General features: G+C 44.7%; 1 long non-coding RNA gene across 1 annotated transcript; it reads right to left on the reverse strand.

Annotated features, from left to right (window-relative positions):
• Positions 43,967-217,952, reverse strand: LOC102164739. The gene is made up of 3 exons (XR_002338583.1): positions 217,532-217,952; positions 175,821-175,875; positions 43,967-44,189 (listed from the first exon to the last, which is right to left on the reverse strand). It is a non-coding gene; the product is annotated as an uncharacterized LOC102164739 (long non-coding RNA).

Below are 247,498 nucleotides of genomic sequence, written 5' to 3' on the forward strand. Positions count from 1 at the left end.
CGTTTTTCCCAAGATGGCCCACTGAGGAAGGGGAGCGCATCTGTCCTGCACAACTAGGACACCCTCCATGGGACTCCCTGGGCTTTGATCCCACAGTTTTAAATTAGAATCTGGAGACTGAGAAGCAGGTTCTTATGCCTCCACGGAGAAGGAATTCATCGAGAGACAAAGTGATAGGCAAGGAATAGATTTATTAAGCTAGGATGCTTGTGAGAGATGCAGGCGAGCAGACAAGGAGGCTCTGCCCCCAGAGCCGGTGGGCTACAGTTTTATCCTCCAAGGGGAGTGGGGGTCGGAAAAGCCCGCCTCTTCCTCTTTCTTGGAGTAGTAGCTCCTCGAGATGCAGCAGGCACAGGGGCCTGTAAAGGAATAAAGGGGCGGGGGAGGCGAACGGGACAGGGGACGAATCATTTTCAAGGTCCAGTAAGAAAGTATTTGACCCTATAAGGTCAAACTAGGACTGTCACAATGCTTATTGACATCAGCAGAAGGGCGGTCCTTAAACTCCTGCCCTCGGTCTGAACCTGATGCAGGCCTCACCCCACCCACCACCCAATGACCTGAGGTGTATCTCTCACCTCACTAGTCAAGCAAGCCTTCCTTGTTCTGCTGGCTTTCTTGAGCACTTTTTAACTTACAGCGATCTCCCAAAGTCCCCTGGGTTTCCTTCTCTATCTATGGTCCCTTATTGGCACTTCTGCAACTACCGATTCTATCCCTCTCACTTGTAAGGTCCATGAGGTGGCTGAAGAGGGGGCATACTTACAGCACAAACTGAGGCTGCAGTAGTCAATGCTGACTGCATGGACACAGCCCCGGCCCCTGTGCCTCTCCAGGTGTCTAGAGGAAGGAGGGACCCAACAGCTGTTTGGCCAACATAGGCTTCCTAGAGGTTGTGGGGCTGGAGCAGAAACTACCAGACAGGGAGTAATCAGAGAAGTGGAGAGTCGAGCAGAGTTCCCCGGTGGCTCAGCGGCTTAAGGATCTAGCATTGTCCCCACTGTGGTGAGAGTTTGATCCCTGGCTCCGGAACTTCCACAAGAAGGAAAATCGAGCAGAAAAGTAATGGCAGGAAGGGATGATGTGTAGGACAGAATGTGGGGCTAAGACGGAGTTCAAGTACCGGAAATGCAGCAGGCAGGCACAGGGGCCTGTAAAGGAATAAAGGGGCGGGGGAGGGGAACAGGACAGGGGATGAATCATTTTCAAGGTCCATTCAGAGATGCATGGGGACAAAGGAACCTGAAGGCAGGACAGCTGTGACCCGGATAAGTGACCAAGGCCGGGTTGCACTGTTCCCAAATTCTTCACCAGCGTCAGCCTGGGGTGAAGAGAAGAGAAGGGAATCAGGGAGAAACCGAAGGAGCGGGTCAGGACCAGAGCGGGCATGGCAGCAGAAGGCATCCGAGTCTGGTCTATGGTTTCCTTCCTCCAGCCCTGCCCAGTAAACACAGCCTGAGGTCTGAGGTCGGATCGGGAGGCGGATCAGGGACTCAGGGACTCAGGGACTCGGAGGAGGAGGAGGAGGGGCCCCACAGAGGCGGAGTTTGCTGAGTGGGGAGCCCCGCCCCTGCCATGTGCGCTCCGTAGTGGTGGCCTTGCCAGTGGGGTACATTCGTGAGGGAAAGCACTCCAGTCAAATCTTCAGTAAACTTCCTCTGCTCCCTCTGGGAGGATCATTATCGGGAAATCGGAGATACTGAGACACGGGGTCCCCGGAAGGAGCACCAGGAGTAGAGCCACAAAGGCGGCGCCACGGCCCTGCCCACACAACCTGCCCAGACTGGAGCTTTCAGGCCCACAGACCTCTCAGTTCCACCTGCTCACCCCCACCTCTGCCGCCTGATCAGACAAGCACTAAAGCTGGGGCAAAATGTGAGAGGACCCCCACCGCCCGGCCCCAGGCCTCACAGGCTTAGCGAGCCCCCTCTGATCCTGGGCAGGATATCCCAGGAGGCCACCCACGGGACGTGATGAGGGCAGGATTGCCAGTTAAACACAGGGGGACAACCAGTTAAATTCAAATTTCAGATAGGCAGCAAGTCAATTTTTAGTATAAGGAGGCCCTAAATAGTACGCGGGGTATACTTATACTAAAAATCAAAGTAAAAAGGATTCATTGCTTATCTGGAATTCCAAGTTAAGGGGGAATCCTACATTTGTATTTGCTGAACCTGGTAACCTGAGGAGGATGATAGGTGCAGGGGTGGGGGACAGGCTGGGCTGAGGGGTGGAGGGAGGGGAGAGCTGGGAGAAACAGGCCTTCCATAGCTCCATTTGTGAAAAAGAATAAAGAGTAACTTAGACAAACGCTTCGGGGTTTTGCTAAAATGTAAAGATGGACAAGCCAGGTAGGATTTGGGAAGGTGGTTTCCATGGCTCCCGTGATGATTCAGTGGGACACCCTCTTGGGGCGGGCACTGCTAAAAAGCACCCCCATCAACCTCTCCTTTATATATTTGTTTTATTTATTTTTTTATTTTGTGTGTGTGTGTGTGTGTTTAGGGCCGAACCCGTGGCATATGGAGGTTCCCAGGCTGGGGCTTGGCTCGAATCAGAGCCGTAGCTGCCGGCCTAACTACAGCAACAGCAACGGCCAGATCTGAGCCACGTCTACAACCTATACCACAGCTCACGGCAACATCGGATCCTTAACCCAACAAGTGAAGCCAGGGATTGAACCTGCGTCCTCATGGATACTAGTCAGATTTGTTTCCACTGAGCCACAACAGGAACTCCTATTTGCTTTATTTTAATATTCAACATATTGACATTCAAGTCATTTCATACTCAAAATACTCCTCAAAATGATATTCTGATTTCCATTTTACAGAGGTTCAGAAAAGTTAAGTGGTTTGCCCAAAGTCACATTAACTTTCTTTTTCTTTTTAGGGCCCCACCTGCAGCATATGGAAATTCCTGGACTGGGGGTTGATTTTGAGCTGCAGCTGAGGCCTATTCTACAGCCACAGCAATGCCAGATCTGAGCTGCATCTGCAACCTATGTTGCAGCCTTCAACAATGCCAGATCCTTAACCCGTTGATCAAGGCCAGGATAGAACCCACATCTTCACTGACGCTACATCAGGTCCTTAACCTATTGAGCCCCAATGGGAACTCCCCTTGGTATTGTTAGGGACAGAGCCAATCCTGGGCAGAAGGGCCAAGGCCAGAGAAGGCAAAGCTTCCTGGTCCCCAGCACATTCTGGGCAGCTCTAGATGTCCCCCTGGGCCCCAAGCCCCAGCTCCGAATACCCACTGCTGCAGAGGGATGTGGAAGAAGCTGCATCCTTGAAGTCGGCAAGGATGAGCCTACTGATTAATGCAGGGAATTTGAGAGACAAAGGAAAAACCAGCAACATTAGCACAAAACCTTGCTGAGTGCGCTCCCCCCATTACCTTGGAATTACAATTACATCAGCCCTTAATATCTACATACGCAAGTAATTATAGCTGGCTTAAGGCTTCCCACAGCAATTGGATATTAACTTTTTATTGCACCCTCTGAGAGCAGCGTGGAGAGACAACCATAGTCTCAGGGAAACCCAAGGTTGTCCCAAGAAGGTCAGCGACCCCAGTGACCAGCCTCAGGGACAACCCAGCCGGGTCAACCCCCACCCACCCAGGACCACTATACACTTGTTTCTGTTGCGTTCTGCACAAGAGTAGCCCACTAAGAACTGAGGATGCTGAAATGCAGCCCAGGCTCCCTGACCGAGCTCTGCCTCCCAAACAGGTCCATCTGATTCATTCACAGGCACGGGGCTCCCAGTGCACACAGCCCCCAAAGTCTGGGTGTGGCCAGACCCTCGGGCTCTCAGCTTGATGGGAAACAGACTGTTGCCTTGAACGTGACTGTGATGTCAAGGGAAGACCTGCAGCTAGTCCTGGTTTCAGCAGTTGTGCATAGAGTCAGCTTAGACCAGTCATTTTCTGTCTCTGGAGTTCAGTTTCTTTAGCCATAAAATGAAGCAGAATATCTGCTCTGCCATCCTCATTGGGACGCGGTACAAGTCAAATGAGGTCAAATCTTTGCAAGTGCTTTCTAGTCTCTCCATCCCGTCCGGCTTTGTTAATTATTTGCCTGGCTCTGACCCTCATGGGATGTGGGGAGGCTGAGCTGCCCATTCCCACGGCCCACCCACCTCACCGGGACACTCACAGGCTATCACACGCTGATCCTCAGCACCCTGGCCCTTTGCAAATCTGCCAGGTCCGGGGGAATTCACAGGAGCCACTGCTACTGGGCAAAAGAGATACTTACATGATAATTCTTTCCACATTGTCTCATTTGAGGTTCACAACCGGTCATTGATTTGTAGGGAAGGCATTACCCTCACTTTGCGAAAAGGAAACAAACCCGGAGGAGCTCAATGACTGCTTGAATCTCATAAATGCAAACAAGAGGAGTTCCCATCATGGCTCAGTGGTTAATGAGCCCGACTGGTAACCATGAGGTTTCGGGTTCGATCCCTGGCCTTGCTCATTGGGTTAAGGATCCAGTGTTGCCGTGAGCTGTGGTGTAAGTTGCAGATGCAGCTTCGATCCCACATTGCTGTGGCTGTGGTGTAGGCCAGCGGCTACAGCTTCAGTTTGACCCCTAGCCTGGGAACCTCCATGTGCTGCGGGTGTGCCCCCCCCCAAAAAAGTAAGCTGAGCTTGTATATCCATGAGAGACACAGCTGGGGGTGACACTTGGTCTCCCCCATGGTATCCACGAGACATCAGATCCTGTTGACACATTAAATACTTGTTGAATAATGAAAAAACAAAAAGTGGGTAAATACATAAACACCTCAAAGCTGTGTCTAAACAGCACCAAAATTGGGGTTCTCACAGCAGGAGGACTGGCATGTGTTGAGACTCATTTAATAAGCCAAGGTTAGCTGGCGCTTCAGAATCCCGCCTGGTCTCTTTTCTGACCTTTCACCAAAGATGCAAGAGGTTACCTTGGTCTCAGGGACTGGAAAAACTCTAGTTCTAAGAGGTAAAGTGCCAAGCTCAGTTTGAGCAGCGAATCCCTGGGCAAACTCAGAGGTAAACCCCACTTCCATAGGCTTTGGGGCACCAACCATGCAGCCTCAGCTTGGGGGTCTCTCTGAAGATTTCTCAACTCTGGATAAATAAGAGGAGTTTCCTTATCCCTGAGCAGGCTGAAAATTGCCCAGCAAAAATATCTACCAGACCTCCAAAGAGATCATATTAAAATCTACCAATAGGGGCTCGGTTAGGAAGTGAAGGTGAAAAAAAATCCCCAAGCCAGAATGTTTGTAGCATATTTTCCCTAGAGGACTTGGTCCTGAGATAGTTGTAATTAACTGTGCGTTTCATTTAAGCTTAGCAGGCAAGTTATTGTACGTTCAATAAATACCAGTGCGTTATTAAGAACATATTTACTTGTGATTTAACAAATACAGCATGTTATAGCTACAGATTCCCGTGGAACCGCAGGCTCATGCATTTGTTTGGAATAATCAATTATTCTTTACTCAAGATATAATAATTGCCTGATTGAATCTGGAGAAGCTCTTCTCTTGTAAATTTCTCCATTTAGTTACTCTGTCCTTTTCGCCCAAAGAAGAAAGAACATGGAGCAGGGAAGATAGAGGTTCTAGAACTCATCAGATCTTTGACTTAAGGGAACAACTTGGCCTCACGCAGATTCACCGCAGCTTTCCCATCTGGGAGATCTGGGCAATGGACTAGGCAGGGAAGACCAGAGAACTAAGTTCTAGTAACAAATAATTGTTTCGTGTAAGAGTGTCCCATGCAATGTTTGGGATATACTTACGTTAAACAAGCATTCATGGTTTATCTAACATCCAGATTTTATTAGGTTTTCTTGTTTTTGTTGTTTTGTTTTGTTGTCTCAATGCGCAATCTGTTGACAGTAGCCCTGATGGTCCAGGATTTCATTGAATGACCTGAAAAGTCGCCATGGACACGGCCCTCACCCTTCCTCAGGTTCTGCATCTGTGAAACGCTTGAGGTGAGTGACATGAGCCCAGGTGTGGGAGTCCCCCAGCTCCCCTAAACAGAGGTCCTGCTCAGCAGTGGTCTCTACCGTGTTCTCTCGAGCTCTCTCCTGTTCAGTCTCTACTGCGGGTCACAGATAAAAGGGTCATGGATCCATGAGGCTGTTTCCTAAGGACAAATGAGAAAACAGAAGCCCAAGGCAGCAAAGTGACTTAAGCAAGGTCGCAGAGCCAGCTGATGGCAGAAGGTGGTTTTTTATGGTTCTCATTCTTTCTCATCACCACCACCACCACCATCATCCTCATCACTATTTTTTTTTTTTTTTTTTTGTCTTTTTGCTATTTCTTGGGCCGCTCCCACGGCATGTGGAGGTTCCCAGGCTAGGGGTCCAATCAGAGCTGTAGCCACCGGCCTACGCCAGAGCCGCAGCAACACGGGATCCGAGCCGCGTCTGCAACCTATACCACAGCTCACGGCAACGCCGGATCCTTAACCCACTGAGCAAGCGCAGGGATCGAACCCTCAACCTCTTGGTTCCTAGTCGGATTCGTTAACCACTGCGCCACGACCGGAACTCCCTCATCACTATTTTTTATGATTAATGAGTATCCATTGAGTGTTGGTTATATATCGACCCTTTGCTTAGAAAATCCTCACAATGGCTCCATGAAAAAAGGTATTTTGTTACGTCTAGTCTTATAACCCAGCAGGACCTTAGGAAGCCTTCCCAGAATAGACTCCCACCCGTGTCCTTCATCTGCCTTTCCTCTGTAGAAAAACTTTCATCAAAGGATAAATCTCATCAAAGCAGAAAGAAAGGAAAACCATCAAGCAAGACAAAATAATCATAATTTAGCCATTAAACAAAGTCAGGGACCTTTAGTCCTTCCTCAAGGTCTATAGATAATATTTTGAGCCATATCCCTTGAGCAGTTTTACATACATGAAACCCCCCCACCAGATGGAAGAAGTCAAGTGTATGCTGCCCATGAGCACATAGACCCCAGACTGGTTGGAAACAGAAGGTTGATGACGCTGACTCCCAGTTACCTCACCACCCACCAATCAGAAGAAAGTCCGCGAGTTGACCTCATCCTGCTCCTCAAACACTATGAGACTCCTCGCTGCCCCCTCCAGGGTGGGACACAGTTTTGAGGGCACTGGCCTGCTGTGACCCCCTTTGCCTGGCAAAGCAATAGAGCTAGCTATTCTTTTCTACTTCACCCAAAGCTCTGTCTCCATGATTCAGTTCAGTGCAGGTGTACATACAGAGTTTCAGCAACAGTCTTTAGAGATGGAATCACAGTCTCAACTCAGGGTCCGTGAATTCTCTCCCTGACACCCTTTTACTCTTTCCCCTTTGACCAACTTTTTTTTCTCTCTTTGCTTCTTCTAGCCTCATCTGGAAAGAAATCTTTAGGGTTAAACATTTACTAAAGCCCAAGATAGCCAAGCACTCTGGTGGACAGGTGGAGAATAAGTTGAAATGAGAAAGAATAAGGGGGATGCTGCATAGGGGTTGACAGAACAGACCAGGGACATCCACTGCCTGGATGTGAATCTTAACATGAGCCCTTGTCCGCCAGAAAGCATGGGCAAATTTGTAACATTTCTGTGGCTTCCTTTCCTCATCAGTAAAATGCGGATGGTAAGTGCTTCTCAGTAGTGCCTGCTCCCAAGTGAGCCCAGTGTATACATATTTATTCTTACTGCTAGTAAAACAATGTGTCCGAAACCTGAGAATTGAGCAAGCCGCAGAGATAACCCAGCCCACAGAGCCAGAACTTAGTGTTAAGTCATGCTCTGGGGGCATTAAGTGCCTACCCCCTACCCCTCCTCTGCTTCTCTTGAGGCCATTGAAGAAATGAGCCAAGTCAGCAAGAAATATTTTCACATGCTGTCTATTAAACCTTAAATTTCATGCATAAATTAGGCCAATGAGTATGACAATTAAGTTCTAGAATTTTCAGAAGTTCCTTCGTGGCACACCAGTTAACGAACCTGACTAGGATCTATGAGGATGCGGGTTCGATCCCTAGCCTCGCTCAGGGGTTAAGGATCCCACATTGCCGTGAGCTGTGGTGTAGGTTGCAGACGCGCTTGGATCCTGCGTTGCTGTGGTTGTGCCAGAGGCTGGCAGCTACAGCTTCAATTCAGCCCCCAGCCTGAGAACCTCCATATGCTGTGGGTGTGGCCCTAAAATAGAAAAAAAAAAAAAAAAAAAAAAAAGTTCTAGAATTTTTAAAGTAGTTCTATTTTTAAGTATTTTCTTACATTATGAACATAAATCATGTAAAAGGACTCAAAATGCCAACATGTGTATATCTAGATTACATCTTCCAGCCTTTCATCCCCAACCAGAAAAAGTACATCAAACTGTTGTCAGACAGTTCTCCCCATGAGCTGACGACCAAAAACATTGGAAGATATAGTGGCCACACTTGTATGTAATCACATCATTAAATTTAGAAATAAAAAGATATAAACTCATGTGGAGTTCCCATTCTGGCACAGTGGGTTAAGGATCCAACTACAGCGACTTGGATCGCTGTGGAGGTGCAGGTTCCATCCCTGGCACAGTGGGTTAAAGATCTGGTGTTTGCCATAGCTATAGCATAGGTCTCAGCTGTGGCTCAGATTTAGTCCCTGGACCAGGAACTTCTGCGTGCTGCAAGTAAAGCCATAAAAATTAAAAAAAAAGGGGGGGTGGTGGTGAGGAGAGAAACAATATGAACTCATGTTAGGTCTGACATTAAATTGTAGCTACTGAAATAAATGGTCTGACCTGCATCTGTTCAGTTAGTTAATTTTGTTCCAAAATGACTGAAAGGCAGCTTCCAAAAATATACCCAGTACAGGATGTATATTATTGGTCATTATAAAAGTAATTTGGATTTCATAAAATGTAACTAAAAATAAGTAGGGAATCTTATGACCAATAATCAGAAGGAAAAAATAAAAATTAAAAAAAAAAAAAAAACTATCACGAAGTAACAACCTATCAAACAGGTTCAATGACCAGATAATTTTAGTGGTAAATTCAATTAGCCTTTTAAAAACTAAATAACATCCATGTTATCCAGAAATTGATCCAGAGCATAGGCAAAGACTAAAAGCCAGCTGAGTCATTTTAGAAAGTTGGTTTACGCCTTATACCAAAAATGAAAAGGATGGACCAAAATAGGAAACTCCAAACTAATTTTATTTATGAATACAGATGCTAAATCCTCAAGGAGAATATTAGTAAATGGAATTCAATAGTACATTAAAAGAATGATTACCTGTTACCAAGAATGACTCATCCTAGGAAGGCCAGGACAGGTTATTAATAGGAAGCATATTAATGAGAAATATCACATCAGTAGATTCAATTGGAAAATCTTAAAATAATCTTAGTGGCTGCCCAAAAGTTATTTGATAACATTTTTGATTATAAATAATTAGAAAAACAGAAATGAAAAGGAATTTCCTTAACATAATAAAGACTATCAAGCTTAAACTAACTGCTTTAAGATGGGTGTATCAGTTATCTATTGCCATAATAATGCTATGGAACAAGCCATCCCAAATCTCAGTGGTTTAAAACAACCAGAATGTACTTAACTCATAAGTCTGAAGTCCAGCTGAGTGGTTCTTCTAGTCTTTAACGGGCTCACTTCCCTAAGTGAGAGTTGGCTGGTTTTTGAGTGATCTACTGTGGTCTCAACTCTGATAACCGGTGTAACTCAGATGTGCTACAGGTGTCTCATCTTCCATCTGGGTACGCCTAGCATATCTTTTTCAAGGATATGGAATATGCAACAGGGACCACCTCTAAAGCTTCTGTGGGCTCTATGTTTGCTCACATCCCATTGGCCAAACCACACTGCCAAGTTCAGGGTCAGGATAGAAGTGCATTCCAGAGTTCCATGGCAAAAGGCATGGTTACAAGGAGAAATGAAGAACTGGGGCCACTTGTCATTCTACCATAACAGGCTTCTCAGATCAGCTCTACTGAGTGATAATAGAGTTTATACTTAAAATTTTATTTTTACATTAAAAAATATTCCATGATCACACAAGTTTGAGATGTGCTGGGTATAACAATAAATAATGTTAAACAGGTTTTTTTGTTTTTTTTTTTTTTCCCCCATGGCATATGGAAGTTTCCGGGCCAGGGATCAAATCTGTGCCACAGCTGCATAAACACTGAATCCTTAACATGCTGCACCAGAGCAGCAACTCCTAAACAGGTTTCTTTACAACAGGACTTTTCAAGTTTCATCAACGTGTCATGAGAATTTCCAAGTGAAGGTCTTACCCTTTTCCAAACCAACTTGAGCATAGAACCCCCTTTCTTTCTTTTTCTTTCTTCTTCTTCTTTTTTTTTTTTTCCCACAGAGCAGCTGGTAGATCAAGTGCTTATAGGGTACACTTTGGGAAAAGAAAAAGATATAAATTTTTAAAGTGGCATTCACTTAGCAAAACAAAAACAAAAAATAAACTAAAAAACCACCATACCACAGAAATAATTTCAATAACAAATGTGCAGGATTTATATTAAGAAAGCAACAAAACTTTACTGAGAGATATAGAATAAAGATTTAATTAAATGGAGACACACCATCTTCCTGAAAGAAAAAAAAAATCAATATTGTAAAGAAGGGAATTCATTCTAAGTTGATTTATAGATTTAACACAACCCCAATGAAAATCTTAATGAAATAATAATACCTAAGTATTGGCCAAAATACAGTGGAAACAGACATTTCATATGCTGGGAGGAATTTAAATTGGTACAATCTTTTAAAGAAGCAATTTAGAGCCTTAAAACTGCTCATAACTATTGACCCAGATCTGGAAAGATACCCTAAGGAAATGATCAAATGTGAACAAAAATGTATTTGCACAATTGTTCATTGCAATACTTTTGAAAGAAAACAAAAAAATTGGCAATAACCTAGATATCCAACAGCAGGGGAATCACTAAACAGATTTTCAGGCTTTTACATTAGTGAAGATTATGTAGGATTAAAACCCATGATTTCAAAGTCTAATCAGATATGAAAATGCATACAAAGTAAACTGTTCAGGGAGGAAACAGGATACTAAGATGTATTGCAATATGATTCCACCTGGATTATCCACGTCCACATAAAATGAAAACCATGAAGAAATGAAACAAAATGTTAGTATTTCAGGATTTAATTTTTCACTTTCTCTATTTCCTAATTTTAATGTAATAAACATGTAGTATATTTATATTTTTTTAAAAATATTCCAGTAAATGTTTAAATGATGAAGAAAAGTTTAAAGATCTTTAAAAACAATAGATGAGATCAGCCAAGGTAATGTTGCAAAAAAAAAAAAATATATATATATATATATATTGGGGTGGGGAGGTGGGTGTTCACAACAGGGAGAACTTATCCTACTAAATACAAAACAAATTATAAAATACTGCGGTAACATACCACAGGTCAAGGGTTGACATCCAATGAGCAAAAGTGCCCCAAACAGGCTATAAATATATAAGGATTTGACAAATGACAATAGTATCATAATTTAATAGGATGCACTATTCAATAAATGGATTTAGGAAATTTTACCATTTGAAGGAGGAAACACATTACACTGATAAAATAAATTTTTAAAGGCTTAAAGTGTTAAATTGAAAACAATGAGACTATTAAAATATAGAATAGCAATTTAGGTGGTAAACTGAACTTAGAAAAGATAAAGCTTTTAAAGCACAATCCATGGCATAAATCATCAAATAAAAAAGTGACTGATTTTACTCTTAAAAATTCAAAGATTCTAAATTTCAAGATGATCAAATAGAAAATTAGAAAGCATCAAAACCTGAGGGAAATATTTGTAATAAATAGAACCCATAAAGGTTTCATGCTCTTTACATATGAAGGACACCTGCAGATGCCTCTGATAAGGGAAACAGTATCTGCACGGTGGACTCTTAGAGGCAGCAGATGTGAGTGAGTTCACCACGTCCCTCCTGGGTAATCTCTCCAGCCCTCGGTTTCCTCACTTGTCAGACTGAGCATAACCATCCAAGAGAGCTGTTTTGAGGATTAAGTGAGATAAAAGATAGAAACTGCTTTCAGCTTACAAAAAATGTCAACAGGAAGGACTTCTATTCATTCAACAAACACTATCTGGTATCTACTACGAGTGGCACTAGGGATAAAAAGATGCATAAGACAAAGGAATTAACACACAAACCAGAGAGGATCACAGAATGTTACATTTTACAACGGGGTAGGGGCGGGATGACATGGAACAAGGAATTTTGTTGATCCTAGTCTCCAAAGGGCAGAGGGGGCTCCAAGAGGTGGTGGTTTCAAGCAGAATTCTAAAGAATCAAATGTGTGGCAGGCAAAGGGAGTGGAAGAGCCATCGAAGGAGAGGGAACAACATGCGGGAATGCTGGGAGATGACACGGTGCAGAAGTGATTCTTGGACCACAGAAATGGTCCCCCCTGCAGAAGGGCAAAACTTAAGGTGGAGCTGGAGAAAGAGGAAGCCTGAAGAGTGAGCGGGGCTTGGGGGCTGGGTTAGGGAGTTTGGACTCTCACACTGAGGGTGACAAGAAGCCCTGAAAGGGTTTTAAGTAGGGGTGGAGCACACACAGATTTATATTCTGAAATGATCCCTCTAGTTGCAGCGTGGAGAGTGCGTAGGAAAGAGGTCAGAGGTGGAGGGTCCCATTAGGGGCACAAATTGCCGGGGAGAGACCGCGAGGCTGACCCAGGACAGAGGCCGTGAGGATGACACAGGGATGTAGACAGATTGGAGGGATGTTTAGGAAGGAGGATAAACACATGTGATGGATTGAACATTGAAAATGAGTGGCAGCAGTTTGTCAAAGATGACACTCAGAAATCTGAAAGCTCTCAGAACACGAGTAGGACAATAATCAAAAATGGCAAAGGTCAGAAAGAGACAGTTTGGGAAAAAAATAGAGATGGGAGCATGAAAACAGACATAAGAGAAATATTCAGTATTAACTATAATTAGAGAAATGCAAAATAAAAGAAATTTAATTTATCACCTATCAAATTGTATGTGTTAAGTTTACATTTGGGGGGAAAAAAAGGTTATTTATAAGTTTCATGTTTAGTGTGTGTGTTGTCTGGACATACTGTAAAGAAGTGGTCATTTTTTGTTCTAGGTATCTTTTACTTGATGGGTTCACCTACAAGTCTTGACTGACTGCCCCTTATGGACAGGTATTGTCCATAAGTACCCAGGATGCAAAGTCAAATAAGACGCTCTCCTTCCCCTCAGTACAGTGCAGAATGGATGCTGTAAGTCACAGGTTACAGGGTGGTATCATTAAGCAGTAGTTAGCACAGCGAGGACAAGCACAATGATGGAAGGGAAGAAATAGAAGATGCTGGAACCAAGGTTCTTTGGATTGTAAAGTAAACATGAAGAAGGATGTTTGCCATCCTACTACAGAAACTCATGGAGATATTTAAAAAACAAAACAAAAAACAAGTGGTTCTGCTAAAATCTCTCGTCCAGGGGCTTGTTCAATGGGGCAAATCAAGATTCTGCAGTGATAGAGAGGCAGCTTTGTTCAGGGAAGGCAAACAGGGGTGTACTGCCCTCCAGTGGCAAGATGGGAAGTGCAGCTCTGCTGTTTTTCATTTCCTCCTTCTAAAGCCATGGCTGAGAAGATTTGAGGGCCTTGCATAGGAAGATAAAATAAGTCAATGTAAATGAAAGATGGTGGCCAGGAGAGATGGGCTGACTTTTTTTTAATCTCCTAGGAAAACTACCACCTTTATTACTTATGTGTTTTACTAAGAAGTGTTAATGTGTGTAACTAACCACTCTTTTCTCCTCTCCCCTCCTCATGACGAATGAACACAAAGTCTAATTTACATACCAGGAAAGCTAAGGGGACTGGATCGGCCTGCAGCACATTCGCTCAACAAAGTGATAGAGTCCAAAATGTATTTCTTTGTATTTTAAACAATTTCATTTTTAATATATTGTTATATTGTATTCCATCATTGTAAATTTCCAACTCCAGCTGTTGGTCATGACTTATACCAAATCTTGGAATAAGATTACTGAATCAGAGAGATTCGGAACATATTTATTCAACAAATATTTTTTCATGGCAAGTGTTATTTGAAGTCCTAGAGATATGAGCATAATAAGACCTCTTCTCCTCCTACAACTCAAGAACAACAGTACCAACTACCAACCAACAAACAATTGGATTTTAAAATAGGCAAAGCACTCAAATAGACATTTCTCCAAAGAAGAAATACCAGTGCATGAAAGAGCATGGCCAACAAGCACACGATGGTCAGGATCACTCATCCACAGAGAAATGCGAAGGAAAATCACAGTGAGATACCACCTCACACCCATTAGAATGACAACTATCAAAAAAAGAAAAAAGAAAGAAAGAAAATAACAAATGTCAGCAAGGAGGTGGAGAAAAGGGAACCCTTGTGCACTATTGGTGAGAATGTAAAATGATGCAGCCACTATGGAAAACAATATGATGGTTCCTTAAAAAACTAAAAATATACTTACCAGCAATTACACTGCTGGATATATTCTCAAAATAATCGAAAGCAGGGGCTTGAAGAGATACTGTACACATATGTTTCACAGGAGCATTACTCACAATAGCCAAAAGATGGAAGCAACCCAAGGATCAATCAGCAAACGAGTGCATAAACAATACATAATTGTTTATATATGTAATATATCTGCAAAATAAAGTATTATTCAGCCTTAAAAAATGAAGGAAATTGTGACACACGCTACAATCTTTGAATGACACATGGGTGAACTAAGTGAAATAAGCAAATCACAAAAAGACAAATACTATGATTCCATTTATATGAGGTTTCTAGAGGAGTCAAAATCACAGAGACAGAATACAGAGGGTAGTTGCCAGGGGCTGGAGAAGGAGCGATGGGAAGCTCTGGTTTAATGGGTACAGAGTTTCAGTTTTGAAGCATGCAAAGAGTCCTAGAGATTGGCTTCACAGACATGTGAATTTACTTAACATTACTGAACTGTAGACTTAAGAATGGTTAAGTTGGAGTTCCCGTTGTGGTGCAGCGGAAAGGAATCTAATAACCATGAGGCTGTGGGTTCAATCCCTGGCCTCGCTCGGTGGGTTGGGGATCCAGCATTGCTGTGGCTGTGGTGTAGGCTGACAGCTATAGCTCCGATTCAGCTCTTAGCCTGGGAACCTCCATATGCCTTGGGTGCGGCCCGAAAAAGCAAAAAAAAAAAAAAAAAAAAGTTCAGTTGATAAAGTTTATATTACATAGATTTTACTGTAATATTTTTAAAAAATCTATTCTCTATCTTCAGGCTGCTGCTATTTTTGCACAAGTAAGGTGATTTAACACTGCTCAGTCTAAAGCCTATCTTGGCTCTTCAGTTTAGATAGCTCATCCCCATATAGATGGATGTCCCCTGGTGGATGCAGCTTTCTTGCTTTTTCTATCAACGTGCTGGTTTGAAGCTTCTTCAATGCACAAGTCAGAAACTAGAAGCTAAATGAAGAGGACCTCTCCAGTGTCAATACATTACTGCAGAGCCCAGAAGGCCGGATGCGTCCCTCTGGTTTACCTGAAGGCCTTGTTCCTTTTGTCTGTAAGGGACCTTTGATTACGAGGTCCCCCAGAACTCCCATGAGGTCATCAGTTCAGACAAACTCCCTGGAAGTTAGTGCCCCACAAAATGGCACAGTCTTACTCCAGAGTCAAGCTCATCAGCTTCCTCCTCCTGGTGGTTCAGTTCAGCCCAAGGCAGGGGGTCTCTAGAGAGAATTTCTCGTTCACCAGTTGCTTTTAACCTTCCCTTTCAAATGGAATTGAAGAGTCCTCCAAACTGTGAGCCACTGCCACAGCCTTAATGGTGGGCAGAGAGGCAGGGACAATATTCCTTTCATTAACCTCCATATCTACCTAAGCAGAAAGACTTGGAGCTGCTCAATCTTGGCATTCCAGACTGAAGAGTTTTCCTTGTGCTTTGCATAGTGACATCCAGAAGTGGTCCAACCTTAGAGTGCTTGAGTACGGGGTGATACAGGCAGAAAGAGTGGCCATGGGGGAGATAGGGAGAAAAGGAAAGAAGGAGAGAGGAGGAAGGAGAGAGAGAGGTGGCTGGCTATCAGCTTTGGAAATGACCTGGTAATTTCAAAGTCTCCATGTCCCCTCCATCAGCCTCTCTCTGGGAGTTTCCTAAACAGCTGTAACAATGAGAGACTGAAAAGCATTTGAGCTCTTCAGTCTGCAGCCTCTCTGGCTAGGCTCACTCCAGAAGTTTCAGACAGATGTGCACCAGGGCTGCCCTGACAGCAGGAGCCCTCGCTGCCTGGTGTCACTTCCTCCCTGTTCTGTGCCCTGACATTTGGAACTTGGCCAGAGGCGGGCTTCTTGGTGTTTTTTGTAGGTCGCTTGGATTCTGGTATTTTTAGATTCAGTAGCAAAAATAGCTCATCCTTTGCTCAGAAAAACTTCTCACCTTTTTCTCCCTGCACTCACTGTGGATGCCGCCATGATGTGGTGTGGAAGAGAGAATAGAATCGGGGTCAGGGCCAAGGCCTGGGTTCATTAAAGGATACATTGGCTCTAAGACCTTATGCAAGTCACTCGATGTCTTGAAGACAGAGCGAGTGTACTGTAAGATGGGCACACTGGTAATACCTACCTCCAAATGCTGTGGTCAGAGTCAAATGAAGCAATCTGTAAATACACTGTACATTGCCGCACAGTTGCTCTACAGGTCAGAGGTCAACGTGTGTGGTGTTCCTCCAAATCCAGTCTGCTCCATCTCTTGCTTTTAAGCCATTTGGACATCTTTAACAGGTGCCCACAGACCCCACTATCTATAGTGTTAGCTCATGCCCAGCCTACTTCACACACTTTTGCTCCCAGCTTTGTCTGGAAAGTTTGAATTTGAGAACCCTGATGTGGAACTTTAAAAGTAAGCCTCAGAGGTGGTACAGTGGGTTGCGGATCCTGCATTGTCACTGCAGCAGCTTGGGTCACTACTGTAGCATGTGTTCGATCCCTGGCCCGGGAACTTCCACATGTCGCAGGTGTGGCCAAAAATTAAAAAATAAAAGCAAACCTCATGGAGGAAGACAGAACTGGCATCCATGCTGATTGGTGGCCTGCTAGATCCAGAAATATGGCTTGGTAAACATATCGAGAAAGAGTCTTTTAATCAGGGCAACTTCAGATACACTAGGCTGCTAACAGTGGTGTAAAAAGTCACAGTGGCCACTTATGAATCTGCAATGACAAAGAAAATGGTCCAGAAGAGTGAAACACTCTTGTCCCGATCTCAGCAATGACAACATGCTACATGCAAAGCACCACTACAGTTAGAAGTTCATTGGTCTATATGGTAGTGGCACTAAATAGACATATAAATGGTACATGCTAGAAAGCCCAAACATAGAACTTAGCACACATTGGGATTTAGTATCCAATAAAGTTGGCATCTCCAACCAGTAGGCAGATGATGGATTTATTTCATAAATGAAGTTAAGGTAATGTGTTAACTTTGTGAAAAATGAGTGGTCTATATTATACACTATAAACCAATATAAACTCCAAACAAAAAAAACTAAAATTGTTTTATGAAAAAACATAAAAGAATTAGAAGAAAATATAAGTGAATGTTTATCTGCTCTCATGCAGGAAAAGCACTTCCAAGTATAAAAATAACAGAAGAAAGTTTAAGAGGACAAAATCATAAGCCTGATGATATAAACACTTAAATATTTCTAAAGATGTAAAGATCCCACAAAAATTAAGAGGAAACAACAAACCGGGGGAAAAAAAACCCAGGAAAGCAGCTGGGGCTAGGGACACAGTCATGAACAGAACATATGGGATTTGCTATCTTCACAGAGCTTTCAACCCAGTGGGCAATATAGATATTAAAGTCAGGACTACCCACTAATGAATATTATAAATAATGACAAGTCCCTCTGAAGCCAAAGAATGGGAAATCATCCTGGAGAGACCCAAGACAGATGGGACAGCCAAGGAAGGTCTCTTTGATAGCATTATTTCTCAGGGTTCCTTCCCATTGTGGCTCAGTGGTAATGAACCCAACTAGTTTCCATGGGGATGAAGCTTCCATCCCTCTCCCCATTGAGTGAGTTAAGGATCTGGCATTGCCACGAGCTTTGGTGTAGGTCACAGATGTGGCTTAGAGCTTAGATCCCAAGTGGCTGTGGCTGTGGCACAGGCCAGCAGCTGCAGCTCCAATTGGACCCCTATTCTGGGTACTTCCATATGCCCCCCCCCAAAAAAAAGATGTTATTTATACGAAGAGCTTGAGTGAGTGAGATGGAAAGTAGAGAGGCTAAGGATTCGGGCAAAGGGAAGAGACAGGTGTCAGAAGCAGCAAGAAGGACAAAGTGTCTGGAGCACACAGTTGAGGAAAGAAATTGCAAGAGGAATAATTGAACAGGTAAGATATGTAGGCTGACTTAAGAAATTTGTATCTTTAATGCAATCACAGAGTTAGTCTTTGGATGGTTCTTGTCAATCAGTAAGACAAGCACCGCAACTCCAATAGATGAAGGGGCAAAGAAGGCAGGTCACCAAAGAGGAAATAGAAAGGAATATATAGAGACAGAAGGTAGGGAAGTGGTTGACTAGGGCTGAGGGAACTGAAATTGACTGCAAAGGGCACAAGGGATGTTGGGGGTGGGTGTGATAGAAATGTTCTAAAATTGGATTGTTGGGATGGTTGAACAACTCTATAAATTTTGTGAGAAATCATTGAATTTAAAAATGTGTACATTTTATGGAATGTAAAGGATATTTCAATAAAGCTATTTTTAAATTATTCACTCTCTCTAGCAATGAAACAAATGTAAGTTAATTTGTCATTAATGTCATTTCTTTACATTTCAAATTTGCAAACAATTTAAGGAATAACAACACTTAGTCCTGGTAAAATGTTGGGAAATGGGCATTTGTGTAAAATTCTGATCAATTTGGCAATAAGTGTCAAGCCATGTTACTTTGTCACATACCCTGGAATTTAATATAGGAAAATAATAGCGTGTAAAAAGACTTATGAATGAGAATTTTATCACAGAACTACTTATAAAGGTGAAAAGCATGGGAAAAGGTCAAAGTTGAGTGGTAGACAATTGTTTAAATATGCATACCATCGTGTCTAAGATGATGCTGTGGGAGAATACATGGAGTAGTGATAAATTTAAGTTAAAAATTTATAAAACTGTATAGTATGATCCAACTTTGGGGAAATAATATATGTTTATATTGAAAATGGCTTGAAGGATGAGCATCTGTATCAGTCATCTATTATCATGAAATGCTGTGTAACAAATTACCCCAAATCATAAAATAGCAAACCCTCATTTTTTGGTGCATTGCTGGGGTGTTTTCAGGATGCAAGGCCATGGGACTGCTAAGGAGTGTCTGATTCACATTTCTCTCAAGCTCTTGTGCTATCCAGGGCATTTCTTCTCATGGCTGAAACACAAAAAGGCAGCCCAACTGCACAAGCTGGTGTCACTTCAGCTCACATTCCACTGGCCAAAAAGCAAGTCACAGAACAAGACAGTCAAAGGACAGAGAGGCCCCCTTTGCCTGTACGGGGAGACACTGCAAATCATGGGGAGAGGGGAAGAAGTGGGAATATTCACAAAATATCAGAAATGTAAACATGATTATATTTCAGAGTGGTAGGACTGTAGGTTTTGTCTATTTACTTCCACCGATTGTATTATTCAGATTTTCTAGATTTAGTTCCTCCTCGTGTTACATGTATCTGTGGATCAGCAGCAGTTCTGCTTCACGTGTCTTTTATGCTCAATAAAGAAACCTCTCCTATCTGAGATAAGCAGTGGAAAAAGAACAACAGCAGATAGATTTCCAGTTGTGGCTCCATGGTTATGAACCTGACTAGTATCCATGAAGATGCGGGTTTGATCCCTGGCCTCTCTCAGTAGATTAAGGATCCAGTGTTGCGGTGGCTGTGGTGTAGGCAGCAGCTGCACCTCCAATTTAACTCCTAGCCTGGGAACTTTCATATGCCAAGGGTGCAGCCCTAAAAAAAAATTTTTTTAAGTGGCAGAGATCAGAATGTTTCTAAAAGCTTTTACTGGAAGTTGCATGTCACTTCCTATCACATTTTATTTGTAAAAAAAACAAAAAAACTCACACAGCCAAGCCTGTGTCCTCAGCTGGGGAAAGGATCCTTTGCCTCCTGCAGAAAAGGGACTGCAATTCACATGGCGATGGACACGAAGGAAAGGGCAATGGATAGTGAAAACAGCGTGCCGACTACCATATTTATGAGCATTTCCAGCTTTTCTAGAATGGCCATGCAATGCCTTTATTTTTATTTATTTGACCACGTAGGCATATTTATCTTTGCTGAAAGCCAGATATGAACCGAAAATTTACTTTCGTTCCTTTTTATTTTTTTATCTTTTTTAAAAAAGTTTTTATTATTATCAGACATGCATTTGCCCATCGTTTCACATATGCCTGAAAAGGACATGCAGGCACTCTTCCCTTCCCTCCGTTTCCTCTATGGCTCCATCCTAGATCCAAACCTTTTTCATATGTGTAGTTGACTTAGGCAATATTTAATCTTCATTTCTCTAAGTTGCCTGCGTGTGTAGCTACTTCTTAAATTTTATCAACTTTAGGCCTGTCGTCTGACTTCTTTATTTTTATTTATTTATTTATTTATTTATTTATTTATTTATTTATTTATTTATTTTTAGGGCTGCACCCATGGCATATGGAAGTTCCCAGGCTAGGGGTCCAATTGGAGCCGCAGCCACCCTCCTGCACCACAGCCATGGCAATGCCAGATCTGAGCTGTGTCTGTGATCTACACCACAGCTCATGGCAACGCTGGATCCTCAACCCACTGAGCAGGGCCAAGGATCAAACCTGCATCCTCACGGAGGCTAGGTGGGGTCTTAAACCTGCTGAGCCACAGTGGGAACTCCAACCTGTCTCCTGACTTGTGCTGTGCAAGACCTGACGAGGCACGGGCTTGCTTTCATCCCCTTACTCATCACACACACGTTTCTGTCCAATCCCCACTTCCTCCCAATGGGAACACACTGTGCCTGGGGTTGTCAGATTCACCGAGTATCTATAATTATCACCACTATGTCGACTCTCCGCATTGATGAGCCTCAGGGCACATTGTGTTTACTTATCCTTCTCAGCACAGTGCCTGTTTTGTCTTGACTCTGGTTTGGTTTTATGTTTTCATTTGTTATTTCTGTGTATCTGTCATGTCTCAAACACAGACTCTCTGCCCGTGGTCTAAATTTCCTCTCCAGTTCCCAGGCTAAGGGTCTAACTGGAGCTGCGGCTGCCGGCCTACACCATGGCCACAGCAACTTGGGATCTGAGCTGTGTCTGCGACCTACACCACAGCTCACGGCAATGTCGGATCCTTAACCCACTGAGCGTGGCCAGGGATCGAACCTATAGCCTCATGGTTCCTAGTCAGATTCATTTCTGCTGCACCACAATGGGAACTCCCTAACTGAATTTTTAAGGAAACTTTCCTTTTTATCTCTTTCAGTAGCAAATCAGCCCTCTTTATTATGTTAGATATTGCTGTACAGATTTAGTAGACACATGTAACTTAGTCTCCTTTTGAACGGCCGACGTAATCTATATTATGAGTATCTTAAAATAGTACTTTTTTTCTCCCACCCAGATTTCTGTGCTATTACTGTCTTTTAAAAAATGTTATATGTTGTACACTCCATGGTTATTATATTTAAACAAAGAATCAATTTAAATGAAAATAAATAAATAAATAAATAAATGTCCTCTCCATACTGTTGGACCCACGAAGTCCTGTATCCTTTGCTTAATGTCTCTCAGAGCCTTGTGAGTTACTTCAATCTGGATTATTTGCCCCCAGAGCAGGTCTTACTTCACCATCGCCCTAGGACTCCCTTTGCCTGCCTCCTGTGTACAAACTCGTGTTTCCTGTAACTCACCTCTTTCCTCCCTTGGTTTGTAGCCTCATTTTGGTAGAGAGTAGCTTCCAAAAGCATCCCAAGAAAGGGTCCCTTGGAGGTAAACATCTTGAGATATTTTCATATCTGCAAATGTCTTTATTCAACTCAATATGCGTAATTGTGCTTTTGAATAGACAGAGCCTTTCAGGTGGTGAATCATTTTGCATCAAGTTCGATTGATCTGCCGTCTGAGGTTGCTCTCGGGAAGTCAGTCATTCTGATTGTGTGTCCCTTTTTGTGTGATCTACCTCTCTTTCCTCTCTGGAAGTGGGTGGGATCTTCCTTCAGTCGACAGTGTTCTAAAATTTCTCAGAGGTGAGCCATGGGGTGATCCGCTACTCATTGTTCCAGCATGCACTGGCTCTTTGCACCTAGAAACTCTTTCAACCATGGAACATTTCCTTAAATTAGTTCTTGGATGATTTTATCCCTTCTCACTCCTCTACTTGCTCTTTCTGGAACTATTATTCAAATATTATTCTTCCAGCACATGTTCTCTAACTTTCTAATCTCTTCACTCCCATTTCCCATCTTTTTTTACTTTTAGCTCTCCATTCTCTGAGAAGTTCTTAACTTTATCTCCCAACCCTTCTGTTAGATTTCTATTTTCTGCCATCATAGCTTTAATTTCTGAATGGTCTTGTTCTCTGAATGTTTCCTTATAAAATATCTTGTTCTTGGGAGTTCCCATTGTGGCACAGTGGACATGAACCCGATTAAGAACCATGAGGTTTCGGGTTCGATCCCTGGCCTCGCTCAAGTGGGTTAAGGATCCGGCATTGCTGTGGCTGTGGTTTAGGCTGGCAGATGTAGCTCTGATTGGACCCCTAGCCTGGGAACCTCCATATGCCACAGGTGCGGCCTCAAAAAGCAAAAATAAAATAAAATAAAATATCTTGTTCTTATTTCAGGGTTGCAATGTATTCTATTTGTCTAAAGGTATTACTGATAGGTGGTTTGGTGGTTTTGTTGTTGTTTTTTTTTTGTTGTTGTTGTCTTTTTTGTCTGTTCTAGGGCCACACCTGCAACATATGGAGGTTCCAAGGCTAGGGGTCCAATCGGAACTGTAGCTGCCGGCCTACACCACAGCCACAGCCACAGCAACTCGGGATCCAAGCAAAGTCTGCAGCCTACACCAGAACTCACAGCAATGCTGGATCCTTAACCCACTGAGCGAGGCCAGGGATCAAAACCGCAACCTCATGGTTCCTAGTTGGATTCGTTAACCACTGAGTCATGACAGGAACTCCACCGATGGTTTTAATTTCATTTTTGTGCTCCCTGTGTGGTCTCTGTTCCATCAAGTTGCCTTTTTCTCTTTCTTTATCCTGGTGTCTATTTTTTTTGGGGGGGGATTTTCCTCAGATCTCTAATTCTCTTTATTTTGTTTTTATTTTTTGGCAAGAAATAGATTTATTAAGATAGGATGCTTGTGAAAGATGCAAACAGGCAGGCACGGAAGCTCTGCCTCCGATTCTCTTTATATATCTCATTCCTCTCTCTTTTTTTTGCTTTTTAGGGCCGCACCTGTGGCATATGGAGGTTCCAAGGTGAGGGGTCACATTGGAGGTTCAGCTGTGGTCTACACCACAGCCACAGCAACACAGGATTCAAGTCATGTCTGTGACCTACACCACAGCTCACGGCTAGATCCGTAACCCATTCAGCAAGGCCAGAGATCAAACCCACATCCTCATGGATCCTAGTCAGGTTCATTACAATGGGAACCCCCATGTCTGATCATCTTTAATACCAGGAGTCTAAGAACACTGAGTGTATGGATGGGACTTGTTGACGAGCCCTGCCACACTGGGATAACGCAGCTGGCCTGATTCATTGGGAAACTTCCAATTCAGTAACTTTATATCACTCCTGGGCTGATTGGATCCCTGGAGAAGGCTCTGCCAGTGTCTGGCTTGAAACATAGTTACAGCTCCCAGTGTACAGGGAGCCAAGGGGCCAAGCAGGCTGGGGGTAGGACTCCCACTTGATCCTTCTGTTTTCAGAGAGGTTCACATCATCAGTTAGGCCTGGGATCACCAAATCCAAAGAACTTCTGTGTTATCCTTCTAGAAATAAACCTCTGGTCTTATAGAGGGTGGAGGAGTCATTTAGCTGGACAGAGTAGGAAAGAGGCATTGGAACCTATTATTACAAAGGGACTTGAAACCAATCCTCCTAATATTAGGCCCTCTCTGCATCCCTTGTTCTAGGCATGTCTACTGCAGCCAATCAGAAATGCAAATCTGGGAGTTCCCGTCGTGGCACAGTGGTTAACAAATCCGACTAGGAACCATGAGGTTGCGGGTTCGGTCCCTGCCCTTGCTCAGTGGGTTAACGATCCAGCGTTGCCGTGAGCTGTGGTGTAGGTTGCAGACGCGGCTCGGATCCCGCGTTGCTGTGGCTCTGGCGTAGGCCGGTGGCTACAGCTCCAATTAGACCCCTAACCTGGGAACCTCCATATGCCGCGGGAGCGGCCCAAGAAATAGCAAAAAGACAAAAAAAAAAAAAAAAAAAAAAAAGAAATGCAAATCTGTTTCCTTCTCTATTTTTCTCACAGCTCCATAGGGTTCTGTTTTCTGGGACCTGCTAACTTACTGCTCAGCCAAACACTTTCCATCTTTAAAGCTTTGTTGCTATTATCTCCTTACCCTATCTCACTTTTCTTTATGAAAAATTCTTTTTACTATGAATTCAATGGAGCTTCAGAAAGAGGTGAAAGTAGATGCATCCCACACATTTGGATAAACCATTTCATTGTGGTTAGAGAACTAACTTTATGTGATTTCAATTATTTTATGTTATTAAGATTTGTTTTATGATCCAGGATAGAGTCTATCTTGATGAATTTTTCATGTGTATTAAAAAGAATGTATATTCTGGGAGTTCCTGCTGTGGCTCAGTGGAAGCAAATCTAACTAGTATCCATGAGGCCGTGGGTTTGATCCCTGGCCCCACTCAGTAGGCTAAAGGTGAGCTGTAGTGTAGGTCTCAGATGCAGCTTAGATCTGGTTGTTGCTGTGGCTGTGGTGTAGGTCAGAAGCTGAAGCTCCGATTCAACCCCAGCCTGGGAACTTCCATTGCCACAGGTGTGGCCCCCCCAAAAAAGGAAAAAAAATGAATGTATGTTCTGATATTGCTGGATTGAATGCTCTACAAATGTCATGATTCAGTTGGTTGGTGGTCTGTTTAGTTCTTCTGATCTTTGCTGATACTCTGTTTACTGATTCTATTTATTAATGAGAATGGAGTATTGAGGTCTCCTACAAAAATTGTGAGTTTGTTTATTTTTCCTTTTAGTTCTGCCAGTTTTTGAAGTATTTTGAAGCTCTCTTGGTGGGTGTAGGCACATTTAGGATTGTTTTGGGTAACCAAAAGAAATTTGAAGATGATTTTCACTTTCAAAGAGACAGGCAAAAAGCGAAAATAATGTTACAGTGTTTGTTTTGCCGTGCGCCTTTGTAAAGACAGCATGCACTCTGAGCAGCAAGAGTGGCACTGCCAAGCTCCTTCCCCAGCAACAACATGCAGCATCTTTTCTAGCCACCATAGCTTTGAACTGTGTCTGTGAGCATGTATACTTTATCTCTATTTATTTTGTTCATCTGTTAGTATGACATGTCCTAAGGTAATTGCTTCTTCACTGCATGCCATTTCAGCTTATGAAAGAGTTCATAGGAAAGCTATACTTTCAGAGAGTGGGGGAAACCTGTAGTTGAAAATCAATCTAATCCACCATATGAACCATCTGAAGAAAAACTATGTGATCATATCCATTGATGCAATAAAAGAATTTGAAATTTTTAACATGCATTCATGATAAGTCTCAACCAATGAATAAGAGAAGAAAATTTCATCAACCCGATAAAACATCGAAATTGTACAAATGATGCAATGTGTACTGATGAAAGATTAAACCCTGTACCTAAGATCAGGAACAAGGCAACGATGCACACTGAAACCAATCCCATTCAATATTGTAGTAGAAGTCCTAGCAAGTGTAATAAGGGAAGAAAAGTAAATGTTAAGCATAAAGATCAGAAATGAAGAAATAAAAGTGTCTCTATTTGCAGAAAATGACTGTTTATGTGGAAAAATCCAAAGACTCTAGTAATAATAATTCTAGAACTAAAATTAGAATTTAGCAAGATTACAGACTACAAAGTCACCACAGAAAAATTTATTTTTTAATCTATTAACAATAAACAATTTGAAACCAAAATGATGCCAGATAGAGTAGTTCCGAAAGAATGAAACTCTTTGGTATAAATGTAATATAACATATAGAGAACTTATAGGTTGGAAATTATAAAATGCTGATGAATAAAATCAGAGATGATCTAAATAAATGGTAAGACATATTCTATTCATGGATTGAAAGACTCAATATTGTAAAGATGCTGGTTCTGTCCAAATTGATCTAGAATTTTAATGATATTCTATTAAAATCTTCATAAGGATTTTTTGAAGATTTTTGTAGAATGAACTAGCTTATTTTAAAGTTAAAAGGAACTAGAGTAGCTAAAATTATATTGAAAGAGAAAAATAAAATTAGAAGAATCAACCCACCCAATTTTATGACTTACCATACAGCCACAGTTATCAATCAACCTAGTATTGATAAAGGCATACAGAGATCAATGAAGCAGAATAGAGAGCCCAGAAACAGACTACACAAATACAACAATTGATTTTTTTATAAGGGTGCAAAAGATATCCAATGGAGACGCTATAGTCTTTTCAACAAATGCGGTTGGAACAATTAGATACCCTTCTATAAATAATAATAAACCTCAACCTAACATCACACCACAGCATATGCAAGTTCCCAGGCTAGGGGTCCGATCAGCCACAGCCACAGCAATGCAGGACGCGAGCCATATCTAAGACCTACACCACAGCTCACGGCAACGCCGCATCCTTAACCCACTGAGCGAGGTCAGGGATCAAACCTGAGTCCTCATGGATGTCAGTCAGATTCATTTCCACTGAGCCATGACAGGAACTCCAACATCACACCATTCTGTATATAAGATTACCTCAAATACATCATAAATCAAAATGTAAAAAATGAAATTACAAAGATTTTTAAATTTTTTTATTTTTCAAAATTTATTATTATACTTGATTTACAATGTTCTGTCGATTTCTGCTGTACAGTAAAGTGACCCAGTATATATATATACACACACATTTTTTTTTTGCACATTATCCTCCATCATGTTCCGTCATAAGTGATTGGATATAGTTCCCTGGACTATAGAGCAGAATCTCATTGTTTATCCATTCCAAATGCAATAGTTTGCATCTATTAACCCCAAACTCCCAGTCCCTCCCACTCCCTCCCCTAAATTATAAAGACTTTAGAAAAAAAATAAGAGAAAATTGTTGTGACCTGGGAGTTTCCAAAGAGTTCCTAGACATGACACCAGAAGCATGATCCCTAAAAGAAAAATTGTAAGTTTTAGTGCATCAAAAATGAAAGCCCTTAAAAGACACTGTTAATGCAGCAACATGGATGGAACTAGAGACTCTCATCCTGAGTGAAGTAAATCAGAAAGAGAAAGCCAAATACCATATGATATCACTTATATCTGGAATCTAATATTTGGCACAAAGGAAACTTTCCACAGGAAAAAAAAATCATGGACTTGGAGAATAGACTTGTGGTTGCCAAGGGGAAGGGGAAGGAGTGGGAGGGACTGGGAGCTTAGGGGAAACAGAGGCAGAATGTTGCCTTTGAGATGGATTAGCAATGGGATCCTGCTGTGTAGCACTGGGAACTCTATCTAGCCTCTACCATAACTCTACTTATGATGGAACACGTAATGTGAGAAAAAGGAATATATACATGTATGTGTAACTGGGTCACCATGCTATACAGTAGAAAAAATATATATATATATAAAATTTTTTTAAAAAGACAATGTTAAAAGGATGAAAAGACAAGCTACAGATTGGGAGAAAATATTTGCACATCACATATCCAGCAAAGTACTTCTCCCAAAATATAGAAAGAACTCTCAAAACACAAGAGTAAGAAAGCAAAAATCCCAATTAAAAAATGGGCAAAAAACAACAGATTCTTAACAAAACAGATGGCAAATAAGCACATAAAAAATTGTTCAACATCATTAGCCATTTGAGAAATGCAAATTAAAGACACGATGAGATACCACTACATACTTACTAGAATCTCTAAAATTAAAAATACTGACAATACCAAGTGCTAGTGAGAATCCAGACTAACTAGACCTCTCATACCTTGCTAATGGGAACGCAAAATGACAGGATCTCTCTAGAAAGTGATTTGGCAGTTTCTTATAAAGTTATACATATATCTCCATATGAGCCAAGATCCCACTCCTGGGCATTCACCCTAGGGAAATACAAATTTAGGTTCACACAAAGTCTAAACGTGAATTTTATAGAAGCTCTCTTCAGAATCATCTAAAAGCAGAACTAACCCCATGCCTTTCCATGGATGGATGGATAAATGAACTATGGTGCCTCTGCACAATGGAGTAGTCCTCAGCAATAAGAACGAGCAAACACTCAATACAAGGGACAGCTTGGATGAATCTCAAGGACATGCTGGGTGAAAGAAACTAGTCTCAAAAGGCTATATACTGTATATTCCATTTGCATGACTTGATGGAAAAGAAAAAAAACTACCGTGATGGAGAACCAGCTGGGGATGTGGGAAAGCCTGAGGGAGTGGGAGTGGGGGTGGAGCTGTTCTGTGTCCTGTGGTAATGGCTACATGAACATATACATGTGTTCAAATTCACAGACCCCCGAACACCCCTAAAACGCTCAAGGTTACTGTATGATAATTAAAAAAAAAATCAAATCAAAACTAAAGCCAAACAATGACAAGCACATGGTAACTAGGAAGGGAGGCGTCAAACCCTCTGGGCCAGACAGGGATGCAGCTAAGACAGCTCCTGCTATTCTGGATCCAAGTTCAAGGCCGAATCATGTGGTCAGAGCGGTCCCCAGACTCGACGTCTGCCGTGGCCACAGATCTGGGTTATAGGCACCCAGCAAACAAGTCTGGGCTCCTCTGCAATACTTCATTCATAAACAGTCCTCTTCCTGACCCCGGTCCTCTGAGCCCTGAAGTGTCCAGAGGGCAAGCACGAAAATACCGCAGGGAGAGAGGGCGAGCAGGACCCCATTCTGTCTTCCCTCCACCCCCACACAGCCTCTCAGCTGGACCATCTGAGGGCACGTAGAGAGGACGGGTGGCTTCTAGGGCTGTCATCAGAGGAGGAGAGCAACGAGCAGTCCAACCAGCCTCCTCCGTGAGCGTGTCTGTGGTTATTTTTGCCTTGTGAATAGACGGCAGGGAGCCGGCCAAGCTGGGCCTGCAGCCATGTGTATTTGTGTGTACGTGTGAATATGTGTGTCTGAGAGAGAGAGCGTGAGAGGCTTTCTGAGAGAAACCGAGTGGGTGGCTGCCACTGACAGAGGATATGTAGACAAATACAAAACATCAAGCAATTATTGCAATCAGGCACCCGGGGTGTCCGCCTGCGTCAGCCGAGCTCCTTCTGCTTCCCCAGACATGCTGCCCAGGCGCTCTGGATCTGGCAGTGAGGGTCTCAGGCTTGGGGCTGGGCCAGGAGGGGACTGAAGGTGCCTTGGGGGAGTGGGGGTGACAGCCCTCCTGACACAGTAGGAACGTAACACCCGGAAACTCGATCGACTGATTTGTCCAATAAGCAAATTGAGCCAACTAGTGACGCTCGATTCAAGCTCCAGTTTTCCGACACGGGCTCTGTCCTTCTGCCAGTTGACTGTCCTCTTCACTCCCTTCCATGGTCCCTCACTTTCCCAAAATGTCTGGCCAGTGGAAGGGCTCCTAGTTTCCCCGTTTCCCCTGCTCCTGTGTTAGAAGCAAGCTCTGGAGAAAGGGGTTCATTCAGCACAGTCTGGGGAGTCAGGAGGTCACAGTGGAACAGGACCAGCCACAGAACCACTGTCTTCCTGGGTCCCAGATCAGCAAGGGATGCCAGGGAAAGACATGGCCATCCAGCTTCCACCAAAAGGCCTTTTGTCCAATTTCAGGAGTTCTGGATCTGGGTACATCATGACCACTTGAGTCACATTAAAAAGAAAAATGCAGACGCAGAGTCTACGCCTCTGGGTTTGGAACTCTGTAATCTGCATTTCAAGCAACGCCAGTGATTTCTGACCTGCATCTAAGCTTGGAAGCCAACAATCTATTAGGAAGGGATGTGGGCCAAGGAGCCAGGACACAGGTGGTCCCACTAGGTCCGCTTGTCATTGGCTGTGAGGGCAGCTCGAACCTGCTGGGCTCAGTTTTCTCATCTGGTCAATGGGAACAATAATAGTCACCAGAACCTTAGGAGCCTGGGGCCGGTTTTGAGGGTATCCTCTGGCTATACGTGAAGGTTTATACTTGACCAGTGTAGAGCACTGCTGGAATATCCCCTTGGCTCTGCAGATGGGCACTTTCAGGCATTTAAGCAGAGGAAATACCCCTAACACCTAAGATAAGCTTAGGAGATACAGTCCCGTCTAAAAAGGGTCATGGGGCTGTGAGGGGAGGAACAGGGTCTGGCGGTGTAAATTCCCACATGAGGATTTGACAGTGGAAGTTGTCCTGGCTCAGATCCGGACTCAGACATGTCTATGGCCCCTAGTCCAGAGCATGGGGTCTTAGAAAGTATCAATTAACTTGTGACACGTTCCCTCTTCCCCAGCCCACAGACAGAGTCTTAATCCTGCTGCTAGAAAGCCAAACCCTTCACAGTGGGGGTCACACAGAGCCCTTGGTGGGAGGGACCCCAGAGAAGACAAAAGCAAGGTATTATTAGCTTTCTTCCCCAAAACCACCTGTCTTCCAGGATGCTGGGCCCTTCCCACACTCAGAGCTAAGAGGATCGGGAGAAGTTAAAACCTGGGCACAGCATAGTAATATAATGGTGCAAATTACATCATCCGTAACCTTTTTGCACAACGGGCTGGTTTCAAACAACTGTAATTTATGGATGTTCTTCCGAGAGGAATTAGTCAATATATTTGTTTTCCCTTTGATATATAGCCACAGGAGCACGTCAGGCATGAGGTTTATTAAGCCTTGCCAATTTTCTGCCTCTTCTCGGAGCTATAGATTTTGCTCATGGAGTGGGCTGGTTCCACCCCAACACAGGAAAAACCATTTAGAATACTGAAAAGCCTCCCAGCTCTCAGAAGGCAGAGCGCCCCAGGAGGGCAGCTGCAGCCTTGGGCACGAAGCTCCTGGCTCCCGCTGTCCCAGTTGCGGGGGAGAGAAGAGCATTGTAGGACCAGGGAGAGGGAGGCTGCAGGTCACATCATGCTCACCTGCTGGGTCTGTGGGCTGCAGACAACCAAGGGGCCTGAGGGCAACAATGACGTTCCTTCTGTGGTTAAGGCGAGTTCCCCATCCTAAGCAGTTTGGAGAGAGGTGGTGATCCAACCGCTCCAGATAGTCTCAGGTCAGGAAATGAGGCTGTCAACGCTGTCCCCTCTTGCCCTGCTGCCCTGAAATAGGGCACGGCTTCCAGAATTAGCCAGGGTACCTGCAGGTCCACTGAGACCCCCTGAGGGGAAAGGCGGTCGTGGTCCTCAAACCTCAGTAGACATGATAGCTCCTGGGTGTCACTGTCAAATGCATATTCTCAGGCACCACCCCCACCACACCGTGTGATTCAGTAGGTCTGTGTCGGGCCTAGGACTCTGCGTTTTTTCTTTTTACAGTCATACCCACGGCATCCGGAAATTCCCGAGTTAGGGGTCGAATCAGAGGTGCAGCTGCCAGCCTATGCCATAGCCATGGCAACCCTGGCTGGATCCAAGCCTCGTCTGCAACCTACACCTTGGCTTAACCCACTGAGCAAGCCCAGGGATTGAACCCACATCCTCACAGACGCTAGGTCGGTTCTTGACCCACTGAACCACAACAGGAACTCCCCTCATTTATTTATTTTTCTTTAATGGCCACACCCACAGCATATGGAAATTCCCAGGGCAGGGACTGAATGAATCTGAGCTGCAGCTACAACTTACACCACAGCTATGGCAATGCTGGATCCTTTAATCCACTGCAGTGAGCTGGCGATTGAATCCACACCTCCCCGGCGACCCAAGCTGCTGCAATCAGTCAGATTCTTAACCTACTGCAACACAGCAGGAACTTCTATACTTTATACAAGAGCCCACCCCAAATGCATCCAAACCCACAGATCACCCACCTCTCTGGCCCCTGTCACGGCTCAGGTGAATCGGGTTTTCCTGTATCTGAATACAGTGGTATCTCTTTAGTTAAAGCTCAATGAATGACATGAAAGCCAGAAAAAAAAATAAAATCAAAAACTGTGCAATTTAAATGTTACCAGTATGGGACCTGTGCCACCTGACCTGACCACACTGGATATATCTTCCCAGATCCATAAATAGAATCAGAGCTCTCACTTCTCAAGTGCCCAGGAGGTACCAGATGCTTGGCAGCTGTTGTCTCGGTTACCTGAGCTGATGGTCCTGTAGGCAGGCCCCATTCTGGAGAGGGTGAGCTTGTGCGGCAGATCAGTCCAGCTGTACTCTTTCTAGAATCTCAGGCTCCTTCCTTGCCATGCACCTTGCACCAGGCCCAAACCACCGAATTCCCCCTAAAGAGTACTTTCACAAGCACTGCTTTCCTTTTCCTTTGATCTCCCTTACCAGGAGCTGATGATTTTCTTTTCAAGAAGCCACTTTTTCCTTTGACCAACAAAGCACATGGCTGTTTTGGTCTCAGGAGCCAGATTACTGAGGTTCAAGGTTCAGCTCTGCCTTTTTGTCGCTGTGTGACGTTAAGCAAGTTACTGACCCTCTCTTAGCTTTCGTCTTTATCTGCAAATCCTTAGCCCACAGAACGTCTGATTTATACCAGTTAATGTGTGCAAAGCTCATACTTAGCACATTCAAAAGTGTCCCTCGGAGCTCCCATCGTGGCTCAGTGGAAGGGAATCTGACTAGCATCCATGAGGACACAGGTTCAATTCCTGGCCTCACTCAGTGAATTAAGGATCCGGCGTTGCCGTGAGCTGTGGTGTGGGTCGCAGATGCGGCTCGGATCCCTCATTGCTGTGGCTACGGTGTAGGCCAGCAGCTGTAGCTCCAATTTGACCCCTAGCCTGGGAACCTCCATGTGTCATGAGTGCAGCCCTAAAAAGATAAATAAATAAATAAACAAACAAAATAAAATAAAATAAAATTTAAAAAGTCCCTATTCTCTCTGTCCTCCTGGGCATCATCAGCCGTCACAGGCTGGCTGACTGTGTGCAGAGTGGTCATGTACCAGAGGCGTCTAAGTCGTCTAATTTGGAAGATAAACTAGGACTGGGCACTAGCGTCGTTCCCCTCTTAGGTTTCCAGTCCCAAGAGAGTTAAGACACTACACACTCCCATCATACGTGTGGACACACATCCCTCTGGGTCAGCAAATTTGGACTGCTGAGGTCAGAGGGTGTGGGTGTGGCCGGAGAAGGGCTGGTCTGCAGAAGAAGTGGGCAGGGCCTGCATTCCACTAAGAAGGAGAAAGAGGAAGGTCACAGAGTCAGTGGGTCAGCAAGGGAATGAGGACATGGAGCAAGACGGAGCTGACCCGGGAAAGACAGGTGGCTGGGAGCAGGCATCAGAAGGGGGTGGCACACCATGGGGGACATTGGGGACATACATTATCAGGGATGGTGAGGATCAGAGATCAACAAGGAGTGAAAATAAGATCCCTAACCACATCCAAACAACTGCATCCAAATGGCCCCAGCTGGAGCGTTCTACATACACGCATGCACACACACACACACACACACACAAACATATACACAGAGACACAGACATGCACACACAGGTACAGGCATGCACGCACACACAGGCACACAAGCACACTCACCCAGGAACACACAGACAGATACACACACAGACATACATACACCCATGTTTTAGCGCAGCATCCCACCCCCATTTGGCCTGTGTGCTTTCCATGGCATGGCTGTCTGCACATAAGGAAGAGGGATAAGAAATCTCACTGTTCCATTGATAAAATCAGGGATCAGGAAAAATCAACCACTTTAAAGTCACACAGAAAGCCAGGGGACTCTGAGACTCCCAAAAAGGCATAAAACAAAAATCCATGTGTGCTTTAATCCTATGCATATTGACTCTGTCATGAAGAACTGACTCTGCAGAGTAGCTGGATCCACCTTGGCAGCACCTGGGCACACGAACCGAGTCTGGGACGGTATTGACTTACGTTAATGCCTTGATGTAAAAGCCGCCCCCAGAAAGGCCCAGGCCACTGGAGGGAAGGGAGGAGGTATGGGTGACTGCCAGAAGGCAACAAGACACTCACCTCTTCCTCCTTTCCTTGGGTCCCTTTGATGGACACTTGCCTGGCACCAGGGCCTCTCCCTGGCAATGTATCAAGATTGCTTTACTACTCCTCTCTTCTGCTAGGATGTAGACTCCAGGGGCACATGGAATGTGCATGTATTGCTCACTGCTGTGCTCCAACTGCCTGGCAGATTAGTAGATGCTCAGGAAAGATGAAAAATTAGAATGGATAAATAGGCATTCCTGCTGTGGCACAGTGGGTTAAGAATCTGACTGTAGGGACTTGGGTTGCTTCAGAGACAGGGGTTCAATCCTGGCCCAGAATAGTGGGTTAAAGGAACCAGCATGGAAGCCCGGCAACTTCCATATGCCATGGGTGCTCCCATATAAAAGAAAGAAGAGAGAAAGAGAGAACGAGAGAACAAACGAAAGAACGAATGAAAGAAAGAACGAAAGAAAGAAAGGATTTCCCATTGTGGCACAGCAGAAACGAATCCGACTAGGAGCCATGAGGTTGCAGGTTTGATCCCTGGCCTCACTCAGTGGTTTAAGGATCCGGCATTGCCGTGAGCTGTGGTATAGGTTGCAGATGTGGCTCGGATTCTGCGTTGCTGTTGCTGTGGCATAGGCCGGCAGCTGTAGCTCTGATTGGACCCCTAGCTGGGGAATCTCCATATGCTGTGGGTACGGCCCCAAAAAGCAAAACAAAAAAAAAAAAAAAAAAAAGAAGGAAGGAAGAGAGGGAAAGAAAGAAATAAATGGATGAATAAATTAACAGTGTTGGAGTCAGTGAAGACAGCTAGATGCTGGAGACAGTGATCAGCATTCTCCTTAGTGGGCAGGTCTGTGCCATCATCCACAAACAGCTCCTGGCCCTGTTCTCTCTTCCCGATGCCCCAGCACCCCTTCCAGGGCAGGGCTTCCTGAGTCTTCTGTCTCACTCAGGGTCTTGTATTATCTTGATCCGAAGCAAGAAATCCACAAGGGGACAAATCTGGGACAAAGCTCTCTCAAAGGGACACCGTGGGGAAAGGAATAATGCCAAAAGGGGTGGAGATGGAAATCATCGAGACGGGCCCTTGATAAAACAAGGTCAATTTCCATCCCATTTGCCATTTGTGTCAATGTGCTCCTCAGCCTGCCTTCCACTCCCATGTGCTCAAGAAACCACAGCTTCACCACAACTTTCCAGGCCCCCCCAGACTACCCACCCATTCCATCTCTCTCTCTCAGAAAACATCTGTTCTCAGATTTAAAGCTTAGCCAATGACTGGAATGTCTATAAAAATTGAGACTTTCACTTCCAGCCAAGATGGAATAAAAGGCACCAGATTTACCACCCCTCCTGAAATAAATAAGAAACAGATGACATATATAAAACAATGGTTCTCAGACTATTTGAGATCTAGTAGCACAGGACAATGATGCATGAAAGAGAAAAGACAAAAAAGAGGAGCCCTATGACTGTCCACCTTCCTGCCCGGGGAAAGTTTCCAGGCAGCAGAGCAGGGAGGGGAAACACAGGAGAAGACCAGCATCTGAGCTGAAGAAACAAAGCTGGGAGTCCAGCAAGACCAAGGTGTGGCAGTCAGCCTTTCAGGATGATTCCCAGTCATTCTCACCTCCGGGTGTTCACACCCTTGTGCTGTCCCTTAGACAAGGCCAGGTCTGTATAACCAATATCATGAGACACAAGGGATGGTGTATGAGGATGGCAGGTGATAAAAAAAGACCAGCTTTCATCTTGGAAGCTGGTGCTATCTACCTGTCTGTCTCTCTATCTCTCTAGCTCTCTCCTCTATCTCTTTATTTCTCTATCTCTTTATTTCTCTATCTATCTATCTATCTATCTATCTATCTATCTATCTATCTATCTATCTATTTATCTATCTATTTATCTATCTATCTATCATTGCTTGTTCAGGGGAGGTTAGATGCCATGACATTTGAGCAGCCCTGAGGAAAGCCCCACAAGGTAAGGAATGGAGGCTTCTTGGGATCAGATTTTCCAGCACCTTCAGATAACTGTAGCCAGTCACAGCGTGACTGCAACCTCATGATAGACCCTGAGTCAGAACCACCCAGCTAAGCGTCTCCCAATTACTAACCCACGGAAACCACATTTCTTGTTTTAATGATGTCATCCAAAATCTACACAGATGAAGGAGGGACATCAGAAATATGTAGCAGTAAATATGAGCTGTTTTCATCTTTTATCTTAAAAATCTCTTTTAAAGATAACGGACTTTATTGAGGGTTTGGGATTGCCATATGCACACTACTGTGTATGGAGTAGATGGTCAATGGGGACCTGCTGTATAGCACAGGGAACTCTACTCAATATTCTGTGATAACCCGGATGGGAAAAGAATCTGAAAAAGAACAGATGTGTATATGTATAACTGAATCACTCTGTCATACAGCAGAAATTATCACAACATTGTAAATCAACTATATTTCAATACAACTCAAAAAAACATAACTGACTGTAAATCAAGCATAATAACATGATATAAGTTTTATGATATATGTAAAAGTAAATATAGAATGATTGTAGAAAGTTCAGGAGGAGAAAAATTGGAGCTTATTGTCATAAAATTCATGCACTACATGTGAAGTGGTATAATATGGCTTGAAATTTAACTATGAAATATTAAAACTGTACACTATAATACTAACATAATCACTTAAAAAGGGAGAATATAGCTAACAAACCAACAAAGGAGGTAAGGTAAAATATTAAAAATCCCTCAATCCAAAAGAAGGCAGAAAAAGAAAGTGGGGAAAAGGAAGGGATGGGACAAATTGAAAAAAAAATTAGGAGATATTTAAACCTAACCATATCAATAATCATACATTAAATGTAAATGAAACAAATATCTCAGTTAAAAGGCAGGTTACCAGATTTCATTAACAAGCAAGACAAGTATACACCACTGCCTGAGAGAGATTCATTTTAAATATAAAGATTCAAATAGTTTAAAAGTAAAAGATGGGTGGAAAAGAAACACCATGCTACTACATATCAAAAGAAAGCTGGAGTGGAGTGGCTACATTAATATCTGACACAGCTGATTTCAGAGTAAATAATATCACCAGGCATACAGACTGTTAGTTCATATTGATGGAACAGTCAATTCATAAGTAAGACATGCTTTTACACCTAAAACAGAGCTTCAAATGTATGAAGCAAAACCTGATGAAACTGCAAGAAGAAATAGATAAATTCATGGTTGTAGTTGGAGACTTCAACTCAATCAGCTGGGCAGAGGTGGAAGCACAGGTAAAGCCTATCATATCCCAGCTATGAGATCAGAGGCTCTGGGGACAATAAAGAAAGGGGCTGAAAATCAAGAAAACTCTAATCCAAGTCAACGAGAAGCCCAGGTGAGGGCTATGGAAGGAGAAGCCAACAGGCAGTGGAGAAACCATTTTTATCCTTCTCTGGTGGCCATGATGGTTTTGACTGCTTCGAAGTGGTACTTCCTTAACAACGAATGATGCTGAGCATCTTTTCATGGGCTTATTTGCCATCTATCTGTCTACTTTTGTGAAGTGCTTTTTGATGCTTTTGCCATTAGATTCTTTGTGATATATGGAGTTGTAAAGCAGAAGAGAGAAAAAAATAATAGAGAAGTCTACTGGATGGTGGGATGACTAGAGAAGGTCTCTCTAGGTAAATGATATTGAAGCAGAAGACTGAAGGAAGTGGAGAAGTAAGTCGTTAAGTATATCTGGGAGAAGAGACTTCCCAGCAAGGATGCAGGAAGCACACATAGTTGGTGTGCTGTTGGCTTGGTGTTCCAAGGAGCCCAGTGAAGCCAAAACAGAGAAAAGAGGAACAGGAGGAGGAGGAGGAGATGAAGAACATTCATATAAAACAATCTCCTTCATAGCATTACGATGAGACATCAAATCTTCAAGGACCTCTGACATAGTAGATATTCAATTTGAAAAATCAGTTTAATCTATTTACATATGAGACAACACCCATACTATATTCTTGGTAAGCTTAGCTCCTGGATTCTGGCCTGAAGCAACCCTTTACCATTTTAAAGACTTTATTCCCTTATGCTTAGTCTCCAAGGGGGCCTGGAAATGCCTCCTCCCACAGGCCTGGCCCAAGTGGAGGGGAAGAGGCTTGGAACGAGCAGCTGGGGAGGATCATGTAATCAAGAATTATTTAAACTGTTTGCTGGACTTCATTTACCATTATGATGGGACATAAAAGTTTAAGGGCTTTTGCCAAAAAAATCTATGATCCAGCTCTATACCAGTTCTAATAAATCTGCAAAGAGGGAATTTATCATCTCTCAATAAATGTGTCTCTTCAGCACTATCTTCTGAAAACTTGAAAATCCCAGATATAAATCTCAGTGTTAGGCTTCATGTTTCTCTACTCAGGAGGATGTGTACCAGACTTGGGCACGATGCCTCCTGGGGTCCCTCTCTGTTCCCAGGGTCTCATCCTTCCTCCCTGACTCTGTCCTCCCCATTCCCACAGCCTCTGCTTCTCTCCACCCTGGGAGCCCTGGAGTGTCCTGGAGATCAGGTGCAGGAAAGCCTCCCTGGGTTCCAGTTTCCTCGTCAGGGAAATGAGAAAGTTGGACCACATGACCCAGAAGCAATCTTCTTGTTCCAATGACCTCTGGTGGTAACCAGCCTGAAGCCAGGGCTACGGTCTTTGGAGGCTTGTTGGGAGGCAGCTAAGGGGCGAGGAAATAAAGGCCATAGAAAGACATGTCAGCTCTTCTAAGGACAACTCAAGGCCAAGTATGCCCTCAGGCAGTAGACAGGGAACCCAGAAATGCAGACCGGCTACACGTGACAACATGGATGAACTCTGAAACCTTATGCTGAGCAAAAGAAGGCAGAGCTAAAAGATCACACACTGTAAGATGCCATTGATATGAAATGCCCAGAAGAGGCAAATCCATAGAGACAGAAAGTAGATGGATGGGTGCCAGGGCAGGGGAGGAGGGGAAAAGGGGACTAACGGCTAATGCGCACAGGGTTTCTTTGGGGAGTGATGGAAATGTTTTGCAATGAGATAGTGGTAATAGTTGCCAAGCAGAGTGAATGTCCTGAAAAATCACTGAACTGTATACTTTGCAATGATGAATTTTATGTTATGCACAATATACCTCAATTAAAAAAATAGTGAGCTCTTAAAAAAAAAAAAAACAGATCTTGGCAAGGTAAAGGAGTTGGCCGAGCACTGTGGGCAGAGGCCCTGTCTCAGAGGGGCCCAAGGAGCTCAGCCAGTGAAGGCAAGGACAAGGGCTCCAACCTTCCAACCCAGGAGGTCTCTCCTCTCCAAGCAAGGCCCCTCCGGGATGGAGAGCCTGGTCAGGGTTACCAGGCCCACACTCTAGATGCTGCACATCCCCAGGTGTGATCCCAGGACCCTCTGCGGCTGAACTAACTGGGGGTCTTGTTAAAAAAGCAGACCCCCAGCCCCACCCCAGACTGACTGAACTGGATTTTTATTTTTAACAAGCTCTCTGGGTAATTCTTTCGCACACTCAAGTTTGAAAAACATTTTGAGCTGGAGTACTTTTCCAACTCTAAAGGGCCTACAAATTGCCTGGAGAGCTTATTAAAATGTAGACGAATCTGATGCCGTCTGTCTAGGGTGGGGCCTGAGAGTCTGCATTTCTAATAAGCTCTCAGGCCATGTTCATGGTGTGGTTGATGGATTCCACTTCGAGGAGCAAAGACTGGAACCATTTCTTCCAGTCCCTGCATATTGCAATCCCTGGAGAAGCTTTATAAACTCCTGGGGCCTGGGTCTCACTCTCTGAGATGCTGAATGGGTCTGGGGTTGGGGGGTGGCCGAGGCATGGAGCTTTTTACAACCTTTCTCCCCTCTGCAACCTGACAGGCAGCTGTGGTTGCACATCACTGATGCAGAGGGAGACTGAGGTTCTAAGCAGGTGTCCAGGGAGATTAGGGAGTGGACATTCAGGGGGTTTCTATGGATAGGAACAAGGCAGGGGGAGTAGGAACTGCTTCAGTTTCTGGGTTATACACATAGGAGGTCCTTTGTCTCAGCCCTGGAGCAAAGGAGAGTGACCTCGAGATGGGAATGACTCGCTCCAAGTCCAGCAGAGGGGGGAAGCAGAGTGCTCCTGCCAGTTTCCCTCCTCGGTCCTGCATGCTCCGGGGCTGGGCCTGAAAGTGGGATCCATCCATAGAGCCAGTTCAAAGAAGCTGTGTGGGTGGTGGCAGGGACTCAGCGCCTCCTACCTGGCTCAGAATGTCCCAATTGCTGGAATCACCTCAAACCTGATGAAACTATTCCCCGGGAGGTCTCTGGATAGATAGGGAGGGGACATCCTCAGGGCATCATCTGACCGACCCCCTCACCCCTGCTGTCCCGCACTGTCCCCAGCAGCAATGACAACCAGTTTCAACGAGTAAAAAAGGGTGACTTCCCATCCTTCCAGGCTGGCACAGGGGGCACTTGGGAAAGCCATGCATAGCAGGAGGAAGAAAGATGTGGAGAGCAGGGAACTGCAAGGGTTGTTTGCTGGGACAGTCAGAGACAGATGTCAAAAGCAACACACGGGCTCATTGGCAAGATCGCGCCTGAGCTGCATGGAGCAGAAACACAGGCCATATTTCAGTGGGAAATAAAAATGTGTCTGTAATTAATGATCCTCTAGGAACACACGGCCCTTATTAATGTAGCAATTTGGAGAAACATAATTCACTAGAGTCAGGCTTGATTTGCCAGAATGGTTTTTCCTCTGGAGGAGGGTTCAGGGAGAGCAGGAAGTAGAGGAGGAGGACGCGGTGACGATGGGTTCCCAGGGGACAGGGCACTGGCAGCGGGCAGGGGCAGAGCTGAGGAAGCCACATGGGCCCCGGGGACACTGAGGAGAAGGTAACCTCCTTCTTGCCAGGCCTGAGCCCTCTACCTCCGCACTGTCGTCTCAGAGATGCGTGTGTAGTCTGTCAGCCAGACGGCCTTGGCCTTGTTCATATCCAGGCCCCTCCCCTTTGTTAGGTGACCTTGGTCAAGGTGTGTGAGGTCTGTCTCTGTACCTCAGTCCACTCATTCCTACTCACGGAATTAAGTAAAGCGCTTTATAGCTCAGTGCCTGGCACCTGGTAAGGGCTAAAGAAATCATTTTTATATTTTGTTTTTGTTTTTATTTTTATTTTTTGGCCATCCCACGGCATATGGAGTTCCGTGGCTAGGGATCGGATAGATCCGAGCCATAGTTGTGACCTTAGCTGCAGCTGCAGCACAGCCAGCTTCCTTTAACCCACTCTGCCCTGGGCCAGGGCTCCAGAGACTCTGCTGGTCCTGTTGCACCACAGCAGGAGCTCAAAAAATTGTTTTTATTATCACTGGCAGATTTCACCTCTATGTGTACAGGAATGATGGTGGCAGCACGGAAACAAAGAGAAATTCTGTGGAAACTCCTTGCTAAGCTCTTTGCCCAACCAGCTGCCTGAGACCAAGTGTCTTGTGACAAAAGAGGGAAGGGCAGAGCAGAAATAGCTTATGTCCGCCTTAGCACACGAATGACATTCAATGACAAAAAGAATAATAATAATCAGGGAAACAGTTATCGCATATCCTAGGCCAGTGACCAGCAAGCAGTGTAAGGCCAAACTGTAAAACTGGAGGAACAGAGGACAGGGAGCTGGAAGCCTGGCTTCAATCCCAACCCTCCTCTTCTGGCTGCACGGCTTTGAGCTAAGTGCTGCTTAGATCAGAACTTCCTCATCTGAAAACGAACGTATCAGATCGTTTCTAAGGGCCCCAATTGTCTAACTTAAGAAAAAAAAAAATCTACGGTTAAAAAGGAGAAGAGTACACAAGTTAGGTACATTCAGGGGACTAAGCCAGGGCAGGCAGAGATTGTACATCAATAATTTGTATGTCGGGGAGTTCCCGTCGTGGCGCAGTGGTTAACGAATCCCACAAGGAGCCTTGAGGTTGCGGGTTCGGTCCCTGGCCTTGCTCAGTGGGTTAAGGATCCGGCGTTGCCATGAGCTGTGGTGTAGGTCGCAGACACGGCTCGGATCCTGCACTGCTGTGGCTGTGGTGTAGGCCGGTGGCTACAGCTGCGATTCTATCCCTAACCGGGGAAGCTCCATGTGCTGTGGGAGCGTCCCTAGAAAAGGCATAAAGACAAAATAATAATAATAATAATAATTTGTATGTCCTCCCAGGAGAACCCCTGGATCCGGGACACAGACATCCCCTTGGCAGTCCACGCACTGCCACGTTACCCAGACATGGACTCAACCTCCACCCTGCTCCTGACCTGCCCTCCCAAAAAGTCCTAGAAAAGAAGCCACATTCCCAAACTCTGCCTCTCCTGAGCTCCACCCAGGGGCCCATATGGTCCCAAACCAATTTGGACCTTTTCGCTATTCATTTCATTTTCTCACTTCTATAGTACCAGACGCTCTCGCTGGCTCCTTCCCTTCAGCTTTTCGGCATGTTCAAGTCTGTGTTATCCAGAAACAGATAAAGAGAGAAACATGAGAAACATTCCTTGGTTTTGCCTCTCAACCCCTGGCTTCTGCCGGATCTCTCTCCTCCCCCTGGCAGGCGAGCATCTTGAAAAATAATTGGCACTGGCTGTCTCCATTTCTCACTTCCCCATCACTAACAGAACCATCGCTCAGGCTTCAGTCACCTGCCTTCCATGGAAACCACTCTAACCACATCCATCCCCAACATTCCTACGGCCCACCCCAAGGAGCCTTCTCCATTGCCTATCTTGACACTCAGCTGGAGTTCATATGTCGGCCACTCCCACCATTTTTACAACTTACCTTTTTGGCTTTGTGTGGTGCAAGTCCTTCCTGGCTCTTCCACTTCTCTGCTCCTTTGTTTTGTTTTATTTTTTCCTTTTAGGGCCACACCTGCGGCATATGGAGGTTCCCAGGCTAGGGGTCCAATCAGAGCTGTAGCAGCTGGCCTACACCACAGCCACAGCATCTCGGGATCTGAACCACATCTGCGACCTACACCACAGCTCATGGCAATGCCGGATCCTTGAGCCACTGAGCGAGGCCAGGGATCGAACCTGCATCCTCATGGATACTAGTTGGGTTCTTAGCCTGCTGAGCTGTAGCAGGAACTCTTTCTCTGCTCCTCTGTGATTGCAGGACCCTCCCCTGCACCCGCATCTCAGTGTCTCTTACTGTCCATCATCCACCTTCTTTTGTTCTACAGTCTTCATTTGTTCTTTTCTAACAATATAATATCCACTCCCATGGTTTTAATTAACACCCAGCTATGTATGGTTTCCAAATCTTTAGTGCCGTCCAAGACTTTTCTCATAGATATAAAACTGCAAAGGATAAAAATAAGTTATAAACCTCATGCTCCATGTCTTTCTATGAATTTCCTATAGATTTCTCTCAAATTCAATCGATTCCAGGAAACCATCTCATATTATCTTCCCCAGCTTTACCCTCAGCTTCCTCTTCCCCCTTCGTTCCCGGAATTTGATGGATTGTCTCCAGCATCTACATCATCCCCAAGCCTGAGAATCGTGCATCACTCACGACCCCTCCAGCCACCTTATCCCCCACCATCTCCAAGCCCTGCCGGTTTTGCTTTCAAAATATTTCATTCATCAATACTCTCCCCAATCCATACCCACTGTCACCACCTTAGTTCAAGCAAATCTCTCACCTGGATGTGTCAATAGTCTCCTAACTGGCCTTTCTGTCTCTCGACACCTCCAATCCATCTGCCTCGCCAGCGCCAAAGCGTTGATCTGTATATTCCATCATATCTTTTTCCGTGCCGAAAGTCCTTCATTGACTTTGCTTCCTGTAAGATAAACGCAAGTGCCCTGCCCTGGCATATCACACTTTTTCCTAATCTGGATGAACTCCCCCTCCCTTCCCACCCCTCGCCCTGTCCTTTGCTCTGGCCCCATAATTTGCTGAATGACTCTAAATTCCCCAAACATACTAGGGAATCTTTCATGTCTCAAAACCTCTTTCTAGGATACTTAGCCCTCATTTGCTGGGAGGCTGGTGGGGGCCAGTTACTTCCCTCCTTTTCTTACACTCTTTTCTGGATTTCTGGATTTGGCTACTACCCCCCTCCCCTGTCTTTTTTTCTTTTTTTTCTAGGGGTCTAATCAGAGCTATAGCTGCCAGCCTATGCCATAGCCACAGCAACTAGGGATCGGAGCCGGTCTATGACCTACAACACAGCTCACAGCAACACCAGATCCCCAACTCACTGAGTGAGGCCAGGGACCGAACCTGCGTCCTCATGGATACTAGTAGGATTCATCTCCACTGCGCCACAATGGAACTCCCTACTGGCCTTTCTGATTTATGCAACCATCAGCCACTCTCTCATCCAGCCAGATGGCCAAACCTGACCCTCCGCTCCTGCCATGGCTTGTTCCTCATAACATCCTAGTGAAACATTAGTTCTCAGAAAACTTCAGAGATTCATTTAGGGGAAACGATCAACAAGCAGTAGTACATGGAGATATTTTTTTTTTAAGTATTTCTTGTATTTCAAAATTATACTCATCATGACTCACTTGTATTTATTTCTTATACAGATGAAACCTAGCAATCCATCATAAATCCATATGTAAAAATATAACATTTTATAGGTTAAAAACAAATAAACAAGGTTGTAGTATCATTTTTAAAAAAATTTTTAATTTGTTTTTATTGAAGTGTAGTTGATTGACAATTGTTGTGTTAGTTTCAGCTGTACAACTGCTTTTTTTTTTTTTTTTCCTTTGGTTTTCAGGGCTGCACCTGAGGCATATGGAAGTTCCCAGGCTAGGGGCTGAATTGGACCTGCAGCTGCCAGCCTACAAGTGTGGTATTGAAATCTTCAATTATAATTTTTTTAACTATAATTTTTAAATTGTCTACTTCTATCAATTTTTTCAGTTACATATTAATATATTTCAAGCATTTACGTTAGAGATATATACATTTTAACTATTACAGCTTCCTGATACTTACGCCCTTTTATTATTGTGAAATGTCTATTTTGTTCTCTAATAATATTTAAAATACATTTTGTCCAATAATAATACAGCAACTCTAGCTCTCATGTGGTTATTATTTGCATGCTCTATCTTGTGACAGTGCCAAATCCTTAACCCACTGAGCCATCAGGGAACTCCACTAATTGTATTTGTTTATCTATAGTGTATCCCTTATGAATAGCATATAGTTGAATCTTGTTTTTTTAAGTCCAATCTCACAATTTTTGCCTTTTCAGCAGCCTGTACACTCCATTGAAATCTAATATAATTATTACATTTAGATTTACATTTATCATCTTCCTTTTTGTTTTCTATATATCTCATATTTTTCTTCTATTTCCCCTTTATATCCTTCTTTTGTTGTAAGCCATTGTTTCTGCCTAATTATGCTTTTGCTTTTAATGCATTTGCTTTAATTCCTATGTTGAGCTTTTTAGTGATGTATTTTTCAGTTATTTTCTCAGTGGTTGTTCTATGAATTATAACATGCATCTTTTCACAACATACCTCAGGTTACTGTTGACTTAATTCTCATGAAATATAATACCCTTGCTCTAGTATAGTGCCATTTCCTCCTCCCCTTCTGTGTTATTATTTTCATGTACATTATATCTACATATTATAAAACCCAAAATATAGTTATAAGTATTGCTTTATAGGAGTTGTCTTGTGGTGCAGCAGGTTAAGGATCCGGCTTTGTCCCTGCAGCGGCCTTTGGGTCACTGCTATGGCATAGGTTCCATCCCTGGCCTGGAATTTCCACATGCTGCGGGCACAGCCAAAACAAAATAAAACAAAGTATTGCTTTAGAAAACCCCCTGTCTTTTAAGGAAATTGACAGAAGAAAAGTAAAGGAAATATATTTGTATTTTCTTTTATATTTATCCACATATTTGTCATTTCTGATGCTCTTCATTTCTTCCTGGGGATTTTAGTTACCATCAGTATCATTTTCTTACTGACTGAAGGACTTTTAAAAATATTTCTTATGAAGTAGCTCTTCTACTCAGTCTTTGCTTTCTGGCAATGTTTTTAGTTTACATTCACTTGTAAAGTATACTTTTGCTGGGCATAGAACTCTTGATCTAAAATAGGTTTCCCGGAGTTCCCTTCATGGCTTGGTGGTTACTGAACCCTACTAGGAACCATGAGGTTGCTGGTTCGATCCCTGGCCTTGCTCAGTGAGTTAAGGATCCGGCATTGCCGTGATCTGTGGTGTAGGTTGCAGAAGCGGATTGGATCCAGTGTTGCTGTGGTTGTGGTGTAGGCCGGCAGCTTTAGCTCCAGTTTGACCCCTGGCCTGGGAACTTGCATATGCCATGGGTACGGCACCCCAAAAAGCAAAAAAAAAAAAAAAAAAAAAGAAGAAGAAGAAGAAGAATATTAATAGGTTTTCTCCAACACTTAGAAAATTCCGTTCCACTGCTTTCTTGTTTCTATTGAGAAGTTAGAAGCTAGTTATTTTTCTGTACTCTGCATGTGACGACATTTTTCCCCTGTCGCTTTCAAGATTTTTCTTTTTGGCTTTGGCTTTCAACAGTTTGACTGTATGTTTAAATGTTTATCCCTTAGGGCTTACCCTACATGGAGTTCATTGACTTTCCTTGATCATTATGTTAAATGCCTTTCCCCAAATTTGGGGAGTTTTTTTCCATTATTTCTTCAAATATTTTTCTGTCCTTTTATCTCCCTCTTCTCTCCTTCTGGGACTCCATTACATATATCTTGCTATGTTTGATGCTATCTCACAGGTGTCTAAGGCTGTGCTCATTTTTTTCTCTTTTTTTATCTTTAATCTTTAGATTGGGTAAAGATTATGCCCACTGATTCCTTCTTCTGATCTTTCAAATCTACTGTGGAGTCCATGGAGCACATTTTTCATATCAGTTATTATGCTCATCAACACCAGAACTTCCATTAGTTCTTTTAAAATTTTTTTCTTTTCTGAGATCCTTTGTTGAGTCGTTATTTTTTTCTTGAATTTTTAAAACATTTATAAAAGGTGCTTTGAAATCTCTGTTAAATGTCTTATCTACTTAGAGTTCGTTTCTCCTGTGTTTTGTTTTGTTCTGTTTTCCTTAGTGTGGGTAGCACTGTCTGTCAAATACTGATTCTATTTAGTGAATATATTGTAGCAACTCTGGTCAGGTTTTGAGACACAAACACCCCCTCCCACTGGGGTACTGTAGCTCCCCCACAAGCCCGGCCCAGACCCTTATCTGACTCAGCTCTGCCTATAGATTTAAGACTGAGTTTTTCAAGAAGGGATGAAGTGAGAAGAAACAGGAAAGGAGAAGAGGAAGGAGAAAAAACCTTTTATTTCTTTGAGCTTCAGTGTCCTATTTGTAAAAAAGAAAAATAATAACTCTGTTAGGTTGTTTTGTGGATTGAACGAGATACTATAAATGATGATATTTAATGAATTTTTTAAAAATGAGGAGTTCCCATTGTGGCATAGTAGGTTAAGGACCCAATGTTGTCCCTGTGAGGGTGCTGGTTTGATCCCTAGCCTTGCTCAGTGGGTTAAGGATCTGGTGTTACCACAAGCTGTGGTACAGTTTGCAGATACAGCTTAGATCCAGTGTTACCACGGCCGTGGTGTAGGCCTGCAGCTCTGATTCGACCCCTGGCTGGGAAACTTCCATATGCCACAGGTGCAGCTGTAAAAAGAAAACATAATAATAAAAACATAAAAACATTATACCAACATGAGAGAATAATATTGGTGTTACTATTGTCTTATCATTATTTTCTTTCTTCTGTAGTCGGATAATTAACCTCCAGTGTGACGTATGGAAAAAAAATGAGGGATGAGAAAAATAATCAGGAGCAAACACCTACAAGGACCAGGTATTTGACAAAGAGAAAAATCACAGGAAGAGATAAAAAGAAAATTTGAAAAACAGAGGGACCAGGAGTTCCCATTGTGGCTCAGTGGTTAGCAAATCCGACTAGGAACCATGAGGTTGTGGGTTTGATCCCTGGCCTTGATCAGTGGATTGGGGATCCGGCATTGCCATGAGCTGTGGCACGGGTCAAGGACAAGGCTCGGATCCCGCGTTGCTGTGGCTGTGGCGTAGGCCAGCGGCTACAGCTCTGATTAGACCCCTAGCCTGGGAACCTCCATATGCCGTGGGAGCGGCTCAAGAAATGGCAAAAAGACAAAAACAAAAAACAAACAAACAAACCCCCAAAAAACCAAGGGACCAAAGGAAACTAAAAGGAAAGAGAGAAAAAAGAAAAAAAAAACACCCTTCATGCTTCTTCTCTTCATCTCTCCAGAAACATAGCCCCAAAGTAATTATTAATGTTGTTAATCTTGTAGTAAAAGTTTTAAAGATCCTGCAGAGCCCTGTAATTTATTTATTCTAGCTCTATAAATTAGACATCCCCAAGAGGCCTGTTGTCCTCCCTACTGAGTAACAGGAAAGGTGGAGTCATGTCCAGAAAATTGGTTTATTTGGTACATGTCATTCCTTTTCCCACTCTGCTCTTCCTCCCTTACAGAGATGCTACCTCACTGCTTTGCTTTGCCTCATCCTTGCCAGGCGCTGGCATCCTTGTAGGGGGCTACGGGTAGCAGTAGTCTGACCAGGGATCAAAGGAGATCCAAGATGAAAGAGAAGTAGCAGCCTCCCAACCAATTAAGATGCTGCACGATGGGGTCACTGTCAGGAGATGGAGGCAGGACAAGAAATGGGTACTCTACCTGATTTGGGATTTTACTTGCAATCTTTTTTTTTTTAACTGCCAAACCTGAGACACATAGAAGTTCCCATGCCAGGGGTCAAATTGGAGCTGCAGCCGCCAGCCTACACCACACCACAGCCACAGCAACACCAGATCCTAGCTGCACCCTTGACCTACTGAATCGAACCCTCATCCTCATGGATACTAGTCAGGTTCTTAAACCACTGAGCCACAAGGGAAACTCCTTACTTGCAATCTTATCTCAGTAATGGCTTCTTGCAATTATTAGCTCTTTTTCAATTTTGGAGAGCACACTGACATCTGTTATCTCAGCGTCTGACCATGGAGAGCATTCCCAAAGATCCCCAGGTTTTCTCCAATAATTTCATTTTGAATATTTGTGTTTGTCTTTATACACTAAAATAAATTATATGAAAAAATATAATTCATATAGCTGGATAACCACTTATAAACAAGCCTGGCACGCTGTTGTGATGCCCAAGCCAAAATTTGTGTCAATAATCACAAATAAGAAATAATGTGCAGAGTTCTCGTCATGGCGCAGTGTTTAACGAATCCAACTAGGAACCATGAGGTTGCAGAAAAGAATGCTTAATTGCCAAATAGAGGCCAAACCCTGCCACTCAAAAGAACTAACATTAAGGCAGCCAGTTCCATGGTAAGCAATGATTAATTTTCATCAAAAAAAAAAAATGTTCCCGTCGTGGCTCAGTGGTTAACAAATCCGACTAGGAACCATGAGGTTGCAGGTTCGATCCCTGGCCTCGCTCAGTGGGTTAAGGATCCAGCACTGCCATGAGCTGTGGTGTAGGTTGCAGACGAGGCTCGGATCCCATGTTGCTGTGGCCCTGGCGTAGGCTGGTGGCTATGGATCTGATTCGACCCCTAGCCTGGGAACCTCCATATGCCGAGGGAGCGGTCCCAGAAATGGCAAACACACACACACAACCTCTTCTATTTAGTTGATTTTGTTTATTTGGGCTTTATTAGTTTTATGGGTTTGTTTGTATTTAATTCATTTCTTTTGCCATTATAGTGATGTGAAAAGTATAAGCCTAAGGAGTTTATGTCTAACTTCATGTTTGTAAATATTTAAGTATTAATACACTATAATTTAAAAAACCAAGGGGGAAGGGGAGGGAGTGGGGGAACTGGGAGCTTGGGGTAAATAGATATAGAATGTTGCATTCGGGATGGATTAGTAATGGGATCCTGCTGTGTAGCACTGGGAACTCTGTCTAGTCACTTACGATGGAACACGTAATGTGAGGAAAAAAGAATTTATACATGTATATGTAACTGGGTCACCATGCTGTACAGTAGAAAAAAAAAATATATATATATAAATAAATGAAAAAAAAACATAAAAAAACCTCTAGGTCAACAACATAGAGGGGATGGAGTATAAATGGGTTTTTTTCTTTTAAAAGGCTTATATTTATTGCTAAAATTTGGGAAATGGGTCATGTATCACTCCCTTGCTTGGCAACACAGCGCAATAAGGGAAGCAAACAGGTAAGATATTATCTCACTTGCCTGAAACTGATGTTTAGAGAAGTCAAATGACAGCTCCTAAATGGCATGACAAAAGCAGGATTATTCATTAGAGACTGTATTCCTGCTCCACCCCTCCCACCTGTAACACGCAGGCTTCTCTCTTGGCAAAGATCATGCATTTACAGAATCTGAGCATGAGAAAAACTGGAGAGTCACTTTGTCTTGCCTCCACCTGATGTAGGAATATCCCTCCCCTTCAATACATCCGCCAGGTGGTCCACAACAGAGACAGGGACCTAATCCCCCTACCAGGAAGTCTTCTCTGCAGAAGAATGTGATGGAGCAAAAAAGGTACCCACATGGAACCACAGGTACAGAGTCAAAGTCACACTTCTTAGCAGAGGATGAGTAGAGCTGATGTCATTAAGCTGCGATTCTCATTTCTTCCTCACAGCAACCTTATTGCTATCAGTTGGTTAATTCATTATAATCCATCCCCATTTTGCAGATGAGGAAAGTGAGGCACAAAAAAAGGAAAGTGATTTGCCCGAGTTCTTGGAGTTAACTAGGTTGTGGAGCTAGAATGCAAACCCAGGCCGTTGCATTTAGGAGGCTAAGGTCATGGAAGCCATGAACACATGCTCTCAGGTCTCCTGCAGGGCAGTGCCTAACAGACAGAGGACCCCAGTGCCCACTCCCCAGACAGTGACTGACAGAGACAGAGACACTAAACTAGGTCCATTCTTGGGAGATAAAGACTCTTCTCATAGGCAACTTTAGCTGAAAGACATCTGCTTTGTCCAGCCAGAACTTTCATAGAAAAGTGAGCCTCTTACTATACAGGTCTCCTTCTCTCTCTCCTTTACAGGGGAAAGATCTTGTTGTAAGCTGAATAATACCCCCTGAGAATGCCCACTTCCTAATTCCAGACCCTGTGAGTATGTTATCTCATGTGGTAAAAGGAACTTGGCCTGTGTGATGAAGTTTAGGATTTTTTTGAGCGGAGGGCCTGCTTTCGGCATATGGAAGTTCCCAGGCTAGGGTTTGAATCAGAGCAGCGGCTGCCAGCCTACCCCACAGCCACAGCAAGGAGGGATCCAAACTGTGACCTACCCCACAGCTCACTGCAACACTGGATCCTTCATCCACTGAGCGAGGCCAGGGATCGAACCCTCATCCTCATGGATACTAGTTAGGTTTATAACCCAATGAGTCACAACAGGAACTCCAAAGTTAGGGATTTTGAGATGAGAGATTATCCTAGATTATCTCAGTGGTCCCAGGTCAGCACCCATAGAAAAGAGAGGCAGAAGGATCAGAGGAAGTAATGTTATGATGTAAGCAGAAGCCAGAGTGATGCAACTGTGACTTTGAAGATGGAAGAGGATCATGAACTAAGGAATGCAGGCTACACTAGAAGCTAGGGAAGGCAAGAGACAGATTCTCCCCTGAGGTCTCAAGAAGGAACCATCAACATTTTGATTTTAGTCAGAGACTTCTGACCTCCAGAACTGTAATGTAATCACCTTGTGTTGTTTCTAGCTACTAAGTTTGTAGTAATTTGTTACAGAAGCAATAGGAGCTGACATAGAACTCTGTTATAGTCTGAGGACACTTCCGGTCTCTTCCAACGTCCTCTATTTTCTTTCTTTCTACAGATGTATCCCCTAAGTAAATCTTTTGCACATCTAATCTTGTCTTGGCATCTGCTTTTAGGAGCATCCAAAAGAACACAAGTGGTACTGAGAGTGGGGCTTGAGAACAGGCAGTAAGAGGGGATTTGGGACCTGCTCATTCCTTCATCATAAGTAGTAAGTGGTGCAAAGACAAGCTGTTGTAAAAGGGGGGCCCAACTGCTAAAGATTCTCCTGGTCTGAGCTAGGAAAACATCTGAACACAGGGGACTAATCCTGCAGGTGGTAGAAGGGAGCCACATTGCATAATGACTCCGGCATTTGAAAATACAAGGAAACTGTACCTACAAGAAAGTGGAGTTGGCTGGTTACTGATGAGTTGTGTTGATGCCCTGCAAGGGAATAATGAGAAACAAGCAGTCAGTGGCTATGTGTGCAAGTTTACCAAAACACCCTTCTGTAGTGGAAGAGCAGATATTGCTGAGCATCAGGCTCCAGGAACATTGGAATTTCAGACAAGGCAGGTCTGTTACATTGAGATCAGGATATTGGTGAAGAAAACCTGGGACCTTAAAACATCTAGATTGATATTCCTAAGGTCATTAGCTCCCTGGGTTCTCTCAAACCTTCAGAGATGGCAACGGGACCCACTCTTACCCAGCAAAAGCTAGCACTATCACTAGCTAGATGGAAGATGCTGTAGCAGCCTCCCTTCCACAAGATAGCTTGTGATGCCTCCTTCAGGAAGTACCCTCACATCCTCTTCCAGCTTCTAAATTGATAAGTAAGATTAATCTCAGCATAATAATCTGGCGGCAGGCATGCTGATCCTAATAACGGAGGGAAAAGTATATACCAAAGATGTTTTATGAGTTAGCTGGCAGGTACCAGAAGGAACCAGGGGAATGCAATAAGGATTGGGTTTTGAGGGTGCTTTATCCACGGGACCAGGCTGTAAAATTACATGGGGAAGAAATAATTGACTTGGGGTGTTTCCTTGAGAGACGGGATTTAACACCTTAGAAAGGCCACCGTAGGATGGGGCAAACTTCCTGCTGTGTAGAGACAAGCTCTCAGAATCTTGGAAGAGGAGACTCAACACCGGTAAAGTAGAAATGCCTGAGTTACCCTAGCAGAAGACAGAGGAAGAAATGAAAAGGCTGGAGTAAGTGCACTGGCGGAAATGGATATGTCGTAAGGCCAGAAGACCCACCAGAGAACTGTGGTCCATGGAAGGGCCTAAAGGGCACCCAAGGAAGTTGCCCAAAGGGACCAACGGGGGTGGTCAATGGAGCACTGTGACCCTAAGAGCAAAAGAGACAGGCAGCCAACAAGGACACTGTTTAGCATTTAATAACCACAAAAAAATGGCAAGAATGGAGGAAGAGAAACTGAAGGTGGTCCTCTTAAGAAGAAGTCACAACCTCTTTCCAAGCCTGAGCCAATATTCAAATCCAAAACCCATTGACTGAGGAGGAAACACCCAGGAGTATGCTTACAATTCCTGGGTCCCTTCCCAAAGGGACCTATAGCCTTTTATCTGGGTGACTTTATACTGGGGGAAGGGGAAAACCAAGATATTTTGAGAATTATCAGTCACAGGTCTGAGATAACATTGATATTCAAAGACTCAAGTTACTAACCCATTTCTTTTGTTAGAGTGAGAGCTTGGAAGGGCCAGTAATAAAGCCCTAGTTGACCTCTGACTAGAGGAGGATCCCCTGAAAACATGGACTTACTCACTAGTCATCTACTGACCATGAGTGTGTAAGTATAATTGATATACTTAGCACTTGAACCAACCTGCATACTGAGTCATTATCACAGTGGGGAAAGCTAGGTGGAAACTTCAGAAAATGTCCCACCATTGGGCATAATAGTAAATTTAAAAGACAATACTGCATGAAAAATAAGAACAAAGTGGGAGGTTTCACATCCTGATTTGAAAATATATTACAAAGTGATAGTAATTAAAACAGTATGGTGGTGTTGTAAAGAAAGATGGCCTAGAATAGAGAGCCCAGAAATAAACTCACACATGTATGGTGACCTGATCTTCAATAAGGATGCCAAGAACACCAAAAACAGGGAACGGATAGCCTCTTCAACAAATGGTGTTGGAAAAACTGGTCTCCACATGCAAAACAATGAACTTGGATCCTTATCTTACCCCATGCACAAAAAGCAACTGGCATGGAATTTAGACTTAAGTGAATTGTTAAACTCCTAGAAGGGAATGGAAAAAACCTTCATGACTTAGTCTTTGCAATGATTTAGTAGATGTGACAACAAAAGCACAGGCAACAAAAGCAAAATTAGACAAGTGGGACTACATCAAACTAGAAAGATTCTACACAGCAAAGGAAATAATCAATGAAGTGAAAAAGCAGCCTGCAGCATGGGAGAAAGTATTTGCAAATCATATATTTTATAAGGGCTTAGTTTCCAAAATGTATAAAGAAGTCTTATAACTCAATAACAGAGTTTAAAAAAAGCCAAGGAAAAAATGGGCAAAGGACCTAAATATACATTTTTTTCAAAAGAAGAGATGGAAATCAGGGAAAAGAGTATGAGAAGGCACTCAATTTCATTCATCAAGGGGAATGCAAACCAAAACCACAATGGTATTATCACCTTACACTTATTAGGATGACTATTATTAAAACAATTTTTTAAAAAGACACGTATCGGTGAGGATAGGGAACCTCTTTTACAGCATGAGGTCCTGCTCAAGGAGACCAATGGGCCACTTGGTGGCAAGTTGATGACTTTGGGCCCCATCCATCCTGGAAAGGCCATCTGCTCATCTTCCTAAAGATAAGCACCTGTTATAGCTATGGGTTTGCCTTTGCTGCTCACAGAGCAGCAGCCTCACCACCCTATCCGACCCACAGGGCATAGGGTCCCATGCAGAATAACATTCATCCAAGAGACCCATTTCACACTGACGTACAGGAGTGGGCCCTGGGCCCAGCCAGCCCTCCCAGCCTACAGTTGTTCAGCAATGGGCCCTGGTGCAATCCTGGTGAATGAAACACAAGAAGATGCCTGCTCAGTGACTCCTGGGAAGAGTTCTGCCAGGTCATTTAAAAGAAGAAGAAGAAGGGGAAGAAGAGTAAGATGAGGAAGGAGGAAGAGAAGAGGAAGCAGAAGAAGAAGAGGAAGAGGAAGAAGAAGAAGGACAAGGAGAAAAAGAAGGAGGAGTAGGAGAAGAAGGAGGAGGAGGAGGAGAAAGATATGCAAGAGAGAGGTACTTCCTTTGCAGATTCAGGGGGTGGTTGTCTGCCCATCACCTGGGGGCCTGCCTTAGCCATCTTAGACCTGAGCAGGAGGAGGGGGAGAGCAGGTAAAAGGTAAATTCTCTGATGACATCACTGAGTCACCGAATTAAGCAATTCTGGAGCCACTCTGCCTGGTTTTTGAATGTGAGATTAAAATGCCCTCATTGTTTAAGAGGACTTCAGGCCCCCAGGATTTCCATGGTTCCTTTTGTTTCTGAGTGTCAATTATTTAATACTTTCTTTTATTCCATGAGCTGCCTGGTTTCCCCACTGTAAATCCCTTTGGGCTTTGGAGTTTGCCAAATGGATTGCTGTCACTTAAAACAGGCACCCTGAGCACGACGTTCTGTTTATAAGGAGACAAGACAAAGAGGGGAATGTGTGCCAGGAAAGGACAGCCGCACACATGTCACTTAGATGAAAAACAAACACCCATTTATGTATACGGAGATACATTAATTGGCGAAATTGAACTAATGAAAGAGACATAATTAGCTTCGGAGAGCGGAAGAAACCAAGTTGATCTCCTAATGAGGTCTGAATAGGCCTCTCATTAGCCACATGGCTGGGGACTGGAGCTCAGGGAAAACACAGAGAAGATGAACAGGCTGGCAGGCAGATGGGGACCCAGGTGCCCAAGTCCTGGATCCTTTGTGTGAGCATTGTCCCAACAGGAAGCAAGAAGTGGCCTCAAGAAAAGAAGACTTGGGAGTTCCTCTTGTGGTTCAGAGGGCTAAGAACCCAACTATAGTATCCATGAGGATGCAAGTTCAATCCCTAGCCTCAGTGGGTTAAGGATCCGGATCCGGCGTGCCACAAGCTGAGATGTAGGTCACAGATGGGGCTTGGATCCCAAGTCGCTGTGGCTATGGCATAAGCCAGCAGCTGCTGCTCCAATTCCACTCCTATCCTGGGAACTTCCATATGCTGCAGGTGTGGCCCTAAAAAGAAAAAAAAATGGAGTTCCCATCGTGGCTCAGTGGTTAATGAATGCTGTTAGTATCCATGAGGACTCAGGTTTGATCCCTGGCCTCGCTCAGTGAGTTAAGGATCTGGCGTTTCTGTGAAATGTGCTGTGGGTCCTAGATGTGGCTCAGTTCCCGCGTGGTTATGGCTGTGGCTGTGGCTGTGGCTGTGGCTATGGTGTAGGCTGGCAGCTGCAGCTCCGATTAGACCCCTAGCCTGGGAACCTCCATATGTCATGGGTGTGGCCCTAAAAAGACAGAAGACAGAAAAAAAAAGAAGACTCAGTGACAGTGGGTGGAGCAGCACAAAGGACCAGCCTTTCCCCAGGGCCCCTTTACTTGCTCCTAACCCTACCTCCCTCGTGTGCTTTTTGCCCTTCAAATGAAAGGGGCACCAGTTTGTCACGGGGCCTCAGTATAGCGCCTCCCAGGGTGAAGCACTGCAGTGCAGGAACCTCAGCACCAGTAGACATGGCTCCAGGCTCCATCCAGACTCACTGAATTGAATCACAGGTATGAATTCCTGCAATTGGTCAGGCAAGATGCCACCAAGACATCATTAGGACACTGATTCAAATCCTAAGTTAATGTGCAGTTTTACAGAAGCCCGTGGGAAAAGGGCAATGCTTAACCCAAAGAAATAAATCTCTAATTTTGAAATCTCAGGCACAGTGGCTTAGGAATGGAGAAAACAGACATGAGAAAGATAGTTACACCACGCAGATAAAAACCTCCTCCAAACTAAGAATAAGGAGGACTTTTTCTGCTGACCAAGTTAGGTATCCTTTCTTCAGTTCTTCCCAGCTGCTGTCTATTACATTCAGTTAGAATGCTTTGATCGCACGCCTTTCTCCTCCACTAGGTCAAGTGCTCCCTTAAGGGCAAAGACTGACTTGTCCCCCTCTCTGTCTCCAGAGGCTGGAGTGATCACAGTGGAGTGGAGTGAGCTCCAGGAACATCAACAAATTCTCCACGGCACTCTATGCACTCAGCACTCTGCTGGATGCCCCACACCTATTAACTCATTTAATCCTTATAACCCACCCATGAGCAAACAGATAATAAAGCTCAGAGGGGGCAGGTGCCTTGCTTGAGATCACACAGCTAGTACAGAGTCCACCACCCTCACATTGTTTTCTCCTATGCTATCCTCATACAGCGCTTGAGAAGAAAAGATCATGTTTCCTGGTTTTAATATAGCCTATTGCCATTTTCATCATCACCTTTTATCATTAAACATCATATACCACAAAACATTTTTGGCTTTTTTTTTTTTTTTTTTTGGAATGGATTAGCAATGAGATCCTGCTGTGTAGCCCTGGGAACTCTGTCTAGCCACTTATGATGGAGCATGATAATGGAGAAAAAAGAATGTATACATGTATGTGTAACTGGGTCACCATGCTGTACAGTAGAAAATTGACAGAACACTGTAAACCAACTATAATGGAAAAAAAATCATTAAAAAATTTTTTTTGGGAAAGAGGCCAGGCGTGAAAGACAGGGCATTGCATGGAAGAGCACAGATTCTGGAAGGAATTTCACAGGTTGGGATCTGGGCTCCTGAAGACACAGTGTATTTAACTCCTTATGCCTGAGTTTCCTCATAGGGTTATTAAACTAGTGAAAACACATAAAATATTTCAAAGAGAGTCTGGCACTGAGATAGCAACAATAAATATGGGTTATTACTGTTATCTAAATAATATTCATCAGAGACTCATGAGCCCTTTGAGTTCAAAGGAAGTTTAGGCAATACCCATGTCCAACACCATGTGAGAGTGTTTAAACTTTTGGTAACCATTCAATCCACCCTTGTTTTGCTTGTTGTTACTATACAATCCATCCGCTTGGTGATTAGAGTGTGGCTATGTGCTATAAACAGTCAGATTTTGACAAGAGACGTGGCAAATAGACAGTAGTGTGATTTTTCAATTTTAGCGTTTTTTTTTTTTGTTTAATAAAATACAGTTTGGTGTACATTATAACTAATTTTTTAAAAATATATACTTTAAAAGTAATGTTTGAAAACTGAGGAGAGAATTATTATCTGATATTATTTTCACAGATCTCTGTTTTCTTTTTCTTTCTTTTTTTGCTTTTTAGGGTCACATGGTGGCATATGGAGGTTCCCAGACTAGGGGCCAAATCAGAGCTATAGCTGCCGGCCTACACCACAGCCATAGCCACAGCAACAGAGTATCCAAGCCACATCTGTGTCCTACACCACAGCTCACGGCCACGCTGGATCCCCAACCCACTGAGCAAGGCCAGGGATTGAACCCGCATCCTCATGGATACTCGTGGGACTTGTTCCCACTCTGCCACAATGGGAACTCCCTGATCTCTGTTTCTATCACAACACAATTTAACCTCCATTTTGTTCCCGGACTTCAAAGTAGTTTACATAAACCTATTTTTCTTGACACTGTGGAAGGTACACTATAGACAACAAAAATGCACACATTTGAAGAATCCTGTAATGCAATGTGGGGCAGGGTTGGAAAGGAAGCTAAGGCAAGTGGTAAGGCGAGGGGAGAGTTGACTGTAATAAATGTTTTAAGCAACTTGCAAACTGAGTGCCTGGTGGAGGGATGGGGTGATCCGTAAAGATTTTTTAGAAAAGCTGGCATTTGGGGTGTGCTTGAAAGGACCCCCTGGATGCCCACAGGGGCACTCTAGATGCAGAGAGCAGGTTGGGCAAATGTTTCCCACTCAGCTGGGGTTGCCTTGATGTTCCTTCTGGCTCCCCTGCTCTCTTCTTTTTTAAGTCAGTAACCTCCCTTCCTAGATCTGGCTCGCTGTTTCTCTCTGCCTCATTCTCATTCCCTCACTCAGCTTCCTCAGCCTGGGTGATACCTCCTGATTGACAATCCTTTTTTTCTTTTTTTGTCTTTTCATGGAGACCTATGGAAGTTCCCGGGCTAGGGATCAAATCCGAGCTGCAGCTGAGAACTATGCCACAGCCGCAGCAATACTGGATCCTTAACCCACCCTAGCGGGGCCAGGGATCGACCCTGCATCCTCATGGATACTAGTCAGGTTTGTAATCCACTGAGCCACAATGGGAACTCCTGATACTCCTTAATAAGATAAGGGAGAATGTCTCCTTCCTCCTAGTAAGAAGAGGCATTTCTCCTCCCATTTCTATCTGGAAGGAACATAAGCCGCAAGAGTGCCTCTCGCCAGAGCCATTTGTTCCTAGCCAACTGATAGCCTTTTCCTCCCAGAGTGATGAGGAAGTAGGTGAAGGAACATATTTCTTTTTTGTTGCATCAAAACTTTATGAGTAGCCTTATTTACTGCAAAAAAAAAAAAAAAGTAGCATTAAGGACTCGGAAAGACATGTTCAAAGACCCGTTTAATTTATTTTATTTTATTATTAAAGTTGATGTACAGCGTGGTACCAAGTTCTGCTGTACAGCAAAGCGACCCAGTCACAGACACACACACCCTCCCTTTCTTTTATGATCTTCCCTCATAGCAAAGACCTATTTTCAAGAGCAAAACTCTCACCCATAATCCCACCTGCTGTTTTAATATAATCTCACCGCCCTAACCACACCGTTCGCAATTTTTAGATCCCCTCCCAGTCTCTATCCATATTCACTGATTTCATATAGTTGTGTTTGTTACCAAAACAAATGTTGTGAAAAGCTTCTACACCTACAAGCAACCCAAGCCAAAGGCATTTAAAATAAACATAATGGGGAGTTCCCATCGTAGCGCAGCGGAAATGAATCTGAGTAGGAACCATGAGGTTGCAGGTTCAATCCCTGGCCTCGCTCAGTGGGTTAAGAATCTGGCGTTGCCGTGAGCTGTGGTGTAGGTCGCAGACGCGGCTCAGATCCCACGTTGCTGTGGCTTTGGCGTAGGCTGGCAGCTGTAGCTCCATTAGACCCCTGGCCTGGGAACCTCCATATACCTCAGGAGCTGCCCTAAAAAGACAAAAAAATAAAAGAAAATAAACTTAATGTAACAAGATGACCCTGAGTGACATGGCTTCTGAGATTGCTTGTTTGTTTGTTTTTCAGACCTGGAAACACACATACACACACACAAATTAAACAAAACAGTGGCCTGGACAGTACTGAAAACCCAGCCTTTGGGAAAGGCACTGTTGGAGAATTTGATGATTGATGGCGTTGGAGTGCAGAGCCTGCAGATGAGAGTGGCTTCTCCTGGAGAGAGAAAAGTTAATCCTGGAGCTGGGAAGAAAGATTGAAGCTGCCAGCCCTAGACAGCCTGTGAGGGGAAGAACTGCCTCCTCCCCAGGCTGGGGGTTGGGGAGTGGGGATAGGGCCAGTCCCAGTGTTCTTTCTCTTTCTTTTTTTCTTTTTCTTTTTTTTTTTTTTCTTTTTTATTTGGTCTTTGTTTTTTGAGAGCAGCACGCATGGCATAGGAGGTTCCCAGCCTAGGGGTCGTTACTGGAGCTCCAGCTGCTGGCCACAGCCACAGTCACAGCCACAGCAACGCTGGATCTAAGCTTCATCTGCGACCTACGCCACAGCTCATGGCAATGCTAGATCCCTGACGCACTGAGCAAGGCCAGGGATCAAACCCACATCCTCATGGGTTTCTAGTTGGGTTCATTAACTGCTGAGCCACGACGGGAACTCCAGTCCCAATGTTCTTGAACAGCTTGACACCTTCAAAATGCAGCTCCTGGCCACAAGGAGGCAGGGAGAGGCCCTGGTGAGGTTCCCAGTGCCTCTGGACCTGTGTGTCATTGTAATTTCTCTCCCTGTTAGTCTTCCCTTCTGTTCTCTGCAAGTCTTAGAAACGACATTTAAACTTACAGGATGATCTTGGATAGCTGGAATGCCTTTCCCAGGACTGTGCAAACAAATTACTGCTGACTTGGTGGCTTAAAAGCACAAAAATTTTTACTTTGACTTCATCGGGGGACAGAAATCTGAGATCAATGTGTTGGCAGGGCTGTGCTTCTTTCAAAGGCTCAGGGAGAATCCTTCCTTATAGCTTCCAGTTTGACTGCAGTTCCCTGGGTTGTGGCTGCAACACTCCAACCTGTTTCCATCTTTCAGTCTTCTCCTCTGTCCCTATCTTCTCCTCGTATAAGAACACGAGTCATTGGGTAATCTAAGATGAGCTCATCTTCAGATTCTCAACCTAATTACATTTGCAAAGACCTTCCCCCACCCCCACCCCTGCCAAGTTCCAGAGGTTTTTTTTCTTTTCGGAGTTGAGGGAGAGCAGGACCATTCAACCTGCTAGGTGATGTAAGGAATTAAGCCAGAGATCTTACCACTTTGGGACAAAGTACATATGGGAAGAGCAGTACTCCCCACCCCCTGCTTCCACAGCCAGAGTTATGGGACTGCAGCCCCTGCAGGGGACAGCTGAGAACAGCTGAGGTTGCATAAGGGCACCAAAGTTAAAAGGATCAACAGAAGCAATCCAGAACCCTGACAAAGAGACCAGCTCCCAGGAAACAGGGAATTGGTGATGTCTCAAGAGTTTCTGCCTATGAAGGCAGTGGGGCAGCAAAAAACCACCTTGATGGCCTAGGGCTGGTTCTGGTTCCTTCCAAGATGACCCAAGGCTGGGTCTCTCCCAAGAGATCACCAAGGGACTCTGGTCTAGACTCCTCCCCCACTCACTGCCTGAAAATATAACCAATATCTTGGGTCAGGGGAGGTACACATGCCAAAATAAGAATTTTTCTCAATTTTTTTTTTTTTTTTTTTTGCTTTTTAGGGCTGCACCCACATTCCCAGGAGAGGGGTGGAATCAGAGCTGCAGCTGCCAGCCCACACCACAGGTACAAGCAGCCTGGGATCTGAGCCACATCTGTCTGCAACCTACACCACAGCTTATGGCAACACAAGATCCCCCACCTACTGAGAGAGGCCAGGGATTGAACCCCCATCCTCACGGCTATTAGTCAGGTTTGTGAAGCCTGAGCCACAACAGGAACTCCAAGAAAACATTTGAGAAGCACCACCACTTCACCAAAGAAAACCCAATATGCTGAGTTATTGCATTCACTAAAAGTGGAATAAGTAGAAAAAAAAAACCCGATTATTCAAAATCAGTTTTAAAAACATTAAAAGAGGTTACAAAGAGTAATTTAAAAAAAAATTTGAATCTATAGCTCTCATACAAATTAAAGTGAACACACATTTTAACTCTGATTTCTTAACTTAGTAAAACCAACAGAATGGTAAAGTTTGTTCAAAGGGGAATTGAGAGATTGGCTATTGTACTGGATAGAAGAACAATGACTGGAATATGACGGTTAAATCAGATACAAAACTTGTTCATGTTGTATAGAGCAAAAGAAAAAATGCAGATAAGTTTTCATGTTATCTTTTTCTACCAGAGAGAGGTTAGCTTGTCATTCAGTTTAACCTGAAGCTTCACACAGTATGAGCCCTAACCAGTTATAAACAATAAATCAAAATTACCTTCTCCTAGAGAGTTAGGTAATCCTCGAATGGGATTAGACCAGGCTCCAGTATGACATTAAAAGGGCTTGCTATCATCCATTACTTTAGTTCCAAGTTTCATATGAATATTTTTTTTCTTTTGAGGGCCACACCTGCGACATATGGAGGTTCCCAGGCTAGGGGTGGAAGTGGAGCTGTAGCTGCCAACCTACGCCACAGCCACAGCAACACCAGATCTGAGCCAAGTGTACAACCTACACCACAGCTCATTGGCAACACCAGATTCTTAACCCACTGAGCAAGGCCAGGGATCGAACCCATCCTCATGGATACTAGTTGGGCTCTCAACCAGCTGAGCCACCATGGGAACTCCCTGTACAACTTTTCTTAAGAGAGATTAGAGAAGATGCTAATCACATTAAACAGAAATAAGAAAATACAAAATAATAAAACAGAAATATTTGGCATAAAATACGTAAATGTTGTTAAACACAAAAGCAATGGCAGAAGGAATTCAGCTAAGAGGAATTTTTGATTTGGGAAACCAGACTGAGGAAATCTTTCAAGATAAAGAATGACTAACAGAAAATACAAGAGAAAAGTGAAGAGAAATGGGGGATAAAAATTAAACTCCCGAGATTTAGATTAAAAAGAAATCACAGAAAGAGTGATAACATGAATAGAAAGGAGAAAATATTTAAATATTTTCACGTATACTTTCTAGAATTGAAAAAGCACAAATATCTCAAATAGAAAAAAAAAAAAAAAAATCCCGTAAGTGCCAGAGAGGATGTAAAGAAAAACCACATGCAAACACACTACAGATAAATTTAAGAATATATTTTTAAAAAGGAGAAAATCATAAAAACTTACTAAGAGCAGGTAATATCCAAGAAATAAGAATCTGACTGATATCAGATTGTCTTAAAATAACACTGAATGCAAGATGAGAATGAAGTAGAGATTTCAAAGTATTAAGGAGATGGACATAAAATTTAGAATGGTATAGTGAACCAAACTGTCTTTCAAATATGAGGACATAAAAAAATTCTAGGTGTACAAAGTCTCAGATAAATTGCCATAGAAATATTTACACTGAAAATAGTTTAAAATAAAGCATCTAAATAAAGAAGACACAAATCCAGGAGATGTTTGAAGAGATTCATGAGGCAAGGTGATCAAAATTTCATAAGCAGAAAATACCAGAAAAATTGAAAAAATATATTAAGAAGTGGCCCAAATATATGAGTAATTACAATATATTTTAGAGAGTTACCAGATAAAAAATTGACATTTTGAATTTTTAAAATTCTGGTATATACTGTCCTAAAAGAGAAAAGCTAAATCCTACAGAAAAATCAGTTGAAAATAAAAGGATGGAAAAATGTATCAGGCAAATTCTAACCAAAGAAAGATGATGTAGATATTTTAAAATGACCTAAGCTCAGAGTTCCTGTTGTGGCGCAGCGGAAATGAATCTGACTAGCATCCAGGAGGATGTGGGTTCGATCCCTGGCCTCGCTCAGTGGGCAAAGGATCCTGTGTTGCCGTGAGCTGTAGTGTAGGTCGAAGATGCAGCTCGGATCCTGCTTTGTTGTGACTGTGGCGTAGGCTGGCAGCTGTAGCTCTGATTCAACCCCTGGCCTGGGAGTTTCCATATGCCACAGGTGAAGTCCTAAAAAGCAGGAAAAAAAAATGACCTAAGCTAGACTCGTAGAAAAAAAAATGCTATTAGGAATAAAAAAGACCACTTCATGATGATAAAAGTTTTGACTCAAAAATACATAGCAATTCAAACTATATATATATACATCTAATAAAATTACCTTAATATGCATAAAAGAAAAGTGATAAAACTGCTGAGAAAATTTGATAAATCAGCAATATAGTAGGAAAATACAACACTCCTCTCTGTGTTATTGATAGGTCAAGTAGAGAAAAACTATCAAGGATTAAGATAATATGAGCAACACAATTAATCAACTTGAGTTCATGGACATATATAGGTTTTGGTTTCCAACAACTATATAATATACATTTTTCAAACTTATATGAAATATATACAAAACTTAATCATGTACTAAGCATGAGAGAAAACTCCCAACAAATTTCAAACTGTATATCACATAGACCATAATTTCTGGCCACAGTTCTAAGTTTAATATTATAATAAAAAATAAATATAAATTCCCACAATTTGAAAATCTAAAACTGCATTGTGAGTTAAAGAAGAAATCATAATATTCAGAACTGAATGATAATGAAAACCTGATAATAAGTTAAATCAATGCTACAAGGGAAATTTATTATTGTAAACACCTACATTGGAAAAAATGAAACTTCAATTACTGAGTTAATTTTCTTTCATCTTAATGAACTAAAGAACAAAGCAAAAGTACTTGGATCCTGTGCTGCTGTGGCTGTGGTGTAGGCCAGCAGCTGCAGCTCCGACTGGACCCCTAGCCTGGGAACCTCCATATGCCACGGGTGTGGCCCTAAAAAGACCAAAAAAAAAAAAAAAAAAAGAATAAAGCAAAAGTAATAAATAAAAGGAAAACAATAAAAGTATGAGAAGAAATTAACAAAACAAGAACCAAAGGTAATAAATAAGAAAAAAACAGTGAAATTATGAGAAGTAATTAGCAAAATAAGAAACAAAGATAAATAGAGTATTTCGATGAAATCAAAAGTTGATCCTTTGTGGAGGGGGGGAGCAGAAAACTTGAAAAGCCCCTGACACCAACAAAAAGAGAAGAGGAAAAGATAAATGAAAAATACTGTGAATGAAAAAAATAGACAATCTAAAAAAAAAACCTTCAGACTAAAAACTGTGAAAATAAAATAATACTGTAAGTAACTAAATGAATCACTAATTTTGAAAACTTCAATTAAGTGGATAAAGAAGCTGAAGCTATGCTTTAACATCTTCCCGGAAATAAAATAACAGATCTGATTTTACAGGTGATATTTTCCCAAGCTTTAAGTAACAGACTATCCCCATTTTAGGCCCTTCTGCCAGTACCCCGTTTTCAGTGAGAACTGTCCCACATGTAGATGTATTTTGGATAAGTTTGTAGGGGAAGTGAGCTCCACATCCTCTTAACTCCACCCTCTGGATCTCAACAACCATTCTTAATTGTCACTAAGTTAGAAATAAACAGAAACTTCCTTATCTCATGGAGAACATCCATTTTAACATGTGGAGGGGGGGGGACGGGGGGTGGTGTTCCCGTTGTGGCTCAGTGGGTTAAGAACCCAACTAGTATCCATGAGGATGCAGGTTCGATCCCTGGCCTCGCTCAGTGGGTTAAGGATCTGGCATTGCCATGAGCTGCAGCCTAGGTTGCAGCTGGATCCTGCGTTTCTCCGGCTGTGGTGTAGGCCAGCAGCTGTAGCTCCAATTAGACTCCTAGCCTGAAAACCTCCATATGTCATAGGCATTGCCCTTAAAAAAAAAAAAAAAAAAAAAAAAAAAAAGAAGAACTACAGATAAATTACTAGAATGTAAGAATTTAGCAAAGTATCTGGATATAAGATCTATTTATAATGCATTAAGAAACAACAACAAAAAATCAAAAGATGTCATTTACAATAATATCAAAGAATGTCTAAGAAGGTCTCTAACAATAAACATGCAAGACCCCATAGGGAAAATTTTAAAACTTTAGCAAGAGATATTTAAAAAGAATTAAATAACTTACAAGATTGATAGAGTTGAACATGTTAAAAGAAAGAACACTTATTCTTCAAAATTTTTTTAAGGATAGTGAAAATTAAGTTGAAATTGAGAGAGTATATTTGTATTACACAGATCCAACAAGTAATTAACTTATAAAATATACGAAGACTTTCAAATCAATAAGAAAAGTACAAACGACCTATTAGAAAAATATACAAACACACAAACAAACAAACATCTCACAGAAGAAATACATGACAAAAAACATAAGGAGATATCTTTCATCATAGAAATGAAAACTAAGACCACATGTTATAGTTATTTAACTGGCAAGAACATTTAAAATCCGACAAAACTGAGTATAGATAAAGATATGTTGGGATTGATGCCATAAATTGATGCAACTATTTTGGATAACATTTGGTAATATTTCCTAAATTTGACCATTTATACATCATATGGCCCAGCAATTTCACTCTTAACGTACATGCGAAAGAAATTTTTGAGCATGTACAAAAGGAGATGTGTACAAGAACATTCTAATTATCATAGTGCATCACAGCAATTAAAAAAAAAAACAAAACCTTGAAACTTCCCTCATGTTTCTCAATGAGAGAATAAATGAACCAAAGTTGAAATGGTCACAAGACAGAGGATGAGCAGTAGAAGTGAATATGCATAAATCTTAGCATTCTGACATTAAGCGGAATAGTAAACCCCCCAAATTACATTAATCTTGGTATTTTTGTGCATCTAAAACAACCAAAGTCCAAAGAGGCTTTTAAAGACTACATAGAGGGGAAATACGACAATCTAAAAAGAGAAGCAAGGAAACGATGGCGAATGCAGGATTCAGGATAAAGTCTGTCTCAGTTGATAGAAGCCAGACACACCACAGGTTGGGGAAATATGAGGTTCAGTATAGGTTATTGTCCATGGCCCAGCTTTCATTTGCGTTGGTGGTTTTGTGAATGCTCGTTCCATTATTAAAATAACTAAGTAAAATTGCTTGTTCCAGGGATGCCAGTGAGTGATATACTGAGGGCATGATTAATCCGGTTCTGCGCACAGAAGGTCCACAGAGAGTTTAAAAATAGGCAAGAAAAAAAAAAAAAAAAGGAGAGGCAGGCAATTCGGTAGAGATAGTATCAGGTGTGAGGTCACTTGTGGAGAGTGAGGGAAAATTTAAGAAAGAAAAAGTAAAATGGACTACGATAAATAAATGAAGTAGAAAGTAAATAAATAAATTATAGCTCGGACAGGACCTTCCCTTTCATCTCATCAGTTACATGATGTTTTGTACCAGATATGTGTTTGATCCACGATGCTGGATAAAGCCAGTTAACACAAAACTGCTCTGTTCTATCATAAAGAGATATTGCTAAGTTGAACTCTTGTTTCTGGAGCAGCTTCTATGAGAAGACAGTTGCTAAATGTTTCTAGAGGGAACCAGCTGTGGGAAAACTATTAATTAGCCCCAGTCATTATATGCAGATTAAATTGGTTAACTCACTATAGAAAGCAGATAAGAAGGGTTGGAGTGATGTTCGCCTGATATGGTAAGAAAAGCATACAAGGTTTTTATTGTTCCCAGTGGACCAGAAAGAGGTTTTTAGCAAAGAGAGAGCTCAAAGTAGCTCCTGACTAGGGAAATTAGGATATTTCTTGGCTTGGGGAAGAAACAGCAAGATTACCCTTGAAGAAAAAGGCAAATTATCAACTGAGAGATACGATTAAAAGATTGTGAAAAGGGGAGGGAAGGGATAAATTAAGAGTTTGGGGTTGATACACACTGGTATACATCAAATAGATGGCAAATAAGGACCTACACAAGGAATTATACTATATATATAATATATATATAGTATATATTATATAATTATAATAATATAATTATATAGTATAATTCCTTGTGTAGGTCCTAATATATATATAATATAATTATATAGTATAATTCCTTGTGTAGGTCCTATATAGTATAATTCCTTGTTAGGTCCTTATTGTGTGTGTGTGTGTATATATATATATATATATATATATACACACACACACATACATATATATATTTGGTCTTTTTAGGGCCACACCGGCGGCACATGAAGGTTCCCAGGCTAGGGGTCGAATTGGAGCTACAGGTACCAGCCTACAGCACAGCCACAGCAACACAGGATCTGAGCCAAATCTGTGACCTACACCACAGCTCATGGCAATGCCGGATCCTTAACCCACTGAGTGAGGCCAGGGATTGAACCCGCAACCTAGTCAGATTTGTTTCCGCTGCACCACAACAGGAACTCCATATATTCAATATTTTGTAATAATCTATAAGTGAAAAGAATCTGAAAAAGAATGTGTGTGTGAGATTGAATCACTTTGCTGTACACCTGAAACTAACACAACATTGTAAATCAATTATACTTCAATTAAAAAAAAAAAAAAAAAAGACTACAGAGGCCCACACTCGTAATGCTGGGCTCCAGAAATTTGTAAAATATGAACCACCAAAATAAAATTTGAGGCAAATTCCAAAATATAATACAGACTGTTATTTAGAAGAATTACAATAAAAGTTAGTAAGAAATTACATTTAAATGTAACACATAATGTCTTCCATTAAAAAAATTCTAAACTTTCCCACCATTAAACCAAAAGGAGTGACCTTGAACCTCTAGGTGTCCAAGGACATAACAGTGGCCCATTGCAAGAGTTTTTTTATTTGAAGTTCCATTTTTAATCATAAAATTCATATAAAATTTGCATTCTCGGGAGTTCCCATCATGGCTAAAAGGGTTAAGAACCTAACTAATATCTGTGAGGATGCAGGTTCCATCCCTGGCCTTGCTTAAGGATCCGGCATTGCCGTGAGCCAATGAGGCTCAGATCTGGTGTTGTTCAGATCCACTGTTGCTGTGGCTGTGGTATAGGCCTGTAGCTGCAGCTCTGATCTGAGCCCTAGCCCAGGAACTTCCATAAGCTACAGGTGCAGCCTTAAAAAAAATAAAGAAATAAAATAAAATTTGCATTCTACTATATATTTATCCAGATTGTTTCAATGGAAAAGTTCTAAATGCCTTACTATTAACCAAAAATTAATGCTTCAGGTGGGCTGAGCTTATCCTAAGTTCTTGCATTGCCTGCGTCTTTTTTTTTTTTTTGTCATTTTAGGGCCACACCCATGGCATATGGAAGTTCCCAGGCTAGAGATCAAATCAGAGCTATAGCTACCAGCCTACGCCACAACCACAGCAACATGGGATCCAAGTCTTAACAGCAAATTACCCACAGCTCATGGCAATGCTGGATCCTTAACCCACTGAGCGAGGCCAGGGATTGAACCCACATCCTCATGGATACTAGTCGGTTCTGTTTCCACTGCACCACCATAGGAACTCCCTGCCTGGCTCTTCATTTAACACACTCTCCATTTTGAGAAGAATCCCTACACTTATCCTTCTGGGGTTCAAGGTTGGCCCATGTTTGATTTTGACTTAGTAACAATATGTATTTCTGGTATATAATTGGCAAGTCAAAGACATGGTTCTCAGGAGGCTGAAGAGAAGTGAAACTACTGCCCAAATCCAGAAACAAGCTCTCCTGATTACTCGTGTGCTCACTTGTTTCCTCATTTGTGAAAAGGGGACATTCCTTCCTCCCTGTGGCAGTGTCTTGGCCCTTTTTTCTTTCTTTCTTTTTTTTCATTTTTTAAAGTTTTATTGAAGTGGAGTTGATTTACAATGGTGATCATTTCTGCTCTACAAGTTTCCCATATACACACACCTCGATTCTTTTTCAGATCCTTTCCCCTATAGATTATCACAGACTATTGGGTAGCGTCCCCTGGGCTAGGCAAGGCCCTTCTTTCTGGGAAAATGGCTAGACTCTCTCTCCCAGCTCCCCAGGCAGGTGGGCGTGGCCACGTGACTCAGTTCTGGCCCATAAAATAGGAATGTGGGAAATGATGCCACTCTGTCTGGCAAAAAAAAAAAAAAAAAAAAAAAAAAAATCCTCCCAAGGGGTGTGATCCCTCTTTCCCTCCCTTCCCTTTTCTACAGGCTCCTTCCACATCCAGGGCCACCTGGAAAGCCTGGCTTGAAGATGCAAAAACCCTCATCTGCCCAGTTCCCTGGGGGCAAAGAACCTCTTAACCCTGGTTCCACCCACAGGCTTTTTCCGTTGCAAGAAATAAAGGTCCATTGTCTGAAGCCATGGAGACATCGGAGTGTATCTCTTATATAAGGGATTAGGCATTTCTTAAACAAACAGGTACCTCCGGAAAACTGGCAAAGAGTGAGATAATTCACAGGAGTTAATTAACACTTCCAGTATCAAGGAATGTGCACTCCTGTCAATTTGAGGCCATGGGACCCTGGACCTAGGCTGTCACCTCTTATCAATCTATTTCTTAAATTGCAGGGTAAAGTTAACCACAAATAACAAAGTCACGGAATCAAGCTGTCACAAATTGGTCTCCACGTTCCTGAAGCATGTGAAGTGTGTGTATTGACTGGGGGAAAAGGCAGGAAGGACTCCAGAGAGGAGAGGCGGAGAAGGTAAATGGAGTTGGAAAATAATAGTGGAACGTATTTGCAAACCTAGTTGGGGCTCCAAAGGGTAAGAGAAAGAGAGGTGAGTTTTGCTGAAATCCTTTGGACGCCAGTTGGAGGAAGAAGCAATTCACAGTGGTTGTCTCATTTCTTCTTTGGAATAATCCTAATGGCACATACTCTTTTCTCCATTTCCAATTAAGAAGTGATGCTCTGAGAAGCAAGATCTCACGGTTTGTCCTCGGCAGAGCTGGATTCAAACCTGACTTGGCCTGGTTCTAATGTCCTTGCTCTTTCTGATGTAAGCACTTAACCTTTCAACACCTCCCATTCTACGCTGAAGGCTGGCCAACCACCCCCTTGCGGGACAGGGTGCCTGTGACGAAGCAAGTCATTAACGACCGCGATCAGCGCGGTGCCAACACAGAGGCCATTGAAAATGGGTTCTCTGAAATGAAAGCTGGGCTCAAACAGAGCCCACTTTCAAGGGGGCCTGGTTTAAATGGCCAACGGCTAGAGAAGAAAGGCATTTAAAGGAAGCACCTTTCTGCTAGGCTTGCAAAACTTCAGGTTCATGAATTCAAGAACAGATTAAAGAGGAGAAAACAGGGTTTTTGTCTGCAGCCTCGGGAGATTCCTGCATCTCTCAGGCCAGGAGGTTGCCTCTTCCAATGGCGAAATTAAGCTGTGCTATCCATTCTCAGTCTTGGTTTTCAATTAATCTGCGGTAATGAATTTAACAACTAAAACGCATTTGCTAATTGAGGCGCTTGCTGGCCAGGTCACCTCCCCTTCCCAATCGGACCACAAACTCCCCCAGCTACACCAAGGTCAAATGGCATAACAGCTACCCCCTCTGCCCCCCACTGGCATCCCTGGCTAAGGGGAATGTCCAGTGGACAGGAAAAGGAGCTGCCTGGAAGAGAAGGGCAAACACTAAGTCAGAGACGGGAACTGCTTCTTGGGACACAACCTTTGATTTTTGCTTCTAAGTGAAAGCTCAGTACAGGACCCAGCCATATTAGCTCCCTGGCCCGTGGTGGCTGTTATGTAACAGTAAGGACATTGAACTTGAGCTGGGAATTTCTTAATAAAGCGCACAGACTCTTGTCCAGAAGCGGGTTGGCTTTGGAAAGTTAGCACCTCTCTCTCAATTTGCTCATCTAGAAAATTAAATTAACAGACTTGACCTTGGGGTCTGAGCGATGAATAAATGAAGGTGATAGGATATCATGGCACCGTCAGGTTCTATACCGAGAGTCATGGTCAGTCTGGGCCTGGGCTGTGGGGTCAGGGGATGGTGCCGTCAGGGGAGCACAGTGGCAAATGTGCAAAGTATAACAAATGGGGTGGAGTCTGAGCTGGGGAGGAAGGAATCATATGGCAGGAAATTACTGGAAATGGAAGAAATGGAAGATGGAGGGGTTCCTGGCCAGGGGAGTTGAGTCCTCGTTGAGGGAAATGCACAGCCGGGGCTGGAGAAGGAGTTGTAGGAAAGGAAGAGCAGAGGAAGCACAGAAGCGACATCAAGGTCTCTCCGTGTCCCTCCTTCCCCCACCTCCCAGCCACCTGTAGATCACGAATTCCCAAAGTACAGTGACAGCAGGTGCTGGATGGGAAGAGGAGCTACAGAAGTCTCCCAAGCCTATTTAGAGCCTCAAGGGCTTTTTCTTTCCTCTTTTTTTTTCTTTTTTCTTTTCTCTTTTCATTTCCTTCCCTTCCTTTTTTTTTTTTTTTTTTGAGAAAAGATTTTTCCTTTTTGGCAAAAAAAGGGCCTGACAGGATCAGCCCCTGGCCCACCTTCTTTTGTGACTGCTTCTGTGGGGAAATGTCAGCAGCTAGCTCTCAAAAACAGTTGAGACCCTTAGCCAGGGGGGCAGCTCTGGAGACCTGCAGCCCAGACCATTCACTGTGAGACAGCACTGCCCTGGGGGCTGGGGTTTAAAAAAAGAAAGAAAAGAAAAGGACCTGAATGCATTTCTCCAGGGGAGGGCAGGGGCTTGGAACACTTGCCAAAGTAGAGGGGGAATATCAGGTCCCCAGCGCAGATTCATTTGCCTCAGTGAAAAACATGGGCCACAGGGAACTCCCTGATGGCTCCATGGGTTAAGGATCTGGTGTTGTCACTGGTGTGGTACAGGTTTGATTCCTGGCCCAGGAAATTCCACATGACATTGGTGCAGCAAAAAGAAAGGAAGGAAGGAATAAAGAAAGAAGGGAGAAATGTGGGCCACAGAAGGGGAGGTTCTGGGAGTTTGATTTGACTTCAGTTCTGGGCAACACTGGAATCTGGTCCAGAGGCTGGGAGTCAGTCGCGTATGGGATGCCGCTCTGGAGAAGGCCATGCGTTAGGCCAGGAAAGTGCAGAGTGACCGTGGGGTGTGGTTGCTTTTGCTGCCAGAGATGCTCTGCCTGAGGCTGGGATAAAGGACACTGTCTAGCACATTCCAGTGGTCTTCGCTGCCGCTGGAAGAGGATGTAGTTCACACAGCCTATCTCACTGACATCACATCGCCCTCTGTGGGCACCTAACTCAGGCTTAGGTTATCTGCCTCTGGATTTACATGTTTGAAATGGGGAATCAATGCCTTCAAAAATCATCTGCCTCAGGAAACAGGGTTCAGATACCACGAGTGTCAGAGAAAGACGCACAGGGCGGGGGAGGGGAGGGAGCTGACCCTTGATTGCCCCATGTGTCAAATCTATGGGTCGATATCAAAGACTATTGGCTAGACTTGCTACATTCATTTGATACGTATGTATCGGGGGCCTCCTTCCTGACATATATATGCTATGAATAAGAGAGATGAGTTTCCTGCCCTCTGAGATCTCAGAAAGCAGATCTTGAAGCAGGAATTATGGAAGGCGGCGAGTAGCATGTTCCAGCGGTGTCAGGGCTGGGGAGGATGGCAGGCGGCAAGAGGAAGGACTGGGGAGCCATCCCACCACTTATTCGGTTCAAACTCAGCTTTCTCTAGTAAGGAAAGCCAGTCCTCAAAAGCGCAACTCGTATCATTCAATACTGATGGGAAATAACAAAGGCGCCTCTAGTCGTTATTATCTGGCTGGTCCCGATCCTGGAGAATTGGAGGAACTGGAAACTTCTGAGTCTGAGTCCTAGCTCTTCCACACAATGATCACCGGTGACCTTAGCCTTAAACAGTCCCTCCTTGTTCTCTGCAGTCCGTCTGCTGCCTTCTGATTGTCGTCCTACTCAGCTCTAATGCATCATATTTCAACCAGAGTGGACTGACTAGATGCCTCACATAATGAGTGGTTTGGCTCCCAACATTTGATTCACCTTAGGAGCGATAGTTACTCAACCCCCCAATAGAGCCTCACTTTCCTACAAAAGAGGGAATTAATATTATCTTCATGGAGATGAGCTATGAGGACCTGTAGAGCATTGTCCCAGAGATCTTTGTGACAGAGACCTTGGGACCCCCCCCCCCAACCCTAAGCTTGGACCTCTCCCCTTCAGAAACTGGGCTCCAGATTTTGCTCTTTAAACTCACACCTTGTTCCCTATAACCCAGGACCAATGGCTCCTCGATTTCCTTGGACCTGGACCGGATGTCTAGACTTCCCTTCCCAGAACTCCCACCTCCCTCAGTATGGCTGATTGCTGCCTCCTGCTTGCCCTCACCAGAGCTGACCATAACCAGTCAGGACCTAAGCTGCCATAGTCAGCTCTCTGAGCCTTGTCTGGAAAGATGCTTCCACCTCAGTGTCCATTGGATTTCTGGTTAAGTAACATGTCACTTGTCCTTTTCCTTCCATCCTTTGACTTGTAGGTTTCAATTATCACATCAGGAGTTCCTCTTGTAGCTCAGCAGGTTAAGAACTTGACATAGTGTCCATGAGAATTCAGGTTTGACCCCTGGCCTTACCCAGTGGGTTAAGGATCTGGTGTTGCCACAAGCTGCAGCATAGTATGCATACATGCCTCGGATCTGGCATTGCTGTGGCTGTGGCATAGGCTGCAGCCTCAGCTCTGATTTGACCTCTAGCCCAGGAACTTCCATATGCCACAGGTGTGGCTATAAAAAGAAAAAAAGTTTCACATCATTCCCTCATATATAATTCCCTCTCGTTACAGGTCTGTAGCTAACACCACCTCTTCCTCAGAGTCTCAGTTCTAGAATCTTAGCAACCTGCCCCTCCAGGACAAGGCTGCATCATGCGATGCTTTGTATTCCACTTCCAGTCTCACATATAGAGAATTCTCAGGGGCTCTTTGAGTGAGGGGCTGGTCCTCCTCATGTGGGTGCACTTGCCAAGAGGTCACCCAAGCAAGGGCACATTGAATGACCCCACCAAGCTCCACCTGCTGCAGTGATGGCCCAGAGGCCAGAGCGCCCAGGTCTTCTGTGCCAGTCCCGCCTGGTCCGCTCCAATCCCCAGGCAAATGTCATGCTGTCCACCCCCAGCTGCGCTCGTCAGTTTCTTGGGAGTCACCGAGAGGCCGTCTATGCTCCAGAGGAATAGAAAATAAGCAACACTGCTCAGGTTCTGCATTTTTCGCCCATGTTCCCACTGCACCCCACTCTTCCCTCCTATTTTCCCTCTCTTCTCCTCCCCCTTCCACCCCACTACTTACAAGGAAAAAATAATAACAAATAGGAAGGCTAATTCTAAGTTTGTGCAGTCCCAGCGTGTATCCCCGTCCGCCTGCAGTCCTGTTATTTCCTCGTATGTCTGGCTTTGACAAGTCTGATGACATTTACGTTTTCCAAAAGCTTCAATAAGAGGCACTTTAGCTGCAATCACCTCCATCTAATTTCCTTAGTGAAAAAAAAAATTTTTTTTTGGCTTAAATCACACAACAAAACTAAGGCCGGAGCTGTTCTGACAACTTGTCACCACGAAGGGCTCAGCCCAAATGCACTGTCTCGAAAACCAAGGACAAAAGGGAAAAAATGGACTAAGTGGCCTGAAAATGAAGTGGGGAAGGCTGGAGGAAGAGAGGAGATTGGCATGAGTCAGTTGGTTAAGGTTCCAGAACAGGTGGCTCGGCACTGTTTGGGGCTCAGAGAAAACAGAAAAATGTGTTTATTTGTCTAGTGAGGAAGTAAGAAGGTGCTGGGGGTGAAAGGGGCCAGTCACCCCACTGTGCCCAGGAGCTTTCATTCCAGAAAGGCAGGCAGCCCTCCAGCCTACAGAATAGAAATGAAAGGGGAAAGGAGCAGACCTTGCTTTTCTTATAACTCTCAATGGAAAGATCAGCATCCTAGGGAAACCAAGGCCCAGCTGATTTGCTCATAGTTGCATAATGACTCAGAGGAGGGAGGAAGGCTGCTAGACAGAACAGTGCATCTATCTTTTTAAATAAATGTACTTATTGAAAAATTATATACAGGGGATCCCGTCATGGCTCAATGGTAATGAAACCAACTGATATCCATGAAGAAGACACAGGTTCAATCCCTGGCTTTGTTCAATGGGCTAAGGATCCGGCATTGCAGCAAGTTGTGGCGTGGGTCGCAGATGTGGCTCAGAGCTGTCATTGCTGTGGCTGTGGTGGAGGCCGGCAGCTGTAACTCTGATTTGACCATATGCTGCAGGTACGGGCCTAAAAAGCATATATATATATATGTATACGCATGCGTGCCCGCGCACGCGCGCGCACACACACACACACACACACACAGAAACACAGTCAAATTATAGGGCTCCTCTCAATAAATCTTTGCAAGATAAACTCACTCATGCAACCATGACCCAAATCGAGGGGAAAAAAGTTTTTCAAGAAGCTTTGCTTACATTCCCTCTTAGTCACTAAAAAAGACTAAAAGTCTCCAAAAGGTATTATTCTGATTTCTAAAACTATGGATTAATTTTGCCTATTTTTGTGCTTTATGTAAGTGGAATTATATACATCATGTGTGCTTTTCTTTGTCTGATCCATGTTGTTAGATATGGGAGTAAGTCATTTCATTATAATATTGCATTTTGTTGTGGAATTATGCTACAATTGACGTATTTATCAAACTTTTTTTCAGTTTTCAGGCAAGAGTGGGTTTAATTTTTTAATTTTTTTATTAAAATGTTGTTGATTTTCATCAAACTTTTGTTAGGCATTTGGCTTATTTCCAGGTTGGGACTCCCGTAAATAATGCTGCAATGAACACTCTTTATGTCTTGGCATAAAGAGTATTCACTTTTGTTTTGGTGCGTACCTGGGAAGAGAACTGCCTGTTCAGGGGTTATCTGCATAGTGGACTTTAGTAAGTTCTCAAAGGGTCTGTAGCACTTCCTGACCCTTCCAGCAGAGGATGAGAGTTCCAGTTGCTCTGTAGTCTCACCAGCATTTGGTGTTTCATTTTAGCCCTTTCGTGAGTGGACTTGGTTTTCACTTGTATTTCTTGAATTCCTAAAGGTTTGCACCTTTTCACCTGTTACTGACTGGATATCTTAAGGCTTCTACCTATTTTTCCTAATGGATTCTCTGTCCTTTTCTCATTGATTTATAGGAATTCTTTGTACATTCTGGAGGCAGGTTCCTTGTTGGTTATACGTATCCAAACAGAAAATGTGACATGTCATTTACAGACAGAGTTTCATGCCAACCACCTCATCTCCCCATTCTTTCCCCCATCCATCTCCCAGTGTTGTTTTAGCTCCATGTCACTTCCCTTGTTGACTGGAAAAACGCACACACACACACACACACACAGTGTGAGTTGTGATTTAAGGTTTATTTGGGGGCAAAATGAGGATGATAGCCCGAGAGACAGGTTCTCGGATAGCTCTAAGGAGCTGCTCTGAAGAGGTAAGGGTCGGTATATATGCGAATTTGGGGAAAGGGGATGCGTGCATATCTTTTGGCAGAGGTTGCTGCTAATCCCGAGAAGCAGATGTCTTCATCCATGATTTTAGTGTTTTTTTTTTCTAGATATGAGAAGATGCAAGAAATTGGGCTCATAAAATATTCTGAAAATATCCAACTGTCCGAAGCCTGAGAACAGCACGGAGGACCAGGTCTATCAGTGGGAGGACATTTTCAGAACTGTAAACATAAGACAACAGACCCACTTATACAGAACATTTGCTCCATAAATGAACAAACTACTGATCTGACTGGGGGTCAAGACTCTAAGACGTTGTCACATCACTGCTTTGGGTGATCAGCTTATTTTGGTTTGCCTGGGATGGTCTAAGTTTTAGTTCCAAAAGTCCTGCCTGCTGGAAAACCCCTCAGTGAGAGAAGGTGATTGTTTACCCTCCTGCTGCCTCTGAAGAGCTGTGCATCATGGCAAAACTACTTTCCTACTCTGGGCCATAAAAACACCACATCTATAAATTGAGTTGAGAGTAGGATAGCAGATCTTGACTTTTCCCTCCATACCTGCCCATATCGTTGTTCTAGGATCTTTTAGGAACTTACAGTCAAGAGGCAGATGCAAAAATTCTATGATGGAGGAGAGTGTGTGCCCATCTCTGTGTTAAACTTTCCCTAAAAAACAAAAACGAAAACAAAAAAAAATGGAGTTCCTGTCGTGGCTCAGTGGTAATGAATCCAACTAGCTTCCATGAGGATGCAGGTTCGATCCCTGGCCTCACTCAGTGGGTTAAGGATCCAACATTGTTGTGAGCTGTGGTGTAGGTCACAGATGAGGCTCAGATCCCCTGTTGCTGTGGCTGTGGTGTAGGCCAGCAGCAACAGCTCCGATTAAATCCCTAGCCTGGGAACCCCCATATGCCATGGGTGTGGCCCTAAAAAGCAAAAACAAAATAAGACAAAATAACAACAACAACAAATGACCTTTCCCTAATAATAACATCTACTAAGCACTGAGAGCCACATTGTGCCAGGCACTGTGTTATGTGTTGTGTTTTCACAATTTCCTTTAATTCTCATGACGTCCCTGGGATCGAAGCATTACTGTCATCATTTTATTTACATACATGGGGAAATAGAGGCTCAGAGAATTTGAGCACCAGGCCCAAGCTAACATAGCTAGTTCGCAAAAGACTAGCCTTCAGCCCCCAGTCAGCCCATTTCTGAAGCTCCTGGTATATTACCCTAGCTGGCAACTAATTGCTCTCTACTTTCAGGTCATTGCTTGTAAAATGATGCTCTTTCATGTCCCAGCTTAAGCCTGTCCCAGAGCAAGTGCTTTCATATGTCGCATCTCATCTGATAACTACCTGACAGGGTTTTCATGTGATCCAGGAAGTGCCCTGAACAATTACAAACTTTCTCTAAACCAAGGGATTGTTATGAATAATGCCTGAAGAACCCATTTCCAGAACTCTACTCCCATCAGCCAGAGAATGTACTGGACGTGTAGCAATGTGGACATTTAACCTGTGTTGCCCAGACTGTTCACACATCTGAAATGGTATGAAAAGCTATGTCAGATCCTATTTGAATGTGGAGATAGGACTCTAACCACTGAAAATCTAGATAAGCCTTGGTCCAGATGGCAAGAAAAACAACAAAACCCAAAACCAACAAAAATCAAGCTAATAATAGGACCAGAAGAGGTGAGTGAAAAACCCACCGGAAGGGTCATTTCTAGGCTCAAGACTATTTCTATGTCTGGGAGGGCACCTGCTTGAGCTATGGACTCTGAGAGGAGAGGATTTTTATTTTTGTTTTATTTTTTTTTTTTGTTTTTTTTTTTTTTTGCTTTTTAGGGCCATACCCACAGTAAATGGAAGCTCCCAGGCTAGGGGTCAAATTGGAGCTGCAGCTGCCAGCCTACACCACAGCCACAGCAACACCAGATCAGAGCCGTGTCTGCAACCTATACCACAGCTCATGGCAACACTGGATCCTTAACCCACTGAGCAAGGCCAGGGATCAAACCACGTCCTCATGGATACTAGTTGGGATCATTACCATTGAGTCATAAAGGGAACTTCCCAAACCCCGTTTTTTTTATTTTTTTATTTATTTTTTGTCTTTTTGCTATTTCTTTGGGCCGCTCCTGCGGCATATGGAGGTTCCCAGGCTAGGGGTCGAATTGGAGCTGTAGCCACCGGTCTACGCCAGAGCCACAGCAACGCGGGATCCGAGCCACGTCTGCGACCTACACCACAGCTCACGGCAATGCCGGATCGTTAACCCACTGAGCAAGGGCAGGGACCGAACCCGCAACCTCATGGTTCCTAGCTGGATTCGTTAACCACTGCGCCACGACGGGAACTCCCCCAAACCCCGTTTTTAAAAGATGGAAACTAAGACCATAAAGGCAGGTTGACTTCTCCAAGAGCAGCGAGATGGTGGACGGTAGAATCAGAGGCTCTCTTAGGTTTCCTGTCTAGATCAGAACTAGGCCTGTGGAGGGAAGCTGCCAGAAATTCCTGTCCTCAAGGCCAGAGTCTGTCTCCGTCATACTCCCTGTAGACATCCTACAACAGGTTTCAACTTTGCTGTCCATACCGGAAGGTCTCCTGCTGCGCCTGCCACCTGGGTGTGGGTGTCCGTTATGATTCTTCACCATGGAGGCATCTTAGGACTCAGGGCAAGCTGAGCTGCTTCCCTGAAGCTAATAGAGGTTTCCTGAGTCCTTAGGTAGAGACAGAAAAGGTAGGAACAATTGGCCAAAGCAATTGCCCCAGAGGTGGCACCAGTCTGGATTTGAAACCCGTTTCATCCGTTTCTGTGGCTCCAAGCACGGATGTTTTCCATATACCTGGAGCCCATCAGGGAGAGAGGGGGAAGCTGGCCCTTTACCCAAAGGAAGTCTAAGGCATGGCAGGGAAAGCTGGAATGGGAGTAGCTGGGTGGCACCCCCACCTCCCCACAAGGGCGGAGGGTTGTGGGGAGGGGATGCCAGGTGATGTCACCATGAGGGAGTCCACAGCCGTAGCGGGACCCAGTGACATGAGGTCCAGAGGGACATTCCCATCTTCATGCCACAGGCCCCGGCTCAGCACGAGCTTCTGCAAACCCCTCAACAGTAGGCTGATGTCCACAAGGCCATGCGCAAGGATATAGCCCCGGTCTTGGGGCGGTTGTTAATTTCATTCTCACTGTAAATCTTGATCAGTGATTACACTGGAAAGTTTCACATGCTTTCTGCCAGCCAGGCCCAACCCCTGCCGCGGCTCCTTCCTCTGCCCACTCTTTCCTCTCTCTCTCTCTCTCCCCCCATCACCCTTCACGCAGCTGCTCAATTAATTTACTTCCAGAAAACAAAACCCACTGTCGGGAGCTTTTGCTTTCGAAGGCCAGTTCCCTGCAGTCTCACAGCTACTCCTAACAGCAGCGCAGCAAGAGGAAGTCATTAGGAAGAAGAGGCAGGGCTCCCAGCTCCCAGTGGTTGTGGGCTTCTGTTCTCTGCTGGCCAGCAGTCTGAGCAGGGGAGGCACCAGCAGAGAGGCTGGGAGGCTCTGGCCTGGGGAATGCATGCCTGGGGGAGCAGGAGTGCCAAGGCCTGCAATCCAGATCCCAGAGAAATAGCTGAGAATGGCTGCAGGTGCATGTTGGAGTCCTTTTTCTTTCTTCCTTTTTCTTTCTTTCTTTCTTTCTTTCTTTCTTTCTTTCTTTCTTTCTTTCTTTCTTTTTTTGAAGTATAGTTGATTTACAAGATTGTGCTAATTTCTGCTATACAACAAAGTGATTCAGTCATACATATACACACATCCACTCTCAGATTCTTTTCCCACATAGATGATCACAGAATATTGGGTAGAGTTCTCCGTGGTATACAGCAGGTCCTTGTTGGCCAATCATTCCATATACGTCAGTGTGCAAATGTCAATACCAAACCCCCAGTCCATCTTTCCCTCCCCTAACCCATCCCCTTTGGTAATCCTAAATTTTTCAGTCTGTGAGTCTGTTTCTGCTCTACAACTAAGTTCATTTGTATCCTTTTTTAGATTCCACATAGAAGTGGCATCATATGATGTTTTTCTTTCACTATCCAGCTTCACTTAGTATAATTTCTAGGTCCATCCATGTTGCTGCAAATAGCATTATTTCATTCTTTTTAATGGCTGAGTAATATTCCACTCTATAAGGATTCCTCTATTTTTTTTTTTTAAGGGCTGCTGGTGTGGCATATGGAAATTCTCAGGGTAGGGGTCAAATCAGAGCTACAGGTGCCAGCCACAGCCACAGCCACACCAGATCTGAGCAACATCTACAACCTATGCCACAGTTTGCAGCAGTGCCACATCCTTATCCCACTGAGCAAGGCCCCTTGGATACTAGTCAGGTTCATTACTGCTGAGTCACGACAGGAATTCCTCGCCCCTTCTTTCTTAATCCAAGCTCTCATTTCTAGTGGCCTTCTATTAAAATAGACATCTCATTTGTTGATTGGTTGGCTAGCCTGGTAGGTTAGTTGGCTGATGTGTGGGTGCATTGGTTGGTTTTAGGCCAAGACTTATCTGTAAACTTACAAGGTCACAGAGAGGTTATTCCATGGCCTTTGCTCTTCCATCCTCTGCTTTCTGCTCAAAATTTGACACAAAGTAAATAAAATGCTTCAAAACATCACAGCTCACTCACTGCATCCCGGGCTTTACTGTGTCATCCAGGGTTTTCCACAGTCCCTCCTGGGAAGCAGAAGCTTTGGGGTGAGACTCTGCCCCCACCAATCCATCAGGACCCATACCCCATGCCTCATCTTCTCATTTCCTCTGCACCATCTTCCAGGGGATAAGCTCCTGCATCTTCTTTTTTCCTTTTCCACTTTCATTTTATCTTTTACTTAACAAACACATGTGGGGGGCTTACTATGTTCCAGGCAGTATCCCCAGCATTTTGTAAAGATTGACTGATTTCATTTTCATGCCAACCCTCGTTTTGCAGAGACGGAAACTGAGGCAGCAGGAGCTTCAGTAACTTGCCAGGGTCATAGTGCCACAAGCAGCAGAGCTGGAATTCTCAGGCAAAGCTGTCCCCCAAATCAGTGCCCTCATCCAGGAGCCTCTGATGCTCCTCTCTTGCTGTGGCCAGAGTCCTTCCATCCGGGACTCAAATGTCATCACACCAACCTCCCTGCCTCCTCTCTCCCCACCCCCAGTCCACCATAGTGGATGCCCTTATGCTCTGTCCCAAGATCCATTTCCTCCTGCTGATTTTTCCTGGATGTCCTGGCTCTGAAATGAAGAGTGAAAACCACCAGCTTGCACACGTCCTAGCCTTACCTTGTCATTGCTGACCAGTTGTTATGATCGTATAAAGCCGTCCCCACCCACCCCGCCTTGTGATGAACTACGATGATTATACCTGGATGTGCTTAATACCAAGGGCTTCAGACCTGCAGGGACAAGGTGGCGCCTGCCTCACCTTTAGCCTCCAGACCTGCTGAAAACCCATCTCTCAGATCTAGCTACCAGCAGAGTCTGCCCCTGAGGATCTGTCTACACCCCATGTGCACACATTTCCCAATTCACTCTGCTAACATTCTGTTCTCAGACAGTCCTCCAGCCCAAACTCCAACCCTCCCATCTCAACCTCCCAGCCATCTCTGCTTCCAGCAGCTCTTCAGACTCAGCAGCTAGAGGCTGACCATATCAGGATCTGACCTTGGCGTGAGCTGTGGGGGGCTTAGCTAGACCCTGCCGGGGTCTGACTTTGCCCCGTTCACATTTGCAGTCTTGTTCCTCTCGCTCAGGTGCCCAGAGCTTGAATGGCCCCACCGTTGCCCCCTCTGCTCAACCCTGGGCGGGGCCCCTCCAATTTAAGCCTGATTAAAAAACACCCCATCCTCTAGCTTTCGCTAGGAATAAGCTACTATCAGCTTCACTTCCCAAATCTGCATCTCATTTGTTACCACTCCTTTCTCCCTTTGGGTCCCTTCAGTTTTCCAGAGCCTATTAAACCAGCCACGTCTGCCTTATTTATATACGATTAGGTTACGATATATGCGATTCCCTTCCTTCCATGTCTCGGGCAATTTAGTCTTCATCTTCTTCAGCATGTCACATGCTTTCTGTCCTTCTCTGGCATTCCGTTTTTTTCCCAGGCTGGGATTTGAGTTTGATATGAATATCGCCACCAGTCAGGCTCTATTACTCAGCTTTGGTGGAATGGGAGGACGAGGGGCCCCGTGTTTCTGATGTGGAAACTGTGTATGTTATTGAATTTGGCCCTCCACAGGGGAACAGAAACGAAAGCCATGGGCACCAGACAACCAGTAATTGGGGATGAGAGAGGGATAGAGAATAGCCCCGAGATAGTTTCAGCTGCAAGGCACTGGGTTTTGCATCCTTCTATCTTAGAAATGGTTACCTCTAGATTTGCAAATGCTGTTGAATAAATGAAAGAGAGGAGAAGGAAGGGAAGAGACGGGAGGAAGGGATAAAAGTCAGCTTTATGAGATGTTGAAAATAAGCCTCTAGCCCTTTCTTAGCTGCCCAGGGAATCAGCCAAGAAGAGTCTAGCCTGAGTAAAAGAGCTGCATCGCTAATCTTCAATTTATGAGTCCCAGCAATCATAATTAGTATCATTAGCATCTATATAGCTTCCAAGCCACTTTCTCCAGTGCTTAAAAGAACACTAGTTAACCCTCATCTGATCTTTTCAAGACTAAATAGCTATGGTTACCCAGAGCTGGAACATGGCTCTTTGGGACTCAGATGCCCGTTCCCCTGTACCCCCGAGCCTCAGGCAGAGAGGGAACACCCATATAATGTTCTGGACTTCCAAGGAGGCCCAAAAAGCCCGCCAGCCAGAAGACAGATGTGGTCAGGGCTTCGGCGCACTGGGATGCCAAGTCAGCTTTGGCCTTGGCAGCATGGTTTCAGGAGCAGAGAGGAGACATCCACATCCTTTACCTGCTTCAAGTGCCCTTGCAGGAGAAAGCCCTCCTAATCCATCCCAAGAGCTCAGGGTTATAAAGTAAGCTCTTCCAAACGTGTCACAGATGTTACGGTACAGTCATACTAAATGACAGGATTGAGCGCACATTCTTTTTTGATCCCTGATAAGAGAAAGGGAGAAAAGCACCAAAGTCAAGTTTAATGGCAGCAAAGAATATGGGCTCTGGAGCCAGACTGCCTAGGTTTTGAACCTTACTGTACCACCTCTGAGCTATGCAAATTCAGGCAAATTATTTAACCTCTCTGGGCCCCAGTCTCCTCATCGGTAAAATGGGGTTGATAATAATGCCTTACTCAGAGTTTTTGTTGTGAGGATTAAATGGAATGATACATATAAGTAACAGAACTTGGCACATTGCAAGGGTTTCATAAGTGATATTGTTGTTAATTTAATTTGTATCAATATTACAGAAAAGGTATGTTCTTACCTAAGGAGAGAAGAGAATTTGGGTAAAGTATCTTGAACAGCAATAAGGACATACTCTACCCACCTCAAATCTTACATTGGGATGTTTTATCAGCTAGTTACTGCTGCGTAACAAATACCCTAAAACTTAGTACAGCAATCTTTTTCCCCCTGCTCAGGTATCTGTGGATTGGCTGATGTAAACCAGACATCTGTGCTTTAAACTGTGGATCTGGTCAAACTTGGCTCCTGCTGTGGTTTAGACTCAGGTCTGCTCCACTCAGCTCTGTCCTAGGACTCCAGCTGAGCCAGTGCAGCCACCGGGAGGAAGCAGAAACATGCAACTCTCATAAGGGCTAAGCTCAGAACTGTCCCACTGGCACCTTGACCAGATTCCTTTGCCAAAGCAGGTCATGAGCCTAGCCCAACATTAAGAGGTAGGAAATTCACTGCACAACTAATGAAGCGAGCAGCCTTCAGCTACATGGCAAAGAGTATAGGTGGGCTGGGGTGAAAGAAGCAGAAACAATAATTCAGTCCATTACAAATGGGTCTACTTGTGCCATTCCCTCTATGCTCCTCTGAATACTTGTTCTTTATCTATCAACCTCATAGTTTTCCATCCTCCCCCAGCACAGGAGCCACCTATTGACACAGCTGATTTGCAAGCCGTCTGGGATAGAAATCAGATATCTTCCATCAGACATGGGCACCTCCAAGGATCAGTCCCATACACTGGCACTTGACCAGACTATGAGGGGCCCAGCTGCCTACAGAGCATTCTTTAGTGAGCAGGGCCAGCATCCACCCCCAGGAGACCAAGGCATGGGTAGGCCAGCAGAGGGGCTGGGAGCCTGCACCCAGTGAACTCCAAGCTCAGGCAGGAGCGGGAGGGACCTACCAGCACCCCGTAGAGCTGGACCTACCCGCAAGAAGCATTTGACACCTGAGTAAGGGCTCAACCCCATTCTGAGGACAAGGTACAAATAACATCTTTGAAAACACACGGCCGGAATAAAAATTGTTACCAAAGTGGGTTCTTCAAATTTTAGATAAAACCAATTGTCTGTGAAAGCTTCAGTCAATCAAGTCAAGCTGAATGCAGTGAGATGACTTAATGTAGCTGGGATGGAGTCAGGGGGAAAGGTCAAGGGGACAGTGTCTGAAGCACAGTACCTGCCTGTGTCTGCCATCCAAAGACAAGAGAGGGCTTAAGGATGGAGAGGATGTTTCCTCTTCTTATGATTGGTTCCACAACACATATGCCTTAAAGGGACTTGGTCGGCGAAGTGCAGGCATGCCCTGGTAGCAATGCCCCTGTATCTCCTCCAAGGACCACGCAGCCCTGTTCAAACCTGTGGTTTTCCTCAGTGTCAACAAGAACAGAAGCCTGCCTGGCACCCGGCACATTCTAACCTTTACTCAGGGGCTTTGAGAATAAGATTCTTTTCCTTCGAGAAGCTCAGTGGCTCTTCAAGCAGACAGATGGGAAGATCAACATTTCAACTTGGGGAGTTCCCATTATGGCTCAGTGGTAATGATCCCGACTAGTATCCATGAGGATGAGGGTTCGATCCCTGGCTTCACTCAGTGGATTAAGGATCCAGCATTGCGGTGAGCTGTGGTGTAGGTCGCAGATGCGCCTCAGATCTGGTGTTGCTGTGGCTGTGGTGTAGGCCGGCGGCTACAGCTCTCATTGGACCACTGGCCTGGGAACTTGCATATGCCACAGGTGCAGCCCTAAAAACACCAAAAAAAATTTCAACTCAGGTTGAGAAGTGTCGTGATGCAGACCTGTTTCCGGTACTGTGGGAGGCTGGAGAAGAAGCCCTTGGCCAGAGCAGGATGGACGGGCCAGTCAGGGAATACTGCCCTGTTGAGGGAGGGGCTGCAGAACAGTTCGGAAAAGAGAACAATGCAAGCAAGTGGAGACATTCGTGAACTCCAGGTAAATCTCTATGCCAGGATGAAAGCTGTGTGGGTCAGATGAGAAATAAGACAGGAAAGGCAAACAGTGGCCTGTCCACAAAGCATAACCTCCACCACTGGAAAAGCATCAAATAGGGTCTGTGCCCACAGCTAGGGCAGAGATTTCTATATCAGAGGAAAATGGGATTTAGAAGGCATCTTGCTACCCTGACCTCCTCTGTCCCCTGTCCATTTCCCATAGAAGGATCCCATACTTCCAATCCTCTTTTTTTTTTCTCTCTCTCTTTTTAGGGCTACACCTATGGCATATGGAAGTTCCCAGAGTAAGGGTCAAATTGGACATGTAGCTGCCAGCCACAGCCACAGCAACACTGGATCAGAGCCACCTCTGCAACCTACACCACAGTTTATGGCAACACCAGATCCTTAAACTGCTGAGTGACGCCAGGGGTCGAACCCGCATCCTCATGGATACTAGTCAGGTTCATAACATGCTAAGCCACAATGGGAACTCCCTCTCATTACCTTTTGACTTCCTAACTAGCTGTCCGTTTCCCCCTTGCTTTCCTGGCAGACAGAGTGTTTAGGTTTGGTGTGAGTGACAATCCAGGAGCAGGGCCACTGTCTAATCCCAATAGCTGTGAAGCCTCAGGACCTCCTCTGCCCTGTCCCTTGAACTGGAATTAGTTTGAACAAGTCCACTTGTCCTGTCAGACTATGAGGTCCTTGACAGCCTCCGCCAGATGCAATATCTGGCTGGCCATGGGGTTCAGATGAATAACAAAAGGAAAAAACCGATTCACGAAGGAACAAACCAATAAAGGAAAACTCTCCCCAGCAATGTGAGAGAATTGTGGTGTAAATTTTAGCCCACATGTCATTGGGTGAGAAACTATATTCTTGCTTATAAGTGTATAAAAATCCATTGTGGAGACAGGCCATAAAAGAAGCAGGGCATGAGAGCCTATGGCAAAGAAAGGCCCTTGAAGGGTTGACTGTGAAGAAAAAGATTATTTACATCATGTACCTTGGGGTGGCTGGACGCATAGACATTTAGTGAGTGGTGATCTTCTTCAAGCATGATGCTAAGTGTTTTGCAATGTACAGAGATTCCTGTAGTAGACGTGCTATTTTCACCATGTTGCCTATGAGGAAACCAAGGCACAGAGAAGTAAACTGAACAAAAAACACAGGTGGAAAGGAGGAGAGCAATCCAGCTGTCAGACTCCAGAACCTGTAATCCCTACCCCCTGGCTACAACGCTTGTGTTTTACACACGTGTGCGCGCACACACAACTGAGAAATGGCCTCACTTGTCCCAAATGCACTTCATTTCAGTAGGGTGACAGACCTAGGCAGAGGACCACAGAGAGACATAGCTCTCTGTAGAGACATGGGGGATATGAAGGCCCATCATGATCATCTTATGCAGATGGATGTAAAGTTACGAAGTCCAAGTTTGTACTGCTGGCTGCACAACAAGCCAATAAACTGAGGGATGAGTTGTTGAGGCAAGGAATAGCTCTTTACTCAGAGCACCCGCAGACTGAGAACAATCCCAAAGAACAATCTGGCCTGAGTTAGAATTAAGACATTTTTTTATACTCAAAGGGGAGGGAGTAAAGTCAAACTTTTTCCTGGTTCCAATCGGCCTCCAGAAAGGATGTATTAATTTCTCCCTTCCTGCATTCACAGGTAGACCTGGTCAGGATGTTTCCTATGAGCAAAAGGTACGAGTTGACCCATATGTATTTTATTCCCGTAGACATATATGTTAGACACACCCTGGGGTGACTCATCCAGTGAGTTACTTTCTTGGGTAATCCCCACCCCTTGAGTACAGGCAAAATCTGTGCTTTTTTTTTTTTCTTCTGTCTTTTTGGGGCCGCATCTGCAGCACATGGAAGTTTCCAGACTCGGGGTTGAATCGGAGCGGCAGCTGCCAGCCTACACCACAGCCACAGCAACATAGAATCCAAGCTGTGTCTGTGACCAACACCACAGCTCATGACAACGCCAGATCCTCAACCCACTGAGTGAGGCCAGGGATCAAACCCACATCCCAATGGATCCTAGTCGGTTTTGTTATCCACTGAGCCACAAAGAGAACTCACAAGCTCTCCTTTCTAACTGTGAGGATTGAGGTCCACCCTAGCCCCTCGTGACTTAGGCTGGACACATGATGGACTCTTTCTGCCTACACCACAAGCTGTCCTTTGCCCTTCTCTTTCATGTTTTGTCTCCCCAAGGCTGAAAAATATTTAGGAAGAGTCATTCAGGGAGAAGCCAGAGCTGGAGATATTCTTGCCCCACTGGCAAGGTCTGCAACACAGACATCGGGGACAGAGCTGAGTGCTGAGGTCTCTGCACCAGACCAGACGTGCATGTGCAACTGTGTGCTTGACAGACCCCACCTGGTGAGTCCAGAGGCAGCTCATATTAAACATGTCTCAACTCAAATGTAGGACCTCCTCTGCACACTGCCTCTCCTATGCTCCCTCTTTGAGGAAAAGGAACCACTGCCCCATGAATTGTTCAAACCAGAAATGTGGGAACCCTCCTGACAGCCACCTTTCCCCCACACCCCAGATCCTACCTATCACCTAGTTAGGTCAATGTTACCCACCAACAGTGCTTGAATTTACTTATTCTGTCCCTCTCCATTGCTATTATCTCAGCTACAATCCCATCTCATCACCTTTGGGGCTCTCCCAAACCAACACAATGTGTCACTTTAGGATTCAGTGTCCCACTATAAGCAGGGGGCACAACTTGATAGGGAGGGCAATGCCCCTGCCCTTACCCTCCTGACACAATGTTGTCCCCCCCACTTTTTGTTTCTTTTTACAGCTGCTCCTGTGGCATATAGAAGTTCCCAGGCTAGGGGTCGAATCTGAGATGCAGCTTCCAACCCACACCACAGCCACAGCAACGCGACATCCAAGCCACGTCTGCAACCCATGCTGCAGCTCATGGCAACGCTGGATCCTTAACCCACTGAGTGAGGCCAGGGATGGAACCCGCATCCTCACAGACACTATGTCAGGTTCTTAACCCACTGAGCCACAACAGGAACTCCTGATTGTGGTCTTGATGTGTTTGGCTTATGATGGTATTTTCTTATTTGGTACTAGAATCTTCCCAATTCTTTTTTTTTTTTTTTTTGGTCTTTTTGTCTTTTTAGGGTCGCAACTGTGGCATGTGGAGGTTCCCAGGCTAGGGGTCAAATCGGTGCTGTAGCTGCTGGCCTACACCACAGCCACAGCAACGCCAGATCTGAGCTGCTTCTACGACCTACACCATAGCTCACGGCAATGCTGGATCCTTAACCCACTGAGTGAGGCCAGGTATCAAACCTGCAACCTCACGGTTCCTTGTCAGATTCATTTCCACTGTGCCACAATGGGAACTCCTAGAATCCTCCCAATTCTTAACAAGATGGGAAGTGACCACGAGAGTCTTTTGTACTCTTTTTTTTTTTTTTAACCATTAGAGATTAACACCTGCCCATGTGCCTCGTGTCATCTAACTTAGTAGTTACTAATTTTTCCTTTACCAAAAGGCCTGGGCTCCCAATGACCTGATCTTCTATGATGGCGTGTGGCTAATATTAGCATAATTCTTGGCAGATAGTTTCAAAACACAAACACACTGAATCAACTTCTTTCAATTGTTAATACTTTAGGAATGAGCGAGAAGGGTTCTTTCCAAAGAAACTTATGCTAAAGCAAGAGAGAGCATCTTGAAATGAGTATTTGAAGTATTCGTATTATTATATGATTTTGTTGCCAAAAATGATATAAATGATTCACTTCTAAAATTTATCATGTAGACACATTTCCCCAAATTGAAAATGGACTATTCTCATATGTCTGAAGTCTTTAAAATTAAGCATTTAAGTTTTTAATCCATTTGTTAAAACTCCAAAAAAAACCCTTCAGATTTGTTTTAAAGAACAATTGACTTGACATCAAAGAAAATAGAAATATATTAGCCAAATCTCAACAAAAACCTTTCATACATTTCATGGATAGTACAAAAATAATGAACATCATATTTTAGCAAAAGCAGCCCATGATCTTTTTTTTCCCCCAGCAATGACAGACCATAAAACTAAAGATTGAAATAAACTGTATTTAAAAACTGAATTTCTATATTGCAGAATGACGCCTTAAGATTTTAAAAAAAACATTATGAAGCTTGTTCAAGCATTTTTCTGTTGTTCTTTTTAAACCTGGAAGGCGTTTATGCTTATTTTTATTTTCCCACATCACCAATCATGGAGAGGAGTGGCTAAATCTTGTATCTCCATCAGGAAAACATAGTACCACTGAGTGACTCTTAACATCCTACGGAGAACTCAATCTTTAGCCACAGCATTAAGAGCTCCTGGATTTGGTCCCATTGGCCCTCTTTTGAAATGACCTGTTTTTGAACCATTAACAAAATTGACAGCAAATATTTTAAGTGTTATTTCATCATTACATCAAGATGATTAGTGTCTACTATATACATGCATATATTTGATAAGGCACATTACATGTTCTTATGCTTTTTCAAAATCACACAAAGAAACAAATCACACTGCGGGGACACCTGTTCAGGGTTTTCTTACTGCTGGAGCCCAGAATCTTACACTCTGGAGACGGTATTGTGATCCAAGCTGTTATGTAACCTCCTAGGTCTCCCCACCCCCACCCTTGCACCACTCCAATCCACGCTCCATCCCACAGCCCAACTCATCTGTTCAAATGTGGAAGACCCACAGCTAATGCCTCGTCTCTACTCCTGCTCTGGGTCACTTCCCTTCCATTAAGTTAGCAGGGCCTTTACACATGCTGTTCCCTCTGCCTGGAATGCTCCTCCCTCCCTGTCTGATGAAAGAGATCTGGAAAGGATTCTTGCTTCACTACTACCGTCCACACCCAGCTGCCACATGGTGCTGCCTTTGTGGGGTACAGCACAGCACAAAAGGTGTGAATCTGGAGTTCCCTTCGTGGCTCAGTGGTTAAGGTTAACAAACCCGACTGGTATCCATGAGGATACAGGTTCAATCCCTGGCCTCCCTCAGTGGGTTAAGAATCTGGCATTGTCATGAGCTGTGGTATAAGTCACAGATGTGGCTCAGATCCCGCATTGCTGTGGCTGTGGCGTAGGCCTGCAGCTGTAGCTCCAATTAGACCCCTAGCCTGGGAACCTCCATATGCCGTGGGTGTGGCCCTAAAAAAATTGCAAAAAACCCAAAAAAGTGTGAATCCGTGGTGCACTGAGGCTCTGGACCCTACCAAAATGGTGGAGGGACCCTAGGTGGGGATCCTAGCCTCGGTCCCATGCTGAGCCATGGTTTTCTGAACACAGCCACGCTGTCAACACTCCAACGATAGAACCTTAGAGGTTTTATCTATCAACATAAAGCCCAGCATAGTGCCTGGCATAGCCAAAAAAATTTTCACTCAGTATTTGTTGAATAAATCAATCCCTTCGTGAAGAAGTTGGGTCCAGAAGGGCTTTGATCATTATCCATGTGCTTTGTCAAAACATCCTTCCCCCTGCAACAGGTGCGGGCCCCCAAACTTGGCACCTTTTTCCTTAATTATAGGTTATAATTCCAGAGCAGTGGAGGTCGACTAGCCTTTGCAAAATCAATAGAGCCATGTAAGTAACTCTCAGCTGTCTAAACATCAGTTATTTTATTTTTTTAATAGATATATTTTTTTAAATTTTAGCGCCACACCTGCAGCGTATGGAAGTTCGCAGGCTAGGGGTTGAATCAAAGCCGCAGCTGCCAACCTACACCACAGTCACAGCAACATGGGATCTGCATTTGCAACCAGCACCACATCTCATGCAATGCTGGATCATTAACCCACTGAGCGAGGCCAAAGGTTGAACCCATGTCCTCATGGATACTAGTCAGGTTCATTTCCACTGAGCCATGATGGGAACTCCAAAACATCAGTTTTCCTTGGAGGACACTTTATTCTGATACTTTAAAGCTGAACTCAGCCCCCAGGGGTTGGGATGGGGGTGCAGATCCTTAGGGGAAACAGCTGTCAGACCCATGTGACTGGCCAGTCCTGTGCAGACAGTGTCCTGAGGGTGTCATTCCGCTGGGTCAGTCCACAGATGCACCTGTCCTCAATGGGGGAGACACGAGGCCTTCTTAGCTCTGAGGCTCCCTAGCAGATCCCAAAGTGGCTTTTGAGAGAAGCAGAAAGGTATAAAGACACGAACAGAACAGCAGCCACCAGGAGAACAAGTTAAAGACTCCTCTGCCATCAGGAAATAAGTGCAATGACAAGCCAGGTGCAGGCACCGGGCAGGCTGGACTGCAGCCCCATGATCTTCTCAATCCCAAGGGTTTATCAAGGTGGAAAGTAAAGACTTGGCTGACTTTGCAGAGAGAAGAGATGACAGTGCTGAGAGGGTTTTCCTGCCACCTTGGAGGCGGCGGGCAGGGCAGGTCCAGTGGCCATGTGCCCAGAGCGGGTCCAGAGGCAGGAGGGATAAAAATCAGTGGGTCAATGGAATTCTAGAACACCTGGGAAGATGAAGGACCTGGCTAGAGAAGCAAGCCTCTCCCAAGGTCTTTCGGATCGTCCTGGGGATGGAGTAAAGAAAATTCCACTGGCTGAGGATGAGATGAAAGCTTGAGCTTGGGGCTGGCCAGGAATTGGTTTTTCTCTCTGTAACAGACTCTCCATGCCTGCTAGTCCCACGATGGAGTGTTTTCTGTTCATTTAACTTCTAAATAGAGCTATGTGGAGAGATTTCTTTTTCTTTTTCGGTAGTTTGCGTATCCCCAGGAGGGCTTGGAATGGAAAGGAAACGTGCCAAATGGCAAAACTCCATAAAACTAATTACCTGGGAAATTTTTGTGTGGAAAATGCATTGTGATACAGGTGTTCCATGCCATTTATAAGTCAGGACAAGCCCTGCGCTGATGAGCCATAAATGAAAATATGGAATATGCAATGTCTATTAGGCTGCAGCCACGCCGTCTGCATCACTTGTTAAATGTACGCTCAATGCATGAGTGCCGCCAGCCACGGTGATTAGACCGCCAGCCCCACCTCTGCTCAGTGCTGAGGCACTGCTCTCCTTTCAGGGTGCATTTTTTTTCTGTCTTTTTAGGGCCGCATCTACAGCCTATGGAAGTTTCCAAACTAGGGGTCAAATTGGAGCTGGAGCTGCATGCTTACACCATAGCCACAACAATGTCAGATCTGAGCTGCGTCTGTGACCTACACTGCAGCTTGGGGCAACACCGGGTCCTTAACCCACTGAGCAAGGCAAGGGATTGAACCTGCATCCTCTTGGATTCTAGTCAGATTCTTAACCAGCTGAGCTGCAATGGGAACTCCTTTCATGGGGTATTCTGATTTGGGTCCAAAGCTGGACCTCACCTGCCACGTTCCAGTCTGGCTTCTGGCTATTCTATAATAGAATTCCACGCTGACCAGCTTCTCCAGCATGGACTCTATAAATTCTCTCCTCCCTCTCTGTGAAGATGGGCCCACAGAATCAATTAAAGCAATGATATAAATGCCTTATAATAAACGTAAGTACATATTCCCCAGAAGGGATGAGATAAATGCTAGATACTAAACATAAACATCTAGGGAGTTCCCATCATAGCTCAGTGGTTAATGAATCCGACTAAGAACCATGAGGTTTCAGGTTTGATCCCTGGCCTTGCTCAGTGGGTTGGGGATCCAGTGTTGCCGTGAGCTGTGGTGTAGGTTGCAGACGCAGCTCAGATCCTGCGTTGCTGTGACTCTGGTGAAGGTCAGCGGCTACAGCTCTGATTCGACCCCTAGCCTGGGAACCTCCATATGCTGCGGAAGCGGCCCAAGAAATGGCAAAAAGACAAAAAAAAAAAAAAAATCTATTAGCCATAAGAAGAGACATATGAACACATATTGAAATAAACCTAAACACAGCCTCCTGCAGCCGCATGCTCACCCGATGCCCTTGCTCCTGATCTCACTAAAGCAGAAAGAAGAGGCCCTCTCCAAGCTCCACCATCACACATACAAAACTACAGGCATCAAATCATTTGGCCTTCCTGCCTACACTCTGTCTATGGCTGGATGGACTCCAAGCTATGCCTAATGGCTCTACTTGAGCACAACGCTCATCCTTTCTCACAGATTTGGCATTGTTTCAGCATTCTCCTCCTTTCTCTCTTATGCCATCAAATTTCTTCCTCTCTACTATAAATTGCTTCCTCTCTACTATATATTTTATTCCCATAAGGCATATATGTTAGACACATCCTCAGGTGACTCATCCAGTGAGTTACTTTCTTGGGTAATCCCTACCCCTTAAGCACAGGCAAAATCTGTGATTTTTTTTTTTTTTTTTTTTTTGTCTTTTTAGGGCCGCATCTGCAGCATATAGAAGTTCCCAGACTAGGGGTTGAATCGGAGCTGCAGCTGCAGGCTTATGCCACAGCCACAGCAATGTCAAATCCGAGCCACATCTGCGATCTACACCGCAGCTCACAGCAACACCAGTCCTTAACCCTCTGAGTGAGGCCAGGGAACCTGCATCCTCATGGATCCTAGTTGGGTTCGTTAACTGCTGAGCCATGACAGGAACTCCCAAAAATCTGTGATTTGATTCCAGTCCGTTGGATAGGACAGAGGTCGGGGGTGGGGGGGTAGCTCCCTGGATCATATTATGCTATCTGGCAAAGATGAAAGGATCTTGCAGATGTAACTGAGTTCCCTACTCCTGTTGACTTGGAGTCAGTCAAAAGGGAGGTTGTCCTGAGTGGGCCTGACCTCACAGAGGAAGCCCTTTAAAAAGGACTTAGGTGTTTGCAGAGCTGGAAGGTTCTGCCGGCCTTGAAGTGGGCTGTCATGTTGGGAGAGGGAAATCTGAGGGGTCATGGGCAAAGAACCACAGGGGGCACGTGGCTTCTGAGAGTGGCCCCAGCCGACAGCCAGCAAGGGATCAGGGACCTCAGTCCTACAACTGCAGGGAACTGAATTCGGACGACGAGCACATGAGCTGGAGGGGACCAAGCGCTCCCAAAGGGAATAAGCCCAGGGATGCTTTGATGACAGCCCTGTGAGAAGCCCTGAGCCAGAGCCACCTGAGCATGGTCGTGCCTGCACTGCTGACCCCCGGGAACTGTAAGATGATACGTGTGTGCTGCTAAGTGTACATCCTTTGTGATACAGCGACAGAAGACGCGTGCGGTCTACAAAATGGTTTTTCTTCCACTGAGACTACCCTCCCCTGATGTCACTTCCACTCCAGGTACCACCTCTTTGCACGCAGAAGACCTAAAGAGAGTGGGCTGACTCTTCTCAGATGTCTTCCCATTCTCCTCTGACTCCAGTCAGGCTTCTACTCCCATCCCTTCTGAGAAACGGCTCTTGCCTAAGACACCAATGACGTCTCTGTTGCCAAATCCAGAGGTAATCTCTCAGTTCTCCATCCCCTCCCCGTCAGCAGCGTTTGGTCCAGCTGATCACTCTCTCCTGGGGTCGCTTCTTTTTTGCTCGGCATCTGTGACCCCGCGATTGCCTGGTTCTCCTCCACTTTCAGCCACTCATCAGTCTCCTTTACACGTTCCCTGTCCTGGGAGCACTAAGATGCCCTGTCTTTAGTCACTACCTTGCACTGTCTACACTGATCCCATTCAGTCTCGTGGCTTCCAACATCACTGATGAGTTGACTCCTGAGGTCCATCTCAGCTTAAACCTTTCCCTTGAACTTCCGATGCACATATCTGACTGCTTTTTCATCCTCCCACTTGGGGATCTAAGAGGCATCTCACAGCCATACGTCAAAACCGGAGCTCCAGGGAGTTCCCTAGTGGTCTAATGGTTAAGGATCTGGCATTGTCATCACTGTGGCTCAGGTGACTGGCCTGGGAACTTCTGCATGCCAAGGGGGCGGCCAAAAATAAATAGAGTTTTTAGGTTGTTTTGTTTTGTTTTGTCTTTTTTAGGGCCACACTGGAGGTTCCCAGGCTAGGGGTCAAATTGGAGCTGTAATCACTGGCCTATGCCACAGCCACAGCAATGCCAGATCTGAGCCTCATCTGCAACCTACATCACAGCTCATGGCAACACCAGATCTAACTTAACCCACTGAGTGAGGCCAGGGATTGAACCTGCATCCTCATGGATACTAGTCAGATTCATTTCCGCTGAGCCACAACTGGAACTCCAAGTGTTTTGTTTGTTTGTTTTTTTAATGGCGCTCCAGAATCCTGCTCCCCAAACCTGCCACATCCCTCCTCCCTTTCAGTTCACAGCAATTCCATCCTTTTAGCTGCTTAGTTCAAGGTCCTGGAGTCCATCTTAACCTCACACACCATATCCAACCTGCCAGAAAATCCTTTCTGCTTCAAATTATAACTAAAATCTGACCAGTTTTCATACCATCTCTCACTACCCCTTCTTGCTAAGCCGCTATAATATTTCCCAGATTCTTACAATGTGTTTCTACACAGTTCCTTCTGCGCTTCCCCCACCGTAGTCTAGTCTATTCTCAACATGCCAGCCAGAATGAACTATCAAAATACCATGTCCTATCTCTGCTCCAACTCCTCCCATGGTGATCCATCATGCTCAGACTTGGAGCAGAGATATGACATTACATTTTGATGCCCTTCCACGGCACGCAAGCCCCTCCAATGATCTGTCCAGGCTCTGCCACTAAACTTGGTTCCTCCCACTTGCCCCTTAGCTGTCTCTGCTGCAACCTCATTGGCCTCCTTGTTGTCTTTAGTACTTGCTGGGAAATTTCCTGCCTCAGGGCCTTTGCACTGGATGTTGTTGCCTGTCTTTCAGCCTTTGTTCCCTAGATGGCTAATGGTTCCCTCCTTCTGTTCCTTCATATCCTTATTTAAATCTCCCCTGCAGAGTTCCTATCATAGCTCAGTGGTTAACGAATCCAACTAGGAACCCTGAGATTGCAGGTTCAATCCCTGACCTCACTCAGTGGGTTAACAATCCAGCGATCCAGCGTTGCTGTGAGCTGTGGTGTAGGCCACAGATGTGGCTCAGATCTAGCATTGCTGTGCCTCTGGCATAACCTGGAGGCTACAGCTCCAATTCAACCCCTAGCCTGGGAATCTCCACATGCCTCGGGTGTGGCCCTGGAAAAGACAGAAAGACAAAAAAATTAAATAAATAAATCTCGCCTGCTTCTCTGCTCCCTAGATTTAAAATTTCAACATCTGGAGTTACCTGTCATGGTGCAGTGGAAATAAATCTGACTAGGAACCATGGGGTTGTTGGTTCAATCTCTGGCCTCGCTCAGTGGGTTAAGGATCTGGCATTGCCGTGAGCTGTGGAGTGGGTCATAGATGCAGCTTGGATCTGGCATTGCTGTTGCTGTGGTATAGGCTAGCAGCTGTAGCTCTGATTAGACCCCTAGCCTGGGAACCTCCATATGCTGTGGGTGTGGCCCTGAAAAGACAAAAGACAAAAGACAAAAAAAAAAAAAAAATTCAACATCTTCCAACATTTCCTAAGTACTCTTCTTGCTTTATTTTTGTTTTGTTTTACATTTTATTCAGGAAAATTTCACACATACACAAAAGTAGGGAGAATAGTACAGTAAATCTGCTTGTCTGTCACCCAGCTCCAAACATTATAAACTCATAATCACTGCTGATTCATCTGTATTGCTACCTCCTATTGGGTCATTTGGAAAAAAAATTCCAAATCTCTGCTTTATTTTTCTCCTCAGCATTTATCAGTATTTAAGACACACTGTATTTTATTTAATTTTGTTTTATGTCAATTTCTGATGAAGGGAATGTAAGCTCCCTGAGGGCAAAGATTTTTGTTTGTTTTGTGAACTAATGTGTCTCTAAAGCCCAGAACAGTGCCTGACATGTAATACTCAAGAGATATTTGTTAAGGTGAGTCATTGAATGAGTATGAAACCTTCAAAAACATTCTTCAGCCCAAGATGGCAAAGGGCTCAGTGGTCAGAGAAGAATCCTTTTTATGACGTAGATTAACTATAGGAAACAGAAGACAATTATAGAAAATAGTTTTTTCATGTTGGAAATAACATTTGGGGAGGGCTTTGCCAATTTTAGACAAGTAATCAGAAAATGATGAAGAAACATAATTAAATTATATTTCAAATTTGATTCACAACTATAGAAAATCAATCAGTGTTTAAAGGGTAGAATTGATAACAATATGTAATCAGAAAGAACCAAATCGATAAGAAGAAAAAGATGTGACCCAATTATTTTAAACACAAAGGCTTTGCTCTTTAAATGGCCTGTTTAGAAAATATACTAGAGTCTCCTTCTCAAAAATATTTATTTAAAACATATCCCAGATTACTAGAATCAATAGTAGGGAGGTTGTACAGGGTGGGAGGTACTCAAAAAGCCTGACAACAAATGTCAAAACTAAGCAGAAACAGGTCTAAGTAATTTGCCTTAAGTGTGGTTATAAAATTGATGAAAAAAGACAAACCAAGATTAAAATCACCAAGAGGAGAAGGAAAGGGAAGGCAAAGGAAACAAAATCCTCATGCTGTTTAGGGAGGTCAGAGTTTTTATTTTGCCTTTGACTTTCAACAATTAGAAATGTGAAGGCTTTTAAGCTTTAAAGTACCCAATACTTTAATTAAAAGCTGGATGTTAACTCTATCAAATCTTTATAGATGCTAAAAGCAAATAATAATCTATTTAACAAAGGCATGATTTAAAAAACCTTTTGAGTACAAAGTTTTATAATGCTTATTAAAACAAAGTTATACATCATTTAAACCTTTAAATTCTTTTATTTGATCTACTTGATCAAAGCCTGAACATGGTTCATTAAACTGACCCACTATGGTTGTGGTCCTATCACAGGTAAGCAAATCTGATGTCTCTGGAACATATTTTTGTGAAGTAGTTTTTGATAAAGAAGGGAGGGCATTTGACCTACCACCTGCTTCTCAAGAAGGGTGATCAGTGTCAGAGGAGGGAGTGGGACTCTCTGGGTAAGGAATAGAACAGAAAGTTCTTGTCTAAAATTAACAGGACGCTGGGCAGTCAGAAGAGGTCAGAAAGGAGGGCTGGGGGGATTCCAGGTTGTCAAGGCCTGAGATGCTAAAAGCATGTGAGAAAGATCCAACCTGGTGAGAGATCAGAGACAAAGGCCGTGTTGAAGTCAAGATGCTGAAGAAGCGCTTGAGGCAAGAGGCAGGGATAAGAAGCAGGTGGGAGCACATTTTGGCAAGGTGTGTAAGCAGGGATGGCCTAAAAAAGGCCTCGAGCAATGAAATAAAAACAGTTTTAGCAGTGAGCCTTTCCTCCAAGTGAAAGGTGAGAGTAACACAGATTAAAGAGCAACAAGCTGTAGAGAGTGGGTGGGGACCTGGAATTCACCTTCTAGATCTCTCCCGAACCAGGGGCAGCCAGGAAATTACTGTCATGGAACCCTTACTGCTCCTGCAGACAAATCTGAAAATGGCAAGCAGGGTTATCCTGCATTTTTGTATGGAGTCTTGCCTACATTTTTTCTTTCTTTTTTTTTGTCTTTTTGCCTAATCTAGCACTGCTCCCGCCGTGGCACGCGGAGATTCCCAGGCTAGGGGTCTAATAGGAGCTGTAGCCACCGGCCTACGCCACAGCCACAGCAGCTCGGGATCAGAGCTGCATCTGTGACCTACTCCATGGCTAATGGCAATGCTGGATCCTTAACCCACTGAGCAAGGCCAGGCATCAAACCAGCATCCTCATGGTTCCTAGTCGGATTTGTTGACCACTGCACCACGACAGGAACTCCAAGTCTTGTCTATGTTTAAATTTTTTTTTTTGATTTTAAAAATATGCTAGGGAGTTCTTGTCGTGGTGCAGCGGTCAACGAATCCGACTAGGAATAATGAGGATGTGGGTTCGATCCCTGGCCTTGCTCAGTGGGTCAAGGATCCGGTGTTGCCGTGAGCTGTGGTGTATGTAGGTTGCAGACGCGACTCGGATCCCGCATTGCTGTGGCTCTGGTGTAGGCCGGTGGCTACAGCTCCGATTAGACCCCTAGCCTGGGGACCTCCATGTGCCATGGGTGCAGCCGTAGAAAAAACAAACAGACCAAAAAAAAAAAAATTGCTATAAATCCATGAACCAGGAAGTTTCCTGGTATGATATTTTACTGCACCTATGTAAGTGGTTACCCTGGAAGGTGTGCTGGTTCATTTTATGTGCCAATTTAGAGAGTACGTTTGGATCAGATTAACATTTAAACGGGTGAACTCTGAGTAAGCCCATGGTCCTCCATCAAGGTCCTATGATGTGGGTGAGCCCCAGCCAATCAGTTGAAGGCCAGAATAGAATACAGAGGTCAAGCCTCCTTGGAGCAAGAGGGAGTCCTCCAGCAGACTGCCTCTGGATGTTACATGCACCGTCAGCTCTCCAGGGCTTCAACCCCACTCACCTCACCTCACCCCTGCCCATAGGGCAGACTGTGGATTCACCAGCTTCCATAATCACATAAGACAATTCCTCTTAATAAATCTCTTTACACACACACACACACACACACACACACACACACACACACACACACACACACACACACACTATTGGTTCTGTTTCTCTTGAGGGCCCTGACTGACAGAAGGAACATGGGCAAAGGGTACATGGGCTTCTTTGCACTGTTTTTGAAGCCCCCTTAGACTCTAATGCATTCAAAATAAAAGCCTAAAAACAAAAAAGAAAAAAGGGCAGAGTCATGAAAGTGAAGGATGGAGGAACTGTTCCGGACAGAAGGAAAGAAGCAAGATGAGGCCCTGGACTTCTGACCCTGGATTGGATCCTTTTGCTGCAAAGCGTATTTTGGGATGAGTGGAGGAACTTGAAAGGAGTTTCTGTGCAAAGAATATATGAGATCTGCCAATACTATACCTGTGCTTTTTTTCCTATAAGCTTAAAATTGCCCCAAAATAGAGAGTTAAAAAATAATCCATGGATCCAAGTGAGTTAGAGTAATTTATCAATGAATATTTAGGACAGGGGCCAGATAATAAAATATTTTTTTTTCCGGCTCTGTGGACCATATGGTCTCTGCTGCTACCACTCAGCTCTGTTGTTACAGAGCAGGAAAGCAGCTGGAGAAAATATGCAAACAAGCCAGGGGGGCCAGGTCTGCCGTGGGGTGGGCTCAAACTGCAACTTGCCAACTCCTGATTTTGAATAATGGGGGTGACTTTATTGCCCAGTTAGTGAGTGTGAAGATGCTTCATCAAGAAATACTTTGTAGAAGTTCTTGTCATAGCTCAGCAGTTAACGAATCCAACTAGTATCCATGAGGATGTGGGTTCGATTTCTGGCCTCGCTCAGTGGGTTAAGGATCTGGCATTGCCGTGAACTGTGGTGTAGGTCGCAGACATGGCTCAGATCCTGTGTTGCTGTGGCTGTGGGGTAGGCTGACAGCTACAGCTCCGATTTGACCCCTAGCCTGGGAACCTCCATATGCAGTGAGTGTGGCCCTAAAAAAAAAGACAACAAAATAAAATAAAGAAATGCTTTGTACGATATTATAATGGTGGAGATACGTCATTATACATTTGTTCAAACCCATAGAAGGTACAACACCAAGGGTTGACCTTCATGGAAACTTGGGACTTTGGGTGATTATGATGTATGAATGCAGGTTCAATGGTTGTAACAAATGGTCCATTGGGCTGGGGTGAGGGAGGGGAGGGCAGCTCTCCATAGTGGGGGAGCTATGCATGTATGGGGCAGGAGGTGTATAGGAAATCTCAGTACCTTCCTCTTAATTTTATTGCAAACCTAAAACTGCTCTAGAAAAATAAAGTTAAAATCCACAAAGATTCTTCATCAAGTCCAGGCAGCAGCTCTTTCTTTTCAGGTTGAGAAACCAGCTCCTCAGGCTCTCCATGATGAAATGTGCTATCACTGGCTAATTTATATCTCCCACCCTAAGAAAAAGATAGAAATGTTGTGATTTTACCCAGAAAGCTGTGCTTCTTTGCAGCCTGGTCGCACTGAAAGAATTGAGATTATTTTTTGCCTCTGCAGGTCCCTAAAATCATGTGTTTAATCCTGCTTACATCATTGCATATGGCCTTGCATCCTCCACAGGCTGCACTGAATCCTGGCTTCCAGTAACTCTCGTGGCTGCTGCAGGGCCTCCTTGGAGGTGATCACAAAGGCACATATACCCAGAGTCTACAGGAAGATGCTTATGTTAGTTCTCTTTATATTACCATGTGACATTTACCATTTTGAGTTGTATAGCATCAATGCAAAACAGCACTTCCAACTATATCTTCTCTTGACCTTTTGAAGCCATAATGATTGACTTCCTCTTACATGACCTCGACCTCTTTGAGTGTTACGGCACACCTGCCCTCCTACATGACCTTCTGAGATAAGGACAGGGGTATAAGGCCATGGCAGCAGTGAGAAAAGAGGCCTCCTCCATACCAGGAATGCCCCTTGCTTGCCAGGGATGGCTCAAGAGCAAGGAGACAGAGCACAGTGACAGCACACCAATCAGGCCAAGACAGAACATCATGAGAAGGGCCACTAGCACTGAGACGTATAGGTTTCAACAGCCCTCTGAGAAGACAGGCACAGCCACCCCCAGAGGACGGGCTGACACGTGACACAGAGGGCATGGAGGGCCGCTAAGCAGTGCCAGCAGTGGGAGTGGGGCACAGCGTGAGAGACACCTGCCTCCACCCCCATCACCCTTGAATGCTGTAGAAGCACTGAATACAATCAGCAGAAGACAGGCTTCGCAAAAAGGACTGTTTGAGAAAAGGCGGTTTGTGAGATGAGCCTAGACGGGCAGTAAGGGTGTAGAGGATCCCATATGCTAGCACCTTCCAGGAAGGTCTCTGCCTTGGATTCTCAGGATGGCTGAGAAGCGCTGAAAGAGGAGCACCATCTGAGAGCAGGAGGGCTGGAGGAAAGGAGAAAGGTAGCGCCTTTGCCCACCGGTTGGGGAGCAAATGCACCCGAGCCTTCTCCATCTGGCCAGATCTCTTTCAGACAACACCATGCACTGTGCAGGGAAGGAGGTGAGTTCTAAAAGGACTGTCAACAGCAAACCATGGGAGAGCAGAGGATAATAACTGACCAGATAGTCAATTAGTCAGCAGGAAGGGGAAAGGAAGAACCACTGTATTAATCATGGTTATTTTTTTCCCGTGTATTTTATGACGTTTTGCCATCTTAAAATGCTTGCTGGCACTGCCTCTCCCTTTTTTTTTTTTTTTTTTTTTTTTTTTTTAGGGCCATGCCTGTGGCAGATGGAAGTTCCCGGGCTAGGGGTCAAATCAGAGCTGCAGCTGCCGGCCTACGCCACAGCCACAGCAACGCCAGATCCGAGCTGTGTCTTCGAACTACACCCCAGCTTGCAGCAGCGCTGGATCCTTAACCCACTGAGCAAGGCCAGGGATCCAACCCACATCCTCTGGATACTAGTTGGGTTCTTAACCCACTGAGCCTCAGTGGGAACTGGCAATTTTTTTAAATGACTACACCCATGACATATGGAAGTTCCCAGGCCAGAGATAGAATCCGAGTTGCAGCTACACCTTACATCACAGCCATGACAACAGGTAGGAAATTTTGAGAGATTGTTAAGACCTCTTTGGGAGCATGTCTTCACATGAGTCTAAACCCCCCCACCAATTCTTCCTTATCAGACACACCAAACCAATATTTCCCCTGCCCTAAACCATCCCAAGACCCCTGCCCTAAACCATCCCAAGACTAAGTGCCAGGCAAGCAGAGACCACCTCTCTGGCCTAGAGCCACCTAGAATTACTCATACTAGATCACCCCCAACCGTTTACTCTGTCCACCTTCTCCACTGCCATGGAAACCACCATAAAGTCTCTGGCTCTGGCCTTCCTCTCCCTCCTCACCAGAGCCTGTGACCCTGTGTGGCGTGTGATGACCCCTCTGGGACTTGGGAGAATAATAAACTCTTTGTTCCAAGCCTACTTCTCATTTCCTCCAGGGGTCACACAGTAGTTACTATATCATATCCAAGATGTACATCCTTAGAACAATCATCTATTCTTTTTAAAATTATTCTATTTTTATTGGAGTATAATAGATGCATAGTATTATATAAATTACAGGTGTACAATATAGTGATTCACAATTTTTTTTTTTTTGTCTTTTTGTCTTTTTGCTATTTCTTGGGCCGCTCCTGCGGCATATGGAGATTCCCAGGCTAGGGGTCCAATCGGAGCTGTAGCCACCAGCCTACACCAGAGCCACATCAACGTGGGATCCGAGCCGCGTCTGCAACCTACACCACAGCTCACGGCAACGCCGGATCGTTAACCCACTGAGCAAGGGCAGGGACCGAACCCGAAACCTTATGGTTCCTAGTTGGATTCGTTAACCACTGCGCCACAACGGGAACTCCTGATTCACAATTTTAAAAGATTATACTGCATTTATATCTATTTTAAAATATCGGCTACATTCCCCATGTTGTACAATATATCCTTGTAGCTTGTTTTTTTTTAATTAAAACAATTTTTTTATTTGTTTTTTTTGCCTTTTCTAGGGCATATGGAGGTTCCCAGGCTAGGGGTCTAATCGGAGCTACAGCTGCCGACCTATGCCAGAGCCACAGCAACGCGGGATCCGAGCTGAGTCTGCAACCTACACCACAGCTCATGGCAACGCCAGATCCCTAACCCACTGAGAAAGGGCAGGGACCGAACCCGCAACCTCATGGTTCCTAGTCGGATTCGTTAACCACGTTAACCACTGTACCATGACGGGAACTCCTGTAGCTTGTTTTAATCATAATAGGCTGTCCCTTTTAATCCCCTACCTCTATATTGCCCCTCCCCCTTCCCTCTCCACACTGGTAACCATTAGTTTGTTCTCTAAATCTGTGAGTCTGCTTCTTTTCTGCTACATTCACTAATTTGTTGTATTTTTTAGATTCCACATTTAAGTGACATCATGCAGCATTTTTCCTTCTCTAACTTATTTCACTTAGCATCTTACAAGTCCATTCATGTTGTTGCAAATGGCAAAATGTCATTCTTTTATGGCTGAGTAGTATTCCATTGTGTCTATAGACCACATCTTCTTTATCCATCCATAAATGAGTATCTGGTGTCATGTCCTATGTGCCATCTCTTGAGGTTTTATACTGGGGAACTGAAAAGATGGTGGCTCCTTTCATAGAAATAGAGAAAGAGGAATCTAAGTCCAAGGGTCAGGATATCTGACCTGGCGATGCCGACTTTGGAGGTACTAGCAGGACACACAAGTGTAGAAGCACCTTCCCTACACACACACACAACAAATGGGAAATACAAGGCTGGAGCATAACCAATAAAAAGCTTCCTTCTGGCTTAGGACCTTCCCCAGTCATTCAGAAATCCCTACCTCCCGGTTAACCCATACTCAAATGTGCAAGGCACATATGGGTGTTCAAGAATTGTTTGACGAATGAACAAATGAGCGAATGAGTGTATGAATTAGAAGAGAGAGTGGATGGACCTCAAGGAACATGTGCAAAGCCTTATTGTTGCCCCTGGTTCTCAATTACATCACTCTCCCTCTTGAGATTGCAACATTCTCCTCTGTAAAGTAGGAGAGTTGCACTACACTACTTGATGTCCAAGCTCCCCCCAACCATAATCCCCACCCTTATTTCTAGTTGTCTCTTGTCTTTGAATTGAGCACAAGAGTCCTTCTCAACTGAGCCCAAGTTCAAGTAGAAGAGTCATTTGGAACTTTCTCCCCCACAAACTTCGAATATGTGGTGCCTCTTCCTTAGCCCACCACATCCTCACCCCACCCTGTATGATAAAGCTGCATGGCTCTTTACCTGGCAGACTGGCCCTTTACAAGTTCATCCAAACCCAGCTGTCCAGCCTGTAACCTCCACATGCCCCGTGCTCCAGTCAGACTCCTGGCACTGTCCTCATTCATAAACACCTGCTCAGCAATACCTCAAAGCCCTGGAGAGCTGATTCTCTCCACCCAGCAAATTCACTCCATTCTTTTTTTTCTTTTTAGGGCCACACCCACAGCATATGGAGGTTCCCAGACTAGGGGTCCAATCAGAGCCACGGCTGCTGGCCTACGCCCCAGCCGCAGCAACTCGGGATCTGAGCAGCATCTGCAACCTGCACACAGCTCACAGTAATGCAGGATCCCCAACCCACTGAGTGAGGCCAGGGATCAAACCTGCAACCTCATGGTTCCTAGTCCGATTGGTTTCTGCTGCACCATGACGGGAATTCCACACTCACGCCATTCTTGAAAACAGACCAAAGGTTTCCTCCTCTTTGAAGCCTTATTTGGGCCCATCAGGAGATTTGCCACTAGTGGTAAATCCACATTGATGTGTGTGATTCTTTCATTAATATCTGCCTTCTGTGCCTGCGCTAGAATCTCCATGTCATCGGGACTGACCAAGAGTTTAAATTCTTCCTGCTTACTCCCATAACTACCACACCTGCAGCACGCAGCCCATCCCTCTTGAGAAACATTTGTTGGACGAAGGGATGAAAAAACTCACAGGCCTTGGAGCAGCTTCTGTGATAGTACCTACTGCCTATGCTATAACTATTTCTGGTCATCTCCCCAGGAAACTTCCTGGAAACTAAATGCAACAGGAGGTGCCAGGTGTCTTTGCAAGAGGCAGTGGAGAGGTATGGTTGCCACATTGGCTCTGGACTCAGGTTCCCTGAGTTTGAGACACTTACCCTTAGGAAGCGTAACCTCTTGAAGCCTCAGTTCTTTTTAAATGTCATAGATACAACTATTGTGTATAAAAAACATAAGCAACAAGGATCTATTGCAAAGCACATGAAATATATAGCCATTATCTGGTAATAACTTTTAATGAAGCATAATCCATACAAATGCTGAATCACTACATTGTACACCTGAAACTAATATCAGATTGTAAATCAGGTGTACTTCAATAATACATACACACACACATACAAATGGACTAATGAAAACACTACATAATAGAGTTGTTCCGAGCATTGAAACGATCTGTGTAAAGCATTTAGCATTGTGCCTAATACACAATCTAGATAGCAGCCAGCATTAATAGTTTCAGAGATGGTACTCATGCTGGTGGGAGCTGAGGTTTCCTCAACACTTCGCACGCCCCAGTGCAGTGAATACCCATGTGTGGAACTGCCGTTTGTGTTTGTAACAGCACGGAGCTCTAGGAGGGTCCTGTTCTCACTCTCAGTCCAAGACTTTACAGAACATTCCTCCATCCAGGCAACAGCAGTTCAGGGCTGCACCTTAACCCTGCATCCCCTCTGCAGAATTTGATCCCATAGATTGATTGCCCTCAAAGTTTGAATTAGCAGTGTTCATATTGTGATAAAAGTCCTTGCCTCAGTGATCCTGTTATTTGTAAAAACATGTAATAGCATCTCTAAGAACCTTGCATTAGAGGATGGAGGCCACATACCTGGGCCCCTGGCTGCCAGCTGTAATTGAAGGCTTTCTGAGCTCAGGAAAGGAGCTGGGGACAGGCTTGCATATGGCCACATGTGAGAAGAGTGAGAAGCACTTAGGCTGAGATGGGACCCCCAAGGTTCTGTTCATATGTTTACAGAGTCCTGGCAATGAGGGGTGGAAAGTGGGGATTGAGAAAGGGAGACATGAAGTTGAATATTGAGTTATGCAAGCAGGAGGGAGGCAAGCAGGGCCCTCCAGGCCTCAGCACGATCGGGATGTTGACCCTAGTTGCTCATTTGCAAGAATAGAGGTCTTCTTGCCCCACCAGCGCTCCAGACTTGCCCAATCCCCAACTACTTTAGAATGGATTTACCTGACTTGTGGAGTCCTGGGCTAGCTGCTTCTCTGGCAAGTCATCTGATAAGCTAAAGTCCTGGAATAACTAGCACCGAAATTCATTTTAACTAGAAACTCCTGAATTCAGTAATGCCTCACTCAAAGGAATGCCTTTCTATGATGAAATTTCCAGCTAGAAGCTCACTGGTCCAGGAGAGATTTGGGAACAGATTAGGCATCAAGAATAGCTCAGATCACACTAGGCGAAGACTGCTCATCTGTCTTTTCACCCAGCCCTGATTCCTGCAGGGCTGGCGCAGCAAGGGACCATTAGGCCTATTTGGGGCAAAGGAGGATGTTTCTATTTTTAGAGTTTCTTGCAAGATGCCCCTCCACCTCCCAACCCACATCAAAATCGCAGAGCCAGGAGAGACGCACAGGGCAAAAGGAAGCTTTTCAGATGAAGAATCACAGGTAATTTTGTGACTTATCCAAGATCACACTGCTGGTAAACCGCTTCCTTGACTCCTAGTGAAGTGTTCTTTCCACTCTGTAGATAACAGCACCTCCCCACCTCCACCAGGGGCCACGGAAAATGTAAAGAGGCCTTTTAGCAGGTTCCACCCAGCCCCTTCTAAAAGTCATTTAGTAGAAAAATCAAATAGTAAACACTTCCTCTGTCACAGTTTTCCTACTAACTACCATGACTTAATCACTTCGGGTAGTGAGGAAGCCAAAAACGACAATTCCAAAAGAGTTCTGAGCACCAAGGCAGCTTAAAAAGACAGTGCTCGAAGCTCATCTTTTTTCAGTAACTGGAATAGACGCCCTGACCCACATAAAGCAGAGAACCTCGGTGTTACAACCCTGCCTTAGTTGAGTTCAAAGAGAATGAAAAACTAGGTCAGTTGCCCAGGGTTTTTAAGGCAGAGAAAAGGAAGGGGGGAAGGGAGTTATATTTTTAATGAAATTGGTATCTTCCATCCTCCATTGTTTTGGTTCCTAACCAAGTGAAATAAATGCATTAGTAACATTTGTGTTTATTATCAAAGGTGCACGTCTGAGTACCCAAGAATCAGCAGCAAACTCACTTCTCAGTCACTTCCCACACCCTGTTCCTCTAATTCCTGCGAGAGAGCAGTCTGTAGAGAGTTGGCCAGGCGGTGTGCGGGGGTGACTGTTCCCTTGCCTGCTGAGGTCAGAGCTCTGGGCTGCTTCCCATGGAGCCCACTCCCACCCATGAAGGCAGCTGCTTCTCCCTTCTCTCCCTTCATTCATTCATTCATTCATTCATTCATTGGTTCATTCATCACATGTTTATACATCAACTCCATTATGTCAGGTGCTTCTACCTTAATCACCTGGGATTGACTTGGAGCCTCCAGGCCCTAGTACTTTGCACATAGCATCTCACTTAGGTCTTGAAGCAAGGCTGCCAGGAAGGTGTTATTTTCCCCAGTTCATCAACAAAGCTCACAGGGTAGTTAAGGACCCCAGGTGCCCAAGTACCTCTTCCTCCTCTGATGACAGCGTCCTTTCCACATCAGGGTCCATTCCAGTCTAGAGGCATGTGGCTGGTGGTTTCCACATCCAGCTACACCTGTCACACCCACCTTGTCCTTTCCATCTACCTGCCAGTGGAATTCATTTATGTGTCCCTCATCTCACTACGCTGGGCGCTCCTTGGAGTGTAGTGAGATCTTCTTCAACTTTTGAATGAGTGTGTCTTTAAATAAGTCAAATCCAAAAAATGCCAGGTGGCCAGCTAAGAATAGGGAGGTGGGAAGGTACTCTTCTGCCTCGCCCTGTCCCCCATGTTCAACCCCAAGGGTAGGCTCAATGAGACCATGTACCCCCAGGTGTTCCTCAACATCCAGCATCACTGTCAAAAATACTCGGTCCCACACACTCTTCCTCCTTAACTGTCAGGCTCTGTGAATTTCCTTAAGACCTTATATCTGACCCCATCCCAGCAGAACAGATAGGATGTTCAAAGTAGAATTTGATACAGGGGCATGCCCAAGGAAGCAGACACCGCAGGAAATGTGGGCCAGCATGGAGGGCTGGAGCCAGGGGCATCGATTTCTTGACCTCCCACTCCTTTCTGCACTGGCTGAGTCTACCGGAAGCCAGACACCAGGAGAGTCCAGGGGACGGCCTCCCAGTGAAGTCAGCCTCCAGGATGGAGAGCAGACAGAGGAAGACAGAGAGTGGACACAGGGAGGTGGGGGGAGTGGCACGTGGAGAGTAACCAGCGCAGACCCCTTGCAAGGACACTGAGACGTTCCCAAAGGATGCTCCAGACCTGTCGATCCAGAGACTAAAGGCACACCCTCAACAGCCAGGCTCTCACCTCATGCTTCAATAGCTGTGATCCTGTCCCCCCTAAAGGACAGAGCAGAAGCTGATGCAGAGCAAAGAACTATTTCCCATTTGGAATGTCTCATGTCAATGACTCGCTTTGGAATAACTACTATGGGCTGGACATTTATACTCAGATAAATGAGGTGTTCTCTGGTCCAACTCTCCCAGGGGCTTATGTTTTGTTTGTTTTTGGTTTTCTGGATTTTTTTTTTTTTCCTTTTTAAGGGACACACCCATGGCATATGGAAGTTCCCAGGCTAGGGGTTGAATCAGAGCTGCAGCCATCAGCCTACGGCACAGCCACAGCAACACGGAATCCGAACCACGTTTGCGACCTGAACCATAGCTCACAGCAATGCCGGATCCTTAACCCACTGAGCAAGGCCAGGGATCAAACCCACGTCCTCATGGATACTGGTCGGATTCATTACTGTTGTGCCACAATGGGAACTCCTGGGCTTATGTTTTTATTGGAGGAACTGTTCATGTGCTGCCAAGTCAAGTTGGGGTAAAGACCTTGTGCTCAAGGACTTGGGGTAGGCAACGAGCTTGGGTCAGGTCAGCAGGAGCATGGTCTGGTCTTGCTGTGCTCCCCCCTCCCCACCTGTATGAGCCTAACCATTCATTTCTTCCAGTTTATCCTCCTGTTAGAAGAGGAGGTTGTGCAAATGACCTCCACTTCCTGGTTCTCCAGTCCCGAGTCTTTGAAAGGCAGAGAATGTGGTATTTTGTGAGGCCCATGGAGCAAGATGGCCTGCCATGGTCAGGGCAGCTCCAGAGAGGGAGTGGGCCTTGGACCAGGCTAAGAAGGACAGGCAGTATTGGGAGGGGCTCTCGAGGCAGAGGGAACAGCATGCAACAGCACGGAGGCAGGAGGGTGCCGGGCCCCCAAGGCGGTGGAGCAGCAGGGGCTCGACTCCAAGCGTGCTTTAAAATCCAGCTGGGTAATGGAGGGCCTCTAAAGTGTCGGTGGAGGGAGGTGACAAACAGAAGATGATATGCCCCCGTTGAGCTATGAACCTGCCCACCACTGAAACCCAAAACTTGTTTTCCTTCACTTTGCTTAAGTGGGAGAGCGAAAACCCGGGAAATCAAATCAGAACCAACTCTGGAGAGTTAACAGGGGACTCAGTTGCCCTAGAGTTACGTTTCGAAAACACAAATCAGATTAAGTCACTCTCTCGCTCATAAGCCTTCCGTGGTTCCTTCTGCCTACAGGACAAAGTCCAAACTCCTTAGCCTGACATGCAATCTCACGTGGTTCCACATGGCAAGACTGCTAATGCCGGCTCTAAGCAAGGCACTTACTGCTAGCCACAGCCAACAATTCCCTGACACAAGCCTCTTAAAGCACGATTTATGCAAAGATATAATGCAGCATTTATTAGCCATCTCTGATGGGCCAGGCCCTGGCATGACCAAGCGGTCAGGACAGATATTTTTCTTGGCACTAAAATATGGAGGAGAGGGTGGGTTTTTTGTTTTGTTTTGTTTTGTTGTTATTAGAGTATAGTTGATTTACAGTTTTGTGTCAATTTCTGCTGTACAGCATAATGAGCCAGTCATACATGTATATAAATTTTTTTCTCATAGAATCTGCCATCAAGCTCTATCCCAAGAGATTGGATATAGTTACCTATGTTGTAGGACCTCATTGCTTATCCATTTAATTTAATTAAATTAATTAATTAATTTGCTTTTTAGGGCCACACTTGCAGCAGCACATGGAGGTTCCCAGGCTAGGGGTCTAATCGGAGCTACAGCTACCGGCCGACACCACAGCCACAGCATCTCAGGATCCAAGCCCTGTCTGCAACTTACACCCATGGCTCATGGCAATGCTGGAGCCTTAACCCACTGAGCAAGGCCAGGGAATGCAACATCATCATTCCAAGCAGATTTGTTTCCACTGTGCCACAAGAACTCCTGCTTATCCATTTTGAATGTAATAGTTTACATCTACCAACCCCAAACTCCACATCCATCCCACTCCCTCTCCCTGGGCTAGCACAAGTCTGTTCTCCACATCCTTGATCTGTTTCTGTTCTCTAGATAGGTCCATTTGTGTCATATTTTAGATTCCACATGTAAGTGATATCATATGGCATTTGTCTTTCTCTTTCTGACTTTACTCAGAATAAGAATCTCTAGTTGCATCCATGTTGCTGTAAATGGCATTATTTCATTCTTTTTTATGGCTGAGTAGTATTTCACATCTTTTTAATCCATTCATCTGTCATTGGACATTTAGGTTGCTTCCATGTCTTGGTTATTGTGAATAGTGCTGCAAAGAACATCGGGGTACATATATCTTTTTGAATGAAGGATTTGTCCAGATATATGCCTGGGAGTGGGATTACTGGGTCATACGGTAGTTCTATATTTTGTTTTCTGAGGAACCTCCATTCTATTTTCCGTAGTGGTTATACCAATTTACATTCCCACCAACAGCGAATGAGGGTTCCCTTTTCTCCACACCCTGGGGAGGGGGATGGGTTTTAAACAATAATTAAAACTGTAAGCCTCCTGGGACAAGAAGCACAGGCTTTGTGGGCTCTGAGATATAACTGGGGCGCCTAAAGCCATTCTACGAGGCTAGGGATATCTTCCCTAAAGATGTCTAAAGAATGAGTAGACTCAGCCAGGCAATGGAAGGGGCAGGCATAGGGATATGAACAGTCAGGGGGAATGGCAGGTGTGAAGCCTCAAGGCTGGACCAGGGTCGGCCAAGCCACACCAGCCTTCCCTGGAGTGAACATTGGGGGGCACGTTGTCATGTGGCTTAGAGCTCTGAGGCAGTGGAATACCCCTGGGGTTGTAAGCATGGGCATGGCACGATCCTATTTTTATCTAATTGTTACATGGAGGATGGACTATGAGGGAGAATAAAGTTCTCCCTTTAAGCATCTTCTTCCAAGCCCTCTCTCCCTATAGCAAAGGTTTGGTTCCTCTTTCCAGAACCTACCTCTTTTTGAGGATCTCTCCTGGCTCCCGCATGCCAAGTTTGTGCCTCATCCTCACCCCATAGACTCCAACATTCTTTCCTTCTTTTTTTTTTTTAGGACCACACCTGTGGCATATGGAGGTTCCCAGGCTAGGCGTTGAATCGGAGCTAAAGCTGCCAGCCTACATCACAGCCATAGCAACTCGGGATCCACGCCATACCTGTGACCTACACCACAACTCACAGCAAAACTGGATCTCCGACCCACTGAGCGAGGCCAGGGATCAAACCATATCCTCATGGATACTAGTCGAATTCATTTCCATTGCACCATAATGGGAACTCCAACCATCTATCTCAATATGCATTGCACACTATTGTGAATTCTTCTCCCAGTCTCCCCCTAGGGATGGCATTGGGGGCTTTCTGCTATTTGTTGCTGCTGTTGTTGTTTTAATCTTTGTGCCCTTGAGATCTCACAACCCTGCAGACAGCCAATATATATCTGTTTGTTGGCTGATGAAATGAGTGAAACAGCCAAATCTCTCTGGAACACCTCCTGTGCTTGACCTCTCTCTGGAGCTGTGTCTCTGCACACAAATAGTAATGTCGGCATTTTCCTCTCAGAGGCTGAGAGAGATCCTTTCACACCTGCCTTGAGAGGTCCTCAGTGCAAGCCAAAGCCTGATGATACAAAAAAAGAGAGCTTTATTTTACCAGGGATAAAGGTTGCAACTGGGGTGCAACCGAACATGGGTCGGCTGTGTTTTGTGTAACTCAAGTCTAAAGAAAAATATTACAGCGAGAATGAAATTCAATGGTGAGTGTGTTTAGATTAAAGGAAGAATGACAGTAGGAAGTCTTCCCAGAGGGTGTGAGTAAGAAAACCCAAACAGCAGATTGCTTTGCTGACCCAAGTTCAAGGCCACACAACCAAGGCCAGCCCCTCTGACACTCAGACCTCTTCATCTCCATGCACTGGACTGAGGACCAGAGCCCCACACGTTCACCTACAGGGACGGAGGACACACCCCCCGCTGCATTTACATTCCGGTGTGGGCGCCGTGTTTTCAAGTCCTGGGATGTGATGTTGATGAAAGACAGTTAATTCAATTTCTACGGAGAAATTGATTAATGGACTGGATTAAAAGAAGTCCCCTGTGTCCGCAGCCTCGGCCCGGCATACCAATTCTGCGTTATCTCCCCTGGTTTTCTCCTTCCCGCCTCACTTGACACTTTGACAATACACCCTGGGGCCCAGCAGGAGAAGGAGGGAGGCGAGGAAAGATGAGAAGACACAGATTAGGGCCAGAGTACACCTCTATATTTAATTAGTTCTATTAATATTTTAAAAAAATAATAAAAGAGTCCTGTGGGGAATATCCTGATCTTGAGGTTGTTCTAGCGACTGACAGCTGTTCTGGAGCAGGGACTTTGCCAGAGTCCTTCAGGGCTTTTGAAAAAAAAATTTTTTTTCTTTTTTTTTTTTCTGGGCTGCACTTGCGGCATATGGAGGTTCCCAGGCTAGGGCTTGAATCAGAGCTACAACTGCCATCCACAGCCACAGCCATAACCACGCTGGATCTTAGCCATGTCTGCAACATACACCACAGTCATGGCAACACCGGATCCTTAACCCACTGAGCAAGGCCAGGGATTGAACCTGCATCCTCATGGATGGTTTATAATCTCCTGAGCCACAGCAGGAATTTCTGAACCTTTTTTTTTTTTTTTTTTTTTTGGTGGGAAGGAGAGAAGTCACAGTTTCCTTGAAGCACCCATTGGTACAAGGGCAAGACCCACAGTCCCCCAAGCCCGTCCCCAGGCTGACTCTCAGAGCTCCTGGCTCTGGAGGAAGGTCTCCACCCACCAGAACCCACCAGCCAATGCGGTCCCTGGAAATGCCAGGCCAACACGGGCAGGGGCTCACTCCTAAGATGAGGGGTTTCTTTTGCCCCAGACTTACCTGTTGACCTTGATGAGAGGACTGGAACATGGCCCCACAGAGCCCTTCTTGACCTCAGCCTTGGGGTGTGGGGGAGGGATAGTGTTTATCGCCACTTTCACGCTCAGACTAATATTTGTCAGACCTTTGCACTTTTTCACAGGCCTTTCAAATCTATAACCAGCTCTGAATCCACCTCCTGAATCATATAAGTAGGGCCCCGGGGCTTTGGTCTGAATCTCCGTGTCCTTGGGATTAGGAGGTGGAACTTTTGGGAGGTTACTGAGTCACAAGGGTGGTGCGTTCATGAGTGAGATTAGTGCCCTTATAAAAGAGTGGCCACGGAAGGCTCTCTCTCTCCACCATGGGAGCACATAGCAAGAAGATAGTTATCTGATCATGAAGCAGACCCTCACTTGCTACTGAATCTGCCAGTGCCTTGATCTTGGACTCCCAGCCTTCAGAACTGCAAGCAATAAATGTGTGCCATTTAAGCCACACATTTTTAATTTTATTTTAAGCATAGTCAATTTACAATGTTTTCCAATTTCTGCTGTATAGCATAGTGACACAGTCATATATATACACACACACACATATACACATTCTTTTTCTCATACTATCTTCCATCATGTTCTATCACAAGAGATAGTTCCCTGTGCTATACAGCAGGACCTTATTGTCTAACTATTCTAAATGCAATAGCTGGCACCTACCAACCCCAAACTCCCTGTCCATCCCAATCCCTCTTGCCTCCCCCTTGGCAACCACAAGTCTGTTCTCCATGTCTGTAAGGCTGTTCCTGTTTTGCAGATAGGTTCATTTGTGCCATATTTTAGATTCCACATGCAAGTGATATCATATGGTATTTGTCTTTCTCTTTCTGACTTCACTTAGTATGAGACCCTCTAGTTACACCTATGTTGCTGCAAAAGGCATTATTTTGTTCTTCTTTATGGCTGGGTAGTATTCCACTGTACACGGGTACCACATCTTAATCCATTCATCTGTCCATGGACATTTAAGTTGTTTCCGTATCTTCGTTATTGTGAATAGTGCTGCAATGAACATAGGGATGCATGTATCTTTTTGAATTATAGTTTTCTCCAGATATATGCCCAAGAGTGGGTTTGCTGGACCATATATAGTTCTATATTTAGTTTTCTGAGGAACCTCCATACTGCTTTCCATTAAGCCACCTAGTCTATGGTATCTTGTTATAGCAGCCTGAGAAATAAGTTCACCCACCTAAAGAAATCAATAAATATGCTAACCTCTGTGTATCCACTTGATGGGCCTGCCTTGACAGTGCAGCTAAGGACTTTAGGATAATAACACAGGACAGGTATGTTAGCGGATCTACCTCTTGACTCCACCCTTCCCACACCCCTCTCCCATTAGAAATGGGACCCATCAAGTGTCCTTATAAATAACCCAGTCCTGGGTGGCTTTAGATAAGAGCAACTTGCTCTGGCTTTTGATTCATGTTGTTCGCTGTGACTGCACATGTTTCCGGCACCTCCGTGACAAGAAGGGACCAAGGGAGCTCCAGCAGGCAGAAGCTGGAGCATCACTTTAAGAAAATGCTGATGAATAATTTATTCAAATGAGCCTGGGAACGTTAGACAATGCTGTATTACAAAATAAATCAATTATGATTTTTTAAAAAGAGAAAGAAATCTCAGCTTGTTGAAAAACATTGCAAAGGTGGGCGACTCTCTCTTTATTGAAAAAAGAAAGAAAAGTGAAATCTCATTTAAATAAGAATCTATTACAACAGCTACAGAGCCATTTCAGTGACTCCTTAATAGAATGCCCCCCCGCAAACACAGCACATCTGCCAGATGCCTGCCTTACCTTTCTCAATTAAAATTCCACTCCTATTGTTGGAAGGTTAACTTTGAACTCACAAGGCTATGTAGCTCACCAGGGTATGGAGTTAGTTGCCTGTAAATATGCATAAATTAGCATCCTTTATCCCATGTGGGGTTTCCAAGAAGAACAGTGAGTACCTCTGTAAGGATCTGAATGGATCCCCTTTTTCCCAGTACCAGGAGAAGGAAAATGCCATTCAAGAAGGCTGAGAATCTCAGGAGTCTACATTTTTTGAGAGGGAAAAAAAAAAAAAAAAGAAGAAGAACTCCATTTTGGCTCCAGTCAAAACACAGATGGGAGGAGAAGACTCTTCGTTTGTTTATCATAAAAATGGAATCTCCATTTAATCATTCAAAAACCTTCCCGGCCCACCTTGCACTTGTCCAGCCTATGTTTATCCCTGTGGCAGGTGCTAGGATACAGCAGAGCTGGTCCATTAGAGCGCACAGGCAGTGTCCACTGTCTGCCCTGAGCCAGCCTGCTCCCGGCAGAGGAAGGTGCTATGAAATAATCTCCTAAATCCTCAAGACCCATGACTCACAACTCACCCCCTGGCCCGTGAGAGAGTTTATCAATTACAACATCCGAGAGGTTAATTTGACAGGTGGGGGCCAGTCCTAAAAGCCACACATGGAAGCAAGGATGGATGAAGGAAAAGTTAATCCCCACAACACAAGGGTCCAGGGCCATCGCTGAAGACAAAGTATATATATTAACCATCTTTGATTCAGGAGGATTCCATTCTCTCTCCCCTTCACAAAGGAGGCAACTCAAGACAGCTGAGATACCCTCAACTCTCAGAAGACAAACTACTTTGCCATTGCTTCATCCCCACACTCAGAAAACACTCACTTTGCCTGGGGGGCCCTAGAGGGGCCACCGTGAACAAGAAGTGTGTGTGTGCATGTGCGCGCGCTCTGAAAGACTCTCAGACGCGGAGCAGGCGAGTCCTCAGTGGCTGGGGAAGCCACCAGGTCCCTGTCCTTGCTAGGAGGTAGGCAGCCCAGCCCAGGGGAGGTAGGAAGCCAGGGCAGGAGGAGCCAGTTACAGCAGGGCGGGTGAGTGGGGGGGAGTGGCAGGAAGAATGCACACACTGCCCTCTCTCTAGCTGAATGTTTAAAGGAACTGGCCCGTCTCCTTATTTAGACCACACTCTCCCACATCGCTAATTGTCTCCGCCTAATGGTTTGTGACAATCCTTATACCTTTGTTTGCTCTCGTTCAGCTTTGCCCAGAGGTTCCCTGCAATGCTGGAAACCACCTAGCTCCATCTGTGACAAATTATATGCTGGGGGAGAAAGGACGGTTCCAGCAGGAAATATGGTGAACTCCAGGAAGCTCCTCAAAGGGAAGGAGGCCAGGGTTGATCCTGGAAGAGACGGGGGACAAGGGGACCTACTGGGGCCTCCGAGGTGCCCCTGCCCACCTGGCTTGAGGTAGTTCAGGCAGCCATTGTTTCCTGTTCCCTGATAGGTGGACACAGCAGGAGCCACGGGCACTTAGGTTGGGGTGCGGGGAGGGGTCTGGCCCTTCGCAACAGAAGTCCCACCAGTGACAAGGGGTAGGGGACAACGTCCATGCTCTGGGGAGGCCTGGGACAAATCCAGCAGGGCATCATGGCCTCGGGCCCGAGGTTCACAGCCTGGAGCAAGCTGGCTAGGAGGACAGATTGCAAACATGCAGACAGACCCGGAAGAGGTGGCAGAAGGACACTGCGTGTACTTGTCATTGCAATCTAATCTTAATATCCACAAAAGCAAGAAACATCTCTTTCCCCTAACTCTTCAAATTCCTGGATACAAAATATTACTGGACACACAATATAATCAATAGAGAAACATCACCTCATAGTTTCTCTACCTAAAATCCCCCGGAAGCTCTTTGTTAAACCACAGAGCAAAGACGAATGACCCTGTGATCCTCTGGGCTCTTTACCTCTGTAGCCTCAAATCCCACTCTCTTGGGCATTCTGCACCCAACTGCCAGCCCTGCCCTGCCCCCGCCCCCGCCCAAAAGTGCTTGCATCCCTACACCCCCCACACCTCCCACATACATCCCCTCTCTGCCCCTACCCTCCAGCCCCTAGTTCCACCCCTTGAACTTGCCACAATTTCTCATGCCTCCAAGCTTTGCACGAGATCATCTCTCTGTTTCAGGAACCCCCTCTCTACCCCTATGCAATCCATAACGGATCGGGTAATCCTAGATCCCTGGGAATCTGCCTCTGTGCTCTGCTCTGTGACCCTTGTTTAGCATGTGCCTCTAATACACGATTTATCAGCGAGCTCGACAAGCGGGGATGCTCTGATCTATTCTTCCTCCACATCCTAGATTGAGTACTAGAGCTGGAGGCACAGTGTTCATCTCTGAATGAGCACCATGACAGATGGATGAATGAATGAATGAATGAACAAATGAACTAATGAATGATAAGCATAAGTTGGACTGAAGAGTCAAGGAGGCTCCTCAATCACACCTCCTATGAGAGAGGGCAAACCTTGCCTGGCAAGGTCTGGATTGGACTATTTCTCCCCTCCCCTTTTGCCATTGTCTGGCCTCTCTCTGGGGCCCTTACATTTGCGGAGAAGGGTTTAGAGAGTCATCGTTCTGCCGCAGCAGCCGTCTGGTCCTGAACATCCAAGTACGTACTTAACTGTATCCTAAAAACAAGTCTGATTGCTCAGTGCATTCCCACTGGCCCTCACCGGCTGCAGGCTTTGCCCAGGATCCCCAGGCCAGCAACGCTGCAGCCATTAGCGCAGAATCCATGGTGGAGAAGGAAGCAAAAACATTTTCAGACTAAATGAAGCAGAGAAATGAAAGAATTCTTAAAAGAGTTCCTTAAGAGGAGAGCTTGGCTCCAGATCTGGATGGAGAAGGGAAAGAGAGTGTGAGGCCATGGGGCTGGCCAGTGCGCTCCCATGCCTACCTCCTTCAACGGTCCTCACCACCGGCCTGTGAGCTCAGCACAATTCTCTCCCACAGATGCGGGCGTGGAGGCCGAGAGACCTGCTTCAGATGCTCCTGGGCGCACAGCCACGCACCAGGGGCGCCAACATTCCAACTTAGGGCTAACTCCCCGGTGGAAGGGAAATTCATGTTTCTTTCTGCCAAGAATATGGCTTTGCCAAGTGACAGGCTGTAAAGGGACCCCCTCGTTAAGAGAAAACAGCACTTTTCCAGGTCTGATCTCATCTAGCACAGCCCCTGGGGGGTAAAACGAGCTGGAGCAGGCAGGTCTGGCACCGTTTTCTTGTCCCCCCACCTTGGGGTTCCTGCACTTCTTGGCCTGGGGCTGCCACCTCACTGGCCCCAAAAGACCATGACCTGGCTTTCAAACTCTAGTTGAAACGACTGAAATTGTTCAAATATCCAAAAAGAATATACCAAATGTTGCAGAAAAACAGCCAAGGAGGACAAAGGAAGCATAAAAATGCTTAAGTCCAGGGAACAGCTTCTAACCTGGCCAAGGTAAGTCCATCTCCCAGCTTATAAGTTCCATCCCTTTAAGGGGTCCCCAGGGTCCACCTGCAGCCAATCTCTAGCCGAGTAGAGGCCAGGATGCCCCAGGAAGAAAGGTATGGACTGGCTGCCCCAGGCCACGAGAGGCAGCATCTCAGGCTCACCTATGAGGCCGGCAAAAGGCAGTAGTCTCTGAGACAGAGAGAAAGCTCTGGGGGTCAGAGCAGCTGATGTGGCCCTCAAGATGTCCTGCCACTGGTGGCAATGAGGCAGAAACACAGGCCTCACCACGCCCTTCCCGACTTAGCACTGTTTGTGCTGCCCTGCGCCATTACTTTAGGGTACCCACAAGCCTTCTGGGATCTTCCCTTTTATTAGACGGAGTTCTCCAGAGAACCAGAACCAACAGGATGTGTGTGTGTGTGTGTGTGTGTGTGTGTGTGTGTGTATTAGACGGAGTTCTCCAGAGAACCAGAACCAACAGGATGTGTGTGTGTGTGTGTGTGTGTGTGTGTGTGTGTGTGTGTGTAGATAGAGAAAGGGTGATTCATTATTATAAGGAATCAGTTGATCCAATTATGGAGCCTGAGAAGTCCCATGATCTCCAGTCATGAAGCTGGAGACCCAGGAGAGCCAAGAGTGTCACCCCAGTCCAAGTTCAAAGGCCTGACAACCAGGAGAACTCAAGTGTAAGTTCCAGTCTAAAAGCCAGCTGGCTTAAGATTCAAGAAGAGCCAATGTTTCAGTTCAAGTGCAAAGGCAGAAAAAGATAGATGTCCTATCTCAAAGCAGTCAGGCGGAAGGAGCCCCTCACCCCTCAATACTCACAGGAGGCCAGCCTTTTTGTTCTAAGCAGACCTTCAACTGATTAGACGAGGCCCACCCACTCTAAGGAGCACAATCTACTTTATTCAATTTCCTGATTCAAATATCAATCTCATCCCCAAACACCCTCACAGACACACTCAAAATAAAGTTTGACTAAATATCTGGGGACCCTGTGTTCCAGCCCAGTTGACACATATAATCAACCACCACACTCTCCAACTTGACAGCTGCCTTTCTTCTGTCTCCCACAACTCACATTCCTTGACCAAGCCACTTGGTCTCAAACCCCTGGCCTTGACCTAATATTTCCCTCCCTTCTCTCACCCTTAAACTCCTATTCATAACTCAAGACCCAATTCCCAGGTGGCTTCACTGACTCCTCAGTCCGTTTTCCCCTGTGATGTCAGAGCCGCTCAGTTCAGTTCTATGAGCTTCCATCAAACACTTGCTATTACCATGTGTTGTCCACTGTGGGACACCTATAGCCGTGGGAGAAAAAGTCACAAAAACAGACAATTTCTGAACAAGATGAGAGACATCTAACCTAGCCTGGAGAGAGAAGCAGGGGTCTCTCTGGAAGAATAGGAACCGATTGATGAGTGGAGTCAGGAAGTAAGAGTTTGGACCGTGACAAAGAAGAAGACCAGCAATTCAAGCTTGGAAAGTAATGCAAGCCAAGGTGCTGAGACGTGAGCTCACCTGTCTATGGAGAAGCCCAAACAGTCTGGTGTAGCAAAAATATGAGACGAAGGGGAAGAGATTCTTGGGGAAGATGTAGCTGCCAGACCTAGGTCAGAAACACTCACACACCATGAAGAGAAGGCTTGCCTTTATCCCAGCACATATAAGGGCAAGGCCTCATATGTGTTTCTGTTTGAACATTTAACCACTGCACTTTAAGATATGTCCATATATGTTGACTCTTCCTTGAGACTGAGCTTCTCGAGAATAAGGACCTTGTCTTAGTGGCCCTGTAGACTTACCACTCAACTCAGCACCTGGTACAAATGTATTTTCAATCATGTTTTTTGCAATGGATGGATGGATGGATGCATGCATGGATACATGGATGCATGCATGGATGCATGCACAGATGGCTGGACGGACCAAGAAAACTGTCTCACTTGGTCTTTACAGAAATGTAAGAAAAGGAGTAAGAGAGGCACAGGGTGTTAAATGCTTTGCTAAGCCTCCTGCATGTTTCTGTTGTGACTCTTTGCCCAGGATCCCTCCTCAGAAGATGTGCTTGCCTCTCTGCAGGAAAAATACAGAGGGCGTGCCAGCCCTAGGCTGATCCCCAGCCAGATTCTCCCACTAGAGCTGCAAGATCCACAGTCACCAAACTATTCTAGGAAAGAGGGGGCCTCTGTGTCGCCCAGCTCCACTTCTTCTTTAGGGGTTAGATGGCAGAGCCATGAACATTCCAAAAGCATTACGTGCTTTTCCAGGATTTTTCACAATCACATATTTGGGTTCCCTTTCCAAAACAGGTAAGTTGGAGGTCAAATTTATCCAAGGCTTCCTCCTGCATCCCAAATTGCTTTTTTCCTTCTCCATTGACAACACCTGCCTGTGTCCCCAATCTTTCTGCTCCTTTTTCTCCTTCCTTTTTTGTCCTCTTTCTCACTCCCCTTTTCTCTCTCCATCCTCCTGAGGGCAAATACCCCATCCTGCAAACCCCATTTCCCCAAACCTCCTGGCTCCGCCTCAGCATTTGTCTGCCCCTCACGGATCTGCCTGCTAGACCTTGGCTTCCCCACAATCCTGGCTACGACCTTGCTGTCCCCACGGCCACCACCTTCTAACTCGGAATCAAGAAGATCAGAGAGGAAGGGGGCGGTTAGCAGGCTGTGTTGCCAGGTCATGCGGCGTGATCTCTTTGTTTCATCTACTGGAACTGGCCACGTAATTAACTCCTCTCGATGGGAGCCTGCTGGTCCCTGAGCTCCCTTTATGTTCACCATGTTACATTTCAAGGACATTGCAGAGCCCGCATCTGCTCCAGCAGCATGTTCAGCCTACGTTTCTTGCTACCTCTCCACGGAACCAGGATTTGGAATTCGCAACTGCTTCTTTGCAGCCCAGAGCTTCCTGCCCCAGGGTTTAGTCCTCCTGAGCAGATTAACTTCTCCCTAGCCTACATCCAGGACCTCTACCCAGCTCTTAGCCTGAGTCAAGACCCAGAGGAGGCAACTAGAAGCAGCACAGGAGGGGGGAGGGCCCCAGGGATGGGGTGGGGAGCGGATAGACTTCAAGCTCACACAGGTCCCTCTTACCCAGTGCAACCCCTCACACCACAGAAATGGAAATCTTTGGAGTTCAGTATTTCCCCTTGCAGGGCTCCCAAGAAAACCAAATCCCTCCTTTTGGCCTCACTTTCCAGATCAGTTGTATTTCTTGGTTCTGTTTAGTCATAAGGACCCAATATGGATTTGTGGGTACAAAAAAGAGGTAAATATCTCGGCAAAGGGGTTAGGGCAAGAGGAAGAGCCACAGAGGGTAACTGGTCCATTGAAATCATGCTGGCTTTGTTCCCTGTATTGCTTTTTATTGGAAGTGGACTTTGGCATCCTACCCTTAGAGGGACAAAACAGAGCAGAGCGTGTCCTTGCATAATGGCAGTGACTCCAAGGAGGTCATCATTAACCCTTTAGAAGGACCCATTTCATGGTAGAGAAAGCTACGCTCTCCTAAACAAGTCGGATGGGGGTGGGATTTTGATTTTTCATGTGGACATGACAAGTCTCAGCACGTGTGGTGATGTTTTCCTCTTTGTGTTCAGTGCTGACACACTCATAGCTAAGCCTGCCGCACACCTCCAGCAACATCCAGGATGCTGCGTATCAACTTTACCCTGCCTTCATCTCACCACCAGATCCTGGTTTCCGCCTTGTTCCCACTCACTTCTCCACAGCCGCAGTGATGGAGAGCGTGCCAGTCAAGGCAGCCACGCCTGCAGGAAAGCCTGGAATGGCAGCTCACGAGATCATTCCTGACACTCACTGGCTTTCTGGAAGGATCCCTTTCTCTTTCACTCTGCCACATCCCCTGGGCAGAAGACAGCAGCGAGCAAAGAGGTCGCTGAGCGCCTGCCCAGACCATCTGCCTGCATGGGCTCTGGCCCTTCGTCTTCCACTGATTTCCTTCCCCTCTTCAATGACACAGTCAATTCTTCAAAAGTCAAGCCGTGCCTAAAACACCCAATGGATGGATAACTGGGCCAGTCCACCCCTGGGGCCCTGCAGGCCACCTTTGGTTCACATCTGTCAAGCTGCTGAGCCCCAAGAAAATCTATGGCAGGGAGGCTGCCAGGGCCAGCTGGAGAAAACATTTCCCCATCTCGGTGCAGCGACAGCAACATCCATCACCCTGTCATTCCAGGCCCATCAGTGGAAAGGACCAGAAGAAATGCCTCTGGATCAAGAAGAGCTTCTAGGTTCTGAGCTGCAGCGCAGGCAGCTCGGAAAAGAACACTGAGGGAAGAGGAAGAAGGCAGAGGTCAAGGATCCTCCTCCTCGTTTCCGTTTAATATACACTTTGGAAACCGGTTGCAGTGGGGGAGCATACCCTTTTATTTGTTGTTTGCTTGTTATGACCTACCTCTGATAATAACACCTTGCCACTGTATTTTACATATAGATATATACACATACATACATACATGTAAAATAGACACGGTCTTTAAAATTCTGTTGTTCATTCTGAACCTCTAGGAAGATGATAGTGTATATCTATTATTTTATAGAAGAAATCAAGGTGAAGATAATAACCATGGGTTACTGGAAGTTCCTGTAGTGGTTCAGTGGCAACATACCCCGCTAGTATCCATGAGGTTGCAGGTTCGATCCCTGGCCTCGCTCAGCGGATCAAGGATCCGGCGTTGCCATGAGCTGTGGTGTAGGTTGCAGATGCAGCTCAGATCCCATGTTGCTGTGGCTGTGGTAGGCCAGCAGCTTCAGCTCCGATTCAACCCCTAAACTGGGACTTTTCATATGCCGTGAGTTTGGCCCTAAAAAGCAAAAAGGAAGGAAGGAATCAAGGAAGGAAGCGAAAGGAAAGAAAAGTTGGGAGCCAGGACTTGTAGACCAGAGACGTTTTTTTACTGAGTTATTAATAATGGAATGTGCAGAGTTTCCGTCGTGGCTCAGTGGTTAACGAATCCGACTAGGAACCATGAGGTTGCAGGTTCAATCCCTGGCCTTGCTCAGTGGGTTAAGGATCTGGCATTGCTGTGAGTTGTGGTGTGGGTCGCAGACGCGGTTCCGACCTGGCGTTGCTGTGGCTGTGGCTGAGGCTGGCAGCTACAGCTCCAATTTGACCCCTAGCCTGGGAACCTCCATATGCTGCAGGAGCAGCCCAAGAAATGGCAAAAAGACAATAATAAAATAAAATAAATAAAATAAAATAATGGAATGTGCTACCCCTCCTAGAGGTATTGGCCTCAGGTCAGGAAGAAGATCTGCTATATCATTGTTCACTGAATATCTGCAGTGTATCAGCGCTGGTCATTATGGGGAGAACATGGATGAATGGGGTGTGTTTTCTGGTCTCAAGAAATTCATTCTAATGAGGAAGATAGTACTTTGACAAAAACCAATAACTGGCCTCCTTATGTGAATCATCTCCCACATTCCCAGAAATACAACTTATTTTTTTAGCTAAAATTAAAGACCTTGTTCCTCAGTTTCACCTGATGCTCAGGTTGAAGACATAAACAGAGGAGATTCATGCAATTTCTAAAGAATATGTTTAAAAGGAAAGAGTGTGCCCCTTTAAACCTTTCTTCCTTCGATCTGGCTGGAATGTGGGCATGAAGGCTGGTCTTCCAGCAGCCACTTTTGACCTTGAGGTGACTTTCAGAATGGAACCTACGAACAGTAGAAGATAGAACAGAAAGTCCCTGGACCCTGACACTGGGGGGTACCTACCAGCTAGGGACTCACCACCTCTAGGCTTTTTATATATATGAGAGAACTGTATCTTGCTTAAGATGCTATTATTTTAGAGCTTTATATTACATTCAGTTAAATATAATCCTAACCAGCAAAGCACCAAACAGACAAGCCAGACTGTAGTAAGAGCTAATAGCATTCTAAGGAGAGCACGGTCAGAGCAGAAGAGAATCAATCGACTCTGCCCAGGCAGGTGAAAAAAAGCATCACAGAGAATATGTATGAATGAGTCTTTAAAAGGAAGTAGAATTTCCCCAGGTAGACCAGAGAGTTGGAACGTTCCAAGTAGGGGAACAGCATCAGGCAAGGCAAGGAATGGTTCATTCAAGGAACGGACAGTATTGAGGAATATAGATAAATTACCTGGGGGTGGGGGAGGGGCCCTCCCAGGGCCAGCCAGTCCCTCCCAGTCTCTCCCAGTCCCTGCTTAAGGGTACAGCCTCATCCCCAGTACCCCCGCTGTTTGCTTCTAAGTAATTACAGCCCCAGTAACTTTCTTTCTTGCAGCTGTTCCCGCCAGCTGTTGTGACTGTTCTCACTGCATCCACTCAAGTCCAGGGGGAATAGGCTGCTGGGTAAGGAGGGCTGATGGACTCCAGGGAGAGCTATTAAACACCTGCTGGGCCTCAATGGAAAGGTTTAGGAAGATAATGTCTGGGTTTCCAGGTAATCAGGGCCTTGCAAAGAAAACTGCTGCTTTCACAAGCACTTGTAGGCCCCAGAGTCTGAGATCCAGAAAACAAAGCCAACATCCCTGTATCAGTGATCTAATGCTGCATAACAAACTATTCCAAAACCTAATGGATTACAACAACAGCGTGCCATCTCTTATGATGCTGTAGGCTGGCCGGGGCTCAGCTGGGCATCCCGTGCCCTGTGATGCTTCCTGGAGGCATTCATGTAGCTGCAGTCACAGTAAAGCTCAACCGGGGCTGGATGATCCAAGGCGGCCTCACACACCTGTCTGGTGAGCATGGCTGCCAGAGAGGGCCTCTCTCTCCACAGTATTTCTCAAGAAGGATAGCCGTGCTTCTCTGCAAGGTGGCTTAAAGCCACAAGAGAGGGGCCGATAAGTAAGACTGCAAGTTCTCTTCCCCTTGACTCTGTTGGTCAATGCAAGACATGAGGCTAGCCTAGATTCAAGGGAGGGGGCAGCGGGAGATAGACTCCACCCTTTGATGGAAGAAATGGCAAAGTCACATTTCAAGAAGGCAAGAAAACATACCCAGTGGAAGGATTTCTGCAGCCATCTTTGGGAATAATCTACCACTATCTATCCTTTGGCTACATGATTCACGTCCCTAAAATGTGCAAAACACATGAACTTCTGGCCGCCCTCCACACCTGATCTCATTACAGTATCTGCTTGAAGTTCAGAACTTCATCATTTGAGTCAGATCCAGATGTAGAGGATGCAAGCGCACACGTGCAGCTCATCCAGAAACGTGTGAACCAAAAAAGACCAGTTACCTGCCCCTCTATTGCCAACATATAATGTGACCGAGAATGGCAGCCTCTAATACCAAATTCCTCACTCTCTTCCAGTCTCTACCAACCATCTCCCTGCTGTTCTTATCAGCCTCCGTCAGTCAAATGCTTTAACTTCTGTCGTGGCAATACTCCACTTTCAGGTACCAATTTCTGGAAGCTGGAAAAGGGTAACTTGTGTTGTATAGAAGTGGACTGTTTGGGAGTTCCCGTCTTGGCGCAGGAGAAATGAATCTGACTAGCATCCATGAGGACACAGGCTCGACCCCGGCCTCCATCAGTGGGTTAAGGATCCAGCATTGCCGTGAGCTGTGGTGTAGGTCGCAGATTCGGCTTGGATCTGGCATTGCAGTGGCTGTGGTGTAGGCCAGCAGCTGTAGCTGTGATTTGGCCCCTAGCTTGGGAACCTCCATATGCTATGGGTGTGGCCCTAAAAAAGTGGGGAGGGGGACTGTTTGGCACAGTGTGGACTGTGGAACTGTGCAAGGTAGAAATGACACCTAATTGTTTTCTTTTTTTCTTTTTTCTTTTTTTTGTCTTTTTAGGGCTGCACCCTTGGCATATGGAAGTTCCCAGGCTAGGGGTAGAATTGGAGCTGCAGCTGCTGGGCTATACCACAGCCACAGCCACAGCAATACAGGATCCAAATAGCGTCTGCAACCTACACCTCAGCTCATGCTAACGCCAGATTCTTAACCCACTGAGCGAGGCCAGGGATCGAACCCAAGTCCTCATGGATACTAGTCTGGTTCAGTTACCACTGAGCCACGAGGGGAACTCCCCTAATTGTCTTAGGCAGGGTTCTCCAGAGAACCAATGGGAGATGTAGCTCCATATTTGGAGAGATTTATTAAGAGAAATCAGCTCATGTGATCAGAAAGGCTGAAAAGTCCCACAATCTACTATCTGCAAGATGAAAACCCGGGAAAGCCCTTGGTGTAATTCCAGTCCAAGACTGAGGGGAACCAGGGGTGTGAATCCCATTCCAAGGGCAGGAGTGATATATCATGTAGGCAGGCAAAGAGAAAAAAAAAAAAAAGATGAAATCCTGTCTTCCACCTTTATTTACTATTTATTTCCACCATGGATTGGGTGAAGCCCGCCCACATGGAGGAGGTTGATCTACTTTTCTGAGTCCACCAGTTCCAATGCTAATCACATCCAAAACATCTTTGCAAACATAACCATAAATAATGTTTAATCGGGGCACCACTTGGCTCAGGAAAGTTGACACATAAAATTAATCAGCACACAAATGAATTTGTGGATCTGGCTAAAGAGATTTCCAGGCAGAAAGGAGAAAGTGCCGTTTGACTTCATTTAATTGCCTAAAGTACATAGAGGAAGAAAGATGAATTACATAAGAAACTGTTTTCAGTTTTCAAGAAAAATTCAGAGGAAAATATACAGAGCCCAAAGTAGCCTCTCCAGCCAGTAAAAGATTCTCAAAGTAAGAAATGGCCTCAGAGTAAAGACCAAATCAAGAGCATGGCTCTAAGACCTTGATTAAGAACTCAGGGAGATTTCAGACAATGCATCATAAGCCCTTTCAGTACGACAAAAAGGCTTCTCAGAATCGCACAGTCACAATAGAACCCAAATAAAGACAGTCCTGCCTCAGAAGAAATGTTGGGAGTAGCTTTATCAAATGAAGTGGACAACAATCTCATACATAGAAAACTCACAAGGCTTTTTAAAGGAACTGTATCAGTGCTTAATGAAAAGAGAGTGACAGTTCTTAGTGAAGAGGACCTCTGCCTCATCCCAACTTTCTACAGACAGGAAGCAAACTGACAGATCTTCTCAACTAAAAGCATAGGCCACTTCTTACAGAAAAGGAAAGACACTTCAGAGTGAAGAGCCAATAGTCCAAGGGACAGGACCAAGAGTGCAGAGGACAGAGACAGGATCTAGGAGATCACCAGATGAAGAAACCCCTCAAGGATGGAGAACTAGACTCTAGTTAAGGGAAACCCTGTGCCCTTGGAATTGGGGAAACTGGAAACATGTGCTTGGCTGGATTTCAGAGTTTCTCTGGACCAGTGTGTGTCTCTTCTTCATCCACCTTCTATTTGGGAATGTCTGGCTACTACGACTATCCTTTCTTTGCTACTCCCCTGTATATTGGTACATTGAGTATTGGGTATGTGGGTGGCTGATAACTTGTCTTTTTAACTCACAATTCTCTTAATCACTAGCAGCCCTATGGGAGCAGCAGCATGCAAGGGACTTTATCTACATCTGGACTTGATGCGGAAGATAAGATCAAGGACATCAGCCCTAACATTATGATTACGTAAGGCTTCGGGGTCTTGTGAATAACATGGAATGGAAGTGATATTTTGGAACTTCTGGGCCTAGGCCTTAAAATATTTTGCAGCTTCTATTTTACTCCCTTAGGAACCAGAGGCATCACATAAAGAAGTCCAAGCTATCCTGCTGGAGAAGCCAAGCAGAGAGAATCAAGACACCCCACCCAACCCATACATACAACCAAGAACCCATACACCTGCTTTCCTTGAGACTGCCCCTTGGAGCTTGAATGCAACCATCTGAGTGAGTGCAGGCAAGACCAGTAGACCTGCCAGCCAATACAGAGAATCTTAAGAAATAATAAATAGGGAGTTCCCTTTGTGTCTCAGCGGTAACAAACCCAACCAGTATCCATGAGGATGCAGGTTCAATCTCTTGCCTCACTCAGTGGGTTAAGGATCTGTCGTTACTGTTAGCTGTGGTGCAGGTCACAGACGTGGCTTGGATCCGGTGTTGCCATGGCTGTGGCAAAAGTCAGCAGCTGCAGTTCTGATTTGACCCCTAGCCTGGGAACTTCCATATGCTGCAAGGGTGGACCTAAAAAGCAAAAAAGAAAGAAAGAATAAATAGTCGTTGTTTCAATTTAAACCACTAGGTTTTGGGGAGTGGGTTGTTATACAGACACAGGATGATATTACTGACATATTCTCCTGCCCCTTTTGTATTCTACCTCTGCCAGATTCGATGGAGAAATGGTAGCCAGAGAATGCCATTGATAGAAGGGCTTCAGTGGGACTAAAAAAAAAAGGGGGGGGGATTTTTAACTCATCCCTTCCCCATGGACTGGGAAATCTTCATGGAATCCTAAAGAAGTCAGAAATGGTTCAACACTGTCATTTAACAGATGAGGGTACAAACAGAGAAAATGATTTGTCCAAGAAAGGCCTGCCACATGCATAAGTCTAGTAGCCTTATGGGTCCAAGTTTATGGCAAATTCAGAGCTAGAACCTCAGATTCAGACTTCTAATCTAGGGCTCTTATTGGTAACCACATGGCTTCTCAGCCAAGAAATTCCCTTGTGGGCAAAGGGGGGATGTTGAAAAAGTTCCCATATATCTTGTGCCCATATATTTGACTGTCCTCTAAAACCCAATGAACAATAGTTTAAAAGTAGAGTTTGTCTCTTTAGGTAGTAAGATGTTCAGAGGCAGCAGTTTGGGGCAGTTCAGCTGCTCAAAAAGGTCATCAGGGAGCCAGGCTGCTCCTGTTTTCTTGCTCCACCATCTTTACTGTGGAGCCTCCATTCTCATCCCCACGGCTGCAAAAACTCTGCTTCACCTTCTGCCCTTGTTTCTATAACACAGTCAGGAAGAAGACAGAGAGGTTAAAATACAAAACCAAAAAGACTCACAGACGTAGAGAACAGATCTGTGGTTGCCAAGGGGGAGGCGGAGGGAGTGAGATGGACGGGGAGTTTGGGGTTAGGAGATGCGAACTATTGCACTAAGAATGGATAAGAAATGAGGTCCTGCTGTACAGCACAGGGAACTATAACCAGACTCCTAGGATAGACCATGGTGGAAGATAATATAAGCAAGGGAATGTATGTATATGTATGACTGGGTCACTTGGCTGTAAAGCAGATATTGGCACAACACTGTAAATCAACTGCACTTTAATTTTTGAAAAAGTATATATTCGGAGTTCCCATTGTGGCTCAGTAGTTAACAAATCTGACTAGCATCCGTGAAGACACAGGTTCAATTCCTGGCCTTGCTCAGTGGGTTAAGGATCTGGTGTTGCCATGAGCTATGTGGTGTAGGTCACCGACACAGCTTGGATCCTACATTGCTGTGGCTGTAGTGTAGGCCAGCAGCTACAGCACCGATTTGACCCTTAGCCTGGGAACCTCCAGATGCCACAGGTGCGGCCCTAAAATGCAAATATATATATATATATATATATATATATATATATATATATATATACTTTTGTCATATATATATGACAAAATCTCTCGTCTTACAGGGCTTGTATGCACAAATGCAGGCTCCCATGGGACTTCTACCAATATCTGGTTGTCCAGAAGGATACCACGTGGTCACCCTAGACTTGGGGAGGATAACAAGCAAGGTTAGAAATTTAGGTATTTTGCTTTCCAGAGTCTATCTGACAGAAGGACAAGGCAGTGGGGGTGGGGGTGGGGGTGGGGGGAGTGAACTGGATTTTAGTGAAGCAACCAGGAGTATCTGTCATACATCTTTCAAAAGAGTGAAAACAAACCAACAAACCAGGGAGAAGAGAAGGTCTGACACTGCCACTCTGGCCCTTTAAATCCTCATTTCTAATTCTGGAACCCACCTGTGGCTGGAGATAACTCGATCTGCCTCCAAAACAGAGTGTGTGTGTGTGTGTGTGTGTGTGTATGCATGTATGCAGTAGGGAGCATGTAGAAATATCCAGAGGCACAGAGCTCTTCCAAGAAAGGCCTCCAGGATGTACAGTATTAAAGCCCTTGTGGATTCATGGAATTCCATGCATTATGCATATGCCAGTAAATCATCATTAGGTTGGGAGTAAGCAAAGAGACGGCTCAGTTTAAAATAAATTTCAAATTAACCTAAATTATACATGCCTGGTAAATGGGAACTTTTTGTGAAGCAAGAAGCCCTGTCTATCTGGCACATTCAGCCTTGGGTCTCTGGGGCAGAATATAATTTAAGAGGAACACACCATCGTCAGAGCTCTGTCTCTCCCATCAGTCTCAAACAATCCCCACCCAGCATCCAGTGGCCTAACTGGATCCAATCCCTCATCAGCACCACTTAGGAGATGCTCAGAAACTTCTGTTCCTTGGCATATGGCTAACATGTGTGAATATAGAGATAAAGTGTTACCGAAGGGACATATAGAAGCTCAAGAAAGATCTACTATAAAAACAAAAAAGGAAGAAGACAGCCAGCTGGGGAGCCAGCAATCATCATTGTACAGTTAATGAGGCCAACAATGGAAAAGCACAGAGCTCTGGATGTCGGCTAGAAATTAGCCGCGTTCCAGCCCAGGGAGCTCGAGTCTGACTTGGAGGCCAGTTCTGGGGCAGAGGCTTAGGTCCACGGGAAGAAAAAAACCATGAATGCCTTCTGAAGACCCTTTCCTGATCCTTGGGTTTGCCAAGTCACAGTCACCTGGAAAGCCCGGTTGTGTGGAGAGCATCACTCTCCAATTATGAACTTGCAGTTCTTCCCCCAGCACCTCAGCTCCCTGGAAGCTGCCACAACCTGCCATCAACTAGATGGTACTAATTCCCCAGCAGGGAGCCAGGCAATGGACCAGCAGCGGCACCAGAAATGTATCCGGCCCCATCCTTCCCTCCGGGAGGCTGTGGTCCAGCTGGAGCGGGTAGACACGCGGTGCTCAAAGATAATTAACAGTGAGCCTGTGGAAGGGGAGCTGCCCAGGTCAAAAGACAAGACTTTTCATCTCAGCTCTCTTGCTAATTGGCCATATGAACTTGGAAAGGTCAGATCCTCCAACTTCCTGGACCTCAGTTTCATCATTTATAAAAGTGAGAGATGGCTGAACTAGAATCAGTGGTTTGGAAACTTTGTTTAAAGTGGGACCGATTTTTTTTTCACTCCCAGAGGGCAGATTGCAAGGAAACCAATATATGAAACAAATAAAAGTGAACCTGATCTGTTGGAAGCAGCAGAAGGGGCCCTGAGGCCTGATGCCACAGCCTTCCCAGGATGAGGTGAGTAAACACTGCCGTAGGGATCCTACCAGATCTGAAGGGTCTGGAGGTCCACCCACCTTGCTCTATTGCAAAACACATGTGCAAAGGGAAGGGAGTAGACAGACGAGGTCATGTGAGCTCAGAAACCCAACCATCAGACAAGCTGAGCAGAACGGTATTGTGCTCCAGGTCCAAAGATTAAAATAACTAATCCATAACCAATAGAGGCAACATCCAGATTCACCTGGCTTTGATGATAAATCTGTGTGTGGAAGCTTCTGAATTCGAGAAAACTGTCTGGTTCCCAGGTCCTAGCCTGTTCCTGGGTCAAGTTCTCTCTTCTAATAACCCAAAGCAGTGATGCCCACTGAGACTTCCTGCGACGAAGGAAATGTTCTGATTCTGTGTTGAGTAATAGGATACACCCTACGTGACTCTCGAGCACATGAAATGCTGTTTTGTCCACTAAGGCACGGAATTGTTTTTTGTTTGTTTATTTTGTTTTGTTTTTTGGTCTTTTTAGGGCCACAACCACGGCATATGGAATTTCCCAGGCTAGGGATCAAATCACAGATGTAGCTGCCAGCCTACACCACAGCCACAGCAACGAAGGATCCAAGCCACATCTGCAACCTACACTAGAGCTACAGCAACACAGAATCCGAGCTGCATCTGCGACCTACGCCAGAGCTCATGGCAATACCAGATCCTTAATCCACTGAACAAGGCCAGGGATCGAACCCTGGTCTTCATGGATACAAGTCAGGTTCTTTACCATTGAGCAACAATGACAACTCCAGCACTGAAGTTTTTATTCCATTTTTTCTTTCTTTCCATTTTTTAAAATTTATTTATTTATGTCTTTTTAGGGCTGCACCCATGGCACATGCAGGTTCCCAGGCTAGGGGTCGAATCCAAGCTGTAGCCGCCAGCCTACACCACAGCCACAGTGATGAGGGATCCAAGCCATGTCTGCAACCTACACCACAGCTCACAGCAACGCCGGATTCTTAACCCACTGAGAGAAGCCACGGATCGAACCTGTGTCTTCATGGACACTAGTTAGATTCATTTCCGATGAGCCACCACGCCACTACAGGAACTCCTATTCCATCTTCTTTAAATGTAAATTACCACATGGAGCAGCACAGCCCCGAAGAGTTTGAATTTTCTTTCCAGTCCCACCTTCTCTCTACCCTTCATCAAAGCTAAAATATCACAGGGAGCCCCACTCCAAAAGCAGTAGTTTGGATGGAAAAGAATATAAAAAAGAATGTGTGTGTATATGTGTGTGTGTGTGTGTGTGTGTGTGTGTGTGTATAACTGAGTCACTTTGCTGTACAGCAGAAAGTAGCACGACATTGTAACTCAACCATATTTTAATTAAATAATAATGATGATACTAATAAAAGAAAACAGCAGTTTGAGGGTGTCCCCATTCTTGATTCCCAAGGCAGACAACCCCTAGCCCCTAGCTACCCCAGGCATGGTGCTGGGACATGCAGAAACATCAGCATTCCCTAGAAGTTTATTAGACGTGCAGAATCTCAGAACCCATCTCAGACCTACTGGATTATCATCTGCATTTTAACAAGAACCCCAAGTGAGTTGTGTACATATTAAAGTTTGAGAGGCACCACTCCAGCCCACTGAGTTAGGCAGGACTCATGAGGAAACTCCAGCCCAGAAAATGTTCACACAGCCAAGAATGGCTTGAAATAGTGGTTTAACCCACATCATCTGATTTAGATTCACTGGACAGCTTACAGCCTTCCTTTATTTATCTGTCCTTTGCGTCTGCCTAGGAGGAGCCGTTATCAATTTTTTAGCAGGAGTCGTTTAGTCTCCCAGACTGCCTGCTTACTCATTACCACTAAACTGTTAACACTTCAGTCTGGCCATTAAAGAAGCTGTTTAGCATAAACAGAAGGCAGCTTCCTGGCCTCCAAAACAGAGTTAGTGTAGCTAGACCAGTGGTTTCCAACCTCAGAGGCTTTGCAAGCATTTGATTCTTATTAGGAACATACATATTAATGCTTTAAAAAAACATAATGTAAAATAGCAACAGCATGAAAATGAGCAACATAATACATTTTAGCTCACAGAAGACCTCCACCATGCGAATTTGTGATGCCAGGTTCAATCATCTTTGTTTAGACCTCAGAATAAATTTCTGCCAGCTGTGACAAATATTTAAACTTCTGGTAGATGTGTCAAGGATTAGGAATGCGGTTTTGCTTTGCGGCTGTTTTCCATGTTGTTGGTGTTTTGCTGTTTTTTAATTTAGATCATCACGTGACTCCTTGTGTGAGGTTGTTTGAGAAAACAACATGGCTACACAGGTGTGGTGACCAGTCCAACGCAGGGCAAGGCTCAGAGGCCACTGCTGGGATCAGGCTCTTCTTTCAAGGCATCACTTTCATGCACTCGTAAACGAGGAGTGACTCCCAGCATCGCAGGAATATCATACGGTGACAGTAAGAGCTCATGATAATTTATGGGTGATTCTTAATTGGATCAGTTTTTATTGAGGTGAAATTTGCATACAATGAAATGCACAGATCGTAACAGCTTTAATTGATAGTTTTGACAAGTATACACACCTGTGGAAACAATGCCCAATTTAAGCATAAAACATCTGTCATCCAGTCAAGTTCCCTCATGTCCTCTTCCAGTCAATTCCCACCTCCATAGGGCAATTTCTATTACCATAGATTTGTTTTTCTCTGTTCTTGAACTTTTCATAGAGATGGAACCACCTCTATGTATTCATTTGCATTTGCCTTTTTTTCACTCAACATAATGTTTTTGAGATCCATCTATGTTGCTTCAGAGATCCCATGTTCGTTCCTTTTCATGGCTGAGTAATACTCCATTATATGACCATGTCACATTTGGCTTATCTTGACTGACTTAAGGGTAGCCTCCGGTTTGCGGGCTTATTATGAATAAAGTTATTATACAAGTCTTTTTGCAGACACAGGTTTTCATTTATTTGGGGTAAATACCTAGAAATGGAGTTTCTGAGTCACAGATGAGGTGAATGTTTAACCTTATAAGAAGCTCCTCATAATAACATCCTAAACAGTTTTCCGATACACTTGGGACACTCCTACTGACAGAGTAGTAGAATTCAAGTCAGCTCGCATACTTACCAGTATTGGGAGCTGTCAATCTCATTTCTTTTATCTGTTCTACTAGCTACAAAGAGGCTACTAGGGAAGTGTGCGTTTTGCTTGTCAAACATCTTTTCCTAGCTTATTGGCCATTCCACATCTCCTTTGGTGAGGTGTCTTGTTCAAGTCTTTTTCCCATTTCTTGGAGACTTGTTTTTCTTTTTACGCTTGATAAACTAGTTCTTTTTTATATTCTGGATACAAGTTCTTTGTCGAATACATGTGCTATGCATCTTACCTCCCAGCCTGTGGTTTGCCTTTTTAATTTCTTAAAGGAATTTTTCGTGTTTTGATTTTTTAAACTGTGAACGGTTTTATATATATTTTAGTATTTTGCTTTGATATAACAAATTCCTATTCTTCACCTTCTAAACCTCTGGAGATTTTTTTTTTTCTTTTCTTTTTAGGTAAAGTCAGGGACTGATGGAGAGGAAGGGATGAATAGGCTAAACACAGAGGATTTTTAAGACAGTGAAACGACTCTGTATGATACGATAATAGTGGATACATGTCATTATACATTTGCCAAAACTCATAGGATGTACAACACCAGTAGTGAACCTGACTATAAACTTGGACTCTGGATGATAATGAGGTGTCAATGTCGATTCATGCATTGTAACAAATGCACCACTCTGGTGGGGGATGTTGGTAGTGGGGGGAGTGGCAGGAGGAGGCCAAGGGGTACAGAGGAAATCTCTATTCTTTCAGCTCAATTTTGCTGTGAAACGAAGACTGTTCTAAAAGTAAAATCTAGGTAAAAAAATATAAAGGAAAGTATTACCATTTACAACCACATATTCATATAAATATAGATTTTATAACTATTCTCATTTACTGACTTTATAATAAGTAAACATTAAACAGTTTTCCAATAAAGTAACACCTTTAACTTTTTATATATCAGCATGTCCTATTAAACTTCATTTACATGAACGCTTCAGCTATTAAAACAAAGAAAACAATGTTAAAGAAGTACAAAAGAAATATAGGTATGCCTAAGTTACTGTGTCATTTAATCCACTCTGGTTTCCCATGAGAAATGTATTCATTCTCTTCATGCTTGTAATCTCTGATCCACCTTCAACCAAATAAAAACACTTCTATATGTATGCAAACAACCTCGCCATGTAATTCAATTATAGAACACGGATGGCAAATGCTCCAGAAGGTCCCTGGAATCTCAATCAGTTTGTACCATTCTTGTGGCCTGGGCTCCTTTATTAAGTCATTCAATACCAGTCATTCACAACCTCAGGAGTCCCTTCAAGGCCTCAATGAGAGCAGCTACTAGGTCCCAAGGTTCCAGAACTTGTCCACAGGACAGATTGAGCTCTCCTCGCTGGGAAAGCCTGTGTGAGTATTATTCATTTAGTGTATTTGGGATACATTGATCAAGGGTCAAAAGTGGGTTGAAGCACACGTCAACCAAACTCTTGCAGTCTCCTCGTCTCTCATAAATTCTCCTGTGAACCACAAAAAATTTAATTTCCCAAATAGAAGAGCTGCCTTTTTTTTTTTTTCATATCAGAGGTGTGTTCTACAATAAAACAAAAGAACAGTTCCCTTTGTGTCTCAGTAGTAACAAACCCAACCAGAATTCATGAGGACACAGATTTGCTCCCTGGCCTCACTCAGTGGGTTAAGGGTCCGGCATTGCTGTGAGCTGTGGTGTAGGTCACAGACGAGGCTCGGATCCAGTGCTGCTGTGGCTGTGGTGTAGGCTGGCAGCTGTAGCTCTGATTCGACCCCCAGCCTGGGAATTTCCATATGCTACGGGTGCAGCCCTGAAAAGCCAAAAATAAAAAATAAAAAAATAAAAAAATAATAGTAATTAAATTAAATAAGAGGGAGAAAATTGAATATGGACAATATTACTCTTGCGAATTCCTTACATTTTCCATAAAGTATACTAAGTTTAGTGAATGTAGTTCTGCATATTATTATATAAGTACAAATGGATACTATATATACATCTACACACAATGTATATGTGTATATATACCTTTAACATACACACGTTCATACATTTTTATGTATGATATACATACATAAAATGGTTATATATAGTACAAAGTGATGGTGAGGAAGATACGGAGCAATGAAAATTCTAATAGCTTGTTGGAATTCCCACTGAGGCTCAGCAGTAACAAACCCAACTAGTATCCATGAGGATTCAAGTTCAATCTCTGGTCCAGCTCAGTGGTTAAGGATCTGTCATTGCCTTGAGCTATAGTGTAGTTTACAGATGTGGCTCAGATCCCACGTTGTTGTGGCTGTGGTGTAGGCCAGCAGCTGTAGCTCTGATTCAACCCCTAGCCTGGGAATTTCCATATGCTGCGGGTGCAGCTCTAAAAAGCAGGAGAAAAAAATTCCTTGTAGCTTGTTGATGAGACTGCAAATAAGAACAACCCCTCTGAGAGTCTGGCACTGCCTAATAAATTTGAACAAGCCAGATACACCATTCCCAAGTACAAACCCTAGATAAATCCTTGTACTGGTACACCAGGAGCCATGGAAGAAAGCTCACACCAGCATTGCTCAGGGAGGTAAGAAACTTTGAAGCACACGAATGTCTGTGGACAGTAGAGTGTCTGTAGGTAAATGAGGGGTAGTGGTGCAGGGGAATAGTGTGTAGCAGCTAAGTGCATTGACTGAAGCTCCCAACCCAACCGGAAGCCAAAGAGGAAAGTCATAAAAATACGCACAGTAAGAATTCATTTCTGTAACATTCAAGCCCACAAAACCCCACAATCTAGTATTTAGAGATAAGTGAATAGGTGGGAAAACGATAAAGAAAGCCAAAGGAATGATGTCATACAAGTCAGGGTAATGTTTGCCTATGGAAAGAAAGGGGCTGTGATGGGGAAGGGATGCAGGAGGCTTTAAGTCACAGGCTCCGATCTGTTTCTTAACCTGGCTGGAGGCCTCCGAGGTCATTTTCTTCATCTTTAAATTGCATGACTTCTTTAAATTGTGTGTGTGCGTGTGTGTGCACACACGTGCACACACACGTGGCCTCTATACTCTTTGACCTATTTTACAATGTAACAGACACACTCCCATACATTGTAGTTGACATGGAAAACATTTCACCACATACTTCCATCAGTGTTGCCATGCAAACTACAATCTACAGGACTGTACCTCTTTATACTACAGTCACTGGCAACCAAGGAAAGGCTTAACTCTGGGATGTACAAGGAAGGAGACTTGAGAACAACCAAGTAAACAGTACTTCATGTCTCCCATCTCTGGCTTTCTCTGGGGCATGGATGGGCTCCTTGTGTGGGATGGCTGCTGAAATGAGTAGCATTATTTAAATGGTTTTCTCCAGAAAGCCTTTAGCAAGATTCCTGTAAGTTCAACGTGCATCTGAGAAAACCCCCCAATGATAGGGTCCTCATAGCTGTTCATCTAGTCACCTACATGTCCCAATGCCCAAGGTCCACAGGTGTTGCTGGCTGGGCACAGACTCAAGACCCCTCAGTGAGCTCTTTCATCCAATAAAGGGGACTGCCACTTAATCCCTTGATACCTATATGCATAATAAAGTCAAATATCCTTTACTCTCCTTTCTCTTGTTTTTACATTTTTTTCTTTGCAATAAGACCCCCAGAGCTAGTTCCTTGGAGAGTAGGCTCTTTGACAGCAGGCGCTATCTTCTTTATGTTTATACCCAACTTGGTGCCTGCACACGGAATCATCAGTTCTGCATTGTGGTCCTCTTCACTGCCTGTCTCTACAGTAGGCATCCCTCAGGCTCTATTTCTGGACACCATCACTTGTTCTCAGTTGCCTTTGAATGCTTTCTTCCTGCCCCTGCCTGTCTGCCCTCTCGTTGCACGTCCCCACTTGTAGGATTCTTCTTTCCAACTGGAAGTCTCCTTCCTTGTTGCCCTGTGACCCACTCATTTCTTGAGTCCTTCCTCTAGGCCAGTTCTGTATTAAGTGCTTTCCATACCTTAAAATTAAGTCCTCGTCAACCTGCATGCAGGTGTTATTATCCATATTTTATAGAAGAAGATATTGGCAGAAAAAGGGGTTATGAAATTTATCAACCCAGGGCATAGCCACCTCAAGGCTGATGTACCCAAAAATCCACCCCACTCTTTGGCTTCTCACCATTTGCACAGAAAGCTTGCTGTGGCCCCCAACTCTCTCCGCCCCGCTGACCATATGTTGCTATCTGCTCTGCCAGCAAGATCTATCTGACTTGTGATGAGAACATCATGAGTAGCTAGCAAGACTCACTCCTGCCATAGTTCCAACCTACCCTGCCATTCTCCAGTTCAAACCCCAAGTGATCTACATCTTTTCTCAGACCTGTCAAATCTGTTCGGTGGCTTGCTAATGCAGACACAGTGTCTCCTACAGCCAGTGTTTCATTTCTTGAAGAGAATGAACACAGCCTTTAGCTTTGGCCTGATCTATTCAATCATCTCAATTTCTCCCAGTGGCTCTGGTCCTGTTCCCTCTGATACACTGTCCAAAATAAATCCAATTTCTCTGCTGATCTGAAACTCACATCAAACTCCTTCCTTCCAGGCATGTGAATTACTACAAATATGTCCCTTGGGTCCATCCCATTTGAGCTACCTGACTCACGGGGCTGACAACTTTGTCTCTCGGAAAGAAAAGGACGTGAGAACAGAGCCGCTAGTCTGGACTTAATTCCAACCAACACGGAAGAACAAATTGGTAAAGCAGAAGTGACGGGAACCTTGGGAGAAAGCGACTGTGTCATGTTGGAGGTTGTTATTGTGAACGAAAGAAACACTGGAGAGAGTCAGACGTGTCAACTTTGGAGAAGCAGGTTTCAAAACATTCTGATCAGACTGGTGCCACAGACAAACTCGAAAAGAACAGTGACCATATTTCCAAAGCAAAAATCGGGATATGACAGAGGCCAACAGATTTTATATTGCAGCTGGTGCTATGGGAACTCCAAGGAAAAGAAGTTTAGAGGCCAGAGCAATGATTTTAGCACACATTTCAATAATCTGTGGGAATAACTGGACCAAGTATCTAAAATAGTGAACGTCTCAAATTTTATAATATGAGAATTCTGCAAGAGATATTGGGAGGACCTAAAATGAGAAATTCTCAGGATGCAATCACAGTTGATCTCAGTTATAAAGACATCCAAAGAAATCAAAAAATCGGCACGGGGAACCCTTTGGTGAATACAGATTTCAAAAGGATGTGGGGGTGGGAGTGAGTCAAAAGGAAGATGTGAAAGAAAGGATGACCTTGACTTAGAAACAGAAAAAAACACCAACTCAGATTTACCCAGAGGAAGAAAGCGTATCACAGAAGTTCACGAGGTAAAGGGGGGGGCAGAGATGGTATAAACGGGCAACTGCCTTTGACGTCCTTAATCTAACCTCCTCGAGGGGTTCTCTTCACCCTCAGGCTGGATGAAACTGGATACCATGGCCATCCCTAAACCAGTCTCTGGTGAGAACTATTTCATAAAATCATAGGAGCATCATTATCTAGGATATATATAATGGATGTCGAGGCATCAGCCAGAATAATTGCTCCAGATGGGCACATGGCCAGGGAGAAATGCCAGAGTGGTATATACTGATAAGAGCAGCATCTAGAGGTCACAGTTAATAATGAGCTGGGTGACGCTAGAAAGGACAACACAAATGCTCTCCCAGATACGTTGGGATTAATAGCACAAGGAAGTACCCTGCTTGGGGCAAACAGTGCAGCCTCAGACGAGGACACAGAACAGACGGTGCCCTTCAGGCACTGCTGTGCCTCTGGTCTGCATCGGAAATGCAGAACAACCCTCAGCCAGAAGAAGCTGGTGGGAAGAGGGTTGGAGAGGATGAAGGCAGCTGGCCATGCTCGGTGAAGTTTGGGTTGGAGTTTCATCACAGAGTCTTCAAACAACTTGCCATTGGCAGTTCAGGGCCTCTAAAGATGTACTTAAAGATTCAAAGAATAGAGAGACCCATGATCTAATTTTCTGAAAGAGTTCACTAGAGATGAGACCTTTTGACATGGACCACCAACTTCACCGTTCCAGCTAATGCTCGCCTTCACCATTCAGTGCTCCCTCTCCCCTGCATCTTCCCCAATAGCTTACAAAAATGCCCTGGTTGCTCCTGTTCCTTAAAAACATTCATCCAGTCCCTTTTCCCTGTTCACGTCTATGCGCGTCTCAAGGGCAAACTCCTCACAAGACATTTCTCCACATACCACCTTCAGGTTTACCAATACTTTCTGTTGTTGTTCTCCTATATATTGGTTGGTCTTTGGTGTATCCCAGAGCCCCAAAGTAGGTAGAGAAGGCATGAAGCCGTAGTGATCTAGCAACATAAGTTACCTGGGTAACCAACAGCCTGTGTAGTGGGATTGGAAACACACATGTGAGCGTTCAAATAAATATTTAGCTTTAAATACATGTAAATATTTAAAGTTGGGTCTGCTTCCCAACACAAACTGTAGCCATCAAGGTCACTACCATTTGCGTTTCCAAAACTCCTCTCTCATCTTCTCTTGTGTGTCCCTGGTGTTACTCGTGGTTGACCAGCACTTCCTTCTTTAACACCCACCCCTCCTTGATTTCCATGAATCTCACTTTGGGGATTTCCTCTTCCTCCACGAAGTCTATCTTCTCTCCTCTCTTCTGTCCTCTCTCTTCCCCTCTCTCCTTGTCTCCTCTTTTTCTCCTTCCATCCATTTCCCTTTCTTCTACCCGATATCCTCTACTGACATTCTCTAGGATTCTCTACTGATCTCTACTTTTATCTCTCTATATCCTCCTCAATCCCAAAACTCAATCCATGCATACAATAAATATTCCAAAATTTCCATCTCGAGCCCAAACCCCTCTCTGGACTCCAGATTAATATATCCAGAAGCCCAGTTGATCCCTCCATGTGAATGTCTCACAGACACCTCAAACTTCACATTTCTGAAGGGGAACCTATTTCTCTCTTAAAATTATTTCTTCTTCCTTCTCCCCCATCTATGTAAATGGAACCCGCATATACCCAGTGGCTCAAGCAAGATATCTAGGCATTGTGTTTGAGGTCCTCTGACACATAATACCCAAGATCAAATCTATTTCTAAGTCTCACCATTCAACTTCCTCAATATATTTTGAGTCTATTTACTTCTCTCCATTCCCAGTGTGAACTCTCCTGCTAAGCCACTTTCTTTCATCAGGGTTAATTCGATAGCTTTCCACTGGTTCCCCTGCTTTGATTCCTGTCCTTACATAATCCATCCCACCCACCCCCACAGCAAGCAGAATGAGGTTTTTACAGCATAAATCAGATCGCTTTACTTCCTTGTTCAAAACCTTTCAATAATTTCCTTTTGCACCTTAAATAAAATCCAAACTCCTTATTGTGCCTTAGCAAGCCCCACATGTTCTGTCTTCAGACAACCTCTTGGTCAAGGAAAGGACTTGGGCTAACCACACAGTGCAAACCAGCACTCCCAGGCAGTACTCCCATCCTAAGCTGTACTCCCTTTTTTAGGCTCTTACGAAAGTAGCCTTGAGGATGCTCAGATGTAGGGGTGCTTACGGGAGTTGCATGCTACTCCTGAGAAAGCCAGCATTGAGTGTGGCTTCTACCCAGAGGTCCTGTGGGAATCTGAGGCTTTCCCACTGAACAGGGCAAAGTCACCAGTACCCACTAGATGGTTGCAGGTGACATGGGGGGTGTCCTAGTGGTCACTCAGAGTTAATACTCCTGCCTCTCCACCCTCTTCAACCTTTAGCATCAGTGGCTTCTCCTCGTGTTGGAACTTTAGCTCGACTAGTCTCCTCTCAGCTTTTCAAACACACCACACTCCTCCATGGGGAGTTTCACACAGGCTGCTCTCTCTCAGACTTTCCCAGTGGCCGGCTCCTTCGTGCTGCTTCATATATAAGCTAAATTGCCACTTCTTTGAGAGGCCTTTCCCAGCTACTTCCATCACTCTCTACTCTTGGCCTCACTCTCACTAGATTGTAAACTCCATGAAGGCAAAGGCTCGGCCCTTTATATTTTGAAATGACAGTGTTTTTAGAGAGAATTTTTAAAGATAGTATCCTTATTTTTCAAAATTACCAGTTTGAAAAAAAAAAAGCTCTTTGAATCACCTCCTTATTCTTATTGCCTGTATTAAGATTTTTACTGATCCATTACATTAAAATTTCTGAGACCTACAAAGCTAGACAGTAGTACATTTTGGTGTATTTATAATGTTTTAGCCAAAATAGCAAATAAATGGATTGATGTAAACCTTTATGAAGAGGCATAAGGAGCTTATGGTGAGGAGACATTGCTTGTTCATTGTTATAGCCCCATTGTAAGACAGGTTGGCAGCAAATATTAGGTATTCAATAAAAATTTGTTGAATTAGAGAGACTAATGAGGCATGTCTTCTCATGGCCTGCCTCAGGAACCTGTCTCTACCCTCGTCCTGTTCGACAATTTTATCAACACTGACCCAGTCCTTTATTCAATGTTTTTATCAACAAATTGAATAAAGATGATATAAACCTGGGAGGATAATGCAGTGAGTAAGAAATTAAGATTCAAGATCTTGTTAAGTTGGAAGAATGGGCCAAAACCACCAGGATAAAATGAACAGCCTTTCTTGAAGTTTAGAAGATAAGTTACACAGGGCAACCTGTCAAGGACCTGGTTTAATGAGTTACATGGGAAAACAATCATTGTAGGAGATGCTTAAGGGGATGAAGTAAGTGGTACCTGTAAGGATGACAGGATGGGGTAGCGGTTGTGAGTGTCACTGATGTCACAGTGATAGGCTCAGTGTGACTCATTATCAATTCAAAAAAAAAAAATGTGAAAGCCAGAGGGTTTCCTTGACAGCATTTAAGAAAACCTTAATGTACTACAGCCGCTGAGCAAACAGAGTGGAGAACCAGACTCAGGATCTCAGTGGAGATTCAGAGGAAGTTGGATTCCCAGTCCTGGCAGGTCTTCTATGCAAAAGTCAGGGCTCTGATAGGGAAGGCACAGGACCTTAAGATTGAGATAGGGGTATCTGAATATTTACATTTAAGAATCTTGAACTCCCAGGTTCCCCAGAACTTGCTAGATGTGCACATGTGGCTCACTCTGTTAGAAGATGGTGAGTCCCCTTTGCTTGAAGATCATGCAGGAGCCTCCCTGAAACAAACGCCTTATAAGACACTGTTTATTCCTCTGAAGATCTAGCCCCACCTCCGTCCTACCAACCAGGCCAGTAACAGAGATCAGGACACCAAAGACATTCATTCTATTCACTGGAGTGAAAGCAGGAAGAGGTAAGTACCTCAGAGACCTTCATAAGATATATGCCTTCTCTAGAAAGATAAACCCAGGAGTTCCCGTCGTGGCGCAGTGGTTAACAAATCTGACTAGGAACCATGAGGTTGCGGGTTCGGTCCCTGACCTTGCTCAGTGGGTTAACGATCCGGCGTTGCCGTGAGCTGTGGTGTAGGTTGCAGACGCGGCTCGGATCCCGCGTTGCTGTGGCTCTGGCGTAGGCCGGTCGCTACAGCTCCGATTCAACCCCTAGCCTGGGAACCTCCATATGCCGTGGGAGCGGCCCAAGAAATAGCAACAACAATAACAACAACAACAACAAAAAAAAGGCAAAAAAAAAAAAAAAAAAGAAAGATAAACCCACCAAAGATTGAGTAAAGATTTTAAGGTCCAGGGGTTTGGGGCATGCTTGACTCCCTCAAAAGCACAGGACAGAGATGATGTTACAAAACGTCTCTAAGTAAGAAAGAAGTATAACACTTACATAGACATCTTTGAGTTCAGAGAGGAGTTAGCAGTCGCACATTCAACCCAAGCTGGTGACACAGAGGCTGCCAGCTCTGAATCCCCTCCTGCCCAGAGTTCTGCAGCAGGTCAAGGCTGGTCATATGACTCAGCAGAAGCAAGGCCTAGGGAAGTAAGACCATTGAGAATCCTAAAGAAAGTTTGCCCCAGAAGGTGTAAACTGATCATGAGAAGCAAGAGGGGATCTGAGCAGTGCAAGAGGAGGGCTCTAGTAGATATGGTGGTGCTCCACCAGCTTCCTTCTTTAGGTCAAGGCACCTGTTTCACAGCTGCTGGATGGATCAGTTGCATCCCTCATTGGGACGAGCCTTCAGCCATAGACAGCAACTCATCCAGAGACCAGTCCATGGCCAAAACCAGATTGGAACAATGAGAGAGAATAGAGCTTATACCTCTTTTCTCAATTCAGGACAACTTTTTAAAAATTAAATTTATTTTTTTTCTAGGGTATAGTTGATTCACAGTGGTGGGCCAATTCAGGACAACTTTGAAAGCCATCCCATTTCAGAGCTCTAGGCGGAATCTGCTAAAACCTCAGGTGCACAAATGAACATCTCCTCAGAAAAGAAAATCATGGACTTGGAGAAGAGACTTGTGGTTGCCTGATGGGAGGGGGAGGGAGTGGGAGGGATCGGGAGCTTGGGCTTATCAGACACAACCTAGAATAGATTTACAAGGAGATCCTGCTGAATAGCATTGAGAACTATGTCTAGATACTCATGTTGCAACAGAAGAAAGGGTGGGGGAAAAACTGTAATTGCAATGTATACATGTAAGGATAACCTGACCCCCTTGCTGTACAGTGGGAAAATAAAAAAAAAAAAAAAAAAAAAAAAAAAAAAACCTCAGGTGCAATCACATCACAGGTTGGCTTTCTCTTTGCCCAAAGCTGCCGTACTCATTTCCTTAGAGCTGTGTCCCTGAGCACACTCTCCAATCACTCTTCTGCATGCAACTCTCCACCTCAGAGCTTATAGGGAACCCTATGAAAAACAGCGATATCCATCACCTCCATAATCATGATCATATCATTGCAATTTCCCATTTTGTTTAAAGCTATTTCTTCAAGGCATCAGGCCATTGTTTTCAGTTAGTTTCATTGTATTTCTTTTTTGCTTTTAATATGGCTTTCATCTCTGTAATGTTTTCTTTATCTTCCATTTTTCTTCAGCAGCTCTGCTAAGTTATATGCCTTTTCTTTGTGTTGTCTTATTTTTTTCTTCAAACCATCCATTTCTTTTTGAGCTCTAAAAGATATTATATTGTCTACAATGTCTTCAAGAACTTGGAAAAATGTTCAAATGGAACCATATGAAATTGCATTTTTGTGAATCACAGTGGTTAAACATCAACAATTTCATATGGTTCAACCTAATGTTTACCTGAAGTTTTCTTTTCTTTTTTTTGGGGGGGGTTCATTCTTCCTGAATTGTATGTTTTTCATCTACTTTGAGCTTTTTTATCCCTTTCTATTCTACCCCCTCTTTATTCACGTTTCCTGTGCAAAGATATTCTATTCGTTTCCTTTCAGAAAATAATAAAACATCCGTGGGAGTTCCCACCATGGCACAGCAAGTTAAGAATCCAACTGCAGCAGCTCGGGTCTCTGTGGAGGTGCAGGTTTGGTCCCCGGCCTGACATAGTGGATTAAAGGATTCGTGTATGTCATGGCTGCAGCTCAGATTCAATCCCTGGCCAGCGAAAACTTCGATATGCTCCAGGTGTGGCTATAAAAATAAAGGTCTGTGAATAAGGTTAATTTCCTACTGAAGAATTATGGAAGAGGAGGTGAAGAAAAGAGTTTAGACCCCCTCTACATGCCTTTGAGCTTATTGTGAATGATTTATTTTCTCACACATCTCTTCACTCTCACTTTTAGGTACTTAGTAGGTCAGTATAGCTTCCATGCATTAGATTCCCTAAAAGCAGAGCCTGGGAAAGAAATTCATGTGCAAGGGACCCGTAAGAGAGTGAGCGAAGCCGGACAGGGCAGAGAATGAAGCTCAGCAAAGAGATATCAGTTGAAATCAAGTCTCAGCCTGAATTTCTGGGTGGCTTTGGAGCATGAATAGCATCACAGAACAGTCCAGCAAAGGGTTTTCCTCTTATCATTCAGTCAGGAGCTGGAGTCCCATCCCACCCCAGGGATAAGGTGTAACCTACCAGGCATCTCAAGAGGTGGCAACAGGAATTCCCATAGTGGCTCAGTGGTTAACAAACCCAACTAGTATCCATGAGGACTCAGGTTCGATCCCTGGCTTCATTCAGAGGGTTAAGGATCTGGTGTTGTGAGCTGTGGTGTAGGTTGCAGACGTGGCTCTGATCCAGCATTGCTGTGGAGTAGGCTGGCAGCTACAGCTCTGATTCCACCCCTAGCCTGGGAACCACCATGTGCCATGGGCGCAGCCCTAAAAAGACAAAAAAAAAAAAAAAAAAGAAGAAGAAGAAGAAGAAGAAGAAGAGAGAATAACATCTCTTATGTTGTGAGAAGTTCTCTGGAGAAGGACAGCAGGGCTGCAGAATGGAAGCGCTGGCCTAGCAACAGGAATCTGGGCTCTCTGCATTGTCCCTTTCTCCCTCCTTCCACTGTATCTCAAGAATTTATGCAGGCCAAGAGGCCAGGTCATCAATAACTTGGTCATAGACTTCCATCTCTTTCCTCTTCTGCCCCTCTCGCCTTCCCTTTCTGCGGAGGCACACAGTCTGCCCCACAGGGACACGTCCTCCTCTCCTGGAGCTGGGTCATGCCCCGGGGTCTCCGCGTTTTAGACAAAGGATCTTTGTCTTTCAAGATGAAGACACAGCTTTGGGGTAGGCTGCACTCATCTCGTAGCCCAGGACTATAAATGTCGGCCTTCAGGACCCTATGAGGCCTTCTGGGAACAGACACTACCCCCCATGTCCTCTGCCCCCTGTCCTTTTGTCTATAGAAAAACTTGAGCCTCCTAGGCCTTCCCCAAGTTCCAAAGAGTACATTTAATCAGAGAAGTGAGAAAATGCAGAAAAAAGGGAAAAGAGTCAAGCAAGACAAAATAATAATAGTTTAGCCATTAAACAAAGTTTAGGACTTCTTGTTCCTCCTCATGGGCTATAGGTCATAATCTGAGCCATAGCCTATGAGCTGTTTGGCAGATGCAGAAACACCTACCAGGGGGAAGAAGTTACCTATATGCTGCCAGGAAGCATGGAGACTCCAGACCAGCTGGAACTAGAAGCTGGATGATGTTGATTCCTGATTACTTCACTCTCGACAAATCGGAAGAATGTCCACGAGGGGATCAGACACCCCAGAACCCCTCTCCCTCACCCAATTATTAAAACTTTCCCTGAAAGTCACTGCGGAGTTCAGGCCTTTTGAGCACTAACACCTGGACTCCTTGCTTGGTTCCCTACAAGAAGCACTGCACTTTCCTTCACCACAGCCCAGTGTCAGTAGATGAGCTTGACTGCAGTAATGCAAGCTGACCCACATTTGCTTCAGTAACATGTCTTCTGTTTAGTCCTATGTCCATTTTTTTACAGTGACCCTTCATACTTTGTTGTGAGGGGCTGGACAGTTTCCTTGCTTCATCGAATGTGATGAGTTGTTTTTTGTTTTGGGGCGGGGGTGCTTTTGTTTGTTTTTTAGGGTCACACTCACGGCATACGGAGTTCCCACGCTAGGGGTCGAATTGGAGCTATAGCTGCCGGCCTATACCACAGCCACAGCAACTCAGGATCCAAGCCGCATCTGAGAACTATACCACAGCTCATGGCAACGCAGGATTCTTAACCCACTGAGCAAGGCCAAGGATCGAACCTGCATCCTCATGGATACTATTCAGGCTTGTTACCGCTGAGACATGATGAGAACTTTCTGTGATGTGTTTTTTCTTTTCTCATTTTTGTGATGCGACAACACTCTACAAGCTGAAATAGAAAGTCTCTCCATAGACCTTTTTCTCTCTTTTTCACTGAGAACCACATCTTATACAAAGCATTATATATAAAATATATAGTTTAAAATATAAAAATAATAAAACAGCAAAACAGATAACCTGTACCCATTACTCAGGTTAAGAAATAAAACATAACGAACAGCAATGAAACCCCTGGTGTGCCCCTCCCCAAGTCACATTCTCCCAGCCCCTCCCCAGAAGAAAATACTATTTTGAATTATGTTTATCATTACCTTACTTTGCTTACAATTTTAAACTAGATATGTCTATAATGCCTAAACAAAATAATGCTTAGTTTTTCCTGTTTTCATCCTGTTCCTTCTTCTGCAGATTGCTCCTTACGTTCAAGGTGACTGTTAGGAGATTCTTGCATAGGAAGCACTGAACCACACTTCACTCGTTTCCATCACTGTGTGGTATTCCTTTGTAGGACTGTGTCAGAAATTTACTTATTCATCCTGTGGTTGAGAGACACACTTGGGTTGTTTTTCATTTTCTAGTATTAAGAGGAGTGCTGCTGCTAACATTCTTCAAACTCTGTCCTGATGCACATTGGCAGGAATTTCTTTAGGACATATATGTGTGAGTAAAATTGCCAGATCTTGGGGTTCCCATTGTGGCTCAGCGGTAATGAACCCGATTAGCATCCATGAGGACACGGGTTTGGTTCTGGCCTTCCTCAGTGGGTTGAGGATCCAGCGTTGCTGTGAGCTGTGGTGTACGTTGCTGACATTGCTCAGATCCCATATTGCTGCGGCTATGACGTAAAGCAGCAGCTGCAGCTCCGAGTCAACCCCCAGCCTGGGAACCTCCATATGCCACAGGTGCTGCCCTAAAAAGCAAAAAAAAAAAAAAAAAGTCAGATCTTAGGGAATTCACATTTTCAACTTTACTAGATAATGCTAAGTTGTTTCCCAAAGTGGGTGCAATGATTATACTCCCACCAGTGCAACACTGTAGCAAAGTTCTCTTGGCTCCACATCCTTGCTAACTTCATTTGCTATTTTCAGAATTACTGATGATTGTTTAACCAGACAGAAATAAAGTATATCACAATATGATTTTTATGTGCATTCTCTGATTCCTATAGAAGTTGAGCATCCTTTTATATGCTTATCGGCCATTCATGCTCTCTATTGTGAAATTCCTGCTCATTATTCTGCTGCCCTTTCTTTTGAGCTATTAGTCTTTACTTATTCACAGAAGTTCTTTATTATATTCTGGACACTGAACCAGTATCAGTGAGGTGTGTGGCAAATTTCTCCTCTTAATTTGTACCTTGTCTTTCTAGACTCTGTTGTCCTTAAAAAACTAGAAGTTATTAATTTTAATGCATGCTTCTTTGGCAATCTTTTTATTTATCACTAGGGTTTTTTTGTTGTTGTTGTGTTTAAGAAATAACTTCCTTGAGGTCATAAAAATATTTTTTGGTCTTAAACTCTGTTGCCTTTCACATTTAAGCTTTTAATCCATCTGGAGTTAATTTTTGTATATGGTGTGAAGTAGGAATACATTTCATTGTTTTTCATCTGGATAACCAGTACCACACATTGAAAAGCTCATCTTTTCCCCAATGATCCACTCTGTCACCCATTAGTTTCCACATACGCATGGATCAATTTATAGGCTCCTTTGTTATATTCCATTGGTCTATTTTTCTCTCCCTGTGCCCAAACCACATTTTCCATTTATATGTTGTTAATATTTTATGTTGTTATTGGATAGGACAAACACCTCTCTTCTGTCTGTTCCTATTTTTTAGGAATTTACTGACTCCTCTGGACTCTCTGTTCATCCGTATAAATTTTGGAATTAACTGGGCAAGTTCCATGAAAATCCTTTTGGGATTTTGACTGGAATTGCACTGAATACATGGAGCAATTGGGGAAGAATTATTATCTTTATGATATTAAGTCATCCTATCCATAAGTATGGTATGCTCTTCTATTTATTTAGATCTTTTTTGATGTCTTTCAATAAAGTTTTACGATTTTCTCCAAAAAGGAAATTGTAGAATAGTAGTTAAAAACACACACTCCAGAAACAGATGTTGCATTTGAATTCTCATGCTACAATTTACAAACTTTGCAATATAAAGTTTGTAAATTGTAGCATTACAATTAAGGCAACTTATATAATCTCTTTGGCTATCAGTTTCCACAGCTTTAAAATGATATTAGAGTTCCCATTGTGGCGCAGCAGAAACGAATCTGACTAGGAAACATGAGGTTGTGGGTTCTAACCTTGGGTGTGATCAGTGGGTTAAGGATCCGGCATTTGTGTGGGCTGTGGTATAGGTCACAGACGCAGCTCAGATCTGGCATTGCTATGGCTATGGTATAGGCCGGGGCAACAGCTCTGATTGGACCCCTAGCCTGGGAACCTCCATAAGCCGCAGGTGTGGCCCTAAAAGGACAAAAGACAAAAAATAAAGAAAAGAAAAGAAAAGAAAATGATATTAATTTATAGTACCTACCCCATAGAGTTTGTATAAGAATTATATGGGTTAACACAAAAAGAGTGTTTAAAATAGTGCATGGTCCATGATAAGTGATATATATATCTGTTTTATTATCTTTAGGTACACTATATTTTGTTTTTCTATCACAAATAGCATTTTAATTAAATTTTCGTTTCTTTCCCAACCATATAGATACAATTGACATTTGTATTAAGTAAGATCTGTCAACTTGCTAAATTTTCTTTTGCATTATAATCATTTTTTGTAAATTATTCTGAGGTTCACCATATTATCTGCTAATAATACTACTTATTCCTTTCTAATCCTTATGCATTTTTTTCTTGATTTATTACATTGTCTAGGACTTCCACTATGGCATTTGAAGTAGTAGTGCCAAGAATCCTTTCTTATTCCAAAATTTAAAGAGAACACTTTTAGGAGTTCCCGTCGTGGAGCAGTGGTTAACGAATCCGACTAGGAACCATGAGGTTGCAGGTTCGACCCCTGGCCTTGCTCAGTGGGTTAAGGATCTGGCGTTGCCGTGAGCTGTGGTGTAGGCTGCAGAGGCAGCTCGGATCTGGCATTGCTGTGGCTCTGGCGTAGACCCGGGCTATGGCTCCAATTCGACCCCTAGCCTGGGAACCTCCATGTGCCGTGGGTGCGGCTCTAGAAAAGGCAAAAAGACACACACACACACACACACACACACACACACACACACACACACACAAAAGAACACTTTTAATGTTTTACCACAGAGTAAAATGTTGGCTATAAATTTCACATCGAGAGAAGTCCCGCTGTGGCTTAGCGGATTACAAAACTGACTGGTATCCATGAGGATGCAGATTCAATCCCTGGCCTTGCTCAGTGGGTTAAGGATCCGGCGTTGCCCAGAGCTGAAGTGTAAGTAGGTCAAGAATGTGGCTCAGATACCCTGTTGCTGTGGGTCTGGCATAAGCTGGCAGCTGTAGCTGCGATTTGACCCCTAACCTGGGAACTTCCGTATCCTGCAGGTGTGGCCATAAAAAGAAAAAAAAAATTCAGATCGATATCATTTATCAGGCTAAGGAAAGTTTCTTCAATTCTAAATTTACTAATACTTTTTACCACAAATAATTAATGGTAATTGTTGGTAACTGAATACCAGATATTCTAACTTGCTAATGCAGTAAATAACATTTATATATTTTTCTAATGTTGAACTTTCCTTGTATTCCTGGCATAATATTAGTTTGGTCATAAAGTATTATTTTTGATTTTAGATTCAATTTTCTAATATATTGAGTAGAATGTTAAGAGCAATAGCCATGGAGTTAAATTGGCCTATAACTTTCCTTTTGTGTACTGGCTTTGTCAGGATTTCATATTCAGAATATGCTGGCCTCTTTTTGACTCTCTGAAACATTATGTAAGTTTAGAATTATTTGTTCCGTGAAAGCTTTGTAGAGCTCACCTAATTTACAGAACTGTCTGTGACTGGTGTCTTCTTTGAAGAGAAGTTTTAAAATATTGAATCCATGCCCTTCCTGGCCATAGACTCATTTCCTTTTGGTCAATTTTATTTATTTTCCAAGGAATTTATGTATTTTGTATGAGTTTTTTTCATTATTGGCATGAATTTTTTAAATGGTATTCTCATTACTTTTCGATCTCTGCTGCTTCAGTACAGAGTTATGGCCATTTTCATTCCCAAAGTTGTTTGCTTGTTTTTACTCACTTTAATTCTTGATCTGTCTTGAGGAGGCGTGTCAGTTTTATTAGGATTTTCAAAGAAGTAATGCATACCCTTGTTGCCCCTTTCTACTGAGTCTTTGTTTTCCGTTTCCTCATTTTCTGACCTTCCCTTTACTGTTTCCTTAATTGAGTTTTTTCCTATTATTATTTTCTATCTTTTAAAGTTCAATGTTTAGCTGTTTGTTTCTCTTCACCCTCTCTTCCTCTATAATAAAAACATTTGAGGCCATAATTTTCATCTGTAGGCACCAATTTAGCTGCATCACACAAGGTTTGATTTAGACTAGTTCCACCATTTTTTTTCAACAAATATTTATATATTTATTACAGAATTTCTTTAACTTCTAATATGGTTTCTTCCTTTTTATTTCAAATGGGAATTCCATTGTTGCCTGAGCATGTGGTCTGTTAGATTAGATTCTTTGAAAGACATACAGGCCAGGCTAGGACTTGATCAATTTTTATATGTGTTCTATGTGTGCTTGAAAAGAATGTGTATTCTCCTATTATTGGTGCAGTGTTCTATACACATCCCTTAAATCATGCTTGTTAAATGCGTAGTTCAGATCTTCTCTGTCATTATTGATTTTGATCTGCTTGACCTACCAGTCTCTGAGAGCAAGATGTTAAAATCTCCCACACAGATGGTAGTTTTGTCAATTTGTCCTTACAGATAGATCAATTTTCGTTTTATGTATTTTGAAGCTACACTGTTAGATACATTCAGATGTAGAATTGTTACATATTTATAGCACACTGAACATTTTATCAATGTGTAATGAGCTCTTTTTTTTAATCTCTAAAAGTGTCTTTTGGCCTTAAAGGCTATTATATCTGAGATATATATAGCCAAATTTCCTTTAGCATTTGCCTAATGTATGTTTTTTTCCATCCCTATTTTCAGCTTTTCTGTATCCTTGATTTTTGACATTTAACTGGTATATGTCTGGACTTGGCTTTGTTTTGTTATGCTTTAGCATTTAGCCCATTTATGTTGATTATAATTTCTCATTTACTTGGGTTCATTTCTCTTTTTTTTCTTTCTTTTTGCAGGTCCATTTCTATCAGCTTATTTTAAATTTTTTTTAAAAAAACTTGTTTCTTGGAGTATTGAGGCTGGGAATTTAAAGCAAGGGCATAGCATGAGTTTTCCTAGGGCATCTAAGAAGGAACTGGGGTAAGAAGCAAGAAGAGATCAACTGGATACTCAATGTAAACTACAGTGCCTTTGCTAACTTGCTAAAATCAAATCCTACTCCAGGGAGAAATGCAAATGAAAAGAACGAATAAAATTTGCATGTTGCCCATTTGAGCCACAAAATCTACTAGTCTGATTACCTCAGATAAGGAAACAGAATCCAGATAGGTTAACAGTATTGGTCTAAGATCACACTGTGGCAAGTCAAACCCAAGCCTTCAGATTCCTAACTCCAGCATTATTTTGTCTCCCTATATATCGCATGGTGTGTTTTATACAACACTAGTTCCAGATAATACTGTTATCATAAGGGTTATAAAAAAGAGGTCAGTAGCCAGATATGACTGGGAGACACTGAGATGAATAGAGTTAGATACATTTGGAGAGTTTTTTAAAATACACACATACATACACTTTAAATGTGTAACTGTGCTTTGTGATGCTCAAAGGGAGGGGTACAGAATATAGAACTTCCCAAACAACTGACGATGGAATCTGATTTTTAATCAATATCTCAAGGGATTAATGTTTAGCAGAAAACAATCTGAAATATACTAAGCTCTGTCATGCTGCCCTTTCAGTTCTCAAACTCTTCCAAAATGTTTGTGGAATTCACCACCGATGACAAGCAGCTCTTGAACAGAGTCTATCTGCCCAGCATGGTGCCGAAGCAGTGGAGGAAACCAGGATGAAGAAGGCTATCAGCACCAAGATGCTGACATGCCCTAACAACACTCAGGCACGTGCACAGATCATTACTACCCTGCACAGAATAGGAACATGTGGCTTTTGAAAATCACAACTGTGTACTCAGGACCGAAAGGCTGGAAGCTTCACAACTGGACAGAATCTTCACATCACTTTGCCAGGTGGACGTGGGACAGGTACCTAAAGTTAACTTTCCCAAAACCGAGCCTCTGATATCCACCCACGGCTGCATGCTGAAAACCTGTTTTTTCCAGTTCTCCTCATCTGGGTTAATGACAACGTTCTGTTGGCTCACGCTAAAAACTGCATAACCATCCCTGACCGCTCTTTTGCTGTCACCTCACAACAAGTCCTTCGGCAAATTTTGCTGGCTCTACCTTCAGAATACATCCAGAATGCAAACACCTGTCTCCACCCTCACCACCACTGGATGTAAGTCATTATCATCTCTACCCCAGAGTCCCTCCATGGTGAAGTCTCCTGTGTACTAACTTCCTGCCTTGGTGCCCCTCTATCTTTCCTCGATGCCGTAACAGGTGTAATCCCTTCAAAACCTAGGTCAGCTCACGGGCTCTCTTGGCTCAACCCCGTGCAGTGCCCTTCTATTCAGCCAAGAGTGAACATAAGCCCCGTCAGTGCCCTGTAAGGTCCTGAATGATCTGGCCCCATTACCCCTTTGGCTTCCTTTATTCTAGCTACACTGACTTCTTCACGTCCGTCAACTCTCTAAGTACATTCCTACCTCTGCCCTGTCAGTCACATTTCCTATTTCCTCGTTCTGGACTCTTTTAGACCAGACACTCATATGCTCTCTCTTCCCAGCCCCTCCACATCAGGGCTCCAGTGTCATCCTCCAGTTGGAGAACACTTACTAAAATCCCCATCCCATCCCTGTCATTCCCTCCCTTGCTCTGTTTTCCTCTAAATACTTATCTACTTATTCATTTGTTTATTATTTCTCTCTCTCCACTATAATACAAGCTGCAAGGGAGCAAAAGGTTTTCATATCTGTTGTCTCCTGCTGCTTCCCCAGAACTTAAAAACAGAGCCTTACATGTAGGAGAAGCTCAACAAATATTTGTTGAGAGGAAAATGAACAAGCGTATTGTAAATGTTGAGAGAGCCTTAATGAAGGAGGCATTTAGGAAGAGCCTTGGAAGAAGGGATTGAGTGACTAGAGTATTGACAGAAGCCCTCAGAGCAAATGCAACCCAGTCCATCTCTGCCAGTAACTGGGATCTGACCTTGGTCCAGCCAGACCCTCCCTTGGTTGGGTTAGTTTTTTTTTTTTTTTTTTTTCCCTTCAATTTTCTCTGAATTGAATGACTCCACTTTTAAAAGTCTGAAAAAACAGCTGACATCCAAATAAGCATTTTCAGTGAAATAAGGCTATTTTTCTGACTTAACAGAAGCAACTTAATCAAATTTTGATTGTAAATTTACCAAAAAAAAAAAAAAAAAACCGACTGGTTGCAACTGTTAGTAATAATGAAATTGTTAGTTTTCTCTTAAGCCTTTTTTCATTGAAGTATAGTTAATATACAATATTATATAAGGTATACAGGTATCCAACATAGTGATTCACAATTTTTGAAGGCTATACTCCATTTCCTGCTATTATAAAATATTGGCTGTATTCCCTGTGTTGTATAATGTATCCTTGTAGCTTATTTTTACATAATAGTTTGTCCTTCTTAATCTCCTACTGCTGTCCTTCTCCTCCCGCTTCCCTCTCCCCCCTTGTATCCCTTGGTTGGGCTTTGATTGACCATGGACTTTAGGCTGGGATTTGCAGAGCCCTGGAGTTTCTGACATGGATTTCTGGATCTGGGGACAAAGAAAAACCATGTGACTCCACTTCTGCTTCCTCCAGGATAGCTTTGCTCTTCCCTCATGGACATTTAGCATTTGGCACAAGATGTCCTTTGAAAAGTGTCACATGGATGAAAACAAAAACTTGGACATCATTGCCCTTGGTGGTCTCTAAGGAACCTGGCCCTCCCTGGACATCAGAAGATCACGTGGACCACCCAGTCACTAAAGGGAGGGGGGATGAAAGTCACCCAGCTGGTAGAAGAGCGAGCCTTTGGCTCAATCGAATCTGAAGTAGAGGGTGTGAAACCACACCTTTGTCTGGAATCTTGACTTCTAGCCCGGGTCAACTGGTCTCCCCAAGGTTGGTGTGGGAGAGATGCAAAACCAGCGTCCCACCGTCTAGTTCAGTGGGTGAAGAACGGGGCAGACAGCCTGGCTTGGGGAATTCAGCAGGTGTCAAAATCCAGTTTGTTCAACTTCCTGGATGAATTAAGAGCCCAGGAGTCCAGCCTCACACTAATTAAATCATAAGAGAAACGGATCACGCGAAGAAAGAAGACACTGAGTTGTTGAAAGCGGCTGAAAGTCTGTGCTAATGACAGCTGATTCTACATTAACATGAATACCTTTGGTTAAGAGGGGAAATGTGCTGAAGCAAAGGCTTTTGTCAGACCAAACACATCTGTGAATAATTGAACAATATTCATGTTGAAGCAGTCAGCAATTTATCAGACTCGGCCTCCACTTTTAGGAGGAGTGAATAACTTTTTGAGCAAGGAGATTACAAATGTGTACACACACATGCACTATTCTTGCTGCAGATCAAAGTCCAGAACCCCACAGCTCTTGTATGTGACCATTTGAAATCATCTGCGTTTCATCCATGCAGGATTCAGAATCCAATGCAACTAGCTTGAACCCTCTCTGCCTGACTCCCTCCCCACTCCCTGACCCCAGTCACCTGGGGCTGTCAGGCCATCAAAGGCTCTTCCTATGGCGAGTGTGCTGTCTCTCTGCTCTGGGCCACCAGCCCCCATACACCTCAGACCTCAGAGGGGAACACTCTCCCACCAGAGCTGAGGCAGCTATGAGGGGCCAGGCTGTGTGAACCAAAATTCATGGATGAGGGAGTTCCCACTGTGGCTCAGGGGTTAAGACAGCATCTGTGACGATGAGGGTTCGATTCTTGGCCTCACTCAAGTTTAAGTGGCTTAAGGATTGGGCATTGCTGCAAGCTGCTGCATAGGTCGCAGATGTGGCTCCAGTCTTGGCACTCTGGCTACAGGTGTGTACCACTCACACATGCCTCCCCGTGTTGGCTCTTCCAAGTCCACACCAAGACACATAAGAGGCAGGAGAGCCAACACTGTCAGGGTCGGAATCCTGGCCCTGCCCTTTCATAGCTTTTCGCCTTTGAGCTATGTACTTAACCTCCCTGTGCCTCAGTTCTCTCTTCAGTTCTCTCTTCTGTAAAATGCTTAGGATGATACTGTCCTTACCCAGCTGCTCAGGGTGGTTTAAGGATTCAGAGAGTGAGTGCCTGTCAGGTACTCGGAAAAGCACCAGTTAGCACGCCCGCCTTCTCCCAGCTAGACCCTGGAATCCATAAGCGCTAGGACTCTCTCTTCTGTTGGCGCCGAAGAGCCTTGCACACAATGCATGCTCCACAGAGTACATTGATCAAGCATCGGCTATACACCTATGAAAACAGCTGGGGGATGTAGACTTGCCATGGGGCTGTGGTTCGAGGGTCCCTGCAAACCCAGCTCCAGATGGAGCGTCCTGGTCCCCCTCCCCTTTGAGGGGGTGTGCACCTTCCTTTCTGCCTGCTGGCCCCACCGCCTCAGGGAGCAAGACCGGTCCTGGTGATGTTTATTTTATAAATGGTTTTCTTTATGCGTACCTGGGCTGTCCCATCCCAAGGCCAAAGAATAGCGAATATCCTTTTAAAAATGAGCAGGCTGTCAACAGAGACAATATCCATAACATTCAAAAAGGAAGGCAGGAGGCAAGTGATGATATTAAAGGTCTTTCCATGCAGAGGAAGCAGGAGCAGTGCCCTCTGGACCTGGCGGAGCTGGCGGGCTGGTGTGGCTAGCGGGACAGGATCTGGCGGGGCTCTGAGCAGGTGCACATTGTAGGGGATCAGGAACTGAGGCAAACCAGGGAGGCCGGCAGATGCCCAGAAGACCTGAGGCAAGGGAAGAAGGCAAGGAAGGAGAGACAGGAAACGAAAGGAGAAAGGAGTCTTTCTCAGCAGAGAAGTGGTTTCAGATTAAAGAGCAGAAGAAGAACCTTTCTCCTCCTTTGCTTTCCCTGCAATTGGATGGTGATAAGGCAGTCACAGTATCACCTGAGGTGGGAAACTAGACGGTGGAAAGATGACAAACTGGGAAGCACTGGCAAGCAGGTCCTCTGAGACTGGTCATGAAGATTAGATTAGTGGCATAGAGGACATAGCGTCACCTATGCATTCTCGTGGTCATCATTATTACTGCACTTGCAGTGCTGGCATCCATTCACCCTGGAGACCAGGTATAGGAGATACACAAGTGAAGAGAGAAAGTCCCCACCTTGATGAGGGAGGAGGACGGCTGTGGAGACAGGAATTCCTAGGCAGTTAGGAGGGAAGTAGCACCCATCAGGAGTCCCTCAGTCATGAGGCCAGAACAGGTGAGCTGGGCTTTGGGGACAGGACCAGTCTCTTATCGCTCTGTGACACCGCAGCTGGGCTCACACAGGTGAGTCCTGAGGCTCCGGGCTGTGGCTCTCCCTGCTACTCAGACCTACGGGGAGGGGGCCAAGGGCAAGACACTCCAGTCCCTGCCCTGTCCCACCCCCATCATGGCTCTGCACTCCAAGCCAGCCTGAGCTGCCCTAGACCTTGGGAGAGGCTTCCTCTTATCAAGGTCGCTTTGGAAACTGCCTTCAAATTGTTTCCCTGGTTCAATCAACTTTCACATTCATAATACAACAGAGATCTACAGGGCCACCGAGTGGAAAGCGTCTGCGGTTTTTCATTTCCTGGCATGATTAGGGGATAATCACTGTGCTTGGAAAAATAATAAAGCCGGGGTCTGACACGGGATCAAAGCAAAGAGTCCGGCCACGTACAAAGGCCCCAAGATGCCATGACACGTGGACTGAAGCCTTGCTGGGGGGCAGGAGAGGGGAGAGGGCCTCTCACCCAGCCTGTGGAGGGGGCCACCGATCAAGCCTGCAGCTGCCTGCTCAGCATCAGCACCAACTGTACCTACAGGGAAATGACTTCCACGCTGGTCCTTGGGCCCCCACACGGGGAAGGCAAAGAGCTGAGCTTGCGGGCCGGAGGGAGAACTGCAGGTACAGCTGCAGAGACGGGTAGAGAAAGTAGAGTTATTGGCTACCATCTGCTCACAACTGCCCTTGGCCACCTAGGAGCGGCTGCCCAGCCATGCAGCTGGGGGACGCATAGGTTAACAGGTGCTGGGAGGCAGGGGTTCTTAGAAAAGAGAACTGGGGATGCGAGAGAGAGAGAGAGAGAGAGAGAGAGAGAGAGAGAGAGAGAGAGAGAGAGCAAGCTCAGGGAGGGGCCAGAATGAGGGGAGGTGCCCATGCTGACCCTGTTGGCTGTCTCCCCCCCTGACTGACGGAGAGAGCAATTCCAGCCCTGCCTTCTGGACGTGGAGGAGTAGGAAAGTAGAGACAGTGGTGATGTGCTCACCCTGAGAAGGGCTCCGGCTGGGCTGGCCTGGCTGCGCAGCCCCCAGAGGGACCAGGGGGAGAAGCCAGGGGATACAGCTTCTGGGTTCAAGAGAACAGCTCCTTCGGTCCAAGCACTGCACTGGACCCTGGCACTGTGAGAGACATGGAGGCCCCCGCATTTGCCCAGAGAGTGCCAACCACACTAGCTGTCAGATGTGCCTTTTCTTTTTGCCTCCCCTCTCTGGGTCTCCGATCCCACACCTGCAAAGTGAAGGGACTGTACCTGCCAATGCTGTCCGAGGCCCTCAGAATGTCAGTGCTTGGGGAGGGACTTTCAGGGAATTGTTGTGACTTTTTATTGCCATTCCTTTTTTTTTTAAAGCTGCACCCATGGCATGTGGAAGTTCAGGGGCCAGGGATCAAATCTGAGCCACAGCTGTGACCTATGCTGCAGCTGCAGCAACACCAAATCCTTTAACTCACTACGCCGGGCCAGGGATTGAACCTTCCTGCCCCCACAGCAACCTGAGCTGCTGCAGTTGGGTTCTTAACCCACTGTGCCACAGTGGGAACTCCTCTGTTGCCATTCTTAATTGACATGTTTCCCAGCCCTAATATAACTTCTCCGAAGGCAGGAATCTTGTTTCTCTTGTCTTCATGCTGCCAACCCTTAGATCGGGGTCTGGCATTAATACCAAAGTGCCGCAGCCTGAATTTATGAACAAGTGCGCCACGGAGGCTTTAGAAAGCTAGTCACCAAGTCCAAACCCACCCAGATTCAGAGTCCATGACTAGACATCCTTTCAAAATACATGGGCAGGAAAGTGTGAGATTCGAACACCCAAACCTGGTTTTAAGCCTAGCATGGTATCAGCTTTATTTTATACTTTTTTTATTTTTTTGTCTTTTTATGGTCACACCTGCAGCATATGGAAGTTCCCAGGCTAGGGGTCAAATTGGAGCTGCAGCTGCCAGTCCACACCACAGCCACAGCAACACCAGATCCAAGCCGTGTCTGCAACCTACACCACAGCTCACAGCAACACTGAATCCTTAACACAATGAGCGGGGCCAGAGATCAAACCAGCATCATCGAGGATACTAGTCAGGTTTGCTACTGCTGAGCCACAATGGGAACTCCTCGGCTCTATTTTAGAAAAGGCATACATGTAGGGTGCACTGAAATCCCCTACTCTCAAGAGAGAAATCTAGGGGTCGGAGAAAAGCTCTATACATGCCATTCCCCCCAGATGGTCCAGAGTTAATGCAAGAACATTTTGTCATGAAAACCAGGCCAAGATAAATGGAGAAGTGCCTTGAGCAAAATAAGGTCAAGGTTATTATTTCTTAAGGACGAGGGACACATTGGCCGGTTTTCCCTAGACTGCTGGGAGAATTCCACATGTAGCCTAGACTGGGGAGTCTATTAGGAGAATTTATTTTCAAGGAGGTGAGTTCCATTTGCCTTCAGAAATCTCAGGAGGGATACCAGCCAGGGCTCTGAAGCTGCCCAGGCTTTTCTCCAGCTTCTGCCACGCCTCCCCTTCTATAGCAACAGCTGAGCCTTGGAAGACCCCACAGGCATCTGCCTGCAGCCTGGGGTAGCAGCATATTCCAGGAGAATAGACTTGTGGTTGCCTGGGGCGAGGGGGAGGGAGTGGGAGGGATTGGGAGCTTGGAGTCAATGGATGCAAACTATTGCTCATGGAATGGATTTACAATGAGATCCTGCTGTGTAGCACTGAAAACTAGGTCTAGATGCTTACAATGCAGCACGACAATGGGAGAAAAAATTATGTATACATGTATGTGTAACTGGGTCCCCATGCTGTACAGTGGGAAAAAAAAAAAGTGTGTTGGGGGAAATAACAATAAAAATAAATTAAAAAAAAAAATTCAGTCCTACCTCCATCATACCAAAAGGAAAAAAAAAAAAAAGACTCTAGGGTTGGGGCTAGGACCTGTTTTGCTGGTGGGTGGTAAAGGTGGGGTGGTCCAGGGGTAGAAAGCCAAGACCTAGGGGCTTAAAGAGTCTCAGAGACATAGAAACAAACTTGTGGTTACCCAAGGGGAGAAGAGGGGGAATAAATTAGTAGGGGATTAACAGATACACAGTGTGATACATAAAATAGATGAGCAACAAGGATTTACTGCATAAAACAGGGAACTATATTCAATATCTTGTAATAACCTATAATGGAAACTAATCTTAAAAATTATATATAATATATATAACCAAATACAATTTTTTATATAATGATTTTTATTTTATTTTTTTCATTATAGCTGGTTTACAGTGTTCTGTCAATTTTCTACTGTACAGCAGGGTGACCCAGCATGGTGAATCTACATGTATAGATTCTTTTTTCTCACATTATCCTGCTCCATCATAAGTGACTAGACATAGTTCCCAGTGCTACACAGCAGGATCTCATTGCTTATCCATTCTGAAGGCGATAGTCTGCATCTATGAACCCCAAGTTCCCAATCCATCCTGCTCCCTATCCCCTCCCCCTTGGCAACCAGGAGTCTGTTCTCCAAGTCCATGTTTTTCTTTTCTGTGGAAAGGTTCCTTTGTGCCGTATATTAGATTCCATATATTAGTGATATTATATGGTATTTGTCTTTCTCTTTCTGACTTACTTCACTTAGTATGAGAGTATATATAAAACCAAATCACTTTGTTGCATGCCTGAAACAAACACAATACTGTAAGCCAACTAGGCATAAATTTTAAAAAAGAGAGGGCATTTGAGACACATAAGACATTGAAACAGGAGTGGCTGCGGAAAAGAGGTGCTTGCTGGAGCAAGGATGTTTTTGTAAGAAAATCTCACCTTTGTGTGAAATAAGGGATCAAGTTCATTCTTAAACAAACCCTCCTCCAATCCTATAACTGCTGAGGTTTCCATGGGAGGCCAAGGTGCATGCTGCAGGGGAGGTCAGGTGGGGCAGAATTTGAACAAAAGGAACCTGCTCCAGGGACCTTGATGGATACAGGCTCGTCCCACTGCTGATCATCAGCAGAAGGTGTTCCTACGAACAGTCCCTCCAGCTAAGAGGACAGGATCCTCTAAGGCCTTCTCTGAACTTAGATGTCCTCATTCATAATCCATGCCACATCTCCACGCACATCAAGTGTGGGGTCCACGTGATAAAGTAGGACGGAAGAACTGTATGGATATAAAGCCACCAACAAATACCTGGAAAGACCACAATGTTTTTGCCTTTCTCCACTGTGACCGTAGCCCCTGCTTAGCACAGGCGATGGAGAACGTCTTCTCCAAGTGGCCTTGACTTCACTGCTGCGTTCTTCTCGAGGTTTTACAGAGAAAGAAGTCTGAGAAGACTCGACCTCCAGCCATGCTGGTGCCCTCCAGCTCTCCATGGACACCCTCTCCCTGCAGTAGCTCATCCAGACGCCTTCCACGTGTTCTGACTCCCAAAGCATCGAGGGATGGACACAGGCTACCTTCAGGCCTGTATTAGGCAGCTTGGGCTGCCTTCACAAAGGACCACAGTCCTAGAGACTGGAAGTCCAAGATCAAGGTTCTGTGGGGTCGTTTTTGCTGAGGCCTCTTCTCTGAGGCTTGTAGATGGCCGCCTTCTCCCTGTGTCTTCACATGGTCTTCCTCCTGTGGCTGTCTGAGTCCTAATCTCCTGTTCCTATAAGGACACCACTCATTTGGATAAGAGCCCAAACGGTGACCTCACTGTACCTTAATCATCTCCTTGAAGACTCTATCTTCAAATATAATCATATTCTCTCTCTCTTTTTTTTGGGGGGGGGGCACACACATGGCATACAGAAGTTCCTGGACTAGGTGTCAAATCAGAGCTGTAGCTGCCAGCTATGCCACATCCAAGCTGAGTCTGTAACCTACACCACAGCTCATGGCAATGCTGGATCCTTTCACCCACAGAGCGAGGCCAAGGATCAAACATGCATCCTCATGGATACTAGTTGGGTTCATTTCCAAGGAGCTACAACGGGAACTCCCCATTCCCATTCTGAGGAACTGGGGGTTTGAACAGGGACAGGAAACACAGACAGCTCTGCTGTCAGCAACTCCAGGAAGTCTTTTCTGACTGCAACCTCTGCATCACGCAGAGGGGCCCTCCTCTGTGCTGCTTCGCATCTCATGGCAGCACTGCTCTCACCCCTGAGGCCCACCCACCATCGGCCATCAGAAGGGCAGGACCCTGACTCTTCATCTCTGGGTCCCCACAGCTTGCACAGCACCTCAAAAAACAGTGGTGTTCAAAAATATCCAGGGGATTAATGAGTGATTAAAGATGTGCCAGGCTCTGTCTTGGTGACAGAGGAAAGTTATCCTCTAGCTTAGTTTAGAGAAGGACGAGTCCAACACATACTATATAACACATGAGTAAAGGCAAGGTTTGATTTCTTGCTCCCTTTTACTGAGTAATCGATAACTTCTGAAAGTCCTTAAAAATAAGCTGCAGGGCAAGGCTAAGGATCATAAGAGTGGAGAACAGGACGACGTGCAAGGAGGCTGCAAGAAGCACTAATAATATGATGCTGGCATTACAAGGGATATCAATATTAATAGCAATATTAGTGCCAAAAAGCATCAGCCTCAATATTTTGCAGTTCCTTACAAACACCTTTAATGGGTGATGACAGATGGGTGATTTCAGGGTGAAATTGAAATGGGCTGTTATGATGGCTGAGAGATGGGGGAGCCATACGTATGCTTTTCTTTAACAGGATCCGTCTTCTGCCGCCTCCCCATGTCCTTAGCAGACCACAGGTTGTTTCAGAAGCTCAGGCTGTGCCTTGGATGCCCGTGCCCACCAAAGGTGCAGACCCAGGGCTTCTCTTCAGAGGCTGAAGGGCAGAAGGAGGAAATTATCCATCTATGAACTATGTCTCATGGAGGCCATTTCTGTGCGCGAGTGGTGTGGACTGCAGCTCCAGATGGGTATGTTGTCTCATTCCACTTTAAGCCAGAAACGTACTCCTGCAAAGAGTGATGGGGAATGTGGCTTCTTTGAAACTACATCCCACTGCAACTACCCCAGGGCTTACCCTTTGAAGAGATCCTTTGGCAAAATGATTTATATAGCCAAGAATCCTTTTGTGAAATGAATACAGGTGTGTTCTCCCTTAAGCAAATCGAATTTACAAATTCAATTTAATTCAACAAATGTTTATTGATTACTTTTTCTGTATGCAGGGCATCATGCCAGTGCAAGTGATAAAAAAGATATTTAAGAGGGGATTCCCTGCCCTTAGGAAACTCACATCCCAACAGAGGGAGACAGACAGGTAAACAAGTACTCCTACCAATGCAATAGGTGCTACAGTGAAGATGTGAAAATTCTCTGGGGATCAAGATAAACCAAACAATCCATTTATAATGGAATAAAAAGGAAAAGTTGCAGGAAGGAGGGGACAAATGGAGTGGGCCTTGAAGTTTGAGTAGGAGTTCACCAGGCTGGAATGTGGCCATGCCTAGCATGATGAGGAATCAATGTGCTTATATCTAAAACACACAGGGTGGTGAGGGAAAGATCATGAAGGAGAAATGGAAAGAAATGTTCTGACAAATAGGATGCTCTACACTGAAGGACCTGATTCAGCCAGATTCAAATTTTTTTTTTTTTTTTTTTTTTTAGACTTCTTTTTTTTTTTTAATTTTATTTTCCCACTGTACAGCAAGGGGGTCAGGTTATCCTTACATGTATACATTACAATTACAGTTTTTCCCCCACCATTTCTTCTGTTGCAACATGAGTATCTAGACATAGTTCTCAATGCTATTCAGCGGGATCTCCTTGTAAATCTATTCTACGTTGTGACTGATAAGCCCAAGCTCCCGATCCCTCCCACTCCCTCCCCCTCCCATCAGGCAACCACAAGTCTCTTCTCCAAGTCCATGATTGATTTTCTTTTCTGAGGAGATGTTCATTTGTGCTGGATATTAGATTCCAGTTATAAGTGATGTCATATGGTATTTGTCTTTGTCTTTCTGGCTCATTTCACTCAGTATGAGATTCTCTAGTTCCATCCATGTTGCTGCAAATGGCATGATGTCATCCTTTTTTATGGCTGAGTAGTATTCCATCGTGTATATATACCACATCTTCCGAATCCAATCCTCTGTCGATGGACATTTGGATTGTTTCCATGTCCTGGCTATTGTGAATAGTGCTGCAATGAACATGCGGGTGCACGTGTCTCTTTTAAGTAGAGCTTTGTCCGGATAGATGCCCAAGAGTGGGATTGCAGGGTCATATGGAAGTTCTATGTATAGATTTCTGAGGTATCTCCAAACTGTTCTCCATAGTGGCTGTACCAGTTGACATTCCCACCAACAGTGCAGGAGGGTTCCCTTTTCTCCACAGCCCCTCCAGCACTTGTTATTTGTGGATTTATTAATGATGGCCATTCTGACTGGTGTGAGGTGGTATCTCATGGTAGTTTTGATTTGCATTTCTCTTATAATCAGCGATGTTGAGCATTTTTTCATGTGTTTGTTGGCCATCTGTATATCTTCCTTGGAGAAATGTCTATTCAGGTCTTTTGCCCATTTTTCCATTGATTGATTGGTTTTTTTGCTGTTGAGTTGTATAAGTTGCTTGTATATTCTAGAGATTAAGCCCTTGTCAGTTGCATCATTTGAAATTATTTTCTCCCATTCTGTAAGTTGTCTTTTTGTTTTCTTTTGGATTTCCTTTGCTGTGCAAAAGCTTTTCAGTTTGATGAGGTCCCATGGGTTTATTTTTGCTCTAATTTCTATTGCTTTGGGAGACTGACCTGAGAAAATATTCAGATTCAAATTTTTATTCCTTCCCACTCAGCTGTTGAACCTAAGAGGTCAGTCACCACGGGATTTGTGTAGCTAGCAAAATTTCCTACCACGTTGACAAATGACTCAATTTACAAAAAAATCTGATTTATGTACTTAGAGAAACTCATTGATTCTGTGCGAGAGGTACATCTGTAAGGAGAGAATTGTCAAATCCAGGTGTTTATACAGAATAAAGAAAAGGAAGATGCTCACTGGAGTCCAGCGTTCTGCTGCCCCAGGCTATATCAGCAGCTCCAGGAAAGGGAAGATCTGAATTGAATGCCTACAGAGTTAGATTGGATGTGGGTTAGGAGGAAAAAATCCACTTGAACTGAAACTTATGAATGTGCCAGAACATAACATAGGAAGGAGGCCCCTGGGCCACTCCGGGGAGGCTCACGGTGCTGCATTAAGGAGACGGCCATCTCTGTTTCTCTGAATGCTCCTCCAGCTACTTTGGCTGCCCCCTTGTAGGTTTCAGATCTCACGGTTCAGATTTCTCACCTCTTCTGTGACCCTCTTCTGTTCCTCTGCCACCTTGTCCAAGTTTTATGATTAGAATTTAGAATTCCGAGTTTTGTTGTGTTGTTGATGTAATGATGGACAGATGGAGCAAATTCATCTTTATCATCATCATCATCTTCTTACTCATCATCACTGTCTTAGTCTGTTTGGGCTGTTATAACAAAAATGTTAGGGATGTGGAAAACTTATAAACAGCATTTATTTCTCATAGTTCTGGAGGCAGGGAGGTCCAAGATTAAGGCTTCCTGGTTCATAGATGTCCATCTTTTTCTCTGTGTCCTCACAGGGTGGAAAGGACGAGGAGCTCTTTAGAGTCTTCTTCATAAAGGCACGAATCCCATTCACGAGGACAAACGCCTCACCACCTAACCGTTTCCCAAAGGCTCCACCTTCTAATACCAACACATGGAGGGTTAGGCCTTCCAGATATGAATTTGGTGGCTAAACAAATTATTCAGTCTATAGCAATCACCACCGCTGTCTTGTCATACAGTTTGAGAAGTAAACACTCTCTTATTTGATGCCACCAGCATCCTAAGAAGAAGGCGGGCCATTATCCCCAAATTCCAAAAGAGGCGTCAGTTACAGACGTTATTTAACTTGTCCAGGGTCACACAGCTAAGTAATTGCAGAGACAAACCTAACATCAGGTCTCTTGGCAACCCATGCAAGGTACCCCCACATACAGCACACCACCTCCAGAGAAGGTGGACTCAGCCTCATTCATGAGCCAAGCAGAGGGCTGGCAATAGGGTCTGAATCCAGAGATCTTAGGAAGACTTTCCACCTCCCAGTTTTTCCGTGGGAGTCACAATGCACAACATTGCACCATTCAATACTTTGTGTGTGTGTGTGTGTGTGTGTGTTAAAAATAACTGGTTTGGGAGTTCCCATTGTGGCTCAGCAGAAACAAACCCGACAAGGGTCCATGAGGATGAGGGTTCAATCCCTGGCCTCACTCAGTGTGTTAAGGATACGGCATAGCCATGAGTTGTGGTGTTGGTCGCAGACATGGCTCAGCTCCCATGTTGCTGTGGCTGTGGCGTAGGCCAGCAGCTGCAGCTCTGATTCAACCCCTAGCCTGGGAACTTCTATATGCTGCAGGTGTGGCCCTAAAAAAAATAAAATAAAAAGAGAGAGAGAAGTGGCTTCAAGCTATAGAGTTTGTAACTTTTCAAAAGCCCTTCTACATGTTTTATCACAAAATTCATCTTGCAAGAGGGCAAGGGCTAGTCATGTTTGAGATGCTTCTCACTGCCAAGTGCAGCTGACACAGGGAGTGGTACTTAACACTCTTGTTCAAAGACATCTCGAAATAGAGGCGGAGCAGCTCCAGGACTTTCAAAAAATAAAGTCATACTGAGAGGGCACCAAGGCCTCAAGTTCTTCCCATCTTTCTGATCTGCATCCTCAGCCAGCTGGCAGCTCTCCTCTTAGTCACAAAATGGCTGCAGTCAGCTGGTCTAGGTATGTCCTCACACAGCCACAATCAAAAGGGGGAAAAGTGTCTCTCCATTTTATGATTTTCGAAGCAAAGGGTTGTAGACACCTCCCAGGAAACCTCCTCTTACATCTCATTAACCATGGGGGGGGGGGGAGATTTTACAAGCCCAGGCCTAATCAGACCTGGCTGAAAAAATAGAATTTCCTTGATTGGCTTTATCTGTTCATCATTCTTCCCCTAGAGAAGAAGGAAGGTCCATGAAGCATCCCTTGACCCAGCAGTTGAATAAAATCTGAGTCTATTAACCTGAAGAAGGTGGAATGAAGCCTAAATGGGCAACTAATTGGGTCTGCTACCTATCCCCAATTTCCAGAAGGGAAAGCAAAGATTCAGAACCTTCCCCCCAGGCCCCCAGGAAGCACGGACACTTCTCAGTAGCGCCACTGAACCTGGTGTCAGCTTATAGAAATACAACAGGTAAGCTTTATGATACTGTCAGCTATTAATGCCTCTGCTCCTGTACCACCTGTTACTAACCCTTTCAGGTATCTCGTTCCGAAAAGGACTGCTGTACTTAATCCTAAATTCTGAACTATGTTTCTACATGACCACAACACAAATAAAGCACAAAGGGAGGCTGGGCGTCCACACAACAGGAACTCAGAAGGAAACAGGGCCTGAAGAGGTCCCAGTGGTGAAAGTGGTACAGAAGTGATGGGAGGGACCACAGACACCCACTGTTGATCGGATGCCCCAGGTGGGCTGTGACGTTAAGAGAGAATGTTTAGTGGATTCACGATGACTGCAGACAATAAGCGGCTCCCAGACCAGATGAAGTCAGACGTCAGGGGCTTAGCCAACCCGCAATTCCCCTGGCAGGGTACTTCTTAATCGCAAATATTTCCACTGGTAGCACCAAATTGCAGGTCTTGTTTTTATCCACTCCCTCACCTGCCTGCTTTTCTGCTGTTGCATTTGCTCTCGCTGGTTTGAGTCAGGGCCAGCAGCAAGAGAGAACATTCAGGTGTCCATGCTCCCATTCTCATGGCGTGAGGTTTCCTAATTCCCAGCAGAGGGTAACCTTCAAGATTTGAGACCATGAAATCGGAACTCCCAGTAATTCTTGGAAACCCCTCCGATCATGTTATTCTGCATTTTTCGTCACACTTTGTTTTAAGATAAGAATGAGTGACTCTGATAATAAACAGTGAGTTGTGGGGGGGGGGTTGTATGATTATTACAGAGGTTTTCTGTTAAAATCTATAATAAATGCATGGTTGATTTCTATTACGAGTCAAAACATTATAACAAGATTATATACGTCAGTAATATGTAAAAATGATCTCTCCCCAATGCTGACATTTGATAATCGAAAACATTAAAAGAAGGACGTAGTAACAGAAATAAATGCCAGTAAAAATCTCTTAGAGATAATACCACAATATGAAATTTTTAATATTTAAAAGCTATCATTCCTAAAATGAAATTTTAAAACACACCAAGCGTTAACTGCCCTAGCCAAACATCTTGATCTCTTTTTTGTGTGACAGATATTCCAGATGGGACAATGTCTCCCATCTTGCATCGACCTCTGTCACTCTGGTAAGAGGACGTCCAGTAGTAACTTCAGGTTGAGTGTTAGGATTGCTTTATACAAGCTCCTTCCTTTTTTAACCACAGAAACATTTTGTCTACTAGATCTGATTTTGGGTGGGTCTTCAAATTCGTTATTGCTTCCACCAATGCAGATCTTTAAATCCGTTTCTGATTTAATGTTGCCCAATTCCCCCAATACCATCTTCTCTTTCCATTTCTCCGTTCAAGTATTTGCAAAGAACAGTAACTTACAGTAAATATCTGAGCCATAAACATTTTGGGGTAGTAATGAAATAAAATAACATCCAGCTCTCCTAGCAAGAGCTCCTAACAGCGCCACACAGAATCATGTGCCGAAATTGCCGACTTAGGGATATATTTCACTCCCCAAACTTATTTCTTGGAATGCCATCCATAAAGTAGTCCGTGGGTATAAGCTGACTAATATTTATTTTATTGGCAGCAATGACTTACCATTAGCAGCAGACAGGGTGCCGAATAACTCTTCTCTCACGGCAAAAACTAGAAGCAAGGCTGACTCATGGGACTTCAGAGCTGCTCCCCTACCTGCCTCTGTCCCGACGCCGCAAAACGCTGACCTTCACCTTCCACAATTTGGGTCAACATTTCCTGCTCTCACAGGGAGTTTGGGCTTGGGAGATGCAAACTATTAGTTTTTATGTGAGGACTGCACCCACAGTATATGGAAGTTTCCAGGCTAGGGGTCAAATCGGAGCTGTAGCTGCCGGCCTACACCACAGCCACAGCAATGCCAGATCCAAGCCATGTCTGCAATCTACACCACAGCTCACGGCAACTCCAGACCCTTAACCCGCTGAGCGAGGCCAGGGATCGAACCTGCATCCTCATGGATACTAGTCAGGTTCGTTACCACAACACCACCATAGGAACTCCCAAACTCGTACATTTAGAATGGATCCAGCAATGAGGTCCTGCTGTATGGCACAGAGAACTATATCCAATCTCTTGGGATAGACCATGATGGAAGATAATATGAGAAAAAGGATGTGTCTGTGTGTGTATGTATATATATGTATATACATATATGTTTTTACATATACATATAAATGTATATATATATATATATATATATATATATATATATATATATATGAATATGACTGGGTCACTATGCTGCACAGCAGAAATTGACACAACACTATAAATCAACTATACCCTAATTATAAAAAATTTAAAAATTAAGAAAATTTCCTGCTCTCATTTTTGACTTTGTCAGCAGGTTCTTTCAAAGCAGTAACATCTCTATGTTGGTTATTAAGCTCTCATTCTCACAAGAGACTTACCATACTTTCAACCATCTTCCCAGTTTTTCAACTGATTGTTCTCAGGATTTGGAAAAACACGCACATTTCCTGTGGAACATAACTCCTGCTTAGAAGATGGTCATAACAAGAGTTCCCATCGTGGCGCAGTGGAAACAAATCCGACTAGGAACCATGAGGTTGTGGGTTCGATCCCTGGCCTCGCTCAGTGGGTTAAAGATCTGGCATTGCCATGAGCTGTGGTGTTGGTCACAGACGCAGCTCAGATCTGGCGTTGCTGTGGCTGTGGTGTAGGCTGGCAGCTGTAGCTCTGATTCAACCCCTAGCCTGGGAACCTACGTATACTGTGGGTATGGCCCTAAAAAAAAAAAGGCAGTCATAAGGCACAGGCTGGTGTGTTCAAGTCAGATCCTGAAGGATGATGTCATGAGACAATTTCCCACATCCAGGCATGAGAGCCAGAGCACCCAGCACAGCCCCTTCTCATACATGAAAATCCTCCGCCCTGGAACTCCTGCCCCCTGCCTGCCTTGTCTGTTCATCCCAAAGCTCACGCAAACCTACCTGCCTTCTCCTCCATGTCTTCTGCTCACATACACCCCTTTGCTGCTCTCTGCAAGCCCAGCCCCCACACAAGCACCTCCTCTCTCAAATCCTAATGTTCTGAGCAAAAATCAGCATCAGCCACGAGCTTGGTCTAATTGTCATCGGGACAATTTAATCAAAGCAAATGCAGGCGAAGGTGTGAATCATCCATCAGTGTCCACTTACCTTCGGTGTGATGCTCACTAGCTTCCTTCATCCTCCTGAGCCTCAGTTCTTTCATCTATAAAATGGAGAGAAAAATTTCCGGCTCATAGTATGTTTGAGGAAATGAAACAATATTGGTAAAGCATAGAATTATTAAATGCTAGGAAACTGTGAGTAGTTCTCTTTCTTTTCTTCAAAGAGAGTTTTCTTTGAATTTTAACTACAGAGCTTTGGGGTGCAGGTGGATCTTGTGGCAGCTACTGGAATGGCAGGCTTAGCCCCCAGGAGCAGAAGCTGCTGTATTCGCAAATCCAAACGTGATGAAGTGTCTGCACATGCCTCTCTTTCGGCTCCCTAAAGGGGCTATTCCTATCCACCAAGCCTGGGTCAATTCCAGAAACTTCTCTGCATGTTTCCACAGTAGGGCTTGGACAGAGAGGTTCAGTCCACCAACCCAGTGCCTGGCCCACTGTCACTGCCCTCAGCCTGGCCTGCAGTCAATGCTCAATAAACGTTTGCCACATCGAATTTCCTTCTCCTTGGATTAATCGCTGGCAGACTCGAGGAGTGGGGCCCCCTGGGTGGCTCCGGTGCCCACCGGCTTCATGAGTCATGTCTTCAAAGGCCTTACAGCACCCCCCCACCGCCTCTGACCTCTCCGGCTTCTTCAGCATGTTTATGGACATAATTACAGTGTGCTATTGATTTCCTGACAGCCGCCCTGATGTAACTATTTTACAGAATCAAGCTAATTTCATACATTGAGGTTTTTATGGGCTCTGGCAGACTCAACCCAGAAGTCACTGTGTCTCCTCCTAGGGCCCTCCCGCCCCTTCTCAGAACACTGCTTCTCTCACCGTCCTTCGGTGAAGCCCTGCTGGGCTGCCTGCAATCCAGAGCCCCTGTCTTTTCCTTGTAGCCCCATTCCAATGGCCTCATGGGTTGGCTGGCCATGTCTTGGGGAAACATCAAGGTGTCTGAGGTTCCAAGAAGCCAGGGCAGCGCATGGAGGGGGCAGAGATGGACCCCAATTATTTCTCTAATTTTTAAACCCGGATCTGCTCTTACATTTTGAATACATTCCTGGGCCCACTGAAGTTTCCCTTCCCTACAGGCATCAAATAATTTACAGCTCGCAGAGTCTTTCAAGAAACATAATCTTATCTAATCTGCCTATAGATCCCATGACTGTGTTATTGCACCCACTTTACAGATGTGGAAATTAAGGCTGGAAAAGTAAAGCAGCTTGATAATACAAAATGTTAACAGGAAGGGAGTTCCTGTTGTGGCTTAGTGGGTCATGAGCCCGACTAGTAACTCACTCAGCGAGTTAAGGATCCGGCCAGTACTGCCGCCAGCTCCAATGTAGGCTGCAGACACGGCTCAGATCTGGTGTTGCCGTGGCTGTGGTGTAGACCGGTGGGCAGTTGCAGCTCCAATTCGACCCCTAGCCTGGGAACTTCCACATGCCACAAGTGTGGCCCTAAAAAACAAACAAACAAACAAAAACAAAACAAAACAAAAAAAAAGGTAACAGCAAGCATATGGACATTCTTCACGAAAAGGCTTCCCGCAGTCATTTCTCCTCCATTTGGAGATGCAGAGTTGCAGAGCCAAGATTTAGACAATTAGCCTTCTCACGCCAAGCGCTTTCTTCTACACTGCTGGTTCCTTGCTGCTCTTTCTCAGGTCCACAAACACAGTTCCCCCTCATGCAGCCGGGTCTTGGCCAGGCTATTTTTACAACCCTCTGCTTTCTGCTGATCCAGCTCACAGCTGCCCCTGATGGTGAGAATCCCTCCTCTGTTCCCTCCTCTACCAGAATATCTTCCCTTATAAATCTACCTTTCATGACACTCTTTACCTTGAATGTAGTAGATATGTTGTCTATAAGATTATATATTATATATATAATGTATATAAGTAAACATTTCATAAAGGTGTTCTAATCTTGGAAGTCCCTTAATGCAGTGTAGCTGGGTTCCCAGTGGATGTCAATGTTCCATTTTCCCAACAGTCACCGTTGTAACCTGGCAGGGCCCTGTGGGGCTCCTGGGCACATGCCTTTCTGTGTCCCCCTATTCTCGTTTTTAGGGACTAAACTTCAGGATCCATGACCTTCCCTGAGTTCCAAAGGACAGGTTCAAGCCGATGCTAATCAGGGAAGGGAGGGATGCAGAGACCAGGGAGGAGCAGTTGAGAGACAAGAGTGCAGCCCTGGGGCAGGGTCCTGGTTCCTCTTGAAGGAATATACGTAGCAGTATCTTTGAGCCCTTCTGCAGAACTAAAACCCTCAACAAATGGAAGATGTTAACTACTTGATTGAGCATTCTTCACTCTGGAAACATCAGAGCCAGTTCTGGGGCCACTAAACACCACCTTTGAGAGACAATGCAAGCTTGCCTCCACCCTGGTCCGTAACTACAGCCCTATTTTCCACTCTCAAAACTATAAAACCACCTCCCAATCTCTTCCAAGGCGGGCACAGTCTTTAAGGCATTAGCCTACCATGACCCTCCTTTGCCTGGCAAAGCAATAAAGCTATTTTTTCTCCTTCACCCAAAACTCTGCGTCCACCTTTCTATTCAGCACCAGTGGACAGAGGCCAAGTTTTGGCAACACCGTCCTCTAGCTGAGGAGCCATAAGACACACCAGGGATGTTGAGTTCAGCCTTGGTTCTGGGAGTGGGACCCAAGATCAAAGCCAGGTCTATCAGTACATCTATATAGCCTCAGTGGTCCAAACGGAAGGATCATATAGACTGTAGAGAGACTGGCTCTTCCTGCTGGGTGTGAAAGAAAGGAGAGATCTCCTGCTGACAGTAGGGTCAACATGGAAGAAGCAGTCAAAAACTAGAGTCTAGGTCAGACATGTTGAGCTGCAAGATCAAGCCTTGCCTAAAGCTAACAAAGCTTTTCTCCTGACTCTTCGGTGACAAGAATCAACTCATTTCTTTTTGTGTAAACTAATTTCAGTCAGGCTTACGAGCTCCAGAGGGTTCTAAGGTAAATACCTGAATAGTGATGTCTGTTCCATAATAATGCCAATCAACCTAGAGGCAGCATAACCCTTTATTCAGACTTCTTCATCATAAAAAGAGAATATTAAAAACACAATTTTGGAGTTCTCGTCGTGGCTCAGTGGTTGACGAATACGACTAGGAACCATGAGGTTGTGGGTTCGATCCCTGGCCTTGCTCAGTGGGTTAAGGATCCGGCGTTGCCGTGAGCTGTGGTGTAGGTTGCAGACGCGGCTCGGATCCCACGTTGCTGTGGCTCTGGTGTAGGCTGGTGGCTACAGCTGCGACTGGACCCCTGGCCTGGGAACCTCCATATGCTGTGGGAGCGGCCCAAGAAATGGCAAAAAGACAATAAATAAATAAATAAATAAATAAATAAATACAAAAATTTTAGCTCCATTGATCCTTCTTATGACTTAGTGGAATTTTGTTCTTTCCTAGTACAAAATAATCCATTAGAGAAATTCATACACTACTAACAACCAAAATGTACTCACTTTTACTTAAAAATGTATGTTTTATGAAGTTGGGATGGATCATCAGGTTGTCTATGAATTCAAAATTCCTACCTCAGTCACTCAATGACATCAGGTTTCCTCAGTTAAGGGGGAAAATAAGTAGCCAGATTACCTGGGTTCAAGTCCTACCTCTATCATTAATATGGACGTGATCTTGAACAACTGGTACCAGTCCTGGCATGTCTCAATGACTTTATATGTGAAAAGGGTATATTGATAGCATATGACTTATAGAGATTTCATGAGATTTCATGTGTGGTATCTGGCAAAGAGTCATGTAGTAAGAGCTCAGTTTGGGACAAGTTGGGTTTGAGATACCACGGCTGTTCAAGAGAGCCAACCAGTGGGCATTCTTGGTGGGAGTCTGTCCTGTGCCTTATAGGAGGTGGAGCAGCACCCCCGGCTGCTCCTGTGTCAGTAGCACTCATCATCCTACCAGGCTGTACAACCAAAACTGTCTCCAGACATTGCCAAATGTTCCCAGGGCGACAACACCCCCACCCCGCTAGCTGAGAATCACCAGGGTACGGCATTTCATGTCATAGCTATACTGTTCGTTATTGTCGCACAGCTAAAATGCACACAACATTGGAAGGTGATAGCAGTATTGAAGTATCCTCACACTGTTACAGTTTTCATAGGAATCCCTTTTGCATTTTCACATCCCATGTAATACTGAACTATTATTTGAGGTAAATGATCTGACATTAATTTTTATTAAATTTTCCAAGAGATTTTTGTTAAATAGTTATTATTTTTATCAAATGTCTTTAAGACACCAACTGAAATTTTCTCTGCGTCACTGATCCCTGGATTGTATTAATAGAATTTGTAACATTAAATCATTCTTGCCTTCTTGAGATAATACAGAAGTGAACATGTTATGGTATTCATTTTTTAATATAGCAATAAGTGTGAGTTGGTGGTATTTTATTTAAAGATTGTTATTTCAGTTCTATAAAAGAAAATGAATAGTGTTTCTTTACTTTTGTTTCATTGTTAGGGTTATGATGGTTTCATAAAATAATCTTGAAATTTTCTATCATTTTATATGATTGAAAATGGTTTGTTTTCCCCTACAAATTACACATTTCTTGAATTACATCAACGAAACTGATCAACAACACAAAGTCAAAAGCCTTTAGGGGTGATAAGGCTATAGCAATTTTTAAAAATAATTTCTTCAAGTTCTCTATTTTTGAGTCAATTTTGTTGATTAATATCTTGCTAAAAATCATGACTTTTAATCAAAATTTTATAAAATAGTATATAGGAGTTTCCGTCGTGGCTTAGCGGAAATGAATTTGACTAGCATCCATGAGGACTCAGGTTCAATCCCCGGCCTTACTCAGTGGGTTAGGGATCTGATGTTGCCATGAGCTGAGGTGTAGGTCACAGACACGGCTTAGATCCAGTGTTGCTGTGGCTGTGGTGTAGGCCAGCAGCTGCAGCTCCAATTCAAACCCTAGCCTAGGAACTTCCATATGCCGCAAGTACAGCCCTAAAAAGACAAACAAAAAAAAATAGTATACAGTACAATTAATCTCATGCAACGTGTTATAATTTCAGTATCTGTATTATAGTTCTATCCACTTGCTAATAGTAATTTTCACATTTCTTTTCTCCTTTTTCCTTTTAGAACCTTCCAGTTCTACATACTATTAGTCTAATTTGAGAAAGCCCCTCTTTTTTCCGTTTTATGTTTAATTTCTTTGTGTTGCTTAATTAAATATTTTGTTTTTTCTAATTTTTTAATAAAAGCATTTAGCCTATGAATTTCCCCCTTTTCCCAGCTTTGGCTTTACCCCATAAGTCTTTACATAACATGTTTTAATTTTTAATACTTTATAAATCATCTCTTTCTTCTCTGACCCAACAATTATTAAAATGAACAGTTTCTAGCTTCCAGGTTCTCAGATGTGTCTTTTTAAAAACCTTTTAATCCATTTGTTATTATGTGGTTGGTCAGTGACTTTGTTCTACATTAACACATATTTTCAGTATTTAAAGAGATTTTTAAAAATTTTTTGTCACTGCTCTAAGAATGGTTGAAAGAAAGGTTTACTATCTGTTCACAGGGTTAAAATTTGTTAGACATTTTTATTAAGTAAAAGTTAGTAGTTCCACTTCCCATGTACCAAACATCCTCATGTATTTTTTATTTGTTTCATCTGCCATGTTTTGAGAAAAATACATTGACATTACTCTACAAACACTTTTTGTTATTTTCTCTTTGTGTTTCTAATGTCCTTACTTTAAATAATTTGATACTGAATTATTTGGCACCATCCACAATTTGGTTTAGGACTGCTACATTTTTATTCTAGATTTTATGTTCCATCTATGTTACATAATTCTCATTGTACTTCTAGTTCAGTTGCTAATATTGCCATTCTCACATTTTGTATGTCTTCCTGATCTTTTACCAAGCCTTGTATTTTTAATCTTTCCCTGTCAATCATTTTGTATTAGATTTATATCTTGTAAACAGCATATAGTTGACATTCATTATTTGACCTACTCTGAGGATCTCTGTATTTTCATGGGAGGGTTGACCCTTTCATTTACTGACATAAATTATGTCTGGATTTGTCACTGTCATTCATTTCATTATTTATTCCCATGAGACATCCTTGCTTTCTCAAATTTTGTTTTTTGCCTTGTAATTTTCTTCCTTTTACATTTCTATTTATTAAAGAGACAATATTTTCTTTGAGGGTTTTTTTATTCTCAAGTACTAATAATAGAAAAAAAAAAGTCTTTTCTAAAATCTTTTAGTGGCTCTTTTAGGATTCAGAAAATAATTTTTTTTCTAATAATCAATATAAAAATATGTCTCTATCCACCTCTCCCTTTAAGATGAGGAAACCAGGATACTTTTTACTAACCAATTCCGTTGTTTTTCCTGTAATAAAATGGGGTATTAAAGATAAATTCTGTTGAGGTTTTTTTTTTTTTCCACTTTTGAGAATGACTTTTTATCTTCCATTCTTCCTTATAGTGGTGTTAGCAAGAATTACTTAGACTTTACTACACAGTTACCCGATTCAGTGCTTCCACCTGGCTTTTACTCAATAATCTCCTTATGCGTCAATCTTATATTTTGATACATCTGTCAACTGGAATATATTCTTAAATACTTTTCAGGAGGGAAATATACCTTTACATGTTCTGAACTTTTATATTTTGGAAATCGCGTTTCTCTTCTGTTCATACCTAAATGACACCTTGACTGAACAAAGGGAAAAAAAAACTTGAGTCACGACTGTGTTCCTCAAAACCCTGTAGTTAAAAGCTGTGCCAAGTCATTGAAATTCTGAGGTCAACACTTACACAGCCCATTTTAGGGGTGAGAGAGGAACCTTCCACGAGATGATTCAGGAACCCAGGCTCCCTACCTGGAGTCCTAGACTGTACTTTCTGCATCTGGCAGATTTCGGAAGAAAAAAGAAGAGAAAAACAGACCTTGTAGCAGATTTTAAGAGCCAGACCAGAAGTAGCTCTTTTGCCCACAGTCCATCAGCCAGACTAGTCCGTTGCCCACTCTATGGGAGGAGCGGGGAAACCTTGTCCTCCTGTGTTTCCAGGAAGAAAGTGAAAGGATGCGATGCACAGAGCCTGCACCATATAGTTTTCCCACCGTCCTTGGACATTTGCAGAGACCTTGGAGGATGTTTTAATTTTCATTTTTGTAACGAATATATTCAACCTACGTCTTTTTGACTTTTGTTTTGTTATTTTTCTTTCCAGGGTGCTTGTAACACTTTATCTTTGTTATTGTTGTTGTCTTTGTAGGGCCTCACCCGTGGCACATGGACGTTCCCAAGCTAGGGGTCGATTCAGAGCTGCAGCTGCCGGCCTGTGCCACAGCCACAGCAACGCCAAATCTTAGCCAGCTCTGTGATCTACACCTCAGCTCATGGCAATGCCAGATTCTTAACCCACTGAGTGAGGCCAGGAATTGAACCCACGTCCTCATGGATACTAGCTGGGTTATGGCTGAGCTGTGACAGGAGCTCCCTGTAACACTTTATCTTTTAAATTTAAAAAATTTAGCCAGGTTGTGTGAAGAGGCAGTTCCCTTTAAATTTATTTTGCCTGCATATTTAGGCCATTTTGCAAGACACATTTTCTTCAATTATGACTTTGATTGTGGTTTCGGAATAAATCGTTCTGGTGTATCCCTCAGCAATACCTGTAACTCCTAGATTGGATCCCCTCTCTTCTCCATACCTATCACTTTCATCTCCTTATTTTTTGCTCTCTTAACACAAGGAGAATTTATTCTTCTCATCAACTATTTGAGTTTTAGCTGTGTTAACCCTGCCGTTACCACCTGTATATACATTTTATTTATTCTGTTGGATTTAGGAACCCTTCAATTTCGTCTAGATTTTAGTCATCTTCTTCGCAACCTGCTTTTATCTCAACGTGTTTTCCTTCTTACTCACTTTTATTTCTATTGTCTTTTCTTCTTAGATTTTTCATAGCACTTTTCCTTCTGCGTATTCATTCCTAAAAGTGGCATAAACCATGGCAGACCAGGGGTTGCCACCGGGCAGGGCATGCGGTTTGCCCTTGGCCTCGCATATGCTTTAGCTGAATAGGGTGGTAGAGTTTCAACACAAACACCACATGGTCGGCTCACCCTTTCACATCCTAGCAGTACTGAACAGAGCAGCACAGAGCCTGAGTTTCGAGGGAGATAAAGAACCTCTGACACATGTCACATCGTGGCACGCACTGACACCCTGTACAGAAACACTAATTCTCCACTGATGAAAGGCTACGTGCCAGCCTGTCAAGACTGGGACATGTGTGGATGCCTCTTCTTAGATATAGAGCTACTGGACACACGGCAGCAACTAGTCCCATTTCCAGGGTCCCAAGACCAGAGAGGCCAGAGTTCCCTTGAGTCTCAGCAGAAAACCACGGCACGTTCCTCAGGGTCCGAGAGGATTTCACCCAATAAGCACCTCTTGCAAATTCAGCAGAAAGGGGCAGGGCATTTCTTCTGGCTAACAATACACATCTGTTATCAAGGTCAACCTTAGCTGGGTCTTAAACATACTGCTCCTGTAGCACCACACATGGTTTTCGTGCATTTTATTGACAACAACATTCTAAGGAATTTCTTAATCTCACAAAGAGACAAATGTTATAAAAATCCGAGATAACACCCCCAGTTAAGATTTTCTAGGAGTTCCCACTGTGGCACAGCAGGTTAAGGATCCAGCATTGCCATGGCTATGGGGTAGGTCATAACTACCGCTTGGATTCAATCCCTGGCCTGGGAACTCCCATATGCTGTGGGTACAGGGAGGAAAAAAATTTCTAATCTCCATTTTTAGCCTGAATCATTTGTTTTTAATTTCTGGATATAAAACAGGTGCTTTATTAATCACTAGTCAGGCATTGCTGAGTGAAGGAATGGATGGATGGATGGCTGGATAAGTAAATGAATGAATGAGTTTAGGAAACAAACTAACAACTAAACAAATCTGCCCGATTGTAACAATGAGCACTGACTCCCCTTATTTACCTCTCTTTCTTGGGAAGATTCGAGTACTCTGAAATTTCTCTTGTTGCAAATGTTAGGATGGCTACTCATAGGTCCTGAGTCCCACCAAACTAGAGCATGCAGGGAGCAGGGCCGGCTGCTGCCAGCCTACTGCCCCAGCCCCTCCATGCGCCATCACCAGCCACGGCTGCCTCCCCGGCTCAGTGTCTGCTGATGTCTGCATCTGCAGCCACCCCCACTCCTCATAACTGTCCTGTCCGGCTTCCTAGGGAGCAGGCTCCTTGCCCCTCCCTACCCTGGTTATAGCTAAAGACCTTCCTCTTGGCCCTATATCTCTTTCTTTCTGTAGGGGAAAGGGAGGGGTGAGGCTTGCTGTGGATGCAGACACCCCCAGGTGTACAGACATGAAAACCAGAGGAAAAGTCAGGGTCAGGATCAGAGACGCACAGCGAAGAACAGTGCATTCTGTAAACACGGCAGATTATCAGCCACTGAGCTTCCACATCTGACAGCTAAATATGTGATCAAGGTGACAAGGTGACGTGATGACAGGTGTCTCTGACATAAATACAAACCAGAATGTAATGAGGATGTTGTCTAACCATCAGCAAAGTCCCAGGCAGGATGCCCTGTAGGATACAAACCGAAGATCAGACAGGCAGCTGTGGCTCCTGATCAAGGTCACCCCTGCACAGGGCCAGGTAATGAGTCCAGAGAGCTGGGGAGGTCGTGGGTTTCTGAGTGGGTGTGGGAAGCTCTGACAAGGGAACAGAAGACAAACACACATATAGCCCCAGGTGTGCACTAACTAGCTGTGCAATCTGAGACAGGCATATACCTCCCTGGGCCGTCATATGTGGTCCTGTGAAATGGGATAATATCTGTTCTCTTTCTTTCATTAAGACCCACCTGCCTGTCCCTATACCCATCCCTGGAGCCACTTACCCAGAGTCCCCAGGTAAAGCCTGCCTAGAAGGCGCAGCCCAATGTGCCGTCCATAAGCATCGTTTTAAGAGCTCTAAAGGAACAAGACTTGTGATGACAACTCTGATGTCTAAATGCCACAGATATATTGAAGAATTCAGTCCTCAGAGAGAAGTACTATCATTATTGCCACCATTCTTTTTTCAGATGAGGAAACCCGGGTACAGAGGACATAGGTAACCAGCCAAGGTCATTCACTGGAAGGAATGGAGCCAGGACAGACCATGATGACTTGGTGCTCCCAAACTCAACTGATGTCATATTTTCTGATAACCCAGCCCCCAAATGGGGACACGATTGCAGTTCCTGAGCTTTTGCTTCTTCCACATACCACATTCTTTTGTTACACTCCACATAGAGTAGGTGAATTTCATCCTTATTCCCTATTGCTGGGACTCTGTCTTAGTAACATGCTCAGGATCCCTGATCTTATAAACAGGACTAGAATCCTTCCCAGGACTATTACTAGGATTGCTGCCGGTGATCAACCTTTTTTGTCCTGATGCCTCACCAACTAGAAGCTACACCAGGCAGGAGCTGAGTCTAATACATTTCCACTTGCAAGGGCTGGTTCAGCAGGACTCAGAGAAGGCACTTAGTTGAGGCAGCTCAACTGGCTTCCCCCTCAATGGCTCCTCCACCTGTGAGCATCCCCTTAATGCTGGTAGCCCACCTGGACCCCTACCTGTGACTGACTATATACAGAACTATTATAGCCAAACAGCAGACAGAGCATGGCCTCAGGGTCAGACACGCCTAGTCTCTTTCATTTCATCTGTTCTTTGCTGCTTTTTCTATTTTCTTTTCTGTTTAAGGCTGTACCTGCACCATATGGAAGTTCCCAGGCTAGGGGTCAAATCAGAGCTACAGCTGGAACCTATACCACAGCCACAGCAACACAAGATCCAACCCAAATATACAACCTATGCCACAGCTTGCAGCAATGCCAGAAGGCCAGGGATTGAACCTGCATCTTCATGGACACTAGTCAGGTTCTTAACCTGCTAAGCCACAACAGGATCTCCAGTGCTTTTGGTTTTTTGGAGGTTAAGATTTACATATGGGATGCATAGGTCTTGCATCTACGATCCAATGAGGACTGCCAAATAAATAAAGCCAAGTGACCAATGTCCAATCAAGACACAGAACATCTCTATTACCCCCAACATTTCCCTGTGTCCTCTTCCCATTGGTGACTACAATTCTGCAATGCATCACTGCAGATTTAGCTCTCCTTGGACTCCATGACCTTTTAAATTTTACGGGAACTTGCCTCCTATAAAAGAGAATGGACTCTTTTGTGTCAGACTTCTTTCCCTCAACATATTGGGTTGTTTATTTTTTTTTTAATTTTCATCTTTGTTGTTTCTTTTTTTCAGATTTTTATTTTTTCTATTATGGTTGATTTACAATGTTCTGTCCATTTCTGCCTGTAAGTCATTTCTTTTTTATTACTGACTAGTATTCCCTTACATATGGAGAAATCAGGCATCATTTGCTTTGTAATCTTGGGAAAGTTACACGACTCTCCCAGTCATCCATTCATTCATGAATCTACCCTCTGCCTTAGTTTTATCTTCTCTGTGATTGTACTGATAATACCTGCTGTAAGCTAAGCATTCAACCAAAATTAGAGAGACAGTAGATACATATGACTCAGGAGCCTAATGACTTACATTTCAATCCTGGTTTCAGCCCTCACTCGCTGTGTGATCTGGGACAAAGTAATTAACCTCTCTGTGTTTCAGTTCTCCATAAAAGGATTAACTGAGGATTACCAAACCCAGAGCTACTGTTCATGAAATTCTTGAACTGCCTGGCACACAATAAGTGTGCCATTACGTAAGCGTTTGCTATTATTACCAAATATGTAACAGACTACCAAGCACAGTGTTCACTCACTAAACCATAGCAGTGGGTTTTATTGCTATTATTTTAGTCTCCATAGACAAGCAAGAAAATGGGTACACTAGCAATTACCGGGGGTAATTTAGTGCTGTGGAAAATGACACCTGAGACCCTCAGCCACTATAATAAATCAATAGAGCTCTACCTAAGCTAAGGTGACCAGCTGGTTCTGGAACTTGCCTGGTTAGCCCTGAAAATCCCAGGAACATGGCCGCAGTCTCAGGTAAACTGGGATAGTTCACCCTAATCTGACCCTCACTCTTCCTATCTGTTAAATGGGCATAATACACCTCATTGCCCTTTTCATACAATTGCTGGAAAAGCCAAATGCAATGTCTTTGGAAGTTCTCTACAAAGCTAATGGAATTTTCTGCTTGTCTGATTGATGACTTGCTTCCGGGGTATTAGAAATCCTCGAAGCCTCAAATTCAATTTTGAATTCGAACCTTAAAGCCAGTCTTGAATTTGAGTCACAGCTTCTCTGCTTTCACGCTGAGCAGTGCTGAGTGCAAGAGAAGTGAGCCCTGTCTCTTCTCCGGGCTGCGGCTTCCTCATCTGTGAAATGGGTGTGGCCGTAATCAACCCCCAGTGCTGCCGTGAGGTCAGTACTGAAAAATGATACAAATTAAACCTCAGTTGGAATCCCTGCCATGCTCAGGGGGTTAAGGATCTGGTGTTGCCCTGAGCTGTGGTGTAGGTTGAAGACACAGCTCGGATCTGGCATTGCTGTGGCTGTGGAGCAGGCCAGCAGCTGCAGCTCTGATTCAACCCCTAGCCTGGAAACTTCCATATACCTCAGGTGCAGCCCTAAAAAAAGAAAAAAAAAATTAAACCTCAGTTAAAGTGGTGTGCAGTCCTTTGGGGGGCAAGGCCTGCTATCCAAGGAAGTCACTCCAAACTGTCACTGTGTGTTTTCGTCCTGCTGACCCCTGCTGCCTGACTCCAGGCCACCCTCCTGTTAGTCCAAGAGTCTCTCAGCCAGGGTATGATTTCTTGGTTGCTGACCTGCCCCTGGACCCTGACAGGCCCTGCAACCGCCAGGGCCTAAGGGAGCAGCCCCAGGGTGTTCCCTGGGGCTCAGCCTGGCTGCCCATCCACCTGCTTGTCCACCAAACCCCAAAGCAGAGAGAAATGACTGATGGAATCACGAGGCCTCAGCGGTAATGAGCACGCACAGCCCAGGGTAATGGAATAACCCTGATGCAATTATATATTGATTGCAAGTATTATGGCTGCTCCTGATTGCTTCTTATTGATACAAATCCACTGGGCTGCCTATTTGGATAAAGCCAAGTGAGAACAAGGAGAGACAGGGGGCGGGGGTGGTGGGGAGCTGGGGAGAGGAAGCGGAGGGATGGGAGAAGGAAGAAGGAAAGGAACGTCTCACTGCCGGTGACAGGTTGGCTGAGCAGCAGAACACAGAGGCAGCCCTGGGCCTTAGCCCAGCCCTCCCACACAGGGGCTCCACCTCTCTGTGTTCGGTTCCTTAAATCTCCTGGACAGCAGCCCTGCCTGGCAAGGATGCCCCAACAGAGATGCGTTTCGGAGGCACCTCCAGAGAAGAGGGCGAGGAAGGAAGGCCAGCCCTGCCCCAGAGCCCGGCCGGCCTGGTGGGGAAGAGAAGCAAAGGCAGTGAGTCAACTGGGGATGTGTCCAAACTGGGGTCAAGGGGGCACAAAGGGGCCACAATGCAGGGGGTCAGAAGGCATCCAGAATGGCTGTTCCTGGTGGAGGGGGCCCTTTTGGCAGGCTATCTAGAGCCACATTTTGATCATTTTTGTGCTTTTTGGTGGCATTTTTCTGTCTAAAATGGCCCCCAAGCCTAGTGCCAAAGTGTTGGTTAGTGTTCCGAAGTACAAGAAGGCTGTGATGCGCCCCATGGAGAAATTATGTGTGCCTGGTAAGCTTCGTTCAGGCATGAGTTTTAGTGCTCTTGGCTGTGAGTTCAATGTTAATGAGTCCACTACATATATATACACACACATACATACATATACGGTATCTTTGAACAGAAACACACCTATTAGGTGTTGATCAGCTGACAAAAATGCTGTGACCAGGAATTCCCTTTGTGGCTCAGGGGTAACGAACCTGACTAGTATCCATGAGGATGCAGGTTCAATCCCTGGCCTCCTTTAGTGGGTTAAGGATCTGGCATTGCCCATGATCTGTGGTATAGATCACAGATGCAGCTCAGATCTGGCGTTGCTGTGGTGGTGGCGTAGACTGCAGCACAGCTCCCATTCACCCGCGTCCAGGAACTTTCATATGTCATGGTGCGACCCTAAAAAAAGACCACACACACAAAAAAAGTTGTGAGCAGAGGTTGGCAGGAGCCTAGTCCTGTATCTCCTGTGGGAGCCATCATGATTCTGTCTTCACTAACTCAGTGTTCACAGTGACTTGATAAAAGCTAACTACATTCTATAGCAGAAACCAACTGTACATGCATACATTAAAAAAAAAACAAAACAGAAACCAGAGTTACCCTGTCCAGTTCTGGTTTCAAAAATAAAGGACGCCTTCAACTTTCCTGTAAGTTACTGATTCCCTAACAGTTTCATACCTGATTCTTCTTTCTTTTTTTTTTTGCCTTTTTTGTCTTTCGCAGGGCCGCACCTGAGGCATATGGAGGTTCCCAGGCTAGGGGTTCAATCGGAGCCACAGCCGCTGGCCTACACCACAGCCACAGCAACGTGGGATGCAAGCCACATCTGCAACCTACACCACAGCTCACAGCAACGCCGGATCCTCAACCCACTGAGCGAGGCCAGGGATCAAACCCAAAACCCCATGGTTCCCAGTCAGATTCATCAACCACTGAGCCACGAGGGGAACTCCATATCTACCTAATTTTTCAAAGCCAATAATGGAAGATGTGTTATGACCTTAGGAAAAAAGGATAACAATGTAAGAAAACAATTGTTTTTCCACCAAGAACAGACAAACTATAAACTTGGTAACTTTGAGAGTTCCCACTGTGGCTCAGCGGGTTAAGAACACAACAGATAGCCACAAGGATTTGGGTTCAATCCCTGGCCTCTCTCAGTGGGTTAAGATCTGGCATTGCTGCAAGCTGCAGCATAGATCACAGAAGCTCGGATCCAGTGTTGCTGTGGCTGTGGTGTAGACCGAAGCTACAGCACCAATTTGACCCCTAGCCTGGGAACTTCCGTGTGTCACCAGTGTGGATGCGATAAAAACCAAAAACAAACAAAGCAAAAAACTTGGTAACTTTGGAAATTTTATGCTTTTCTTGCCTCTAAATAGGTGTCATAATTTGTATTGACAAGCTGGTCCTTTGAAAATTTTCTCTGCCAGCAAAATTCCTCTCTTCTTCCAACACTTTCAATGCTATGAGTCTTCCTTCAATTCTGACTAGCTGGTATAGGGTGAGGTTGGGTTACTGGAGCATTCATGCCAACATTGCCTGAACAGGTCCCAGACAGTAGTGGTCACCTGTGTGCTCACAGGGCCAACGAGGCTGGCATACTCCTCACTTTTGTCCTCATCACATTCTGGGCAATGTCTTACACACAGTAGGGGCTTACTAGGCAGGACATGTTGTAGTCAGGGTCCTGGGTTGCCAGCCACAGAAACTAACCCAGTTAATTTGAATGATTATTGTAATGTTCCTGAGTAGCTCACAGAATTGAGACACACAAAAATAAGTGAGAACCAAGTAAGTAGGGAGGCCAGGAGCCAGATGCAACTGCTCAGGGGACCAAGAGGCTAGGATGTTGCCCACACCACTGCCGGCCAGAGCATCACATAACCCACAGGCACCCCCGCCTCTGCTGCACTGATGCTGCAGTGCCTGTGATGACAGCCATCAATTCCAAACACCCCCTGCTTCTCTGCAGCCTTTACTCCAAATTACAAGTCCCAGATGGAAGCATCCAATTGCTCAGAAGCCGGTGTCCACAGCCCAGCTGCCCAAGCCTGGACACCCAAGTCTAGACTTTGTGCTAGGAGGGTTCGATGCACGTACCTCTTATCAAAAATGTTCTCTGGCTTCCATGGGAGAATGTTGGACCTATCCTGCCACCACGCTGACTTGGAGTAGAGAGTTGGTATCACCCATGAGGGGTAAAATGGATAAATTGGGGAAAAAAAAATCAGAGAAAGAATCGACACCCCTGGGGATTGCTTGGATGTGGAGAGTAGTAGAGATCATCACAGATCAAGGAAGGCGGCAATTCCTGAGGCAGGGAACACCATGAGAAGGGAGCAGCCGAGCAAACAGCTCAGTTTGGACAAGCTAAATGTGAGATGGCTCTGCGCTATTCAGAGGCCATTCTTCAAACTCCAAAGCTCGATGCATTTGGAAGGAATTCTATTAATACGATTGATGTTATCACCCTTATTAAATATTAATGAAACTGCCTTCCTTGAAGAACCAAAGACAGAGCTCCAATGAAGTGGGAACCAAGCGTTGCCTTTGTCAAGAGAGGAGTAAGTGAGGATTCAAACTTAATGCTCTTCTCCTTCTTTTGCTTTGGCTGCTGGTCTCATGGAGGATGGCCAGGCATTCAGGACAGGGCTGCTCAAGACAAAATGGGTAACCAACAATCTTCAAATAAGTAAACAAAAGCCCATGGTACACCTAAATAAGCAACTAGATTCAAAGCTGTTGTATCTTAAGGCTTCTACACCGGAGGACCATCTGGTGACTAAGAAAAAGAAGTGGCATTTGCTTGGATGGTGCCAGGGACTAAGGAGGCAGAACTACCAAGACTCTGGCTCCCTTTGACCTCCCTACACATCAACATAGAGCCTGCCCAACCTCCCAACTGCGGGGCTTCCGCGGCTCAGATTTGGTGGGTTCGAGTCCAGCCATGCGGTATCTTTATAAGGATGGAACACCTTAACTAGCCAGGATCATTCTCATGCAAATATTGTAATGCTCAGTCTTCTCAAACCCAGTGCCTGGGGTTCTGACTCAGCAAATACACTGCCCCAGGCACTAGGAAAGACTCTGGGGAGTCAGAGGTACTGACGCCAGCCTTCTGGTCTCACTCCTGTCTGACCTTCGGCACATTTTAAACATGTTCTAAACTGAGCCTTGATTCCCTCACCTGCAAAATGGGGCTACCACCACCTACATGGGCTACAGGAGGGCTATAGGAATTAAATGGGGGGAGAGATATGGGATAAAGCAATGTATGTTTATTACTAACTCTCCCAGTGATTGTTCATACCTAACCCCTTCAAGCTCCCCATAAAGTTACTTCCTCTAATAACAGCAGTCTTTTTTTTTTTTTTTTTTGCTTTATTTTTTAGGGCCGCACATGCGGCACATGGGGGCTCCCAGGCTAGGGGTCGAATCGGAGCTACAGCCACTGGCCTGCACCACAGCCACAACAACGCAGGATCCAAGCTGTGTCTGAAACCTACACCACAGCTCAGGGCAACACCAGATCCTTAACCCACTGAGCAAGGCCAGGGATTGAACCTACATCCCCATAGATTCTAGTCAAATTCGTTTCCATGAGCCATGATGGAAACTCCCATAATAACAGTCTTGACAAGATGTACATGCATTGAACCCTCCCAGGACAACCATCGCTGGAATGAGTTAGGAAGACAGCTTGGCAGCATGTTAAACAAGGATGGAAAGTTCCAGAAGAGCTAATGTCCCACCTTCACTGCTCCCAAAGAGAAGATTCTGGCAAGGGAATTCTCTATCACCTCCCCTGCTCTTGTCTTTGGAGAAATGATGCATCTTGTTTTACAGGGCTGTTCCCAGGACAAAAGAACTTATTTAATTGCCTGCACTTTTTTCTCCTTTTAATTCTGTTAGTGTAGCCTGCAGCCTAATAATAAGTACAGTGTGTCTTTAATGAAGCCAGTAAATATATACATATATATATAAAGAAGTGTCTGATTACTGGGAAATTATAATGCTCTAGAAATTCAAGATGTCGCTTTATCGTCACCTGCCCGCTGTGGCCCACACTTCCTTGGTAAAGCATCATTTCTGTACATCAGGCCAGTAGTGATTAACAGGACAGTGGTGGTGACACCCCAACTTTTAACTCAGTTCAGGCCCGGTGGTGTTTATTTTGCACTTGAAATAAATGGGTGACTCAGGATTAATGAAACTTATGCCTACCATGAGATACCACTTCACACCGGTCAGAATGGCCATCATTAGTCAGTCCACAAATTAACAGATGCTGGATGGGGTGTGGACAAAAGGGAACCCTCCTGCACTCTTGGTGGGAATGTAAGCTGGTACAACACTATGGAGAACAGTATGGAGGTGCCTTAGAAATCTACACATAGAACTACCATATGACCCAGCAATCCCACTCTTGGGCATATATCCAGACAAAACTTTCCTTAAAAAAAAACATGTTCATTGCAGCACTATTCACAATAGCCAAGACATGGAAACAACCCAAATGTCCATTGATAGATGATTGGATTAGGAAGATGTGGAATATATACACGATGGAATACTACTCGGCCATAAGAAAGAACAAAATAATGCATTTGCAGCAACATGATGGAACTAGAGATTCTCATCCTGAGTGAAGTAAGTCAGAAAGAGAAAGACAAATACCATATGATATCACTTATATCTGGAACATAATATATGGCACAAAGGAAACTTTCCACAGAAAAGAAAATCATGGACTTGGAGAATAGATTTGTGGTTGCCAAGAGGGAAGAGGAGGAAGTGGGAGGGACTGGGAGCTTGGGGTAAACAGATGCAGAATGTTGCCTTTGGGATGCATTAGCAATGGGATCCTGCTGTGTAGCACTGGGAACTCTGTCTAGTCACTTAATGATGGAACATGTAATGTGAGAAAAAAGAATGTACACATGTAAGTGTAACTGGGTCACCATGCTGTACAGTAGGAAAAATATATATATATATAAATGATAATTAAAAAAAGCTTATGAGCAGGAAAGGATGCAGTAAACAGTAGGCACTCAATAAAGGTTTGTTTAGTTCCTTCCTAGCTGTCTTTCATCCATCAGACTGAGTGTCCCGCCTGCACATGGGAGCGGGCACTTTCATCAACATTTGTCCACAGCCTCTCTGTGGGCTAAATACTAAACAAATCAGCTTAAAAAAAAAAAAAATACCACCTCCATTTATTTTGCAAAAGACTTGCTGACAAGACACCCAGCAGCATCTGAAATTTCATCTAGACAAAGAGGGGAGGGACAAGGGAAGCCAGGAGCTCTATTTTCCCACCCCAAGGGTTCGCCCTGCACCTCTCCAGCACTCACACAGGCACACGCTTCAGAGAACATGTGCGCCACTGCGATAAGGAGGCTTTCAAACGCCGCAATTCATCACCCTGGCCCCGGATGGAAGGAGAGTGTGTGTGTGTGCATGCGAGCGTGTGTGCGTGCACAAGTGTCACACTCCCGCATGCACGCCCACCCCCGAGGGCCTTTGTAGCTCTATTGAAAAGGGAGTGAAGGCACAGAGCTTACAAAGGGGAAGGAAGAGGCAGGGAAGTGAAGAAAAGCACCCGCTCTGGCTGCCTCCCTTTGGTTTGGGCTGCTCCATCCCAGTCAGTTAACCAGTTAACAATATGATAAAGGATGGCAGAGGAGAGAAGCTTCCAGCTTCTGGCCCTGATGCAGAAGGAAACAAACATTCATCATAGCAATCCCCGAGGGAGCTGGGGTTGTGCCCTAATGTGTTGTAGTGAGGGATTCATGAAGTCCGCAGAGGTGGCTGGGAATGCTAAGCCCCCTTCTCCAAATCCTCCGGGACCCTGCTAACCCCAGCTGGTCAGAGCCAGTCTCGCCAGGCACACATGTGGGCACACACACCACGCACACTCTCCAGCCCAACTTAGGTTTCCACTCCCAGACCCAACCCCTCCCTTTTGGAAGGTTTCTTGGGAAAATGGGAGTTCCATGAATCCACATTTGTGGAGATGTACTTTGTACCAGGCACTTCCATTAGGTTACTTAGTTTAAGCCTCACAAGAATACTGTGCAAATATTTTTCTGGTTATTACTCCATTCGTACAGATGCTGAAAACTAAGAAGCAGAGCAGTTATGTGGTTTTGGTTTTGGTTTCCAGGCACACACACAGCTGGCTAAGTGGTGAATGGAGAATTCAAATTTACAATTTTGGGGGTGACACCCAAAGTAGTATGTTTTCCTTTTACAGCACAGCTGGCATCCCCTTTCTGCCACAGATTCCAGGATCCTCTATGATACAGGAGTTCTGGGGAAGGCCTAGGAACCTGCATTTTACTGCAGGTTTTTTTTCTTTCTCTTGCTTTAACAGCTGTATTGAGGGGTAACTGAACTATGATAAACTGCATATGTTTACAATGAACAATTAGATAAGTTTTGACATACATATTCACTCTTGAAACCATCACCACAATCATGATATCTAGCCCGTAACAGTTTCCTTTTTGTTTTTTGGGTTTTCAGGGTTGTTTTCTTTGTTCGTTTTTGTCTTTTTTCTTTTTTTAGGGCCACACTCGCGGCATATGGAGGTTTCCAGACTAGAGGTCAAATCAGAGCTGTAGCTGCTGGCCTACACCACAGCCACAGCAACTCAGGATCCAAGCCTCGTCTGGGATCTACAACACCTCTCACGGCAAAGCTGGATCCTTAACCCACTGAACGAGGCCAGGGCTCAAACCCGAGTCCTCATGGATACTAGTCGGGTTCATTAACCACTGAGCCATGACGGGAACTCCAACTGTTTCCTCTTTGTAATCCTTCTCTCCCACCTTCCCCACCCATCTCCAGGTCATCACAGACATACCTTTTGTCACTATAGATTCGTTTGCATTTTGGGGAGTTTCATATTTTTAGAATCATACAAAATGGGCTCTTTTTTATCTGGCTTCTGTCACTTAGCATAATTATCTTGAGATTCATCCACGTTGTGTGTATCAATGCATCCTTTTTATTGCTGAGTAAATTCTATCCTAAGGCTATGTCACAATTTGTTTACCCATTCACCTGTTAGGGAACATTTAGGTTGTTTCCAGTTTGAAGCTCTTACAAATAAAGCTTCTATGAGCATTAGCATTCAAAGTCTCAAACCTTAATAATAAGAAAATGAACAATCCAATTTAAAAATTGGGAAAAAATTTGAATAGTCACTTAACCAAAAAGATATACAGATGGCAAATAATCAAACGAAAAGATGCTGAACACCCTTAGTGATTAGGGAAATTCAAATTAAAACCACAATGAGATATCACTACATACCTATTGGAATGTCAAAAATTAAGAAGGCCAATCACTTAGCATGATAGTCTCTAGGTCCATCCATGTTGCTGCAAATGGCATTATTTAATTCCTTTTTATGACTAAGTAATATTCCATTGGATGTATATGTGTGTGTGTGTGTGTACCATATCTTCTTTATTCATTCATCTGTTGTTATCATACTAAGTGAAATAAGCTAGACAAAGACAAATATATGATATCACTTACATGTGGAATCTGAAAAAAAAGATACAAATGAACTTATTTATAGAACAGAAATAGACCCACAGAAATATAAAACAAATTTATGGTTACCAAAGGGGAAGGGGGGGAGAGAGATAAATTAGGGGGATGGAATTAAATATACTCAATACCATATATAAAATAGATAACCACCAAAGACTTATTGTATAGCACTTGGAACGAAACTTAATATTCTGTAATAACCTATAAGGGAAAAGAATCTGAAAAAAATATATATATATGTACTGAATCTCTTTACTGTACACCTGAAACTAACACAACATTGTGAATCAATTTACCTCAATTTTTTTAGAAAAGGCCAATTATTCCGCGTGTTGGTGAGGATGTGGAGTGACCTGAATACTCATACACTGCTATGCTGATGGTAATATAAACTGATACAGCCACTTTGGAAAGCAAGTTGGTATCTTTTTAAAGAATTAAAAACACCTACCATATGATCCAGCCACTTCACTCGTAGGTAAGAGGGAAAAAAGCATACGTCTACACACACACCTGTTCAATGAATGTTCAGAGATGCTTTATTTACCGTAATAAGAATCTGTGTTTGTAAAAGCCCTCCAGCTGATTCTGAGCGTAAGTCAGGTTTGGAAACCACTGAGCTGCAGGATTTGGTTATGTATGATTGCTCTAGAAAACCCTCTTATTCTTCAAATAACTATCTTTTTTTCTTTTTTTTTTTTTTTTGTCTTTATGTCTTTTTAGGGCTGCACCCATGGCATAAGGAGGTTCCCAGGCTAGGGGTCAAATCGGAGCTACAGCCACAGCAATGCAGGATCTGAGCCGTGTTTGCGACCTACACCACAGTTCACGACAACACCAGATCCTTAACCCACTGAACGAGGCCAGGGATCAAACTCGCAACCTCATGATTCCCAGTTGGATTCGCTTCCACTGCACCACAACGGAAACTCCTCAAATAACTATCTAAATGGAAGAAATGGTTGAATTAAGAAGTTAACTAGTTAGTGAAGGAATGCCGTTGAATGGGCCTGTGAGATGTTGGGCAAGTCGGTTAATTTATTTAACTCTCTGTTGTATTCATAAAAACCACAAGAGGCAGTGTTAATGACTCTCAGCCTCTATGAGTCTGTACATCTGTCATCTCAGACTTCCACATGGCACCTCTCACCCTCCTTGAAAGGGTGGAGTTAATCCTATAGACCAGCTGATGGGCCATAGTTTTTCCCTGTAAGGAGCATCCATGTGTTCTCTGGGCAGGTACCCTGCTGCACGAGTAGGTATGCCTACACATGTGAGCACTTGTGCACGAGCGTGCACAGGCGCGCACGCACACACACACACACACACCTTTTTAAATTTAAAAAGTTAGTGTCTCTGAGATCGAGGGTGTCAGAATTGTCATTAAAGTCTTCCAGACACAAAGGCCCTCTGCTGCTTTGCAGCCCATGTGAGGCTGTATTTTACTTATCTAGATCCCTTTTGTCTGGAATTATTTCCTCGTTTTGAATAACCTGCAAAATGTAAGGCTGGGGACAGAGAATTGTCAGTCTCCCTTATTTGGAAATGGATTTGTCATTTACAGTCAGTACCCGTACCTGGGGCAGTGTGGATCAAAAACAGTTTCCAAGGCTTCATTTATTACCACTCTTTAAAGAATTCACCCTTTGATCAAGAGCCTGGGGATTCCATGCTTTGCCCCCTCAAAATGTGTTCCCACCCCCAAGATCCCAGTGCTGTTTTTGTTTCTTTTGAAAGCCCTGTTTACTTCGGAAATTCAGCAATTGCTCCCGAAGTTCCTTTGATGTCTATTGAATTTAATATATTTCATTGCATTATGGAAAAGCTATTTCAGCTTTTGGTATCAGCAACTTCTTGATGTGCCGAGGGGTCTTTTGGTTGGGTTTTGTGTGGTGGTTGTTGATTGGAGTTGTTGAATTTTTTTTTTTTTTTAAGAATGACTTGAAGACTTCGGTTCTTTTTATTTCATTTTTTTTAAAAGACTAGCCAAAGGATGAGCAAGCAATGAGATTGTCAGCTCCTAGAAACTAGAATTCTCCAATGAATCCAGGGACAGGTAACAAGAATTATCTTTTTTATTCTTCCTGTTTTCCCTAATTCCATTGTGCCAACAATTGCCTCCACAATAAACCAACAAAAACTACCTTTTAGGAACACTGTATCTCTCCACAATCAATCAACGAGCTACTATGACCTTGTTGGTACATCAAGTGTTGTGCTAGGTATAAAAGTCAAGTAGCTTAAAGTGTAATTGAGAAATAAATGTATATAAATATGTTATGGTACTGGGTTGAAAAATATCTCCATAAAATGTATGTCCACCTAGAACCCATGAATATGACCTTATCTGGAAACAAGGGTTTTGTAGATGTAATCAAGTTAAGATGAGGCCATATAGGATTAGGGTGGCCCTACCCCCAATAACAAAATGTTTATAACAAGAGGGAAATTTAGACACACACACATGCAGAGGGAAAATGGCCAGGTGAAGACAGAAGCAGATTGAAGAGCCGCTGCCTTAAGCCAAGAATGTCAAGGATTGCTGGCCACCAGCAGAAGCAAGAAAGAGTCAGGGAATTCCTCCCCAGAGAGTTTGAATTCCTCCTCCCACGGACGCCCTGATTTCAGTCTTGTAGCTTCCATAATTGTAAGAGAATAAATTCCTGTCAGGTTAGGCCACCTAGTTTGTAGTAATGTCCCTCAACAGCCTTAGGAAACAAAAACATTACTTAATATGTAGTTAATAGCAGATGCCTATATCATCAGCCACTAATCTAAGAGCTTTCATATATTTTTTTTTTATAATTTTATGAGGAAGACACTACTACTATCCCATTTTTAGTGTAACCACATGATTTATCATCCAAAGATACTTTGACAGTGAAAGGAGACACTATTAATAATTACACTAGAACAACAAGTGTTAGTCAAGACTCTCGGGGATGTATGGTCACTCGACTTATATCACAGATGAGGAAACTGAAGTACATGGCAGACAAAATGGGAAGCCATTGTATTTGCCTGCAACCACCACACTATACCATACTGAATTTACCAAACTTTCTGGGGACTAGACACAAGAACAAAGAGCCACCTAAAATGGATGCTTCAGCCACAGGTCTGCCATTAGCATAGGCAGGCCCAGGTATCCAAGCCCTAAATGGAATCAAGAAGATCCTCTCTGGTCCTGTTATACAGAGCCACAGGAATAGAAGTTAAAAGATCTAGATTGTTGTTCCAATTCTGTCATTCAGTTTCCATGTCCTGGAGACAAGTCATTTCCCTTCACTTTATACTTGACCTCTTTGAGTCTGCTGGGAGGCCATCCCACCTGCAGCACTGCCCAGACGAGCCCATCATTGACCAGCCATCCAAAAGCTCATTTGCTCAGGATCTCAACTATTGACAGGCAGTTGCAAAAAAAAAAAAAAAAAGGTGATAGGAGAAGAATCTTCTCCTGTCCATGGATGGGCTCTAGAGTCCATCTGTGGCTCCTAATCTAGGTGGTTTAGGTGCTCTGGGGATAAACCTGTCCTATAGGTGTGTTTAGAAGCCATAGGCAGGGAGTTCCTGTTGTGGCTCAGTGGTAACAAACCCGACTAGTGTCCATGAGGATGCCAGTTTGATTCCTGGCCTCGCTCAGTGGGTTAAGGATCTGGTGTTGCCGTGAGCTGTGGTATGGGTTGCAGATGCAGCTTGGATCTAGCATTGCTGTGACCATGACGTACGTCAGCAGCTACAACTCTGATTTGACCCCTAGCCTGGGGACTTCCATACACCTCAGGCGCAGCCCTCAAAAATAAAAATAAAAATAAAATAAAAGGGACAATTTCCCTTTTTGACCAGCAGAGAGGGGATCCTCTGAACTATAGCTACATTCTGGGCTCCTACCTCGGGAGGTCTGAGGACAGGCCCTGAATCATTCTGAGGTCCTGGGGCCCTGACCTTCTGCCTGGGACCACCTACAAGCCCTAGGAAATTGTACTTTCCCTGCCTCCTCAGGTCTGACCCCTTGGATAGTCTGGAACAAGCTTGAGTTGGCTCAGTCTCCTTAGATCTGGCACTTGGACCACTGTGGTTTTTTTTTTTTTTTTTTGTCTTTTGTCTTTTGTTGTTGTTGTTGCTATTTCTTGGGCTGCTCCCGAGGCATATGGAGGTTCCGAGGCTAGGGGTCGAATTGGAGCTGTAGCCACCGGCCTACGCCAGAGCCACAGCAACGCGGGATCCGAGCCGCGTCTGCAACCTACACCACAGCTCACGGCAACGCCAGATCCTTAACCCACTGAGCAAGGGCAGGGACCGAACCCGCAACCTCAAGGTTCCTAGTCGGATTCGTTAACCACTGCGCCACGACGGGAACTCCGGACCACTGTGGTTTTAACCACACCCTCACCCTAACTTTATCCCTCGATCTGAGAAGTAGCTCTGCTTGGTCTTGACCTACAGATGGCCTCAGTTGGTCCCTCCTCCCTAAGGGAGTTTACAGTGTGGCTCATGGTTAGGGCTATGACCAAAAGCTATAACCACCGTCACATCCCCTTAGTTATGTCCTGCTCAATTTACTTTCCATGTAACCTTGAGACCATATTTCCCATCTTCCACTCATGTGAGCTATACTTCTCAACCGGTCTCCTGGCTCCAATCTCCTCTGTGCTTTATCTCTTTTCCTTTTTTTTCTTCATGAATTCCTCCTTCTCATCATTTCAAGACCATGAATCTAAACATATGGATCCATCATCTTCTGTGTATGAACCACCAGAATATTCCAGCATAAAGACCAACCTCCCTAGCACGGCATTCAAGGCTTGCACCACTTAGATCCAATCTGCTTTTGAGCTTCATCTTTTCACACCTTCCTAGGCACACCACCCTTTTGCTTCCCCAAAGTACCCCTGGTGTTTCAGGTACGTTGGGGCCAGGCCTTGCACCCCAAACACAACATGCATTCTACACCTCTCCTTTCCACCACTGAGAATGCCTTTCTTCCCTCTGATTAACTCAGACTCCTTGTCGCCCCTTGGGCACATCTTAGATATCACAGATGAATAGTCCGCCTTGCACTTAGCCTCCATCAGAACCAGTCCTTGGCTCCCAGAGGATCCCAGTGCTCTCTGATAAAGCTTGTTTCACTGCCCTCCCAAACTGACTGATAATGCCATTCCCACAGTGTTTATCTGTCTCCCCAGAGTTGGGGGCGTTTCCACACTGGCATCCCCCATGATGTCCATCCCCATGAGTAGCACCTGTACAGGGGGTCTGTCCACTTGTATAGATTTGACCTTTAAGCCAGAGCAAAGACCAACGTCACACCTGGCCCCACCTCCTTCCTGATGGGCCTGAGGCCCGGCAGCGACATGGCCCTTCTGAGGAACTGGAACCAAAGGCAGCAGATGCAGCTGGCAGCAGGGCCCTGGAAGACCCACCAAAGCCATTGAAGACACTTGCTTAGAGGGGAACCCCAGATGCTCCTCCACCCCAAGACAGGGAAAGGAAGAATAAGAAATACTCGCTCTGCCCTGTGCATGGGCCCCCTCCTTTGAACGCTTTTCCCTGCCAGCAGCCAGCAGAGCAGTAGTCTTTGCTGCCCAGTTGGTGCTGGGAGGTTCAGAGTTTTTCTCCAACTCCTCCCTCTCTCCAGCACCCCAGCCCTCTTGTGTTGGTTGCACTTTGGCTGCCAAGCCTTTTTCAAAGACTCATCATTAATTCTGCTCTGCAGCACAAGTGGGATCAGGCATTTGAGAAAGAAAAGATATATAGAAAAGGAGCTGGGCTGCCACATGCAAAGACCATCGGGGAAGGCAAACCAAAGAAAGCCTTTATTTTTGTTTCATTCAGTTTTGTTTTGTTTTTCAACAGACATTAAGGTCACTGTCAGCAGCAGTCACTAGCCTAATTAGACCCTTGGAATAAAAGGGAGGCAAGAGCTTTCCAGTGGGGGAGAGGAAGGGGAGGGGGCAAATTCAGTCACTGAAGCCAAATAATGAATATTAAACGCTTGTAAGTAATGTTTAATTAAGTTACTCTACGATTGAGGCTTTTTGCAAATATTACCATGGGATTCAAAGTAGTACATTAAGTGCCCAGAAAAATCACTAAATAGAGAACACAAGCTGCCTTCCACCCTCCAGTCCATGGCTCTGTTTTATCTGCACAGAGGTTCCACGGACTGAACACTAAAGGAAGTCAAGGTAATACCTGCATCCCCACCCCGCCCCCCACTTCTGCCCACCTTCACAGCTTCCACGGCACCACTTGGCCCAGAAGCTTATCACCACAATACAGTTGAAAATCGCTATTTGTCAAACGATTCCATCAAAAATGAAAAAGGTTAAGCCAAAACTTGGATATATGCAAGCCATGTCACCAAAGATTGACGTTCAAAAAAGTCTACTTACCTAAAGAGACAAATGGCCCAACAGAAACATGGGCAAAGGATGTGAATAGGCAATTCACAAGAGAAAAAAGATCTCATTGAAATATAACACAAGAGAGTTCCTGCCATGGCTCAGCAGAAATGAATCCAACCAGTATCCGTGAGGACAAGGATTCAATCCCTGGCCTCGCTCAGGGGATTAAAGAATCTGGCATTGCCATGAGCTGTGGAATGGATCACAGACGAGCCTCAGATCTTGCATTGCTGTGGCTGTGGTGTAGGTCGGCAGCTGCAGTTCTGGTTAGACCCCTAACCTGGGAACTTCCATGTGCCATGGGTGTGGCCCTAAAAAAAGCAAAAAAAGCAAAAAAATCAAGCTCACTGCACATCAGAAAAATGGACAATCTAATACGGTACCCCATTATACCCACCAGATTAGTGACAACAACAGAGAATTAACGTCTAATGACACTAAGGGGTGAGAATCAGGAGGCACAGGACTGTTTATTCAATGCACACTGACACAGTGACATTGGAGAGAAATCTGGCACCACACAGAGAAGCTTAAGATGTACATACCTAGAACCCAGGAAACTGATTACACTGTATGTACCCAAGATTCTTGGAAAGGTGTACCAAAATATAAAATGCAGCATTATTTATACAGCAAAAACTGGAAACCAACAAATGTTCATCAACAAAAGAATGGGCGTATCAACTGAGGAATATTTATACAATGAAAAACGAGCAGTAAAAGTAAAATATATGATATGGATAGATCTCTTACACATAATTTTAAGTAAAAATCAAAACCAAAACAAAGGTTTCAAAAGTAGCAGAAGAATATACACATTATGGCATAATTTTATGTAAAATTTTAAAATCCATAGAGCATAAAGTATTATCCATAGAGACACATACACATGTGTTAGAAATGAGATACATGAGAGTGATAAACACTGACATCCAGGCAGGATTACCTGGGGCAGAGGGCAGGGAGATGCAGTGGGGAATGGCAAGTACAGGAACATTTAATTGTGAGCACTGGGTACATGGGCAGGCGTTGTATTAATCTATAAGCCTTGGAATTCCCATTGTGGCCCAGCGGGTTAAGAACCCAACATAGTGTCCGTGAGGATGTGGGTTTGATCCCCAGCCTCACTCTGTGGGTTAAGGATCCAGCGTCGCCACAAGCAGACATGGTCGCAGACATGGATTCAGATCTGGCATTGCTGCGGCTATGGCATAGACCATAGCTGCAGCTCTGATTCTACCCCTAGCCTAGGAACTTCCATATGCTGCAGGTACAGCCCTTAAAAAAAAAAAAAAAAGAAAAAAAGAAAAAAAGGTATAAGGCTTTCTCATGTCTTCAGTATTTCACAGTATATATTTTAAGTTGGCAATGATCATATTTTTAAACATGCCTCAATAAGATCCTAAGCTTTTCAGAGCAGAGACTTGAAAAATCAAAAGAGCAGAAGACCAGGTATGATTAGGGGCTAAAATGCAAGACAAATTTGGGACACGATCCAGGTGAGGGATTTGAGAACCATGAAACGTTCTTGCTAAAACCTCCAGAGGGTACCTGAACTTCAAGCAGACCGATACCCACCATGGTTCTGAGCTCCACCCAATCCTGGAGCAGTCACAGAGCCCACTAGGAGAGCCAGCCTGGGGGTCGCTCAGCCTGCTGTGCAAAGGACTTGACACGGAGAGATGGAACCCTTAGCCCAAGAAGGACAATTAGGTTGTTTTATTTTGTTTTTTGCTTTTTTTTAGGGCTACACCTGTGGCATATGGAAATTCCCAGGCTAGGGGTCGAATCGGAGCTATAGCTGCCAGCCTACACCACAGCCACAGCAACTTGGGATCCAAGCAACATCTGCAACCTACATTGCAGCTCACAGCAACGCCAGATCCTTAACCCACTGAGCAGGGCCAGGGACCAAACCCACCACCTCATGGATACTAGTTGGGTTCATTACCAATGAGTCATGATGGGAGCGCCCAACTGGGTATTTCTTGCCAAATGAACAGAGGCTAAACTCTAACCCCTTTCTCTAGTCTGTATTTAACAGACAACTCCAGAGTCAGCTGCCCAGAGGACGTCAGTGTTTTCTGAGAGTCCACGGAGACCTCGTTTTCTTGGTAGAGCTTGACAATTCCTAGCAAATATTCATCATGGAGATTCTTACCACCGGCCAGAAGAGGTGCTGCAGACACAAAAACTGCCAACAGAAATATCTGAACCTGTTATCTGGATTTAACTTGCAAAAGTCTCTGGGAGGAATTGCAATAAATTTACACAATTTTGGTAAAGGGTAGCCACGATGAACACATCTTTAACTGGACTTTAAACATTCATGGGGTAGTATTTTTATCTGTAGAGGACCACCTACTATCTTGTTTATTTATTGAAAAAGGAAGTAAAGACATCAGGCAAACAACCTGGTTAAACTCTGGTAGTAGCTGACCTTGACCCTGGAAAGCCTGCTCTCTCTCCAAACATTAATAACCTCAATTCTGTAACTGGGAGACTTATCTAAAACAAAGGTCAGCCAAATTTAACCTATAGGCTATTTTTGCATAGCTTGTAAGCGAAGAATACTTTTGTATATTTTTAAATCATTGAAAAAAAAAAAAAAAACCAAAGGGAGAAGAATACTTTGTGACACATGAACATGAAAGGTATATTCAAATGTTAATATCCGTTAATACAGTTTTTTGTTTTTTTTTTTTCTTTTTAGGGCTGCATCAGCATATGGAAGTTCCCAGGCTAGGCGTCAAATCAGAGCTACAGCCATGGTCTATGCCACAGCCGAAGCAACGCCAGATCCGTCAGTCCATGTCTGTGACCATGTCTGCTTGCGGCAACACTGGATCCTTAACCCACTGAGTGAGGCCAGGGATCAAACCTGCACCCTCACAGATCCTAGCTGGGTTCTTAACCTGATGAGCCACAATGGGAACTTCCCATAGTACAGTTTTATTGGAACACAGCCAGGCTTATTTATTTATGAATTGTCCATGACTGCTTCTACACTATACTGGCAGAGTTGGGTGGGTGGGACAGAGACTTTAGCCGGTATTTAAAAGACTCTAGCCTTTTCCAAAAAAGTTTTGCCTACCCCTGGTCTACAGCCACATTGTCAAAAACAAAAAACACAATACCAGCCAGATATGAAATTTTAAATTTCCTAGTAGCCGCATTAAAGAAACAAGGAGTTCCCATCATGGCGCAGCAGAAACAAATCTGACTAGGAACCATGAGGTTATGGGTTCAATCCCTGGCTTCGCTCAGTGGGTTAAAGGATCTGGCGTTGTCGTGAGCTGGCTGTGGTGTAGGCTGGCAGCTGTAGCTCCGCTTAGACCCCTAGCCTGGGAACCTCCATATGCCATGGGTGTGGCCCTAAAAAGACCAAAAAAAAAAAAAAGAAAGAAAGAAAGAGAAAGAGGTGAAACCAATTGCTATGATATATTGCATTTAACCCAATATAGCCCCCAAATGTAATGTGTAATCAACACAAAGAATTTTTGGTGAGATATTTTACATGATTGTTTTTATACTAAGTCTCTAAAACCGGATGTATATTTTGTTCTTCCAGCTCATCCCAGTTCAGCAAGCTACATTCCAAGTACTCAGTGGCTACGTGAGGTCAGTGGCCACTATGCCGGAGAGCACAGAGTCAGATTAACTCTAAGGTCCTTTTCAGCTTTAACTTGATTAGAGAGTCTAAAATACGTGAGGCTTAATGACTCCTTACCCCCTGCTCAAGGGAATAACATACTTTTTAAGGAAATCATAGATATTATTCAATATGAAAATATTTTAAAACTTCTATAACTTTTTCAAAATTTTCTATATTCACAGATCTTGAAAATAAAATTCAAACCAAAAAATAAAATAAAATAAAATAAAATACGTGAGGCTTAAAAAGCACAATCAGCAAACAAACAAACAAACAACAACCCTCCCTGTTCTCCAGGATCCAATGAGAGTTCCTTAAAATGTCTCCTGATTCCTCTAATCCACACCACCCTCAGCTCATGCCATTCTGAAAGTGCAGCATCCCTTTTACCCACTGAGTCTGGCCCCTGGCCTTGAACTTTTCAGAGGGCTAATTCACAGGAGTAACTGAGCTATCCCCAGGCTGCTGCTGCCCCTTGCTCATTCTGGCCTTCATCTCTCATTATTGATTCTGCTCCTGCCTCTCACTTTGCTGTGTGTCTCTGTTCTTTCTGGCACCTGCCCTGTGCTTCTCCTGGAGGCCTTGGCTTGGATTTTCTCCACCTCCCTTGTTCTCAGATACCTTATGGGTCCCTCAGGAAGCCTCCTCCCAGCCCTGCGCAAAAAAGCAGCACCTCTCAGAAGAGGAGGTACATCAGGAGTGACGCAGGTGCATGAGGACAAAGCCTAAGTGGGCCGGGGGTTGAGAAAAAAACACTCTGAAAGGTGACTCGGAAAATTCCTAATTAAGGGAACCGAGGAAATCAAGGAATTTGGGGATTAAGGATAGTTTCTGAGAAGACATTTTTGAAGAGGAGATACAACAGGATTCTGGGGGCTAACCAAGGAGGATCACTGGTTGTGAGTTGTGGGAGAGAGTTGGGGATTGAGCAGGCTGGGGACCAGGGAAGACAGGGATCTGGAGCCTGCAGAGCCCAGAGGCAGCTGGTACAACAGCCCAGGGTGGGTGATGGTAGGTCATCACCGAGGCCCCAGACCTTCCTTTTTTTTTTTTTTTTTTTTTTTCTTTCTTTTTAGGGCTGCACCCGTGGCATATGGAGGTTCCAGGCTAGGGGTCCAATCAGAGCTACAGCTGCCAGCCTACACCACAGCCACAGCAATGCGGGATCCGAGCTATGTCTGCGACCTACACCACAGCTCACGGCAACGCCAGGTCCTTAACCCACTAAGTGAGGCCAGGGATCAAACCCGCAACCTCATGGTTCCTAGTCTGATTCGTTTCCACTTTGTCAAAACGGGAACTCCCTGAGACCTTCCTTAATCATCATAGTTCAAAGGAGGAGACAGAGCTGAAAGGGAAAGATGGGATTTGATGCTGTAAGTCTGAATTTCCTCAGAAGATGCATCAAAATGATTCCCATATTCCCCCTCCTGGAAGCTGCGATTCAATGTCACCTGTGCAGGACTGCAGGGGGCTGGGCTGGAGAAAGAGGGTACCTATCAGAGGTAGGCTAATCAACCATCTTTCAAAAAGTAAAATACAGTATTATTATAAAAATAAATGCCCATTATAATTTGTTCAAACTGTACATAAAAGTGTAATAAAGACAGAAATTACCTACAATTTCTCAACCCTGAAATAATGATGTGGTGAGCATTCTTTTGCACGTGCTTTTATGCACCCTGCAATGTTTAATAGAATCCTATCACACAAGCTCATTTTCTCATAGACACTGTGTGTGTGTTTATTTTAGATGAGTATTTTGGGGGAATTTGGGGAGACTTACTCCTTTTCCTTCTTCCTCTGACCCATATACTTATATAGGGAAGGTTGTCATTATCTTACAAAAAGGATCATTTTACACACTTCTCTGCATTCTGCTTATTTCACACTTTATATATAAATTTATCTAAATCATTGGATCGAGAATTCATTCATGTTTAATGTCTGCATAATATTTGCAGTATGGGTGTACTGTAATTTAGTCAATTATCCCCACTGATGGGCACTTCCTTTGAAATGGCTTTGCATACACACTCTTACTCACCAGTGCTTTGATTTCTATGAGATAAATTCCCAGAAGTGGGAGCGCTGGGTAGAAGGAGATATGCATTTTTTAATTTTACTAGCTTTTGACAGATTGTTCTCCAACAAGACTAGAACAGTTTACATTTCCTCCGGCAGTGTGTATAAATTCCCTCTGACCTGCATCTCCTCCAACAGACATTATTGGTCTCCTTGTTTGCCAGTCTGAGTGTAAAGTAATAATTCAAAATTCGACTTTAATTTGCATTTTCAAAATTACGCAAGGAAGTTCGAGCATTTCTTTATGTGCTTACTGGACATTTAGATTTGCTCTTCTGTGAGCTGTCTCTTCATATCCTTTGCCTATGTTTCTATTTGGTTATTTTTGTTTATTTTTAAGAGCTTTTTCCATATTACAGCTATGACTCTCTTAACAATGAGCATTTTTTTCTAAACCTATTGTTGGACCCCATTTTTATTTTTACAACCAAATTGCAGCACACTGTTTGGCAAGGGGGGTGGGATAAGAATGAGAGATTTGCAGGGTAGAGAGAGCAGAGGAACCCCATGCTCTGGATGCCCTCTGGGGACGGTCGATTGGCTGGCTCAGGCTGACACAACAAAGCACCATGGACTGTAGGATTAAACAACAGAAATTTATGTTCTCACAGTCCTGGATCCTGGAAAATGGAGATCAAGGTGCCAGAGGGTTGGTTTCTGGTGAAGCCTTTTTTCCTGGCTTGCAGACAGCCACCTTCTCACTGTGTTCTCACAAGTCCTTTCCACTGTGCTTACATGGAGACAAAGAGAGGTCCCCGTGCCTCTCTTTTCTCTTCTCCTAAGGACAGCAGCCCTATCCAATCAGGGCGCACCCTTACGACCTCAGTTAACCTTAGTTAGCTCCTTAAAGCCCTATCTCCAAATACAGTCTCATGGGGAGTTAGGGTGTCGATATATGAATCGGAGGGGAGGCAATTCAGTTTCTAATGGATGTGGATAAACCCAGAGGGAAAACGATAGTGTGTCTGAACCCCATTTATCCCACAGCAATTTCCATGTTCCAGCATGACAAGGAAGCAGCTGGATGATTCCCACTCCTCCAAAGAATGGCCCAAAAAGAGCAGAGGAGCCCCAGGCCTGAAGAGACCACAGCGGGAAGCGGGGATGTTCCAGCGGGTGCCCGCCTTCCAACAGCCCAGCACCAGGTCAGGGTAGTAACCATGCCTGGGTGGACACCTATGGGGATAGATGCCTGCAGGGCCCTAAGACTCAGCTCTGTGTAAACTCCTCAGAACTTAGGGGGAGGGGGAGGGGACCACCAACCAACTGGTAAGAGGCTCCCAGGAGGATGGAGACAGACCCCCCCTCAACCCCTGAATGTAGCTGTTCGCCTTGGAGACCTGCTGTGGACATGGGTATGGGCAGGTGCAAGATTTATACCCTTTCCCGGAATGTGGAGGCTCAAGTTGGACAGCAAGAAACAATAACCTGTGGGAAACAACTGTCTGCATAAATTAACCACCCACAAGGATTAACTGCCCTCTGCTATGGGACTCGACCCACCCTACCCCTCCCTTGACCTTCCCCTCTCCTCCTTCTTCATAGTTCCCACCATGAACTCCAGCCACAGATTCCCGCCGTGGATCCTTTGTAAGCCTAGCATCTGCTAGCAGTCAGCGCTGGTGCCATCTGAGCTCAGCCCATCCATTTTGGATGCCTTAATAAACTTCCCTCGCTTTACCAACTCTGCCTCGCATGTTCCTCCCTTGGCAAACAACTGGGGTTTAGCTTTCTTCGACCTGAGGCATGCTGTCCATCTGACACAGTCAGAGCAAAACCAAGTAACACCTGTAGCAGAATTCAGCCCGACAGCATGTGAGACAAAGCAGCCCCTGAGCTGGGCAGTGCTGGTCCTTCATCAGGGGCAAAGGCTCGAAGGAAAGCTGGTGTGTAACCTCCACCCTTATCGCCTACATTCTAAAGAGCCACAATTAGAAATGACCTTAATTGGAAATGAGGGCCCCTGCTTCCTCTGCCAAGTCTCCCTAAAAGGAACACACAGCAAACTGCTCTCACTGACTTCTTTAACCTAACCCTCCAATTTATTCCCCATTAAGATGGTTACTCTAATGCACTTCTTTGTGGCTGTCAGGCCAAGTCGAGAGCCCTCCTGCTTTGGGATGCAGCTCTCGGAAGCACCACACCAGTGCCCAGGGCCTTTCCCACAGTGCACAGGCCCACACCTGCCCGCGCTTAAAAAGAGCTCAGGCATAAGCCAACAAGAGAACTGGACGTGATGCACACCTGAGGTTTCACATCTTGGTTCCCAGGCTTTCTAACGCTGCATAGTGCTGGCCCCACTCCAGGACATGGAGGAGACACACAAGCACCCCTCAACCTCATGTGCCCTGAATGTGCATTGGGAACACAGTGCAGGGCAAAGAAGGACAAGGAGGCCTAAACGCTGCTGTCCTGGGTCCTGATGTGGCTAAACCATGGTGGGGTATTTCACATGACTTTCCACCTCTAGGGCTTAATTTCCTCCTCCAAGCATTAAAGGGCTGAAGTTAAGCTCTCATAGATTAGAAATATTTGTGTTGTTGGTGGTTTTTTTTTTCTTTTTGTACGTTTTGGTTTGTTGTTGTTTTTTTATTTTTACTTTATTTATTTATGTATGTATATATTTATTTATTTGCTTTTTAGGGCCGCACCCATAGCACACGGAAGTTCCCAGGCTAGGGGTCCAATGAGAGCTGCAGCTGCTGGCCTGCTCCACAGCCACAGCAATACAGGATCCTTACCCCACTAAGCAAGGCCAGGGATTGAACCTGCGTCCTCAGATATTAGTCAGATTCATTTTCACTGCACCACAACGGTAACTCCTGTTGCTGTTTTTTTTTAAGACCAGCGTTTCAAATATTCTTCTCTTGTTTTGTTACTAGCGCTGTCACATTGGAGCTCAGGTCCTCAGCAAAAGCTGAAGGTGAATGACTGGCTTTTGTTTTCTTCTGCTGGATCAAATGCCTCCCTGGCTTTTACTTCCTGGAGTCTCACTTCTGAGCACTCCAACATGTTAGTGTTCCTTGGATGTGAGCACCAGCAATTACATCTGGAGCTGCTTTCTCTTAAGGGTCTGCCCTCCATCTGAGAAGTTTATCAGTTCTCCTGGAGAGTCCCCACCATGCCATTAGCATTTGATATGGATGTCACAATTTGCAAGCCTTTTTATCTTTGGGAAAAGCAGAGCAAGGAAAGCAGGCCAGATCACTTGGTCCCCGGCTGGGAGGTGCAAACTGATTTCATTTGTGAAAGGGGCTTAAATTAATCATCAGGATGAGTGATCCAGGTCATGTTCTCATGCGAGCTGGTGACAGGCCAGCCAACCTCCTTGCTCTCCCAGGCACACATGGGAATGAGCTACATGCACTCACACACTGTCCTCATCACACACACACACCCCCACATACAAGAAAATGCTTTTAGTGCAATAGTCATGGGAAAACACTGGAATGGGAACACTTTTTGTAAGGGGCAGAGAGAAGAAATACTAGAGAGACTTAAGGACACCCAGAGACAGGGCATCAGGAGATTTAATATGTAGCGCCTGTATTCTTACAACGCCAGGTCATTGACAAGGCATTAATGGACATGCCTTATCTTTTGATCTCTCACACCTAGAGGGCACACACTGTTGCTTCTCCTAGGACTGCCCCCTTCTGGGCACCTGCCCGCCCCTCACCCCAGCATAGCCAAATTCTCCTCCTTCCCAGAGAAATCTCCTCTGACAGCCCTATCTAAACTAGGAACCTCTCCCCTCATCATTCTCCATCTAAACACTCTATTTGTTTTTATAGCGCTTAATTAAATTTTTGTATATTTATTTACCTCTTAATTACCTGTCTCTCCCACTGAATTATAAATGCCTCGAAAGGAAGGAATCCAATCTGTTTTATTCATTGTGGATCACCAGCACCCAACACAAGACCCAGCATACAATCAGCACTCAAGAAATATTTGTGGCATAAATCAACGTGGTTTTCACATTTCTGTAGTGACAGCCATTTCAAAGATGAGGAAACTGACGTTCGTAGAGGTTAGCTCACTTGAAAATGGCCAATAGCTTGTAAGAGGCAGAGTCAGCATTCGAATCATATTCTGTGCCCTTTTTACATCATGTTCTTTCATCTAGCCATCCCCTGTGCTACGAATTTTCCTTTGAACTTCACTGTAGCTCCCAGTCTGAAGAAAAGGAAGGAGAGTTTCTCACACACACACACGCACGCACGCACGCACGCACGCACGCACACACCTTTGATCTAACCCCATCCCACAGCTTATTAGCTACAAAGGACCAAGGGGTGAATCTCACTCTAGCATACATGCTGAATTCACATGTGTCTGACTTACTAATGACCATGTTTAGAACACTCAGCATTTCCAGGGCCTTGAGGATGGGAACATACAAAGGAAAGATGACAGAACATTAGAACTGGAAGGGATATTTGCATATAGGGAAATGGAGGCTCCACTGAATGTAAGCGATTTGCCTAAGGTCACGTATAGAACCCAGGTCTCCTCATTTTTGGTCCAGTGCTCATTCCATGAAATCAATCACAGTGAACACTATAATAAACTATGCCTTAGGCGTCCTCTAATCACTAATCATTAATGCTGATGGCTTTCTTCATCTGATTTTTCAAAGCTTGATCCCAGAACAGTGTGTTTGGGAAAGCCAGCTCTGATTCTGTGAGAACATTTCACATGTGATGTTGGGCTTTAGGGGTCTTCACAAATTCCTAAATGTTTATGTTAGGCTATTGCTTCAAACTGACTTCTTTTTCTCATTCTCCCAACTTGGGCTCTCACATTTACCCAGTGAGGAGCAAGGCATTGCTCCCAAGCATTGTCAATAGCTGTGCCCAACTTCCCAACTGGTCAAGGTTCTTTCTCCAGTAAAAAGTTTAAAAGATGACAACTGTACACATACATCTGCATAACAAGCACTCTGGGAAGACCCTGGTCTAGAGGTGCAACAGGAATCTTTGAACAGACATGGGTATCCTGGGTTAAAGAATTAGAAGCTAAAAGGAAAGTTCCCTAAAAGAGAAAGATGATCAGAAAGAGAATGTCAGGAGTTCCCATCGTGGCGCAGTGGTTAACGAATCCGACTAGGAACCATGAGGTTGCGGGTTCGGTCCCTGCCCTTGCTCAGTGGGTTAACGATCCGGCGTTGCCGTGAGGTGTGGTGTAGGTTGCAGACGCGGCTTGGATCCCGCGTTGCTGTGGCTCTGGCATAGGCCGGTGGCTACAGCTCCAATTCGACCCCTAGCCTGGGAACCTCCATATGCCGCAGGAGCGACCCAAGAAATAGCAACAACAACAACAACAAGACAAAAGACAAAAAAAAAAAAAAAAAAAAGAAAAAAGAAAGAGAATGTCAGAGACTTTCCTCTGAAAATACAAGCAACCGACACAGCCCAGGGAAAGACTGGCTCAGGTGGCTGGAGATACGGGTCCAGACTTAGCCCACACTGGTAGAGGGGCACAAAATCAGATTTGAGATCCATTCTAGGAACTGGCGTCACTCAGCTCCTGGGCAAGACTGCTCACCATGCCCTATAGAAGCTGTTGTGATGTACATGGATGGTCCATGGCTATATGAGGTATCTCTCTCTCTCTCTCTCTCTCACACACACACACACACACACACACACAAACACACGTGCACACACATGCTCACACTCACGCTCACATGCCCCGTTCCATTGCTCATGAAGCTCCCTCTGCTTGGAACAGCCTTTTCCACTTGGTGGCCTGGATAACCTCTTGAAGGCTCAGCTTCTGTGGCCTCTTCTCCAAGCACCTTGCCCTGCTCCTTCCACCTCTTCCTGGGATCCCTGCCCCTGCCCTGAGCGCCCGTCATACTCTGTGCTCACCCCCATGATGGAGCTGGCCCCAGCACCGTATCAGTTACTTGTCTCCACCAACTGGTGAGCTCCCCAAGAGCCAGGGCACTGTCTTGTGTGTCCTTGTGTCTCCCTCACAGAGCAGGGTGCCAGGCGTCTAGTAGGCCTTTAGCAAACAGTTGTTAAATGGTTGAATGGATGGAGTCCCTTGCTTGGGGCAAGCATGGAGATGCTAGGATCATCCCACAAGCTCTATTACATACCGTGACATGTTTTATTACAAATCCACAACAGTAACACCTTCACACAACCAGGGGGTTTCACCCAGTTAAATAAAGGGAAGTAAAACAGACGAATGATAGAGAAGGAAGGACACTATATTCACTTCCTGGAGCTGCCTGAACAAGTACAAACCAGGGGACTTAAACAGTACAAATGTATTTTCCCATAGTTTTGGAAGCCAGAAGTCCACAATCAAGGTGTCAGCAGCATTGGTTCCATTTTTTTTTTTAGTTTGTACAGCCAACCTGCAGCATATGGACGTTCCCAGGCTGGGGGTCCAATTGGAGCTACAGCTACCGGCCTACACCACAGCCACGGCAATGCCAGATCCGAGCCACGTCTGTGACCTACATTCCACAGCTCACGGCAATGCTGCATCCTTAACCCACTGAGCAGGCCAGGGATCAAAGCCACATCTTCATGGATACTATATTCAGTTCTTAACCAACAGAGCCACAGTGGAATTCCAGGGTTGGCTCATTTTGAGAGCTGTCAGAGGGAATGTGTTCCATGCCTCTCCTGCAGCTGCTGGCAGTTTGCTGGCCATCTTGGTGTTCCTTGGCTTATAGATTCATCACCCAGATCTGTACCTTCACATGTCACTTGTGTCCTTTCACACAGTCTACCCTCTGTGCGTCTCTCTCTCTCTCTACGTCCTAATTTCCCCTTTTTATAAGGACATCCATCATATTATTTTAGGATCTATGCTAATGACCTCACTTTAACTATTTCTTTCTTTTAATTTTTTTTTCTGCTTTTTAGGGTCGCACCGTCGGCATATGGAGGTTCCCATGCAAGGGGTCAAATCGGAGCTGTAGCTGCCATCCTATACCACAGCCACAAGAGTGCTGGATCCAAGCCCCGTCTATAACCTACACCACAGCTCATGGCAACGCCAGATCCTTAACCCACTGAGCAAGGCCAGGGATCGAACCCATGTCTGCATGGATACTAGTTGGGTTCATTAACCAAGGAGCCACAAAGGGAATGCCCTAACTCGATTACTTCTGCAAAGACCTCATTTCCAATTAAGATCACATTCTGCGACCTGAGGGTTACAACTTCAACTTACCTTTTGGGGAAACACCCTTCAACCCATAAGAGTCCATACTCAAAACTGGCTGACCAAAGGCAGGCAACCACTGTTCTTTGGCCATTCTGTCATATTTTCCTCTTTGGTAAAATTGTGGAAGAATTTTTGACAGGCCCACCCAATTGTGGATTTGCCAAAGTGTACTTATGATTTCCTTCCTTCCACCTCTACTCGCCCCATTTTGTGGGGTCTTCTACTACTAAATTCACTGTCAGCTGCTGGCTTACAGTGTCATCCTCCCCCAAACACAGGTTCTTAAAGATGGATTTGATTTTAAGACTCCAGGAAGTGTCCCCCATTATGATGGTGTTTCAGACCCAGTGATGGAGGGGTAGGTTGGAGGTGGGGGCACAGAGGTTGGGAAAGACAGACAGACAGGAACAGAGAGAGAGTGGAATTGGGAATACCAGGACAGTCCAGCTGCATTCCCTGCCTCCTGGGGACATCATGAAGTCAAGGGAAATCCCAAGTGACAGTGCGTGAGAAGATCCAGAGGAACAGATTGTGAGGGACAGATACGGGTGGTGCCTGGAGCTGCAGGACATGAGACGTGTCCAAACTGCACAGCCACACACACGGCGGGTAGATGGAAACCCCTGGTCCCGGTGGGCCATCAGCTTTGGGGCCTTGCTGTGAGCAAGAACATGGCCTGAGATTTGGATGTGGGCTCTGGTCCAGCCCCTCCACTAACCTGCTATGTGAAGCTGGACCACCTCTGCCTTACTCCACAGACTCAGTTTCCCCATCGGTATGACTGAGGCCAGGGGCCAGGGTAAGGCAGGGGTGCCCTTCCAAGGCTGACCTCTAACCCCTCCTCATTTGTACATCCTGTGAGCCTCTCCAACGTCCCCCCCTTGCCAAGAAAAACCATCAACACAACAGCAAACAGGGAGAGAGGGCAATAAGCGCCAGCCAAGCCTTCATCTGCTCGTTCACTCTAAACAGAAATCACTTACCCTAAACGGCAATCAGTCCCCGATGGCCGCCTTTCCAAACGCCGTGTATGACAATGAGTGATCTGTAACAACATCCAATCAGGCGCACCTAACCTTCCTGTAATTGCCTGTCCTTTTCAGCGTTCTTAAAAGCTTTCCAGTGGAAAAGAACAGAAGCTCCTTGTCAGAAGGAGGCTATTATATAGAGGAGAGAGACAACCCCCAATTCCCTTTCTCCGTTCCAGCCCTTGCGTGCACCCCCTCAAGTCCCCACACCCTGCCTAAGGAATCCATCCGCATCTGCCTGGTCGCCATGGAAGCAGCACCCACCTGCTGGGGGAAGTCAACAGCTGTTCCCCAGCCCCGCCTGGCTCCCTTCCTGATGCCCAGAACCCTGGGGCCAGAGCAGCTTGTGGCAGGCCCCGCAGATTCCTGGGTTTGCTTCCAGGCGACCCCGGCAGGGTTTCAGTTCACGCTAAACAGTGTTATAAAAATGAGCCGGGAGTTTCGGTTGTGGCTGAGCGGGTTAGGAACCCGACTAGTACCCATGAGGATGTGGATTCAATCCCTGGCCTCGCTCAGGGGGTTAAAGGATCTGGCATTGCCATAAGCTGCAGCATAGGTCATGGATGCAGCTAGGATCTGGCATTGCTGTGGCTGTGGTGTAGGCCACCAGCTACAGATCTGATTCAACCCCTATCCTGGGAACCTCCGTATGCCACGGGTACAGCCCTAAAAAGACCAAAAAATAAAAGAGCAGAACACAGAAAGGTCCAGGGATCTGCCACACTCTGTTCTCTGAGAAGGGCCAAAGGGAAGGTAATCACTCCCCTTTTTTTGGCCGCATCCACAGCATGTGGAATTTTCAGGGGCAGGGATTAAACCTGCACCCCAGCAGTGACCTGAACCACTGCAGTGACAATACTGGCTGGATTCTTAACCCTCTGTGCCACAAGGGAACTCCCAAAAAGGGCCAAGGAAAGAGAGTCTCTCCTTTGAATCTTGCACCACAGTAACTCTTCTTACCACCAAAATAGACTTCCCCGCCCCAAATATTTCCCAACCCCACATCCCCCATGAGGCCCTCCTTCACCTGAGCTGGAGGTCATTGAGTCCTGGGCCCTCCTAACTGTTCCGGTCCACAAGCACCCTCCTCCCAAGCCCTGCCCATCTGGCGTTTCCCTGGGCTTCTCTGCATCTCCAGCTGTGGGATGGTGTAGGGACTGCTTTCCCAGCAACTCAGCCCCAAATATCCTCTCCACCACCAACTCAGGCCTAAGTCTTCCCTCAGGGTCCACCTCCTCAGGCATCCTCCCCTGCTCACCTGCCAGTCCAGCCCAGCCCAGCCCACCTCTCCCACCCTGGGCACCACACGGTGGGTGGTGGGGGCTCTGGGGTGCTCACTTCTAGTGATACACCTGCTTCCTCCCCACGTCAGACCATAGGGCCCTGTGGGTGGGGCCCCAAGCTCTGCTCCTCTGTGCCCTCCCCCCTGACCAGCCCTTAGGCAGTGCTCTGCTTCTGCTCCAAGTTTAAGAAACATCTGTGAAATCTGTGAATTAACTGGCTGATGAAAGGAGCTGATATTTCCCAGAAAGACTGCCTTTTATCCACTGCCCTTGGGACTCCCGAGGGAATTGCTCTTCCTTCATAATCTTCTCTCACATGAAAAGTTTACCGTTTCATCCAATTCCTTTCTGAGCACGATCCTCCCACCTAAGGCCTGCCTTCCACATCAGAGCAGCATCTCCACCCATCCATGGCCTCGCAGGTGTCAGGCCCCTGGTGTCTTTGTGAGAAAGTGGCTCCAACAAACAGAGTCACAGAGGAGCCTGCAGCAGTCCCAGCAAAGCTAAGTTGCAAAGCTCTTAAAATCTTCTGATATTTTCTTATCACCATCCATTTTCTGTCTTTGCCTACACGGTCCAGGCAGCCCACACTCCCATTCCACTATAACCACCATTCTCTCTTGGAATGAAAGGAGCTTGACCAACTCATTTCCACACAAGCCCACGCCTGCAACTTCCTGCCAAGCCCCAAACCCCGCCCAGAGTTTGAATCCCTTCAAGGCAGAAGCCACTGCTTTTTGATTCCTGTAGCCCCAGTGGCACGCATGGTTATTGAAATGAGTAGGCAGTGAAGAACTGAAGAAGGATGAGAGAAAAGAAGGATGGGTGGAAGGAAGGAATGGCGGGACAGAGGAAGCAAGGTCCCGAGGACTCAAATTTTGGCCAAACTCCAGGGAGAAGTCCATCTCTCTACGCAGCCCAGGACAGACGTTGGCCAAACAGCAGTGTCAAACTCTCTCAGTGTCTCTGTACCTCAGTGTCCTCATCGTGAAGGACAGTGATAATAACAGTACCTGCCGCAGAGGGCAATGGTGAAGCTTAAATAACTCCCTGTGCCCCACAGCTCTGGGAGCAGCACCTGTCACAGAGTAAACAATCACTCATTAGCCACTGTCTTTATCATTCTGGTCATCACAGGACCAGGCTGCACAGGATACAAGGGCCCACACCTTGTTGCAAGATGCAACCTCCCCTTGCTGAGCAGATTCCTGCTCCAGGTAAAGCCAGGAAGAAGAAGGCTCACATCTTTACCATTTGTTACACTGTCTCCCATTGTTGCACTTGGCGTGATGGCTGGGTGTGTGCTCTGTGCTTCTCTTCATGACTTAGCCAGGAACTGACTGCAAACACTGAACCACGATAATGCTTCCTCAATGCCTCCTTGTCCAAAATCAAAGAAGTATTCTGGGTGTGCAAAGTGCAAAGTTTCCAGATAACTGAAATTTTTAAGCATAAACTTCTATTTCTTTTTTTTTGATCATTTGATTAAATGTCATTTTCCATGTGTGCTGACTTCATCATTATTCCATCATTACTCCAGCGTCAGTCCAACATGACATGACTCCAGCTTCACTCCAGCATCACCCCCAGCATTACTCAATTACTGGCATCAACTCAGGCACAGTGGAAATGGCACTGAACTCCAAGCCAAAAGGCTGGCAGTTGGGTCCTCTCTGGCTCACCTGACCCAGCTGCTGTCAGAAATAAAGAATGTAATGTCTGTGAAAGTGCTAAGTATTCACCAAGAGGACCTGGGGGATTCTGGGGGCCCACGGAGCCATTTGTCTTACACTACATAGCCCTGTGCCATCGTGCTGAAGTTGTATTTCTTCCAGCTCTTCCAGTGCTGTTGGCTTTTCCAACTGGAGTGCCTTCAATGCCTTCCAACCCTGCTGCTCTTACAATGTCCCTTGCCCCATCCCCACCACTTCTCACCGATCACACAATCTTCACCTACATGCCACTTTCCATCCTCTTGTCCTGTCCTCAGAGATATACCAAAGACCCTGCAGCAACTCAGGATCTGCCCGTGCCTTGCAGGCTTCGTGGGACCAACCATTTGTTATCTGAAACTTTCCTCTCGTCTCTCCCAACAGGCCCAAGGTCACTACTCACAGGAAGTTTTCAAGATGAAAAAAAAAAAGGAGGGCGGGAATTATCTCATTCTACTGCAGAGAAAGCCATTACCAAACCACTCAGCTACGAAGGAAGAGTTCACCAGCACACAAACCCAGATAAGCATCTCTTTGCTTTCCCAGACTTTTTCCACTCCTTACACACAGTTCTGAATCCACGAAAGCAACTCGGCCTTCGAGTCAGTTTAATGCTCTCCCTCGGACATGGTGGGGAGATAAGGCGACGGGCCAGAGCTCATGGTAGCCTCCCTGGTCCCAGGCAGCCATGGGCTGCATTTGAAGTTCACTTGCTATTGGACACCTGTCCACAGAGGGAGCTGCTGGGGGGCCCTCTTCTCTCGGAAACCGGGTTCAGAGTGGGAAGGAGTCCTGCCCAGATGCCCCCTCCACCTACTGAGAACTAGGAGCCCCTGGGACTGCAAAAGCTCCTGGAGCCCTGCTGGGGGCCTGGCGTGGGCTGGACGGGACCTGATGCTACAGCCTGCTGCCACTTACCTGCTTAACCAGGAAACTGCATTCAAGCCTCCGCAGCTGCTGTGTGGGCACCTTCATTTTATGAGATGCTTCCAAATACCACAAGTTCATCCTTTAGGGCCCCAAATTCATTTTATTTTTGATATTTAGAGTGGCCATTTTTCTAAATAAGATGATGCTCCCCTGCTTTCAGAAACAGAATACTCAGAACACAGATTAATCTTTTTTGTTATTCATGTACATCATTATGACAAAAGCCCCCAAAAGGTGGGGACTTCTGCCTGTCTGCTCCCCGCGGTGCTCCCAGAGCCTAGAACCATGCCTGGCATCTGCAAGACGCTCAGAAAACATAACCAAAGCATCTTCCCCTGCAGGGCTCTGGGGACCAGGAGACAGATGGATGGATCTCTCTCCTCCGGGCAGAGCTCACAGTCCAGCCAGTGATGTTTATCCTGGATGAGAATGACTTCACAACACAGGCTGCCCCACACTAGGGAGCTTTTTGAGCCACGGCGTCAATTTTTTAAAAATCTGTCTTGCCTCTCTCTCTGCTAGGCTGTCAGTTGTCACTTAAAATTGTGTGAAATTGTAAACAAAATGGGAAGTTGAGATCGTTCTGGAGAAGAGCAGGTGTAGGGCAAGACAGCACCTTTCCATCACCCTTGCATGCCCCTCCCCGTTCATTCCAGCTGATGGGTACTGGCTGAGGAGCCCTGTGTACCCTTGATCCAATACAAAAGTTGCTTTTTGCAGGTGAGGAAGCTGTGCTCCAAAAGTGAAGTGAAGTGATTCCTCAAGTCAAGAAGAAATAAGACCAGTGCTCAGGTCTTCTGACTCCCAGCCCAGGGCTCGAATTCCTATCAGCTGTGTGCCTGCTTCTCCTGTCTCCCTCACAGACACACCCTAATTTCTTATTGGCTGGTGGGGAGGCAGTAGAGGAAGATAAATGAGCTTATTAGAACTATTCCTAGAGTGAAATGTATATTTGTTCAACATCTTATGTCATCAGGGAAATGCAAACTAAAATAATGTGATACCACTACACACCCATTAGAATGGCCAAAATCCAAAACACTGACAACACCAAAAGTTGGCGGGGATGTGGAGCAAAGGAACCCTCATTCATTGCTAGTGGGAATGCAAAAGGTATTTACCCAAACGAGGCGAAAAGTCATGTCTACACAAAAACCTGCATACAGGTCTACAGCAGTTTTATCCATAATTGCCCAAACTTGGAAGCAAACCTGATATCCTTCAACAGGGGAGTGGATAAACAAACTGTGGCACATTCAGACAATGGACTGTTATTCAGCAATAAAAAGAAACAAGTTCTCAAGCCATGAAAAGACATGGAGGAGACTTAAATGCATATTACTAAGTGAAAAAAAGAAGGCAGGCTGAAAAGGTGACCCCCTGTATGACTGCAATGATATGACATTCTGAAAAAGGTAAAACTATAGAGACATAAAAAGATTGGTAGCTGCCAGAAGGTTGCAGGGAGAGAAAAGATGGATGAATTGATGGAACACAGGGGATGTTTATGGCAATGAAACTATTATTCTGTTTGATGCTATAATGGTGGATACACGTCATTACATGTTTTCTCAAACCCCGAGAATGTACAACACCAAGAGTAAAGCTAATGTAAGCTATGGATTTTAATTAAAAATAACGGTTCCATATTGGTTCATTAATTATAACAAGTGTACCACTCTGATGGAAAATGAGGAAAACCAGAAGGCAGAGGGGGGAGATATGACACTGGCTGTACTTTCTGCTCAATTCTTTTTAACCTAACACTGTTCTCAAAAATAAAGGCTTTTAACTTAAAAAAAAAAAAAAAAAACTATGCCTAGAGTGAAAATATATAGGCACTGAACTCTTGGTAAAATGCATGAGCTTTAGTACCAGGGTCAGTGACACTCCCTGGGAGCAGCAGATTGGCTGACTGATCTCTGCCACCTGGTCCAACCACACGGCGCGTCCGTATCTGAACTGCAACTTGAACGCAGTTCTTGATTCTCACATCCTGGAAGCGGTACTACACCACCCTGACACTGAACAGAGAAACCACAGCCCGAGGTTGCCAGGGCTGCTTTAAGAGTCCTTTCCAAGGCATCAGTCAGCAGAGGAGATTCTGGGGGGAAATCTCTCAGCATCCTCTCAATCGTGGAAATGATTCCTGAGCTGAATCCCTCCTGCCGCAAGGCTGGTCCCCTCCTCTTCTTGCTCTGTCCTTAGGGGAGCCTTGGTAAATGCCATGGGTTCCTCAGCATCAAAACACAACCTGGGGTGGGGGCAGGGGGCCTGAAAGTCAGACCTCCATGCAGGGACATGCGGCAGCCGCTGGACTAACAGATCGACATGGAGTCACGTGTAGGCACAAGCACTAAAAGACTCATCCTTTCACTAAGCCTCTTTATTCACCCTGTGCTTCTCTACACATTTCATCCCCATCATGGCTCACTGCCTAGAGCATCCATGTGAAAACAGCAGATTTTTGCCTGTGTGTGTTATTTTCCATCTCCTCCCAATAATGCAGTTTATTGGATTCTTGGAAACGGCAGAAACCCTCGGTGTGTTCATGAGGGAGAAAGACAGAGAAAGGGAAGTAAAGGAGCCAGAGACACAAGTATGGAAGGGGGCCGGCACCTGTCCTGTACTGGAACAATGAATTCAGAGTCATCATGCTTGGTAGAAAATTCCCTGGCAATGACCTCATCTAGCAAATGGGGACACTGAGGCCCTGAGAGGTGAATTTGCCCAAGGTCTCGAGGTGGACGAGAGTGACTGCTGCTGGCTTTTTGTGGGTTTCTTTCTCATCAAGGCCAGAAAGCAGGAGGAAGAATTCTGAACAGGGCCTAGGAATAAGGGATGGCATGTTATGAGGTCAAATCAATAGATCACTGATACGGTTTTTCATCAGGGTCTTTTTGAGCCACTTCTTTCTCACCCACAGAATAGAAGGTCTGGCCCAGCAGAATGACAGGTAGAATGTGAAAGAAGAGGGCAGAAAACGGCACACCTTGGGCCCAGTGTGGGGCTGGGAACATTGCATGTACTAATTCAAATTTCCAAGGTTATCCCATGAAAATCTTTCTAGGAAGATCTCTGGGGTTCCAAAGCAGGATGGCCCAGGAAAGACATCGAGAGCCAATATTGAATGCAAGCTTATTATCTGCTAGGTGCTAAGCATTTAAATGCTTTAACCTCAATTAAATCTCACAACCACCTTACAAGATAAGGATGGTGATTCTCTCATTTTCCAGATGACAAAACCAAGGCAACAAAAGGACATGGGGACTTTCCTAAGGTTACAAAGCTCATCAGCAGTAGGGCTGGATTTCATCCCTGAAATCTTGCCCCAGAGTTGCGGCCCTGCCTGCCTTCCTAGCTTTTGAAATGTCCACTCACCTCAATCTGGGCAGTGGCAAGAGTTTCTTTCACAGACACAGCCTAGATCAGTTCTTTCTTTCTTTCTTTTCTTTTTTTTTTTTTTTTTTAATGGCCGCACCCACAGCATATGAAAGCAAAGACACATGTCCCGATTTAACAAAATAAGAAAAGTGAAGGAGTTCCCGTCGTAGCTCAGCAGTTAATGAATCTGACTAGCATCCATGAGGACACGGGTTTGATCCCTGGCCTCACTCAGTGAGTTAAAGATCCAGCGTTGCCGTGAGCTGTGGTGTAGGCTGCAGATATGGCTTGGATCTGCATTGCTGTGGCTGTGGTGTAGGCCAGCAGCTGTAGCTCCAATTTGACCCCTAGCCTGGGAACCTCCATGTGCCACAGGTGCGGCTCGAAAACGACAAAAAAAAAAAAAAAAAAAAAAAAGGAAGGTGAAGGTGTGAGTCCCTGGTCACACAGTTAACAGGTGGCTGAGCACAAGTGACTGTCTAGACAGCTTCCCTTCATGGCTGTTCACACCACCCCCACTCTGTCCCCCACCCCACTGAGCCCGAGGACACACCTCAGGAGAACTGCAGAGTCTAACGGCAATCCTACTCAAGTCCAAGCGGAGGCCCTTTCTGAGCTCTGGGACATGGTGGCGGGGGCTTTATAACAAAGAGCCACCCTGCTCTCTGACTGCATGATTGTTTCTCAGAGTTCCTAGGTAGGTGCTGCCACTCAACGAGGTCTGAGGAGCTATTACCTAGTTGACTCATTGGGACTGGGTTGGGGGGGCACCCATGGAGAAGCAAGCCACTTCATCCTCCCCACCAAATCTCTTTTCTTTCCTCCTTCCTCACCTTCCCCAGTCTCCCCTCCCTTCTTCCTCCTCCCTGCCACACAGCTTCTGAACAACCCCCATCCGCACAATGTGTTAGTAATTGTGCTGCGAGGGTGACATTTAGATTCACTGTCCTGGAAGAAATCGCATGGATTTGGATACGCCAGAACACTAAATTTAACCAACCCCGAGGGCCCTGCGGGGGGAACCGGGGAGGAGGGTGAGGGGGGCAGCTTTCATCCTGGTACCGGTCCTGCAATATGCAGGTGCCGGACCATCTCTGGCCAGCCCTTCCCTGCACAGCAGGAGGAGGGGAAACAGTTTCAATCAGCCACATTCACCTCTCCCATTGTCAGGTGCTTGCTCTGAAAGCCCCTAATCATTTCCTTTATTGTCTGGCTTAACACAAAGCAGAGCAAAGCAGTGTCAAAGCTGAATCTCTCTCAGCAGAAGCCCTGAGGTATGTTGATATGTGTGTGTGTAGAAATGAATATACGCATGCCTTTTCCTCTCCCTCTCTAACTTCCTTTCTCTGTCTGTCTCTCTCTCTCTCTCTCTCTCTCTCTCTCACACACACACACACACACACACACAAAAAAAAAAAAACACCTTGATTAAGAAAGACATGATGAAGAGCAGGATGCAGAATAGAATCACCCCCATCCAACCTCGCACCTTCCCCAGAGAATAAGAACAATGAGGAAGAAACCAAGACTTTTTTGGCCACGTCCACAGCATGTGAAAGTTCCTGGAGCAGGAATCAAACCCACACAGCAGTGACCCAACCCTCTGCAGTGACAACCCCAGATCTTTAACCCACTGCACTACGAGGGACCTCCAAGAAACCTGGACTTTTATCCTCCCAACTCCAAAAGTTCCTCCCTGGAGAGACCTTCTGAGACCCTGCGCTGATGATGGATGTCCAGTGCGTCCCCAGTACTAACTTGAATTCGAATTTTAGAATTCAGAATCACCAGGATTTTCTTCATAGCCTCAGTTTCTCCTTTTGGCCAAGGGGTGTGCAGAGCTGGCAAAGTAACTCCAGCTTTATCGCTTTCCTCTGTGCAACCATCTATGGGAATTTAAGGAGGACGCTTAAAAATAAAAAGAGGTTGGATTGCCCATAAGATTTAAGGAAGTAAATCAATGCTCTCCTGATATTTGCCTTTCTTGTGGAAATGCCTAAACTCCCATAAAATGTCACACACTGGGCTATTTCGTTGCGTAATAAGATGCAAAGCAGGAACAAGATAGATGTAACAGAGAGAAACAAACCATGGTCTTAACAGCTGGAACCAAGATGCCTCCTAGAGAGGGAGCAGTCTTTGCTCAGGACAATACTTCTTGAAAGACACAGTGTGCATGCTGGATTACCCTCACATCCCCAGCTTTCCAGACTTCAGGTACCCATGACTTTCTTTGATGCTTCCCATGGTGACTCCAGGCTGGGCCTTGTGAATGGGAGGACAGCAGACATGATGAAAGCAGAGGACTGAAAGACGCCTACACATTTTCACTTCCTCTCTTCACTCCTGCCTGGGGTGGGCAGGGAGGGGATGGAAGAAAGTCAAGGCCATCCTAGACTGGCCATCCCCCAAGAGGTGCCACAAACCGACAGCCTATGCATGAACATTCCCATCCAAGATCAGCAGGATCACCCAGCTGATCCATTGACTCTTCAGAAATATAAATGGTGGTTGTCAAAGTCGTAGCATTTGGGGGTGGTTTGTTACACACCAATATTGGTTAACACACTTGGCTTGGAAAGTGAGTCCCAGAGGACAATGGTTAATGAGGATCAAAAAAGATCATTAAACTGCAAGGAACAGGGGTTAGGAATGAGCAGAGCAGAAAAAGAAGGGCAGGACAGAAGAGCGGAAGACCAAATAAAATGGTAAGTCATGATGGTTAATTTTTAATTGTTTATTCCTTTAACCAGTAAAGTCTGCCTCATACATAAAGACCTGTGGATGTGAGTGTGGACATGTGTGTATGAATCACAGAAAGAGGATGATGAGCTCATGTCTTAGTTAATACAAGATGGAGCAAGATGGACATTGAGAGGATCCATAACTAATTTGGTGGCCACACAGCCTCAGAAATAAAAGTGACCATAGGAATATAAGTCCATTGGGAATTTGCAGAAATCTTGAGGAAAACATTGGTCTCCCTCTAAACATGGAACAAGGGTTCATGGCGATCTTATCTAGGTCTTAAAGGGTAGGTGCCCCAGTAGATTTCCAGGAGATGGACCCCATGCATATTCTCAGGACTCCTCTTCAGTGAGCCCCCTGCTGGGTGGGACAAGACCAAAAAGTGCCCAGTCCTGAGTTCCCACTTTTCCTAGCTCATCCTCACAAATTAATGTAGTACGTACACACACACACACACACACACACACACACACCCTCAACACCCATATGCTTCTCCTGGGCTTCCTGGAAGTCTTCCAAGCAAAGGAAAATTTACCATGAAGCTAATAAAGCTAAGTTTCAGAGCTTCCTAATTGCATGACCTCTTCCAAAGTTCGTTATCCAAATTCACGTGCCTGATCTTGTACTCTTTCAGATAAGCCTCAAAGACCACAAATTTTGAATCCACCCCTACTCTAGCAGTTCCAGTCAAACCTCTACCTCCCAATTATTCTCACTCTGAGCCACATACAGGCTCTGTGTTCCCATAGGGCTCTGCTCAGGAGTGAGGAGGTAAGGCTGCACCTCACCAGACCCAGCAGCTGAGAGCCAGGCACCCAGACCCCACGTCTGCCCCTCACATCTGCCAATGACAACACCGAGTCATCCTCCATTGCAGCCCACAGCTGAGACCCACCCACTGCCGCCCTCACATCTCCCTCAGGCTCCCCAACCTCCATGGCTGTCTTACCATTTCTTGCCTCCTCGCTGTTTCCTCATCTTGAGGTGCCTTGTGCCCGGCCTCTAATCCCACTCCATTCATTCCAACGCTTCCCGGGTGGACTGCTTACTCCCTCCCCCGAGCTCTGGCTTTATTTTGCGCCACTGCCATTATTGCAAGTAGTATACAATAAGACATGTGTAAATCACACATCGCTAGGGGTCTCCTGGTATTTAGGATGGGCTTAAGCCCCAATTCATGGCCAGTGGAAATCCAAAGACCAATTGCAGGTTTCTGTGAATTCCTGGGAGCCTCATGTCACCAATGGTTATGGGCTTTTATCTTTATTGAATGAACAGATGAAAAAATATATACTCCCACAAGGCATCAATGCGTATTGACTCCTCTAAATGTCCTCAGGCCATTGGCACCAGGAAGCTTCCAGTACAGCTTCACCCGCAAGGAGTCCATAGATTAACAGCCACTCCTTGGCCCCTCTTCCTGCCCCCTCCCCTCACTTCTCCCACCAGATTCCCACCAGAATCTCCAAATTCCTTCCCCTTCATCGTGCAAAACACTGAATCACTTTAGGTCTAGGTCAAACTCAGCTGCAGGATTACACTGATGCCCCAAAGCCCCAAAGCCCCAACTCTTCCTCAGACAGTCGTTTGGCTGCAAAAACATAAAATAATTTCCTTACAAACTGTAATATTAGGTCCTACAGGCTAGGTCCTCCTGCCAGCAAAACAGGCCTTTTTCACCTTGATATCTCTTGTGCTTCACATGGCATCTGGCACAGAGCGTGCATGCAATAAACATTTGCTGAGCTACCAAATGAAGGAATTCACAGATGACTCCACAGCCCATCCCACCCTCCCCGTCTGATGGCCTGCCCCTCGGAAGAAGTGAGACAGTAGGCGCAGAAGGTGGAAGGCTGAAGAAGGTGGGTTCGTGACGGACGGAGTTCACAGCTGGGGAGCACATTTCTGCCGCTTCCTTCCGGATCTCATGTCTCCCTCCTGAAGCCTGGCCTCTTTCCCATCAAATGCATCACCTCACACACCTTCCGTGGTGGATCAGCATATTTCTGCATGAAATAAATGTTATTTTCTGGTGCACCTAGGTTTCATTAGTCTTCCTGTCAGAGAGAATCAAAGCGAGCGGGGACGAGAGTCTGGCAGCGAGGGGCTTCTTGCTTACACCGGGCGGAAAAGGCTAACGGTACCCAAGGAAAGAGAGAGAGGAAGGGAGAGAGACAGAAAACACACTTCCTCATTTAATCAAGTCGAAACACGGATTATATGAGGTTGAAAAACAGTCACCTTGTTCTCGCCCCAGTCTCTGGCTCTGTCTGGGGCTATAAAACCCTTTGCGATTTTATCTTTTCATAAACTTTTATTGAATCCGATGTTCAAGGGGCCATGGAGGATCATCCAATTAAACTCCCCTGACTAATCCTACTCTTAAATCCCAGCACTAAACTGATGGGAGATTAAAAGCTAATAAAGATGACAAATGAGAGGTGATCCGCAGGTTGATAAGGGAAATGGAGTCAGGTGGGATTTGCCAGAAGGGAGCCGGGCTCGATTCTGGAGAACGCAAGGGTGGAGGAGGCTTTCGTGGTGGCAAATTCAAAGGGCTCTGAAAAGATGCGACATGGGACACCCATGGCCAAGTCCTGCTTGGCAGTGCTGTAATCTGGGGCTAAGACAGGCTTCCCAGGCCTGGCTGACACCAGCAGGACATGGCTGGACTTGACACAGATGCTCAGGGCTGAAAGACCAATGCAGTTATCACTACCTGTGGAATCACGGTCATGCTAGCTTGCTATTCCTAATACAAGTACCATCACAATGACAATCATAGAGCAGCCCTTGGTAAGGTGCCAACCACACACTAGACATTACCCTATGGATGTAAGTCACATGTGAGAGGAGTGCTAGCCCACATTACACGCTGGAACACCAAGGTTCAGAGTAGGCAAACAATTTCCCACAGTCCCATGGTAAGTGACAGAGCCAATATCACAGCCCTGTCTGTTTGAGAAAATAATCCCCATTTCATGAGGTTGTGCCGATGATTTAATGACGGTTCTGGGTTCACCGCCCACCCCCCGCCCCAGAAATTAACTTCTTTCCCTGCCTTAGACCCATGCCTTGGGATGTGAACAGCTCAAAAGAATCCATATATTCCTCACCACTGCCACCACCACTACAGAAGACAATTTTTAACTACAGGGTAAGTGAAAGTTAGTTAATACCCGTGCCAGATAGTAGATATCAATTTATTTAATCATTCCACAGGCATCTATGAAAACCTTTCTTTGCCAGACTCTGCCATAAATATGTATCAAACTAATCCTCACATCAGCCCCGAGAAGTAGGAATTATTTTCTCATTTTAATTAATGAGTAGACAGAGGCTTAGAGAATCCGAATGATTCTCCCAGGATCACAAAGCCAGTAATGACAGGGATGAACCTCAGACCCACATGGACCTGATGCTTGAGTCCAGCTCCTCCCACTGCACAATCAGCCCTCTGTGGCCTCCAGTCTAGTGACGGGAATGAAACCCGCAACAAGACAAGATACACACACTGTCACTGTAGTTTCTTCAAGGGAGGGCATTTCAAGAATGGATTTGTGGAGTTCCTGCCATGGCTCAGCAGTAATGAACCTGACTAGTATCTATCAGGACTCGGGTTCGATCCCTGGTCTCACTCAGTGAGTTAAGGATCCAGCGTTGCCGAGTGAGCTGTGCTGTAGGTCACAGATAAGGCTTGGATCTGGCATTGCTGTGGTTGTGGTGTAGGCCAGCAGCTACGGCTCTGATTCAACCCCTAGCCTGGAAACCTCCTTATGCCAAGGGTGCAGCCCTGAAAAGACAAAAAATAAAACAAAAAATAAAAATAAAACAAGGGCAGCCTTTTTTTGCTGGGTGTTTAGAGATGTTGAGTTACGATGTTGTAGAAAGAAACATTCCAGATGAAAGAGCAGTGTGAGCAAATGTACACAGAAGAAAAATGAAGCCTGTTGGGGGGGTTTGGAGGACCCCAGTTTGGCTGCACTCTTCGGGTTTCAAGAAGAAAAGATATACGGAGCTCTCACTGTAACACAGCGGGTCAAGGATCCAGCACTGTCTCTGTGGTAGCTCAGGCTGCAGCTGCAGCTCGAATTTGCTTCTGGCCCAAGGAACTTCCATATGCCCTGGGTGCAGCCAAAGGAAAAAAAAAAAATAGAAGAGGAAGAGAAGATATAGGGAAGATATGATAGATCAGTGAAGTAGTGGTTATGATTCAGCACTTTCACCACTGCTGTCCAGGCTCCATCCCTGGTCTAGAAACTGAGATCCCACACCATGCCCCTACTGTGGTAAGAGAAGAAAGGAAGAAAGAAAGGAAGAGGGAGGGAGGAAGGGGGAGGGAGAGAGAGAGGGAGGGAGGAAGGAAAGAAAAAGAGAGAAAGAGAGAAAGAAAAAAGCACTGAGATCCAGAACACACAAACACTAACTGTCTGAGGCCCTACCAGGTACCAAGTCCTTTCACACCTTTAATCTCATTTTATCTGCCCAGACTTACAACACAGCTCTGATTAGTCTCATTTTTACACACAAGACAAAACTGAGGCTCAGAGAGCATGAGACCCAAGGACACAGCTGGTTCAAAGCCACATTTGCTAGCGTGAATTTTTTTCACTGCCCCAGTGGTCCTCAGTCCTGGCTGGTCATTAGAATAACCCAGGAGACCCAACCCCAGGCAAATCTCTGGCAGTGCAGTCCAAGCTTTGGCAGAGTTTAGAAGCCCCTCCAGCAAGCTGATTTGCAGTCAGGGTTGAAAACACTGAGCAAGCAGAAGTTGCTTCTCTTGAAGACGGTAGCCCTTGAGTCCATCCACCACAAGCCCATCCCCAGCCTCAGCCTCAACTTCCAAGCAAACCCAGCCCATGCCTCGGACTCTTTTTACAAGTTAATATTCACTTCATCACATTTAATTAACATGGGGAGACTGGCGCTGTCTCAGCATTGCACCCAGCTAACAGGCGCCTGTGCCTCCCTCGGAGTTCAATCACTGCACTGTCTTATACAATTAGCTTCCTGCCCCATGAACGGAAGGGTCTGTGCCCATAAATATCAACCAATTTTATTGATATTTGTAATTAAAACCACCACACGGGTCACACTCAGTTGAGCAAGTTTGGAACACACACATCCATAATGGGAACATGAGCAGAGTCGTCCGTGACATTTGATAGATAATAATCCCAAGCATTTCTCATTTTCAGAACATCCTGCGGGTACCAGCTAATTAAGGCTAGTATGTCTCCTGGGACAAGGGTGTTCTTCAGACATACCCCTTTGATTGTCTTTGTTCCTGAAGTTTCAGCGATTCCAAGGGCCCAAAAAGTGCGGAGCAGGATAAAAGCCCCAGGACAAAAACACCAGGGGCTCTTGGTCTGACTTTGCCCATTTCTCAAATTCCATCCTATCACAGCTTTTCTCTGCAGCCGCCTAAGGAATTTTTTTTTCTTTTTAGGGCCACACCTATGGCATATGGAGGTTCCCAGCTAGAGGTCCACTTGGAGTTGCAGCTGCCAGCCTATACCACAGCCACAGCAACGCCAGATCCTTAACCCACTGATCGAGGCCAGGGATGGAACCCACATCCTCATGGATACTAGTCAGGTTCTTAACCAGCTGAGCCACAACAGGAACTTCAAAGCAATTTTTTTTTTTACACCAATGGCAATAAGAAGGAGTTCTAAGCCACCCCAGAGGCTCCAAGGCTGTTTCTCTAAGTCTTTCTCCCTTGACTCAATTGGTCCTTTCCATCCCCAAACTTAGGTGGACAGTATGATCCATCCCTTGGTTCAAAATTTGAGGAGCTAGAATGATAAAATCCCCCATCCAGTAGCGGAAAGATCTTGTCTCTAGGTTGGCCCTGTTGTAGCTATACCTATAAGTTATTTGGAATCCTGACTGGTTGGACTTTACCTGGAAATTACCAACAGGGTGACCTATGAGCTGGGTGGAGATGCAGAGCAGAAGGTTGCTCTTGGCTAACTAGAGGCTCACAAATGGCTGCCACTCGTGGGCCCAGCAGAGGCCCAGGTTATCAGATCTGCCCACTTCTCATTTTCCCTTTGAAACCTCAGCACTCACACATACCCAGGGAGATCTAAGACCTTTTTCCCAAATCTCCTAACAGCACTCTGACAAGAAACAATCAGTCTTCGAGAGTTACTAGGAAGCCATTCGATCCCCAAGGGCAGCCTCTTGAGTTCCAGCACAGCAGGATTATTCCTCTGATGACCTAGAATAAATCCCTTCATTTCTAAATCCCTCAAGGGTAGAAGGGAATTCCAGGGGGAGTAGGAAGAAGAGGTGGTGAAGAGAGAGTGCGCGGAGAAGGATGAAAGAAGAGTACGAGGCGATGCTGGAGGGAGGGCATTTTCACAGTGTTATGACTTAGGCCACACTTGCTTCCAAAAATGATCTGAGACAGTTACAATAGGCACCTGTCCAATAAAGCCATTAAAGTACAAATGAGGAGGACCTATAAATGTCTGCGGAGGGTGACACTGAGGTGGCCATCATTCCCGTTACCCCAAGAGCTGAGGCAGGCACAGCGGGTTTGAGCGAGCACGAGGTGTTTCATTGATCATCAGGACAACTAACTCAATTATTCAGGGGCTAACGATCCAATCTGTGTTTAATCCAAGCCTCTGGCACCAGCCCTGTCTCCCTCCTGCCGCCTAACTATGAAGAATGTCACCGTCCAGTCTGTATCTCACCAAACATGGCCATGAGAAGGCATGAAATACAGTTGGAAAGGACTTTCTCCATCACTTTGGAAGGCTTCCTACTAGGTCCAGGACTTCTTTTCAGAGCTGCTGTATCTAAGAGTTGAGCAGCATCGCCTCGAATACCTCTAAAGACAGGGTACTCACTACCTGATGAGGTATTTCTCCAGAGAGGCCATTCTCCTGCTAACATAATTTGAGATATTAGAAGGCTCTTTCTTATATAAAAATGAAATCCACCCCTTTAGACAAATCAAGCAGTGAATGCGCCCAACCCAACTGATCTTCACAATTATCTGGGATAATAGTTTGAAAAAAAAATTCTAGTGTTACTATAAATTTTAATAAATTACAAACATTATAGATACTAAGAAACCAGTGTGACATCTACTAAAGCTCAAAATAGTCACACCTATGGCCTTACAGTTCTACTCCTGGGTATACACCCAACAGAAATATTTGCACACGAGCCCCAGAGACCAAAACATCCTTGGCGTTACTCACAAAAGCCAAAAACTGCAAATATACCAAAAGAAAAAAAAAAAAAGGCCCATCCACATAAGAATGGATACATACTGATGTATTCAGAAGACTGAAGATTCTAGAGCACAGCTACCCCAAAACGTTTTCTGTGATGATGAAAATGTTCTATTCTGCTGGGTCCAATAGGGTAGCCGCTTATCACGTGCGGCTATTGGAGTGTGGCTAGTGCCAAAGAGGAACCAAATTTTTAATTTCATCTAATTGTAATCAGTTTAAATTGAAATAGCCACCTGCTCCTAATGACTACTATATTGGATAGTGCGGTATGGTGAAGAGAACAAGGAAGAATGAGCCAATTCCAACCGTATATGGTAACATGGGTGAATCTTGTCCAGTAAAAGAAACCCGATCCCAAAGAATGCATACTGTATTCTTTTATGGAAAGTTCAAACTAGGTAAAGTGAGACTAAACGTTTAGAGATGAGAAATTAAACCACAAGTCTAGGGGTGTGTGTTTAAGTGGCCAAACTTTGGGTGGGAAGAAAAGGGTAAGGCTCCGGGGAAGCTTCTGGAGACTGGCCACGTCCTATTACTTAACCACGGAGTGATGACACAGGTGCTTACTTTGCGATAAATCATCAAGGTATATTTTTTGCCTGGGATGCTTCTCTTCATGTGCTCTGTGTTTCTCCAAATTATCTTTGCAACTTTTCTAGAAATCTAAAACTATCCAAAAATTAAATGTTTAATTTTTTTTTTAATACAGATTCAATGCCTCGTTCCAGATTTGTTGAGTTTCCGGAAAAGGGGTCCAGGAATCCCTATTTCTCAAAAGCCCTGTGGAAATTCTATTGCATAGCCTGGGGAAGCAAAGCTTTCTCCTCTATACTGAGAGTTTTCCCCAGAGCTAAATGTCCCTAGGATCTTCTTCCATTCCTAGGATGCTCTGGTTTCCACTCCCTAAAGCTCCGGGATCCCCTAGGAGTTACTGTGGTGGTTTGATCACTCACCTAACTGCCTGGCTAGAGCATGGGACGGTGGCTGCCTTGTTCACATAGGCCAGTGCCAGTCGGGCTGTTCACCACTGTGTTGAATGCTGGAGAAGGATGGAGGAAAGAAGCACAAAGAATGATTGAGGGCTGAGCTGAACACTAATGGCTGAAATGAGTGTCAATCTCAGTACAACCGGGGGATGTTCTGTGCTAATCTATATGGGAAAAGAATCTAAAAAAGTACGGATGTGAGTATCACTTTGTTGTACAGCAGAAGTTATCACAACACTGTAAATCAACTATATGTCACTAAAACTTTAAAAAGTGGGGGGGGGGAACTGAGGAGAAAAAAGAATTAGTAAATGAGACATAGTACAACCTCTTAAACTCCTACTAGATTCTTCTCTGGTGTTGATGCCTGCCCTCTGCCAACATTTATTTGTCTTTACATCATATATACTAATTTTTACTGGCACAAATCAACTGCTAACCCCAATATAAAGCTATAGAACCAACTGCTCACGTCTCATACTAAAGCTATAAAAAATTCTACTTCTAACATCTATATTTTAAAATCATTCTGTAAATGCATCAAAAATTTTATGTATGACATTTTCTTACTTAAATCACTCTAATATTTTGCCATTTCAATTTATAATGTTAAACACAAAATTTCATTTAAATAAATGAACTACATTTACAATAAAAACCTAGTTCGCCAGTTTGCTCTTTAAGTGGATGCTGAATGATACAAACGAAATACTTTAACTTTTTTTTACAAAATGCACGTTTGCTTCAGAGAAGGAAAATCTTTTAAAATATCTTACCCCTACTTCTGTTCTTTATTGGATAAGTTGCACTGGACATCATGAGGTTTTTTTCCCCCAGTTTTATTGAGAAAGAGTTGGCATATATCACTGCATAAGTTTAAGGCTGGCATGACGGTTTGATTTACATATATGGGCTTGGCTTGTTTTTTGTTTTGTTTTGTTTTGTTTTGTTTTGTTTTGTTTTGTTTTAGATCCTACATATAAGTGAGATCACAAAGTGTTTACCATCCTCTCTTTGACTTATTTCACTAGCATAACGCCTTCAAGGTTCATCCATGTTGTCAAAAATGGTAGAATTTCCTCATTTTTTATGGCTGAGTAACACTCCATTGTATATGTATATACCATATATATATATATCATTTCTTTATCCATTCATCTCGTATGGGCACTTAGGTTGTTTCCATGTCTTAGCTATTGTAAATACTGATACTAAGAACACTGGGGTAGAGATATCTTTTCAAGTTAGTATTTTCACTTCTTTTGGGTATATTCCCAGAAGTAGAATTCCTAGATAATAAGGTAGCATTTTTAATTTTTTCAGGATGCTCCATATTGTTTTCTGTAGTGACTGCACCAGTTTATATTCCTACCAGTGATGCACAAGTGTTCCTTTTCTCCACATCCACACCAGCAGTTGTTATCTATTGTTTTTTCATGAGGTGGTATCTCATTGCAGTTTTAACCTACATTTCCCTAATGACTAGTGATGCTGAGCATCTTTTCATGTATCTGTTGGCCTTTTGTATATCTTCTTTGAGGATACGTCTATTCATATTCTTCACCCATTTTTTAATTGGGTTATTTGGCTTTTTGCTATTGAATTGTATGAGTTATTTATACATCTTAGATATCAACGCCTTATCCAACATACGACTTGCAAATATTTTTCCCACTCTGTAGACTGTCTTTTCACTTTGTTGATAGTTTCTTTTGCTGTACAGAATCTTTTTAGTTTGATGTAGTCCCACTTGTTTGTTTTTTATTTTGTTGCTTGTGCTTTAGGTGTCATGTCCAAAAATTTATTACTAAGATTCATGTCAAGGAACTTTATTCCTATTTTTTTTTTTCCTCGGAGTTTCATGGTTCAGGTCTTAGATTTAAGACTTTCACCATTTCAAGTTAACATTTGTGAGTGGTGTAAGACAGGGCTCCACTTTCTTTTTCCAGTTTTATGAGAAAGAGTTGACAAATATCACCCTATGAGTTTAGGATGTACCTATTGATGATTTATTTACATTACTGTGAAATGACTACTACAGTAGGTTTAGTTTGCACCCATCATCTCATGTGGATACAGTAAAAAGAAAAGAACAAAAACTTCTCCTGTATGAGAACACTTAGGATCTAGTCTCTTTTAACAACTACTGATTCTTTTTAAAGAGCCCAGAAATTACCAAAAGAAAGATCGATCCATCCAAGCGATGGCATTGTCATGCACCTACCTCATCTTCAGCAAGTTTCTAAACATCATTGTGACAATACTACTCTTCTCGTATGCATTATTGTACCACTTCTATAGCCAGAAAGGAAACGAGGCTGATTACCACTATAAATTTGTTGTCATACATTAGAAGAAGAGACAGGAGGAGTTCCCCTCATGGCTCAGTGGTTAATGAATCCAACTAGGAACCATGAGGTTGCGGGTTCGATCCCTGGCCTTGCTCAGTGGGTCAAGGATCCGGCGTTGCCATGAGCTGTGGTGTAGGTCACAGACACAGTTCGGATCCCCCGTTGCTGTGGCTCTGGCGTAGGCCGGTGGCTACAGCTCCGATTGGACCCCTAGCCTGGGAACTTCCATATGCCGTGGGAGCGGCCCAAGAAATGGCAAAAAGACAAAAAAAAAAAAAAAAAGAAAAAAAAAGAAGAAGAAGAGACAAGAGACAAAAAGTGATCTGATTTTTTATAAAATTTTTAAAAATCAGACATAATAACAGAATCTCTTTCTCTAATACATGGTACCTAATACAATTTCTAAAGTAAAAAAATGCATATCATGTGAAATTACTTTTATGTGACTTCATTATAATTCAGAAATTTTGTTTGCTCAGAAAACTTACTGCATATGACATATTGTTAAAACCATAACAAAAATTGTACTTTTCACTCCAAGCACTATATTGCTTGTGCTTTCATTAATGTCAAGGATATACATTTAATCTTTCTGTGAAATCAATGGAGGAATTAATAGACACAACCCAGGTGATTTTTGTACATATTATAAAATAACATATCATAAGAGAATAATTAAAATGCAGACCGAAGATTTTATCCCTTTTTCTTAACCCCTTCTGAGTCTTTGAGCAAATTTCTTATTCCCTCTAAGCCATACTTTTCTTACATGTAAAGTCATATTATAACAGTACTTGTCTTATACGACAGACCTTAGCCTAATACTTGGCATAGAACAGCAATGTAATCCACCCATCCTTCCTTCTTTCTTTCCTTCTTTCCCTCCCTCTTTCATCTGTAAAACAGAGATTTTGACACCTACACACAAGATTATTGTTCAGGATAAAATTATATAATAGATGCAATAGCATTTGTGAAGAATAAATTAGTACATAAATTTTAGGAATTATTATCATTATTTAGAATGTTTAAAGCTTCAAATATGTAATTAATAAAAACTGATACTCATCTATTATCCAGGATATGCCAGGGACTTTTGAGTACTTTGAAGATATTCTCTCATTTGAGTCCCATAGGAACCTAGTGAGGTAGGTACTATTTATTATTAGCTTACTTCCACAGATGAGGAAACTGTGATCCAAAATGCTATTTAACGTACCCAACATCATGTACCTTGAAAGCAGTGAAGTCAGTATAACATTCAGGCCCTATGACTGCAGAGGTTTTCCTCCTAACAAGTGTGCCAGGTCACCTAAATAGTCACTGCATTTGCCATCATGTCATTAACTGCTGTGATGGTGGCCACTTCCTGTTTCTCCAAAAGCTGTACCCAGCAGCACACAAGGCAAGGCAAAATTTAATTTTAGAATGGATAAACAATGAGGGCCTACCGTACAGCACAGGGAACTGTATCAATCTCTTGGGATAGAACATGATGGAAGACTGCATGAGGAAAAAATAGATACACAAACACACACACGATGATAATGTGTGTGTGTGTGTGTGTGTGTGTGAGAGAGAGAGTGTGTGAGTGACTGGGTCCCTATGCTATACAGCAGAAATTGACATAACATTGTAAATCAACTATACTTTAATAAAAAATAAAAACTTTAAAAGGATAAAAATAAAAATTCAATGAAATTCTTATTTAAAAAAAAAGAATCTCTTATTTGTTACCACTTTCTGGGGCCTCGGTTAACCACAGATTCTGGTCAGGTCAGGATGCAAGGCTTTGGTGGGTCCCCTGAGTGGGCCAGGGCATGGGAAGTGCTCGCTTTTCCTGTGACCTGTTTGGTCCCTTCCACCTTGGAACTGAGTCCATGTCACCCTCAGTAAGGTGCCTCTTGCAAGCACTTCCATTGGGAGAGCTTTTCCCAGATCAGCCCCAGCAAAGCCATCAACGCTGGAGGCTTCTCCACTCCTCTTTTCCTCTTGGAAATTGTGGGTCTCGGGTATCAGGAAGGCAAGGTTGACCAGGAAGAGCAAGATAATGGATATGACTGAGAGGCAGATGATGCGATTATAACCAAGCCAGGCAGCTCGGCAGGGGGCGGGGGACATTCCAGGAAAATCAGCAAAAACCCGGAACAGTAGGCAGTAAATCGTCACTTCTCTCCTGGGACCTTCACGTCAACTGGGAAGCAGGCAGGCAGGGCCACTGCTCTGCACAACTCCAGGGCCTCCATTGATACCTGGTCACAGGCCTCCTAGAGTCTTCCATTGTGCCGCCATCTGTGGCAGCACCATAGGCTGGGCAGGTCTGCTTATGCCCATTTTTAGAAGAAGAAACTGAGGCCAAGAGAAGCAGTGGCTCTCAAGCCCACCTCTCTTAGCTCCAGCTCCACGCTTTTGGACCACATCACCAGCTGCCCCAGTGGCCTCTGTCATCAGATCTGAACTTGAAGTCATAAAGATGCCCCATAAAGACCCACTGTCCAGTAGGCAGAGACTAACCTTCTCTAGGATTAGGGAAGACCTAGATAATGCTGGGGAAGTGGGTCTTCAGCCATTATGATGGCCTCCATGGCTGGCTCCCAAAAAACTGTAGCAGGAGGCCAGGCAAGTTCAGAGCATCAGGAAAAGAACCTGTGGAAGGCATGGAGGGAGAAAGCCGGACCACGTGGAACACATCCAGGGAAGGCAGAGCAGGGGGCCAATTCAGCCTAATTGGGTAACCATTGCCTTGCTTTCGAGAGAGGAGGTACTAAGGTCTCGTGTTCCCTTCCCTTCCATGTGGCCTACAGATGCCTACCCAAAGGTCACCCTCATTAACACTGCCCCCAAAAGCCACCCCCTTCCACATTCAGCTGTTGCACTGATAGGACCTGTGCCCAGGCATATCAGAGCAGTGAATGTGTGTGCACTTGTGTGTGTGGAGGGATGTGAGTGCATGTGGGTGTCGATGTGAGTGCTGGTGGCTCTGTAGCCGGATGTGTTCCGTTTGCTTCAGTGTTTTATGAGCTTACACAGTCGAAATTAATGGAATCAGGTTGAGATTCAGATGACATCACGCTGGTGACTCACATCTTGATAGATGGATAGATTTCCCCCCTCTGCCTTCCTTTCAAGGTAACCTTGATTCGTCACACAGCCGCTGTACCAGGAAAGGGACTTTCTCATAGACATTTGGCTTGGCCATCTACAGTTAGCACTCCTGGCCTGTGGGGAGAAGGGGGGTGGGGGTGGGGGCAAGGGGCAAAGGTCACAGCTAGTCCGCCCCAGGGGCCGAGGGGAGAGCTCATTAGTGGGGTTGGCTTCTGGGCCAGCCAATCTCCATGCAGACTGTGCTGCTCTCCTCCCTGGACATGACCTTTCTTCAGCAATGTTTTTATGGCCCATCCGTTCCCCTGGGAAAGTGAACAGGTACTGAGGGGGTGTAAATGATGAGAGCAGCTGGAGAGCATGGCAACAACAGAACCGGGGCGCAATTATACAATCATTTCCACCACTTGAATGTCTTGGAGGGAAATTTGCATTGGGAAAATGCAGAGGACAAAGGATGACTCACACTCTATTAAGACTCCACTCCCCCGGGGATGTGTGGATCCAGAGGTCAGACTGACATGGCTGGATGACCTCTAATTCTCAAAGTCCCAAGGTGGCCACACAGACCTTCTCTCCCTGCTTGGCATTTCCCAGCTTCGTACCTGCTCCTTCCTCTGCCTGGGGCTTGGAGAGGTGTTCCTTCAAAAAACTGCAGACACAGGGCCAGCTTTAATCGAAAAACCCGGGTTGTTCCCAGAAAGCTGCTTGTCAGTTTGTTTTTTAGAATGATCCAGCTCCAGAAGCACACCCTGCCCAAGCAGGCATGTGGCAAGCAGTCAGACTCTGCCCTGCTTTGGGACAGTCACTCTGCACTCACCACCAAGCAGCAGGACACAGAAACTCAGACTTCCAGAACTGGAAAGCCTTTGATTGAGCATCTTGTCCAGTCTTCTCTCCTGTCAGGTGAGGACACGGAGAGGTGAACTAGTCACACAGGTAGTGAGCAGTGGATGAAGGATGAGAACACCCACTCGGAGCTCTTCCTCTCTATTGCCCTAGGTTCTCCAACCTCTCCTCCATCAACTTAGCAGACAGACTAAACCCCAGCACTGACCAAGTGTGAGAGGTTCCTCCCAGCAAATCCAGAAAAATGCCAAATTCTGTTCTCCCAGCAGATCAGGGAGCAGTAAGTCCTATGAGGATGAGCCCCAGAGGATACATATGAGGTAAGAGACATATCCGTGTCATTCGCAAGACCTGTGTTCAAGGCAGGAAGTCGCTGGGTGCCTGTCCTTAGGGAGTGGGCTCTATCGACCTGCCCTGTACCTGATAATGGGTTGCATCATTTGACCTCAGAGGACAAAATCTGCTCTTCCCCAAGAGGACAAAAATCATCAACCAGGCAGGTCTCCCCAAGCCCCACTACCATTTCTTCTTCCCACCATTTGGTCCCTACCCTACTCCCACCCCTGTGCCACGTGCCTCTCTGCTGCTGAGGACCTCCCATCCAAACCACTCCTACCCCAACCTTCCTCAAATCTCACCCCATTCTCTGCACCCGAGCCCATCGCCATGCGTCAAAGATCACACTCTATTTTCAAGACCCTTCTCAAGTGTCACATCCTCCCTGAAATCTTCCTTAGCTCCTCCACTGGAGCAAATATTTCCTTTCTCCTGGTGTTTTTAACCCTCTGCATGCCCATTATCATGAGTGATAAGTGGCTGTCCCCAGCAAAAATGGGTCTGTCCCTGATGGCATCTAGACCTGGCTTAACCATCTATGGAGGCTCTGGAATCTTGAGTCTGATAGTTAACGGCATCCATCTGGGTCCCATAGAACAACATACATTTCCTTCACTTTGGATTTCATGAAAACGACAAATGGGTTGGGCAAGAATGAACTCATGCAAACTCTGAGGGCAAACTATGTTCATGGAGAACCCATACCTGTCCAGAAGGAATTATAAGACCATAGGGCAGCCCTGATGTCAGCTCCCAGCTCCCTCACCCTGAGGAGCTAGGAGACCCTGATCAGTGGTAGACAAGGACAAGCTCTGTGTGCTTAGATTCTCTTCTGCCTGTGCCAGATGCCCTCTGAGCCAGGGAGCCTCTTTCATCAGGCCATCAATGCTGTAACCTGTCCAGATTAGTGTTTGGCCAAAGCACTCTCCTTGGTACCGCTGTGTCTCCACCATTTGAGTCCCTCCCCACCGTGGCTTTCCTCAATATTTTCTGCAAAGGACTGGCTGCCTGCTTCACTTTAATGGGTATGGCCATGGGAAGCTATAGGTCTCATCGCTCGGCAGATTTCTGTGTTTCTCTTCAGGCTCTGCACTGTGAGGGCAATTTTAACCTGATTTGGAAGGAACTCGCCCCTTGGGTTCCAAGCTAACATAGATTCCCCACTGCACAGTATGAGAACACAGCCATGTAACAGATTTACATGCCTCCCCAGACACCAGAGCTAGTCAACATCCCCGTGTGTCACTTGAAGGCAAACGTGAGACTAGTCATAGCAGCAATGAACGTGTTCTGCCTTAAATAGTAATAACAGCAGTAGCAGTAGTAACGAGTGTCTGTCCTTTCACCATTTATAAGGGAACCGCACTGCCAGTATATCTTCATATTCTCACAACAGTTCTATGAGACGTTAAGGTGTCGGTGCTCCCATTTTACAGTTGACAAAACCAAGGTCAGTCAGGTTAGCGTGATCTGCAGGTGACTGCAGAGTAAGTGGCAGAATAGGAATACAAACCCAAATCTTTCTGGTCTTCAAATTCTTAATAGCACACTGCTCTCTCTCACTCTCTCTCTTTTTAGGGCCGCACCCACAGCATATGGAAGTTCCTAGGCTAGGGGTCAAATTGGAGCTACAGTTGCCAGCCTACGCCACAGCCACAACGCCAGATCCGAGCCACGTCTGTGACCTACACCACAGCTTACAGCAACACCAGACCCTTAACCCACTGAGCGAGGCCAGGGATCGAACCCGAGTCCTCATGGATTCATTTCCACTGAGCCACGAAGGGAACTCCCAACATACTGCTTTCTCTTTGCAGCTTCTTGAATCTCTCTTTCCTCCAAAAATGATAAAGCCCCCAGGTAGCACTCCAAACACTGACACCATCTTTCCCCTTTTGTCTCCTCTTAGCATCATGAGTCTGTGTCTCTTTTAAGCCAAATGTAATTCCAGAAACACGTACCAAGGACCTGTTTTAGGGACTGCATGTGGGTGGGCATTATGGGGCTGAGAACCCAGTTGTGAGGTCCCCAAGACTCTTCAGCCAATAAATCAATCTATTCCTAAATATTATGAACTGAGGGATATGAAGACATAACCTACCCACCCACCCACCCCCAGGGACATCTTCATCTTGGCAGAGAAATCTTGGCACTGAGGAGCTTCACCCTAAAGAAAGGACTCCCAATGATGGCAAGGCGGACTCTGGTAGGGGTCAGGTGATGACACATTTGGGACAAGAGTTGCTGCTCCGTTGTCTTCAGGTTTTTCAATGTAATACTTTTCCCTCTCTTTCTGTGTCACTGTCCACTGGCTATGACCTCCAAACACACATGCATGGGAGAAGGACTGCTCCCTACAGTGACTGGCCTCCACAGTCTTTATTCCTTTATTCCCTAAGTCTATCCTATCAGAATCTGGAAGGAAACTCAGGGGCCGGGCTGCCAAAAAAGCTCTCTCCAAGGGCAGGCAGGACATCTACCAGGTGCCTCCCCCTCTCTGCAGCCCCTGCCAACAGCTCAGTCTTCTGATTACAGGAAGGAGTTGCTTCCTCCTGTTTCCTAACCAGAACCCTCCTCTGACCCTAATAACAGGGCTGTTGAAATCAGCAATTCCATTTATACAGGCAGAACCACACAAACTAAAATCAGCAGGTCAACCACAGAGCTGCATTTAGCAAGGGCAGGTAAGCTTTCAGGAGAGAAATGACTTCGAATAGGGAGTGGGGAGGCATTCAGCCATGAACTTGACTTCATAATGTTGTCCAAAGACAGTGCCGGTGATTGGTTTTACGCTCCTTGATAATAATACCAACATTTAAGTTGGTTCTATCATCCTCTGTAATGATTCTGTTCTTTTCTGAATGTATCATTTACAAGCACTTTCGCCCACAGCATCTCATTTAATCCTCACGGCAATCCTGTAAGGCGAGTGTCATCATTATAGTCAGAGAAAATGCAGTGCAGCTCTGGAAAAAGCACAGGCCTTAGAGGCAGAGCCGAAGTTTCTTTCTTGCTTCCTTCTTTAGGGCCACACCCTCGGCATATTGAAGTTCCCAGGCTAGGGGTTGAATGGGAGCTGAGCCACAGCCACAGCCCCAGATCCAAGCCTCATGTACGACCTACACACCAGCTCACAGCAACACCAGATCCTTAACCCACTGAGTGGGGGCAGGGATCAAACATGCATCCTCATCAATACTAGTTGCGCTCACTGCCACTAAGCCACAACGGGAACTGCAGAGCCTACCTTTCTATCCTCGTGCTGTCTTTCCACTGGACCACTCTGCCCCAGGTAGTAAAAACTTCCACTTGAATAAATACTCCCCTGGGGAATCAGGAGAATCAGGCGTGTGGCTCCTCTCTGCCTAGGTGACAATTTTTAGGACCCTGAGAGAGAGGTTACTGGGGGGCTTGTTCTTTTAAACGTGTGCCTGAATGGCTTGTCACCACTCTCGGATGTGCAGGCCTGCCTACTCCTGAGGACACACAGGGAAGGCCCCCTTCTCTCCGCTGACGACAGCTGTTTATTGTCCAGAGTGTGGGTGTGGTCACAACAGACAATCTGTCTGGCAAGCACATTCAGGTCAGAAATAATGGCTTTAGATCAAGCACTCTAAAACCAAAATCATCCTCCCAGGCAAATATCCTTCAGCATCCTATTGCCCCAACAATTCTGTACCACAGTTCAAACTGTTCACTTACCAGGGGATGGAAGGTGTAAATAATGCACCTTGGCAGTTTTACCAGGAAGTTACACTGATCCAAATGGAACATTCTTAGTGGGCTCATTTCTCAAAGTGTGCTCCAAAGGATTCCCCCCACCCCAAAGGAGATCTGAAAGGGCTTGACTTGCGTCCCCTTCAAATGATATGTTGAAGTGCTAACCCTGGTACCTATGAATGCGACCAATTTGAAAACAGGGTCTTTGTAGATGTGACCAAGGTAAGAGGAGGTCATACTGGATGGAGGAGCGTGAGCCCTAAACAAATATGCCTGGTGTCCTTATACGAAGAGGAGCGAGGTGTGCAGGGAGAGTACCAGCTGAGGATGGCGGCAGAGCTTGGTGATGCAGCCAGAAGTCAAGGAATGACGAGGACTGTGGGCAGATGCCCAGAGAAGGGTGTGGGATGAATTTTCTCCCAGAGCCTTGGAGAGAGCACAGCCCTGCCGACACCTTGATTTTGGACTCTGGCCTCCAGAATGTGGGAGAACTGTGGTTTTAAGCCACTCAGTTTATGGTACAAGGTTGCAGCCACCCCAGAAAACCAATACAAGGTCTATGAGGAAATCAGCTTTTAAAAATGATGGGTATACCAGTGCCTTTCAACCTAAGGGCATTTTTGTTAAGTACCCAACCATAAACCAGTTAAGTCATGATCTCTGAAGGGTGAGTATTTTTTAAATGTTTCTTTAGGCTCCCAAGAGATTCTGATGCACAAAACAAACTGAAATTGTTTCCTTACCTATAACCTGCCCAACATGGCTAATACACTGTGAATTATTACTAAGAGAAGATATTTAGGATACAGAATTTCTCAAGCTTATTTAACCACAGAAACATTTTTTTTTTTTAATCGAACATCTTCTTCAAGACACATGTAGAGGATTGGAAAACACGGATCTCTTTTATTGGGTTTTTTATGGTCTCAGTGGGTGAATGGTAACACCTTCTTTGAAATCTTTCCAGGCCAAAATTATTGCTGTGATGCTTTATATTACAGAACCTGGCCTTCTTTCACCTATGTGCTCATATTCTGGAATAGATCAGTTCTTCTCACAGAAGAAGTGTGAAAGTCCTGGGTCCATTCAGCCAGTCACATTGCTTAAACAGATTCTTTTATTTTCATTAGCAAACCTTGAGACTATCCTCTGTCTAGCTGATTGCCAGAGCATATGGCTCTGTCTTTAAACGCTAACACTGGCTAGCTGTGCTCAAAATCAAGACTATGGTTTTAAATAGCCTTGTTCAGTCTGTGTCAGGCCTA

Source organism: Sus scrofa, chromosome 14 (genome assembly GCF_000003025.6).
Source record: "Sus scrofa isolate TJ Tabasco breed Duroc chromosome 14, Sscrofa11.1, whole genome shotgun sequence".
Taxonomy (NCBI): Eukaryota; Metazoa; Chordata; class Mammalia; order Artiodactyla; family Suidae; genus Sus; species Sus scrofa.